This window comes from Macaca fascicularis, chromosome 18 (assembly GCF_037993035.2).
Source record: "Macaca fascicularis isolate 582-1 chromosome 18, T2T-MFA8v1.1".
Taxonomy (NCBI): domain Eukaryota; kingdom Metazoa; phylum Chordata; class Mammalia; order Primates; family Cercopithecidae; genus Macaca; species Macaca fascicularis.
The window spans coordinates 77,430,632-77,694,321 of NC_088392.1; the positions used below are offsets into that span (position 1 = coordinate 77,430,632).

Genomic DNA, 263,690 nt, shown 5'->3' on the forward strand with positions numbered 1-263,690 from the left:
AGGGTAAAGCACCGTCCTGGGATTGTATGCCCCATGCCTGGAACCCTGGGTGCTAAACACATGTCTGCTGACTTGTATTCACTTTAAATTCTAGTTCAAAGAAATAAGCATCTGACATACTTATAGTGAGAGAAAAACATCAATCTGAACCGTAAACACATCCACCCTCTTCAAAGATCTGTTGCTTAAAATGCCAAACCACTGTAGGTCACTTCCTCACCAGAGAAAATGAAAACAAATGTAACTCTGATCATAAACTAGGTAGATGTTGTGTTACATAACGTTTTCACATCACCCTAGCAAAGATGCTGTATCTGCTAAATTTGCAGGTGTAAAATGGAAATTTAACACTAGCCTAATAAAGTTAAATTGAGGATTAAACTAAATTTTTGTATAAAGTACTTAACAAAGTACCTGAAACAGAGTAAGTCCTTAATGAACGGTAATTACTGCATTACTATTATTGTCCCCTACTAGAAAAGTTAAATGCACCTTCACTATGGATCTGCCTATCTGAACAAGAACCAGATAGCGAATTGCCTTGATGTAGCATCATTTCAATTTCTTCCACTTTCTGACTTGAGATAATTTATTGAAGCAAAATAGTAAGCAAAAAAAAAAAAGTATTGAAAAAGTATTAATAATGGGGGGAGAAATAAGATATGTAACACTTTAATAAACAAATTTATGTCTTTTCATTGAAGTGTCAATAGAGATCCAATTTTACAATTGTGCCAGCAGTTAAGGAGCTTTTCAATATTTGTGACAAAATAATGTTCACCTAATTGTTTGGCCACAGCTACATAAAGCCCTTTTTAAAAAATTCTATACAAATTGCAAGTATGGAAGTATTGGTTTTACATATGTAGAAAGGATACAAGAAAGAGCTTTAAGGCTACCAGCCCTGAATATTTTACTTCAAAAGCTTATTTCAAAACACTATGCTAAGGCCAGGCACAGTGGCTTACACCTGTAATCCTAGCACTTTGGGAGACTGAGGTGGGCAGATCACTTGAGGACAGGAGTTCGAGACCAGCCTGGCCAACATGGTGAAACCCCATCTCTACTAAAAATACAAAAAAATTAGCCGGGCGTGGTGGCACGTGCCTGTAATCCCAGCTACTCAGGAGGCCGAGGCAGGAGAATCGCTTGAACCTGGGAGGCGGAGGTTTCAGTGAGCTGAGATCACACCACTACATTCCAGCCTGGGTGACAAAGCGAGATTCTGTCTCAAAAAACGAAACAAAACAAAACACTATGTTAAAAATAACATGAATGAGATTCAGAGGAGTGTGTTGTTATTTGGAGTCTGCTGTGAAGGGCTATCACTGCTGCAATAGCTACATGATCGCTAGATGGCTCTCAAGGGAAGATCAGCCACCTGCTGTGAAGGAAAGCAGCCACATGGTTATGTTGCCCTCGTTGGCGTCTCCCTCATTAAAGTTGCGTCCAAAATATTTCTAGAACATTGATTTCAATTTCATGAAACTTCAGTTATAACCCCCTCTCTCTTCCTCTCTATCCCCAACCAACTCCTTACTCAATAAAATTGAAAATTTAGGTCAGTTCTCTTCCTTCCCATTCTGCCATATGGAAGATGGTGATTTATCAGGCAATGAACCAATGACTGGCCTTTTGTGTCTTAAAATATAATCCTGGGCAGAGATTCCCCCAAGTTTGTACTTTGATGGTATTGTTCCCCAGTTATTGAAACTAAGGCCAGTATTTGCAGAACGGAAGCAGTAAAGAATGGTGGGTAGGCCGGGCGCGGTGGCTCAAGCCTATAATCCCAGCACTTTGGGAGGCCGAGACGGGTGGATCATGAGGTCAGGAGATCGAGACCATCCTGGCTAACACGGTGAAACCCCATCTCTACTAAAAAATACAAAAATTAGCCGGGCGAGGTGGCAGGCGCCTGCAGTCCCAGCTACTCGGGAGGCTGAGGCAGGAGAATGGCGTAAACCCGGGAGGCGGAGCTTGCAGTGAGCTGAGATCCGGCCACTGCACTCCAGCCTGGGCGACAGAGCGAGACTCCGTCTCAAAAAAAAAAAAGAATGGTGGGTAGGAGCTTAGACACTGCCGTTATGCACCTGATGCTGAAGGTCCAAGTTTCCTCTGATCTCTCACCTCACCACTCCCACAACCTCTCAACCTCTCCCAACCTCCTCTGCTGAACCCACATCCTGAGGCTGAGATTTTTACATGGGAGGTTGTTGGACAACACCATTTGTAAGAAGGAAGAGGAAGCAGAATTGGGCAGAGAAGTCCAGTTACAATTTATTTGCAGTAGAGGCCTCAGCTGACCCCACAGGAAATTATGGAGCTCTTCTAACTCTTCAGGGTTAGTCTCCCTTTGATTCTCCTTGTAAGAAATTTGAATTGGCAAAATCGATCAGTCACAGAGACTTGTAGCTCAAAGAGGTCACTAGGATTGTAGGACCTCAAAAGTCTGCTGGTTTCCTAGCACCTTTGACCTGGTAGATGCACAAACCGTACGGTCTATCTGAGTGCACGGGGACACTGAAAAGAATTCAGCTCAAACCGGGTCCAACAACAGTACACGGACTTGGTACAAAGTGCCCCATCCACAAGTTCCTGTTAGGTTTCTTTTTCCAGTGAGAACCCTGCCCAAACCCCATCAGGTGAATCTTTCTGCCCTTCCCCCTACAGAACTGGGTATGATAATCACCTTCATATCTGTATTCAACAGAGCCATAAAAGTTTGACTAGCCTCCACCCATCACCTAAGTTTCCCGGTGCACTTAGAAAGGTGTGTGTGACCCAGCACTTCCTCCTGCCTGGAGGAGAGTGAGCGACAACTAAAGCACCATTTGGAAGGTACTTGTTTCAATTCTTGCCAGATAGCCTCTAAACCATTCATTAAGAGCTAAGAACTGGGAGATCTTACTCCCTACCCACCAACACTTGGGCAAGAGCATTCACAATCAAATCCCAGGAATTATTCTCACGTCACCTATCCTAACCAGGGACCTTTTTCATTCCCCTTCCAGAAAGACGTGACTCTTTCTGAATCGCATTTTCATCACCAGAACTGCAAGAAGTGGGAAGAGTCTGAGATTTTGCACTGATTGTACAAGTTAACAAGTTAGCCTGTTACTATTTCATGGATGCCGGCAGAAGACACGAGACTCCTGAGTCAGAGAAAAAGGACTTTATTACTCATAGCATAACAGGAAGCTGGAGCTTCAGGTTTGTGTCAGTTCCCCTTGCCCACCAAGTCCCACAGGGGCAACTTGCATGGATCCAAACAGATGTTACGCATCTATATGTTATACAGTGGGTTTGCATCACATCTGAGGAACCCTAAACTGCAAGAAAACCTAACTGACCTTTGTCCCAGGGTGAGGCATTATCTTTATTGTACTGGACAGCAAACAACCCTGTCCTCTATGCTATCTTCTAAGATCCTTGAAAAGATAATCCAGAAGAAAAGCCACCAGTACTTATGCTCACAAGACATTCAGAAATGTGAGGGACCCATGGAGAATTGTCTTCCAGTAGTGACACATTCCACCTCTTGATGAGGAAATGGCAAATTTCCAGAAGAGCATGTATGATAGGTGATATAGTTAGGCTGTGTCCCCACCCAAATCTCATCTTGAATTGTAGCTCCCATAATTCCCAAGTGTTGTGGAAGGGACCTGGTGGGAGATAATTGAATCATGGGGGCAGTTTCCTTCATACTGTTCTCATGGTAGTGAATAAGTCCCACGAGATCTGATGTTTATATAAAGGGTTTCCCCTTTTGCTTGGCTCTCATTTTCTTTCGTCAGCAACCATGTAAGATGTGCCTTTTGCCTTCCACCATGATTGTGAGGCCTCCCAGCCATGTGGAACTCTGAGCCATTAAAATTCTTTTTCTTTATAAATTACCCATCTTGGGTATGTCTTTACCAGCAGTGTGAAAATGGAGTAATACAGTAAATTAGTACTGGTACAGTGGGGCGCTGCTATAAAGATAACCAAAAATGTGGAAACAATTTTGGAACTGGATAACAGGCAGAAGTTGGAACAGTTTGGAGGGCTCAGAAGAAGACAAAAAAATGTGGGAAAGTTTGGAACTTCCTAGAGACTTGCTGAATGGCTTTGACCAAAATTCCAATAATGATATGGACAATGAAATCCAGGCTGAGGTGGTCTCAGATGGAGATGAGGAACTTGTTGGGAACTGGAGTAAAGGTGACTCTTGCTATGTTTTGGCAAAGAGACCGGCGGCATTTTGCCCCTGCCCTAGAGATTTGTGGACCTTTGAACTTGAGGGAGATGATTTATGGTATCCGGCAGAAGAAATTTCTAAGCAGCAAAGCATTCAAGAGGTGACATGGGTGCTGCTAAAAGCATTCAGTTTTAAAAGGGAAACAGAGCATAGAAGTTTGAAAACTGCACCCTAATGATGCAACAGAAAAGAAAAACCTATTTTCTGAGGAAACATTTAAGCCAGTCGCAGAAATTTGCATAAGTAACAAGAAGCTGAATGTTAATCTCCAGGATAATGGGGAAAATATCTGCAGGGCATGTCAGAGACCTTTGCGGCAGTGCCCCCATCACAGACCCAGAGGCCTAGGAGGAAAAAATGGTTTCTGAGGCCAGGTCAAGAGCCCCCGTGCTGTGTACAGCCTAGGGACTTGGTGCCCTGCATCCCAGCCACTCTGACCATGGCTAAAAAAGCCCAAGGTACAGCTTGGGCCATGGCTTCAGAGGGTGCAATCCCCAAGCCTTGGCAGCTTCCATAAGGTTTTGAGCCTGCAGGTGCATAGAAGTCAAGGATGGAGGTTTGGGAACCTCCGCCTAGATTTCAGAGGATTTATGGAAATGCCTGGATATACAGGCAGAAGTTTGCTGCAGGAATGGGGCTCTCATGGAGAACCTCTGTTAGGGCAATACAGAAGGGAAATGTGGGGTTGAAGCCCCCACACAGAGTCCCCACTGAAGCACTGCCTAGTGGAGCTGTGAGGAGAGAGCCACCATTCTCCAGACCCCAGAATAGTAGATCCACCAAGAGCTTGCCTGGAAAAGTCACAGACACTCAATACCAGCCTGTGAAAGCAGCTGGCAGGGAGGCTGTACCCTGCATAACTGTAGGGGTAGAGCTGCCTAAGACTATGGGAACCCACCTCTTGCATCAGTGTGACCTGGATGTGAGCCATGAATTCAAAGGAGATCATTTTAGAGCTTTAAGATTTGACTGCCCCACTGAATTTCAGACTTGCATGGGGCCTTTACCCCGTTCACTTTGGCCAATTTCTCCCATTTGGTATGGGTGTATTTATCAATGCCTTTACCCCCATTGTATCTAGGAAGTAACTAACTTGCTTTTGATTATACAGATTCATGGGCAGAAGGGACTTGCCTTTTCTCAGATGAGATTTTGGACTGTGGACTTTTGAATTAATGCTAAAATGAGTTAAGACTTTGGGGGACTGTTGGGAGGGCATGATTGATTTTGAGATGTGAGGACATGAGATTTGGGAGGGGACAGGGGTGGAATTATATGGTTTGGCTGGGTCCCAACCCAAATATCATCTTGAACTGTAGCTCCCATAATTTCCACATGTTGTGGGAGGGACCCAGTGGGAGATAATTGAATCATAGGCAGTTCCCCCCATACTGTTCTTGTGGTAGTGAGTAAGTCTCATGAGATCTGATTTTTTTTTTTTTTTTGAGATGGAGTTTTGCTCTCGTTAAATGCGAATATTTAGACCTACTATATAATATGTAAACCCAGTGATATGAATATTTAGACCTACTATATAAATATTAAAAGCTACTTAAGTGCCTAAGTATCAACTTTAAATATGAATTGTGAATTTCACAACTCTGGTCTCTACTGGCTCTTAAAACCACCCAAGCTACCTGTTGTGGGGAAACTATTCTGTAAGATGGGTAAGGAGATTTTAAAAATGGTTTACTAACTTCTTAAGCATAAAAACAATGGAAGGAAAGACTGAGAAAATAACTCAGCACATTTGACTAAACATTTTTCAATTTTTTTAATGCTAAAAGTCAAATGGCAGGCTAGGATGATTTTACAGTGGAATAGGAAATCCAGCAAACACTGTGGAAAGTGTAAGACGGGAGGTTGACAACAAGGGGAAGCACAGGAATAGGGGCTGGGAAAAGGAGGGACTGGAAGACCAGGAAAATTGGCATTTTGGATGGCAGCAGCAGAATATGGTGAAATATGGTAGGCTTCATATCCTCAAGTTAGTAATAAAATGGGCAGAGCAATAACCTGTGACTGTGCATACTAGGGCCCCAATGAATGTTTTGGGTCTAAATGACCTTGGAAGTGTACCACCTTCACTAGCTTTAGCTCAGAGTTGGGAATGGAATATGGAACAATGTCGTGTTATCTTATACCCGAGAAGCTCGTTCTCTGACAGTAAGGGAAGGAGAATTTATTCACTCTGAAAGCCTTCACCTTTTAATGGAACTAATAACCACCCATGGAGAAATGGAGAGCTGAGGCTTCTGAAGAATACTAAATGTCCCTACAATGTCTTAATGAACAAAGAGAAATATCCATGGTAACTCACAGCTTCAGGATGGAAGATCTCCCAGTACTGGGATTCCCAATAGCTCTGACATAATTCTTTGCTACCCTCACCATTTTTAGATATATTCTTGTTTGTCCACTCCCCTTTTTTCTCTGCTGAGTTAATATCTTAACAATAAAGGTCCCTCATATTCTCCAAAAATCAGGAGAAAAAACATCCTTCCAGTGTACTTTTCCTCTTCTTTTTTAGCAGGGAAACTGGAGCTGTAGCTGCCCAACAGGTTCTTCGCACCTGCTGCCCAGATAAAGCCAATTTAGCAAGACAAGGGAATTGCAATAGACAAAGGGTTCAATATACAAAGGGCCAGCTCAACAGGAGACCAGAGTTTTATTATTATTCAAATCAGCCTCTCCAAACATTCAGGGGCTAGGGTTTTTTCAAGATAGTTTGGCGGGCAGGGGGCTAGGGAATGGGTGCTGCTGATTGGTTGGGAATGCAATCACAGGGATGTGGAAAATGGTCCTCATGCCCTGAGTCTGCTTCTGGGTGGGGGCCACAGGACCCATTGAGTCATAAGTCCAAATGGAGTCATCTTGGCCATCAGAAAAGCTAAAGTCTGAAAAGATATCTCCAAAGGCCAATCTTAGGTTCTACAATAGTAGATGTTATTTACAGGAGTAATTGGAGAAGTTACAAATCTTGTGACCTCCAGAACGATGGCTGGTTATCCTTTAACTATGCCTACATCTTGGCAGAACTCAGATTCTTCTCATAACCCTAACCTTGTGGGCTTTCATTAGTTTTACAAAGGCAGTTTGGTTTGGGGAGGGGCTACTATCATCCTTGCTTTAAGGATAGATTTCTCTCATAGTTAGCTTGGCCCACACCCAGGAATGGAGGTTACAGGCAAGATGGAGTTGGTTAAGTCAGATCTCTTTCACTGCCATAGTGTTCTCACTATTAGAACTTTCACAAAGGTGGTTTCAGAGATGTGCAATGGCATAATGGTTATGAACCCAAACTCCAGAGGCAGTCTGCTTGGATTTGAATCCTAGGATTTTCATCTAGCTGTGTGACCTCGGACAAGTGACTTAACAGCTCTGTGACTCCAAGTCTCCTGCTGTAAAATAGGGATGATAGCATCTTTTCTTGGTGATGCTGTGAGGAAAAGGAGTTAATCTGTGTAAAGGCATTTAGAAAGGCCCTGGCATACAGTAAATGTTAGTTACTGCTATATTTGTTCCTAAAGGAACAGAATATTTATAGACATATAGCCTATTTATTTTCTTCCATTGAGCAGCCAACAGTAATAGTGGATGTATATGTTTGTCTTCTTAATAGGAAAGAAGTAGACTTAGGTTAACAGAGTGCCTACTGTTTGCTAAACACAGTGTAGATATATTTTCACCTTATTCTCCAAACAAGACTGAGAAGTAGGTATTTTATCCCCATTTTTCTTAGGCAGAAACTCGCCCAAAGTTGCACAACTCACTCCAAATCACAGTGCCTAGCAAGGTCTAGGCAGGAATTCAAGCCCATCTGACTACAACATACAATGTGTCAACACAGATGCCCACAAGTTTGCTTTGTATGTAGCCACCTGAAAGAGAATGAATTAGAATCATTATTTTTGAGGGAGTTTAGCACCATCAGGAGTCAAATTATTTATTGGCTATGCCAAACTGTATGGTTTTCTATTTAAACAGAGATTTGGTCTAGGTGTAATTGTAATGTTCTAGATAGAATATTACTTATCTAGTGGCCTATCTCACAAGAAAATAAATAAATAAAAGAAAAATATTGCTGGAATTTAAAGGATAAATCAATACAGATGCCTCAGAAAAGATGGAGTAGGGTGAGTGGAGTAATAATTTTGGGAAATGTAATGATCAGAAAACAAACTATCACTATTGCTACATTTTGCTTTTGTCCAATATTCTCTTGGCATGTATGGACATGAACTACCATTCAGTGAAACTTACATGTTCTCTCTCCTTTGGGAAGGATCATGGAGGTTTCTGGTGTCAGCGTTTTAAATGTTCTAAATAGAAGCAAACATCTACTGTTAGAAAAGTAAACCAAGTGAATAAAAGAAAAGAAAATGACTTGCATTCTTTTGTGTAGATATGGCTATATCAAGTAATTAGGGTTGTACTAAAGAGGTTGCGAATATATTTTATTTATTTGCTTATGTAATTTTTACTCACTATTTTCATTTTGTGGTGAGTAAAGGGAAAAATGTAGTAAGAACGAAATGACCTTTCCGTTTTGTCCTAAAACCAAACAGGAAGAGGGAGTACTGCCATCTTTTGGTTACACAATATAATAATTTTACATCGTTACACTTAACAGCCAGATGAATGCCAGTATTAGTCATCACCAGATAAACAGAAACAGACTTACCTGGCATGAATTAGTTCGTTAGACTATTTCTTCATAATAGCTTTCCTCTGCAAAGCAATCACAGAGACTCCAAAGAGAAAGTACTGGTGGGCTAAGTAGATTATCTTAAAGACCACTGACAGTTCTAATATTTGTATTTAATGATTCTAAAGCATTCAGAGTAGACAAAGATGAAAGAGAACTTTTGTGTTTAATTACTAAAGTCAATTTCACTATTGCCTCGGGGTGAAGAACTTGAGTGCAAGGCTGAACTCCCTTAGACCAAGGAAACACTATGGCAAAGGCTGCCAGGTATCCACTACAGGGCTTCATCTACACCAAGCAAGACAAAAAGTACAGCAAAAACACAACTGTAGCATTCCTAGAATGTTCTTTCTCTTTTTCTTTTTTTTTTCTTTTGTGAGAATGGAGTCTCACTGTGTTGCCCAGGCTGGAGTATAGTGGTACAATCTCAGCTCACTGCAACCTCCGTCTCCCAGGATCAAGCAATTCTCCTGCCTCAGCCTCCCAAGTAGCTGGGACTACAGGTGCCCACCACCACGCCTGGCTAATTTTTGTATTTTTAGTAGAGATAGGGTTTTGCCATGTTGGCCAGGCTGGTCTCGAACTCCTGACCTCAGGTGATCTGCCCGCCTCGACCTCCCAAAGTGCTGGGATTACAGGCGTGAGCCTCCACACCTGGCTGATTTTTTTTAAGGAAATATGGAACTACAATAGAAGGAAAGTAAAGAAGTTTATCAGAGTGTACTATAGAGGGCCGCCTCTCAGTGAGCTGAATTGGCTGCAGCGAGGCCATAGACACTGTTGTTACAAGACACATTTTATTAACAGGCATCCTGAAGAAAAGACTGAATAGCTTGAGGGTATATATTTTAAAGAGGAAACATTAATTTGAAAAGGAGAGGAATCTGGAAAGGAAATATCCGCTCAAATCATGTCTGGATCCAGAGAGGCAGCTATCCAAATGAGGTTTTTTTAAGGCTCATCAAGGTGGCAGAAAATAGAATATAAAGCCTCAAAGGGGAGTCTTAAGAATATTTGGGGCCGGGCGGGTTGGCTCAAGCCTGTAATCCCAGCACTTTGGGAGGCCGAGACGGGCGGATCACGAGGTCAGGAGATCGAGACCATCCTGGCTAACACGGTGAAACCCCGTCTCTACTAAAAATACAAAAAATTAGCCGGGCGTGGTGGCGGACGCCTGTAGTCCCAGCTACTCGGGAGGCTGAGGCAGGAGAATGGCGTGAACCCGGGAGGCGGAGCTTGCAGTGAGCTGAGATCCGGCCACTGCACTCCAGCCTGGGTGACAGAGCGAGACTCCGTCTCAAAAAAAAAAAAAAAAGAATATTTGGAATAAAAGGGAAATATGGAAGTGTCATGGCAGTTGAGTGAAAGGAAGTGAACTGAACTTGACATTTATTTGGATAATATCACTTTTCTATATGTGCAGTACTGGTATGTTTTTAAAAATAAAAGCATGAAATTCTTATTTGATATTCTTATTAAGAAGAGAAATAAGCAAACATTTTCACAGGGTACCAGAGAGGAGAGCAGGCTAAGGGAGGACCTGGTTTCTAGTCGTAGGTCTCCACTGACTAGCAGGGTGCCCTTATGCCTCTTAGACTCCCTCAGTCTTTGTTCCCTCATCTGCAAAGTAAGTTTGCTGGATGCCACCATAGCTTCTCAAGCTGAGTTCTGAGGACTCCTCTACATCAGAAGCTGATAGGTTCTCTGCTTTGAGACATATCAGACTCAATCATTTCTAATAGCTTTGCTAGCTCTAAAATTCTAAGATATAAGATATATTTTTCTTCTCTAATTCCCTCAGGACCCAGAGGAGGAAGAAAAGTCAGCATACTTATTTTTTTCCTGTTTTCCTTCTCCCTGACGTGCAATTATTCTATTTTTCTGAATTTCTAGAGCAGTGCTTTCCCATAGAAATACATCTAGCTTAAAATTTTCCAGGCCAGACACAGTGGCTCATGCCTGTAAACCCAGCACTTTGGGAGGCCAGGGCAGGGGGATCACTTGAGGTCAGGAGTTCAAGACCAGCCTGGCCAACATGGTGAAACCCCGTCTATACTAAAAATAGAAAAATTAGTCAGGCGTGATGGTGGGCACCTGTAGTCCCAGCTACTTGGGAGGCTGAGGCAGGAAAATCGCTAGAATCTAGGAGGTGGAGGTTGCAATGAACCGAGATTGTGCCACTGCACTCCAACCTGGGCAACAGAGTGAGACTTTGTTTAAAAAAAAAAAAAAAAAATTCTAGTAGCCACAGTTTTAAAAGCAAAAAGACATGGGTGAAGTTCATTTTAATTATATATTTTATTTAGCCAAATATATCCAAAATATTCTCATTTCAACATGTAATCAGTGTAAAAATTAATGAGATGGTTTACATACATATTTTTTGTACTAAGTCTTAGAAATCCAAAATGTATTTTACATTTACAACACATTCCAATTAAAGTAACTAGGTTTCAGGTTCCGTAGTCACATTATAGCACCAGACCCATCTGATTCATCTTTTATATAACAAAGTTACGGATTGTTTTTCAGCTGCCCTGGACCCTCGGGTCACGTGACTTGGGCATGCCCAGATGAACCAAGAATCACAGGGGAAACCTAAGTGCTCAGGCTGAGGATGGGGGACTGGATTAAGAAATGGACACAACATGGCAGGATCCAGGATCCAATCAGATTGAGCTGTGGCGTCACCCCATGGCAGGATCCAGTGAGATCATGCCTCATTACCCTTTGCTTATAAAAACCAGATCCAGCTCTCAGTCCAGGGAGGTACTGCTTTGGGAGCTATCCCAGGTGTTCTTCTGCTCTGTTGCAAGTAAGAAAATCCCTTTGTTAATAATCCTCTTTGGTTCTGGTCATGGGGCTGTCACCCACCAAGCAACCAAACCCACCCACTGTATGGGAAACAACACATGACTGATGTGGGAAGGTCTGACGTCCTGGAGTGGACAGCACAATGACAACCTTATAGTTAGAGGGCTTATATGTGGCTGTTCGGGTACCCTGAAAAATAGGCCTGTTTGGTTACCCAGTACCACAACCTAGGGATGGTCTGGAATGCATAGGAAAAGCTGCGGACCGAGAGGAAACATTTCTCTACTCAAAAACCTGCAGTGTACATGCTTCCTTCTCAGACCATCAGTCCTTCCCTTCCAGAACACATGATAATCGATATTTCTTTTTTTTTCCAGCCCTAATACTGCTTCTCAGCAACAAAGCTGAAAGTGTTTTTCTCAACAGACCACTCCCCAGAGAAGAATGTAATTATATCTCTGTCTGTGGACTCAGTGGGATAATGATTACCCACAAAAATCCCTGCTGTAGAAACAATGAGCATTTGTACTAGTGCTGTTCGTTTTTTAAATGATGCAGAAACATCCATTAATTCACCAACCCTATTGCAGGAGCCTGACTTGGAGACTGTCTGCAATTAATGTATTTTTTTGTTGTAAGACATGAGAGCAAAAGAGGATAGAAATAATTAGAATCTAATTTGGAAGTCGGTGATGTAGACTTCAGTTTGAGATATCATGTTTGTCCTTTTATAGAAACACTTGGAACAGTGAGTAAGAGGAGTAATAAGAAATTTTGCACATTAAAATAAGACAGACTATTCTGTATGGGGGAAGATAAAGTTTTTTTAAAATTCAGCCAACACACTCTGTGAAATAAGAGTATTATCTATGTATAGAAGTACAGAGCTTCTACTTCTTATCAAAGTGGCTTCTGGCATCTTTTAATTTCATCATCTTTCCATTTTCTTATCTTTTTCTCTTGGGGATGGCAGTGTCGTTCAAAGGAATAAAAGGAAATATAGGAATTAAGTATTTCCTGCTTTCTTTTTGAGACAGGGTCTTGCTCTGTCGCCCAGGCTGGAGTGCAGTGGCATGATCAGGGCTTACGGCAGCCTCAACCTCCTGGGCTCAAGCGATCCTCCCACTTCAGCCTGTCAAGTAGCTGGGACCACAGGCATGTACCACCGTGCCAGGCCAGGCTGATTTTTTTTTTTTCCGCAGATGGGATCTTACTTTGTTGCCCAGGTCTCAAACTCCCAGGAGTAAGTGATCCTCTCACCTCAGCCTCACAAAGTGCTGGGATTACAGGCATAGCCACAGGGACAGCCTTCTACTTTCTTAAGGGGGCAAGGGAAAGACTATCAAGATAGAGTATGTCTGTCAACATCAGGTACTTATGTAACATTTGTCACAGTGTGTCAAACTAACCCTCTCCTCATCCCTCTGGGAACAGACTTGGCAAGCCAGAGGGCTGAAGAAGCTAGAGGGGCCACGGGATAAACCACTGATGAAATCACTGGTGGGAACATGAGATTTCCCTGTGTCTCACTCAAGCCCATTGCTGCAGTACTGATTAATCTGTGTGCTTTTTGTGTCAATGGTTCCAGACAAACGCCATCATGCACTCTCTCCCTTTTTCATCATTGGTATCAACTCAAAAAAGATGGGCTCCAATAGAAGGAAGAAGGATTATACCACATATAGTATAAACAATAGATTTGGGGCCAGGTGTGGTGGCTCACACCTGTAATCCCAGCACTTTGGGAGGCTGAGGTGAGCAGATTGCTTGAACTGAGGAGTTCAAGACCAGCCTGACCAAGACAGTGAAACCCCATCTCTGCTAAAAATACAAAAATTAGCCAGGTGTGATTGTGCGTGCCTATGATCTCAGCTACTCGGGAGGCTGAGGCAGGAGAATCCCTTGAACCTGGGAGGCAGAGGTTGCATGAGCTGAGATTGCACCACTGCACTCCAGCCTGAGCCACAGAGTGAGACTCTGTCTCAAAATAATAATAATAATGATAATAATAATAATAATAATAAATTTGCAGATCTTCAGGTATTTGGCACATTTCTACATTACTACTGTCCATTTTTAAAAGGTTGATGCTTACTGAAATGGCATCTCCTTCTGGTGTTCTCATAGACAATCAATAAACCCTTCTAGGCTTTTGTACTTCCCCGAGCACTTCCATAGGCATCTGCGGGCTGGTCTCTCACTGGGCATCAGTGCCACAGAGAAGGGAGGTGGACTCGATAGTAATTAATGTGAATGAGGAGGGTCAGCACACCAGTGGGCTAGCCAGGCTAAAATTTCTTAAAAGGAAATGGCAAATTGGTTTTCTTTGTAAAAATTCAGGTCCTGCTGTTTTTCTTTTTCTTTTTTTTTTTTCCTTTTTTTGTAGCCTGGCCAACTGTCTCTCCCTAGGTGAAAGTGGACTTGGATTTCTTTTGTTTCAGCAGTCATTATCTGCTGTCTTTACTCTGAAAATGCACTTTCCACCTGTCCCCATCTTCCACTCAAGCCTAAGGGATTATAAAAAGGACTCATGTTTACCACTATATGTTGGGTCAAAGAGTATCAACAAATTGGCAATTAGCCTAATCCTTTAAACTCCATATAATCTGTGTCCTTCATTTTGCTCCTATCCCCAAATATTTCATTCAGTACCAAAGTCCCCAAGAGAAAATGGATTTCTTCCTAGTTGGACCTGGGGCATCTGGCCAGATCCCCATCATGTTTCACCCCAAGCTACCCCTTAATCCCAGATGGGGCTTTAGACTCCTTTGAGAGAGATGAGGCCTGTCAAGAACTGTAAAAGCTCTGGAACTTTCTCCAACTTACACTGTTAACTGTTTCATTGATGCTAGCAGAAGCCTGTTGGGTCAGAGACAAAGGACTTTATTACTAACAGCACAGCAAACAACATGAGCATATTTGCCCTAGTTCTCTTCCCCATACACAACATAGGGATGACATCATAGTCCGAGATGATACCTGCACATGCAGTGGGTTGCGTTACAGGAGAGGAACCCAGGGCTAAGGGCCTGGCCCTTGAGCAAGCAACAAATGAGCCAGTCTTTCTCCACTTTGACCTGTTTAATTGCCTGTGTGACTAACCAGAGAAACCATTCAGTATCAGGAGACAGATCAGTCCTAAAATCCAGTACACTCGGCTGGGCACAGTGGCTCACGCCTGTAATGCCAGCACTTTGGGAGGCCAAGGTGGGCGGATCACCTGAGGTCAGGGTTTCAAAACTAGCCTGGCCAACATGTCTCCACTAAAAATACAAAAATTAGTCGGGCATGGTGGTGGATGCCTGTAATCCCAGCTACTCGGGAGGCTGAGGTGGGAGAATAGCTTGAACCCAGGAAACAGAGCTTGCAGTGAGTTGAGATCATGCCACTGCACTCCAGTCTGAGTGACAGAGTGAGTAAGACTCCGTCTCAAAAAAAAAAAAAAAAAAAAAAAAAAATTCCAGCACACTCAGCAAGAACAGGCAGGGACCTTCAGGGTCCATGGTGGGCTGCCTTTCCCAATAGGACCCACATACTTCTCATTATTCCAATCTTTCCTTCAGAATTACCTAATCCAAGGGGGTACAACACTGAGAGCTAGTGGCCCTGGGCTAACTGTTAAAGACTGCATGAAAAGTACTACTAGTTGCTGAAGGAAAATGGATTGTGGGATGTAAATTTGTCTCCTTATATTTAAACAAAAACACTCAAAACCCTCTTCCCCATCCCTTCTACTGTTTCAGTTCCTACTGGTCTGTTATGTAAGTTCTCAGTTCCTGTTAGGTTGTAACACTGAAAAAGAAACCCTGTCTACCCTCTAAGTTGGATGGAGAATTCAACATAAATAGGAAAGATATGTCTACTAAGCGACTGAAACTTAATATGTCCAAAACCAAACTTCTGGACTTCTTCACACACCATGCTGTCTTCTCCCATAGCTTCCCCTCCATAGAGAAGGTAACTGCTATCCTTCCAGGCGCTCCCGCCAGCAGCCTCGGAATCAGGCTTGATTCCTCTTTTTCTCTCCCATTTCATAGCTCGCTCAACCCCCCAGGCTATCCAGAACCTGAGTGGCTACCTTCCTCCATGCTGAAGCACCATCATTTCTTGCCTGGATTGTTGCAGTAGCCTCCAAACTGTTTTGCTGCTTCAGTCTTTACTTTCTCACACCGTTCTCAATTCAGCAGCCACAGGGTCCTTTCAAAATGGAAAACCACATCATATCACTTCCTACTCAAAACCTCCCATTGACTCCTAACTCATTCAGAATAGAAGGCCAGCCAGGTGTGGTGGTGAACACTTGTAGTCCCAGCCACTCAAGAGGCTGAGGGGATGATGGCTTTAGCCAAAGAAAGAAGAACAAGGAGGAGGAGGAGGAGGAGAAGAAGGCGGCTAACTTCTTGTAGTGACGTGCCAGGTTCTATATCTCTTTGATCTGATATCTGACTACTGTCCTCTCATGGCCTCCCCATCCCCCTGCCCCCAATACCTGGAACACAGATGCCTGTGCCTGGCCCTTGGCATGTACGCAGCCCCTCCCTCTGCCCAGGTGCCCCCTCCACCAGCTGTCCATGGGGCTTGCTCCTGCTGCTCCTTCAGGGCTCCCTACCCCAGCATTCCCCATTCCTTTGTTTGTTTTGAGACAGAGTCTCACTCTGTCGCCCAAGCTGGAGTACAATGATGCAATCTTGGTTCACGGCAACCTCCACCTCCCGGGTTCAAGTGATTCTCCTATCTCAGCCTCCTTAGTAGCTGGGATTACAGGCGCCCGCCACCACACCAGGCTAAATTTTTTTGTTTTTAGTAGAGACAGGGTTTCGCCGTGTTGCCCAGGCTGGTCTTGAACTCCTGAGCTCAAGTAATCTTCCCACCTAGGCCTCCCAAAGTGCTGGGATTACAAGCATGAGCCACCGCGGCTGGCCCCCGTGTTATTTTTATCCATAGCACTTATCACTGTCTGAGGTAGTACAGATGTTTATTTCCTTGTTATGATCTGTTTCCTCTGACTACAATAAAAACTCCATGAAGTCAGGGATTCTATTTGCCATTGTGCACCAAACCCCAATGCCTAAAAGGTGTCTGTCATACACTAGGCATCTAATAAATTGTTGAATTCATTAATTCAACTCATATTTATCATCACTTTTTTCATTTGCAGTTCAAGGCGGAGAGAGAGACAAATCAACAGGTACTTATAATACGGTGGGTAAGTGCTATATTTGGAGAAATATAGGGCATTACAGAGTCACAAAGGAGAACCAGATGCAAATAAAGAATAAGGAAATATAAGCGCCCTCAGAGAAGTCCTCTGACATCCTGCATGCTCCGATTCGGCATAAACAGCCTCCTATCTGACCTGGGGAGTTCTGGTGCTTTTGTTTGAATTTGTGATTATAAATGTGTCAGATGTGTCAGTCACTGCCTTCGTAGGCAAATGCAAAATGACGAAACATTTTCTTACCAAAAATAATAGCCTGGGGCCAGGCGCCATGGCTCACACCTGTAATCCCAGCACTTTGGAAGGCCGAGATGGGCAGATAACTTGAGGTCAGCAGCTCAAGACTAGCCTGGCAAACATGGTGAAACTGAAAACAAAAATTAGCCAGGTGTAGTGGCGGGTGCCTGTAATTCCAGCTATTCAGGAGGCTGAGACAGGAGAATTGCTTGAACCCGGGAGGCAGAGGTTGCTGTGAGCTGAGACTGCACCACTGCACCACTGCACTCCAGCCTCTGACAGTAAGACTCTGTCTCCTAAATAAATAAATAAATAAATAAAATAAAATTGTAAAAAAAGTAATAGCCTGGGAGTCAACAAAAACAATGTTCCTATGGGAACATAGTTTTGTTTTTTGTTTTGTTTTGTTGGTTTTTGTTTTTTTTTTGAGACAGGGTCTTGCTCTGTTGCCCAGGCTGGAGTACAGTGGCACGATCACGGCTCACTGCAGCCTCAACCTCCTGGGCTCAAGCAATCCTCCCACCTCAGTTTCCCGAGTGGCTGGGATCACAGGCGCGCACCACCACACCTGGCTAATTTTTTGTATTTTTTCTTCTAGAGATGAGGTTTTGCCATGTTGCCCAGGCAGGTATCAAACTCCTGAGCTCAAGTGATCCACCTGCTTCGGCCTCCCAAAGTGCTGGGATTACAGGCTGTTTTATATTTTTTATGAATTAAGTATCTTTAAATATTTACTGAAGAATTTATTTTAATTATTCTAAATTCTCTTCTAATTATTATGAAGGTAGATACATGTTTCACAAAATTACAATTATATGCACATAAAATCTATAGTACATAAAATCTATACAGGGGGTGGCTCACACCTGTAATCGCAGCACTTTGGGAGGCCAAAGTGGGCGGATCACCTGAGGTCAGGAGTTCGAGACCAGCCTGACCAACATGATGAAACCCTGTCTCTACTAAAAAGACAAAATTAGCCAGGTGTGGTGGTGCACGCCTATAATACCAGCACTTTTGGGAGGCTGAGGTGGGTAGATCTCCTGAGGTCAGGAGTTTGGGACCAGCCTGGCTAACATGGTGAAACCCTGCCTCTACTAAAAATACAAAAATTAGCCAGGCATGGTGGTGGGTGCCCATAATCCAAGCTACTCAGGAGGCTGAGACAGGAGAATCGCTTGAACCTGGGAGGCAGAGGTTGCAATGAGCCAAGATTGGGCCATGGTACTCCAGCCTGGGCAGCAAGAGTGAAACTCCCTCTCAAAAAAAAAAAGCTATAGCTTTTCATGGAATATCTGCATTTGCACATACGTCTCCTCTGCAGGACATTCTTTCATTCACCCAATTGTTTTCTGCTCTTTCTGGTGCCTTTCTTTTCTTCAAGCAACATTTATTCGAAGAAGTCATCAGCGTGGGGGCGTTTCCTATATGCTCAGGGCTACAAAATCAGCTTTTCCCATCATTTTCCCCTTGGTATCTTCCTCCTCCCCGTCCTTCCTCCTTTTGTCTTCTATTCCTAGAAGTCTGTGGCTTTTCATAGTTTGGGGATTTTGTTGTTGTTGTTTTGACAGAGGAATTAAGGTCACACATGTACTTAATCACCTGAGCCGAGTAGCCTCTTTTCCCAAAGGCCACGGAGCTTTGCCCAGGTGCCTCTGCACTGTCATCGCTCACTCATTGGCCTTCCTTTCTCTTCCTCCAGGTCCAGGGGAAGCAAAAATCCCAAATCAAAAATTCCCTTAAGGCTTCATAAAAATTAGAGCTAGAAAGAAAAAAAAAAGATTTAAATTAATTAATTAAGAGCTAACAGCTAATATTTATGAAGTGCTCGCCATGTGCTGAGCATTCTACATAAATTCTGTCACTCCCACTTCACAGTACGTCCACAAAGTAGGTACAAAGGCAAAAATCTCAGCCTCAGAGAGGGCAAGTGACTGGTGTGAGGTGCTCTGAGTTCTGAATGATGGAACATTCATTTCACGTGTACCTAAACAGTCTGACCATGGAGCCACTTCCAGCCGCAATGCAACGCGCAACACTGGTCGGGGAAGCTACCAAGGAGTTAACAAGGCAGTGAGTAACACTGCAGCTGTTACAAGAATCACTAGAAATCGTGGATTTGTAGAATATCGACAATATTTTGTCCTTGTCTTGAAGGAAAGGGACTAGGGCTAGGATTACTTTTTCTTTTTGAGACAAGGTATCGCTCTATCGCCCAAGCTCACTGGCTCACTGCAGCCTTGGATTCCTGGGCTCCAGCAACCCTCCTGCCTCGGCCTCCGTAAGTGTTGGGATTATGAGCATAAGCCATGGCACCTGGCCTAGGGTTACTTTTAGAATGTCTTCTTTCTGGATTCTCTAGGTTTTACTCTAGGATGGATCCCACCCGGTTTGGCTTGAGTAGAATGCTGGTAAAGCTATCTAAGGTTTAGGTCCCCGGGTGATTCCCAGCAGCGAGATTCTCAGCAACTTTCAGAACCCACGTCTGTGCTTGCTACATCAGCCCCTGACCCAGGACCAAGCTTTATTTGGTCTCAGCAGCCACCTGAGAACAGCAGATGCTCAGGATTCTGCCCTGATTGCTGGTGTTTCTACCAAAGAAAGGCCATTCCCTGTCTGGTCCCAAAGGTTCCTCTTCTTGGATTCAAGCTAACCTTGGCCTGCATTGATTTGAATGTTACCTTTTCCCTATACTGGCTCCACCCTAGAAGTTTCTTTGGCCCAGACTCCTAGAAAACCAGAAGCTGCCCTTGCCTTTGCCTTCTGTCCTTCTCAGTTTGTCCAAAATATTCCTCACCAAGCCATATAGGCTGGCTTGACCTTAAATGAATCTCAGCCTCTCTTCACTGTGCTGTTCAGTTGGCACCTGGCCTGTTCTCAGTGGGGCCTGGTGACCGCGATGGCAGGTGCCTTTCTTGGGGAACCCAACTGCCTTGCATGGGATCTTCCAACCCAGCTGTTACTTCCTATTTGAAAGCTTTAGACCCAAGTAGGTCCACTACAAACTCTGTTTCCAGCCCGGGGACTTTTCTAATTCTCAGTTCATTTGCACAACAGAAACGACACCAAACCCAGTGGGTGTTCATGTCCCTCCCAGATCAGGTGACCCCCCTCTGCAACCCCACTCTCTTCCCCTGGTTCCTTCTGATGATTCACCTGTGAGTTACATGCCTGCCCCTGTGCTAGGGCTGTCCTCTAGCCTAGACCCTACCGGGATATTTTGAGTGTTGAGCAGTGCTTTTCACATTTCAGTCTTTCATTTACAGTGGTCACGATTGTTGTCCTAGTTGAATAGATTTTGTCATAGATAAATAAGTATCATCCGTACTATTAATTATTTAATGTATTTTTCTTTAAATCAACTTAGTTTTTAACTTTAAACCCAATATTCTTCAGTGTTGTCCTAAATAATATTACCTTCAAGATCAGTGGTTGGATGTGCTAGTTATATATTTACTTTTTTTCTTATTTTTTGTTTTGTTTTTTATTTTATTTGAATCATCCACCTCAAAATGTCACTAGTTATATATTTTCTTTTCTTTTCTTTTCTTTTTTTTTTTTTTTTGAGACAGAGTCTCACTCTGTCGCCCAGGCTGGAGTGCAGTGGCACAATCTCAGCTCACCGCAACCTCCACCTCCTGGGTTCAAGTAATTCTTGTGCCTCAGCCTCCCATGTGGCTCGGATTATAGGCATGCACCAGTACACATGGCTAATTTTTGTATTTTTGGTAGAGACAGGGTTTCACCATGTTGGCCAGGCTGGTCTTGGAACTCCAGACCTCAGGTGATCTGCCCACCTTGGCCTCCCAAAGTGCTAGGATTACAGGTGTGAGCCACCTCACCTGGCCTAGTTATATATTTTCAAACACACATTAACTAAACAAATAATTATGAGAACTGAGTCCATCTATATCAATATGATACAACTTTTTGTTCCAGGAAACACTCGCCCAGGAAAATAAGAGTGTAAGCCAATATGTAACTTGGCAATTTGCTTCAGAAAATTCCTGCAAATCAATGTATTTGGGCAGGTGATTTGCTTACCTGGGCAAAGAGCTCGTTTAGTAGACAAGGTTACTCCTAAGGACCCTCGCCTCACAAGCCTTCGAATCCGGAACGATTGTCAGAAACCGGGCCCAACCCCAATCTGTTCTCACGGTTTTGCCGCGTTGCCCAGACTGGCCTCAAACTCCTGAACTCAAGCGATCCACCTGCCGCGGCCTCTCAAAGTGCTGGGATTACAGGTGTGAGCCACCATGCATGACCTGGCATTTTATTTCTTTTTTAAATTTATTTTATTTTTATCTTTTTTCATTTTTTGGCCTGAAGTTTCATATGTTCAACTGTTTACCACCTAAAATCATCTCCTCTATTAGGAGTGGTAGGCACAGCAGCCTTTGATGAAACATTTCCCCTAAAAACACAATCAGAAAGTTCCTCTTCCAGCACTCCACTGTCTCTCCCACGCCTTGCCTTTCTCCTTCAGTCTCTTATGTTCCTCCTCCTCCCACACCTTCACCATCAGTGCCTTTTGCACCTGAGGTCTGCCTGCCTTCTATGACTCAGAAGGACATAAACTAAGGGAGACGGCGATTTCCAGCAGATAAGCAGACAGTATTACAGCAAGACTTACAAAGTGATAAGCAACCTCTGTGGTTTGAAAACACTGTTAACTGAAAATGGAATACTAGACCATCATGGAGCTCATCGTGACACTGGCCACTCTGAAGCCAAATTTCAAGTTTGGAAATTCACCCGATACGGTGCAGTGTCACTGCAGTTGACGCGATGTGATATGAGAGTCTGCACCAAGAAGGCTCCTCTGCCCCACATTTCTTGCCTTTCCTCCGTTTTCCCCACAACTCACGAGTCTTAAAGGGCATAACATTTTAACTATAGCTTAAGGGAAACTTTAACTTGTTTTGTTTTGTTTTGTTTCTTTTTGAGATGGAGTTCTGTTCTTGTTGCCCAGGTTGGAGTATGGTGGCACTATCTCAGCTCACTGCAACCTCCGCCTCCCAGGTTCAAGCTATTATCCTGATTCAGCCTCCCACATAGCTGAGATTACAGGTGTGTGCCACCATGCCTGGCTAATTTTTGTATTTTTAGTAGAGACAGGGTTTCACCATGTTAGCCAGGCTGGTCCCAAACTCCTGACCTCGGGAGATCTACCCACCTCAGCCTCCCGAAGTGCCGGGATTACAGGCGTGAGCCACCACACCCGGCCAACTTCAACTTTTTAACTTGAACTTGAGCAACACTTTTCTGGTCCTTCAAAGGCAGCAAATCTGAGGAGATATGATTATAAAAACCATTGGGACCAGCATGGTGACTTGTGCCTATAATCCTAGTGCTTTGTGAGGCTGAGGCAGGAGGATGGCTTGAGGCAGGAGTTCGAGGCTGTAGTGAACTATGATCACACCACAGCACTCTAGCCTGAGGACAGAGCAAGACCTTCTCTAAAAAAAGTAAATAAAATAATTTTAAAAAAATTTTTAACTCAACCATTGGTATTTATGGATCACTTATAATGGCTAGGATGTTTTTAAGGTCTCCACTACCTTGCCTGTGTGCTTTGATTCTTAAAGAACCCTGAGAATGGTAGGTATTATTTTCCAGTTTACAAAGGAATTAACCCAGGCTTCAAAAGGTTTGATGATTTGCCTGAGGTCACACAGCTAGTAAGGGGCAGGCCACGGCTGCCTCACCAAGTCCCTGCCCCTAACATTACTGGGAGTGGATCCATAACATAAAAACCGCCTCTGGTGTTTGTGTAGCCCTTGTTGGTCTTATAGACTGCTCGTTCATTTTCTCATTTCCTCACGGGACACCCCCTTGAGGAGGCAAGCTGGGGGTATTTTTAGCAATGGTTTGTCAGTTCCACTTCCTCTGGGATAAGCTGCAGCAGGTCAGCAGAGGAAGGAGGAAGCAGAGTGGGACGACGGGGGAGAGAGACCACGCGGAAGGGAAGGGCCTCACTCCTCTCCAGGCCCGTCCCACTCCCGCAGAACACCGTCCTGACATTTGGGCGACAGAAGGGTGCCCTGCTTTGAGAGGAAAACTACCAGGGACCTATGTGCTCTGTAAAATATATAAGGCACTACACAAGGAAGGAAAGCAGTTCCACTGAGATTGGTAATACATAACAGCTGTAAACAGAGTAAAAGAATAGAGTTAAGAGTCTTGTCAGAGTGCCCCAAAAAGGTAAAAAGTCCTTGTTGGGGTTCAGGCTCAGCTGTAGGCTTTAAATTGTTTAGAGATATTTACAATTCTAAGATAGAGAAATCTAGGGCAATGAAGGCTCCTGCAGCTATTTAAATGGTGTCTGTGAATTAGTGATTTATGTTATTTCTTTTTTTTTTTTTTTTCTTTTTTGAGACAGGATCTCGCTCTGTGGCACAGGCCAGAGTGCAGTGGTGCAATCATCAGTCGCTGCAGCCTTGACGTCCCACCTCAGCCTCCTGAGTAGCTTGGACTACAGGTATGAGCCACTGTGCCCGGCTAATTTTTATTTTTTGTAGAGACAGGGTCTCCCTATGCTATGTTGTGCAGGCTGGTGTCAAACTCCTGGGCTCAAGTGATTCTCCCACCTCAGCCTCCCAAAGTGCTGAGATTATAGGCATGAGCCGTGGCACCTGGCAACTCATGCTGTTTCTAATAGCTACCTACCTAATGTTGAGTATCTACCATGTGGTGGGCACATCACCTATTGGCTTCTCATTTTCAGATTAGGATGCTGAGGTTCAGCTAGCAAGTTTATGCATCGAAATTCAAAACTAGGATTGTCTTGCTTGAATGGCTTGGTGTCATCATGATGGAACTTCCAGAGGTCAGTCATATGTTACCCCAGCATCAAGGAGAAAAGAATAGACTGGACTGGCAAGCATAGGTTTCCCATTTATGTGCCTCAAATTCCATCCCATTTACTGCCATGGGCATTTTAACAGCCTTTTAAAGAAATATGGCCGGGCACGGTGGCTCATGCCTGTAATCCCAGCACTTTGGGAGGCCACGGCAGGCGGATCACCTGAGGTCGGGAGTTCAAGACCAGCCTGACCAACATGGAGAAACCCCATCTCTACTAAAAATACAAAAATTAGCCAGGCATGGTGACACATGCCTGTAATCCCAGCTACTCAGGAGGCTGAGGCAGGAGAATCGCTTGAACTGGGGAAGCAGAGGTTGCAATGAGCAGAGATCACACCATTGCACTCCAGCCTGAGCAACAAGAGCGAAACTCTGTCTCAAAAAAAAAAAAAAAAACAAAGATATTTAGAAACTGGCTGGACATGGTGGCTCACTGTAATCCCAGCACTTTGGGAGGCCAAGGCGGGTGGATCACCAGAGGTCAGGAGTTCGAGAACAGCCTGGCCAACGCTAAAAATACAAAAATTAGCCAGACGTGGTGGCAGGCACCTGTAGTCCCAGGTACTCAGGAGGTTGAGGCAAGAGAATCACTTAAACCCAGATAGCACCACTGCACTCCAACCTGGGCGACAGAGCAGTACTCAAAAAAAAAAAAAAAAAAAAAAAGGAAAAAGAAATATATAGAAACCTGTTTATACACAAGAAAACCTATTTGAAATACAATGTGGATTTTAGCTTTAGTTTGATTTTTTTAGAACAATAGAACAGAAGCTTTTGAACTTTTTTTACCTTGACCTACAGAAAGAAAAGCCCTTTACATCATGCCCTAGTATACACAAATACACACGTGTGCAACAGAAATTTCACAGAGCAACATTTACTCTATCTGTGAGAAGCACTCTGACATTTTATTTTATTTTATTTTATTTTACTTTATTTTAGACAGAGTCTCACTCTGTCGCCCAGCTGGAGTGCAGTGGTGTAATCTTGGCTCACTGCAATCTCCGCCTCGTGGGTTCAAATGATCCTCCCACCTCAACCTCCCTAGTAGCTGGATTACAGACATGCACTACCATGCCCAGCTAATTTTTGTATTTTTAGTAGAGACAGGGTTTCACCATGTTGGCCAGGTTGGTCTCAAACTGCTGACTTCAAGAGATCCACCTGCCTCAGCCTCCCAAAGTGCTGGGATTACAGGCATGAGCCACCATACCCAGCCCCTTCTGACATTTTAGATTCTAGTCTAATCTTTCTCTTTTTTTTTTTAATTTTTGTTCATAGTCTTCCTTAATTATCTTAAAAAAAAAAAAAGTGGTAAAAACGTAACATGAGCTCGGCCTCTTCAAATCATTTTAAATAGATCTGGCCAGGCACAATGACTCACACCTGTAATCCTAGCACTTTGGGAGGCCGAGGCGGGTGGACCACCTGAGGTCAAGAGTTTGAGACCAGCCTGGCCAACACGCTGAAACCCCGTCTCTACTGAAAATACAAAAATTAGCCAGGTGTGGTGGTGCGTGCCTATAGTCCCCAGCTACTCGGGAGGCTGAGACAGGATAATCACTTGAACCTAGGAGGCAGAGTTTGCAGTGAGCCGAGATTGAGCCACTGCACTCCAGCCTGGGTGACAGAGCAAGACTGCGTCTCAAATAAATAAATAAAATAGATCTTTCCTTTTTTCGATGCTGCTCATGACCTGCTATATTGATACCAGTATTCACTAATATATTGTTTCTTTTTTTTTTTTTTTTGAGACAGAGTCTCACTCTGTCGCCCAGGCTGGAGTGCAGTGGTGCTGTCTCGGCTCACTGCAACCTCTGCCTCTTGGGTTCAAGCAATTCTCTGCCTCAGCTTCCCAAGTAGCTGGGATTACAGGCACCTGCCACCACGCCCGGCTAATTTTTTTGTACTTTTAGTAGAGATGGGGTTTCACCATCTTGCCCAGGCTGGTCTTGAACTCCTGACCTCGTGATCCACCCGCCTCAGCCTCCCAAAGTGCTGGGATTACAGGTGTGAGCCACTGCGCCTGGCCAATATGTTGTTTCTACAACAATGGAATCTGAAACCTGGGTCTAACATTGTTTTTTTGCCTGAAATGACACAGTAGAGTAGTTAAAGGTTCAAAAGTAAATGGGAAAGACAGAGAAGGAGAAAAAGAGAAATTTTAAAACTTAATTATTGATGGCTACTCAGTGGGAATATTACCACCCTTATGCATTTTTAATTATTGAAAAGAGATGCCATTTATAAATGCTGCTTATTTTTTCCTACAGGCTGATAGAAGATGATGAAATGCCACATTCGCTTCAGTAAACAGACATTTCAAAGTCCAAAGGAAACAAACTCAAAGGTTAGTTCATTTGTGTCTCAAATAATATTCATCAGCTGGTTTGCTAACTAGGGCAAGTCTCTCTGAAGCAAATGCACGAAGGAACGCGGGTATCATCATCCACTAGGTGGCAGTATAGAACAGGAATAGCCTTAGCCTCAGCCTATTTACTGACACGTGGGTGGTGTGAACTGCAAAAGAATTTCGAAATCCAGGACTCCCCAGTAATTCACAAAGATTCCGCCTGAAAGTTTACTTAATGCTCCTGGCATGTTTCTGCCCTTTCTTGGAACATCCCTGAATTTCAGCTTCATTCTTGCTGACAGGCTGGTATTTAAAGTTAGTAATATCCCTGGCTACTTCCTTGTGGCAATGTGGATGAACTGTGGCTGTGTAAAGTCAGAGCCGTAGTATTGTCTGTATTTATTAATGACCTACAAGGTAAGCGTATGCCGTGAAGGTTTTATCTCTCGCCCCCTACCATCTAACAGCTTAAAAATACTGAGTTCCTCACATCATTCTCATTGCTAACAATTTCCGTATTTTTCTTTTGTTTTTGTTTGTTTGTTTTTGAGATGGAGTCTCACTCTGTTGCCCAGGCTGGAGTGAAGTGGCACGATCTTGGCTCACTGCAACCTCCACCTCCCAGGCTCAAGCGATTCTCCTTCCTTAGCCTCCTGAGTAGCTGGGACTACAGGCACGTGCCACCATGCCCAGCTAATTTTTGTATTTTTAGTAGAGATGGGATTTCACCATGTTGGCCAGGATGGTCTAAATCTCTTCACCTCGTGATCGGCCTGCTTCAGCCTCCCAAAGTGCTGGGGTTACAGGCGTGAGTCACCCCATCCGGCCTTTTTTGAGACGGAGTTTCACTCTTGTTGCCCCAGCTGGAATGCAATGGCAAGATCTCAGCTCAATGCAGCCTCCGCCTCCCGAGTTCAAGTGATTCTCCTGCCTCAACCTCCCGAGTAATAGGGATTACAGGCATGTGCCACCGTGCCTGGCTAATTTTTATGTTTTTAGTAGAGACAAGGTTTCTCCATGTTTGCCAGGCTAGTCTTGAACTCCTGACCTCAGGTGATCCACCCGCCTTGGCCTCCCAAAGTGCTGGGATTGCAGGTGTGAGCCACCCCTCCCCCAGCCCAATTTCTATATTTCTTAGTTGCTCTGCAAATTGTAAAGTCACTGAACATATTTGATTAACATTTTGGTTCTTGTTGTTCAACTGAAAAGGATGGTCTTCTCAAGTACACATTGGCAAGACATTTTCCCTGCAAGAACTAATAGCTGATAAGTTGGAAATGTATCATAAACAAAAATGTACGCTTTATGCAATATGATCATATTCTTTTGACATAACCACACGTATGAGAGATTAAAATCCCCACAGGTAATGTTTGTTCATAAAACTTCTTTATATTAACTTAGAAGTTTTACTTATTTTAAAATATTTTTTGAAGTAGCTAAAGAGAAGACATTTATGAATGATTTTCTCTTGCGAATTTAGGACATTTTTGTATCATCTGAATCTGAGTATGTATTACTTTTACAAACAGAAAAATAAAAGTGTTTTGTTATAGAATAATACATAACTATCAGAGAAAAACATACATTTTAGTATAGCACAACCTAGAAAGTTATTACTAATAGGTCACATAACTTAAGTGCTAAGTTCATCTTGACCATGAATTGCCGATTTTGGAAATATTTTTGAAGTTAGGTCACTTCTACCTATTCTTATCTATAATTAAGTATTCTTCTCAAAGTGGAAAGATCAAGTTGCTCATTATTCTTACCATGAAGACAATTAGTAAGATACCTAATAGTAGCACCTTCAGTTGTTAAAAACAGCAAAACCAGTATATCTAATATTTTTTGTCATTCTTTACACCACACAGTGACACATCCATGTGGTTGTTCACAGGTTTAGAGCATAAGAAGCACTCTCACTTACCTCTGCACATTTCATATTCCTATTAGATGCATGAAATGGGTGGGGCATCCATAGGGATACAAACTTCTCCATATGAGACCATACATCTATGCAGTCACAGAGCCAGGGAAGAACTAAGCATTGATTCCGAGTCAGGCTATTTGCCTTTCATTTCTGTGGGCATGGCATGAATGCTCCATCCATGTCGATGAGGAAGAGGATGCCTTTTTACCAGGCATTCAATGTGCTAGATGCTCTTTGTTGCTTCTTCTTCATCCGCATGTGGGGAATGAGCTGGAGGGAGTGAAGAGGAGCACAGAAGGACAGGAGTGACCCAGAGCAGCCTGTGAGCACCCGTAATGCTCTCACTCCCAATGTGGAATGGGTTCTGGGAGGATGGCAATACAGGTATTATTCATGCTAAATCTTTTTTTTTTTTTTTTTTTGAGACTGGGTTTCACTCTGTTGCCCAGGCTAGAGTACAGTTGCACAATCATGTTTCACTGCAGCCTTGACCTCCCAGGCTCAAGCAGTCCTCTCACCTCAGCCTCCCAGGTAGCTGGGATACAGGCACACACCACCACGCCCAGCTAATTTTTGTGTATTTTTTGTAGAGACAGGGTTTCACCATATTGCCCAGGCTGGTCTCGAACTCCTAGCATCAAGTGATCTGCCCGCGTCAGCCTCCCAAAGTGCTAGAATTATAGGTGTGAGCCACTGCTTCCAGCCCATGCTAAATCCTAATACCACATTCATTTATCACATTGTCCATTACCTTTCAAATTCTGTGGCAACATAGCCATGTGTTCACCCAATTGTTAAGTATTTGTTGAGCATCTCCTAAGCACCCGGGACTACGTTAGATGCTGAGTCCAAAGTTGAGAGCAGCAGACAGGCTCCCTGTCTATGTGGAGTTTGGAGTCTAGCAGGAGAGAGACATTACATTGAAAAGCACAAAGACAAACACATCATTACTAATTCTACGGGGAAACGAAAAAATAGACTTTATGAGAGACACTAGCAGGAAAGAGACATAATTAGGATGGAGGAGGGGTGTGGCAGGAAGTTTTTCTCAAGAAGTATCATTTAGGCCTGGCGCAGTGGCTCGCACCTATAATCCCAGCCCTTTGGGAGGCCGAGGCAGGTGAATTGCCTGAGGTCAGCAGTTCGAAACCAGCCTGGCCAACATGGTGAAACCCCATCTCTACTAAAAATCCAAAAATTAGCCAGGCATAGTGGTGCACTCCTGTAATCCCAGTTACTTGGGAGGCTGAGGCAGGAGAATCTCTTGAACCCGGGAGGCAGAGGTTGCCGTGAGCCAAGATGGCGCCACTGCACTCCAGCCTGGGCAACAGAGCGAGATTTCATCTAAAAATAATAATAATAATAAAAGTATTATTTAAGCTGAGACCTAAATGATGAGTAAGGATTTACAAGGAAAGATTTCAGGAATGGTTTCAAGAAGAGGAACTCCCCTATACCGAGGCCCTGAGGTAGGAAAATGCTTAGTTTGTTGGAAGAATTGAAAGCAAGCTCATGTGGGCAGAGCAGACGATGCAAAGGGGTGTGTGGCCAGAGACCAGGCGAGAGAGGCCTTGCTGCCCATCTTAAGTACTCTGTGTTTATCCGAAGATCAGTGGCAAGCCATTGCTGAGTTACAAGTAGAGAAGAGACATAATCAGACCTTTTCAAAGATGGTATTGGCAGTTTCTGTTGGGTTAGAATGGAGTGGGAGTCCGCGTGGGAAATCAGTGCAGAGGCCCCAGGGACAGATGGTGGTGACAGCACTGGGGTGGTGGCTGAGGAGGTGACAGGAAAGGGAAGCATCCAGACTTGGTGCTGGATGGGATAAGGGGGGTGAGGGAGAAGGACATGCCTCCAAAGTGTGGCTTGATAAAGAGCTCGTGGGTTTGTCACTCGTGAAGGTGCAGAACAGGAGGGGAACAGCTTTGGTGACTGGGGAGGTGGCATCATCAGGAGCTTAGATGTAGACTTATTAGGGGCAAGCCGTCTAGGAGACATTCAAGTGGAGATGTCAGGGAGGCACTTGAATTTAAGAGTGTCATTGAAAAGAGAGCCTTACGTTGGAGCTAATTGCTTTGGGAGATGGTAATAAAATTCATCAAAACTGATGGGACCATCTTGGGAAAAAGAGTATGATGAAAAGAAAGGAAGATCCAGAACCAAGCCCAGAGAAACCTCTACTCTTAAAAATAGATAAAGGGTGCTGGCACCATGGCTCATACCTGTAATCCCAGCACTTTGGGAGGCCAAGGTGGGAGGATCGCTTGAGCAACATGGTGAAACTTCATCTCTACTAAAAATATAAAACTTAGCCAGGCATGATGGCACACACATGTAGCCCCAGCTACTCGAGAGGCTGATGTGGGAGGATCGCCTGAACTAGGGGAGGTCGAGGCTGCAGTGAGCTGTGATCGTGCCACTGCACTTCAGCCTGGGCACGAAGTGAGACCCTATCTTAACAAAAAAAAAAAGGCAAAGGAGAAGGAGGCAGTTAAAGAGCTGGAGCAGGACCTACCGGAGAGGTAGGAGAAGAACCAGGAGAGTGTGGTGTCTAACAAGTCAAGAGAAGAGAAAGTTCCATAAGGAGGAAGTGGCCAGCAGTGCCCAAGGCAGCTGGGAATACAACCCATTAGTAAAGCTTGCAAAGCGCTCAGCAGCAGTTCAAAGAGGAGAGCACTGCACATGAGAAAGGAAAAGATACCTCTGTAGAAATGTCAACCGTGAGTAGCTGGTTTATTTTCAAGGGCACCTTTTACCCACATTCTGTAGTAGCCAGATAAGTAGGAACTGTTAGTACCATTTTTATTTTCCTAATATTTATTTATTATTTATTTTGAGACAGAGTCTCGCTCTGTTGCCCAGGTTGGAGTGCAATGGTGTGATCTTGGCTCACTGCAACCTCTGCCTCCGGATTCAAGCAATTCCCCTGCCTCGGCCTCCCGGGGAGCTGGAATTACAGGCATGTGCCACCAAGCCTGGCTACTTTTGTATTTTTAGTAAGGATGGGGTTTCTCCATGTTGGTCAGGCTGGTCTCGAACTCCCGACTTCAGGTTATCCACCCGCTGTGGCCTCCCAAAATGCTGGGATTATAGGCATGAGCCACTGTGCCTGGCCGCCCAGCTGATTTTTTTTTTTTTTTTTTTTTTTAATTTTTAGTAGAGACGGGGTTTCACTATGCTGGTCACCAACTCCTGACCTCAGGCAATCCACCCGCTTCGGCCTCCCAAAGTGCTGAGATTACAGGCATGAGCCACCACACCCAGCCATTTTCCTAATATTTAATTAGGAAAATTTTCAGACATAAAAGTTGAATGCATTACACAATAAGCACCCAGGTGTCTATCACCTGGATTCCACAAGCAACATTTTATTATACCTGCTTCATCATGTTTCTATCCATCTAACCATCCCTCTAACCGTCCATCAGTCCATCGTAATTTTTGGATGCGTTTCAAAGTAAGTTTTAGACATAAGAAGATTTCACAATGAAACATTTCAGCATCCATGTAATTAACTAGAGCTCAATATCTGTTTATGGTTCTTTTTCTTTTTCTTTTAGGAGATGTAGTCTCACTGTGTTGCCCAGGTTGGACTTGAACTACTCCCCAAGCAATCCTCCTGTCTCAGGCTCAGTAGCCAGAACTATAGGCACTGCCACTGCCCCCAGCTGATGGTTCTTTTTCCTTTAGGGTAAAATTTAAAAAGAGCAAGCTGCGCAAATCTTAACTGTGCCATTTGATGCTTGCTTGCTTGCTTGCTTGCTTGCTTGCTTGCTTGCTTTCTTTTTCTTTCTTTTCTTTCTTTTCTTTCTTTTTGAGATTGAGTCCCTCTCTGTTGCCAGACTGGAGTGCAGTGGCGCGATCTCAGCTCACTGCAACCTCTGCCTCCCGGGTTCAAGCAATTCTTCTGCCTCAGCCTCCTGAGTAGCCGGGACTGCAGGCACGTGCCACCACGCCCGGCTAATTTTTGTATTTTTAGTAGAGACGGGGTTTCACCATATTGGCCAGGATGGTCTCGATCTCTTAACTTTGTGATCTGCCTGCCTTGGCCTCCCCAAGTGCTGGAATTACAGATGTGATCCACCATGCCCAGCCCTTTCTTTCTTTCTACAGACAGGGTCTCACACTGTCACCCAGGCACAGTGGTGCCTCATGGTTCACTGCAGCCTTGACCTCCTAGGCTCAAGTGATCCTCCCATCTCAGCATCCCAAGTAGCTGGGACTACCGGCACACGCCACCACGCCCAGCTAATTTTTTTATTTTTTGTAGAAACAGATTATCCCTATGTTGCCCAAGCTGGTCTGAAACTCCTGGGCTGAAGTGATCCTCCCACCTCTGCCTACTAAAGCTGGGATTTCAGGTGTGAGCCACTGCACCCTGCCTGATACTTTTCGACAAATGCATATCTTGCACGCATCCTATTAAGTTATAGATTATTACATCGCCCCAGAGTTTGTCACTGCTGCTTTATCTTTCAGAAAGTGCAGAGAATGGAAGGAAAGAGCTCTGGTCCTGGGCTCATGGTAAGAACACAGCCAGTGTTCATTCCCTGCTCCCTTCTACAAGGGGATTCTACCACCACGCACACAGATTCACCCACATTTTCACCAAGATAGAAATAGACATTGAACTCGTCCTAAAAGTGCTTTTGTAAACCTTTCACAATAAACCCTTTGTAGAGGACAATGGTATCCAGTGAACCAAGCCCAGCCTGGGAAATCATAATTCCTCTCTCCGAATCCTGCTCTGGGCGTGCTGAGCAAGCTTCTGTTGCAGTTCTCTTACTTGTAAAACAGGAACAATAACCATCTACATCAGAGAAGTGTAACAATGACACTGGCATTTTCATATATTAACGAAAATAGCCCCAGAGAAAAAGGTGAAAAGATTTCAATACCAGGTTAGGAATATTTTTACCAACCCGCCACATTGTCACAGTTTACCCCCTTTGGTGCCCTAACCTGGCCACACTACTGAGGAGAGGCCTGTTGGGCACCAGTTTGAATCAGGGATGCTCTGTGTGGAGTGCTGGGTCTGCTCAGATTTGGCACTGGAATCAGGACTGTGGTTGCTTGTGATGTCTTCCCAGGTCCAATATCAATCGCTAACAACCCCTGAAAGAGGATGTAGACTTTGTTTATTTGTTCATTTTCTTGCTTTTGTTTGTTTTGTTTTCCTTTGTTTTGTAACTCAGGGCTTTAAGAAGATAGTATTAGAAACTTATCGGTTGGAATGAGGAGAGGGTTTCCAAATTACTTGCCCTAAATCTGGATTTAAGGAAATCGGAGACATAAATTGAGATAAGAGTACCTTTCTTTTTTTTTTTTTTTTTTGAGATGAAGTCTGGCTCTGTCTCCCAGCCTGGAGTGCGATGATGTGATCTCGGCTCACTGCAACCTCCGCCTCCTGGGTTCACGGTATTCTGCAGCCTCAGCCTCCCGAGTAGCTGGCATAACAGGCGCCTGACACCATGCCCAGCTAATTTTTGTATTTTTAGTAGAGACGAGGTTTCACCATGTTGGCTAGGCTGGTCTCGAACTCCTGACCTCAGGTGATCCACCTGCCTTGGCCTCCCAAAGTGCTGGGATTACAGGCATGAGCCACTGTGCCTAGCCGGTAAGAGTACCTTTTAAGTTTTAATTAAAATGTGCTTAAGCCTTCTTCCCAAGCTCTGTAAGAAGTCTAATGATTTCCCTGGGTTTATGTTAATTCCTGAGGTTTTGCAGACACATGTTCACTTCCAGTTCCACAATCCTGCCCTTGCTGAATGCACGCCTGTGTTGGTGTCTACTTCTGCTGTTGTCATCTTTTTCTGCCCTGGGACAATCTTGTCCTGGAATGCAACCTCTTTTCTTTGATTTCTTCCAAACCACTTTCCCAAGGCAAAGCCTTGTATAATCCCATCTCTATATCTTTAATTTCTCTCCCCTCGCCTCTCTTTTTTTTTTTAATTAAATTTTTTAATTTTTTAATTTTTTTGAGACCAGTTTCCGAATTTTGCTCTTTCACCCAGGCTGAAGTGCAGTAGTGCGAGCTAGTCTCATGCAACCTCCGCTTCCTGGGTTCAAGCGATTCTCCTGCCTCAGTCTCCCGGGCAGCTGGGATTACAGGCATGTGCCACCACACCCAGCTCATTTTAAAAATATTTTTAGTAGAGACAGGGTTTCTCCATGTTGGCCAGGCTGGTTTCAAACTCCTGACCTCAAGTGATCTGCCTGCCTTGGTCTCCCAAAGTGCTGGAATAACAAGCATGAGCCACCGCACCCGGCTCCCTTTCTTCTCTTGACTGTTCTACTCCCACTCACAAATTATTGTTGATGTTTAGACGTGGAGTGGTTTAGCTATAACTTTACTACCTTATATTCTTTCATCCAATGGCCCCAGGGTCTTACTTTCCACCCACAAGTGGCTAATCAAGGCATTTTTCCAGACAAAGATAGTTCTCTAAGAGGAACTTTGGTATAAATTCTTTAAAAAATATATATATACATGTATGCACATATACACATATATACACACAAACACATACATATATACACATATATAATATATATGCATATACATACATCATATATCATGCATCATAGATATGTATATAATATATAAAGTATACAGATAATTACACAAATACATATTTATTTATTTTATTCATTTATTTTTGAGACAGGGTCTCAACTCTCACCCAGGCTGGAGTGCAGTGATGCAATCTTGGCTCACTGCAACCACCACCTCCTGGGTTCAAGCAATCCTCCCACCTCAGCCTTCCGGGTAGCTGGGACCACAGGCACGTGTCACTACGACTGGCTAATTTGTATTTTTGGTAGAGACATGTTGCCCACGCTGGCACATAAATACATATGTATTTAAATCTATGATACATATTACATGTATATACACACATATGGATATACTCCACTGCACAGATTCAGTCATCTACACATCTAAACCACCTTCACTGTGGAATTAGTGAACTCTTTAGCTCCTGCCTTAGTCTGTTTCTTATTCTCATCTTTATTTCTCATGAAACTGATTATAATATATAAATATATTTGTTATATTGATCTCATCTTTATTTCTTATTCTTACTCATCATTTTATTTCTGCATTGCCACACACCTTCCTTTCTGATTAAAATTAATCCCATCCAGTTTGCACTGTTGAGTTTACAAAATAGGAGACTGGAAATATCTGTTCAGCCACTCATTGATTCAATCATACATTCATTCAACATACAGTAATTGAGCACCTACAATAGAATACCATATTGGGTCCTATAGAAGAGATGGATAAAAGGGAGGGGGTCCATGCCTTCAGAAACTTAAAATCCAGCTGGATGTGTAGCACTCAACACACACGAGACAAAGGCATCCTCAAATGCACAATTCTCATCAGAGGAACAGCAAATTAGAGCAGAAAGCTAAAGCTTTGCCATGCACACCAGTGCTGCTATATCAGCAGAATGAGCAGGAGGGGGAAAAAAGCCACTGCGGTTAAAAGAAACTGCTGGCCTATGGATTTTTTTAAATTACAATTTGCATGCTCTTCTAACAGTGTTAGTTCTGCTTAGGTGGCAGAGTGGCTTTCCTGAAAGTATGAGCTCAGCCTCGTCTTATGCCTGTTTAGAGAAAGAGGTCAGGTAAAGTGATTGTAGTAACAGCACCAAGCTGGCTGAAAACCACAGTATCACTCAGATGGCACCAAAAAGACTCACACGATGGAAAATGTTTGCCTGCTAAAAACCTCTCGAAGTCGTTTCAGAAATACTTATGAGCAGTATTTGCTCTTCTCCTTGGGAGTGTTCTCGAGGAAAACAGCTTTCCAAACTTAACAGGTTAAGGTAGTAGAACACTCTAGTAGCCTGAGTTAATTTTGCATTGAGAAGCAAGTGGGCCTTGGGTATTCAGGTAGCAAGTGGTTAAGGAGAATTTGGAGCTGGTCAGTGCCTGGCTAAATTGCATGTGCCTTGAAAAGAAGTCCTTCCGATCCACCTGTGTGTACACAAATTCATGAGTGACTGGTGCTATGAATTCAGTCCCACTAACGCACCAGCTGTGCTTTTCGGTAGCTGTTTCCTTTTCTTGACAATTGGTTTTAGGTTGTGTCAAAAGGGGAAGACACAGAACTGACACAAGGCAAAATTATAAGACATGTATCTTATTATTTAGCTCCTCTATATTGCTATATTTGAGGTGAAGGACTTAATCCTTATATAGCTCTTCCAAATCTCTTCATACAGTACCACAATTTATAACTGAACTCTATACTGAATAATCATTTAAAGCATTTTAAACTACCTTGGAAGAGAAATGAGTGATGACTGAATGTATTTGCAAAAACCCATACTCTATATATTGTAGGATGTCTACATAAAAACTAAATAACCCCATCAGTGTTCATTTGACATCTAAGTAGACCCAGGGGCAGAAAATAAAAAGACTCTCATCTTAAAGGCGGATAAATATAGTCTATGTGTGGGATTGATACTTTAATTCACAAATCAAATATATTTTAATGTACACATGGAAGAATCTAACTATGAAGTTCATGAAGAATGGCAACTATTAACATCCTGAAAGATGGTATTCATGTGCAGGAGAAAGATAATCGTCTGTTTCTCAGTGATGACAACATACAGTAAATGACTTCCTTCCATAGAACCTCCAAATTAGAGTCATTCAGGTATTTCCCGTTTCACATTCTAGCAAAGTAAGTTATATCATGCTCTTCTAAGAATTGGTTGTTTTTCGTTGCATACTTCTATGACAAAGTTAAAAATAATTTATTTGTAAGATGATGTACTAGTGGTCTTAATTTGAAAACATTTAGTGAGATGTACCTGGCATACTAGATGTGATACTAAAAGACTTGTGGGGCCGGGCGCGGTGGCTCATGCCTGTAATCCCGGCACTTCGGGAGGCCAAGGCTGGTGGATCACCTGAGGTAGGGAGTTCGAGACCAGCCTGACCAACATGCAGAAACCCCGTCTCTAGTAAAAATACAAAAATTAGCCAGGCATGGTGGTGCATGCCTGTAATCCCAGCTACTCAGGAAGCTGAAGCAGGAGAATTGCTTGAACCTGGGAGGCAGAGGTTGCTGTGAGCCAAGATCATGCCATTGCACTCCAGCCTGGGCAACAGGAGCGAGACTCTGTCTCAAAAAAAAACCAAAAAACAAAAAAACTTGTGGCCAGGAGAGGTGGCTCACGCCTGTAATCCCAGGTGTCTCTGGCTCTGGCTCTGGCTTTGTCGCCCAGACTGGAGTACAGTGGCGCGATCTCGGCTCACCACAACCTCCGCTTCCCAGGTTCAAGTGATTCTCCTGCCTCAGCCTTCAGAGTAGCTGGGACTACAGGCACGTGCCACCACGCCCGGCTAATTTTTTTGTATTTTTAGTTAGAGACAGGGTTTCATCGTGTTAGCCAGGATGGTCTCGATCTCCTGACCTCGTGATCAGCCCGCCTTGGCTTCCCAAAGTGCTGGGATTACAGGCATGAGCCACCATGCCTGGCCTCTGGTGATTTTTAATATATTTCTCTCTCTCTCTCTCTCTCTCTCTCTCTCTCTCTCTCTCTCTATATATATATATATATATATATATATGTGTGTGTGTGTGTGTGTGTGTTTGTGTGTGTGTGTGTGTGTGTGTGTGTATATATATATATATATATATATATTTTTTTTTTTTTTTTTTCTGAGACAGAGTCTTGCTCTGTTGCCCAGGCTGAAGTGCAGTGGTGTGATCTCAGCTCACTGCAACCTCCACTTCCTGGGTTTAAGTGATTATCCTACCTCAGCCTCCTGAGTAGCTGGAACTACAGGCATGCACAACCACGCCCTGTTAATTTTTGCATTTTTAGTAGAGACGGGGTTTTGCAGTGTTGGCCAGGTTGGTCTCAAACTCCTGAGCTCAAGCAATCCATCTGCCTCGGCCTCCCAAAGTGCTGGGGTTACAGGTTTGTGCCACCACGCCCAGCCAATTATTATTTGAATTTTAACAATGATCGTTATTTATTTCATCAGAAGGACCCATTAAAGATATTTCCATTGTAAAAATAACTGCATTTAAAAAATTGGCTTCCTGTACTTAAATGAATAATATTAGATCCATGACGGACACCATTCACTGTTTAGTTACAGATAGAACTGTAGAAAATATATGAAACGAACACTGTATATTATTATAAGATTATCTTCATGACTTCGAATGAAGCAAAATGTCTTCTTTTAAGACAGGGTGTCACTCTGTCACCGAGGCTAGATTGCAGAGGCACAGTCACAGCTTACTGCAGCCTCTACCTCACGGGTCCATGCAATCCTTCCCCCTTAGTTTCTGGAGTAGCTGGGACTAGAGGTGTGGTGAGCTACCAGGCCTGGGTATTGTATTATTATTATTATTTTCTGTAGAAACAGGGTCTCCCTGTGTTGCCCAGGGTGGTCTCGAATTCCTGGACTCAAGCGATCTCCCCACCTCTGCCTCCCAAAGTGCTGGGATTACAGGTGTGAGCTACCACACCCAGCCAACTTCAACTTTTATTTTGGATTTAGATGTGCAAGTTCATTACATGGGTGTGTTGCATGATGGTATGAATCATTGCATTACCTGGGTAGTGAGCATAGTACCAGATAGGTAGTTTTTCAGCCCTTGATCTTATTCCCTCTCTCCCCTCTCAAGTAGTCCCTAGTGTCTATTGTTCCTTCCCATCTTTATGTTCATGTGTACCCAATGTTTAGCTCCTATTTGTGAGAACATGTGATATCTGGTTTTCTGTTCCTGCATGAATTCACTTAGGATAATGACCAGCTGTATCCATGTTGCTTCAAATAACAAGATTTCATTCTTTTTTATGGCTGCATGATATTCCATGGAATATATGTACCATATTTTCTTTAACCAATACACTGTTGATAGGTACCTCGGTTGATTCCATGTCTTTGTTATTGTGACTAGTTTAAGCAAATTTTATTAACACAGAAAAGACATGAATCATGAAGGAAAAGTTCTTTTCTGAGACGGGGTCTCACAGTGTGTCAGCTCACTGCAACCTCTGCCACCTGGGCTCAAGTGATCCTCTTGCCTCAGCCTCCCAAGCAGATGGAACTGCAGACATGCACCACTATGCCTGGCTTCTTTTTTTTTTTTTTTTTTTTTGTATACTTGGTAGAGACAGGGTTTTACCATGGTGTTCAGAGTGGTCTCAAACTCCTGAGCTGAAGTGATTTGCCCGCCTTGGCCTCCCAAAGTGCTGGGATTACAGGCCTGATTCACCACACCTGGCCTATAAAGGGAAAGATTTATAAATTTGCTTGTATTTTATAGATGACACTAAAATTAAAAGCTTAATTTAAAATTGAAGTAACAAAACAAGCCACAGAACCAAGGAAAGGTATAACACGTATAACAAAGTATTAGTTACAAGGAAAAAATTAATAAGCAAAAAAAAAAAAAAATTTGTTTAATGAGCAAAAATATGAACAAGAAGCAGAAAAGGAAAACAAAATCACCAAAATCACAAACGTGTGCTCAGCCTCACTATAATTAGAGAAAAAACTTAAAATGAGATACCATGGTATATACCTCTGATTATCTACAATATTTATCCAGACATATGAGATGTTGAAAAGGATGTAGAAAATAGGAACTTACGGCTGGGCGCGGTGGCTCAAGCCTGTAATCCCAGCACTTTGGGAGGCCGAGTCGGGCGGATCACGAGGTCAGGAGATCGAGACCATCCTGGCTAACACGGTGAAACCCCGTCTCTACTAAAAATACAAAAAAAAAAAAACTAGCCAGGCGCGGTGGCGGGCGCCTGTAGTCCCAGCTACTCAGGAGGCTGAGGCAGGAGAATGGCGTAAACCCGGGAGGCGGAGCTTGCAGTGAGCTGAGATCCGGCCACTGCACTCCAGCCTGGGTGACAGAGCAAGACTCCGTCTCAAAAAAAAAAAAAAAAAATAGGAACTTACATATTCTAGTAGTGGGACTGAAAGCTAGTACAGCCATTTTGATATTGAATTACTGATATCTAACAAAAATGTATGTTATGACCCAGAAAATCTTTTTCTAGAGAAACTTGCAAATATTTGCATAGAAGACATCTACAGAAAGTTGGAAACAATCTAGAAGTCTATCAGTAGGGAAATGAAAAATAAATTGAATATTCCCAAGAACATTAAAACAGCAGTTGATGCTGGATGTGGTGGTGTGCACCTGTAGCCCCATCTATTCGGGTGGCTAAGGTGGGAGGATCCCTTGAACCCAGGAGTTCGAGGCAGTAGTGAGCTATGATTGTGCCACTGTACTCCAGCCTGGGCAATAGAGCAAGAAAAAGCAAACAAAAAATCCCCAGCAGTTTAAAACATGAACCAGGGCTCTAGGTATTGATGTTATTAACATAGATTACCAAAAAATCATTGAGAAGAAAAAAGAAGCAGGTTGCAAAAATATTTCCATAGTGTGATAAAATTGTTTTAATTGTAAAAACACCAAATATATTGATAATGGATACATAGAAAATAATAAAGAGAATCATGTACTAAAGGAAACTATTAGTTATTGTCTCTGGGGAGAGAAGTGGAAGAACGTAATTTAAAAAGGTAGCAAAATGGACCTGATCTGAATATTATGTCACTTTTATTTAAAAAAATAAAAGCAGCCAGGGATGGTTACTAACGCCTATAATCCCAGCACTCTGGGAGGCTGAGGGAGGTGGATCACCTCAGGTCAGGACTTCGAGACCAGCCTGGCCAACATGATGAAACCCCATCTCTACTAAAAATACAAAAACTAGCCGGGAGTGACGGTGCTTGCCTGCAATTCCAGCTACTAGGGAGGTCAAGGCAGGAGGATCACTCGAACCTGTGAGGTAGAGGTTGCAGTGAGCTGAGGTTGCGCCACTGCATTCCAGCCTGGGCAACAGAGTGAGACTCTGTCTCAAAAATAAATAAATAAATAAGTGAAAACATATTGCAAAAAATAGCAGTGGTGTGTTTAGACTCTTGCTGCTCTTTGCCATAGATCCTGACAAGCCTCCTGTCTGCCCTCTGACCACCGAGCTGCAGAGCTCCGGGGCTGCAGGAGGAGGACCCACAGGGCCTGCGGGTGCAACTGTACCCTAGTCAGCATGGGGATGGAGCAGGGCTCTAACTTCAATTTCCATTTACAGTCATGACATGCAAAAAACATTACTTGATGCCCAGCATGAACCTCACTCACGGACACCCTGAAAATAGTCGCTGATCGCACCGGAGCAATAAAACAGCTTTCGGCCTGAGGAAGATCACATTGAGATAAGTTGAAAGCATTTTGAAGAAAAACTCAGATTGGACACAGGATTAGTCAGGTTGGTCTGAAATCTTCCCCTTGTCTTAGTCTGTTTGTGCTGCTGTAACAAAATATCATAGACTGGGTAATTCATAAAGAACAGAAACTTACTCTCGTAGTCCTGGAGGCTGGGAAGTTTGAGATCAAGGTGCCAGCATATTCAGTGTCTGCTGAAGGTCCAGTCTCCACTTCCAAGATGGCACCTTGTGGCTGCATCCTCCAGAGCAGACAAACACCGTGTCCTCACATAACGGAATGGACAGGAGGCAAAAGGGCCTAAGCTAGTTCCTTCCAGCCCTTTTATAAGGCATGAATCTATTCTTGATGGGGAAGCCCTCATGACTTAATCACATCTCACATCCAAAAACCCCTGAGTCTTAATACAACCACAATCAGAATCATGTTTCAAGATGAATTTTGGAGGGTACACATTCAAGCCATAGCACTTCCCAAAAGATAACTTCTTTAAACAAACATACAAAGCACACAACATCTCTTAGCATGAACAACACATGTGTTATGATGAAAGGGAGTTCTGTTCTTTTCTTCTTCCTTTCTCTCTCTCTCTTTCTTTCTTTCTTTCGTTCTTTCGTTCTTTCTTTCAGACAGGGCCTCCCTCTGTCATCTAGGCTAGAGTACAGTGGCATGATCATGGCTCACTGCAACCTCCATCTCCCAGGCTTAAGCAATCCTCCCACCCCAGCCTCCCAAGTAGCTGTGACCACAGGCATGCACCACTGTGGCTGGCTACTTTTTTTTTTTTTTGGAGAGACAGGATCTCACCATGTTGCCCAGGCTGGTCTTGAACTCGTGGGCTCAAGTGATCCTCCCACCTCAGCCTCCCAAAGTGCTGGGATTACAGGCACTGCGCCTGGCCAAAGGGAGTATTTTCTAAAAAGAATTATTGAAGGTTTTTCTTCCATCTCTGCTTCTGTTTCACCTGCTGGCCCTTGGATTGGGGATCTACGTCAGAAAGCATCTGACAACATCAATCAGTACCTTTAGATGAAGAATTGAAATCTGACTTGGTTCACACAGTGGAGGCTATCTACTGAAAACTGCACCTAACTCTGCTTTTTATAAATGTTTAAGCAGAAACTAGGAAACCAAGGTACAACTCCACAGTCGAATTTATGAATTTATGCACTAAAATGCGTTTGCCGATTTGTGTGCTCTTAGAATCAGCTTGCTTTTACGCAAGGCTGTGTCTGTCAAGAGTCTGGAAAGAGAAAAAAATAAATCTTTGCTAAATTCTTCAGAGATTGCGATATTTGCATATAGTTTAAAACCAAACCTTATCAGAGGTTTTTTGATTAAACTAGGAAAAAAAAAAAAAGTTGTTTACTTAAGAATAAACACTTGCACTTCCCTATGTTACTAGGCCCCTTGCAGGCTTGGTTTTGGTGGCTAGAGCTGGAGCCAGTTGCAGCAGTAAAAGTGACCCATATTTTTTGGCTTTTGCCATTCAAGAGCTGGGAGGGTTTAGGAGGTTGAGAAGCCACAACAAGACTATAGCCACTTCCTTGGGACTTCACTGGACCTTGCCTCACAGAAATGGGGCTTGTGGAAATGACTTAAGCCTTCCTCCAGCTCGATTTCGAAGGAAATCGAGTTCTGTGTTGATTTATAGTTGTTAGCCACGATTTTATTTGTCAGTATTGTAAAAGTTGTTGGGAAGTCTACATCATTAAAAAATAGTATCTGTCAGCCCAAAGATATGGAAAGTAGTTTGGTTTTGTTTTTTTGGTTATTTTTGTTTGTTTTTTGAGAAACATACAGCTTGAGAATTTTCTCCCCTGGATTTCTCGGTCAGTTTAAGGACATTTAACGTCAGTGTTGTTATTTAAATAGCCCCATTTCCCAGAAAGCTCCTGTGTTTTTTGTAACCTCCTCTCTTTTCTAACAGGCCTAATACAAAGTTAGCCTCATATGTGTGAGTCCTGGAAATAGAACATTCAGCAGATTCTAGGTAGTAATTACTACCTGGGGCACCAATAGATACGTACTCCTGGTGCTATCTGGCAGACCCCTGGAGCCAGGGCTGAAAACACTGACGTACTGCTGGCCAGCATCCGTCTTAACTTGCTAGCACCTGAACCTTACCAGTAGTTCAGCATCGTGAATGTTACTCTGGCCCAGGAGGGCATTATTGCCCCAGGTGCATGGGTCTTGGCATGTTTAGGGCCTCAGCACTGAAATCTGGCTTTGGACCCTTCCTACTCCACGGCTTCTCCAACCTTTCTCTTCTCATTGTTGGGCTATTTTCTTCGTCCTTACCCTTGACCTCTTCCAGTCTCTAGGACCCATCAAACCTTAGGCAGGAATTATTTGAACCTCTCTTCTCATCAACATGGATGTAATTAATGCCAGTTCCCCAGGAGCGAAAACACGATCTGACACGTTGAAGACCTCCCCATCCCACCCCCTGCACCCCACCTCTCTGGAACACATGCATGCACACGCACTCACATACACTCCTTGGCTCTTGCGATGGGCCAGCCTGCTTAACATCCCTGGTGATGATGTCTGAGTCACGCAGCTTCCTCTGCCTTCTGCCTGAAAAGCATCATCTTCAGCAAAAGTGGTTGCCTGGTACGAGGAAGTAACGTAAGAAAGGATATGATAGGGTTCTTTGATCAATCATGTTTCTGAGAACATCATTATCTTCTATCTGTATTCAAAGCAAGTTCCGATTCCAGTGGAAAGCGTGGCCTCTCAGAGCCGTCCTTGTTTACTCAGATATAGAAGTGATCCACTGTCCTCGTGTTCTCTCTTCATATTTACATCATTAAAATTCTACCACAACCCTGTGAGGGAGGAACCACTGTCCCCATTCTCCTGATAAGGACACTGAGCTCGGAAAGACTAATCAAAATGTCCCAAGTCACACTTCTGGAAAGTTAGGAAGCCGATTCAAACCAAGGATTCTCAGATTCCAAAGCCCATGCTGCTCTCTCATCAGTCTTTATGCCTGGTCTTGGATTCAGCTTTCTTGCGTTTCTTTTGCCTGAGGCCATGTGTTGTTTCATGTTCAGCACCAAAGTCTCCCTAAGCACTGGGGTGCCGCTCTGTCCCAGCAGCTCATCCTTAGAGGATGAAAAGCCCCCTCCGACCCTGACTGAAGCCAGAATCTGGCTCCCTGCTGATGACGTTTCTCATTACTCCCTGGCTGCCTGGACATCCAAATCCAACCAGGATTTGCCAACCCAGTGCTCTCCTGTCTGATACATTACCAGACTCCTGCAGGCCAGATCCCTGCCATAGTGCCATAGCTGCTCCCATAAGCTACCAGCTCCTGTTACACACCCTTTGGCTTCAGCTGTCACCCCACCCCAGTGAGCAAGTCAACTTATAAGTCCAGCCCCTCCCAGCCTTCTCCACTGGATCCCACTTCACCAAGCTAAGTCTAGCTGTTTCCTGAGGTGCTTGACTAAATCAATGACTAGCACTTAAGCCTCCCGTCTTTCTTTTTCTGTTTGTTTTTATTTTTGTTTTGTTTTGAGACAGGGTCTTGCTCTGTCACTCAGGCTGGAGTGCAGTGGCTCAAACATGGCCTACTGCGGCCTTGACCTCCCAGGCTCAAGCTATCCTCCCACCTGAGCCCCCCAAGTAGCTAGGCTACAGGTGCATGCCACCACACCCAGCCAATTTTTGTAGAGATGAGGTCATCATGTTGCCCAGGCTGGTCTCAAACTCCTAAACTCAAGCAATCCTCTGGCCTCAGCCTCCCAAAGTGTTGGGATTACAGGCGTGAGCCACTGTGCCCAGCCAAGCCTCCTATCTTTGTCTCTGTTCATTTGCATCATAAGTTGGATTTCCTGAGAATCCAACTTTGAGACAAGGATTTGAGTCCGAGTAGTTTATTTTAGGGGTGACCCAAGGAAGTATTCCTGAATGAATTACCCATGTGAGTCCATGGGGTTCAGTCCCACTAGAGAACTATGAATGACAGCATAGAGCACATCTCAGAGTCCTGCCACATAAAAAAGGCAAGAAAGCTTAGGGTTTTTCCCTCCCATTACCACGGTCATTGGCTGAGGGGTGCACCTGCACTTCAGGCTGAAGCCCTCAAGTGGAAAGTTGTGGGTGCTTGCAGTAGGTTGCCCTGTGATATATGGTGATGGTGATAGTGAGTATCTAGGGCTTACAGGCATAGCACAGGCAGCTGTGCTATGAATTTTATTATTTATAACAAAGTTACAATAAATAAAAATCAGTAAAAACAGCACTCAAAGCTGCTGCATTGGACATTCTGGAAAGCTTCTGGAGTAAGTATCACAAAATTATTACCTGTAGAATTCTTCCCTACCTTATGTTTAGCTCATGAATTGTGCATCAGAGCCCTATATAACACTGCTCAGGCAAGCCCCCCACCAAAACCTACGTCCAGATGCATCCAGAATTCTCAGAGGCCTTTCCTGTGTTTTTTGCTCTTTTACTAACTCTGAGAATATAGTTCATCATTTAATATTTAGTGAGCCTTCCCTCCACATGAAAGGGCATGAACTAGGCGCTATGAAAGAGCACTAAGTATAAAATACTTCTTTCTTTCTTTCCCTCTTTCTTTCTTTCTTTCTTTCTTTCTTTCTTTCTTTCTTTCTTTCTTTCTTTCTTTCTTTCTTTCTTTCTTTCTCTTTCTTTCTTTCTTTCTTTCTTTCTTTCTTTCTTTCTTTCTTTCTTTCTTTCTTTCTTTCTTTCTTTTGTCTCTCTCTCTCTCTCTCTCTCTCTCCCCCTCCCTCCCTCCCTCCCTCCCTCCCTCTCTCTCTCTCTCTCTCTCTCTGTTTCTCTTTCTTTCTTTTTTCAAAACAGGGTCTCACCCAGGCTAGAGTACAGTGGCATGATCTTGGCTCCCTGCAGCCTCAACATCCCTGGACTCACACGATCCTCCTGCCTCAGCCTCTGAGTAGCTGGCACTACAAGTGTGTCACCACGCCCGGCTAATTTTTGTATATTATTGTAGAGACAAGGTCTCGCTATGTTGCTCAGGCTGGTCTTGAACTCCTGGGCTCAAGCAGTCCTACTGCCTCGGCCTCCTCAAAGTGTTGGGATTACAAGCGTGAGCCACCATGCCTGGTCCTTTTCCTACTTTCAAGGAACTTGTAGTCTTGTTGGACATTAAACTATTTATCATCATTCTTTTGAGGTGGAATACAGGATGAAAGCTGCAGAGAGAGAGTTGGTCAAGTCTTTCCAGCTGGAAAATCTATAAGAACAGAAATCAAGATGGCTTGACACGAGAATTAAAATGCTAAATGCACAGAATTAGCAACCTCTGTGGAATCACTGAAGATGGCACTACCTATAACATTGAGCTGTAGTTGGCATCCTGCCTTACTCCAGCTCTACTGTCAACTCCTCAAGAACAGAATTTTTTTTTTTTTTTTTTTGTTGAGACAGAGTCTCGCTTTGTCACCCAGGCTGGAGTGCAGTGGCTGGATCTCAGCTCACTGCAAGCTCCGCCTCCCGGGTTCCCGCCATTCCTGCCTCAGCCTCCCGAGTAGCTGGGACTACAGGCGCCCGCCACCTCGCCCGGCTAGTTTTTTGTATTTTTTAGTAGAGACGGGGTTTCACCATGTTAGCCAGGATGGTCTCGATCTCCTAACCTCGTGATCCGCCCGTCTCGGCCTCCCAAAGTGCTGGGATTACAGGCTTGAGCCACCGCACCCGGCCTCAAGAACAGAATTTTTTAAAATTAATTACCTGTTGTTGCATACCAAGTTATCCCAAAACTTAACATCTTAAAACAAGATGCATGTACTGTCTTAGTTTCTGTGAGTCAGGAATCTGGACACAGCTTAACTGGGTCCTTTTCTCAGTATTTTGCAAGGCTGTAATCAAGATGTTGGCCAAATATTTGGTCTCATCAGAAGGCCAGACTGGGGAAGAATCTGCTTCCAAGTTCACATGGTAGTTGGCAGGATTCAGTTCTTCATGGACTGGTGAACTGAAGGGCTCAGTTCCTAGCCAGGTGTGCTTCTCCAATAGGAAGTCTGCTTCACCGAAGTGTACAAGCCAAGAAAGCAATAGAGAAAGAAGTCACAATCTTTTCTGACCTATTAAGGAAGGGACATCCCATCCCCTTTGCTGTATCTTATAGGTTAGAAGCAAGTCACTAAGTCTAGCCAACACTCAAGAGGAGGGGGTTTCTTACATAAGGCCATGAACACAAGGAATCATTGGTGGCCATCTTATAAGTCTGCCTATCATGTGTTCTTACCGCCTAGCTTGATAATATTTGTTATTTTGAATGCTTACTATTCCCAAGACAACAAAACAAGTTGAAAGATTGCTCTACAGCAACACAAATATCAGATTTCAGAGGGGGCAGACCATAAATAGGAGAGTTTGGGGGTATAAATTTCTTTTTCTTTTTTTTTGAGACGGAGTCTCGCTTTGTCACCCAGGCTGGAGTGCAGTGGCACGATCTCGGCTCACTGCAAGCTCCGCCTCCCGGGTTCATGCCATTCTCCTGCCTCAGCCTCCCGAGTAGCTGGGACTACAGGAGCCCACCACCACGCCCAGCTAATTTTTTTTTTTTTTTTTTAGTAGAGACGGGGTTTCACCATGTTAGCCAGGATGGTCTTGATCTCCTGACCTCGTAATCCACCTGCCTCGGCCTCCCAAAGTGTTGGGATTATAGGCGTGAGCAACTGCGCCTGGCTTTGGGGTTATAAATTTCATACTCTTTAGCAGACAAGTCCACTATGAACCCGGTCATGTACTAATAACTAGACTGTGAGCTCCGTGAGGGCAAGACTATATCCAATATCTTGACATCTTCAACACTTAGCGTACCCTTCCCTGACACATGAAAGAAACCTGGAAAACATTAAAGGGTTTGAGGAATGGTCTAGTGAATGACAAATCTATCCCATGTCCCAGGGTACACATTTAACAAAATATTATGAAATTTAGAAAGTGGTCATAAAAAGGGGAAATTTACTATTGCAGGAATACTTTTTTTTTTTTTTTTTTCCAGATGGAGTCTTGCTCTGTCGCCCAGGCTGGAGTGCAGTGGCATGATCTCAGCTCACTGCAACCTCCACCTCCCAGGTTCAAGGGATTCTCCTGCCTCAGCCTCCTGAGTAGCTGGGATTACAGATGTGTGCCACCACACTTGGCTAATTTTTGTATTTTTAGTAGAGATGGGGTTTCACCCTATTGGCCAGGCTGGTCTCGATCTCCTGACCTTGTGATCCACCTGCCTTGGCCTCCCACAGTGCTGGGATTGCAAGTGTGAGCCACCGCACCCAGCCTATTTCAGGAATACTTGATTAAATGAATGTCAACAAGGCTTTCCCCATGTTGGCCCTGCCTATCTTCATTTTTCAATAATACTTTTCAAAATGCAAATCTGAGAACACCTATAATGTGGACAAATAGAAACTGTATCCAGTAAAATCCACACTTGCCAGGGCAGTCGGATGAGCCTTTAGAGCCCAGACACTGGGCAAACAGAATGTGAATCTAGGTTTATCTAGTGAGGTCAACCAGCAGGCATTTAGGAACTGCATATGCTCTGGGGAGTAGTGCCCACAGAGATTCAGAGTCGAAGTTCAGCAGAAGAGGAAATTCCTGTGAAAACTTGTGTAAATTTCTCCTCTCTATATAAGGACAGCTATAAAATTTCGTAAGCTCTTAGAAGTCTGGGACTTCCGTGGGTTTAAGAATGTGTCCATTGTTTTAGCATTTACCTCAGAAGAAATGCTGGTTAGAAAAGGAAGTTCACTAGTTCAACCGTTGTGGAAGACAGTGTGGCGATTCCTCAAGGATCTAGAACTAGAAATACCATTTGACCCAGCCATCCCGTTACTGGGTGTATACCCAAAGGATTATAAATCATGCTGCTATAAAGACACATGTACATGTATGTTTATTGTGGCACTATTCACAATAGCAAAGACTTGGAACCAACCCAAATGTCCATCAATGATAGACTGGATTAAGGAAATGTTGCACATATACACCATGGAATACTATGCAGCCGTAAAAAAGGATGAGTTCATGTCCTTTGTAGGGACATGGATGCAGCTGGAAACCATCATTCTGAGCAAACTATCTCTAGGACAGAAAACCAAACACCGCATGTTCTCACTCATAGGTGGGAATTGAACAATGAGAACACTTGGACACAGGGTAGGGAACATCACATACTGGGGCCTGTCGTGGGGTGGGGGAAGTGGGGAGGGATAGCATTAGGAGATACATCTAATGTAAATGACAAGTTAATGGGAGCAGCACACCAACATGGCACATGTATACATATGTGACAAACCTGCACGTTGTGCACATGTACCCTAGAACTTAAAGTATAATAAAAACAAAAAAAAACCCAAAAAGTATAATTGACAAAAAAAGTTTAAAAAGTATAAAAGTGAAAGAAAAAAATAAATATTTTTAAACATGCAAAATTGTTAAAAAAAAAAAAAAGAAAAGGAAGTTCATTTATTAAGAGAAATTACTCCTTGGTTTCATAACTAATATACATAACGCTCATTCATTCATTCTTTCACTTCTTCCTTCTTTTCCTCTCTCTCTCTCTTCTTCTTTGTCTTCCTTCCCTCTTTCCTTTCCGGCTTTCTTTCAATACACATATGTACTGTTTTACTGGGATATTCCATAAAAATGACAAACATTCTGAGCGGTTCTCTTATTTTTAAGCAAAATCAGTATTCACAAAGATAGCCTACTTGCATAACCCAATTAAGCCTCAGCTGGAGTAAACTGATTTTTTTTTTTTTTTTTTGACACAGGCTTTCATTCTGTTACCCAAGGTGGAGAGCAGTGGCATAATCATAGCTCACTGCAGCCTCAAACTCCTGGGGTCAAGCGATCCTCCCGCCTCAGCCTCCTAAGTAGCTGGGACTACAGGCGTATGCCATCATGCCTGGATAATTTAAAAATTTTTTTTAGAGATGGAGTCTCACAATGTTGCCTAGGCTGATCGTAAATTCCTGGCCTCAAGTGATCCTCCCACTTCAGCTTCCCAAAATACTGGGATTATAGGCACAAGCCGCCATGCCTGGCCAATACTTTTTTTTTTTTTTTGAAACGGAGTCTCGCTCTGCCGCCCAGGCTGGAGTGCAGTGGCCGGATCTCAGCTCACTGCAGGCTCCGCCTCCCGGGTTCACGCAATTCTCCTGCCTCAGCCTCCCGAGTAGCTGGGACTACAGGCGCCCGCCACCTCGCCCGGCTAGTTTTTTGTATTTTTTAGTAGAGACGGGGTTTCACCGTGTCAGCCAGGATGGTCTCGATCTCCTGACCTCGTGATCCGCCCGCCTCGGCCTCCCAAAGTGCTGGGATTACAGGCTTGAGCCACCGCGCCCGGCCCAATACTTTTAATAGATAATTTCATATTGCGTTTCATGACTCTTCTTATTTAGATACACCATGACACTTGTTGGTGGAGGCTTTTAGCTGAACTTGGAATTTCTGTAACCACTGTACATGTTTACTAAATGATGCTAACCCTACTACTTTCCATTCCCCTGCGTCATATGCTTACACAAAGTCAAACTGGCCTGCCATGGTTATCTTAGAAGCCAGCCTTTCACACCCTGCTGTAGGTATGGTCCCTGAGAAAGTAAGGGCAGACTCTCTTTCCTTTGACAAATTTGTCTATCACCTCTGTCTTAGGAGGAGTGATTTCCTGATTCTATACATGTAAGATATTTGTGGAAAGTCACAAACATCGCCGGCCATTTCAACATTCTTATTCCGTTTTGGGTGACTTAGACCATACATATTAACACTAGCATTCCTTAGATGTTGATAGATGAGTAAGAATCAGATTTTGCACTTCATAACTACAACGGGGTGGTGGTGGGGGGGTTCCCAAGAACTACGGATACTGCAAAAACAAATCCCTTAAGTAAATAGTGGAAAATGATCGTTTATTTTAAGCCCTTTGAGAAGTTGAAAAATGATGCAAAAGGAAAGAACTTGTCTGTTCTTAGTCAGCTTTTGACCTTTGACTATATAAACATAAGAAACACATGAGCTAGAGCTAGGTAACTAAGCAGGACTTCTCTGCCAGCCAGATGAACAAAATGAATCTTCTCCTTAAGGTTTATAGAGACGTACTAGAGCAACACTACACAAAATTATCACACTCAATAATTTATTCATGAAGAAGGCGGTTGCTAAGATCTTGGCATTCTCAGTAACTTTTTATTTTTTAACCTATAAAATGAGGAGATTGGACCAGATGTTTTCTAGTCTTTCCTGCTCTAAAATGTCGACACCAGGGCCCATCAAGTCAGGCTATCTCAGAATCCACACAACAGTTCCTGTCCTTCCACTCCCCTTATAGCAAAAGCCCCTTATTATCTGGCTTGAAAGTTCTATCGTATGTCATCTTGCCATTAGCACACAACAATTAACACACAGAGTATGCGAGGCACTGCCAAAAGCATCCACAAAGGACGATGAAAGCCTCGGCACCAACATCACGTGCCTCTGTTACTATGCACTGAAATGACCTGGCAGGAAGTGGGCCCCAGAGGAAGAAGGGGAACAACGTCTCCTGTAACCTTTATTATCAGAATCTGTTTAGGTTTGTTATGTGCCACCTTGACCTTCTAGCTGCTCTCTAGCAATGCTTATCTTTCATTTCTTTCAGGTGAAAACATACCTCCAAGAAACCCTGTTTATGGCAAATTCCTGTGTAATCTTCAAGTGTTACATGCCCTGTGACATCTGACATCCCCAATAAGACTTTGGGATTCCTTCCTCTCTAAGTTCCCAATTCATGTTGCACATACACTATAATCTTTTCCCTGCTAGCATGTAAGGTCTTCCCAGGAAGGGCTATGTCTCTTGCCTTTGTATCTCCAGTACCCTAGTGCCTGGCATATAAGAGGAGCTAAACATATATTTGCATAGTAAATGCATAAATGAAAGTCTTTTCTGACCAATTTCATCCTGCTCCGACCACTCTTTCATTATACAGCTTAGACTATTTACATCTTGCTACACAAGCATATGCAGCAAATGAACCACTGAGATGCATTATGATTTTTCTTAGTCAAGGAAAATTTTAACGTGCAAGAAAATTGACTATTTAAAGAAACTTTATGTGAATATTTTTGTAACCGGTCAAGGAAGACATGAATTCAAATATTTACAGGGATTTTAAGGAGCAGTCTGAGGGAGGGAGTCCAGAGCTATTCTGTCTAGAATGCAAACTGCCTGAAGAGTCTAAGAACTGGCCTGTTTGCCTCTTCTCAGCCCACACTCCTCAATACCCTAAATTCAAACCTGAATAAAAATTAATAGCAATCAAAAGAAGTATACTCTAAAGAGGTTTACATTCACTAAAAAGAAATGAGTATAAAAGAGAATTATTAAATTTTTCACTTTTGTTTTTCCTTTATTAGACTATTTCTCAAAATGAATATAGCTTTATTTTTTCTTACCATAAAATAGCATGTGTTAATTGAAATAAAATCAGGCAATACAAAAAGCATAAAGAAAAAAATGAAAATTACCTTTAATCCCATCACTCAGAGAGAATTCTCATTAACATTTTACCTTTCCATATTTTTTCCTATGCATATACAGAAAATGTAGTAATGTTATACATGATGTTTTGTAATCTTTTTTTATTAAGCTGCCACACATTATGGGCATCTTTCCTTTACAATGAATATTGATCTTCATTATTATTTTTAAATCTGCAGAGCAATATCCCATTGTATGTCTGCACTGTTACTTAATAAATTCTCTGTTGATGTCATTTACATAGCTTCCAGGTTTTCAGTATTACAAATAACACCGTGATGAACATTTTTGTATACTTTTTCAGTTACTTCCTTGGGATAAATGCATATTAAGAAACCGAATACATATTGCCAAATTACCCTCTCCAGAGGCTGATTTTATCACACTCCTACCATCACCAATGAGAGCATGTAGCTCCACAACAACAGTGATCAGCAATCTGCAAATCTATCAGGCAAGAATTACATTCATTGTTGTTTAATTACTTTGACTACTTGCTAGGGAAGCAGGGATCCAATTCTGACAGAAAATTTCACTTCAGCCACGGAAGCTGCTAGGATCAGTCCCATGTTGGGGAAGTAACGAGCGATGTGAATCTGATAATGGTTTAGGCGACGTTCTGCTTATGTTATTTTTTTAAAACACTCTGTTCTTGAAGTCTATATAGTTAAGTTACTGGCTGTTTTGATTTTCATTTTCCCTTTTGGTCTTGCATATGCAAGAATAACTTGAGAAGAATCTGGAAGAATCATGCAGAACTCATTCGCCAACCTCATGTCCCTGCTCACTTCAGTGCGAAATGGGTCTAACACTTCAGTTTACCAACGTGACCAGATCATTTTTCTTTACACGCTCCAGTTTCCTGCTGGAAATACTTCTCTCTCTCTCTCTCTCTCTCACACACACACACACACACACACACACACACACACACCCAGCAGTAACCTTATCCCATCCTTCCCTTCCATTGAGTTTTGACTTTATACCAACTGGCTCTCAGTTCTTCCTGCAAAGCAGGACTGGGCCTGCAGCTCACATTTTTCATTAGAAAACCCAGCAAGGCAGGCAGGTCAATATTGTTATGTGAGGGCATGCTGAGAGCCAGAGTGCACGATCTACCTGTGGCTGCTTTAATAAGTAGGATGTGACTTAGGAGATAATCACAATATAGAATATCTGACTAAACTGTTCCATAGATGGAGTGGACAACTTGTTAGATACTGAAACAAAACAAAACAAAACAAAAAAAACACCAAATAAACCCAAAGCTTTTCTGAACTCTTACTGTGTGCCAGGCACCCTGTTCATCATTTTCCATAAACTGAATGATTTAATGTTCTAATTATACTTTCAGAAACTGAGAACCAAAGCTTCACAAAAGTGAGTAAGTGACAAGGTCAGAATTCAAATCCAATTACAAAGCTCATGGTTTTCATTATACCACGTCCTTGAGAGTGCCCGTGTGTGATGGTTTAAATGGCGAAGAAATCAGGAATGAAAGAGTCAAAGTTCCCACATTTGGTCATCCCTCTAGACTTTATCCTAGCTCCCCCGCCTCCAGTCCCTCACTCCCCACCCCCAACGCCCACACATTCTTTATTTAACAGCTTGACCATTATAGTTAGGTCCAATTTCCCTGGGCTTATGATACTAGTGCCAACTTAGAATAGTGCAATATATCAAACCAGGCAGCCATGGTGTTCATTACAGGTTCATTACATAATCAAGCCAATTTCAGTCAAGCTTGTAGGGTTAGGTCAGTAACTTGAAATCATCGATGTCCATGCTGGTCTGTGCCCAGAAATAATGACTTTGATAGTGGGAGGAAGAAGATGAATTTTCCAAACAGCCCCCACAATTCTATCCTAAGGACTCTGAGAATAGCTGATTGCACACGAGGTTACTTTATAAGTGGAGTGGCTCCAGAAATTAACTTACGTTACTGGATGTTAAAAGATATTCATCCTGACTTTCTCACTTTCTCAAATAAATATTTGGGCTAAGGATAAGCCAAAGTTGTGCTGGACGTTAACAAGTCTTTTGACTTGGTGAACAGTGTGGTGCCACATTTACTGGCAGTTGTATTGAAATAAAGTTGAATTGAACTAAAAGCATCTTACTTTCTGTAACATCTTCAAGAAGGTGTTAACAGGCTAGACGCTCCCTTAGCACTCATCCTTACTGTTTTAAACATTACTCTTTGCACTTTTTGGTTCTGCTCTTAGGTAACAGAAATTGGAGGCAACTGGTAAGTCCTTGATTAGTGTCAGGCACCAATGGGATATACACTTTCTCTATAGGTCATGAACTCAAAAAGAGGGTGGTCTACTGTGGATGACCCCATTAGTTGCCTACCTAGATTTACTTCTTCAGCCCCTTCCTTGCTGGCAGAGCTATTTTGTTCAGGAGCTAATGGGCCCCAAACTAGCCCTTCCATTCTCCTTTCTAATTAGTGGCTTAATCATCATAATATTGTAATGTCTTGTTCTGATGATGGTGATGATGATAATGAAGGCTAACACTTTCTAAGCGTTTACTCTGTGCTAGGTACTTTTTAAAGAACTTTAAAAGGTATCAACTCATTTCGATACAGGAGTTAAGAAGAAATTGCTTAGGCAGATAGTGAGGGTATGGGAGTCCTCAGTAAGGTTTTCCTTTTAATAAAAACAGCCCCCAATCATTTTCTTTTCTAACAAAGAGCAGCCTGTAAAATTGAGCTGCAGACATAGACAAGCAAACTAGGAGCTTGCACAGGTGAATTCCGGCAGTTGTGCCCATGGGAATATACTACTCGGGATGAGGCATGTTCAAAGTGGCAGCACCATCTTCTCTTTTTGCCAGCCACATGTACAGTAAGAAGCAGACTAGATGGCACTGCCCAAGTGGAAAGCCCATTTGTATAATAAGATTAGGGTTGGGAGACCAGCCTTCCCCACGTCACACCTGGTCAAACCAATCTGTGAGCCCTACATAAATCAGACACTGCCTCCTCAAGCCTGCTTATAAAATCTGCTGTGGTCCGCCCTTGCCCCTTTTTTCAGACGTCTTACAAGGAGCTGCTCTCCTCTCCCCTTTCTTATGCCTATTAAGCTCCTTAACCCACCCACGTGTCCGTTTCCTTAATCCTCTTGGCGGGAGATGCCGAACCCTGGATATTTACCCCAGACGGTGATGCCATTTCAGTTTCATTCTTGTAAACCAAAAGAGATAGTTCTCAATCAATCTAGAAAGTTTATTTTGCCAAGGTTAAGGACACACCCTGACATAGCCTCAGGAGATCCTGCTGACATGTGCCCAAGGTGGTTGGCTTTTATACATTTTAGGGAGACATGAGACATCAATCAATATGTGTAAGATGTACATTGGTTCACTTCGGTAAGGCAAGACAACTTGAGGGAGAGCTTCCAAATCCTAAATAGATAAGAGACAAAAGGTTGCATTCTTTTGAGTCCTTGATCAGCCCTCCACTGAATACAAAATTTAGTCTGGCTCAGTGAATTTGCATTTTCACACGAACAATAGGGCAGAGAAAGCAATCAGATATGCTCTTGTCTCAGGCGAGCCTCAGAGGGATGACATCGAGCTGCGTCTCTCCTTCGTCCATAAGGAATTTCCTTGTGGGCAAATTGTGAGGGAGGTATGTAGCTTTTTATCTTTGTAGCTATCTTATTTAGGAAAAAAAATGGGAGGTAGATTACCTGACATAGTTCCCAGCTTGTCTTTTCCCTCGGCTTAGTGATTTGGGGGTCCCGAGATTTATTTTCCTTTCACATTCTCATAATAAAGCCATGAGGAAGGTACCATTATTAAACCAAAGCCCAGAGAGATTAACTTGCCTAAAGTCACACAGCTAGAAAGCAGCAGCTGAACCCCCATAGTTTGATTCTAGAGCTTCCCTCTTAACCACTATGTCTTGTAAGCCAGTGAGACAAGAAGTCTGCTGGAGGAACATCTGGGACACTTTAGAGATGAGTTCTTTTTCTTTGGAATGTTGTCATCTGCATATGATATTTGGAACTGCTGCAGGTATCTTGTGTCTATAATAGGAGACACGGCTGAGTATATTGGAGTAAAAAGATGGAAGCTGCTAAACATTTTGAAGACATCATTGGGCAGGGTTGAATTAACTAACCTTAGAACTACTCTATCTCTGGAATTGTTTTTCATGTGACATGATGAACTCAGTATCCTTTAATCTACTTGTTAGATCCCCTGTTACTTGTAGTGAAAAGCACTCTCACTGATACACATAGAAACAAGCATAATTCGGACCTAAGACAAATAGAAATGAGCATAATTCTAACCCTTTTGGGTAGGCACAAGATTTGCACTATAAGCAAGATTTTCATTCAGCCAACAAATATTTACTGAACGCCTTCCATTTGCCAGGTATAGTGCAAGTTGCTGCACCAAACAATATGGGAAGGGCAGGTTTCTCCATCCATGGAGGTTATAATCTGGTCATAAATGTAGTGAAAGTGCGGGCAGGCATATTTTGGGACGGTATCTTGAGGACTAATCTGGATTGGGAGTCAGAGAAGGCCCTAATAAAATCCAGTAAAAGCATGCATTACAGATTCAAAAAGAATCCATATAATGTCTGTATCATCCATCAAGTATTTGTGACATGTTTTGGTTTTAGCTGTATAAGCAGTAAGAACTATTATGTGCACAATAGTGTTAGATGTATAAGTATTATTATTATTATTATTTTGAGACGGAGTCTTGCTCCGTCGCCCAGGCCGGAGTGCAGTGGCACGATCTCAGCTCACTGCAAGCTCTGCCTCCTGGGTTCACGCCATTCTCCGGCCTTAGCCTCCCGAGTAGCTGGGACTACATGTGCCCGCCACCACGACCGGCTAATTTCTTGTATTTTTAGTAGAGACGGGGTTTCGCTCTGTTAGCCAGGATGGTCTACGATCTCCTGACCTCGTGATCCGCCCGCCTTGGCCTCCCAAAGTGCCGACATTACAGGCGTGAGCCCCGCGCCCGGCCAGGTGTATAAGTATTTAGGTAACTTTATAACAAAATACATTTACTTTAAGAGCCAGACTGTCTTTCCCTTTTTTTTTTTTTTTTTTTTTTTTTTTGAGACGGAGTCCACGCTGTTCCCCAGGCTGGAGTGCAGTGGCGCGATCTCGGCTCACTGCAAGCTCCGACTCCCGGGTTCCCGCCATTCTCCTGCCTCAGCCTCCTGAGTAGCTGGGACTACAGGCGCCCGCCACCGCGCCCGGCTAATTTTTTGTATTTTTAGTAGAGACGGGGTTTCACTGTGGTCTCGATCTCCTGACCTTGTGATCCGCCCGCCTCGGCCTCCCAAAGTGCTGGGATTACAGGCTTGAGCCACCGCGCCCGGCCTGTCTTTCCCTTTTAAAGGGAAATACTGAAGCTGAGTTAGGAGAGGCAAACTAACATAAAATATAAGGCAAAGGAGTGGGAACTAAGGCATTTGGTATCTATTTCTAGCTCACTGGGCAGCAGTCCTCCGTGTCTTGAATTCTATAATTTGCGAAATATGATTCATAGGGGTTGCAATGGAATATTTCTGAGTTTTTAAACTAATGAGGGATAAATTTTAAAAATTCCTGTGCTACTGTGAATGTTCTAGAAACTATTCACAAGTTTATTATAGCAAAGAAAATGGGCAAAAGGAAGGGGGTGGGTACAGGACTTGCCACTCCAGAAAAGAAGGCAGTGACGTAAAAAATCAAGAGGTAGTCCACACCAGGAAATAGTGCTGTGCACCTTAGAGCTGTTACTGAGTAAATACTTGTTGGAATTTCCAGAGATAACCAAACAAACATGAAGAAGGAAGTGGGGTTTTTTTTTTTTTTCAGCTTTATTATGGAAAATATCTAATGTGTACAAAAATACCGAGAATAGTAAATAAGAACGTCCATGCAGCTTCTATGGCCGTACTTACGGCCAACTTGCTTTATTTTTCACCTCCCACTCCTCACTATTCTCAAGCAAATTCCAGACATCATACCATTTCACCCCTAAATATGTCGCACATATCTCTAATGCAAAAGAATGGGAACCAAGACATTTGGTGTCTATGGCTAGCACACTGGGTAGCAGCCTTCTGTGTTTTGAATTTATAACATGTAGAACAAGATTTATAGTTGGTTGCAACCCGAATTTATTTTTAACTAACAGCAATATAAGAGGAGGTGGCTAAACCTCACAAGGCTCTCCATGAGGGAACCTCACTCCTATAAATCCAGGCGGGCGCTTCGTTACCCAGGAGCCCAGGGCGCAGCTCCCGGGCACTTCCTTTCAAGGCCCGGACCCCTGCGGCAGCCCGTGGGACACCGCCCTTTCCGAGCACGGGCTGGTCCCCGCCCCTCCCCCGGGAAGTCTCCGCCCACAGGGCCCCAGCAGCCCCCGCGCGCCCTCGCTCCCTCCCGTCGGCCACCGCCCCTCGGCGTAGGGAGCGGCGTGCCGCCCGGGACGCCTAGGCCTGGGGTCGGGAACGCGCACGCTGTGCGTCCTGGGCTCGCTCGGGATTCTCGCCTGGCGCGGCCGGGGAAAGGTGAACAGTGTGGCCCGCCATGTTCTTCTCCGCGGCGCTCCGGGCCAGGGCGGCTGGCCTCACCGCCCACTGGGTAAGGAGGCTCGAGCTGAGCCCGGCGCTGCTGCCGCCCTTGCCTTGCTCTCTGTGTCTCCCTTAGTTTTGGGCGCAGGAGAGCCCTGGGCTCTGCACGGGCCTGCAGGCGGCAGCAAGGACACTGCGGCCTTCGCCCTCTTAGGGAGGCCGCTGCAGCCCCACCGTGAGAGAGAAGCCTCGAGGGAGGGCTGCCAGACTGGGAAGTGTACTCCTAGTTTGGTCGAGGAGGACAGAAAAGAGGGGCTGCTTGGTGATGTGTTTTTGTTTTGTTTTGTTTTGTTTTGTTTTGTTTTTTTGCTATTTCGCTGTAGCGCAGAATCTAGGCCTGCCCTGGCCAGATCAGTTTCGAAGACCCCCGCCCCGAAGGAGGCACCTCGCATTTCAAGCCTAGTGACCTGGATGCTGTTAGGTTGCAGCATACTGGAGAGCTCTGGCTTGTTTCGTGAAGGCTTACGGAGAACTTCCTTAGGGCTGGAAAAGGGTGACCAATGTTTGATTTACTGCAGTTGTGCTTTGCATATCGGAAATGCTGGGTAAATAAATGGTATCAAACTAACTCTGAAAGAACGGCGCCGCAAATAACTGCACCCAGTTAAAGAACCACAGGATTTTAGAGGTTAGATGGTCTGTTTGAGATCCAAGTACATCTCATTGTAGGCAAGGAAATTGAATTGCAGAGAAGTTGAAACACTCCTTCATGTTAATCTAAAAATGCAGTTTCCAGAAATGTCAATTATAACAACAGGGCCTGTTACACAAGTTATACTGGAAAGAAGCCTTAGTTTTGTTTGTTTTCTAGGAGTAAAATAGGTTAAGTCATTTCTCAGCAAGAGGGAGATAGTGTATGTTCGTTGAGAATGAATTCAGGGTTTTAAGAGTTAGACTCGAGTTTGGATGGTAGCTTAACTGCCTTTTGTGGCTCTATGACTTTGTGCTATTAATCTTCCTCAGTTTCTTCAGTTGTAAAATGGGAATATTCCTTTTTGCAGAGTTCAGTCTTTCAGTAAACATTTGAAGTCTTACTGTAGGTCATGCACTGCTGAGCTCTAGGTAACAGTGTGGATAATAATGATAGTCATTTGATAACTGTATGCCAAGCACTGAGTTAAATATCTACATTCCACATCCCATTTTTGAGGTTGATATTACTTTTTCCTCATATTACAGATAAGGAAAAGACTTAGTTCCCATTCTTTTGGAACTGATAGTCTCACGTAAGAGGAACTTTAAGATAAATATGAGACGATGTAAAAGCACAGTGTTAGAGATGTGAATAGGGTCATCCAATGTGGTTTCAAGGTGCATAAGATTTTTCCTGAAGGTAGTACTAACAGATGGGCATGGGGTCAGAGGGTATTCTAGGTGGAAAGGACAACTTAAAAAAAGCCTTGTTGGCAAGAAAAAGATCGGTATGTATGAGAAGCCACCTCTGCTGTTGGAGGTAAGGTGTGTTCCCAAATGAAATAAGGGAGAGACAGGGGCCAGATATTGGAGCTCCTTGCGTGCCATACTGAAGAATTTGATTTTATCTCAGAGGCAGTAAGAAGTCAGTGAAAGTTTTTAGAGTACAGAAATAAGATCTGGTTTCTGTTTTGGATGGGTCACTGGATAGGACTGAGGGTGGAATGGGTTTGATTTGGACCCAGAAACTGGGAGACTAAGTAGATAAGAGGCTCTTGCAGAATGCTAGGTGAAAGATGATGAGCATCAGACATGGTAGAAAGAATAGAAATGAGTGCCTGTAGATTTTCTTTTGTTTTTGAGGCAAAGGGGCTAGAAGTATAAATTGAAAAGCAGTTTTAACAATGAAAAAGAACAACTTGAGGTAGTGGAGGACCATTTTAATCAGGTTTAATGTTTCTACAACTCTCCCTCTCCCTCTCTCCCTCTCTCTCTCTCTCCCTCTCTCCCTCTCTCCCTCTCTCCCTCTCTCCCTCTCTCCCTCTCTCCCTCTCTGTCTCCCTCCCGCTCCGCCTCTCCCTCCCCGCTTTTTTTAAACAAATAGTACCTGATATGCAGTATGTACACAATATTTGAGTTGATGAATAAGTTTAATTTTTATTACACATGTAATACGTTATAGGAAAAACAGTATTGAGATTACCACATAGAATAAGCTCAAAAAATAAAAATCATCCATTGTCTTGTCAACCTGGAAATTACCATTGTTAACATTTTGATGTCTACACTTAACAGACCTTACAGATAATTAGTTTTTACAAAATGGGGAAGATATTATTTATACTGTTTGGTAGCCTGCTTTTTTGTAATGTATTCTGATCAGCTTTCCTTATCAGTAGACATTTCTACACTGTCATTTTAATGCTACATAGCATTCCATTGTGAGGCTGTTCTATTGCTTATATAACCAGGCCCTTCTAACCTTTCACAAGTAGTGGGATTTCACATTAAACCGAGCAAGTATCAAGAAAAGTACAAGAAAAGTCTACCTAAGTTCCTTTCCTAAATGAGAAACCTTTAGTATTATTTTTTATTATTGATTTATTATTTTCTTTTTAAACGGAGTCTGGCTCGTAGCCCTGGCTGGAGTACAGTGGCGCGATCTCGGCTCACTGCAAGCTGCGCCTTCCGGGTTCACACCATTCTCCTGCCTCAGCCTCCTGAGAAGCTGGGACTACAGGCGCCCGCCACCATGCCCGGCTGATTTTTTGTATTTTTATAGAGACGGAGTTTCACCGTTTTAGCCAGGATGGTCTCGATCTCCTGACCTGGTGATCCGCCCGCCTCGGCCTCCCAAAGTGCTGGGACTAGAGGCGTGAGCCACCGCGCCCGGCCTAAATGAGAAACCTTTAATGATTATGCTTTCAAATAAATTGCCTATTCTAATTTCTGCTTTGCTAGCTGCCATTCTCTTGAAGAGGCTTTTCAGCTCATTGTTGCTTAAAATATGGCCAGAATTAAGTACTAGTTTGTGTGACCTTGAGCCATCACAATCTCTTTGAGCCTCATTTTTCTTTTCTGTAAAGTGAGATAATACCTCATAGGTGATTGTAGTAATTGACTAAAAGTTACAAATTATGGAGTAATAGATAATCAGAATAAGTTTATTCCCTTCTTCAGTAATTGCCCATGGTTTTTCTGTAATGTTGATCCCACTTTAGAACTTACCACTGCCTCATTCCCAAGCTGCTACTGTAGTTTTGAAGGTGAGAGGATTGTGGTGGCATTTTCAATTACAGATACTCCTTTACTTACAATGAGATTACATCCTGATTAAACCCACTGTAAATTGAAAGTATGTAAATTTCAATTTACAGTGGGGTTATCTGGACTTAATCGAGGAGCATGCTGAATATTCATCATGCTTTAAAGTTGGGAAATTGCACGACAGGCCATTGTGAGTCAGGGACCATCTGTATTGTATATTTTTTCATTCATTGAGGATATTTTCCTTTATGTCTTTAAGCATGATTATAGCTGTCCTGAAGTTTCTAGTTGATTCTTTCTTCTTGAAAATGTGTTTTCCTTTTTTGTTTGTTTCCCATATGTTGAACAATTTTGGATTGTATGCTGAATTTTGTGAATGATAATGTTGTAGAGGTTCTAGATCCTGTTTTATTCCTCCAAATAGTGTGTTTTGTTGTTGCTATCCATATCCCTTGTGGGCAGCAGATCAAATATTGGTTCTGTTCTTTTAGCTAGATTCCTTGGAGTCTGCAGCATGTACATGCATGGTTCAGGGTTCAGCCAGAGATTTCCGTAGAATTTATATACCGAATGTATAGGACTCCCTCCCCTTTTCTGACTCTTCCTTTTCTGGGATTTCCCACTTTACCATGTCTGTTGTTGTTCTAAACTCTAAGTGAGGCCTGCCTTCAGGCTAAAAGATGTAAAGGAAAAACAAAAACCTCATTGGCTTTTTATGCATGTAGACTCCCCTTCTGTGTCTGCCTGTTTGGTTGTTCCCCAGGGCCTTCAGAAAGCTTTTGTTTTTATAAAATATTTTGTCCAGAGTTTATAGTTATTCAGTGGTTTGCCCTGACAGTGTCTACTTAGCCATACTAGAAGTATGCCATCTTGTGTGGTGGCACTTTTCCTTCCAAATTTTAAGTTTTGTACAATGAAATGTTTTCCCCATTCCATTAGAGATTTTTTTTTTTTAAACAAATTTTAACATTTTATTGATTTAGGGGCCAAACAAAGCAGCATTTGGTCAGTTAAGAAAGGCACCTCATTGAAAATAATACATCACAGTGCTGTTGAGTGATCCCAGTCACAGGATTTGATAATGGAAAGGACAATCTTTGGATGACATAGCTTAGGACACTTGCTCATTTATTTAAAAGAGTCCCTTCACACACTGCAGCTAAAAGAAGCATAGGACTGGCATGTGCTGGGTAGCTGTGAGAGGTTACTCATGAGAGTAGGTAGCCTAGTAAATCAGTGGTAAGTCAGGGGAAGGGAATCAGCCTCCCTTTCCGTTCCATTCCCTTCCCCCTCCCCTTGATTCCAGTATGCTTGATTTGTTGAGCCACCATCCCTGTGAATACACCTTACGTCTCTTTCAAATGTGGAGACGGTTTTTTGATCTTGCAGTGTGTGGAACCAGGGTCAGTAATCAAAGCCTCCCTGTTGCAAGCTATAGACACACAGGACGACAATTTGATTTCCTGTACTCTTGGTCTGGAACCCATGGGGTTCTGAGATAAAAGCTGACGTCTTAGTGCACTGGCTTTAAAAAATATTTTCACCAGTCCAGAGTAAATGAAAACCCAATTCCTTAGAAACAATACTGTATCTCTCTATTTCTACCCCCACCCTCCAAGCATGGTTTTTTTTAAAAATTAATTTTTCCCTTACACTTTAAAAACTCCCACCTATGTATAAAAGAAACTGCCACACTACAATAACACTGCTGTTGTTCCCAGTATTCCTCTGAGCCCCTCACTAGCCCTCCCTCACCATCCTCACCCTGACCACCCTTCCCTTCTGCCCAGCACCTAAGAGCAGGGATCACGCCGCGGGGTGATGAGCAGTGGTGTAGTCTCGTCTGGCCTTCTGATACTAGGATGTAGCTTTGGAGAAGGCTGCTAGGATGCTTGCGAACACGACATCAGGGGTCAGGGATGCATCGATAGCAGAGTGGATCCCCTGTTTCCTGTAGTACTCTATGAGTGGGGTGGTTTGAGTGTGGTAGGCTTGCAGGCGGATTTTCAAGGCCTTCTCATTATCATCTGATCGACGAATCAAGGGTTCCCCAGTGATGCAATCTTTCATGGGCTCTTTTGGAGGGTTGAACTCCTCATGGTAGGAACGGCCACTCTTGGGGTGAATCAGCCGAGTCTGGGATGCTGAATTCAATCACAGAATCAAGCTGCTCTTTCCGCGTCTCCATGAGGTCATCGAGCATTTCTGCCTGCCTCACAGTCCGAGGGAAGCCATCCAGAAGAAAACCATTTTTGCACAAGGGGGTCTCCAAATTCTTCTCAGTGAGTTCCACTACCATTTCATCACTCACCAGTTTCCCACCATCCATAGTTGCCTTCAGCTTTATTCCTAGCTCTGAGCCAGAAGCCGCCATGGCCCTTAGCATGTCCCCAGTAGCCATATGGTAGACACAGAAGTTTTCAGCCAATCTGGGTGCCTGGGTGCCTTTACAGGCCCGGGGAGGCCCCAGCAGCACAGCCCGGATGCCTTTAGGATACTCGGGTTCTGCTGCTGGCACGCTGGGAGCCATGTCCACCGAAGTCTCTCACTCTCCATTAGAGATTCTTAAACTTGATTTTGTAATTTCCCAGTGTATCTCCATTGTGACTCAAAGGACTCTAAAGAAGTTAATGTAGGAAAAACACCCCAAAACATTTAGTTTTTTATTCCTGCTGTAACAAATTTCCACAAACTTTGTGGCATAAAACGTCACATTTTTTACCTTACAGTTCTGGAGGTTAAAAGTGACATAGGTCTCAGTGGGCTAAAATTAAAGTGTAGGCCAAGCTTCATTCGTTTTTGGAGGCTCTAGAGGTGAATCTCTTTTCTTGGCTTTTCCAGCTCCTAGAGGCTGCTCTTGATCCCTTCTTTGATCTCCAAACCCCGCAAAGGCAGGTCTAGTTCTTACATGCATCACTTTGACCCTACTTCTGGCATTCATCACATATTCTTCCTTGACTCTCCTTCCTCTTCCACTTTGTAAGAATGCTGTGATTGATGACATTGGGCCCACCTAGATAATCTAGGATAATCTCCCTATTTTAAGGTTGACTGATTAGCAGCCTTAATTCTCCTTTGTTGTGTAAACTAATATTCACAGGTTTCCAGGATTAGGATGTAGTTATCTTTGGGCGACCATTATTCTGCCTGCCATAGCCATAAATTAGCAGTTTAAGGAGAGAGAGAATGAACAAACTATGCAGTGAGCTTCAGTAGGCCTTTTTATTAGAGACGTGACCTTTTTATTAGAGACGCGAACTCAGTTTCCGTTTCAAAGTTATAAATAGTTAGCTTTCCCTTCTCTTTGGGCACTGTTGAGTACCTTAGTGCTCAGTACATTGAGTAATAAATTATAAGTCTATTGACCATGGTGTATAACCTATTAAGTGAAAGTCAGTCTGATTTTCCAATGGGGAACCTTGTCAGTAGTTTTTGAATCAGTTCGGGAAGCATGTTATAAATCAGTTGTAGGAAATGTCTTTCATTCAACAAAACATTAAAGACAGTTTACACACATTTTGGTTAGGGGGAAGGTGGCTTTATCTGTGGGATATTTTGCTAGGTGTTACCAGTAAGATATATGAAAATTGCTGGACAAATAAATGCCCAAGATCACACAGTAGTAAGGGCTGGGTTTATTTGCAAGTCCTGTTTTGTTTTGTTTTTAATCTACCTTTCTGAAGTTGCTGAAACAATTGAAGTTGCTAAGGGAAATCACTATGTATGGTGAAGATTTAAATTTAATAGGCACTCTAATAATAAAAGGTGTGCCAGTGTAAGCAGACTAGGGAAATGATTTCACTTTGCTTAGGGAAAAGAGATGGAGGTTTAGGGGCTTTAAAGGGGTAAGAGGAGGAGGTTAACCTTGGTCATGATGGATGAGTGGAAGGTGTAAGTTGAGATAATGCCGTAGGTATAGCTAGTTACATATACAAGGACAGTGAAGAACATGAGATGAGACTGAACCCCAGGTCCACTGGATGGGTGTTTCATTTCTATAAATTATTCTTGTCCTTAGAACAGTTGGTTGTTGCTTGTATCCATGTGGGATTTTATATCTTTAAAGAATGTTTTCTTTAATGTATGGTCAAGATGACCGGAATCATTAATGTTGTTATCTTAATCTGTAATGCACAGTGCCTGTAATACCTGGGCTGTTCGTGCAGCTTTTCTATAATATAAAATTTAGCCAAATTACATTTGTTAATTCTCTCATAGTATGGTAAAAATTACTTACGTTTTAACCTGAATAACATTTTTAGCTAAGTTACTGATGGAATTTTACTTGGAGGATGTTTGTAAAAGTCCTCCTATGTCTATCTGAAAATACAGCAAAACTTAAATTTTAGTGGTTAAGGCATGTACTGAAGTCAGGAAAATCTGTATGTAGCATTTCATTTATTTAGCTGTGTGATCTAGGGAGAGTTTTTCCCCCTTCTTTGAGCCTTAATTTTCTCACCTGTAAAATAAGATAATAATACCTACTTGGTAGGCTTGCTGAGAGGATTAAATGAATTATAGTGTAGATTTGTAAAGTTTATACCATGAAATCTGACATAGAGTAAGCGTTTGTATTTACGATTATCCTTGAAATAGATTTCACAATTATTAACCCAGCATCAACTTTGTTAAAATAAAATGCACTGAAAAACTTTTGTTTTTCAGGGATTTTTTTTTTTTTTTTTTTTTTTTTTTTTGAGACAAAGTCTCAGTCTGTCCCCCAGGCTGGAGTTCAGTGGCGTGATCTTGGCTCACTGCAACCTCCTGGGTTCAAGTGATTCTCCTGCCTCAGCCTCCCAAGTAGCTGGGATTAAAGGCACATGCCACCATGCCTGGCTAATTTTTGTATTTTTAGTAGAGATGGGGTTTCACCATGTTGGCCAGGCTGGTCTCAAACTCCTGACCTCAGGTGATCCACCTGCCTTGGCCTCTCAAAGTGCTGGGATTACAGGCATAAGCCACTGCACCCAGCCTTGAGGATTTTTTTTTTTTAATGTAAAAATACTTAGTCTGAATGAATGTATTACAGACGCTGACTTTTTGAGGAGGTTTCAGTTTCTTGCTTGAACTGGCAATGGGGAACGCTGTAAGTAACAAGTCAGCAGATGATGTGAACAGTGAGAGGAAAGCACAGAGGGAGGGACCTCAGACCACTTTGGATTCACCGGAGATGTTTCACGTGTGCACTGTGACTCTTGCATAGGCAAATACACATCTTGGTGGATTTAATCTGTAAATATTAGGGATCGTCTAAAAGATATATTCCTTGCCTTAGCTGGCCTCTGATAAGGGGGAAAAAAGAGTTTTTGAATTGCCTGACCTTAGTCTTGTCTTTATAATTAGATTACTGCTTCTGTCAGTTTTGTTTTACTGGCTTCTGAGTCTCTTATTAACTTCTGTTAGCTGGATGGGTCCTTCTGTAATGCAAATGTCTGATAGAACTGAAAGGAGAGCTTCGTTGGATGGCAGTATTGTTTGAACAACAGAAGAAATTCAGAAAAAGAGTAGAGCCCATGAAAAAACAATGAAGGAATCTTATTCTTGAGGAGAATATAAAACTTTAATTTTTGTCATTTTGAGCTGTTGGTATTGCCAGTGACAGTGAAAGGGAAATTTCGGCTGGTAGAAAGAGCACAGGGTCCTTAGATTCAAAGAGCCTAGGCTCAAAATCCAGCTGTCACTAAATGTGCGGTATGGGGCAAGTTACTGTCTTTGAGCCTGAGTTTCTGTAAATGTAAAATGGAAATGATGACTCACTACAGATTTTTTAGGAATTGAAAAAAAGTATGTAGAAGAGCTTAACACAGAGGCACTCAGGTTTACTTGAATCCAATGCAAAGGCAGCCACTGTTTTGGCCTGCTTAAATCTCTGTTCCTTCTGAAACACACACACACAAGCTAGAATTCAAACCCACTGATAATTTTTAGTTGTATATTAGGCTATGATCTTATTTACTTAAAAAAGTTACTTGGTTCCATGCTTTTCTTCTTAAAAAAGGGAAGTTACTTGCATTTTCAATTGAACTCAATTGGAATTTCTTGAGGTATAGACATTTCAGAGTCCAATGAGAAGCCAGATTCTAGAGAAAAGACTATAGGTAGTCAAAGAAGGGGATGGGTGGGAACTCAGCTTATTCCTTGAATCATTCCAGCCTAGCTAAGTTGTTTTTTCCAGTTTTAAGCCTGGTCCTGGAATGCCTCTTTATTTCAAAGTGAAACAAAATTGAAATGGCCCAGTAAGTAGTGTAAAGATGTTAATGAGAAGTTTTAATATTTTATTCCTTTATTGAAAGTGTCTGACATAGACATTACAATGAATGTAAAATAGGTGATATTCTTTAAACACACAAAAAAACAATTTTCAAAGGCATTTTCAGGCCACCTGTAACTTGATAGGGATGAGTAACAGTTTGTGCCAGTTGAAAAAAACAGCGCTAAGATTTATCAGTTTATCTTCACTATTTAGTTTACTTCTTTATTGTTTGTTTACTTACTACTCTTTTAAGACAGCATCTCACTCCGTCTCCCAGGCTTGAGTACAGTGGCATGATCATGGCTCGCTGCGACCTCAACCTCTTGGGCTCAAGTGATGCTCCCACCTCAGCCTCTCAGGTAGCTGGGACTACAGGCATGTGCCGCCATGCCTAGCTAATTTGTGTATTTTTTGTAGAGACAGGGTCTCACTATGTTGCCCAGGCTGATTTCAAACCCCTGGCTTCAAGCGATCTACGGGGCTTGGCTTTCCAAAGTTTTGGGATTATAGGTATGAGCTACCGTGTCTGGCCAGCTTCTTTTATTTTATAAACATTGTCTCAGCCCTTAACGCAGTTTTGAAGAGGTCGACTTCAGGCTTTGATATTAAGTTGTTCAAATGTTATGCTAGTGTGTATACATTCAGGTTTTTTGCAGGAATAGAAGAGAATGGTGGCAAGGATTAAAAAAAGATCAAATAATTTGCATCTTTCTCTCTTAACAGGAGCATTGTAAGCCAAGTAGGCAGGGCTTTTCATTTCTTATCTGCCTGCCTGTATATATATGGAGGCCTAATTTTCTTCCTTAAACTCCTTGGTTTCTTAGACCTACTATGTTCTTTTAAAGCTTTGATGGCATCAAATAGTCAAGTGGCTAATAATAAGGTCATGGCCTTTGTAGTCATGTGGCCCTAGGATCTAACATAATTTCTGCCAATAATTAGTGATGTGACCTAACCTTGAGAAGTTTGCATAACTTGTTTAAATTTCTGGAAATTATACCCACCTTGCAGGAAACTTTAAGAATTAAATAATGTATAAAAAGCTTAGTGCCTGACATGTAGTACTTCTAATAATAATAGCTAATGATAGCCAGCACTAATATAGTACTTACCATCTGCCAGGCAGAATGTTAAGCACTTTATTAAGTACATTTTTTTTTCCCCCGAGATGGAGTCTCACCCTATTTCACAGGCTGGAGTGCTGTGGCGTGTGCTAGGCTCACTGCAACGTCTGCCTCCTGGATTCAAGCGATTCTCCTGCCTCGGCCTCCCAGTTAGCTGGAATTATAGGCACGCACCACCACGCCCAGCTAATTTTTGTGTTTTTAGTAGGGACAGGGTCTCATCATGTTGGCTGGACTGGTCTCGAACCCCTGAACTCAGGTGATCCATCCGCCTCAGCCTCCTAAAGTGATGGGATTACAGGCGTGAGCCACTGTGCCCGGCCTGAAGTACATCTTTTAATGCTCTCAAGAACCCTATGAAGTACATGCCATCATTTTTCTCTTTTTATAAATGAGGAAACAGGCTCTGGAGCTGGGCTTTTAGCCATTTTGCTATATTGTCTCTCCATACATAGGGTATTAATGGAATATTAGATAACAGTGATACATCCCACCTTCAGAGTGCTAGAATGTGGAAAATGTGCTTTTTAGAAATGCTGAAATTGACACTTCCTATACTAGAACGTGTTTAGTGTTGGTTGTCTTTTACACCACACTCAACATCAGAAGGATTTTTTTTTTTTTTTTTTTTTTTGATAGAGAATCTCGCTGTGTCGCCCAGGCTGGAGTGCAGTGGCTCGATCTCGGCTCACTGCAACCTCCACCTTCCAGGTTCAAGCAATTCTCCTGCCTCAGCCTCCCAAGTAGCTGGGATTACAGGTGTGTGCCACCACATGCTGCAAATTTTTGTATTTTTAGTAGAGATAGGGTTTCACCATATTGGACAGGCTGATCTCGAACTCCTGACCTTGTGATCCGCCCACCTTGGCCTCCCAAAGTGCTGGGATTACAGACTGTGCCTGGCCAGAAGGATGGTATTTTTAAGATTAGTTTGGTGACATTAGACAGGATGTTTTGAATTGACAAAGGGATCAGCTAGAAGACTTACAGTAATGTACAGACATGAAATAATGTCTGAAATAGTGGTGATAGTAAGACAGGGACAGAACTAAAGACTTCATTGGGTTTTTTGGTTGGTTTTGTTTTCAGACAGGGTCTTACTTTGTCACCCAGACTGGAGTGCAGTGGCGTGATTTCAGCTCACTGCAACCTTCACCTCCCAGGTTTAGGCAATTCTCCCACCTCATCCTCCTGAGTAGCTGGGACTACAGGTGTGCGCCACCACAGTCAGCTAATTTTTGTATTTTTTGGTAGAAATGCAGTTTCACCACGTTGACCGGGCTGGTCTTGAACTCCTGACCTCAAGTGACACTCTTGCCTTGGCCTCCCAAAGTGCTGGGATTACAGGTGTGAGCCACTGTGCCCAGCCCTTCATTGGTTTTTAAAAGTTTAAATGTAATACATATAATGGCAAAAAATTCAAACAGTAAGCAAGGCTACATATTATAGTGTGTGTGTGTGTGTGTGTGTATATATATATATATAAAAAACAGTACAGAGTAGGGATACAAGAATATGTATTATAAAAAATATATGTTGCATATGTTATATATGTTAACCCATGATACATCCCACGTCCTAACTTTCCACATTATAATACCTCTGAAAGTGGGATGTATCACTGTTATCTAATATTCCATAAATACTCTATGTATGGAGAGACAATGTAACAAAACAATTAAAAGCCCAGCTCCAGAGCCTGTTTCCTCATTTGTAGAAACAGAATAATAACAGTGTGTACTTCATAGGGTTCTTGAGAGCATTAAGAGATGTATTTCATGTAAAGTGCTTAATATTCTCCTGGCAGTAAAGACTAGATTTTCTTCCCACTCCAGATCCTTGATTCCTCTGCTTAGAGACAGCAGCTGTTACTGGTTTCTTTTATGATGTCTCTGTTGAGATATTTTGATAGAAAAAGCAGTAAAAAATGGAAACTGGCACATTTCTAGATTTTATTGACTTTCTTAAAAAGAACTTTGACAGATCTGAAATTTTACCCCATTTGTAAGCTAACAAGTTAACCTGCCTCAGTTTCATGGGTACTGGCAGGGGGCAGCATCCTGGGTCAGTAGGCAGCATGAACTTCATGTTAGTTCCCCCTGACATTCATATCTAATGGTAAGGGAGGAGACCACCCGCATATTGTCTTACGCCCAATTTCTGCCTCCAAAGAAAGAAGAAGTAAAAACTAAAGGCAGAAATGAAATCCACAGGCAGACAGCCCAGAGCCACACCCTGGTCCTGGTAGTTAAAGATCGACCCCTGACCTAGTTGGCTGTGTTGTCTATAGATTACAGACATTGTATAGAAAAGCACTGTGAAAATCCCTGTCCTGTCCTGTTCTGTTCCGTTCTAATTACCGGTGCATGCAGCCCCCACCGAGTCACGTACCCTCTGCTTGCTCAATTGATCACGACCCTTTCACATGGACCCCCTTAGAGTTGTGAGCCCTTAAAAGGGACAGGAATTGCTCACTCGGGGAGCTCAGTTGTTGGAGGCGTGAGTCTTCCCGAAGCTCCCGGCTGAATAAAGCCCTTCCTTCTTTAACTCGGTGTCTTGGGGATTTCGTCTGCGGTTTGTCCTGGTAAAACGGGAGTGATATGGAACAGCCCAGGTGAATGCTGTGCATCACAGCTAAGGGACCTTGACTTGGGAAACCCTGTCTGTAAGAAAACTCACTCAGCTTTTGCCCCAGGAGAAGATATTCTCTACAAAAATAATTGAGAAGATAGTCTGAAACAAAAGCTGTTCAGCGCTGCTGCTCACAAAATGTGCACAAACCTGAGACCCACAAATCTTTCTACCAGCCTATTTCTTCCTCCTTCCCCACTTTCTTTAACTAAAAAAGAAATTTATAAGTTAATTTCAGTGGAGAAGTAGATGGTTTTTTAACCATCAAATACATTATAAATTCATTAGAAAAACTGTAAGCCTTATATATGTGGATATAAAGAAAAACTAATTATGTGCAAATCCAAGAATATTGGCAGTATGTTGTATTTGACAGTAACTCTTTGATAAAGTCAACTAACAGCACAATTTTTAAAAATAGGTGTAGTTTTTTTTTTGTTTGTTTTTTGTTTTTTTTTTTTTTGAGACGGAGTCTGGCTCTGTCGCCCAGGCTGGAGTGCAGTGGCCGGATCTCAGCTCACTGCAAGCTCTACCTCCCGGGTTCACGCCATTCTCCTGCCTCAGCCTCCCGCGTAGCTGGGACTACAGGCGCCCGCCACCTCGCCCGGCTAATTTTTTTTTGTATTTTTTAGTAGAGACGGGGTTTCACTGAGTTATCCAGGATGGTCTCGATCTCCTGACCTCATGATCCGCCCGTCTCGGCCTCCCAAAGTGCTGGGATTACAGGCTTGAGCCACCGCGCCCGGCCAGAAAAAATAGGTGTAGTTTTTAAAATGCAGTTGTTTGGATTTTTTTTTAGTTATTAAATGTTTTATCCTTATGTCAGTTAAACAGGTTATAATGCTTTACAGGTTATATAGTACTTTCAGAGAAACTTGACTTAAATCTCAAAATAGTCCAATGAGAAGATAACCCTGTTTTATAGGTACAGAAATTGAGGCTTAAAAAAAATTAAGTGAGTTGTGCAAGGTCAGATGTTAGTAAGTGGCAGAATGGTCACCTAAACCCAAGTTCTCAACAACAATTATAAAAAATCTGAAAGTCTGTGTTTTCCTAGAATTTAGCTACTTTATCTTGACCCTTCTCAATCAGTAGTCTGTCTTCAATGATTTGGACTTTAAACCACTTTTAGAAATATGTCTGTGAACTCATGTGCATATCCAGAGTTTCACAGGTCAGCAAGAGAATGCCTCAGAATAGATTTTCCAATATGTAGCAACATGGGCCTAAATAATAATTTTCAAGATTATCTCTATATTTTTATTTTAAATAAAAGTGCATGCCAGATCCTGGATTAATGAGAAAGGGATCAAATATTAATCCAAAATGGAAGCTATTTTAATTTAGAGATTTGGTGTTATTTAATTTGATATACAAGGAGGTTAGAAGGAGAAATAGGTTTTACAATAGAGAAAAGTTTTTCTTACACCTGATGAGTGTTTTAAGTAGGATTTTTTGGGCCAGTTAATCCATGCTAATAGGAAATTTGGAAAATAGAGAAAAATATAAAAATATAAAATAGAGTCCCTTATTTCATTAACATCGTAATAAGAGATAAGCACTTTTAATTATTTATGGCCTTCTAGTCTTTTAATCAGTGTCTGTAAATTGAGATAATTTATACATTTTTGCTTTTTTGCTTTATTTAACCCTGATTCCAGTTTCTATGTGATTATTTTTACAAAATATTTTTGTTAGCTATATCACGTTCTAGTGTCAGAATTATTAGTATTTAGTTAAAATATGCTCAGATTGGGCTTTTAGGTTGTGTTTTTGCTGCAGTAAACATGATAGGAACAACATGTTTTCATGTACAGCTTTATCCTCATTTTGTACTATAGGAAAAATATCTAGGTTAGAATTACTAAGTTAAAAAATGGACACTTGGGGCCGGGCACAGTGGCTCACGCTTGTAATCCCACCACTTTGGGAGGCTGAGGTGGGCAGATCACCTGACGTCGGGAGTTCAAGACCAGCCTGACCGGCATGGAGAAACCTCGTCTCTACTAAAAATACAAAAAATTATCCAGGCATAGTGAGTGGCACATGCCTGTAATCCCAGCTACTTGGGAGGCTGAGGTAGGAGAATCACTTGAACCCGGGAGGCGGAGGTTGCAGTGAGCTGAGATCATGCCATTGAAGTCCAGCCTGGGCAACAAGAGCAAAACTCTGTCTCCAAAAAAAAAAAAAAAAAAGAAAAGAAAAAAGACACATATTTATGCTTTCCATATTTCATGGTAATTTGCTTTCTAAAAGGCTATATGAATTTTTAAGTGTGCTTGTTTCTCTATATGTTCAACAGAATGGAGTGTTATCTTTACCAAGTTTGGTAGAGTTGGTAGTTTGATAGCTAGTAATGTTATTTTAAATTGCATGCTTTTAGTTACTAGTAAGCAATTTGAATTCTGTGAAACTTGTTCATGATCTTTACTCATTTTTTTCATTTTTTAAATGCATTTTTGATCTCTTCAGGCTATTAGCCTCTTGTCATCAAACATGTGCAAGATTTAAGACTCACCAGTGTAGGGTTAACGGATGAGTTCTCAGAGGCAAAGACTTTATAGAGAATAGAAGATAGAAGTGTGAACTGAGCCCTGAGGACAACCTGCAAGGAGTGGATAAAAAGCCAATAAACAGAAAATTTTAGTGTTCAGAAATTAAAGAGAAGATTGAATACTTTCCCTCCTCTTAAAATTAATCCTTCCTTTATTATAAATATACAGTCTTTTCTCTCAGGATTTAGTTCAGTAACTCACTGATGTTACTCAAAAATTGTTATTAGATTAAAAAAATAGGCCGGGCGCGGTGGCTCAAGCCTGTAATCCCAGCACTTTGGGAGGCCGAGACGGGCGGATCACGAGGTCAGGAGATCGAGACCATCCTGGCTAACACAGTGAAACCCCGTCTCTACTAAAAATACAAAAAAACTTAGCCGGGCGAGGTGGCAGGCGCCTGTAGTCCCAGCTACTCGGGAGGCTGAGGCAGGAGAATGGCGTGAACCCGGGAGGCGGAGCTTGCAGTGAGCTGAGATCCGGCCACTGCACTCCAGCCTGGGGGACAGAGCGAGACTCCGTCTCAAAAAAAAAAAAAAAAAAATTTTTTTCTGAGCTAAGATGACAGTGACTGTCTTCTAAATTTTAGTTTCAGTTAATTTTTCAAAACAAAACCAACACAGTCGAAGCCCCCTTGTGCACCTCTCTCTGACTGCATCCCTCCCTGCCTCCCAGTTATCCTGAAATTGATATTTATCACTCCCATCTTTTGTACCTGTCTCACATCGTGTACCTTAGTCTTTTCTTAATTAAAGCAGATGTTCCATGTAAACTTATTTATTAATATTTCTTCAACTGAAATACCATTTGGACCTAGGGAAAAGTTAAATATACTATTGTGTTATATTACTCCATTTACTTTCTTCTATGTTTGCCTTTGAATTGTCCAACTCTTTGCTAGTTCCATGCTTGGTTTAACCCAGTGTTCTGCCGTCCGTGGTTAGCAGAACTCAGAAATTGGAGGAATCCAGAATAGTAGTTGAAATACTTGGGGTAGGGGACAGGGTAGGAGTGGAGGGTAGGAGCAAGAGGGCCAAGAGAAATGAAATGCAGCTGAGAGAATAATCAGATTCCTTCCAAAGCAACTGAACATTGTCAGTCTGCATAGCATCATAAATAGCTTTCTAAAACTACTGTTCTTCCCTGCTCCCCCAGATGGAGCCTTGCTTTGTTGCTCAGGCTGGAGTGCGGTGGTGTGATCTCGGCTCACTGCAACCTCTGCCTCCCGGGTTCAGGCGGTTCTCCTGCCTCAGCCTTCTGAGTAGCTGGGACTACCAGTGTGTGCCACCACGCCCAGCTAATTTTTGTGTTTTTAGTGGAGACAGGGTTTTACCATGTTGGCCAGGATGGTCTCGATCTCTTGACCTCATGATCGGCTTGCCTTAGCCTCCCAAAGTGCTGGGATCACGGGCATGAGCCACTGCACCCGGCTAGAAACTACTTTTTACAGCTGGAGTTTCAGAACTAATTTAGTAAAGGATTGAAAAGGAGGATACAGTTGACTCATTTGTACAGAGTATATGACTCATTTGTACAGAATGAAAACATGTTTATGAACATGTTTCACACTAAGTGAAAGCTGGCATCCAACTTGATTCAGACAAAAGTGAAAGTCAAGAAGTTAATAGTACATTAATTCACCAAATGCATGCCAGCAGAGCATGGCAGGAAGGTACACAACTCAGCAGATCTGGGCTGTCCTGGTTCTCCTATTGACTCGTGTGTGTGATGTTAGGCGGGTGAATCTTGCCTTTGAATCTCCATTTGTAAAATACCTCTCCTGAAATAGAGATGGGTAGGGTAGTATACCATATTTCTTAAGATCTTTTATAAGTTGATTCCATTGTTTTAAATTATGAATCCTAAAGTATTTCTTTATGAAAAAATTTGTAAGGCTGTGATTTACTAAACTTCCTTAAAATTTTAAATTTTAGGGAAGACATGTAAGGAATTTACATAAGACAGCTATGCAAAATGGAGCTGGAGGAGCTTTATTTGTGGTAAGTAATTACTTACATTTCTTTGGAAAGAAAAGACTTGGAAATTTGGGTAAATCCATTGTAAAAATCCAAAATATCTTAAATACCGTTGTCTAAAATTGTGGGAATTTACATATAGCTAATTGAATTTACTACATTTCAAAAGACGTGTAGTTCCAGTTGAACCTCATGAGTTTAAATTAGTACGAGGAAAACTCTGGGAATAAGAATTTATTCCCAGTGAAATTACTGTGTGAGCCCTAACCTGATTCTCATCACACTTTGGATTCTCAGTCATGTTGGCTTACTGAGGGTTTGAAGATTGTAACTTGTTGAATCCCAAAATGACACTAGTTTGAAACTTACGGGTTTTAGTAATGTAGTAACTAGATTAGCAGCTGGTCTTTATATTTTTAGTTTCCGGAGTTTTAACTATAGATAGAAGCCTATGAACTCCCCAGATTAGTCGCACAATTTGGAAAGGATAAGATACTGTATCTCCCTTTTCTGACAAGGTGCAGTTTTCAGGGATTACTCTTGTGTAAAGGAAATATAGTGGACTTGTGTGATGATTTAGTTCGTGGTGTAAGAAGTAGCTTCCTGCTACATATCAATCATCAAATTGGCCACATATTTGAGATCATTGTCTAGAGTTTCTGTTTTCTTTCCTCTTTTGGTTTATGTCCTTTAAAAAGCAGAACTCTGAGAGTTAACATATCAAGAGATTCATTTCTGTATTCACCACACATACATAACATTAATTGATCGTAAGTGTTAATCTCAGTGTGACTCATTTGATTTCCTGTTGACATGCCATTTCTTGTCCGTTTTTGAAGAGGGCCTGCGTCTGCTCTTTTAAGAAGAAATCAAGCTTCTTGCTGTTGGCTATTATGGAAAATGTGGGAAAGAGATGGTGCTTTTTTTTCTTTTTTTTTTTTTGAGATGGTCCTTTTGTACCCTCCTAAAGTAATGGGTCTTAACCCTTTTGGATCCCAGATCCCTTTGACAATCTGATACCCTCTCTTTTGGGAAAATACACATGTTCACATTTAAAATTTTGTGTTTTAATTGCATAAAGGCTTCCAATAATTGGTAATGTTTTGGTAATTCTGTTAGAAGATCTTATTCTCTAATGAAGCTGGATAACACTTTTTGTTGTTTGGGTTTTTTGTTCCTAAAGGTACTTTTCTTATTCTTTAAATGGTCCTTTGTAAAATTTTAAATTCTAACTTTACTTTGGTAATCATACTCATCAAATGTGTGTTTAGTCATTCTTTTTGATGGAAGGATAGGGTGCTATATATCATGTTGGAATTAAAATGGAGAGATTAAACAATAAGTAATAGTATAGTAATGTACAGTATTATTCACACTTGAGAGAATTCGGATAATTCTGAAAACCTTTTTTTGTTGTGTAGCACAGAGATACTCCTGAAAATAACCCTGATACTCCATTTGATTTCACACCAGAAAACTATAAGGTATGGCTAAATTAACATTATAATTAATGTACCAAATAGGTAATATTTTCTAGATGTGGAAAATGATGTTCTTTCTTTTACACAGAGGATAGAGGCAATAGTAAAAAACTATCCAGAAGGCCATAAAGCAGCAGCTGTTCTTCCAGTCCTGGATTTAGCCCAAAGGCAGAATGGGTGGTTGCCCATCTCTGCTATGAACAAGGTACTGGATTCATTTTTGCCTTAGTTCCAAAAGAGAAGAGATTGTGTATGATAATTTCCTTTTATAGAAATTACTCTGATCATCTCCAGTGTCAGAATCTAGGATTTTGGAGCCCTTTAGCCATTTGTATGTTTCCTTGAATTGTCTTTGTGTTTTTGTTCGTTCCCTTAATGCATAGAGGTGATTTCTAACCTTGCAGGAAATAGGGAAGGCATTATGGTGAAAGAGGGTATATGTGTTTTTTTTTTTCTTTTGAAGGAAATGGTCATAGGAAAGATAAAAGATTCCAAATGTGTATAACTTAGTACCAAGATATTCTGAAAATGAATGTAATATTTAAACACTAGAATTACAGAAAAAAAGATCTGCTCAACAGTCTGAAGATTTTTAATATTTTATATCTTTGGCTGCTTAGAAATTGTAACATAATAGGCCGGGCACAGTGGCTCATGCCTGTAATCCCAGCACTTTGGGAGGCCAAGGCAGGCGGATCACAAGGTCAGGAGATCGAGACCATCCTGGCTAACAGTGTGAAACCCCGTCTCTACTAAAAATACAAAAAATTAGCCGGGTGTGGTGGTGGGTGCCTGTAGTCCCAGTTACTCAGGAGGCTGAGGCAGGAGAATGGCGTGAACCCTGGAGGTAGTGATTGCAGTGAGCCGAGATCGCTCTAGGACTAAATTCATTTCTAAATCAATGCATTTTCTACTTGACCGACTATAATAGAGATTTTGTTGTACTTCATTCTTACCACTTTCTAAACTTTATTTTGTTATAACTGTTAGGCTAGACTATCATCTTTCTAAGAGAATAGGAATATCCTCAATTTATCTACTAGGATCCTAAATGCAAATTTTAGATTTAGTTTATTGATCTTTTATTGCATTGTATAGTATTATAACACTGTGTGGATCCTTGGTATTTTTTCCCTATGAAAAATGTTATAAAGCAAGTTTAGTGAGTTACTATCCTAACTAAACATAGGTGGTTATTTTTTCGATAAATTATATATTTCTTGAGAAGTTACTTAACAATTTTTAAAAATTAAAATAGCCAACTTTATAATGATTTAGGTATATGCTTCTAATTATAATTTTATTATTATTTTGAAAACATCATGTTTTTAATAATGATAAGCCTGTTGGAAATCTTGCTGAGTGTCACGTTAGCAGAGCAAACTAAAAATAAATAAGAAACTGAAAGTGAAAACATTTAAAAAATAAGACAGGCATGGTGGTGCATGCCTGTAGTCCCAGGTACTCGGGATGCTGATGTGGGAGGATTGCTTGAGCTCAGGAGTTTAAGACCAGCCTGGACAAGATGGTGAGACCCTATCTCTTAAAAAATACGTATTTATGTATTGTCCTGTTATATTTAGGGTTGGATTTGTGTGGGCGAAAGGCAGGAAGTTTAGGGTATAGGGAATAGACTCAGGATTCTTTGCACTTTACATTTGGGACTTTTATTTTAATGTTACTGCCCCTCCCCCCAACCCATGAAACACCCAACCTTACAACAAAAAATATCCAGAAGCTTAATATTTAACCATCACTAAGGTGTAGGGAGATGTGCAGAATTCCAGGAAGGAGCCTTTTCAAATGAGCCAGGGTCTCATTCCAGATTTATTAAATTATTCCTTTGGTAGGGTTCCAGCATGTATATTTTGATGGAGAGCTCCACAGATTTGGGAATACATCCTTGATTTAGAACTGCCGAATGAAATAGCACAACTACTTTATCTGTCACAAGTGAGTCATGATTAGACATCTTTTGAGAATACATTTCCTTTAGAATTCCTAGTATGAGAAAGTTCAACATACTTGTCTGAAATGCCCACTCTTCTTTTATATCAGAATATGGATATATGTATAATTTCTAAGAATACCAGATAGTAAGTCTTAATGATAATAGGTCACCTAGAAAGTTGTAGACAGAATTATAAATTACAATAGACAAGGACCGGCCCTGGCAAACAGCTAGAAAGCCTTGTTTTCCCTAACAGACTTGCCCTAAGAAAAGCATGCTGAGTTGGTGATCCCCTTAGTTCTGAACACCAGAATGTCAAAACAGTTGTTTTCTATTAATGTCTTGATATGAAGGGTTAGAAAGTACTAGATTATATGATCCAACTTTCAAAAGAGTATTGTGATATGAAATAGAAGTAGTGTTTTGGATTATTGTGGGAGAAGAGTGTGTGATTGTGTAAGTATGATAATATGTGTATACATATATGTAGAGTTATAAAATTTTGAGTTTACATATTTAAAATATGGGCCAATTAGCTTTGATTTTCAACCTTTTTTTCTGTTGCTGTACCATTTGTATGTAGGCTTTTTGGAAAAAAATTGGTGAGGGTTTTAAAAATCTAATTGCTTCCTTTATTGGAGTTTGGCCATCAATTTTTTGCCATTTAGACAGATTACAAAATATGAGTTTTGATCAAAGTAGAAATTCTTAATAGTGAAAGACTTAAAGATTTAGAGAAAAAGAATATCCTTTTACAGAGGTGAGAAGTAGGGTAGAAGGAGGAAGTTCTGTTAACTCCATTAACTTTTGGGCTCTGTATGGTTTAAGTGTAAGTACATTGTCCGCAAAAATTGAAGAGTTTATATCTCCCAGTTACCCAAGACAAGTATGTTTTCTGCTCTTGAAGAACTTTTCTGTTTTTACCAAATTGAGCCAGTATTGAAATTATACTTTGTACAACATAATTAAAGCTCCATTACTAACATTGTAATTATCTTATTTTTAAATGTCCTAATATTTTAGGTTGCAGAAGTTTTACAAGTACCTCCAATGAGAGTATATGAAGTAGCAACTTTTTATACAATGTATAATCGAAAGCCAGTTGGAAAGTATCACATTCAGGTCTGCACTACTACACCCTGCATGCTTCGAAACTCTGACAGCATACTGGAGGCCATTCAGAAAAAGCTTGGTAGGGAATACATGATATTTGTAACATGGATAAAAAATAGAATTGTCTCTCTAGATTTGATACATTTCTATCTAAAATTTCCAACTTGTGCCATCTTACTGGATCTGTGTTTTCACATCTTTATTTCTTCCTATTTGGTATTCTTCCTCGGTTCTTAAAGCTGAGTTTTTAATCTTTTCATTTTTAATCAGTGTGTTTGAAATGCTTCTAGAAGTTATAAAATATTCATTGTTTAGAAGATTGTTTCACTTAGAAAATTGTTTCACTTATTATTCTGTGACAGCATGTGGTATATTGAAAAGTGACCCATTATTGTCCTCATATTCTTCTAAAGTAGTCATGGAACAAATAAGATATAAGCATAGTAAGAATGCTTTGGGAAGGGAAATTTGAAACATGTTATTATAGTAGCATTTTAAAAGTAAACGGGCACTTTCCCCTAGAAAACTGCTATTGCTACACTTCTAACTATATATGTCAAATTAAGTACTATTTTGTTATTGAATATAAAGTACGTGCATGTTGTAAAAATAGCTGGGTGGTATTGAAATATATAAAACAGAAAGCTGAAGTTGGCTCAAAATCCCCACCCCCAAAACCATCAAGGTATAAATCCTGATAACAATTGGATATATTAGTTGTAGATTTTATATCATTTTAATTATTAAATATATAAACGTACTATATGTATGCTTGCTTTTTAGACTTTATTTTGGCTGTATTTCTACAGCACAATATATATGTCTGCCTCATTTTTTTTTTTCTTTTTTTTTTTGAGTTGAGGTCTCACTTTGTCACCAGACTGGAATGCAGTGGCTCAATCATGGCTCACTGCAGCCTCCAATTACCATAAATATCCAGGTTTTAAAAAAATTCTTTAAACATTTTTGCATTTAAAAGATCAAGTGATCTTTTACCTCACCCTCCTAAGTAGCTGGAGCTATGGGTGCAGACTGCCAAACCCAGCTAATTGATTTTTGTTTTTGTAGAGAGGGGTCTTGCTATGTTGCCCAGGCTGGTTGTGAAATCCTGGCCTCAGGCAGTCCTCCCACCTTGGCCTCCCAACTGCTGGGATCACAGGTGTGAGCCACCATGCTTGGCCTGCCTCATTTTTCTGTTACAATTACTTTGATGTACACACATCTTTGCATACTTGTCCTGTTGTATACTGAGATTGTTTACAAGAAGTAGAATTGTAGGGTCAGACTTTGCTGTATTTTTCCCAAATGCATTCCGTAAATGTATGAGACTACCCATTTTCTTCACATCCCTTAATAATCTTTGACGTTAGAAGTTTTCTGAGTCTTTACCAAATCTGATAATGTGACTGTGATTTTAGTAGTTTAATTATTGCAATCAAAATGAAAATAATACAGCCTGATGCACTTCTGTATAACAACAAACACTGTGTCCTCTGAAATATGATTGCTTTTAAAGGAACAAGTCCACTAAAAACTTCCTTGAATGTTAAAATTACATAAAGAGGTTTTTTTGGGTTTTTGTTTGTTTGTTTGTTTGTTTGTTTTTTTGAGAGAGTCTTGCTCTGTCACCCAGGCTGGAGTACAGTAGCACAATCATGACTCACTGCAGCCTCAACCTCCCGGGCTCAAGCAATCCTCCTGCCTCAGCTGCTTGAGTAGCTGGGACTACATACCAGCTACTAATTTTTAATTTTTTTGTAGAGCTGGGTCTCCCTATGTTGCCCAGACTGGTCTCAAATTCCTGGGCTCAAGCCATCCTCCCACCACCGCGTCCCAAAGTGCTGGGATTATAGGCTTGAGCCACTCACTGCATTTGGCCTAGGAGTTTTTTCTTTTTAAAAAACTTTTTTTTTTCTTTTTTTTGGCTGGGAGATGGAGTCTTGCTTTGTCTCCCAGGCTGGAGTGCAGTGGCCGAATCTCGGCTCACTGCAAGCTCCGCCTCCCGGGTTCACGCCATTCTCCTGCCTCAGCCTCCCGAGTAGCTGGGACTACAGGCGCCCACCACCATGCCTGGCTAATTTTTTGTATTTTTAGTAGAGATGGGGTTTCACAAGTGTTAGCCAGGATGGTCTCAATCTCCTGACCTCGTGATCCACCTGCCTCGGCCTCCCAAAGTGCTGGAATTACAGGCGTGAGCCACTGTGCCTGGCCTCTTTTTAAAAAACTTAATAGTCTTAAACTTTTAATTTACCTCTGTAAAAATTGTTCTTTTTTTTTTTTTTTTTTAACCAAATCACTATTAAAATATAACCTGGTCCTTAGAGTGTTTGTTTATATTTTTAGGAATAAAGGTTGGGGAGACTACACCTGACAAACTTTTTACTCTTATAGAAGTGGAATGTTTAGGGGCCTGTGTGAACGCACCAATGGTTCAAATAAATGACAATTACTATGTGAGTATTTCATGTAATATAAGTTAAAGTTGTATGATTCATATTTGAAATATTTTAAATATTTGATCTTGTGTCCTTAGATGTTGGTTTCTGAATTATTCATTTAGAAGAAATGGTTACCATAAATATCCAGGTTTAAAAAAATTTTTTAAACATTTTTGCATTTAACTTCAGAAGACAAATTTTAAAACTTTAGATTATGAAAAATTTAATAATTTGGATATAAGTACAGAAAATAATCCTTGTGTAGCCAACTATCAGGACTTAACTAAGAGTAATATTTTGCCACATTTTACTTCAGATATTATCATCATCATTTGTAGAAATAAGCTACAGATACAGGTGAAATACTCCATTCCAAATCTTTTTCTCTTCCTTTTATCCCAGAGATATCTTTTATCATTATCATAAATTGTGTCTATATATGTATGCAGCCATACTAATACGTTATATGGCTTTTAAAAAAATTTTTATAGAGATGGTATCATACCTCTGAGTACTGCAGTTGGATCTCACAAGTTTTGCAGTCTTTTTTGTTTTTGATTGTTTCTATTGTTTTTTTAAGTTTTTCATTTTGATTCCTTTGACCTGTAAGTTTCTAAAAATGTTCTTAATATCCATATATATGGCATTTTCTAGTTATTTCTTTAAAAATTGCTTGCTACCCTAATTATATCACCATTTTAATTCAAGATACCTTGTTAGCTCATATTTCTTAGAAATTTGTTTATGGAAATTTTGGAGGGACTGTATTTAAGGTAGATTTTCTTTAAGAAGGGATTTGCTTTCTCTCTTGCTCCTGGCACTACTGCTGGCCCCAGAAAAGCCCCTCTCCTTATACCCTAGGCCTCTGTTCCTCTGGTGTGAAAGGTTCCAGACTAGCAGTTTTCTTTGAGGGATAGTTTACCCTTATACTGAGGTTAAAGCTTTTGGGGACCTTAACTTGTGTAGCTTATATGGTCTTCTGTTAGACTCTCTGGGGCTGGCTGGGTCCCTTGCCCCTTGCCCCTCTAAGCTTTGAAACCCTGAAGCCAAGTTTGCTTGATGTTCCACTTTTTTTCTTTGGTTTTCCTTGAGAATTTGGCCTCTGGGTACTTATTTCTTGATTTAAATAGGAATTAGACAATCAAGGCTTTGTGTGAAGCATTGTTAAGTCTAAATATAGTAGCCTGTAGACGGATTTGTCTGAGATAGATATTCTTTCAGTTAGCAGTAGTTAGATCTTTAGGCATCTAGTTAACAAGTTACTACAGCTACTTTGTACCTTACTGTTTCTTCAAGAATACAGCATTTATTTAGTATGTACCTTGACATTGTTCTGCTTTATATATTTTCTCATTAATCCTCAAAAACATGCTGAATTAGGTTTACAAATAAACTTGAGGAGGCTGGGTAACTTGTCCAAGATTACTAGCTAGTAAGTGATAGAGCCAGAACTCAAATGCAAATATGTTTCAATTCAAAGCAATATTCTGTATTGCCTCTTCAGCTGCAGCTCTTGTTGCATATTATATTTAGCAGTGTGTACTATATATAGGAGTTACTTAATTGTTGATGCCTTGGTAACTATCTTGTGAGCTGAGATAGACAATAAAATAACTGGCATTAGGGATTTACAGATTTCAGCAGTAGAAAGTAATTTTGTGCCAGGCGTGGTAGTTCATGCCTATAATCCCAGCACTTTGGGAGGCTGAGGCAGGAGGATTGCGTAAGCCCAGGAGTTGGAGACCAGCCTGGGCAACATAGTGAGACCTTGTCTCTATAAATATATTGATATAAAAGAAAGTAATTTCAATATGACTATTGTTAATTTTTTTCCAGGAGGATTTGACACCTAAGGATATTGAAGAAATTATTGATGAGCTCAAGGCTGGCAAAATCCCAAAACCTGGGCCAAGGTATGCTTTATTTATATATAAGAAGTTTTAGTGGCTCACCTAAATTAATCTTTCACATAAACTTAATTTAAAAAATTTTATACCTTAAGTTCATAGGAATTGGCAGGAGCTTTGGATAGTATTATCTGTATGAATGTCATCTACAGCAAGAATTTTTTTTTTCTAAAACCGTGTCTGATAATCATCTGATACCTATCTGAATATTTATAGAGAAGGAAATTTTACTACAAATAGAAATCTATTCCATTATTTAGAAGTTCATACTGATAGAAGATTGACCCAAAGACTATCTCCTTCTTAATTTCTACCTCAAAATCCAGTTCTGCCCTTTGAATCAACAAAAGGTAATTTTAGTACCTCTTCCAAATGACAGCTCTTCAGTTATTTGACATAGCTACCCTGTCTTCCCCGTATCTTTTTCTTAGATGGAATATCCAAAATTGTTTCATTGTTTTTCTCATATGACATAGCTTTGGTCTCCCTCCTCTGTGGGTTTTCTAGTTGGCTAGTGACTTTAATGCTTTAATGTGATGCTTAATCATGTTTTTTTTTAAATATTTTGAGACGGTGTCTCACTCTGTCACCCAGTCTGGAGTACAATGGCGCAGTGGCACCATCTCGGCTCACTGCAAGCTCTGCCTCCCAGGTAGAAGCGATTCCCCTGCCTCAGGCTCCTGAGTAGCTGTTGATTACAGGCACCTGCCACCACATCCGGCTTTTTTTTTTGTATTTTTAGTAGAGATGGGGTTTCACCGTATTAGCCAGGTCTCCGATCTCCTGACCTCGTGATCTGCCCACTTTGGCCTCCCAAAGTGCTGGGATTACAGGCGTGAGCCACCACGCCCAGCCTAATCATGGTATTTTGAGATACATACTGAGCAGCACAGAGCATTATGGGACTGCCTCCTTTGTTCCAGACATTATGCTTGTAATAATTCTGCCTAATTACATCAACTCCTACTTCAGAGACATTACGCAATTAACTGCACTTCATAATACATAGATCTTTTTCTATTCAGTTTATCCAGGTTGCTCCTATCCCATACTTGTGTTATATTAATTACTTTCCTTTCAGTTATGAACTTGAACTTTTACTTTTAAACAAACCCTTATTCCATATATAAGTGTTAAATCACTCAAAATTCTCTCTTAATACTAGCAAATGTTTGCATGGTTTTAGTCATATTCCCTCAAATTTTTTGTGTTTATATATATAAATTTTTTCTTCCCTCAGCACATTTGGAGGTTTTGATGTCCATACGGTAATTCTAATGTTTTAAAACAGTTGTGATGTGCTCTTACTCCAGTTTTAAAATATTTTTCTTAAGCTTTATTATAAATAAAAATTCCCTGAAGTAGAATTACTAAGAGGGTATGAGTGGTTCTATAGTTTGCTAAAACTACTAATAATACCCTATTTAATGAGAAAATGAGGTCGATTCAGGATAACTTAAGTTTAGTAAATGTTAGCTGACCCCTGTTGACCATTACTTTCTTTTCTAAGAAACACATACTGTTTTCAACACCCTGAGCGTATAGAATTGAATTTCCTTAAGGAGTTTTGGCATTTTCTTCCTAATTCCTCACTTGCTTGGGTATACCCCCTTTTTAAGGAGGTAAATCATTTCCCTGGTGAAAAATCATTCTCCTTTATGGAGGCAACTGAAGTGAAATCTTTAGTCATCTAACATTACAGTATCTTTTTAGCTAGTGCTCCTATCTCTTACTTATTCTTGCTTTAAATAGACACTCTCCCCCCACTAAAAGTACGAATTCCATAGTATTTTCCACAAGCTTCACCTGCTTTTTAGGAGTCAGGTATTTTAAAATAAATTCATGCTATTCTTAGGTTTCTACTTCAACCCATAACTTCTTTCACCTTTTGGGTACTCTAAAGAATATCTCAAGTGCAGATTTCCTTGTGAAATCCACTTGGGTTCTTTAGATGGCCCCTCTCTTCTGATTAGATGTTTTAAATTCTATAGTCATAACTTTGTTGGGTTCCCCCCCCCACCCCCAGATGGAGTCTTGCTCTATCACCTAGGCTAGAGTGCAGTGGTGTGATCTCGGCTCACTGCAACTTCTGCCTCCCAGGCTCAAGCGATTCTCCTGCCTCAGTCTCCTGAGCAGCTGGGACTGTAGGCATGTGCCACCATGCCCAGCTAATTTTTGTATTTTTAGTAGAGACGGGGTTTTACCATGTGGGCCAGGCTGGTCTCGAACTCCTGACCTCAAGTGATTTGCCTGCCTTGGCCTCCCAAAGTGCTGGGATTACAGGCATGAGCCACCACGCCCGGCCACTTTGGTGTTTAGAATCTTCTGCTTTGCTTCTTGTGAACTGTGGGATCTGTGGTTCACAACATTAATCCAGTTATTACTCTCCTGCCACACAAATTGATAGTTGCTTTGTCTACTTTGTTATGTCACATTACATTACATACTCAACAGTCATTTTTTTCACAAACTTTTTTTGAGTGCCTGCTGTGTCAGGCATTATTTTAGGTTGCGCGTACAATTATGAATAAAATAAAGTTCTCATCTTCTAGTGATGGAAACAGATGACTAGTGTAATATGTGAATGATAAAAAGGCTACACAATAAAATGAAGCAGGGTTAGGGGATAGATTGGGAGTAAATTTAGTGAGGAGAGGCCTCTTAGAGGTGGTAACATTTGAGCCATGAACTGAATGAAGAGCTAGAGGGAACCATGTGAAGTGGAAGGAACAGTGTTCCGGGGAGGGGAAAGAGGATGTATCAAAGTCCTGGAAGAAAAGTAAGGTAACAGTGTGACTGTAGTGAGGTGCTCAAGAAAGAAAGCAGTGGAAGGGGTCAGAGGAGATAAGGCCCAGATCAGTAATCTGGGCTGAATCTTAAATATAATAAAAACCGTTGATGGAATGTTTTCAGTAGGGAATGAAATGAGCAATCTTAAAAAATATTGTCATAGTTGCTATGTGGAGATTAGAATTTAGTAGATGTGTGGGACTAAGGATTTATGAGTGATTTCCAGCTTTTTGGCTTGAGCATCTCTGAGGTTCCTTTACCGAAAATGGAGATTTGTGGTAGGGCAAGTTTGGGGAAGAAAAGTCAAATTTTGTTTTAGACATAGTAAGTTTGAGATGCCTGCTAGACATCCATGGTGTGATGCTGATAGGTAGATATGAACCTGGAATATAGGGAATAGGTTAGGGCTGGAAATGCAAATTGGGGATTCATCAGTTATTAAGGGTAGTATTTAAAGTTATAAATCCGGATGACATCGGGGTGAAATTAAAATCTGTTATTTGTAATATGAGGTACTATAACATTGTACTTTAACAATAAGCAGGAACTAAGTACTCAGTTAAGCATTTTCAACAACATCTGATAATAATAGGGATGTTGTTTATCAGTAATCATGAATAGTTTTTCACTGAGATTTTCTTGATAGTGTTCTGGATTTGAACCAGATACTTTAAAATTATTAGTGTCTGAATCTACTTTTTTAACTTACTACCTCATTTAAAAAGCAGACAAAAGTCTGCTTAGGTTTCAATAATTGCAAGCATCCACCAATGCTGTATTATATAAAGCTTGTATTTGGACATAGCAATACTAGAATGTCTTGTCAGCATATGAAAACAAGAACTTTTCACTTTACTTACCCAGTATCTCGGATATGTAGGATAATGACAGAGACTGGGATAGCAATAACCATAATACAGTTATAGTTAACTCTTTAACCAAAGCTGTCTGATCCGTTTTTATTGGTATTTTAATAATAAATATCTCTGCTCTTTGAAAGAAGTACTAATGGTGAGTCTCTGTAATGAAAAACCGAGAGGAATTAAACTGCTTCAATAGTAACTGATCCCTGAGTACCACTGCCAGGTCTTATCCTGGCCAAAATTAGTAAAAGATTGATGTCTATTTGTGCTTCAAAACTGCTTTTGTATTATTGTTGGTGAATGACCACTGAAAATATTAAAGCAGTGGTAAGATAGTACAGTTGACTCTTGAACACTATGGGCATTAGGGATATTGATTGCTTATGCAGTTGAAGATCTATGTGTAACTTTTGACTCCTCCAAAACTTTACTGATAGCCTGCAGTTGTCCAGAGGCCTTACGAATAACATAGCACATATTTTGCATGTTGTATTATATATTGACTGTATTCTTACCATAATCTAGAAAAAGTAAAATGTTATTAAAATCATAATGAAAATATGTTTACTATTCATTAAGTGGATCATAATACAAGTCTTCGTCATTATTTCCATGTTGTATAGGCTGAGGAAGAGGAGGGGTTGGCCTTGCTGTCTCAGAGGTGGCAGAGGCTGAAGAAAATCCATGTATAAGTGAACCCATGCAGTTCAAAACTGTGTTGTTCGAGGGTCAGCTGTACTCTCTTAAACTTGACATTACTAAAAATGTTTGTGCTGAGATTGTTCTTATTTTCAGTGAATTTAAAGTACTGAAAAATTCTAAACTTGTTTTCAGGTTACTAATAGATAGAAAGTTTTTAGCGTGGATTAGTTTATAACTCATTTTAAATCCAATTTTAATTCTGCATATTTAGTTTATAAAGACATTTTAAATGTTGCATAATTCCATGGGGTGCAGGTAATATCTGAGATGTAAAAAATATAGAGCCAGGCTATAGTTCCAGTGCGGTTGGTAGATGACTCTAGACAATAGTATCACTTTTGGTTTTTTATACTAAAAGTAGGAACAGTGCTGGATATAGCTCAGCAATAGTAAAAAGATAAGCACTAAACTTTCATAAAGTGATTTGTGTATACAAACTACTTTAAGCCATGAAAGTTTACAGAAAGGCCAAGTTTTCTAGAATGCAAATGAGTTAAAATGGTACACATACGTATAGCGTTGGAATGACTGACGAACCATACTTTTTGAATTTTAGTGAAGACAAGGTAATTACTAGATGGCATTTTAAGCATGAGATATCAGGAAAATCATTTTTTGTTTAGTAAGTGAAAAACACTAGTGTAAATTGTGGCTGTCAGGTGAGTGGATAGGGCTAGCTCACTGCCTCTTGAGTGTTCTGAAGCATGTTTACAGATGAAAGGGGGGGTTACATTTTTAGTAGATTAAACAAAATGATAGGCTTTATTGGAGGATTTTGTAGCCTTTGTAGTATTTTAAGGTATACTGTGTGAATGGCAAGGAAGGGAGGTTTACAGCCAGACATACTGGATCACTGGAACTCCCGTTTTTCTAGACAATGCCATGGGATTGTAATTTTATGGAACAAACTTTAGGAAATGACCAAATTATTTTTAAAGGTACTTCCGGCCAGGCGTGATGGCTCACGCCTGTAATCCCAGCACTTTGGGAAGCCGAGGCGGGCGGATCACGAGGTCAGGAGATCGAGATCATCCTGGCTAACATGGTGAAACCCCGTCTCTACTAAAAATACAAAAAATTACCCAGGCGTGGTGGCAGGAGCCTGTAGTCCCAGCTATTCGGGAGGCTGAGGCAGGAGAATGGCGTAAACCCGGGAGGTGGTGCTTGCAGTGAGCCGAGATCGCACCACTGCACTCCAGCCTGGGTGACAGAGCAAGACTCCATCTCAAAAAAATAAATAAAATAAAATTACTTCCATATATAAAATTGTATAATCCTGTGAAGAACTCAGGAAGTACTTACGATTAATTCTCCCATTTACTGTTCCAGAAACTTCAGTTTTTATAATCTTCCTAAATTGATCCTTTGTGTTGAAAAACTGTGTGTCGATATTAAGGAGCTTATTAATTTTAGAAGATCCGTATCTATCCAAACTGGTAAGACACTTTAAGATACCAAATGCTCAGCTTTCAGAAGACATCTAAAATGAAACTTTCAAATCCTATTCCATTCTGACATTTGATCAAGAAAAAAGTTTTAGGCAGAAAAGAAAACAGGTAGCTGAGCTTAAACCGTAAGAAGAAACCTAGTAAAGGCGAATAAAGTTTCTCCAAAATAATTTCATTGGCATTTAAAGAGCAGCAGTGGTGCCTATCAATAGATAACATAAAAAATTACAGCCGGGCACAGTGGCTCACCTGTAATCCCAGCACTTTGGGAGGCTGAGGCGGGCAGATTGTTTGAGCCAACAAATTCACGACCCGCCTGGGCAACATGGTGAAGTCTCGTCTCTACGAAAAATACACAAATTAGCCAGGCATGGTGACGCACACCTGTAATCCCAGCTACTCGGGAGGCTCAGGTGACAGAATCACCTGAGCCTGGAAGGTCAAGACTGCAGTGAGCCTTTATTGCATCACTGCACCCTAGCCTGGGTGACAAAGTGGGATCCTGTCTCAAAAATAAAATTTAAAAATTGCAAAATATAATACTTTTTTTTTTTTTAGTCAAGTATCATTTTGCTGCTTACTCTACAAGTTTCAGGCTCTTACAATATACGACTGCTTTTTGATCTGTTTTTGTAGTGAACAAGACCTGTAATCCAAATATATTAACTGATTTCTGACTTTGTAGACATTGTTCATTACTTAGTAACTTGTATTATATGCTGTCTTGAAAGATCTTATAAATATTATGTGGTGTCACTTCCCAGGCTCCAACAAAAAATGATTTCCTAGGGCTGTAAAGAACGGACTTAAAGGATTGATGACACAATGTGAAGGGCAAAGCCAGAGGGGGTTGAAAAGATATAAACTGAACAAGTTCTTTCTTTAGGTAAATCTGTGGCAGGAACAGGTAAATTAGCAAAGCCAGGCAATAGTGGTGGACGGGTGACATGATATGGTAAGCGCTGAGCTGGGCTCTAGAAACAGAGGTCAGACAGGGCAGAGGTGAGCAATTACCTGGGAAAGTGTGTGTGGGGTTGACAGACAGGTTCTTCTCCCTCTATGCTGCCTGTCTTCATAAATTGCTCCATCAGGACTTGTTCTTGTTTGCTTCCTTTTGTGGCTGCTGTGGCCATCCTGGTTTGGAAACTTTTCCAGAAAATTACTGCTACTAATACAGTCTTTATAATACATAAATACAAACTGATTTTGACTTCGCTGCTTCTAAGGGACATTGTCCCAAATCATATTTCCTCAAGGAATCCAGTTTCTCTCTATTTCCAAATACAATATATAAGTGTGTGTATTCCCTGTATTCACTGTGACTGTGGATCTTGATCTAAATAAAATTCAATTATAAGAAATACAGTGCTCTAGTTTATTAAAACATGGTTTTTAAAAATGTTCTCTGGGGTTGGGTATTTTTGCCATAGTTCCTTGCTTTGATTCTTGGGTAGATGCTGAATCTCCCAAATTTGGTTTCTCATCTGTAAAATAAAGTCAGTATCACTTGTCTTGTGGCATTGTAAAGATTAAATGAGCTAATGTATGCATACTGCTCAGTAAACAGGAACTATTGTTAGTGCTACTTTTGTATTTTTTATGTTTATGGTGAAGTCTGATGTTTTTCTATATTTAGGAAGAGAAGATCTTGCATCACTTGAAATGTTTGAATTAAATAATCCATGCTAGTTCTTGGGGTAAAAATAGTTACTTAACTGGGCTCTTGTGAGGTAACAATTTAAGTAGAAATTTAAAAATGTTAATCATTAATAGTTTAATATTACTTTTCATTTCAGGAGTGGACGCTTCTCTTGTGAGCCAGCTGGAGGTCTTACCTCTTTGACTGAACCACCCAAGGGACCTGGCTTTGGTGTACAAGCAGGCCTTTAATTTATATTGAACTGTAAATATGTCACTAGAGAAATAAAATATGGACTTCCAATCTACATAAACTTTTTATATTATGTTTATTCTGCTTTGTGTACATCCTCGTGGTAACCTTAGCAACTTGCAGCTCTAAGTATTATGTCATAATGACAGAAGACCATTTTAAAGTCTTCTATCTATGACTGTGAAGACATTACATAATCTAGTTAACAGTTACTCTGGTGTCACCCATTTTCAATTTCCAGATTGCTTTTATCAAGATCAGGTTACTGTGAAGTAAAAATTTGGTCAAATTTCACATGTTTTGCTTTCCCATCTTTAGCCACAGCCAAGTTTTAAGTTAACATGATCTTTCTATAAACTTTTGTCAGTGTTCCTTGGAAACATTATTGTATTTACAACACATAATGGTTACTGTATTTCCAACTGGTGAGACCTCAAGTGCACTGTAGGTTTAAGGAGGATATGGTAATTGTCTCTAGTCTCTAGAAGCATTACCTTTTTTTTTTTTTTTTTGAGACGGAGTCTGGCTGTGTCTCCCAGGCTGGAGTGCAGTGGCGCAATCTCGGCTCACTGCAAGGATTACAGGCATGAGCCACCGTGCCCAACCGAAGCATTACCATTTTTAGAAAAGAAAGGTCCAAAACACTTTTGACATTATCCTTAGCTATTCTGACACTGCAAGTACACAAAAAATAATTGGGTGAAGGTATTGGAAGCATGATTGTATACACTCTGCAGTGGTATGGATATTACAACTTAGAAAAAAGGATAAAACCATTTGTGTATTAAGAAACTAGCTGTAGTACATTAGTTTTACAAATAGGATTAGCCAGCTTTAATGCATGAATAAATTTATATATATTAGATTTATCTATCCTTGATTTCTCAAAGTCACTTGTACTTGAAACAGACCATTCACTATTTATTTTTTTTTTGAGACAGGCTGTGTCTCCAGGCAGGAGTACAGTGGTGTGATCATGGCTCACTGCAATACTCTGGCCTCAGAGAGGTGCCACCAACCTGGTTAATTTTCATATATTTTTTTAGAGACAGGGTCTTACTATGTTGCCCTGGCTGGTCTCAAACTCCCAGGCTCAAGCCATCTGCCCGCCTCAGCCTCCCAAATTGCTGGAATTACAGGCGTGAGCCACCGCGTTCGGCTATAACGATTATTTTTAAGTATATCTTTAAGAATTTTTTTTTTTTAAATTGAGACACGGTAAACAAGAGTTAATTTTCCAAGTGGCACAAAAAAGTAATGAAAATGTCCTAGCCTGGAGCTCTCTTGACTTTCTCATAGGCGACTTTTTCTTTGTATTTCACATCATAAATAACCAAATTAAGTAACACTATTCCACCTCTAGCCGTAAGGTGCTCTCTTTCTAGTCTTGTTGACCCTAATGATTTGTAGGTGGGAGAAATCGGGAACCTAGGAAAGGCAAAACTCCTGATCTTTAATGCAGGTTTATGCTTTATATAGTAATTTGATGGGACCTCGCCGTCCCTGTCAGGTCTGAATGTCATTTCATCTGCTGTGATCACATCTGAACCCTCAGTTCATCAAGACTAAAGGACAGTTTAACATAAACTTGTAACTGCATGCAGTAAGTCATAAACGGACGCTGTTGTTGCAGATTAACCTCTGCGTAAATAATACGCGCCCAGAAGGAAGTGAGCACACGGGGTTGCCACGCTGCGACGGTCAATCTTCCTCAGGCACCCTTCCCAGTACCTGAGCAGCTCCCTCTCGAATCCCCAACACTACGTGTGGGAACGTGCACTGAATTCCTCTTTAAAGAGGCCACTGGAAGGCGTGGCTGGAAGGGGACGCGCTCTAGATCCCCTGGTCCCAGGGCAGGTGGACGCTACCGCGCTTTCGGGGCGGGGCCCAGGGCTCCACCTGGGGCGGGGGGCCGCGGGCTCTGGGCGCAGGTGCAGCTTTTCCGGCCTGGTGCGGGGCCAGGCGGCCGCCGCCGGCTTAGCGGGGGAACTTCGCCTAGTCCTCGAGCTGCGGTCACAGCGTCATTTTGCCTGAGTTGGATCACGCTCGTCCACCCATCCCGTGTAAAAATAACAGGTGTATACCCTATGTGGGGATCTTCATCGCCGCCGCCTTTTCCAGAAGCTTCCAGTCACAGCCACTGCCACGGTCGCCACAAATGCTTCTGCAGAGCCCGCTTGCCCAGCAGCGTCAGCGGCGCCTGCCCTGCCTCTTCACCCAGCCTTTGATTCCCCCTCCTTTGTCGGATGGTGTCTGCGGCGGGGAGGCGGTAACACTAGCCCGAGTGGGGCGTGGAGACCGACTAACACAAAGGGCGGAGTTCCGGCCCGCACCCCTCCGCCGCCTGCCGCTTGGTACGTCCCGCTTCCCCGCCCTGCAGCTCGCGGAGCCTGGCTGAGCAGCAGGAGGGGCGGGCGCCGGGGGGCGGGGCGGTCACGCCGCCCGTCCCGTGCCCGCGGGAGTCACGTGTCCGCAGGTGTCACGTGCTCGCGTCGCAGCCAATCGCGGGGCGGCCCTGTCCTGGGAGCGAGGAGGCTGTGGTGAGAGACGGACCGAGACCGGAGATGTTTTCAAGCCCGGCCCCGGCGGTGTTACAGGCGGTTGCAGCGGCGACGAAGACAACGACAGCGACGGCCACGCCGAGGCACTCGTTCCGGGGGTGAAGCCTCCTGCGCCGGCCTTGCCTCGGGTCCGTGCGGGTGAGGGGGGCGTGGCGACAGGAAAGGAGGAAGGAGGGGCGCGGTTTCGAGCTTGTCCCCGGCGCCTGGGAGGAGACCCCCTCAGTTCTGCGCTGCTCCCGTTCCCCCAACCCAGAGCAAGGTAGGGGACGCGCCCTGCCCGCCCCACCCGGCCCCGACGCGCCGCCCGCCTAGCCTGGCCCGAGCCGCAGCCCGCCTGACAGTGACAGGCCGTTAGTGCCCCCCGGCGCGGGTTCGCCGGGGCCCCGCCTGCCCCGCTGCCGCCGCCCCTCCCCGCGTCTTGAGGAGCCTTGGCGCAGGTGGGAGCCGCCAACTGGGCGGGGGCGCCGCGCGGGGCGGGGCGGGGGCCGGGTGGAGGACCGCGAGCTGGCCTGGGCGCGGGCGCCCTCACCGCGGCTGTCGGGGCTGGGCTGCCGCCGCCTCCCGGAACATGGCGGGGCCGGAGGAGCGTGTGCGTGCGAGTGTGAGTGTGCGCGGCCGAGAGGGCGCCGCTGGCGTGCGGCGGTCGGACCCGCGGGGGCGGGGGCGCGCCTGGCCCGCCGCGCGTTCCCGTCGCTAGCCGCCGGGCGTGCGCCGACGCCGGGGATTCTGCTGGGGCCGCTCGGGCCGGGAGCGTTGGAGGTACCCGGGTCCTGGGAGAGGTGGATGAAAGCAAGAAGGGGAAATTGCTGCTTTAGTAGTGTACGGGGAAAGAGCTGCCACTCTGCAGTTCTGTCTTAAATGTCGGCGTAATCTAACCTTGCCGCATTGGGCAGGCGGTTCATCGTTTTTCAAGTGCCCACTTGAGATGCTTCAAGACCCCTGGAGCACGTCAGGTGCTTAGATCTCGTTTTGAGGAGTGATGTGGAATGACGCATCCCTCCAGATCCCAAAGCGTTGAATCAACGGTTGTACAAAGAGGTATCCGAAGCTTAGCTGACAGCTGTTTTAGTAATAACAGTAAGACGCTGTCTGGGATAGGAAGTTACTGTTGCACTCGTTGAAACCTTAGGAAACATTTAAAGCAGTGTTGTCACAGGGATTGTAATTTCCACTGGACACCCGTGGTTAAACTGCGAACTAAGGTGAAGTGTGTTGCACATCCAGTGCTGTGTATGTAATGGTTCGGAATTATCTCTAATCCTAAAGTTGAAATGAGCCTGCATCTTCCGTCGTGTATTTCGTTTTCATTTTAGAATGGTTTGTGTAAATTATAAAGAAAGGCTAGGGAAATAGATATTTTAACATAAATTAACTGTTTATTAACAACATATGCACGGCCGGGTGCAGTGGCTCATGCCTATAAACCTAGCACTTTGGGAGGCCGAGGTGGGTAGATCACCTGAGGTCAGGAGTTTGAGACCAGCCTGACCAATATAGTGAAACCCCATCTCTACTAAAAATACAGAATTAGCCAGGCGTGGTGGCGCATGTCTGTAATTCCAGCTACTTGGGAAACTGAGGCAGGAGAATCGCTTGAACCCAGGCGGCAGAGGTTGCAGTGAACCGAAATCGTGCCACTGTACTCCAGCCTGGGCAACAAGAGTGAAACTCCTTTTCAAAAACAAACAGAAAAACAAACAAAAAAACCAAAAACATATGCTGAAGTAGGACGTTAAAAATCTTGGGCACAGATCTGAGTTTCTTCAATTGTTATACAAAGCCTTTCCTGGAGATTAGCTCAGAACTGGCCGAACATATGCTCTATTGGTGCCAAGTGGCTTAAAAGCAAAATGAAATAGTGTCCACTGTGTAAGATGAAGTCGTTATATTAACTAATCTTGTTGAGAAAAATCTTTAATTTGGGTTAAAAGCGAAACCTTTAAAGATTTGAAATATTTTCCCCTGGAGATTATAGACAAGGGGAGATAGGTTTTAGTGCTTAAGAATCTTTTATTTGATACAGGCACTGAATACATTTCTGAAGCTCTACAGGCATCTTGGCTAAGGTCAAGTTTAACTCGTTATGTGTTTTATGTTAGAGATAGACGAGATGTTAAAATGGAAGGAAAATGAGTGTTAAGTGTACTTATGTAGGATACTTTTAATGTTCTTTATCTCATAGTTCTCATAGTAGTTGTTAAGAATTAGTTATTGGAATAGTTTCATGAACTACACAGAACTGGGAAAGTGGAAATCTCTGGGTGTGTATTCCATGAAGAATATTTGAGGAGGAGTAAAGAGAACAAAAATATTCAGACGAGGAAAGAATTTAGCTGAAAATACATTGTGCAGACTTATACTGGTTTGTTAATACCGAAGGGGGAAAAAAAGCTTGAATTTTATTTGCAGACTAGTGTCCAGCTGGTAGAATGAGTTTAAAAGGAAGATGTTTTTATCAAGCTGTCGATATTACTTTTTCCCTATAGAAGTTGGAAAACATGACTGATAGTCTTTTGAAGTAGATTGGAGAAATGGTAGGATATTTGGAAAACACTTCGTTGGAGAAGAGATTTTTATTCTTAAAAAAATATTGAGTGGTTGTAAAAGTATCATTTTGATTTCTTGCTATTAGCTGACACGTAAACTTTTCTTTAAACCATTCTTACGTTTTAATAGCATTATTTCAGTCCAAAAAGAGGATGGTTAATGGAGTCATTTCCATCCTAGTTCATAAGAGGTTTCTCCTACTACTTTCTGTATATAGACTTAGTCATGTTAAGGTAACATGTATCACGTGGTCGTGAAGAATTTGTCTAATAATTGCTGTAGGTTGCTTAAGAGCTATTGACACTGCTTTCTAACTTGGAATTTGTTGCTAACAACATGTATTTGTAAAATGCGTATGCCTTATAAAGGGTACAGTGTTGAGATTTATCCTTGGGACTGGAAGGGACCTCTGATTTTCTTATTCGTTTCCTTTATTTTTACACATGAGAAAATAAAGGTGAAAACACTTGAAGCTAGTCTGCAGCTAGTTAAAAACAACCTGTGGTTTGACCGAGAGGTTTCTTTCTGTGAAGATGCTAATTTGCCTCTTCAGAAGTTTTATGGAGTTGTGGAAAGGACATTGAAATATAAGTGAGAAGGCCTGGGTTTAAATTCTTGATTTATCACTTCCTCACTTCCTAACAATGGTTTTTGACATATCGCATTCACTTTCAGAACCTTGCCTTCTATCAGCTGCAACTTTAAAAATACAATAATAATAATAATAACTTTGCCTTCTTAACCTGCAAAAGTAATTTTCCTGCATAATTTAATGTTATTCTGTGGAACAAATGAGAATATTTTAGAAAGCACATTGTATACTGTAAACTTCTGTACAACGTGGTGATGTTATTTTTAAAGAAAATACAATTCTTAAAGCATAACAAGGTGTTTAGATCCCTGAATTTTTGCATAGCCCTAGCTTTGTTTTCATCTTCTGCTGTTTTACAGATTATAACTCCTGTAGATACATTTTCTGATCCCCACTTAGTTCTAACCTTAGTTAAGCTGCTTATGAACATTTTAAATATTGCAGTTATTAATCTGACTTTCCCTGGAGAATATGAAGTTTCTTTAGCATTTGAAAATATTCTCATACATACTCATGCATTCATAATCTGTTTCTGTAACAGACAATGGCTTTTTAAAAGTAATAGTGAAAGTAATCTTAGTAGCAATGTTAATTTATTTGACTCTTGCTAGTTTTCAGATACGCAAAAGCAGGAGATGATTTCCTTTAAAAACTCGTCTTTGAATAGTTCATGTTATGGTTATCTGGTATATCTAAAATATTTAGAAGTGTTAAAAACAGTTTTTGTTTGCCTTTGCTGTTAAGTTTGAAACTTCTTAGTGCTGTAAATTGATAATCCTGGAAACCAACATCAGTATTGTAGTATTACATAGATTATCGGAGTTTTTATAGTTTTGAAAATAAAGCTACTAATAATCATAGATAATATTTGCTGAACACTTAGAATATGCAAATCTCCGTTTTAAGTGAAACATTTTAGGTAATTTTCATAATAACCTTGTAAAATGGAGAGGAAACTGAGGCTGTGAACAGTTATGTGATGTGTAGATTTTACACACTAAATAATAGATTTCATTGTCCTGTTTTATTAACCATTTATCTGCTGTGCCTCTAATTAAGTTGGTTTTCTAAGAGTTTTAAGGCAGGGATTCTTAAATTTCAGATTTCATGAAAAACGTTTGGGGGACAGCTATTCTACCTTCTTGGTGGTTCGGAAAAAAAAAAAAAGAAGTACCTTTATGGGAATCATAGAACATAGGCCAGCAACCCTTTTTATGAGATGCAGATATACTTGTTGCTGTGGTGGTGGTTTTTTATTAGTTGTCAGAGCACATTATTCTTACCACCTACGGAAAGGGCCATGGTTGTTGGCTATCCTAACAAATTCCACCTTTCTATTGATACCATTCTTCTAAAGAGACATTCTTTCGTCACAGTGAGTGAAGAAAAAACTAACCAAACTCATTTAGGACTTTCATAAGGAAATAGATCCAGCAATAGAAAATTTGCTGAGTTTGTCCAGCTTAGAAAACAGTATCCAAGATCAGGTTTTCTGATTGGTGCGATCCTCCAAAATTCTAAGAAACTTAAATTCAAACATAAGTCCTTAGAAAATTCAGTTGTAACATGGAGACACTTCCAACTTGAAGGAGGTAGATTATGAAGCTGCAAGTTACAGGGTGGAAGTCATTTCTTTTTCTTTGACTTTAAAAAAATTCTAAAAATTAAAAAAATTGTGTCATCTTTGGCCAATTCCTTAACATCTGTTTATTGGGCTAAAATTGTTTGAAAATATGTAATAGTTTACTTTTCTGGTTATCGGTGTGTATTTAGGCCATAACTGGGAAAAATAACACAAATGTTAACGATAAGTACATTTTTAACTACCCTGTGTCTGTTATCTGTCTTATTTTGACAATATAAGATTAATAATCTCTAATAATATGCATAGGTTGGGGAATTGTTAACCTTTCAAAATAAATAGGGGTTTTTTTGTTTGTTTGTTTTTGTTTTGTTTTGTTTTAGAGCCAAGGTCTCACTGTGTTGCTCAGACTAGTTTTGGTCTCGAACTCCTGACCTCAAGCAGTCCTCCTGCTTCACCCTCCCTAGTAGCTGAGATTACAGGTCTTAGCCACTTTACCTGGATATGTAGTCTCTTATTGTAACAATAGCAAAGAGTTACAATAGACCTCTATAGCTTCTCAGATTTCAGATTGTTCCTCCCACATAGGAGTTTTGTCGGCATTCTGACTTCTAATAGAGAACAAAAACCATTTGTGGCTCTCTCTTCTGCCTAGAAATAGCTATATTGACTCTCAAGATAAAAGAAAAGTAGTACCTTAAAAATTGTAGTGCTTTGTAGTTCACACAGTGCTTTTTACATCTGATTCTCTTTTGAACCTCACAGCTCAGTAAGGCAAAACAAGGATTGTCAGGTAATCTGATGATATTGAGCCATGGATTGAATCCAGCTTAAAATTATCTGGAGTAATGTTAGATTCCTTTGAAATTCACTCATGAAAGAGAAGCATTAGCAAACCTAAAGGAAGAGAAAGGAGAGACATGCACTTTTATTTTCTCCCACGAAATTCAAATTGTACACAACTTTCTATTCTGTTTACCTCTTCTGAAACAGAGTAGAGGTAAACATTAAAAACATTCCTTGTACGGCTTTTAATAATTAGTGGTAATGGGCCAGGCGCCTAGTGGCTCCCTCCTGTAATCCCAGCACTTTGGAAGGCTGAGGCTGGCAGATCATCTGAGGTCAGGAGTTTGAGACCAGTCTGACTAACATGGTGAAACCCCCTTTACTAAAAAATACAAAAAAATTAGCTGGGTGTGATGGCGCACCCCTGTAATCCCAGCTACTTGGGAGGCTGAGGCAGGAGAATTGGTTGAACCTGGGAGGTAGAGGTTGCAGTGAGCCAAGATTGAGCCACTGCACTCCAGCCTGGGAGACAGAGCGATGCTATCTCAAAAAAAAAAAAATTTAGTTGTAATGGTTAATGATGATAAAGACGATTAGATAAAATTAAAATTTCATAACACATTTCCTACCGTAATTTGCACAAGAATATTGTAACTAGGAATAAAGCCTTGACTTGCATTCCAGTGTTCCATGTTAGTCTTGGAACCACTGAGTTAAAATAAATCCTTTCTACCAGAGTTTAATTCTCACTACTTGGGAGTTAGTTGGTAATCAAGGAAAAGAACTTCTTTTGAGCTTCTGTATGCTGCATACTATTAGATACCTTCATATATGTTACATGTAAGTGCAGATATCTTAAATATCTAGTTAAGAAAACACTTCAGAAAGTTGTCAGAATATCTCTAACTGGATCTTTTTTACTCAAGAACTTAAGTTGAAATTTATAAATTATATAAATTTAAGTTTGTTACTTTGAGAAATTTTTTCTTAAGATCAGTCCAATTCACTAATGTATTTATAGTTGACATGATCATCCAGTAGTGGTTATTCAGCCTTCAGAAATTATGCTTATCTTCCAGGATTTGTAAAAACATATCAGGAGTGAAGAACATTTTTTTTTTTTTTTTTTTTTTTGAGATGAAGTCTCACACTGTCGCCCAGGCTGGGGTGCAATGGCATGATCTTGGCGTACTGCAACCTCCACCTCCCGGGTTCAAGCGATTCTCCTGCCCCATCCTCCCCAGTAGCTGGGATTACAGGCACCCACTAGCATGCCTGGCTAATTTTTTGTATTTTTAGTAGAAACGGGGTTTCACTATCTTGGCCAGACTGGTCTCGAACTCCTGACCTCGTGATCCACATACCTCAGCCTCCCAAAGTGCTGGGATTACAGGCGTGAACCATTGCTCCCTGCCAAGAATTCTCTTTAAGCTGCAGTTGAATATGACCAAACACCACCACCACCCCCCCTTTACTGTGTTTCTGTTTGTCCTCATGTTATTGAAAGTAAGCAAGAATGGTTGACAGCAAATTGGCTTACTCATTCTTTCCCTTATCCTTTATCATCCTTTGAGGCTCCTCCTCTTCCTTCAGGCACTAGCGCTCTTTCTTGGAAGGGCCCATTCAAAATTAGTCTATACTTACATAGAGCCTTACATACCTATATTTGTGTTGTTAAACTTAAAAATTATATTACTTTCATTTTACATTAGCTAACGCCTGAGAAAATAATCATTTGCATTTTCTCTACTGTGACTTGACACATCATATCCTTTGGCCATTTTTCTTTTTTTCTTACTCAAAACTTCTAGGAGTAGCAATCAATGATTTAAACAAATAATATTTTAACATTTTTATTAGGGTTTTACAGCATGCAAGTATTGTATGCTATTATTTAAAGACTGTAATAAAAGATTATTAATTTTCCAACCTCCTTTTGCATAATCTTTGTATATTAGTGATTATTAGTCTTCTATATGTTACAAATTTTATTTTATAGCACCAGTGCCCCTTCAGAAACCCCAGAAGAAACAGGCTGTCTCCAGAGTACTACTCCCTTATTGGGGTGGTTACTCTTTATGCTCTTTTATTATTCCATTCACACTCCTAGTCTAAGAATTTCCCCTCCCTATAGCTTTTGTATACTCAGATGTTAGGGTGGGAGTAGCAGAAAACAGAATCTTTTGAGCATAGGGGAAACATGTACTCTCACACTTGAGTCATATTCATTAGGAAGTGCTAATAGACTGGCAGAGGTATAATTACAACTACTCCATAGTTGATCATAGGCAGCTAAGGTTCAAGTTAAATCATTTAAAGTTACACATATCTAGTAAGTGATGGTGACTGTATTGCTTCCTTTCAGTACTGCACCTTCAAAGATGATGATATTAAAAGAAAAGATAAAATGATAAATTTAGACACTTTAGGGGAAAATATGTAATTTGTATTATGATTATGGATTTTTACAAGGAGTAAAAAGTGAAAAGTCATGAAGTATTCAGTCTGAAAATGTAATGGGTTCTTGAATTTGAAAGTCTTGGAATTTTTATCTTCTCATTTCTGAATTTTCCAGTTTTACCACAATGAACAAGTACTGTAGATATAATGAAGTTTTTATTAGTTTTATTTTTAGATATGGGTTCTTGCTCTATTGCCCGTGCTGGAGTACAGTGGTGCCATCATAACTCACTGCAGCGTCAAACTCCTGGTCTCAAGGAATCCTCCTGTCCCAGCCTCTCTTGTAGCTGGGATTACAGGCGTATGCCACCATGCCAGACTCTGGATGTAGTGAAATTTTAAACACATAATTAACAGTTTTTAAGGGAATGTCTTTAGGTACAGCACTACATTTAGCATTGTTGAGGCAGGGATTTGGGAAGATACAAGTGAAGGCAATATTATAGTATATGTCTCTTTAAGAATTCACACTCAGGAAACAAAATACAGACATAATCACATAGGAGGATAGTATTATTCCTTAATCATCCAAATTGCTTTCTAGTTGATGTGGAAAGGAACATGGTCAGCCGTGTAAAGACACAAATCATTCTGTTTTGTTCTCTATTCCATCGTGTTGTAAATGGTTAGCATATATTTATTGAATCAATGAGAATCACCTCAGTGACAGTGGCAAGAGGATGGTCTGACTGGCATAAGAGGATGAACTGGGACTAAAAGTGGGTAGCAGTTGAGAACAGCCACAATTATTAGGATGAGGGGCTTAATAAAAATTAATTTCCAAGGTGGGAAATGATATAATACGCATTTTCTTAGAAAGTAATTCTAGGCCGGGCGCCGTGGCTCAAGCCTGTAATCCCAGCACTTTGGGAGGCCGAGATGGGCGGATCATGAGGTCAGGAGATCGAGACCATCCTGGTTAACACGGTGAAACCCCGTCTCTACTAAAAAATACAAAAAACTAGCCGGGTGAAGTGGCGGCTGCCTGTAGTCCCAGCTACTCGGGAGGCTGAGGCAGGAGAATGGCGTGAACCCGGGAGGCGGAGCTTGCAGTGAGCTGAGGTCCGGTCACTGCACTCCAGCCTGGGTGACAGAGCGAGACTCCGTCTCAAAAAAAAAAAAAAAAAAGTAATTCTAGAGGTATAGAATTTAAATAGGAGGTAACTATTTAGAAAGGTTCTTAAGGTTTTAGGCCCCAGTTGTAAGCACATATCTGAAGACGGCATTCTCTGTTTATGGGCAACTTAAAATCTAGCAAGAAGAGGTAATTACCTAAAATCAAGATGCATAATTAGGAAGAGGTTCTGTGTGTATTTTGAAGTTGTAGATTTTTTGGTAAATATGAGTTCAGGGAAAAGGACCTGTGTGTTTTAGGTACTGAAATAGGTCTCTTCAAAGAGGCCGAGAATCACTGACTTGGAAATGTAGGTTCAGTTTTTGCTGTAGAACTTTTAGATTCTTAGAGAGTCCTTAATTTCTTTTTTAGGCGTTACTTTTTATAATACAATTCCTTTAGTAAACCTGCTTAACATTTGCACCATCAGTGACATTTGCCTTTTTCTCCCCCGATTCAAAAACATTTGTGTGGTTATATGTCAGAAAGTGTTCTATTTTAAAAATAAAACCAAACCTGGCACAGTGGCACATGCCTGTAATCCCAGCTACTCCAGAAGGTTGAGGTGGGAGGAGCATGAGTTTGAGCCCAGCCTGGGCCAAAATAGTGAGACTCCATCCACAAAAAAAGGAGTTTTGGCTGGGCACAGTGGCACACACCTGTAATCCCATCACTGTGGGAGGCAGAGGTGAGAGGATTGCTTGAGGCCAGGAGTTTGAAAGTAGCCTGGCCAACATAATGAGCTTCCATCTCCATAAAACTAAAAAGAAAGTAAAAACCAACCAAATACACGCTTATTCTTTTGCGTTGTTGGAGTTTTCAGAGTATCAGCTTTTTCATACTACTTTCTTTCAGCTATTAGAATACAGTGAAATTACTCTGTTCTGGTCCTTCATTACCATATTTCTCCTTCTTATCAACATGCTTTGTCAGGGAAAACAGTTTGTAATTCTAAATGACTTTGGTCAGAAGAGCTACCAGTGACATATAATGCTACATTAAACCAGTTTAAAGTGTGTTTTCCTTTGAATGCCCTGGAATGTACAGTTGTTCTGAAATCTATTGTGTATTGTAGGAGGTAGGTTTGTGTTGGAGAGTAAGCAGGATAAAGAAAAAGGTAGCAGATCAAGACTAAAATAAAGGCCCAAACAATTCAGTTCTGGTATAGTCATGGAAGTGTCAATTTTAATCTGTAATTTGAGCAGTGTTATAACCCATCATATTGTTGGATCAGGGTGGAAATGATGTTGTATGTAAGTTAGAAATACTTTGTTACTTGGATTGCTGTCTCGTAGGGATTGATTTCAGCTCTCCACAACTGCATCAAGAATTTGGACATAGTTTTTAGGATCTCAGGCTTATATTGCAGAGGCAGTGATTATTGTAAACTATTCTGGTTTCTTAATGACTTATCCCAATCTCATTTATCTTATGTACCACTGCTAAAACTGTATCCATTATTTAAATAATTAAAAATCCTTTCATTTAAGGCTAAAGTGTGTGCCTATCATTTTTATAGAAAGCAGTAAAAGTGAGACAGGGCCCTTTTGGGGATTAAGCTGTGAGTAATACTTAAGAGTAGCACCAGCCTTATTTATAATTGTTATGATATGTTGCAAAGATTGGCTGCAATAGCCTATCTTTTGGAGGGGGCCACAGAGGGAGCAAAAATAAAATACAAAAAAAATTTATTTAGAATATTTTAGATAATTTAAAAGGTACAAAAAATAGCATGATGAACTTTCCCTTTTCTCTAGACCTATGTAAATCCTTTTGTTTCTTCATGGTTCATCTCAACTGTGACTTACTCAGTGAAGCCTGACCTCTTCCATCTTAACTCTGTTGCACATTGTATATAGTATTGAGAGCAGTGTGACTAGAGGAGTTGAAAATAAGATTTATGTATGAGGTGGGAATGTACCTAGAAATCTTGTGAAAGCTAAACTTCAGCATTCCACTATATGCAGGACAAAACTGATAAAGTATAGATTTGAGAGGAAAGAAACAAAATAATTATTTTAGGAAGATCAGTTGTGTGGCACAATAGGTCTAAAAGGAAGTGGTGAATTGCCAACTCATTTTGATAGACTTTTTCCCCGTACTTATTTTATGAAATTTTACTCGGCCTTCAAACAGTTTACCGTTTTGCTAGAAGAGAAAGGAGATAGCAGAATTCTTAATTGTGGATGTTTCTAGTTTTCAGAATTTTAGAATCCTTTTAGAACCTGTAAGCTTTTTCCCTGTTGACAGTGAAGTGAATACAGTGGCTGTTAGGTTTCTACTTTTCAGCATTGGTAGTATTTTCTGCTCCCTGTGCCAGAAATGCAAGTAAAGCTGCCTAACCATTTTCTCTGAGCTGTTGCAGCCCTCTACTGGTTTATGGAAGTTGCAGCAATTTAGAACCTGTTAGGGCCAGAAGGTCAGTAAACTCTGCAACTCATTTTAAAAATCTCAGACCTTTAGAAGTCATCTGTGCCAACCGTCTCAATTGCAGATGAATATTTTGTATACCTACCTTAACAATTCTGGAGGGGGGAGACTATATACACACACAAACACACGTATGTATATGTATGTATATATAAGATACCCTAGGGAAATAGATAATTATAAATACAGCTGCCCGTATTTATTTACAAACTCTAAATGCATTGTTAGAATTGATCCCTTATAATCAGGTGTTTCACATAGTCAAAAACATCTCTTTAATGTCTTGTAAATATTTGATGAGATAACAAGAATTTTATTTTTTAAAAATTTGAGGTATTATTACTATTCAAAGATAAATACAACAGATAAATGCTAATTGCTTATTTAAATTATTTCCAAAGGAATTTTACTTCTTATTTATTGCTGGAGCCGGAAACTTAGGTTTCATTCTAGCCTTCTTGTTCTTGTTTACTCTTCCACCCCTGCCCCCTGTGACCCTCCTCCCACCACAATCTGGTCATTGTGCTTTAAGTGGTCTCCTTGTGTCTTAGCTAATTCCTCTCAAGTCCGTCTTTCAGAGTTTCACCAAGGGCACCTTTCTGAACACACTACTCGAATTATGTCACTACTTTTTTGGAAGCCTTTTTTGTTACCATAAAGAACAGACTACACAATGACAACGGGCTTCATGATGAGATCCCTTCCTGCTTTCTTCAGCCTCATTTTCTATCCCACTCTGCTTCAGTCTTTTGCTGTTCCTTCATTGTGGTCTGCTTCTGTGTGTGCATGTGTGTACACCTGTGCATATTCTTATCCTGCTCCCACACCAGCCCCATCTATATCTACCTGCCTCAGTCATTCTCAAGACTCTATTTTAGTGTTCCCTCTTCTTGTAATTCCCCACCCCTACCTCCGTACACATGCACCCAAATTGGGTGCTTGCTTACATAGCATTTATTATTCTGCGTAGTAATTAAATTGTCTTTTTCCTGTTAAAGGCTGTCAGTTCTCTTCAGGCTAGGATTGTGTTTTGTTCATCTTAGTTCCATTATGTGACATGTTAAGTGTTTAGTAAATGCTAAGTGATAGAATAATTGCATGAGCAAACTAGGATATGATAGCTAAAGGAAATACCCACACTTAAATAAGTTAACATCACAGACTTCATTCATTTTTGTTGAAGTTTTAAGGAGAATTAGTTGATTTAGACTAGCTAGTGTTTATTGAACATACTTTTCATGATGTCTATATTAAGGAAAGTGATGGCTGGGGGAGATAAAGAATGGTAGAATTTTAGAATTGGAATGGACATCGTTTTAAAATAGGAAACTGAAAGCCGAAGAGTGTACTAGAAATTTCAAGTTACAATTAGAACCCAAGTCTTGTAGTGCTTATTTTCTACTTTCCTAATTTCCTTCTAATGTATTTTACCTAGATTTGGCTAGGATTAGTAGATATTGGTTGTTTATTATTTCAGGTAATTGGACTATCTATATAGAACTCTATCCTATAGGTTTACCTTTGTGGAATTTTGAAAGTAATGATAGACATATAGCTAAAGCAAATTGGCTATTTGTAATGATGTATTTATTTATTTTTATTTTTATTTTTTGAGAAGGAGTCTCACTCTGTCACTCAGGCTGGAGTGTAGTGGTGCAGTCTGGGCTCACTGCAACCTCCGCCTCCTGGGTTCAAGCGATTCTCCTGCTTCAGCCTGCTGAATAGCTGGGACTACAGGCATGCGCACACCACGCCCGGCTAATTTTTGTATTTTTGGTGGAGACGGAGTTTCACCATGTTGGCCACGCTGGTCTTGAACTCCTGACCTCAGGTGATCTGCCCACCTTGGCCTCCCAAAGTGCTGGGAATACAGAAGTGAACCATCGTGCCTGGCCTGTAATGTATTTATTTTGTATAGTCTTCTGAATTCTCTCATGCTCAGATTCCTGAAAGGTATAATATTTAGCAACACTAATAAAAAATGAAGCCTATATTTAATGGATTGAGCTTGTGTCCTAAATCTTTTGCTGCTTTCCCTCTTGTGGTTTTAGAGTTAGAAAATATGTAAGTACCTTTTATCTCTTTTCATCTACCACTGTCTGAAACACTCTGTTACCTGCCGCCTCATGTATTACTTCCTCTTGAGTTCTACCCAGAATGCTCTAGGACTCCAGAGGAAATCAAGTAGAAATGGACCTATGTTATTATTTTAAAAGAATTTTTATTTGCTGATAAAAGCAATACATGTCCATTCTAAAGTTAAAACTTTAGAGAACTTTATAAAATAGACCATAAAAATTCCTTAAGAACTTTTAAGAACATTGTTTTAAGGACATCATTGAGGACAGTTTATTGTAAAAGATTGTAGATGCCTGTACTTTTTTCTTCATCTTTTGCATGCTGTTGGTGGTTAAATTTTGTGATTGTGTGATTTTTTAATTTATTTTTATTTATTATTATTATTTTTTGAGATGGAGTCTTGCTCTGTTGCCCAGGCTGAAGTGCAGTGGTGCGATTTTGGCTCACTGCAAGCTCCGCCTCCCGGGTTCACACTGTTCTGCCTCAGCCTCCCGAGACTACAGGCACCTGCCACCACACCCAGCTAATTTTTTGCATTTTCAGTAGAGATGGGGTTTCACCATGTTAGCCAGGATGGTCTCGATTTCCTCACCTCGTGATCCGCCCGCCTTGTCCTCCCAAAGTGCTGGGATTACAGGCGTGAGCCATTGTACCCGGCCAATTTTGTGATTAAAAAAAAAAAAAAAGGATACTAATTTCTTGATCTGGAGTGCAGCCATTAGGTTTTTGTGGGAAAATGTTATGGAATAACTGCCAGAAAACATCGTGGTGAAAATTAACCATTACTTTAGGAAAATATGATAAAGAGAACATGTCCCCTTTTTATAGACTGAATTCTCACTTGAATGGCTTAAATAGTTAAGGCAGGGAGGGAAGTCCAGTTAATATCGCAGAAGCACGGCTATTTATTTTGAGGCCTTTTCCAGTATTTTTTTCAAAACCATTTAAAAAATGTGAGGGAATTAAGCTGTTTGCTCGGTTTAAGTAGGAATTAGTGTTTATGTCTAATGGTTTATTTTTTGCATGTGAGGAAAACAGCAGTAAGTACATGTAATAATTTAAGGTATCATTTTGCATTCATAGAAAAAATACTAGAATTTGAAGTGAAATCATTCTAAACCTCTTATGCAAGAATCAGAATTTTGGAACGAGAGGATCTTAAATGTCATCTAATCTAATTTTACTTTCAAGAAGAAACAGAAATAATGAGAACTGATGAAGGTCAACCAAAAAGTCTTTAGTAGATCTCAGTAGAATCTTGGACCTCAAGCTCCCAGATCAAACTACATGAAAAGTGATGGTCACTTTCCTAACTGAATGACCCTAACTGAATGACCCTCAAAATTGTTTACTATGATTTGGTCCTTTACTAGTTGTCTTTTTTTCTCAAATCAATTTCGAAGAAAGCATTTTTGCCCTGAAAGCGGCTGCAGCTCAGTGGAAGCTGGAACTGAAATAAAGTTAGGAACTTGCATTCCATGCTCAGAGTTCTCTCTTTACTTTCTCCAGTTAGAATACAGAGTGGGTGGTAAGTTTGAATATTTTATATGCACCGGGGTCTATGCTAAGGTATAATTTTAGTTACTTCTCATAGCCTTTTTATTGAACTTTATCATTCATAATATAGATGATGAAATTAAGTAATTTAGGCCAGGTGCATTGGTTCATGCCTGTCATCCCAGCACTTTTGAGAGGCTGAAGCAGGAGGATTGCTTGAGGCCAGGAGTTTGTGGCTAGCCTAGGCAACAAAGCAAGACCTGGTCTCAATACTTAAAAAACAAAAAGAAAAAAATAATTTGAACTTGCTCTCAGTTGTATTTAATCTAAAGTAATGTTTTAGGGACTTCTGGACAAAAGGATAGACTGGAGATGCCCCCTTCTTTTTCAAACATGGAAATGCTAGATAAAAAAACATTTAAAGAAAGGGGAATCTGCAGGTGCCTGAAATGAAAAAGAACACAGTCATAACAGAGAACGTAAGTTGAAACTTTGTCCTATAGGGAAAATAAAAAGATACCTTTAGTGTGTGAGCTTTAATGTAGTAGTGGAATCCATCGGCCCAGGAATGGCAGGAAGCCGAGACTGGGCTCTTTGAGTAAAAGTCCAGACCAGGAGGACTCTCAATTTTTCATAAATAGGGCCTTAAAAAACAGGCCATTTACCAGCCTGGGTTTGTATTTCCAGATATAACTTCTTCCTGTCTTTTTATTGTCACCATTTTTGGTCTTCTTTTGTGGTCTGCCTTTTTTTTTTTTTTTTTAAAGTATATTGCTGGATTCTGTTTATCCACTCTTACAGACTCTTGATTAGTGAATTTCATTTATTTTAGTAACATATATATTGTAAATTATTTACATTCTGTTTACCACACTTAAAAACATTTTTTTTTCTGCCTTCTGTCACATAGATTGAATGTTCATTTGTTTTCAAAGGTATCCATTTGATTTATTGAGACCTATATTTCTATTCATTTTCTACAGTTTTTAAATTTTAATGTGTACTTTTCCTCTAAGCCAGATAAGTCCTTTAAGTGCTTTCTCACTTTCCTGTGGCCTTTTTCCCTCTCCTCGACCCATACCCTTTCCCAGAAGCCATGTTGATTGATAGGGGTATTCTTTTACATATTTGTCCTTTTTCTTTTTGTATGAAATAGACTTATTAGATTATAAACTCACTGTTACTCCCATATATTACATAATATCCTCATATATTTCTTTTAAAAAAATTTTTTTTGTAGAGACAGGTCTCAAATGTTGCCCAGGCTGGTCTCCAACTCCTGACCTCAAGCAGTCCTCCTACCTCAGCCTTCCGTAGTGTTGGAATTACAGGCGTTAACCACTGTACCCAGCCCATAGATTTTTTTCTATTATTTGAGTGCCTACTCAAAAGCAGATTTTCAAACAGGGTATTTGTATGTCCTTCTAAAGCCTTTTGATGTCTGAAAATATTTTTAGTTAAGCCTCATGAATAGCTGATAGCTTACTATCACCAGTAGCTTAGTTCAAGTAATGATTTTGGTTTTAAATATTTTCCCTTTAACATTTTGAGAACATCACTACATTGTTTTCTTATCTCTGATATTACTTTGGGGAAGTTCTGATGTCAATTTGATTTCTTTTCCTCTCTAGAACATTTTGAAATCTTTCGTCTTTTTCAGTTTCGTTATAATGTGTCTGTGTATAGTTCATTTTCCTGATTTGGCCCTTGGATTCATGTTTACTCATTTACCAAATATTGAATTTGTTGGGAGCCTACTGTGTGTCCCAGCATGTATTCCAGTCAATTTAATCTCAGTTCTTTCACCTTTTCTCATTTGGGGGAAATTACTGGTCATTTTTTCAAATATTTTGTTTTCTCCATGTTCTTCTCTTTATGGAAAAAATTGGTCATTTTTTCCAATATTTTGTTTTCTTCTCTTTATGAGAATTCTGTTATATGGATTTTTTCACTTCTGGTTTCTCTATATCTCTTAACCTTTATATATATATATATATATATATATATATATATATATATTTTTTTTTTTTTTTAATAATCCCTTCCTGATGTCTTCTGTGGGACTGTCTTCTCTACTTGTTCTTCTAGCTCACTAATTCATTCTTTGGCTTATCTATTATATACCTAATCTGAAGAGTTCTTTATTTCAACCCATGTATGTTCATACTCTGTATTTGTTCTTTTTTGTAACTACTTAGTTCTACATGTTATCAGTCTTCTAGCTCTAAGAGGCTTTTAAATGTTTTAAAAATTCTTCATATGTCTTTTCCATTAATTCTGCTTTGTATACATAGTTTAGTTTGAATGGGAAACCAATACAAAAGTTCAAGCGGGGCAGTGATATAATTTCATTTTTAGTTTTAAAAGATTACTCTGCGGCTGGGCACAGTGATTCAAGCCTGTAATCCCCCGCACTTTGGGAGGCCAGGGCGGGAGGATGACTTGAGCCCAGCAGTTCAAGACCAGTCTTGGCAACATGGCATAACCCTGTCTCTACAAAACATACAAAAATTAGATGGATGTGGTAACATGTGCCTGCAGTCTCAGCTACTTGGGAGGCTCAGGTGGGAGGATCGATCACTTGAGGTCGAGACTGCAGTGCACCATGATCATGCCACTGCACTCCAGTCGGAGCTACAGAACGAGATCCTGTCTCAATAAATGAATGAATGAATGATTACTCCAAGTCAGGTGCAGAAGCACATTTGCCTGTACTCCTAGCTGCTTGGGCAACAGGTGGGCAGATCGCTTGAGGCAGGAGCTTAAGGCCAGCCTGGGCAACGTAGTGTAACTCGTCTCTTAAACAACAACAATAACAACAAACACTCTGGCTACTCCCTGTAGAAGATAGGATATAAGGTGGAGGTGGTGACAAGAATGTAAGCAGGAAGATAATTTGGGAAGTGTTTGCAATAGTCTATTCAAGAGATGATGGTGGCTTGGAATAAGATGGTAGCAAGTGAGATGGGAAGACATGAATTTAATTTGTGGTATATTTTAGAGATGGAGTCAGCATTTCTGGTTTAAGTGATGGATGGATGTTGGTGGCATGTGTTGGAATAGAGAAGATTAACAGACAAGAGTTCTGTAGTCCTTTTTGGTTTGGTTATGTGTATTAGATATCCATGTGAAGATGTCAAGTGGGTATTTACATACACAAATCTGGAGTTCTAGAGAAGGTCTAGGACTAGAAATACAAATTTGGAAATCAGTAGCTTATTAGTGGTATTCAAAGCCGTGAGACTGGATTAGGTTTTCTAACTTCACACATTTAGGTAGCCTGGGTTAGTGAATAAAAAGTGACCTAGCCTCAAATGTTGAGGCACTCCTAATATTTACAAGTTCTTCAGAAAAGAAGAGGTTAAAAAAATAAGAAAGCTGCTTTTTGGAGAAGTGGGGAGGGTTAATGGGTACAAAAAGTAGAAAGAATCAGTGAGACCTAGTGTTTGCTGTCACAGCAGAGTGACTATAACCAAAAATAATTTAATTGTACATTTTTAAGTAACTAAAAGAGTATAATAGGGTTGTTTGCAACACAAAGGATAAATGCTTGAAGATAATTTTCAGTATAAAAATGCACCATAATTCGTTTAACCAGGTATAAATGGATATGTAGATTTCCCTTCCAGTGTTTTGGGCATACTATAGTAACAGTTTGTTGAATATATTTTTATGTTATCTTTACATGTTTGTGTAAGTACACCTGTAGGATAATCCCTTAAGTAGAATTACTAGAAGAGAAGGCTGAGCATTTGAATTTTTATGGTTTCTGCCAAATACGTCTCCAAAGAGAATATCCCAGTTTGTATCCCCATCAGCAGTGGATTAAAATGCTGGTTTTCCCAAGCCCTTGCCAACAGTTTTAATCTTGGTCGTACTTTTAAGTGAGAAGTCATGTCATTGTTTTATAGATTCAAAACTGTGAATGAGTTTGCATACTTCTGTATGTTTATTTAACTTGTGTGTTTTTTGTTCTTTGTTCTTCATGTCTGATTTTTTTTTGTAATGAGTTTTCTGTTTTTCACTGTTTTGTTATACCTCTTGGTTTGTTCTTTTTCGTAAGTGTTGCAAATGTTTTCACTTGTCTTCTGATTTCTGTTTATGATATTTACATTGTAAAAATGGCTTTTAAGGCCAGGCATGGTGGCTCACGCCTGTAATCCTAGCACTTTGGGAGGCTGGGGTGGGTGGATCACTTGAGGCCAGGAATTCCAGAGCAGCCTGACCAACATGATGAAACTGAAGCTCTACTAAAAATGCAAAAATTAGCTGGGCGTGGTGTTGCATGTAATCCCAGCTACTTGGGAGGAGAATCGCCACTTGAACCTGGGAGGTGGAGGTTGTGGTGAGCCAAGATCACACCACTGCACTCCAGCCTGGGCAACAGAGTGAGACTCTGTCTAAAAAAAAAAAAAAAAAAAAAAAAAGACTTTTGACTTTCATATCGTATTTTGGAAAGGCTTTCTCTCTCCAAGGATTTTTTTCCCCTAATACTTCTGTGGTTTAATTTTTATATTTTTTTGTCCCAGATACCAACATTTTTACCTTGTCAGAATTAATTCTGAAATTTCATTTGGTGAGAATTAAGATAATTTTGAGAAAGAAAAATGGTGAGGAGGGAGTAAAATTAGTATTAGAAAGCTATACAATAAAAACAATACAGTATTGATACAAGAATGGAAAGACAGAGTAGTGGTGGAATAGACTAGAAAGCCTGAAAAGAGATTTAGTTATTAACATATAAAGGAGTAAGATTGTGGTTTAAAAATAAAAGTTGGCATTATAGATAAGTGGATGAAAAGAGTTAAACATCAAAAGTAGTTGAAATAAGATTGAATGTATTCTGATCTTCAGCTATAGAAGCTTTATATCTAAAAGCAAAGGAAGGATTTATCAAGAAAACTACAAGCATCAAAAATGTGTTTTCATTGTTTACCCATGTTTATAGCAGCATTATTCACAATAGCCAGAAGGTAGAAACAACCCAATATCCACTCAGCAAAATGTGGTATATTCGTAAATGGAATATTACTCAGCTTTAAAAAGGAAAGTATTGGATGTGTAGAGAGCATTGAAAAAAATTGTGACACATGCTACAGCATGAAGTCAGTATGCTAAGTGATATAACCTAGTCACATAAAAGGAAAAATATCATATGATTGCACGTGCACGAAGTACCTAGAGTAGGTTCATAGAGACAGAAAGTAGAATGGTGATTACCAGGAGCTGGGAAAAGTGGGAAATGAGCTGGGAAAAGTGGAAAATGAGTTGTTACTGTTAAATGGGTTTCAGTTACGAAAGATAAGAAAGTTCTAGAGATAGATGGTAGTGATGATTGCATGACAGTGTGGATGTTACCTGGTGCCACAGAACTCTAGACAGTGCTTCTAGACTTAGAATGGCATTACATCCCAACTAAACAATAGTTGAAAATACTGTAAGTTAAAAATACGTTTAATACACCTAGTCTACTGAACATCATATAGCTTAGATTAGCGTCTGTAAATGTACTCAGCATACTTACGGTAGCCTACAGTTGAGCAAAATAACATGAAGCTTATTTTATAATAAAGTGTTGATCATCTCGTGGTTGTTTACCCCTGTCATTGTGTGGCTGACTGGAAGCTGCCCAGCATCACAAAAGAGTGTAATACCACATACCAATAGCCTAGGAAAAGGTAAAGATTGAAAAATCGAAGTACTGTTTCTAGTGAATACGTATCACTTTTGTACTATTTATAAAGTCCAAATATTGTAAGTCGAACCATTGTAAGTTGAGGACCATCTGTATTTAAATATGGTTAAAATAGTAAATTGTGTGTGTGTGTGTGTGTGTGTATTTTTGTTTGTTTGTTTGTTTTGAGATGGAGTCTTGCTCTGTCTCCAAGGCTGGCGTGCAGGGCGTGATCTTGACTCACTGCAACCTCTGCCTCCTGGGTTCAAGCAATTCTTCTGCCTCAGTATGTTATGTATATTTAATCACAGCTTTAAAACATATGTAACAAAAATGACAGCATCGGTTTTTCTCTTACAAATTGATAGGAAAATGATTGCTACAGCAGAAAAATGACCAAAGATACTAACAAAAATTCTGAAAAACAAAAATAAAGTAAGTGGCTTAAGTGGAGTAGAAAAGGTTTTTAATTTTGAGAAGTCAAAGAACCTAAGTGGTCAGACTGAGATGGGGTATAGACATGAAACCAGGATGGGGACAGGATTTGACATAGAGATAAAGGCTGTGAGTGACACAAAGTCAATATGAGGTCAAGTAACTAGAGATGTAGAAGCTTGCTCTGAAAAGGATGGAGTCGTTGCTTAATGGCTTCCAAACCAGCAGTTACCTGAGAAACTTTTTAAAATAAACTTTTTACTTTCGTAGAGTGGTTTTAGATTTACAGAAAAACTATGAAGATAGTACAGAGGTGTCCTGTACACCTTTATACCAGTTGCCTCAATTGGGATGATACATTTGTCACATATAAAAAACCAGTGTTAATAAATGATTGTTAACTGAAGTTCATACTTTATTCAGATTTCCCTGGTTTTTACTGAATGTCCTTTTTCTGTTCCAAGGTCCCATCCAGGATACCACATTACATTTAGTTATCATATCTCCTTAGGCTGCTCTTGGCTTGACAGTTTCTGAGACTTTCCTTATTTTTGATGAACTTGACAGTGTTAAGGATTACGGTGAGGTAAGTGTAGGATGCTCCACTATTAGAATTTGTCTTAAGTTTTCTCATGATTAGGCTGGGGTTATGGCTTTGAGGAGGAGGATCACAGAGTTAAAATGTCATTTTTATCACATTACATCAAGTGTACATACTATCAACATGACTTAGCACTATTAGTGTTAACCTTGATCACCTGGCTGATACAGTATTTGTCAGGTTTCTCCACAGTACAGTTACTCTTTTTTTCTCCTCTTTCCGTGCTGTATGCTTTGGAAGAAAGTCACTCTGCCCAGCCCACACTTCCATGCTGTTCCTCCTTGAGAAGAGGTGTCTACATAAACTATCTGTGGTTCTTCATGGAAGACTTACTCATTCTCTCTCGTTTATTCAATTTACTAATCAGTGTGGACTTACAGATGTTGATACCTTGGGTTATAATCCAATACTACTGTATTCTGTTTCTCAGTTTTTTTCTGGCATTGTCTGTTGGGACCCCTTTCACTTTGCACCCGTACGCCTTTGACATATCACTATTATTTATGTATACTTTTTGAGTACTTCCTTTCTGGGAGTGCAAGATTATCCAGACTCATCTTTTGTTTCCTGCCTTGGCCTGGGATCAGCCATTTCTCCTTTTACTGAGAAAGGTTAATAACCAAGATCTGCATTTTAGGTGTGCTTCTTGCTACTGGGGTGTTGCAGCTTGTGGATTCTCTCCAGCTGACATAGTAAGGAAATGTATGTGTATATTACTAACTCTATATACATATCTGTAATGCCTATGTAACTTTGTATCTGCATTAAACTAAACATGAGTCTATATTCGTATTTCCAGCTGTAATCCATTACCACATTCTAGCCTTCTCCTGACTTGTCTATCTGTAATCTCCCACTCCAACAGCAAGAAATCTGGCTTCTATTCACCATCCATTTATTAATATTTAATTGTTCATTTTCTTTATACATGTATAGTAGTTTCAGATTTCTTTTTTTTAAATTATTTGAGACAGAGTCTTGCTCTGTCACCCAGGCTAGGATACAGTGGCACGATCATAGCTTACTGCAGGCTCAAACTCCTGGGCTCGAGTGATCCTCCTGCCTCAGCCTCCCAAGTAGCTGGAACTACAGATGTCCACCACCACACGCAGCTCATCTTAAAATATTTTTTTATTCTTGCCCAGTGGCTCATCCCTGTAATCCCCACACTTTGGGAGTCCAAGGTGGGCAGATCGCTTGAGCTCAGAAGTTTGAGACCAGTCTGGGCAACATGATGAAACTGTGTCTCTCCCAAAAATACAAAGTATTAGCTGGGTGTGGTGGTGTGAGTCTGTGGTCCCAGCTACTTGGGAGGCTGAGGCATGATCACAGCTCACTGCAACCTCAGCTACCTGGACTCAGGTGATCCTCCCACTTCAGCCTCCTGAGTAGCTGGGACCACAGGCTGTGCCAAGGCACCTGGCTAATTAAATAATAATTTTTTTAGAGATGGGTTCTTACCAGCTCAGGCTGGTCTCAAACTCCTGACCTCAAGTGATCCTCCTACCTTGGCCTTCCAAAGTGCTGGGATTATAGGCATGAACGCCCAGCCTGAACTATTTTAAGTATACAATCCAGTGGTTTTTTTTAGTATATTCACAATGATGTGCAACTGTTGCCACTGCCTGATTCCAGAATACAGTCATCACCCAAAAGAAACCCTTGTAACCATTAAGCGGTCACTCCATGTTTTCCTAATCTCCTGGCAAGCACTGATGGAGCTTTCTAAAAAGTGTTTTTTTTATCACTCTACTCAGATACTCTGATTCTGTAGCTCTGAAAATGAAGGTAGGGATCTGTATCTTTTTAAAAAAAGTATTCTACTTGCTTCTGGTATCCTGGCAAGTTTGCATTATCAAGTGTTATGAGCCTAAAAGAACAGCTTATTAAATTTGAGAATAAATTGTAATGTTCTAGAAGCAGTTGTTATGAATCAAGGAGCACCTAATCAAAGCTAAAAACAGTGCCAACACAATTTGATTGTCTTTAAAAGTCATCTTAGATAGGATTGAAATGAGATAAAGAAATCATTTTATAAACTGTTAGCTTGTTGCATCCATGTTTAGATTTCGGGTAAATTTAATCTGTAGTCATTATTCGTCCATCACTTTAGTTTTGGTGTGTTTTGTTCTTCTTGGTTTACCCTAGTTTTTTTTTGTTTGTTTTTGTAGAGATGAGGTCTTACTCTGTTGCTTAGGCTAGTTTTGAACTCCTGGGCTCAAACAGTCCTCTTGACTTGGCCTGTGTGTGTGTGTGTGTGTGTGGTGGTGGTGGTTTTTTTTTTCCTTAAATTTTTTAAAAACTCCTGCTTACCTTAGTTCAATCAGAGGGAAGCCATCCTTCTCCATGACCTCCAGTACCTTAGTAAAAATGAGCTCTTAAAGAGTGTGTACTTCTTGCTCAGTATGTAGCCATGGTAAAGCTAAGTATATCTGAAAACTTAGTTGTGAAAGATTTGTAGACAGACTTTAATTTTGATCCCTTTTTGTCCTTTTTTTTTCAATTTCTGTTTTTATTTTTAATTGAAAAAAGAATTTTATATAGTTACGGAGTACTATGTGATGTGTTGATACGTATATATATGTGTATATGTATATATGCGTATATACGTGTGTGTATGTGTGTGTATATATATGCATGTATATATATAATGATTATACCAAGCTAACACTTTCATTATCGCTCATACTTACATATTTTGTTGCAGTGAGAACATTTACATACATTATTTATTTATTTATTTATAATTTTTTTTAGAGACAGGGTTTCGAACTCTGTTGCCAGGCTGGAGTGCCGTGACGCAATCATAGCTCCCTGCAGCCTTAAACTCCTGGGTGCAAACCATCCTCCCACTCCAGCCTCCTGAATAGCTGCAACTATAGGGGGATGCCACCATACCCAGCTAATTTTTTTTCCTTCAACTTTTAAGTTACGGGGTACATGTGCAGGATGTGCACGTTTGTTACGTAGGTAAACATGTACCATTGTGGTTTGCTGCACAGATCAACCCATCACCTTGGTATTAAGCCTAGCATCCATTAGCTGTTCTTCCTGATGTTCTCCCTCTCCCGACCCCTCCCTCCTAAAGACCCCAGTGTGCGTCTCCCCCCACCACCCCAGTATGTCCGTGTGTTCTCATCATTGAGCTCACACTTAGAAGTGAGAACATGTGGTGGTTGGTTTTCTGGTCCTGCGTTAGTTTGCTTAGTATAACAGCTTCCAGCTCCATCCATGTCTCTGCAAAGGGCATGATCGCTTTCCTTTTTATGGCTGCATAGTATTCTGTGGTGTATATTTACCACATTTTCTTTATCCAGTCTGTTATTGATGGGCATTGGGGTTAATTCCACGTCTTTGATATTGTGAATAGTGCTGCAGTGAACATACACATGCATGTATCTTTATAATAGAATGATTTATATTCCTTTGGGTATATACCTAGTAATGAGATTGCTGGGTCAGATGGTATTTCTGCCTCTAGATCTTTGGTGAATCGCCACGGTGTCTTCCACAATAGTTGAACTAATTTACACTCCCACTAACAGCGTAAAAGCATTTGTTTTTCTCCACAACCTCGCCAGCATCTGTTTCTGGACTTTTTAATAATCACCATTCTAACTGGCATGAGATGGTATCTCATTGCGGTTTTGATTTGCATTTTTCTAGTAATCAGTGATGTTGAGCTCTTTTTCATGTTTGTTGGCCACATGAATTCTTTTTTTGAAAAGTGTCTGTTCGTGTTCTGTGCCCACTTTTTAATGGGGTTGGTTGTTTTTTCTTATAAATGTAAGTTCCTTGTAGACTTTGGATATTAAACGTTTGTCAGATGCACAGATTGCAAAAATTTTCTCCACTTCTGTAGGTTGTCTGGTCACTTTGATGATAGTTTCTTTTGCTGTGCAGAAGCTCCTTAGTTTAATTAGATCGCATTTGTCAATATTTGCATTTGTTGCAATTGTTTTTGGCGTTTTCATCATGAAATCTTTGCCTGTGCCTATGTCTGGAATGGTATTGTCTAGATTTTCTTCTAGGATTTTTAAAGTTTTGGGTTTTACATTGAAGTCTTTAATCCATCTTGAGTTAATTTTTGTATAAATTGTAAGGAAGGGGTCCAGTTTCAGTTTTCTGCATGTGGCTACCCAGCTCTCCTAACACCATTTATTAAATAGGAAATCCTTTCTTCATTGCTCGTTTTTGTCAGGTTTGTCAAAGATCGGATGATTGTGGGTGTGCCATCTTATTTCTGAGTTCTCTATTTTGTTCCATTGGTCTGTGTGTCTGTTTTTGTACCAGTACTGTACTGTGCTGTTTTGGTTACTGTAACCCTGTAGTCTGGTAACATGATGCCTCCAGCTTTGTTCTTTTTCCTTAGGATTGTCTTGGCTATACAGTCTCTTTTTTGGTACCATATGAATTTTAAAGTAGTTTTTTCTAATTCTGTGAAGAATGTCAGTGGTAGTTTAATGGGAATAGCATTGAATCTATAAATTACTTTGGGCAGTACAGCCATTTTCACCGTATTGATTCTTCCTATCCATGAGCATGAAATGTTTTTCCATTTGTTCGTGTCCTCTCTTATTTCCTTGACCAGTGATTGGTACTTTCCTTGAAGAGGTCCTTCACTTCCCTTGTTAGTTGTATTCCTAGGTATTTTATTCTCTTTGTAGCAATTGTGAATGGGAATTCATTCATGATTTGCTCTCTGCTTGCTTGCTTGTTGCTGTATAGGAATGGTAGTGATTTTTGCACATTGGTTTTGTATCCTAAGATTTTGCTGAAGCTGCTTATCAGCTTAAGCTTTCACGAATACAGTGCGATTTTCTACATATAGGATCATGTCTTCTGCAAACAAAGATAATTTGACTTCATTTCTTCCTATTGGAATGCACTTTCTTTCTTTCTCTTGCCTGATTACCCTAGTCAGAACTTCCAATACTGTGTTGAATAGAAATGGTGAGAGAGGGCATCCTTGCCTTGTACTGTTTTTCAAGGGAAATGCTTCCACCTTTTGCCATTCAGTGTAATAGCTGTGGGTTTGTCATATATGGCTCTTATTATTTCGAGGTATGTTCCTTCAATATCTAGTTTATTGAGTTTTTAACATGAAGGTATGTTGAATTTGATGAAGGCCTTTTCTGCATCTGTTGAGATAATCATGTGGTTTCTGTCTTTAGTTCTGTTTATGTGATGAATTATATTTGTTGATTTGTGTATGTTGAACCAACCTTGCATGCCAGGGATGAAGCCAACTTGATTTTTTTGTGTCTCTGTCTTCTTCAGTTCATCTCTGATCTTGGTTATTTCTTGTGTTCTGCTAGCTTTGGTGTTTGTTTGCTCTTGGTTCTCAAGTTCTTTTAGTTGTGATGTTAAGTTGTTAATTTGTTATCTTCCTAGCTTTTTGATGTGCGCATTCAGTGCTATGAATTTCCTTCTTAACACTGTTTTAGCTGCATCCCAGAGATTCTGGTACGTTGTCTCTTTGCCTTAGTTTCCAAGAACTTCTTGATTTCTGCCTTAATTGTATTTGTCCAGGAGTCATTCGGGAGCAGGTTGTTCAATTTACATGTAGTTATGTGGTTTTGAGTGAATTTCTTAGTCTCGAGTTCTAATTTGATTGTGCTGTATTCTAAGAGAGTTTGTTACAATTTCAGTCCTTTTGCATTTGCTCAGGAGTGTGTTATTAATACTTGTGATTATGTGATCAAATTTTGAGTAAGTGCCACGTGGTAATGAGAATAATATATAATCTGTTGTTTTCAAGTGGAGAGTTCTGTAGATATCTATCAGGTCTGCTTGATCCAGAGCTGAATTTAGGTCCTGAGTATCTTTGTTAATTTTCTGTCTCTGTGATTTGTCTGATATTGTCATTGGGGTGTTAACGTCTGCCACTATTATTATGTGTGAATCTAAGTCTATTTGTAGGTCTTTAAGAACTTGCTTTATGAATCTACGTGCTCCTGTATTGGGTGCATATGTACTTAGGATAGTTAGCTCTTCTTACTGAATTGAACTTTTTATCATTATGTGATGGTCTTCATCTTTTTTTTTGATATTTGTTGTTTTAAAGTCTGTTTTGTCAGAAACTAGGATTGCGACCCCTGCTTTTTTCTGTTTTCCATTGCTTGGTAAGTTTCCCACCATCCCTTTATTTTGAGCCTGTGTGTGTCTTTGTATGTGAAATGGATTTCTTGAAGACAGCATACTAATGGGTCTTGACTATACATTTTGCCATTCTGTGTCTTTTAATTGAGGCATTTAGCTCATTTACATTTAAGGTGAATATTGGTATGTGTGAACTTGATCCTGTCATCATGATGCTAGCTGGTTATTTGGCAGACTTGTTTATGTCTGCCAAATAGGAAAGTTTTTCCTTTCCATATTTAGTGCTTCCTTCAGGAGCTCCTTCAAGATGGTGATGAATATCCTCAGCATTTGCTTGTCTGAAAAGAATTTTATTTCTCCTTTGCTTATTAAGCTTAGTGTGACTGGATATGAAATTCTGGGTTGGAAATTGTGTAAGACTGTTGAGACCAGGTGCGGTGGCTCACGCTTGTAATCTCAGCACTTTGGGAGGCCGAGGTGGGTAGATCACCTGAGGTCAGGAGTTCAAGACCAGCCTGGCCAAGATGGCAAAACCCCATCTCTACTAAACATACAAAAATTAGCCGGGTGTGGTTGCACATGCCTGTAACCCCAGCTACTTGGGAGGCTGAAGCAGGAGAATCACTTGAACCCGGGAGGCAGAGGTTGCAGTGAGCTGGGATCATACCATTGCACTCTATCCTGGGCAGGAAGAGTGAAGCTCCACCTCAAAAAAAAAAAAAAAAAAAAAAAAGGTTGAATATTGGTCCCCAATCTTTTTTGGCTAGTAGGGCTTCCACTGAGAGGTCTGCTGTTAGTCTGATGTGTTTCTCTTTGTAGGTGGCCTGGCTTTTCTCTCTGGCTGCCCTTAACATTTTTTCTTTCATTTTGACCTTGGAGAATCTGATTATGTGTCTTGCGATTGATCTTCTTACTGGGGTTATCTGGATTTCCTGAATTGGAATATTGGCCCTTCTTGCTAGGTTGGGGAAGTTCTCCTGGATGATACCCTGAAGTATGTTTTCCAATTTGATTCCGTTCTCCTCATCTCTTTCAGGTATCCCAATCAGTCATAGGTTTGGTCTTTTTACATAGTCCCATATTTCTCGAGGTTTTGTTCATTCCTTTTCATTCTTTTTTCTCTATTCTTGTCTATCTTATTTCAGAAAGACACTCTTCAAGCTCTGAGATTCTTTCCTGTTCTTGGTCTATTCTGCTATTGATACTTGTGGTTGCTTTGTGAATTTCTTGTGTTGTGTTTCTCAGCTCCATCAGGTCAGTTATGCTCCTCTCTAAACTGGCTGTACCATTTAGAAGCTCCTCCATTGTATCATGATTCTTAGCTTCCTTCATTGGGTTGCAACATGCTCCTTTAGCTCAGCCAAGTTCATTTTCACCCACCTTCTGAAGCCTACTTCTAACAGTTCAACCATCTCAGCCTCAACCCAGTTCTGTGCCCTTGCTGAAGAGGTGTTGCGGTCATTTAGAGAAGAGGCACTCTGGCTTTTTGAGTTTTTAGCTTTTTTTTGCATTATTTCCCAACTTTGTGGACTTACCTACCTTTGATTTATGAGGCTGCTGATTTTTTTTTTTTTTTTTTTTTTTTTTTTTGAGACAGAGTGTCGCCCTGTTGCCCAGGCTAGAGTGCAGTGGCACGATCTCGGCTTACTGCAACCTCCGCCTCCTGGGTTCAAGCAATTCTCTTGCCTCAGCCTCCTGAGTTGCTGGGATTACAGGCACACACGCCACCATGCCCAGCTAATTTTTTGTATCTTTAGAGATGGTACTTCACCATGTTGGCCAGGCTGGTCTCAAACTCATGACCTCGTGATCTGCCCGTCTCAGTCTCCCAAAGTGCTGGGATTACAGGCGTGAGCCACTCTGCCCAGCTGAGGTTGCTGATTTTTTTTTTTTTTTTTTTTTTTTGAGATTGAGTTTAGCTCTGTCGCCCAGGCTGGAGTGCAGTGGCACAATCTTGGCTCACTGCAACCTCCGCCTCCCGGGTTCAAGCCATTCTCATGCCTCAGCCTCCGGAGTAGCTGGGATTGCAGGCACCTGCCACCATGCCCGGCTAATTTTTGTATTTTTAGTAGAGACGGGGTTTCACCATGTTGGCCAGGCTGTCTTGAACTTCTGATCTCAGGTGATCTGCCCTCCTTGTCCTCCCAAAGTGCTGAGATTACAGGCATAAGCCACCACGCCCGGCCAGTTGCTGACCTTTAAATGGGGTTTTCGTGGTGTCTTTTTTGTTGATGCTGCTGTTGTTTTCTGTTTTTCTTTTAACAGTCAGTCCACTTTTCCATAGGGCTGCTATAGTTTGCTGGGGGATCGCTCTGGACCCTAGTTGCCTTGGTCTTTCCCTTACCTGTAGGTATATCACCAGTGAAGGCTATGAAACAGCTGAGATGGCAGCCTGCTCCTTCCCCTGGGAGCTCCATCCCGGTGGGGGGTTGGGGGGATGGGGGGCAGTACTGACCTGTTGCCAGCCTGGACACTGCTGTAGGAGGTGTCTGGAGATCCCTGTTAGGAGGTCTCACCCAATCAGGAGGGACAGATCAGGGACCTGCTTAAAGAAGCAGTCTGGCTGCTTTTTGGTTGAGATCAGGTGTGCTGCACTGGGAGTAAGCGTTCCTTGCCCAGACTGCCTGGACTCTCCAGAGCCAGCCAGCCTAGAAAGGCTGAGTCAACTGAACCGCAGAGACATTGGCCACTCCTCCCCCTAGGGGCTTGTCCCAGGGAGAGATGAGAGTACTGTTCCTTTAACCCTGGCTGGAGTTGCTGAAATTCCTGCAGGAGGCCCCACCCAGTGAGGAGGGATGGGTTGGGGTCCCACTTAAAAAAGCAGTCTGGCCATGGTCTGGCACAGCAACTGTGCTGCCCTGTGAGGGACTCCTCCTCATCAGGACCACCTGGATTTTTGGGAGCAGGCTAGAACAGCTGGGTCAACTGAACTGCAGAAATGGCAGCCGCCCCTCCTCCTGGGAACTCATCCATTTTAGGCAGTCTCTAGCCTGTTGCACCAGCTGGTTAGAATTCCAAGCCAGTGGGTTGAGGTGCCATGGAAGTGAGGCCCACAGAACGACACTGCTTGGTTCCCAGGATTCAGCCCCCTTCCTAGGGGAGTTTATGGGTAGATTTCTCACTTTGCTGGGATTCTCAAGGCTGGAGTCTGTAAAACTCCCGGGTTTCTGTGTAAGCCTGAGCAACTGCTCTGCCAAGACTCCATACAGCTCTGTATATTGAACCTAAGGCCCTGGTGGCCTGGGTTCATGAGGGGATCTCCTGATCCATGGTTGCAAAGATCCGTAGGAGAAGTATGGTTTCCTGAGTGGGGTTACACAATCACTCACCGCTTCCCTTGGCTGGGGGTGCGGTTCCTTTGGCTCCCCAGTGCTCTTGGGTGGGCCATTGCCCCACCCTGCTTTTTTTTTTTTGTTATCTGTGGGTCATGCTGTCCTCCTAGTCAGTCCCGGTGTGAGAACCTAGACATTTCAGTTGAAGATGCTGAATTCACTTGCTGTTGTCATTCTTCTCTGAGAGCACCACGGACTGCAGCTGTTTCTAATTGGCCATCTTGGCCCCTCCTGCCCCCTTCTTGTCTTACAGGTGGAAGCTGAGGAATAATCCCAGTGCTTTGTGAAACTGCTATGAAGAATTTTCAAGTCAAGCTTAAGTTGGAAGATAGTGACTAGAGCAAACAGACCAAAACATTTATTTATTTATTTATTTATTTATTTATTTATTTATTTAATTTGTTCATTCCTGAGACAGAGTCTTGCTCTGTTGCCCAGACTGTAGTGCAGTGGTGTGATGTCGACTCACTGCAGCCTCCACCACCCAGGTTCAAGTAACTCCTGCCTAAGCCTCTGGAGTAGCTGGGAATACAGGCATGCATCACCACTCTTGGCTAAGTTTTTATATGACCAAAGCATTTAAAGCATTGATTCTGAGAGAACTCACTAAATGCTGCAGGACTATAAAGTGATCTGAAAATAGACTTTCTGTATTTGGAACGCTTCTGTAGATACTCACTTGTGTTATACATGTGCAGTCTCCATGTCTGTAGCATATAGATTTGCAAATTCTATTACTTCTGTTCCCCGTAGTCCTCTAGGCCACATTGGCAACTAGAGGTGTTTTTTTCTCTCAGTCCTATCTTGTAAATAGTCTGAGTTGTCTTTCTCTGTTACTGGATTTTCCTCCATTTCTCCCTCCTTTTGTCAGTGTTCAGTAGTTTTTCCTCCACAGAAATGGTCCCAAGGCTTCTGTCCTTCTTGATCACTTGATCAGCTTTTCAAAGTCTCCTCTGTTTTTGTTTTGTTTTGTTTTGTTTTGTTTTGTTTGAGACAGTCTTGCTCTGTCACCCAGGCTGGAGTGCAGTGGCACTATCTCGGCTCACTGCAACTTCTGCCTTGCTGGTTTAAGCAGTTCTTAAGCCTTAGCCTCCTGAGTAGCTGGGACTGTAGGCGCGTGCCAGCACACCCAGCTAATTTTTTGTATTTTAGTAGAGATGGGGTTTCACCATGTTGCCCAGGCTGGTCTTGAACTCCTGAGCTCAGGCAATCTGCCTGCCTTGGCCTCCCAAAGTGTTAGAATTACAGGCGTGAGCCACCACACCTAGCCAAAACCTCTTTTTGACAAAGTTCAGCCTCATCCTATAGGTGATTTTGTACTCTCTGCTAAGATAAAATTTTCTCCAAATTCAAATTGTTAGCCTTAGGATGAAGGACAATTCATGAACAAAAAAGAACTATTTGTTTCCTGAAGAGTCAATTTAGTTATTGTAGTAAGAATTTTGTCAAACAAGACTTGTTGTACTGCACTTACCTCAGCTTTCAAGAAGGATGTTAATCTGTGTATCATTGCTGTTGTCTTGAGTTGTGTGTTTTGATTCTGCTAGTCTTGTTATTATAACTTAGCATTAGTTTAGTGACATTGCTATGATAATGATACTGGTTATCTATGAGGAGTCACAGCTAGGTGAACATTTCTGTTTGCCTAATATCTTTGAATGATAGAAAATTTTAGTTTTGGTTATAGTTTTGACTGAATTAGAAAACAGACAAATACCGTTCTGTTTTTTTGAGACTGGGTCTGGCTCTGTCACCCAGGTTGGAGTAGCACTGTTGCCCGGGCCAGACTGCAGTGGTGCAACCTTACCTTACTGCAACCTCTGCCTCCCAGGCTCAAAGAGTCCTCCCACCTCAGACTCCCCAGTAGCTGGGACTACAGGGACATACCACCATGGCCAGCTAATTTTTAAATTTTTTCTAGAGACGAGGTTTCACCATGTTGCCCAGACTGCTCTCAAACTCCTGAGCTCAAGCAGTCTGTCTGTCTCAGCCTACCACAGTGCTGGGATTACAGGTGTGAGCCTCTGTGCCCAGCCCAAACTCAGTTCTTAAGGTGCGTATACTTAAAAAAAAAAAAAAAGGCATCTGTACATCTTCTTCACCCAAATGATGTTTAGTTTACACTAGAGTTTTTGATGTATGTATATCTTGGTACCTCAGAATAGCAACTAGAATGTTTTGCCTTCATTATAAACAAAATTATTTAGAAATAGCAGTGATATTGAACAATATATTTTTAGTATCCCTTGAGTGATCCCAAGTAGTAATGCCATTTGGAAAAAACCACCAAAAGAATACTGGGTTATTTTGTTTTAGAAGAAGGTATATTTTACTGCTGTAAATTAGAGTGGAAAACGGTCTAATAGCATACATTTAGAGAATGTTAATCCTGAAAGTCAGTTGCTGTTCAATACATAGACTGGTCTGTAAGGAGCAAGAACATACTAATTTTAAGGGAAGAAACATCTTCAAAGGCAGAACAGAATCTGTAAACTGCATCATTTAGCCATTGGATAACAAAGTCTACAGTAGAGCTTGCAGCTGGTTGGCTTACACAGGAAAGTAGCCCTGAACAAGTATTAATACCTCTGTGCAGCCCTTAGGGCATGGAAATTGAAGTGCAATCTGTGTAATAGCCACCAAGATTGTTACACAAAGATTGGAGGAATATGAAGAACTCTTCTTAGCCACATGAAGATACCACCAAGTATTTTCATTTAGCAAGTGGCTGTACCGCTATACATCTTGCCCGTCCCCTCTCACCCTCCAGCCACATTTGAGAGTTCTAGTTTCTCACCAACATTTTTGGTCTTCTTAGTCTTTAATTTTAACCATTCCGGTGGGTGACATCTCATTTTTATTATTTTAAAAATTTAATCGTTTAATTGACCCATAATATTTGTACATATTTATGGGGGTACATCTGATGTTTTGTTCTATGCATAGAACATGTAATGATCAAGTCAGATTATTTAGGATATTCATCACTGAGTATTTGTCATTTCTGCATTGGAAACATTTCAGGTCCTGTCTACTAGCTATTTTGAAATATATAACCTATTGTTGTTAATTATAGTCACATACTGTGATGTCAAACGTTAGAACTTATTTCTTCTATTTATGTTTCTACCCTTTAACCTCTTGTCATCCCCCACCGTCCACAGATACCCTTCCTAGCCTTTGGTATCTGTCATTCTCTCTACCTTCATGAGATCAACTTTTTTTAGCTCTCACATATGAGTGAGAACATCTCATTAATTTTCCTGGTGACTAGTGAGGTTGCACATCTTTTCCTGTGCTTATTTGCCATTCACTATATGTTCTTTGCTGAACTGTTAAAAAATCATTTGCTCACTTTTAAATTGGGTTATCTTATTGATTCATAAGAGTTATTTATATGTTCCAGATATAATTCCTTCAGAATTATATAATCTGGATATAAGTCCTTTATAAAGATGTGATTTGCAAGTATTTTCTCCCAGTATGGCTGGCTTTTCATTTTCTTAATGCCTTAACGGGATCATTTAAAGAGCAGAAGTTTTTATGATGTGTAATTTATCCACTTTTTGCTTTCGTAATTTCTGCTTTTCATTGCCTATTTAAGAAATCTTTGTCTAATCCAAGGCCACTAAAATATTCTTTTTTCTGCTAGAAGTGGTGTAGTTTTAGCTCATAAATTTAGTGTTTTTTTTTTTTTTTTTTTGAGATGGAGTCTCACTCTGTCCCCCAATCTGGAGAGCAGTGATGCGATCTCCGCCCGCTGCAAGCTCCGCCTCCCGAGTTCAGGCCATTCTCCTGCCTCACCCTCCCCAGTAGCTGGGACTACAGGCACCTGCAACCACGCCCGGCTAATTTTTTGTATTTTTTAGTAGAGACGGGGTTTCACCATGTTAGCCAGGACAGTCTCGATCTCCTGATGTCGTGATCCGCTCGCCTCGGCCTCCCAAAGTGCTGGGATTACAGGCCTGAGCCACCGTGCCCGGCAAATTTAGGTTTATGATGCATTTTGAGGTAATTTTTCTCTGTGGAGTGAGGTAAGGGTCAAGGTTCTCTCTCTTTTTTTTTTTGCATTTGGATATATAGTTTTTCCAAGACCATTATTGAAAGGAATGTATCCTTTTCCCAGTGAATTACGTTGACAGATTTGTTGAAAATCTGTTGGATTGGATGTATATGTGTAGATCTGTTTCTGGACTTTCCATTCTGTTCCATTAATCTATAAGTCTGTCTTTAGTAAATACTGTCTTGCTTACTGTATCTTTGTTAGTAACTATGGAAGTCAGGTGATGTGAGTCTACCAATTAATTTTTTCCCAACATTATTTGGACTTTTCTAGGTTCTTAACATTTTCATATACATTATAGAAACAATTTGTCAGTTTCCAAAAAGAAAAAAAAAGGATCCTGGAAATTTGACTAGGATTGCCTTGAATTTATAGAGCAATTTGGAGAGGCTGACATTTTAACAACATCGAGTCTTCTGATTCATGAGCATGGCATATCTCTCTATGTATTTAGATCTTTTTTCACTTCTTTCCGAAGTGTTTTGTATTTATCATTGTACAGTCTTATTATATACATTTTGCTATATTCCTGAGAATTGTGTTTTTGATGCTATCGTAGGTTATGTTTTTAATTTTAATTTCTAATTGCTTATTGCTAGTATGTAGAAAAAGTTTTTCACATATTCACCATGTATTCTTACACATATTTTGTTATATTATCCCTAAGAATTTAGTATTTCTGGTGCTGTTGTAGGTTGTATTTTTAATTTTAATTTCTAATTGCTTATTGCTAATATGTAGAAATAAATTAATTTTTATATATTGATCATGTATTCTATGTCCGAATACTTCCTATACGCATGTATTAGTTCTAATAGCTTCTTTGTAGATATCTTTGTCTACATAGATTATCATGGTATCTGGAAATAAGGCCATTTTACCACTTTCCAAGCTGTATGCCTTTTTTTCTTGCCTTATTGAAGTATATGGGACCGCCAGTAAGTGCAATGTTGAATAGGAATGGTAACAGCGAACTCAACATCCATGCCTCATTGTTGATCTTAGAAGAGAAAGCATTCAAGTTCCCTTCTAATTCTGGTTTGCTGAGAGTTGTTTATTATTAATGGGTATTGAATGTTATCTAACACATTTTCTCTTATCTGTTGAGATGGTCATATATTTTTGTGGTTTGAATTAATACAGTAAATTATAAAGATTGATTTTTTTTACGGGGACAGGGGCAGGGCCTCATTCTGTCACCCAGACTGGAGTGCAGTGGCGTGATCATGGCTCACTGCAGCCTCAACCTCCTGGGCTCAAGCACTCCTCCCACGTAGCTGGGACCACCTGCACGGACCACCATGCCCAGCTAATTTTTTTATTTTTAGTAGAGGTGGAGTTTTGCCATGTTGTCCTCAGGCTGGTCTTGAACTTTTGGGCTCAAGCTATCTGCCCACCTTGGCCTCCCAAAGTGCTGGGATTACAGGTGTGAGCTCCCATACTTGGCCTGGTTTAACTTCTTTGTTGTCTACGAACAAACTTTGTATGGTTTTAATTAAATTTGTTGAAGTTTGTTTTATGATACAGAATGTGGCCTATCTTGGGGAATGTCCTGTGTGCCCTTGAAAGAGTATTCTGTTGTTGAGCAGATATTTCTGTAAATATCAATTAGAACCAACTGATTAATGGTGTTTTTCTGTTCTTATATAATCCTTGCTGATGTTCTGTCAATAAAAAGTATAATAGTTGAAGCCTCCAGCTGTAGTTATGAATTTATCTGTTTTGTCTATCAGTTGGCAGTTTTTGTTTTCATGTATTTTGAAGCTCTGTTGTTGGTTGCGTACATATGTAGGATTGGGATGTTGTCTTAGTGTATTGACCCTTTTATCAATATGTCATATATAATGTCCCTCTTCGTTCTGAAGTCTGTTTTGTTGATATTGTTAATATAGCCACTCAAGCTTGCTTTCTTTCTAAGCACTTGGAAACTCAAGTACTTCCATGGGTTCTTTTTCCATTCTTTTATTTTAACCTACCTATTATTATATTTGAAGCGAACTTCTTGTTGGTTTTTTCCCCACTATCTGACATTCTCTATCTTTTGGTGTGTTTAAGCCATTTGTGTTTTATATAATTATTCGTATTTGGGGTTAGATCTGTATCATTTTATAATTTTGTTCTTTCTGTTCTTTGTTGCTCAATTTTTCTTTTCCTGCCTTCCATTGGATTATTTGTATTTTTTTAATATTCCATTTTAACTTACCTAGTGTGATTTGTATTACTTTTTGTGTAGTTATTATATAGTGATTGCTTTAGGGATTACAGTATACATCTTGCACCCAGAAGCTAACTCAATATTAAATGCTTAATGTTTGTTGATTGAAGGAATATTTTTGGAATCCAGTTGTGATTTTTATTGTTACTGGTGGCATTTTTCTAAGTAGTTATTGAGAAATAATATAAGCTTTTCTTTACATAGAATCTATTTAGTATAATAATATTGCCCTGGCCGGGCGCGGTGGCTCAAGCCTGTAATCCCAGCACTTTGGGAGGCCGAGACGGGCGGATCACGAGGTCAGGAGATCGAGACCATCCTGGCTAACACGGTGAAACCCCGTCTCTACTAAAAAATACAAAACACTAGCCGGGCGAGGTGGCGGGCGCCTGTAGTCCCAGCTACTTGGGAGGCTGAGGCAGGAGAATGGCGTGAACCTGGGAGGCGGAGCTTGCAGTGAGCTGAGGTCCGGCCACTGCACTCCAGCCTGGGTGACAGAGCCAGACTCAGTCTCAAAAAAAAAAAAAAAAAAAAAAAAAAAAAATAATAATAATAATAATATTGCCCTGTAGAATGTTCTCAGAAAATATTTGGCACTCTTTTAGTTCACTGATAACTTGCTTTGCTTCATCTACAAAGGAGACATCGTTTTATCTTCACAGTCTCACTTAGGCCGATGTTTATATCAGAAGCAAAAGCTCAGTTTTGCTTTTGAGCCAGTCTTTTTGTTTTCATGTGGCTCATAACTTTAACTCCATACGCTTTACCAATGGCTAGCTTTGAGGACAGTGCTATGTTTAAATGATTGTTTATGTTAATGAAACAGTTGAATGGCCCCAAGGTAAGTTCTGCTTCTTGAGTGTAATGTTAAAAATGTTTCTTAATTTCTTCAAGTTTGTTTCCTTCTCTATAAAATGAAAGATCTGAACAATTTTTCTTTAGTAGTTTTTTGTATTGTAATGTAGTCTAATTTAATTATTGCCAGATTAATATGGTTTTGATAGTTTACAAATTAGTTCAATTTATTTAAGGGAGTTTTGGTTTTGTTTCTGTCAAAACGAAAGAAATTTTAAAGCACTAACAGGACAGTAGATTTTACTAATATTCTGTTCAAGGTGTCTGAGTTTTAATAATTTACGTAGATACTAGAATGACAGCTGACTTATATCTATGATATCCATCTGTAGGAGATTTATAGCATGAAAGAGTTCAAAGTAATCTTGTCAGTCATTCTGCTTGTTGTTGTAGCCGAAGTAATACTCCCCTTGGCCAACAGCCTCAATCTAGCCCAGTGCTGTGCAGTAGACCTTTCTGTGATTACATAAATGTATATCTATGCTGTATAGTACAGTGGGTAGTTTAATTTCGTTTTAATTAATTTTAAATTGCCACATGTAGGTAATAGATTATCTGACAGCAACATAGTTGTAGCCTCATAGGTTCCTCTTTAACATGTAAAACCCCTTGGAATTTTTTCTGCATCATTCAGTCATCAACTTGTCATAATCATAAGCTCTTGGGAGAATCTTTGACCTATTAAGCTTGTAGAATAGGAAAGAGAAGGCTGAATGAATTGGAAATAAAATAATGTATACAGTGGTGATTGCAGTACAATAGAAGTATATTAGTGAATAGTTTGATAAAGTGACTAAATGGCTGAGGATGTTCAGTAAAGAAAATAAACTGCTCTAGGGATTTTAAACGGGAAGGATTTAATGTAGGGAATTAGTTGTTGTAAAATTACTGATCAAACCTAGCAGGTTCTTGATTGGGTCTTCAGAAATGACTTCCAAACCAACACGAAACTACAAGGGCATCGATTAGGAGCTCCCATTATGGATTCCTACTGAAAAGAGAAACGTTTTGTCACGGCTTCCACTTTCACTGCTTCTGGATACCCAAAACTGGAGATGTTACTTGTCTAGAGAATATGGGAAGATATTTATAAAAGTAATTCTCCTTTCTTTTCAGTGACAAGCTGAGTGGACTTGACTAAGAGAACCAGAAGCTAAAATAAAGCGAAAACTTATTTTAGCTTAGGATAGCCTCTCTGAGAAAATAAGGTATCTTACAGAGACAGAGAGAAAACAAATTGAACTAACTTTGGTTCATAAACTTCAAGTAGGTTCTATTGTATATGTATTCAAATAACCCTTACCTATCCATTCTTTACAGATCCAGGATGAGAAGACTGACAAAAGAAGCAGCTAGCTGAACAGCTATAAAATGCCCAAATCTGGGTTTACAAAACCAGTTCAGAGTGAAAATTCTGACAGTGACAGCAATATGGTAGAGAAACCATATGGAAGAAAGGTATGTGATTATACTAAAGATTTGTTGACTTTTTGAACTGGGAAAAAGACTCCCAATTAAGTATTTTTAGTAATTTCTCATCAGATAAAAACCAGTATGGATGCTGGGTAAACCCAAACCATTTATGCTCTTTAGAAATAAATTGGATTCCTGGGGAAGTGATTGTTTATCATTCCCTAAGGTGAACACACAACTACTAAGTAAAACACAATTACTAAGATTGTGCAATTAAGAAATAATGATTGAGAGAGGGAAAAATTTTTATTATTAGTCATTGTCAATGACATGTAATTCTGTCTTTTTATATCTATCCTTTTTCATTCTTATGTAATTTAGACCCTCAGAACCTTCATTTGGACTCCTGCAATTTGTCTCCTAACTGGTCTCACTATTCCTAGTCTCTCCTTATCTCTGGTTTTATACATTGTCTTTGAATTTTTTTCTGTTTGCTTTTTTAAGTCTTTTTTAAAGCCATTTTCTTATGGAAAGATGTCTGAGGTGTTCCCAGACATTTTTAGCTAATGAAATTGTGCAACCATCATCACAATAAAGTTTTAGAACTTTGCCATCATTCTGGAAAGATCTGTGTTGCCCATTTGTAGTCAGTCTCCACTGCAACCCCAAACCCTCCAGGCAACCCCAAATCTGCTTTCAAAATCAAGTATAAGTTTTCAAACTATTCTTTTCAAAATCGTTTTGAGTCCTTCATGATTTCATATAAATTTTAGGATCAGCTTGTCAGTTTCTAGAAATACCTGCTGGGATTTTGAAAGAATTTTATTGAATTTTTTCATTGCATCTGTAGATCACTTTGAGTCGTATTGCCATCTTAATATTGTCTTCCAATCCCTGAACATGGAATATCTTTTCATTTACTTAGATCTTCAGTTTGTCTCAGTAGTGCTTTGTAGTTTTCAGTGTAAAAGTGTTGCATTCTGTTGGTAAATTATTTGTGAGTATTTTATTCTCTCAGTGCTATTATGGATAGTTTTATTTTGGGTTCTTTATTGCTAGTACAGAAATATAATTATTTTTGATGTAGTTATCTTTGTATCCTGTGATCTTACTCAATTATTAGTTCTAACAATTTGTAATTCCTTAGGACTTTCTACGTATGGCATCATATTATCTGTGAATAAAGATAATTTTACTTCTTTTCCAGTCTGGATATTTCTTGTTTTGCTTGATTACCTTTATTCCCCCACTTTTTTCCCCCGATTGCACTGGCAAACTCTTCTTGATTACAGTATTTAGTCCACTTACATTTAATGTAATTATTGATATGACTTATATCTGATGATAATTTATATGTGCAATTTTGCTCTTTATTATATATTCCATGTGTTTTTTGTTACCTCTTTTATGTTGCCATTTTTGGTTTTAAATATTTTTCAGTGTACTATTTTAATTTCTCTGATTTTTTAAAACTGTGTTTTTTGATTTATTATTTTAGATGTTGATCCTAGAGATTGTAATACACATCCTAATTGATCACAGTCTACTTACAGGTTGATCTTGACACAATTCCAGTAAAATATAGCAGCTTTGTTTCAATATAGCTCCATTTTCTTCCTTCGTGTTATTTATATAACATCGATTAATCTGGATATGTTATTAACCCAACAAAAGAATGTTATAATTGTTTGATACAAAATGTATCTTTTAAAGAAACAAGAGAAATCTGTGTTTATGAAGTTTCGGGTTTCCCCATAAATTTACTGATTTTGGTATTCTTAGTTTCTTCCTATAGATATAAGTTACTATCTGGTATAAGAATTTTCCTTAGTACTTACTATAAGGCAAGTCTTCAGCCATGAATTCTGTCAGTCTTTTTTTGATCTAGGTAGGAATATCTTGATATTGCCATTTATTTTTTCCTTTTTGAGGCAGAGTTTTGCTCTGTTGCCCAGGCTGGAGTGCAGTGGCATGATCTCAGCTCACTGCAGCCTTGACCTCCCAGGCTCAAGCAATCCTTCCACCTCAGCCTCCTGAGTAGCCAAGACCACAGGTGCACACCACCATGCCCAGAGATAGGGTTTCATCATGTCATCCAGTCTAGTCTCAAATTCCTGGCTTCAAGTGATCCACCTGTCTCAGCCTCCCAAAGTGTTGGGATTACAAATGTGAGCCACCATGCCCTGGCTGATTTTGCCATTTTTAATAAATAGCTTCATTGAGATATAATTCACATATCATACATTTAAAGTATACAATTCAATTGTTTTTATATTTACAGAGTTGTACAGTCACAACCACAATCAATTTTAGAAGTTTCACCCCAATATATACTCTTGAGATAATGAGAAAGATAAAAAATAACATCTTAATGTTATTATGAAGATACTGACCTTGCAGATCTCCTCAGTTGGTCTCAGGGACCATAATTTGAGAACTGCTGTACCGGTGTAATAAGCTCATTCATGAAACTACTGAGTGTATAGTGATGGGAGGAAAAAAGGAGAGAATGCTACTTAACAGGTTCAGGGATAGCCTAACAGTAGAATAGGTACTTAATCTGTGTTCTCAAGGTTGAATACATATTTGACCAGAAGGAAAGTGAAAGTAAAGGGTAGTATAAGTGAAAGAAACAGCAAATGAAAAACTTGTTGGGATGTAGCCTATGGAGGATGGGAGGTGAGTCTAGCACTAGACAAAAAGCAGTTCATTGTAGCCTTGTGTGCCTTGTGAAGGATCTTGGAACTTATTCTCTTGTCAGTGACTTGGGAGGGAAGGGTCATAGAAAGACCAGTCAGAGTGCTGTTTAATTAAATATAAGTAGGAGGCAGTGTGGACAGTGGCTTTCGGGATGAAGAGAAGTTGGCTGATCAAAAAGCTGTTGAATGAATTAAACTTGTGCGTGGAGAAAAAATTGTCTGGGTCCACTCTGATGCTTGTTTACGTTACTAGGTTAATGATTGGGCCATTTCCTGAAAGGAAATTCAAGAGAAGGAACAGGTTGTTTGAATAAATTTGCTTTGTACTTGCTGAACTGAGTTGGCCCTGGGAACATCCAAGTAGAAGTGGTTAGTAGGCAGTTACATGAGAGTGTAAGAACTCAAAACAAGGCTAGATTGGAAATAAATATACGAGGATTTGTAGAAAGTAAGTATGCAAAAGAGTGTACAAAGTGTGTATAAAGTGGCACAAGAATGGAGGAGGATATACTCTGAGGAATTCAAATATTTTAGGAGGAGTGAAGAGGCAAAGGAAGAGGAGGACAGAGAGAGAACCAAGGGAGTTTCCACAGAGAATGGCTAGGGGAGGAGAGAGTCTGCATTGCCAAATGCAACAGAGAGTTTAATAGGAAAGATGAGGCCATTGACGCATTTTAAATGACCTTGATGAAAGTAGTTTGCGTGGAGATGTGGAGACAGAATACAATGTTAGACTTTAAGAAAGCATCAGAACTTTTATTTCTGCATGTTTAGGTATAGTGAAGGTTACATTTGTGGAAATTCATCTGGGCTGCTTGATGCCACTTTTTGTATTTGAATTTATAAGGCTAAACTCAGTGAAGCTTTAATTGTTCCTGTGTACTTTTCATGTATCTTTTGAAAGTTGTCACTAAATAAGTAGTGCCTGAATATTGCCCTCCTAAAAGTTGTAGTTTCTTTTATTTTCTTTTCTTGTTTTTTTTTGAGACGGAGTCTCACTCCGTCGCCCAGGCTGGAGTGCAGTGGTGCGAAAAAAAGTGTGATTTCTTAAAACTGTAACAACAATAGCAAAAACCAAATATTTCACTAACGTATTTCTATTTAAAACATTCATTAGTTAAGTTAACAATACTTGTTAATCATTGGATTTATAAAATAAATGGCAAGAAAGAATACAAACTATTACATTCCTCTAGTTAACAAATGTTTGGCTTACATAAAGGGATGTATTTATTCTCAGTCTCTGTTTAACTGTATGTTTTTCAGGATCACTAGTTTGGGTAAGGATCAAAAGCTCTTTTAAGGCAACATGCATTGTACTTAAATTGCCATGCTTTGGGATTTCAGTGCAATTTGATGTCAAAAGCTATTGTTAGAAGTATTTTCCTCAGTTTTTGTGAATATTTAACCCCTTATTTTACCTTGAGAGGAAGGGCTGTAGTTTTTATTCCAAAGATGCTAGGTGTAGACCATGTTGCTGCTCGTTTTTAAGACAAAGTGAGTAAGTTGGGGTCGGGGGTAGAAGGCATGACCATTATTCACGTGTATATTTTCACTGCATGTTTCTTTGATTGTCTTTTCATAGTGAGTGGCGTTGAAGCCAGCTTCTGGGTTCTGCTAAGTTGTTTTTCCCCCATAACATTTTTAGAAATGAGGCTGGGCATGGTAGCTCGTGCCTGTAGTGTGTGCTTTGGGGAGACCAAGGCAGGAGAATTGCCTGAGGCCAGGAGTTCAAGACCAGCCTGGGCAAGACCCCCATCTCTACCAAAAAAAAAAAAAAAAAAATTAGCTGAATGTGGTGATACACAACTGTATTCCTAGCTACTGGGTAGACTGAAGTGGAAGGATTACTTTAAGCTACAATGAGCTATGCTTGTGCCACTGCATTCCAGCCTGGGCAGCAGAGCAGGAGCCTGTCTCTCTCTATTCCTTTCTGATTTTTTTGAACAGTTCTCTTAGGTAAGTAGACACCCCGTTTACAGTTCAATATGACAGACTATTGCTGTTATGAGGTCCTAAATTAATAAAATAACCTAAACCAAAATTTCACTCCTTAAATTCATTTAAGTAGAGCATAACTTAAATAATCGTATTTTATAGCAATTTAATTTTTATGTAAAGTCCTCTCATTAAATACTAAAATAGTTAGGATTTTGGCAAGAATATTCACACCTTTCACTGCTCATCTGTGTTCCTTTCCTCCCATTGATTCTAGTTTAGTTTAGAAATTTCTCTACTACTTTTAGCTGTAAATCAGTATTTATAATTTGCAAAACAGATCTTTTATAAAATCTGTTAAGATAATCTAAAACCTGGTTAAATTCATAAAATGTGAGAGGGGATGTTAATTGTTTTAACCATCTGAATAGTTCTTTCGTATCTTTTCGTCATCAGTGTAGTTCAGACATTCATTATTTCCTTTCCAAGTGACTATTGATAATTTTTTTTTATTATCCAAGTATTATAATACATGTTCGTTGTGAAGAATTAGAAAATACATTTAAGAATAATGAAAATAGAAATTACCAATTACATTGTCAACAACTGTGAAGTTTCTGAGATTTTACCCTACTTGTAAGCTAATTAGCTTCATGGATGCTGGCAGAAGACACAGTTGCTAGGTCAGTGATGAGGGAATATTTGCTACTCAGCAATAGCAGTAGCCGGAGTATCAGTGTGTGTGCCTGTTCCCTGAGCTTCACTTCTCACAAGGGGGATGCAGTGATGGGCAGATGACAACTGCATATGCAGTGGGTTGTATTACAGGGTAGAAACCCCAAATCTTTTATGATGGGCAGTAAGTCTGCCTGCACTTTTCCCTAGAAGGAGACATTATTACACTGGACAGCAAACAGGTATGTCCTTTGCTTTAGAGGGAGACACTATGTCTCTCTTTCTAGGCTGTTTATCATACAAATAGCCATGAAAAGATAGTCCAGGACAAAGGAAATTAGTGTTTCTGCTTGCAAGATGTGCAAAAATGCAAGAGAGACATAGAGAATTATGTCCCAGCACAACTGTAATGGCACCACTGACAGATAGCTGTTAACATTTTGGTTTACAGGCGTACCTCATTTTATTGCCCTTCACTTTATTGTGCTTTGCAGATAATTGTGCTTTTTACAAATTAAAGATTAGTGGCAACCCTGTTTTGAGCAAGTTCATTGGCAACATTTTTCCAACAGCACGTACTCACTTGTTTCTGTGTCACATCTTGATAATTCTCATATTTCCAACTTTTTCATTATCATTATGATTATTAGTGATCTTTGTTACTGTTGTAATTGTTTTGTGGGCACCACAAGCTATATGCAGAAAAGATGGCAAGCTTAATACTGTATGTGTTCTACTACACTTACTGGCTGTTCTCCCAACTCCGCCCCTGCTTGGGCCTTCCTGTTCCCTGAAACAGCAATTTTGAAATTGTATTTCAATGGTCTCTAAGTATTCAAGTGAAAAAGAAGAGTGGAATGTCTCTCATTTTAAGTTGAAAGCTCTGAATGATTAAGCTTAGGAAGGTATGTCAAAAGCTGAGACAGCTTTTGCACAGGAAAAGTTCTTGAAGAACATTAAAACTGCTGTTAAAGTGAACACACCATAAGAAAGCAAAACGGTCTTATTGCTGATACGGAGGCAGTTTGGAGTGGTCTGGATAGAAGATCAAACCAGCTACAATATTCCCTTAAACTAAAGTTCAATCCAGAGCAAGGCCCTCTCTTCAATTCTGTGAAGCCTGAGAGAGGTTTGGAAGCTGCAGAAGAAAAGTCTGAAGCTAGCGTAAGTTGGTTCATGAGGTTTGGTTTAAGGAAAGAAGCTGTCTCCATAACATAGAAGTGCAAGGTGAAGCACCAAGTGCTAATGTGGAAGTTACAGCAAGTTATCCAGAAGATCTAGCTGTGATCTTTGATGAAGATGGCTACACTACAGATTTCAGTATAGATGAAATCGCCTTCTATTGGAAAAAGATACCAGCTAGGACTTTGAAAGCTAGAGAGGAGAAGTCAATCCCTGGCTTCAAAGCTTCAGAGGACAGGCTGACTGTCTTGTTAGGGACAAATGCAATTGACGACTGTTAAGTTAAAGCCAGTGCTCATTTTCCATTGCAAAAACGCCAAGACCCGTAAGAATTATGTGAAATCTACTCTGCCTGTAGCTTATAAATGGAAAAACACTGCCTGATGACAGCATATCTGTTCACAGCGTGGTTTTCTGAATAGCTTAAGCCTACTGTTGATACCTACTAAGAAAAAAGGATTATTTTCAAAATATTACTGCTTATTGACAACATGTCAATGAGCTGTCACTCAAGAGCTCTGACAGAGACATACAAGGAGAATAATGTTTTCATGGCTGCTGGCATGCAATCCATTCTGCAGCCCATAGGTCAAGGAATAATTTTAACTTTTCAAACAAGCCTTGTTAAAGAAATATGCTTTGTAAGGCTGTAGCTGCCATAGAGAGTGATTCCTCTGATGGATTTATGCAAAGTAAATTGAAAACCATCTTGAAAGGATTCACCATTTTAGATACCATTAAAAACATTCGTGGTTCATGAGACGATGTCAAAATACCAATATTAACCAGAGTTTGGAAAAGTTGATTCTAACACTCATGGATGACTGAGGGGTCCAAGACTTTAGTGGAGAAAGTAACCGTGGATGGGATTGGAAAAAGCAAGAGAATGAGAGTCAAGTGGAGCCTGAAGATGTGACTGAATTGCTGAAATCTCATAATCAAACTTGAAACCTAGTTTTAAAACAACTTTATAAGCAAAACACTTGTCTTTGAAGCTCCATTTCATTGGCAGAAGAGAAAAAATAGCTCATCTTTCTTGTGGATGAGGAAATAAAGTATTTCTTGAGATGGAATCTACCCTTGGTGAAGATGCTATAAACATTGTTGAAATGACAGCAAAGGATTTAGTATATTGCATAAGCTTAGTTGATAAAACAGCAGCAGAGTTAAAGAAGATTGACTCCAATTTGGAAAGAAGTTCCGTGGGTAAAAGCTGTCAAGAACATTGCATGTTACAGAGAGATCTCTTGTGAGAGAAAGTCAGTTCACACGGCGAACTTCATTGTTGTCTTAAGAAATTGTAATAGCCACCCCAACCATCAAAAACCACTGTCCTGATCAACGAACAGCCATCAACCTGAGGCAAGACCCTCCACCAGCAAAAAGATTACAACTTGCTGATGGCCCATGCTATCCTTAGTATATTTCAGTATATTTAGTACTTTAAAATTAAAATAGGCATATATATATTTTAGGCATAATAGTATTGCACACTTACTAGACTACATCATAGTGTAAACATAATTTTTGTACTGGGAAACCAAAAAATTTGTGTGACTTGTTTTATCATTATAATTGCTTTATCATGGTGGTCTGGAACTGAATCTGCCATATCTCCAAGGTATGCCTTGATGTTGTTCCCGACTTTTCTGATTATATATGTGCATGTGTGTATATATATTCTTGTTTTCTGGATACATTTTTTACCATTTTTTCTATCTTACTGAGATGACAGAGGCTATCAATACATCATTTAATAGAATTAATAGAAGATAATTCTTACCATTGATGCTTTCATTATTATGTATGATGGTTGTTGCCAGTTATTGGGACAATAATGTTAAATGAAAAGACTCCAGAAATGTTTTAAGATAATAAACCTAACAGAGTTATGGGCCTAGTATGTGCTAATGAGAGTCTCTTGAATTCGATAGAGTATTTCTACTCTTCGGTAATACAGAAATTTCACGACTATCAAAAATATTTCTTTTGAAAGTTAAAGTGTTAAGAATCTCACAGAAACCCTTTGTTCAAATACGCCTTGAAGGACAGTTTTATAGAGGACATAACAAGTAGTTAGCAGTTATGAATAGTTACACTTATCACCGTATTGCACGGGAGAACATATTCCATATATTCCTATGCTGTTTTCTTTCAATATGATATCACATAGGTTTTTTTTTTTAAACTCATTTTGTAGCACAGACCTGTATCCTATATAGCTGCAAGGGAGAAGAGATTTTTAAGTGATTCTTAAATCTTTTATTCATAACAATGATTCATTTTCTAAGGCAAGTTACTGGAGTTTTGTTGGTTAACCTGTGTATTAGCTGTGTCTTTTTATTTTCTGTATTTCTGATGCTTTGACTTCTCAGGCATTGCTGACCATTGAGATACTATATCTACCAGGCCTAGCCAGTTCCTAGAGATAATAAACTCACTGTGAGCACATCTTTCATTCGCAGACTGACCTATCTAGACCCCACATCCAAATTCCCAACTTTGTTGGGCTCTCGCATTCTGGGCCACTAGCCATCTGTCCTGATCACCCCAGAACCAGGTATCAATTAGAGAAACAGCTCCTATATCCCAGAGCCCGCTGAAATTATTCAAGGTAGCCAATCCCAAGCCTGCTTACCCTGCTTCACACTTTCTTTCCTGTGGAAACTACAATAAAGGCTCTTGCTCACATTTCATCTTTCTTCTTTTACCTCTTGACCAACCACCCTGATGCTTCCCTGTGTGGTCTGGAGTGGCATGATGTGGCATGGCATGCCCCCCACCCCTTGGAACTGTGAGTAACAATCTTTTCCATAGCAGTAATATCCTGATTTGTTGGTCTCACCATATAATAAAACCTACATTTTGAACAACCTTATAAGCAAAACACCTTGTCTTTGAAGCTCCATTTCATTGGCAGAAGTGAAAAAATAACTCGAGGATTTTGCTTGAAAGCTTGGAAATTGATCAAGAATGAATGTAGAATTTATTGTTATTATTATTGTCACTTTGTTCTTGCCATCATCTGGTTTTCTTTAATGTTTTGATACAGTGAATTAAGAGGTTTTCTGTCCATGAACTATCCTTGCATTCTCTAGAATAATATATTCTGAGATACTGAATTTGGGTTGATAGTCTGTTAAGGACTTTTGCATTTATGTTCATAAGTTGATTTTTGTCTGTAATTTTGTATCTTGTACTGTTTTTGGTATGTTTTATTTTAGACTTTTAAAATGAATTGGGTAACTTCTAATCTTTCTGTGCTCTGGTATTTATAAGAAATGGAAAATACTTGTTTCTTGAAGTTTTGTTTATTTGGTTAAAACTCTGTTGTAAAATCTTCTGGAGTAGGTGCTTTTTTAAACATATGTTTCACTATGGATTTATCTTTTTTTTCCTCTTTTTTTTTTTTTAGAGACAGGGTATTGCTCTGTCACCCAGCGTGGATTGCAGTGGCGTGATTATAGGTCACTGCAGCCTTCTGTCTCAGCCTCCTGAGTAGCTGGGACTACAGTTGTGTGCCACTGTGGCTAGCTAGTTTTTAAAAAATTTTTATGGCGATGAGGTCTCACTACGTTGCACAGGCTGGTTTCAAACTCCTGTCCTCAAGTGATCCATCCGCCTCAGTCTCCCAGAGCATTGGGATTACAGATGTGAGCCACTGCACCCAGCCTGATTTACTGTTTTCTATGGTAATTGGTCTATTCTGGTTTTCCCTTCCTGTCATCCTGTCATGAGCTCATTTTTAGTAATCCATATATTCCAAGGAAATTACCGAATTTTTACAGTCTGTAAGTTTTTTAATAGTATAAAACTAAATACAGCATTTTTTTTTTTTTTTTTTTTTTTGGATACAGGATCTCACTCTGTTGTCCAGCCTGAAGCACAGTGGTGAGGACATGGCTCACTACAGCCTCAATCCTCCCAGCTCAAGCAATCCTCCTGCCTCAGCCTCCCAAGTAGCTGGGAACACAGGCGCATGCCACCATGCCTGGCTAACTTTTAAATTTTTTTATGGAGACAAGGTCAAGGTCTCCCTATGTGGCCCAGGCCGGTCTCAAACTCCTGGGCTCAAGTGGTCCGCCCACCTCGGCCTCCTAAAGTGCTGGGGTTACAGGCATGAACCACCATGCCCAGCCAACAGCATTCTTGCATAACTTTTTAATATTCCCTCTATAGTTGTATTCAGGCTCAATCTCAGTGTTGTTGTTTTTTTTAATCTTTTCTCTGATTTTCATTATTAGATTTCACCAAAGGTTTGTTTATTCATTTGCTCTTTTAGAGTCATCTTTTGTATTAATTTGTCATGCCCCTTTTTCCTCCTCATCTCTCCTTTATTTTTCATCTTGGATTGAAAACTGGTATCTTTTATAGTCTGAATCTACTTTTCATTTGCTTTTGAGAATCTCTGCAATCATGATAAATATCACTTCTTATCATAGCTTGGGAATGTTCTTTTAAGATCTCCTGCTAAGGCAGTGTGGCTTAGTTATCAGTATGAAGCACATTTCTCACAAAGGAGTTGTCATGCTCTGGTTTTAGATGTGCCATATCAATTTGGATGTTTGATTATAGGAGTGAACTTCATATTACCTATAGGTCACTTCACCTAACTGGGCAGGTACACAGTATTTTTATTTGGTATGTCATTCTTTTTCTGAATTGAATTATAAATCCATTTCTGGTTTTCTGATTTAAGAAATAGGGTTGTAATCTACTGACCTGGATAGATTATTCTTTGGTTCCTGTGACCCTTACATATTTTCTTCTTTATTGATAAATAATAGTGGTTCTCAAACTTTACTATGCATCAAAATCATGTGGCAGGACTATTAAAAACAGATCATTAGGCCCTAGCCCCAGAGATTCTGATTCAGTAGGTCTGAGATTTTGCATTTCTAGTAAGTTTCTAGGTGATGCTGATACTGCTAGTCAAGAAGCCTTTTGAGAACTGCTGATACAGATTATTTATTTATTTATTTATTTATTTATTTATTTATTTATTGAGACAGAGTTTTGCTCTCATTGCCCAGGCTGGAGTGCAGTGGTATGATCTCAGGTCACTGAAGCCCCTGTCTCCCAGATTCAAGCGATCCTCCTGCCTCAGTCTCCTGAGTAGTTGGGATTACAGGCACCTGCCACCACACCTGGCTACTTTTTTGTATTTTTAGTAGAGACAGTATTTCACGATGTTGACCAGGCTGGTCTCGAATTCCTGACCTCAGGTGATACCCCCACCTTGGCCTCCCAAAGTGCTAGGATTACAGGCATGAGCCACTATGCCCAGCCAACTTTATTTTTTAAATAAAATACCATCAGTTTGATTCAATTCAGAATTGCTTTTTAAAATTTACATATTCATTGGCGCTACATCTAGATATAGTGGTTCTATTCAAGATATTTTGTTTTACTGTTGTTTTAAAATTGTTGTTAGAAGTACCATTCAACCCAGCAATCCCATTTTTGTTTACCCAAAAAAATATAAATTGTCCTATTACAAAGACACATACATGCGTATGTTCATTGCAGGACTACTCACAGTTGCAAATACATGGAATTAACCTAAATGCGCATCAACAGTAGACTGGATAAAGAAAACGTGGTATATGCACACCATGGAACACTATGCAGCCATTAGAAAGAATGAGATCGTGTTTTTTTGCACAGCAACATGGATGGAGCTGGAGGCCATAATCCTAAGCAAACTAATGCAGGAATAGAAAACCAAATACCACGTGATCTCATAAGTGGGAGCTAAACATTGTGTATACATGGGCATGAAGGGAACAGCAGACACTGGGGCTTACTTGAGGGTGGGAGGAGAGAGAGGATCAAAAAACTGCCTATCAGGTACTATGCTTATTACCTGGGTAATGAAATAATCTTTACCCCAAACCCCAGTGACGTGCAATTTACTCATATAACAGACCTGCACAGGTACCCCTGAACGTAAAATATTTAAAAATAAATATAAAATTATGTTATTAAATAAGAGTAGGGAAATATGAAACAGGTTAGGAAAAAATATAGTTGTTGAAGCTGAGTCTTGAGTATATTGAATACAGTGATATGTAACACTGTCTCTCTTTTTGTGTATGTTTTTCCCCAGTAAGGAGGGGTTTCTATACTGTATTGCTTAGCTAATGTTGATATAACTTTACTCTATTTGACTTTTTAATAGAGTAAAGACAAGATTGCATCCTACAGCAAAACTCCAAAAATTGAACGCAGTGATGTGAGCAAGGAGATGAAAGAGAAATCATCCATGAAACGTAAACTTCCTTTTACCATTAGCCCATCAAGAAATGAAGAACGAGATTCAGACACAGGTAGAATAATTTGCTGTTCTCTGGTAAAATCTTGTTCATTCTTTAATTCTGATTTTTGTTTCTTGTACACCACTCCTCTTGACATCCCAGTTTATTGAGAAATATTTGTATTTCACTGTTTCAGATTTATCATTTTGGGGCAGACATTCATCTGTCATGCCAAGTGTGGTTTCTAACCAGAGATGACAACAATTTTCTTTATTCCTTACTCTTTGAATGTTTATTGTGAATTTCTTCATCAAGAAATTAATTTTGGGGGGAGCACTCAAATGATTAAAATTTACTCAGTGATAAGGAAGCAATAGAATATGCAGATTTGAGAAAAAGTTATTGAGCTTTTATGAACATAAGGTTTAGGCACTTTAGATTCAGAAATGAATTAGGCCCAAAGAAGTTTAGGCACTTTAGATTCAGAAATGAATTAGAAACATGCATCACGCACGCACACACACACACACACACACACACACACAAATTGAGGCTAAACTGCCTCAGTGCTTTTCATAGAATTTTTGTTTCCCAAAACTCCTACATACCAGAAATTGATACTTGAAATCAACCAATCCCAGTTATTCATAGCAGATGAGATTCTTATTATTGCTATCTAATAAATTACTAGCTTGTGTTTTAGCCCTGAACTAACCGATTTTTGAAACTAATATAAACTTGAATGTATGTATTTACTGTAGTTTTAGTCATTGCATGAAATATTAATAATGAACTGTTCTTAAAAATGTTTTAGCCTCAGAGAAAGTATTCCATTCTGAGTTTATGTACATAGATTATATTCTGCCTATATCTTTCTAGTCATTTTAATGGTCAGTTCAGAAATGATCTTGACTCCAGAAACTGAAAATACTCATAAGATTTTTGAAACATTCTATACTAACATAGCTTTAGAAAATCGTGTAGTATACGCTTTTGGTAGCCAGGTCTCCTTTTGTGTATTTTGCCACTGCTGTTGTGTGAATTAAAAATTGTTCTTAAACACTCATGACATTTTTAAACTTTGAAGATTGCTCTTTCTTGCAGTGATTACGAAATCATGTGCTTTTTCATTTTAAGCTACACTGGTTTCTTTGGGAGATTCAGAACCTATTTTTTTCCCCCTCGAAGCATCCTAAGTGATATTCTCAAGCTATTACTAGGTCGCTTAGCTGAGAAGAAGGTGCTTATGTGCCTTTGGACAGCCATTTAAGATTGAACTCTTCTCGCATATTAAAAGTTTCGTTGCTAGTCATTTTTAAATTATGTTACTCGGGTTTTGTTTTCCAATGAGTATATTTCTAATAGTTGTTCGAAAAATAGATTTCAATAAATTTGAAGAATATTAGTATTTTTAAGGAATAAAGTTTCAAGATAATCTTTTCATGAGAGCCTTTGTCATTAGATCAGATGGATTTTTATTTTATTTAGAATAAAATAAAGGAGAAAATGTTACTTAGGAAGATAAAAATTTAGGTATTGAATAAATGTAACCTAATTCATATGTCTAAAATTGGGTTATATACACTTTCCCCCTTACATTTTTTTCTACTATTGGACTTTAGTTGGGATACTGTAACTCTCTGTAAGACTGTTTCATAACACTTATTCTTCCATTTGAAAAGTTACATGTTGTCACCAAACAAAATTTTGATGGATTTAAAACACAACTGACCCTTGAACCATGTGGGGACTAGGGGCGCTAACCCCATCCTTCCCCACCTTACACAGTCAAATCTGTGTATCTTTTGACTCCCCAAGTACTTAACTACTAATAGCCTGCTGTTGACCAAAGCCTTACCAATAACATAAACAATTAACACATCTTTTGTGTACTGTTATTTTTTTCTTTACTAAGTCTTAGATGACATGTTATATTATATACTGTACTCTTTAAGCTAGAGAAAAAAATGTTAAGAAAACCATAAAGAATAGAAAATATATTTACTGTTCATTAAATGGAAGTGTATCATTATAAAGATCTTCATCCTTATTGTCTTCACACTGAGTAGACTGAGGAAGAGGAGGGGTTGATCTTGCTGTCTCAGGGATGCAGAGAGGCAGAAGAAAATTCCTGTGTAAGTGGATCTGTGCAGTTCAAAATTAGGTGGTTCAAGGTCAATTGTATTTATTTTTTTGGTAGGCTTTGTTTATAAATTTTAGAAAGTAATAGATGACGTCTTTGGTTTAACATATCACACACAATGAAAACATTAAGGAGGATTTTCCTAGTACCAGTACAAAATGTGTTATTTAGATTCAAGTGTCTTTTATATAATTTTAAAACAAAAGTAGAATTCAGTACCATTAAGTGATATTTCCCATATGAAAAATACAGCATCAGACTTCATATTTGACGTTTATCTTTTTTGTGTAGTATGCTATATTTTAAACTATTAGCTGAAACTGTGAAGATAAAGATACAGAAGGGAGAAACATATGCAGCATTCATCAAAACCCTTAATATATGTAGCATTTAAAGATCTCTTAAGTGTGAAAAGGAAACTCAAAAATGGGAAAATGGACCCAAAAATACAAACAGTTCAGAACAACAATTATAGTTGGCAAAGAAATACATGAAAAAATACATCAGTAGTAGTCAAAGAAATACAATTTATGATGAATGACAAAATTGTTTTTGGTCTGAATCACCCAGTAGTTACGGGTTGGACATAGGAATTTGCTTTAGTGGGTCTAAATTATAGAAATACTTTGTTTAAGGTAAATAGGACAATGTATATAAAAATTGTTTCTTAACATATGACTAATTTTTTCTTTGGGCATTTATTATAATAATGATAACTATTATTATTTTGAGACAGAGTCACACTGTCACCCAGGCTGGAGTGCGGTGGTGCCATCTCAGCTCACTACAACCTCTGCTTCCTGGGTTCAGGTGGTTCTCCTGCCTCAGCCTCCCGTGTAGCTGGGATTACAGGTGCCTGCCTAGCTAATTTTCATATTTTTAGTAGGAACGGGGTTTCGCCGTATTGGCCAGGCTCTTAACTCCCAACCTCGAGTGATCTGCCAGCCTCAGCCTCCCGAAGTGCTGGAATTACAGGAGTGAGCCACCATGCCTGGCCTCTAATAAATAGTTATTGATGAAAGCATTTGTTTTTAAGGATGTTTATCTCAGCCTTTTTTTTTTTTTTTTTTTTTTTTTTTGAGACGGAGTCTCGCTCTGTCGCCCAGGCTGGAGTGCAGTGGCGCAATCTCAGCTCACTGCAAGCTCCGCCTCTCGGGTTTACGCCATTCTCCTGCCTCAGCCTCTCGAGTAGCTGGGACTACAGGCGCCCACCACCTCGCCCGGCTAGTTTTTTGTATTTTTTTTTAGTAGAGACGGGGTTTCACCATGTTAGCCAGGATGGTCTTGATCTCCTGACCTCGTGATCCGCCGTCTCGGCCTCCCAAAGTGCTGGGATTACAGGCTTGAGCCACCGTGCCCAGCCTCAGCTTTCTTTATAATAGCAAAAAAATCAGGAGAATTGTGTTGACTAATACAGGATTTGTTAAATTATGATAAATTCAATGAAGAAATAGTTTTCACCCTTAAAAATAATGTTGTAAGGCTGGGCATGGTGACTCACACCTGAAATCCCAGCACTTTGGGAGGCCAAGGCAGGAGGATTACTTGAGGCCAGGAGTTTGAGACCGGACTGGCCAACAGAGTGAGACCCTGTATCTACAAGAAAATTAAAAACTGAGCCAGGCTTGGTGGTGTGCGCCTGTAATCCCAGCTACTTGAGATGTTGATGCATGGGTATTGCTTGGCCTGGTAGGTTGAGGCTACAGTGAGCTGTGATCATGCCACGGTACTCCAGCTGTAGAATAATACATAATATGGGAAGATGATCATGATATATTGGAAGTAAAAAATTAGATTATGAAACAGGATGTGCTATTTGCATTAAAATTGTAATTTGTGTATTTACATTTATCGTGTGTATATATGTGCACACATGTATATTAACACATGGAAAGATTAAGACTGTCTAAATATAAGACTTTTTTCACTGTAGGAACTATACCTGTTGGATGTGTTTTAGGTACAGAACAAAATATAAATGTTTTAAACCTTGACTTAAGGAAATAATAGAACAAGGGGTAGGGAATAAAGAGAAAGCATATCATCTTATCTCTAAGCAAGGGATTAACTGATATTATCTAAAGTATATAGTTTCTTAAAATGATTATATAAACTTTTTAATGTTCCTGTATTTAAAATTTCTTTATATTTTTGTTTATATTTTATAGTAGTATCTTTTATAAGGAAGAAGCAATGCCTTTAGTTTTTTTTTTAATGTTGGATTAAAATAAGTCTTTAAGCCTTTTATTTCAAAATAGCATATGTGTGTTATTTTCTTGTTCTTACATAAATTTATTACTGTCTCTGCTAGTTCCTTTGTCATTAATACGTATTTAGATGGATGCTGGGAATGATGCTTGCCAGAGGTTAACACTTTATTTCTTGGATGTGGGGTATCTGTTACTTTCTTCTTGGTCCTTTTTGTATGGCTTGAATTCTTGAAATAATGGACATATGTTACTTTTATAAAGTCACTACTTTTCAAAAGAGGTATTCATAACATTGTCCAAGGAAAGCCCACTGGCACCCCAGATTAGCAGCAATGCTGTCTACTGAATGAGAGATTCCTAGCCTCCGTTTTGCAAGGCATCATAGTGTGTCTTAAACTTTCTAAATTCTCAATTATTTAATACTTACTAATTTTTTTAAAAAAGAAAACACTTTCTAGAAAAGTAAGTGCTTGGCTAGACAGAAAAAATCAGGGAATGAATTACAACGTAATTTGAAATCAGGCCAGTGGGTCCTTGTAGCTCTATCATAGTACTATGTTCATTCTGAATTAATTTATTTCAACAAATCACTAACATTGTCTTACTGTGTCAAAGAATTCCCATGAATTTTGTCCTGTGGAACATTAAGCCAATATATACAATGACCCATTGAACCTATGGAAGTAAAAAGCAACTGCTTATCTAAAAGACATTTCTTAACACCTACATCAGATTGCTTTATCACTAATTTTTACCTTCTCCTTTCATTCTCTGCTACTCTAGAATTGACAGGATAAATTTTTTAGTTGTAGCAGAGGTAAATCATGGCAGTGTTTATTACTGAAGATTTTGGAATCTGACTAGTGTTGACCCTCAGTCCCCTACAAGCGTTGGCCCAGTAATTTGACTTCTTTGTAAGTCCCAGCTTCCTTATCTGTAAAAGTACATATAATAGTATCAGTTTCAGAGAATTGTGACCTTCAAGTGACATAGCATGTAAATTTAGCTTATAAAACTAAATTAAACATAACCAAAAACTAACACTGGTTTAATTACATAGGAATTTTACAGTTTAATGCAGTAAGAAGGCCAAGCATAGGCAGTACAGGGTTGGCATAGCAGTTCAATAATGCCATCAGACTCTGATCTCTTTTCATCTTAATGCTGTGCCACTCTTAGCTCATACATGGGCTTTATCCTTAATCATTTTGCCTTATAATCACAAGATTATTGCTTCTTCCTGGGTAGAAAGTAGGAGGGAAAAGACCAAGGACAAAAGTGTTTTTTTCCCAGTGAGATTTGGCCTTTTTGTTTCTGCATCTGATTGGTTAGGCTATTCTAGTTGCAGGGGAGTCTGAAAAATCATACTTTCAGCCGGGCATATTGTTTCTCCGATCAAAACTGGGGTACTCCTGGTAAGAAAAAGAGAATGAATGTTGTATAGGTATCATATAATATCTGCCACCATATATAGTGTAATCAATAACTGATAACTTTTGTTATCTTTAATAATTAATGCAGTTTCCACCTAAGTGAACTTTATTCCTGCATTATCAGTCACGAAATCATACTTAATTTCTTCCCTAGTCTTATGGTGTCCAAGGGAAAGCCAAACTCTCTTAATGTGAAAGTGTTAAACAGCTGTCTTGAGGCTACATGAGAGAGTCTCTTCTTGGCCCTCAAACTAAATTTATAATTCTTTTGTTGTGAATAATGCCATCAAGAGCATCTTTGCAGATTGTGATGTTTGTCATACACTGAGTTGTTTCTTTATTCATTCCCAGGAGTAAGGTTACAGTGTTATAAGGGTTAAACATTTCTATGATTCTTCAGGTTTCTCCAAAATAATTATACCTAGTTAGAAAGCCTCCAGCAGTACATGAATGTTCTTTAACCTCAGATAGCATTGGGGGACACGTTTTTCTTTAGGTTGATAAATCTGATGTTCTATAGAGATAAACCAGTAGTCCTTTGTCATTTTAGTTTGCATGTTTAAATAATCAGAAAGATTGAATGTCTTTCACTTTTTTCTCTAAGTAATTGTTTCCTGTTAGCATTATTAGTAGGCAAATAGTTTACTAATTTTTTTGGCTTTTTTTTTTTTTTTTTTTTTTTTTTTAGTGATACAGAGTGTCGCTCTTTCACCCAGGCTGGAGTGCAGTGGCACAGTCTTGGCTCACTGCAACCTCTGCCTCCCAGGTTCAAGCAATTCTCCTATCTCAGCCTCCTGAGTGAGTAGCTGGGATTACAGGCATGCGCCACCACACCTGGCTGATTTTTGTATTTTTAGTAGAGGTGGAGTTTCACCATGTTGGCCAAGCTGGTCTCAAACTCCTGACCTCAATTGAGCCACCCACCTCGGCCTCCCAAAGTGCTGGGATTACAGGCGTGAGCAACTGCGCCCAACCTTTTTTGGCATTTTAAAAAGAATATGAGAAAATTCAGAGAACACAGTATGATGTGTTCACTAAGTCTATGGAGGCAGTTGTAGAATGTGTTGAAATTTTATTAACAAAATCTCTGCCAGCCAGCCTTAGTTCTATTTTCCTAAGACTTTAGATGCCATTTAAGGGTTTACCATATTATAATGTGACTCAATCAAATTTGAGGAGAGGAGCTTCTTTTGAAAAGAAAACAGATAGATACAATTTTTCTGGGAACTATATTAAAATAGATAAAATTAGTGCTTTGCTTAGTAAGAATAATCACCTTTGGTGATTTTTTTCCTGGCAGTTATTCATGATACATTTACCTCTGCCCCCTTCCTGATATTTCATTATGCAAGTTTCAAACATACAGTACAGGCTTTTAAAATTATTTTTAGTATTTTTCTCTTATTTCCTTGCAACCCAAGCAAAATACTAACTTAAAAAGATTGGTTTTAAAATGCAAGTATCACTTGTTTTGCCTCGCTATGAAGAACATGTGTGGGAGAGAGAGTGGCTCTGCTTTGCACTCAATATTTTGTATCAGTCTCATAAACGGTGGTAATCTCATACAGCCTAGTCTTAGTACAGCATAAAAGGAAGTAGTTGAGGAAGGGGACAGGGATATGTTAATAGAAGCTTTAATTTTCTAGTTCCTGAGTTAAAGCTTTGTAGACTATGCAAACGCCACCAATAGAAATATAGTTGTTTGAGTAAAAGCCAATGTGGGGTCAGAGTGGTTGCTTACTTCCAAAGGAAGATTTGGATAAACTGTTAAACTACATCAATATAATTGAAAGGTTAGCTTATTCACTGTGGTTTAATCTATTAAAATAATATCTGCTTTCAACAATTCATTTAATCCTATTGGCACAATTTAATGGTTGCTGGTTTGCTTTGCAATCTGTGGTGGTTATTTAAATTTTTTTGCTTGTCTTTGTCAAATACTATTTTTCATGAAATTTTTTAGTTGCTAACTTAATGTGTTCCATTTTGAAATATGTGTTCATTGAAAGTTTTAACATTCAGCCCATTTACCTGTTTAGAGTTGGTCTAAATGTTATTGATGATTCCTCTTTCAGTTGAGTGAACTTTCTCATCACTAAACTTCTAGGGTTATCTGTAAAATTTTCAAATACGATGCTTAGGGTTTATTTGTTCTCTTAAGTTGTTTTTTTTTTTTTTGAAAACTTGGTTACTTGTACCTAACTGAAATCATGAATACTGTGTAACAGTGATCCTGGGAAAAAGTTTGTCAATTAAGGATATGAAGATCACAATAATATTGTGAGTTGAAATGGCATTTGTAAGTCAAAATATATTTATAAGTAAAAATATCTGCTCTGGCCATATTACCAAAGTCAGTTCTCCATATTCATATTTCTCTGTCATGAATTGTTAGGCAGAATTCCATATATATATATATATATTTTTTTTTTTTTTTTTTTTTTTTTTTTTTTTTGGATACGGAGTCTCCTCACTCTGTCACCCAGGCTGGAGTGCAATGGCACGATCTCAGCTCACCACAATCCCTGCCTCCCGGGTTCAAGCGATTCTCCTGCCTCAGCCTCCAAGTAGCTGGGATTACAGGCATGCGCCACCACACCTGGCTAATTTTTGTATTTTTAGTAGAGATGGGGTTTCACCATGTTGGCCAGACTCGTCTTGAACTCCTGACCTCAGGTAATCCACCCACCTTGGCCTCCTGAAGTGCTGGGATTACAGGTGTGAGCCACTGCACCCAGCCAGAATTCCATATTCTTAACTGATAAACTTTGTTTTGATTTAGGTTACTTTCTTTCCAGGCGGTCTTCAGTAGTAATCACTGTAGTAATTTATACCATTTGAAGTGTATATAATTTGTGGAAAGGTCTGTGGTGTAGGATGATAGTGCAGTCCAGAGTGTTCTACTGTCTCCAGAGTAGTTTTGGCACTCACAAAAAGCATAAGACAAGTTCTAAACAGAAAACCAGTGATAAAGTACTGGCGCTTTTACTGTTATTCAGAGGTTGAAAAAATACATAGCCTCAAAAAAGATAGTATGTTTTAATATATGACATCAGTAATACCTGTTATTGAAACTGCATGATTGAATTTCCCAACTTTAAGATATTTTTGTTGAAGAATTTAAAATATTAGGTGTTGATCAAACCTGTGTTTTAAATATAATTTTGGCTTTACTTTAAAAATAATCTTTTGGCAAAACAATGACAGCTTATTAACTGGTGGTCTTTTGAAAAATGTTGGTTTGTTGAATTCTGCATTTCCCTCCGTGTGCTTTTTTCTCTTCTCCTGTCTCTTCTCATTCTGTAGATTCAGATCCAGGACATACAAGTGAAAATTGGGGGGAGAGACTTATATCTTCTTACAGGACATACTCAGGTAATTAGATTATCAGGTGCTCCTGTTTAGCCAGTGGTTTCTGTCACATTTACAATTAATTATTGTACTATAAGTAACTTATTTTCAAACCAGTATATAGATATTTTTGGTTAAATAAATGAACTACATGGGTGACACCACATTTTCCCATTTTTGCTCTGAGGTACTCAGTGTATCATATCCAACACAAGCTGTGTGAACCTTGTAGTAGGACTGCTATATACCTCCACTCTGATTTTTTACAGCACGATGTGGGGAACACCATTCATGTAGAAAACAGTGTGAAAGTCAACCCCTGGTATTGCATAGTGCAGTAACTCCTATGGGAAGATACCCAAGTGTTTTGTTGTATACCCTTCACAAGGTATACCAAGTGTACTGATTTCAGTAGACAGTGTCATCTTACCCTTTAGTCATGTGATGTTTTTTAAAAAACACGTTTAATACAATTTTTTTCCATTGAACTCATTAGCCTTTATTGACTTTGTTGCCTAGGTTAAATTTAACTATAACTAAATTAAAATACCAGGTTACCTAGAGAAATGGCATTACCACTAACTGTGTTGCAACCTCTCTGTTAAGCTGTGGCACCTGTTATTATATGTTACTGATCCATAATTGCTCCAGATAGAATACAAGAGAATATACAAGTATTGTGTCCTCTTAAAGAGTAAATGTGTTTTCTAGTATGTGAAAGCTAATTAGTTAAATGTTTTTTGATTATCTTTTTTTAAATTGACTAACTTTGTTATCTCTGAATTTAAATAAAAATGTTAATTTTTTTAGTCCCGGGGTGTCTAAGTGTCTAGTTTTCAGCATATGACATTTAGCTATGAAAACTAAAGTAAACCTGTTTTTATACACTTTTTATTTATTTTATACATTTGTGGGGTTGGGTAGGGGCAGTGGAAGAACCAAATAATTATTCTTCAAATTATCCTGAAAGTTTTAATTGAGCTGATAAATCAGTAGTGCCTGGTTACCAAAATTGAGGGGGGTGGCACATATTTACAGTCAGTTACTGTGGAATTATGCATGCTTTTCTAAAAGGTGACTTCTAAGCACCAAAGTGCCCCTGAAAGAGCTGTATGTATATGAAGCCATCCAAAATCTGAGTATCATTGCTGGAAATCAAAAGATGCAGACATTCAATTAAAAGATTCATGTAGATATTTTAGAACCAGAGAGTAATGGCAATTTTTTTTTTCAGAATTGAAGTATGCGCATTGCAAACAGGATTGATTTAATTATGTTCATCTTTGAGTTGTGATTCCATTGTTTGATTCTTATAGTGACTGCTTTGTGGGAAGATGTTATATTCTTTAATTTCTGAGACACTAATAGGTTTATGAACCGAGTTCCCTAAGAAAAACAATTTTGTCTCTTCTCCATAATAGGTACTTAATACTTAATTGGGATGTGATGACATTGAGCTTTCTATTTATTCTGACAAGACCTGAAAAGAAAGCATTAATTTTCAGCATTATAAAACTGGAACATCTTTGTATATCTGAAGATCCTCTAAACCTTGAAAGAATGTTGGAGCGCTGAAAAGTCCATTTCTCTGTTTGCTTTGAATAGTCTTAACTGAATCTCATGTATATTTTCTTAAAAAAATCCCTAGGCTGTCTGAATGGAAGTTTATAGTAGACTGTGCTAAATGAGCACATTTGTCAGTATACTTAGCATTTAAACTTTAAAGTTCTTGTCTATTAGGGCAAATAAATACATTTTTCAGGTACTGAATCTTGAGAAGTAGCTCTGTTTTTAAGTATTACTGAATCACCTTCCTGATAAGAGAAGTAGCTAACTCTTTATAAGATATATAGTATATTATCATTTGTTACTTACGATGGATCAGAGGAAACAAATTATTTCTAGGACAAATCCCAGATAGTCTTGTTGACTGCTTTAAACTTGAAAATGCATACTTTGGAACATACTAGTCTAACACAGTTTTGACAAACAGTATAGTTGTCTCTCTCCTAGCTGTCTTACACCGGCTGCTGTTTTCTTACTTTCCTGTCTCATGCAGAATATGAACTCAGACATATGACTATCGTAACTCAAAGAAAATAGAGTTTATATTGGATGTTAGCATCTGATTCGAATTTTTGTTTTAAATATTTGGAATGTATACAATTTGTTTCTTTCCAAAATAATTGCATCTTTAAATATTTGGCAGCATGGCATTCTAATGATGCATTTATAAGTATCTTTTTATTGTTGCCTGGATATATATTACTTTTATCACGTTAGACTGGCTTTTTTAAACCTTGTGTTAAAATGCAGTCAAAAAAAAAAAGGCACTCGTTTTACAAACAAAAATACGAAATTTTCCCCAATATTTAGAAAACATTTTGAGGATAGATGCTAAGTATTTTTTGTTTCCTCTTATTACTAGATTTTATTTCTTGTCTTTGAAACATCTTTTCTATTTTCTATAAAATTTTCATAAAGTTAAATATATTTATTTTAGGAGAGAAATACATTCATTATAGGTAAAGATTTGTTATTCAAATGGAAAACCATTAAAACAAGAACGGTTGTGGTTCCTTATTAAATACTAGAGAACCAGGATATGCAGAAAATTAAGAGAAAAAATCCATATATGCTTCAGGAAAAAAATTGGCTTCTCCAAAGATCTGTTTAGGGCTTTATAATACAGTGTAAGTTAGGAAAAGTACTGTGCTAAAATTGGATTTATACTAAATTGGATCATTTATGATAATGAAATAAATATGAAAAAAGATTGTACTGGAAAAAATAAAGTCGATTTAAATAAGTCTTGAAATTTTGTTTTTATGCAAAATCAAATATTCAAGAAAATGGACTTTTTAGGAAATGTCTAATTTTGAAAGATTTGTGGGCAGCAGAGTTTTTAAAATTAGGACCTCTGATTTTTCTCAGCCATAAAGGTGACAGTATCCTGATTAAGTGGCACACTGGAAGAATTATTACTTTAATTTCTTATGCCTGCTAATAATATCAGGTTTCAATTAGTTTTTTTAGACTTGCTAGATTAAAACATGCTTTTCTTTTAGAGTTTTTTTAGCTGCTCTTCATATATGCTTGAAAAAAGGGCCGGGCGCGGTGGCTCAAGCCTGTAATCCCAGCACTTTGGGAGGCTGAGGCGGGCGGATCACAAGGTCAGGAGATCGAGACCACAGTGAAACCCCGTCTCTACTAAAAATACAAAAAATTAGCCGGGCGCAGTGGCGGGCGCCTGTAGTCCCAGCTACTCAGGAGGCTGAGGCAGGAGAATGGCGGGAACCCGGGAGGCGGAGCTTGCAGTGAGCCGAGATCGTGCCACTGCACTCCAGCCTGGGCAACATCGTGAGACTCCGTCTCAAAAAAAAAAAAAAAAAAAAAAAAAAAAAAGAAAAAAGACACTGTTTTGACTGCTAAGCCTTTCCTTCTCCCATTTTTGCTATTTTTAAATATTCTTTAGTTTACTTATTTATTTTTGCAGCTCCTCTTTGCAGGTACCCTCAATCCTGGATCAATAAATTCCAGATATTTGTATAGGGTTTCCCAAGAAATAGATGCCTGGACAGGTAATAGCCAGACCTTTGCATTTGGTTGCACAGAGCACCTGCCTTAACTCCCAAAGGAGTCTTACAGAAAAGACAAACATCTGTATCTCTTACTTATAGAATTCAGTTCAGTTTGAATGTGCTGACACTTAATGGGGAATGCAGGCTGCATTGCTAATGGGTTTTCCAGATAGTTAAATCTGAGAGCTAACTTGATGATGGGTCAGATCTCTTTGAAAAGATCCTTGAAAATTTTTGGATCTTTGCAAGATCTGTTAACCCATAGCCACACAGAATCTTTAATTTGCACATTCTTGGCTTTGACTATTTCATGTTCAGCTATCCTGTGACTGGAATAAAATGATTTGGTACTTTTTTTCAGTAGTTATTCTGTGTGATAAGACTTGTCTTAAATATTTAGCTCGTTGGAAGATTGTATGAATCATTGCTGGAATTAAGGAAGTAATTTGAAGGAGCATTGCTATATAGGCTTATCAGCAATTATGAATAAAATTGAATAAAAGAGGTTTCAAAGATGCAATACTAAAGAATGTCTGCACTGTTAATCAAGGAATTAAATTTTACTAGAACAAGTCATTAAGGTAAAATTTTACTAGTAATAAATTTCCAAGTATTACTAATTTTCTGAAAACAATAGAATTAAGAATCTATGTTTTTCAAAGCAGTCAGGAAGAAAATTGTTTATATAATATAAAACCCATTGTGCTTTTGTCTGGCTAGTACTAGTTCATATATTGTACACATTTCTCATATATATGTACAGCATCTATCAAAAAGATCATCTTACCCTTGCTTTTGAGTACTTGGATTTGTTTCAAATTCTTACATATGTGTTAATAATTCCAGAGAAAGAAGGTCCAGAAAAGAAGAAAACAAAAAAGGAAGCTGGAAATAAGAAATCCACACCAGTTAGCATTCTTTTTGGTTATCCACTCTCTGAGCGAAAACAGATGGCACTTCTTATGCAGATGACAGCAAGAGACAACAGTCCAGGTGATACCTACCATCATTGAGTTAATGTGTATCCTTAGTTTTCCTCACACAATTGTAGTCTTAACAATTATTTTAACTGCTTTCAATTTTGATTCTTTCTTGGATTTAATCAGAATTACTCGTAAGTCAGTGGTAATTTTATGATTATTTGTGTGACAGTTTATCATCTGTATCCTCTGCTAAAGTAGAAGCTATACGAGAGTAGGGCTCTTCATACTGTGTGTAAGCCATATTTTATTAAGATCTGAATTCTTTTATAAGGAAAAATGTCAGCAGTATATTATGTTTATTTCATATTTTATGTCACATTTCCAATTAAGGTGTTGTGCCACATGTATGTATGTTTGTTTATATACTGTGTGCTCCAAAGATAATTGATGATGACTTACCAGCAGGACAAAAACAAAAAGGGAACAAACCAAACAGCATGCTAATTTATAAAAGGGAGCTAAAAAGGTAGATAAAATCCAGACAGCTGGCCTGAGACAGTTATTACTATTCACATCCTGGCAGCTAAAAGTACAGAGGAAAAATTTTGAGTTACATAGTTCTCATTGACTGATTCAAGAAAATAAATCACTTTTGTCTGGAGAAAATTTCTGTTGGCCCTGAATTCAAAGCAATTTTATGTAAGACTCTGGGTTACATAACAGATCATGCTGAAATGTACTGAAAAAGATATTTTTTTTCAGTGAGTTTTTCCTGTATTGCCCTTTTTAAAAAATGGGATGACATGGTTAAATTCTTAAGAGTTTCTGAGTATTATAATTTCAAAGCATAAGTGTATCTAATATCTGTCACTGCTAAAAAAACGTTTTAGGGCTTCCTGCTTTTAAAAATAGAGTACGTTGTGGTTACTCCTACCTTTTCCACCTCCAATGTGGGAAAGTCTGTGACCAAATTAAAGACATTTTACCATGTAAAAACTTTGTTTCTGTAAAATTTTGACTTTGACTTTAAGTCTGATTTAATAGTTAAATGGAAAGACATTTGTTAAAACTGATTTTTTAAAATAACGTGAACCTTTGTCCTTCTTAGAATAAATTAAAAGACCAACAGATAAAAAGTAAAAGTCTTTCATCTCCAGTCACCTCCCCTCAAGAGGTGACCACTGTTAACAGTTCCTTATCTTTATTTGTGTGGCTTTCCTAGGCATAAACATACAAATATGTATCTTTTGTTATGGGTTAATTTTTTTTTTTTAATTTTTTTTAGTATAAATAGGAGTATGCTATAATACTGTTCTGCAGTTGGTCCTTTTAAGGGTGATTCTTAGTCAACTCTCTGTATTAATATGTATAGAATTAAAATGGAAAACTTGAAATATCAAGATGTTTGCCATCATACAGATACACTCGGAGTTTATGGTTGTTTTATTCATTAGATACGTCTTTAGATTTTAAGAAATTCAGCAAGCAAATTCTCTTGACAAATAATTTGACTATAAGGATTATATTAAAATTTATTCATTCATCAAATATTTCTTGAATACCACTGTGGTATGTAAAAAGTCTTCTAAGCAGTGATGAGTAAGATAGATAAGGCCCTTCTCTTAGGGAGTGTAAATTTCTAGAAAAACTTATGTAGGAAACTATTACTGAGACAATGTACTTTAAAATCCAAAAGGTAGGGCTGGGCATGGTGGCTCACACCTGTAATCCCAGCACTTTGGGAGGCTGAGGCAGGCGGATCTCTTGAGGCCAGGAGTTTGAGACCAGCCTGGCCAACATGGTGAAACCCTGTCTCTACTAAAAGAGACAGAAGTCAGCTGGGCATGGTGGCACACGCCTGTAATCCCAGCCACTCGGGAGGCTGAGGTGGGAGAATTTCATTTCTTGAACCCGGGAGGCGGAGATTGCAGTGAACCGAGATCAAACCACCTCACTCCAGCCTGGGCAACAGAGCGAGACTTCATCTAAAAAAAAAAAAAAAGTCTAAAAGGTGAACCTTAACACTTTTTTTTTTTTTATTGAGGAAAGGATGGTATTGCCTTAGAGCTCTAATCATGTTAGGTTTTAAACTGGTAAAAAGTTCTTTTCCATAGATTTCTTTTCTCTTAGAGCAGTTTCTTTTAGATAGTTGTAAATGTTCAGAATTAATTAACACTGTATGTATGTCTTGAATCCTTAATTAAGAAACCGGTTTTTGTTTTTTTTTTGTAGTTTTGAAATTGGAGAGGAGACTTTGGGCATCATCTAATTTAGCTTATTTTAAATATAGAAACTAGAACAAATATCAAAATATGAGAAGGCAAAGTACAGTTTTTAAAGGCCCTTTTCCAGACTGCCCTTATTTTTTTGTAACTTTTCTCTTTCATTTTCATAGTATAATCATCATGACCTTGATTTACACATAATATAAGAACAGAACTCCAATGCTTTGTCTGAGTCAGAGGTGTGGACTCCAGCCTTCAATTTCACTTCCTGTAGGTCTTAGAATAATAGCATGACATACCTAGGAAAAATATTTTGTAGTTCATCACATCATTAAGCAAACATTTTAGAGTACATATTTGATACTTTATCATTTTAAACCAATTTTATGAATTGACAAAACATTTTTTTTAATTGGCTCATGATATATGATAGCCCTAAGGGAAGATCTCTGTGTATTTGGGTCACTAACGTATCATCCAAGTTAACGTTTAGGTTGTTAGGGGGAGAAGGTGTTCCTTGTGTTTCAGGAGATTAGCATATTACCAATAAAAACCTTTAAGTAAGTATACAAAATATTTAGCCTAGAACTTCTGCTAACTTTCTTCTTTCTTACAGATTCCACACCAAATCATCCGTCACAAACAACACCTGCCCAAAAGAAAACTCCTAGTTCTTCATCTCGACAGAAAGATAAAGTTAATAAAAGAAATGAACGTGGTGAAACTCCTTTACACATGGCTGCTATTCGAGGAGATGTGAAACAAGTTAAAGAATTAATAAGTTTAGGGGCAAATGTGAATGTGAAAGATTTTGCAGGTAAGACTAGTAGTTCAATACCTACTATTGAGGCACTAACATTTAAACGGATCCTGATTACAATTTAATCCATATTCTTTTATTCCTTCAGCTGAAATGAAAGCGTTCTAAAAATATTCTTTATTACAAAACTTTTGGAGTTTGCACGTAAAACCCCTGATCTCTACTGCAATTCCATGTCAATAATTTACTCATATTTTTACATACTAAACTTACACTTTAGTTGACGTATTACTTGCTGTATCGTTGTCTATCCAAGTTAGTTTTTGCCCTAGATGAGATTGAGTTATATGTTTTCAAAGTAGTTGATTCATTCACAAGTATTTTAAGAACATTTATTAGCTTGAACCATGAGGACTGTAAGAGTGTGGTGTTACTTTCATTTTCAGTATTCAAGTAGCATACCAGTACATTCTTACTGTAAATAATTCAACAGTAAAAGTATGTAGAGAACAATACAAAAATTTTCTTTAACTTCACATACTGCACAACCTTACCCTCCCTCCCACACAGGTTCTTTCTCTTCCATAGAACTATTGTTAACACCTAGGAGGTTACTCATTCAGTTCATTTTTATTTTATATATATATAAAGTATTTACTTACATATCAACTTTTTAAAATGAAATTATTGCATCTGTATCAGTCTGCCTTAATGTCTTACAGATATTTCGGTCAGTATATATAGGTAGGCCTTCATTAATTTTTAATAGCTGCATAATATTTTCTGGTATAGCGTTCCAAAGGCAACACTGTAGTAAATACCTATATAGAAACATCTTTGTGTATAGTTATGGAGTATTTCAGTAGAAGTGAAATTGCTAAATCAAAAGAGATACATGTTTTAAATTTCTGAAATAGTGGAAATTGTCCCCCCAAAAATTCTGTATCAGTTCATACTACCATCAAGAGTATATGAAAGAGCCGTTTTCCGCATAGCTTCACTAAAACTGGATATTATCAACTTTTGATTGTTAACAATCTGACGAATGAAAAATCTTAATTTGGATTTTCATGATCAGTAGTGATGGTAAACATTTCTTATGTTTATTTTGAATTTATGTGTATTTTGTGAATTGTTGGGTCCACTCCTTTGCTCATTTTCTTTTGGTTTAGTACTGTTTTTAACCTACAAGAGCCTTTATTTAGTCTAGATTTTCTCTATCAAATATGTAAAGATTTTCACAGTCTGTGGCTTAGATTGAATACACTGTCATTACAGTGTTTATTGTACTAAAGTTTTCATCTTTTATGTATCATATCAATTGACCTTTATGGGTTCTTGGTTTGGTATTTTATTTAAGAAGGCCTTCTCTTTCTCTGTATCATAAAACTATTCCTATATTTTCTCTTTTTTTCAAATTTTGTTTCTGTTTTGTTTTTACATGTAGCCCTATTATAATACACCTGGAATTTAGGTCTTTATTTGGTGTGAGTGGGGAATGGTGTGATATACAGTATCTACCTTAAATAATGAGACTTAAAATGCATGGCATTTATTCTAGAGGAAAACTTGACATTATTTATCAAAAACCTAAAAAAATATTTCTTTCATCTGACAATTCCACTTCCAAGGGTTTATTTTAAATAGTTAATCATGGATGAACATGAAGGTTTAGTTGTAATGATACTTGTTACAGCATTGTTTCTAATTAAAAACTAGCAATAATCTGTACCCTTAGTAATAGGAACTCGTTGAAGGAAATTATGGTATATTTGATTAGTACAATACTATGTTGTAGGAAGGTATAATGACATAGGTAATTATTTTCACTTTAGTAAGTAGAGGAAGCAGGTTGTTACTCTTCTAAGTTTTATAAATATGTGGGAGAGCTAGTAGATACTATGTTGGATTCTTGAAATTATTATATCTGGGTGGTAAGATTATGGACGTTTTTTTTCTTTGTATTTTTATCTAATCTTTTGTGAACATGTAACTTTTTAATTACAAAAGTAATTAAGTTTATTTTAGTTAAAATAAGTATTAAGTCCAGAAAACATTGTATCAACAGAATAAAGCCCTTAAGATTTTAGGAGTTTTGTTTACTGAAAGACACTAATCAAGCTTATTAATATTTCACCCCTTTAATATTCTTTTTCATAGTTTAAATTATTGAAAATATATCAAGCTTATATTTATTGGAAGCTTAAATATTTAATACTTTTGTCAAATAATTTAGCACAGTGGAAATACTATTGACCCTTGAAACTATGTAAGTCTACTTATATGTGGATTTTTTTCAGTAATTATATTGGAAAATTTTTTTGAGATTTGGAACAATTTGGAAAAACTCAGATGAACTGCATAGCCTAGAAATGTTGAAAATAGGAAAAAATTAAATACATTATAAGTGCATAAAAGATACCTAGATACTATTCTATCACTTACTACCGTAAAATATAAACAAATCTGTTCTAAAAAGTTAAAACATATGCATACAAACATAGGCTATACATAGCACCATTCAGAGTCAGGACAAATGTAAGCTGACATAAAGATACAGTATTAAATCATAACTACATAAAATTTACCGTAGTACATATTGTACTCTTGTAATAATTGCATAGCTACCTCCTGTTGCCATTGTGGTGAGCTCAAATGTTGGGACTATCTGCTTAAAACACCATGTGACTGACACAAATCATCTCCACATAAGCAGTTCATCTCTCTAGTAAGTTGCATGCCACAGTGAAACATCTGATTCTTGCATGTTTTTCATCGTGTTTAGTAGAACACCGTAAGCCTTGAAGAACGCCAGGGGGCCCATTTTAAGTGCTCCTGGTGATAACAGAAGTGCTCCTAAGAAACAGAAAAGTTAAGACATTCAAAGAAAAAATTGAATTGCTTGATAATGTACTTGATGATAATAAATTGAGGTCTACAGCTGTGGTTACCTGCCATTTGAAGATAAATGAATCCAGCATAAGGACCAGTGGAAAAAAGGAAAGGAAATTTGTGAAGCTGTTGCTGCATCTATGCTAGTGGGTTTGAAAACCTTGCACTTTTTTGTAAAACATTCTTTTGTCTCATGCAGCTTTTATGTGGATGCAAGATTGCTTAAAAAAAACAAAAACAAAAAAAAGTGTACCTATAGGTTAGATTGAAGAAAACGTGAAGTTATCTTATACAACAATTTTAAGGAAGGTGAAGGATCTAAAGCTGGGGAATTTAATGCCAGCAAAGATGGTTTAATAATTTTAGAGCAAGTTTAGTTTTAAAAAAAATGCCCAGATAACAGGCGAAGTGGCTTCTGTCCATTGATAAGCAGCAGATGAATTCCCAGATACCACTAAGAAAATCAGTGAGGAGAAAGGATATCTGCCTGAACAGTTTTTTAATGTGGACAAAAGTACTGTATTCTGGGAAAAAGAAAAATCCACAAAGGACATTTATTAGGAAGAGAAGCACCAAGATTTAGGGCAGGAAGGGATTAGCTAACTCTCCTGTTTTATGTAAATACAGCTGGGTTTATGGTCAGGACTGCCCCCTGAACCCTGAAGGGAAAAGATAAACCCAGCTGCCAGTCTTTTGGTTATATAACAAGAAAGCCTGGACAATGAGAACTCTTTTCTGGATTGATGTCATTAATTTCTTCCCGAAGTCAGGAAGTACTTTGCCGGGAAGGAGGCTGTCTTTTAGTGTCCTCTGGCCTCCTGGAACCCTATGAATTCAACACCAAAAGCATTGAAGTGGGTTACAAACACAGTGTTTCTAAACCAGCCTCTAATTAGAGGGTCATAAGGCACTTTAAGGCTCATTACACAACGCTGTAGAAGAGAACTCCGATAGAATGTCATGCAAGTCTGGAAGGGATTACACCGTTGAAGATGCCATCGTTGTTAAAGAAAAAGCTGTGAAAGCTCTCTCCTCCTGGAGGAAACTGTGTCCAGATGTTGAACATGACGTTGCAGGATTTACCACAGGACCAGTCAAGGAAATCATGAAAGAGATTGTGGATATGGCAAAAAAGGTGATAGGGGGTGAAGTTTCAAAATATGGATCTTGGAGAAATTGAGGAGCTAGTAGATAGCACATCAGAGGTATTAATAGGTGACTTGATGGAGCTGAGTGGTTCTGAACCAGTTTCAGGTGATGAGGAAGAAGACAGAAGAAGCCCTGCCAGTAAACAGATTGACCTTAGAGGTTTCCAATAATTTAAAGTTGCTTTGAGTTTGTTTTTTTTTTAAAAAACATGAGCGCTTGTATGATCCAGGCACTGAAACCAAAGCAAACAGTGGAAGAAGGACGGTGGTACTGTGTTAAAACATTTTTAGAGAAATGAAAAAGCAAAAACGTCAGACACAAATTACAGTGTATTTTTGTAAAGTTACACCAAATGTGCCTGCCTCTCCCACCTTTACTTTTATGTCTTCTCCCTCTGCCACCTCTGAGACAGCAACACCAACCCCTCTTCTCCCTTCTCCTCGGCCTGCTCACCGTGAAGATGATGAAGATGACCTTTTTGATGATCTACTTCTACTTAGTAATAGATTTTTCTTACGATTTTGTTAAATAATTTTTCTCTTGCTTTATTGTAACAGTACAATATTTAATATATATACAAAATATGTGTTAGTCAAACTGTTCATGTTACTGGTAAGGCTTCCAATTAACAGTCAGTTATTAGTAGTTAAATTTTGGGAAGTCAAAAATTATATGTGGATTTTTGACTGCATGGGGGTTAACACCCCTAACCTTCGCCTTGTTCAAGGGGTCAACTGTAATATTATCTTGAATGAACCTTCAGTAAATTGGTATTGTTCTTAGATATTTATTTTTAGTAGCTTCTTTATCACTTCTTTTTTCTTTTGCACGATGTGCAATTTTAGAATTGATGTGTCACACATAGGTATGTATATGAAAAGCATTTATTTTGAAGTAGCGCAAGTGAATCATGTTAAATTAATAATCTAACTTTAGGTTGGACACCACTGCATGAAGCTTGCAATGTTGGATATTATGATGTTGCTAAGATACTTATAGCAGCTGGAGCAGATGTTAACACACAAGGATTAGATGATGACACTCCACTCCATGATTCTGCTAGTAGTGGGCACAGAGATGTAAGTATGATAGAAAAAAATCAATAATACACATTTTCAAAATACAATTTAACCCAAAGTAATTTCATTTACTTCTTAGTCATATGATCTGTGTCATATTCCACTCATTGCTTGATCAACTCATCTATATTTTGTTTTCCCTTTTTTCTACTTTCTAACTATTAGTTCATAGTTTAGATTTAGCATTTTCTTTTCATAAAACCCATTTAATTTGATAGTTGATTAAATAATTTGGCAAAACTTTCATTTCAAGGCATTCTTTTATAAGACAATTGGATGTATTAAAGGGTATATATATACTTTATTTTACTATATTATATATAGTAAAAATTGTACAGTGTTGAATTGCCTATCTTTTGAAAGGCATTTTACTTTATTTGAGACAAAAATAGAATTTGGAGTAAAGATAGATACAAGTGCAGTTCTGGCCTGGCCAGTTTACTAACTCTGTAATCTTGAGCAGGTTACTTCCCTCCTTGGAACTTCCATTTCCTCATCTTTAAATTATATGATAAATAATACCTATCTAAAATTGATACTTCGAAGGAAAAAAAAGATACTACATGTAAATGCACATTGAAATTTAAGATGGTCTAGAAATATCAGGGGTAAAAGATTAAAAAGTTGCCTTTATGGGTGCAGTCAAATACACCTAAAATTCAGAAATTAAAAATGCTATTTTTCTCAATTACATTGTTATAAGGCATTTTTCCATGTTTCTTAGTAAAGAACTCTTATTTTGAATGAAGAATAATGTAGCCTATAAATAATTTTTCTAAACTGATTCTTGCTTACCAGTGGTCTACTCTTTTCTCTGTGCTTCTTTGGCGATTTGTACAAACGTATGTCATAGCATTTACTACCTTATTTTTTAGTGGTATTCTTGTCTAGTGTCATGTTTCTGGCACTAGACTGTAAATACTACCGTACATGCTGGCATTTTGTGTTGTTTTCTGTTATTTACTCTGGAACTGCTTGTCACCTAGAAATGTTCAGTAAATCCATCATGGATGCACTTGTAGACAGATGGATAGGTAGATGAATGGGTAACTGAGGATAGGCAGAATGACAAAAACTTAATCCATCAGGTCTGACAACATGTAGGGTACGTTGCTCTTTCCTCTGAATTTATTGGAAAATGACTTATTTTCTGGCTTTGATATTTTAAATATTGCCCTTTTAAAAAATAGTTTACCAGGAATGAATGATTTTCCTTTGAATATGATAATAAAGGTTTCCCGATTTCAAAGTGTAATTTTAAAGAATTGTGCCTGTGACTAAGACATGGTTTCTGTGAACACAAGTTTCTAAATATGCACATAGCTGCAGATATTTCCAGAAGCTGACCTTTTGAGCTCATGTACTTACAAGGACTCACACTATTTCCAGTCTCTTCCCAGAGGGAGGGACCTTGGCTTTTCCTCCTACCAGCATGCCTAGGATAGTAGGAGTCACCATTCAAGAGCTATTGAGAGCTATTTTCTCCTTGTTCCTTTTACTTGTGCCTTAGGAAGAAGAAGGAGAGTCATGAAAAATTCATTTCTGTATATCCATAATGTGTATTTTTGAGCCGCTCCCAAATAGATTTCTTTCTTTCAGTAGTAGTCATGACAACTTCAGCCATCCATAAAGCGTTTTTAAGATGGGAAAAGCAGAAACATAACAGTTCTGTAGCCAGGTCTAAATTATTATAGAGAGGATTGACATAGCTTACTAAGAACCCAATTTTTGACTTGCTGTTTGTAAATGTGTAGTAATTCCTAAAACCTTTTTTTTTTTTTTTTTTTTTTTGAGACAGCATCTTGCTGTGTCACCCATACTAGAGTATAGTGGTGCAGTCACAGATTACTGCAGCCTCAACCTCCTGGGCTCAAGTGATCCTCCTGCTTTAGCTTCCCAAGTAGCTGGAGTACAGGCATGCACCACCATGCTAGGTTAATTTTTAAATTTTTTTTGTGGAGACCCTATGTTGTTCAGGCTGGTCTTGAACTCATGAGCTCAAGCGATTCTCCTGCCTCAGGCTCCCAAAGTGTTGGGATTATGGGTGTCAGCCACCGCACCTCACCATAATACACATTTTAATACTAGCCTTATTTCTAGTTCTATTTTAGATACCTGTCTTCTTTTGTCATCATTTTTACCTACTTCTAATTGTTGACTGTTACGTTTTAAGCAACTTTAAGAACAATTACTTGCATTTGAGGATGATCTGTAAAATCTTGATTATTTGATTTAGGGTGTTTGTAACATGAATGAACCAGCTGTACCTGATTCTTCATAGTCATGTAATAAGTATTTATTGATGTATTCCTGATGGGGATAGAAAGTTTTCAGCAATATCAAAATTCTTTATTCTGTTTTCTCAATCTAGGGCTGTAGTCTAAGGAAATCAGCCTAAAATTGGAAAAAATTCAACTCAAAGATATCCACTGCAGTATTGTTTATAATGACTAGAAGATTTTTTTTTCAGTTACTCTCTCAAATCCCTAAAATGACAGTAAGGGGAAGTTTCAAAGGACGTAGACCCACAAGGGCAAAGAACAGAAGAAACAAATATTTTGGAAGATGGAAATTGGAGAAATGAGCAGTTACTGATGTAGAACAGGGTTTGACAATTTTTTTCAATAAAGGGCCAAATAGTAAATATTTTAGGCTTTGCAGGCCACATACTCCCTCCTTCACCTCGTCCATCTCCAACTCTTCTCCTTCAACAGTCCTTTAAAAATATGAAAACTATTCTTAACTGGCAGACCAGATTGGCCCGTAGGTCATAATTTGCCCACCTCTGATTTAAAAGAGACAAGAAAATTGAAACCAAAGCCATTACAACACAGAATCCTAGAAAGAAAAAAAAAAAAAAAAGCTTAGGAATTGGTAGCACCAATGACCTCTGGAAGTGCTTCTTAAGATATGACTGGAAACAGCTATTAGATAAAGGTTTTTTTTTAGCTCTCGCATCCTCTCCCCAATCTTTCACAGCCCAGTAATTGCACCTCTCTCACCCTGGTAGATGACTGGAATATGGAGATAAGTATCGGACAATTGTTCTTCACCAGCAGATTTGGAAACCTAGTTGATCTTTTAAAATCATAAGCATGTGTAATTTGATAAAAATTAAACAGTTACAGTTGGTATGAGTAATTTGTTTTCTCTACACATTACTACATTTCACATTTTCTGCAGTAATCTTGAAAATTTTTTTTCTTTATTCATTGTGAATCATTCTTAATTCGTTACAAATTTCTGATTTCAGCATCTTGTTTTAAATTATTCCTTTGATGGTAAATGCAGTCAATATTCATCTGTTTCATGTTATTCATTTAAGTATTTTTAAAAGTGTGATATTTTCTAAGTACCAGAAAACACCATAGTTATGTCCTCGGAATGCAGAGATGAATAGAGACTTGATTTTATATGAAACTTATAGTTCAAGGGGAGAAATGTGTTAATGAATTGTAGTATGGGTTTATGTATGATAGAATAGAGACTTGAATTTATATGTATGATAGAACACACCAGTGTTAATGGAAATACACAAAATATCAAAACAAGAAGAGATGGTAAGGAGGCAGAATCAATAACACCTGGCTACCTCTTTGATGTAGAGTATGAGTGAAAAAGAATTAATGATGACTCCCAAATTCTGGCTTCAAGGCTTCAGTGACTGGGTAAATTTTGGTGGCAGTTATTGAGAATGGAAATAGATAAAAGATAATAGTACAAGTTTAGTGAACTCCATTCAGATCCTGTTGGTTTTATGCTTTTGTATCAAAATACAATCAGTTGGATGTATCCCGTGAATATTTGAATGTTTGGGTTTGGAGCTCAAGAGAGCTGAGAGAGAAAACAGACAAGAGAATGAATGGGTGGATCTCATAATTGTCATCACATTCAGAGTGGATAAGTTCTCCAAAGAGATGATATATATATTAGAACGTGAGAAAGTATATCAAGGACAGCATCATAGGGAAACCATCATTGGTTTAGATCTTTTCAGGTCTTAAAAGAGCCATTCCATAAGATTGATGGTAGCAGAGTTGTAGGTGAAAGAGTGAAGGGCCAACAAGTAACAGCTGCAAGGGCAGATGTCTTTTCAGGAGATTGACAGTGAAGAAGAAAGGTTAGCTAGGGGAAGAGGATATAGGTTTCAACAAAGTTTCCTTGTTTTGTCCATGTTTCATTTCTTTAATGCCGTTATTTTTTTAAGTTGCAAGAAATATGAACTGTGGAAAGATGGGCTTCTAAAAAGGAGCCAACCAAAAAGAGGTTAAAACTATGAAAGGAAGAGGATATGAAGAAAAAACAAGTGATAACTAACAGGGCAGATCCTGGTTATGTGGAACTTGAAGCTTATGTAATTTGTTAGAGAAGGAGAGAGGTCCTTTCAAAGTGATGACTACAAAATTAGATAGAGCATCCTCCTGTAAGGACCCATGAAAGTGAAGGGTCTTGAAGTTTAAGCTTTGGAGTTCATGATACTTACAGTTCCTGGGCTATGAGAAATAGAGTAAGATTAAGAGCATTGACAGTGATATTAGCCTAAAGCAGAAGGGAAATACTTCTTTGAAACTTTTTCTAGGATACACATTTCAAGAGGCCAGGGAACTTGTTATTTTTGTTCATTGGTTTATTAGCAGAACTCGGAAACGTAGTTATTACAAGTTCTCAATAAATATTTGACTTTATGATGGAACAGGTTGAAAAAATGATGAGATTAATTGCTAAAGTAACCCAGTTTAAATTTTAAGGAGGAAATTTTTTTGTAGTAGTTGAGGTCATCTGATAGGGGAGTGTCAGTGAAAATGGATCTTGAAGAGAATAACAATTTAGAGTAGATGGTGAGGAATGGATTCAGAGTAAATGAGATAACACTCAGAAGGATACTATGAGTATTAGCAAGAGAATGGGTGCAGTGATACAGTCTGTGAAGGGACTAAGTCGTCTTGCTTTTTATTGTTGCAGATAGTAAAGCTGTTACTTCGTCATGGTGGAAATCCATTTCAAGCTAATAAACATGGGGAGCGTCCAGTGGATGTAGCAGAAACAGAGGAGTTGGAGTTGCTACTAAAGAGAGAGGTGCCTTTATCTGATGATGATGAAAGTTACACAGGTTTGTTTCAGATAATCTACATTCATCTCGTTCATTTAACATGATATTTGATAGAACATTCTGGATTCATTTATAATATACAAAATGTTTGCATACCTTAGAATATTGCTGGCCAGCTAGAATCATACTCAGCTAACTAGCTAAGAATGATGAAGTTAGTAACCTAGGTGTTTACTACATACACCCTGTGTGAATGGAGTCATAATGCCATTGCCCCATTTCTGTTTTCTATAAAGTGCTGAAGTACTCATTATTACTTTTAAGCCTGCTGCAGAACCTCTCCCCATGCATAGCTGCCACCACTGCTACTCTGACTTCTTTTCATTCTGTTATAAATTACAGAGCTACTAACTAAACACTTCATGTCTTTTTCTGGTGTCCTGGTGTTAACGAGTCATCTCTATGGTTTTGCTTTTGTGATTTAGATGGTTGAATTCTGATCATTGTTGCTGGGAAGGACAATTTTTTTTTAAACACAATTTTTGTTTCGAAGATAACAAAAAAACCTTTACTGTGTTGAAAGTCATCTTTATATAGAAGGGGTTTACCATATTTCAGGCAAAATTCAATGAAAAAGAGTTTCATCAGTCTTACAAATGGCTGTTTCCTCATAAAGTCTTAAATAATTCCTATAAACAATTAGGTAATGTTACTTTTATATTACGCATGAAGGAGTAAAAACCATACTTTACTCATTTAATGTCAGCCATTGCCAGAAGGCAGTGGATCATTTATAGTTTTGAGGCAGAAAGTTCTACCCTTTATTTTCATGTAATATAGTTAAATTATCTTTCACATGGAAAGGCAATTGAAAGAACGCACCTTCTGAATATAACGTTTTACTTGTTGAACAAAAATTGTAAATATACTCCAACTGATTGAGATGATGCCAAATTATAAACAAAAAAAAAATGAAGTCACGGAATAAAAACTTGTGGCAGTGAGCACTGATTACAAACAAGATGTTTAAATAACTGTGGTAAATATTGTCAAATTGAATGTAAATATCATCATACTTGAAAAGGGAAAAATGAAAAAACTTAATTATCTGAAATTTAAATATAAAATTAAAACCAACAGCAACGTTTGAGAGGTGATGATAAAAGTATAGTAAACTCAGGGCTGGGTGTGGTGGCTTATGCCTGTAATCCCGGCACTTTGGGAGGCCAACCCGGACAGATCACATGGTGAAACCCCATCTCTTTTTTTTTTTTTTTTTTTGAGACGGAGTCTCGCTCTGTTGCCCAGGCTGGAATGCAGTGGCGTGATCTTGGCTCACTGCATGCTCCGCCTCCCCGGTTCATGCCATTCTCCTGCCTCAGCCTACCCCGAGTAGCTGGGACTACAGGGGCATGCCACCATGCCCAGCTAATTGTTTTTTACCCCATCTCTACGAAAAATACAAAAAAAAATAAAAATAAAAAATGCTTTTGAAGACAAAGTAAGAATTTCAGTATTGACATTAGACAAAGAATTAAAGTCAGAAAATAGCTCATGACAAAAGATAATTTTGTGATAATAGAAGCATATGAACAAAGCAAAGATAAAAATGTATTGTTGCCTTCTTAATTGAATGTAGCTTTTGTTTGGGAAAAAAAAATAAGAAAAGTGTACTGCCTTAAGCACTAGATAACACTGTCAAAATATATAAAGCAAAAGTTGTTAGAAATACAAGATAAAATTGACCAGAAACAGAATACTAGTTGGAAACTTCTAAGTTTTTTTTTTTTTTTCCAGCACATGCAGTTTCTTATTAAGTAGAAAGTCTCAGTTATAGATATTGTATACATAACCATTAGTACTTATGTGATGAGACCAGAGTTGTTCTGTGTTCACTGAAAGTTCATAGTTACCTTCATTAAACTTGGTAAGAATGAAAATAAATGAACTTAAGAAATCAAGAGGAGGAAGTAAAAGCAGATCCACAGAGAAAAGCAAGATAATAAAGAGCACAATTAAATGACTGGAAAACAAATTTTGTAAGTATTATATAAAGAAACAAATGTCCTAATATTTCTAGACGATACAGCAGAATGAAACCAGGAGTTGCTTTTCTGACAAGATTAACTAGAACATCTAGGAAGTCTAGTTAAGGAAAAATGAGTAGAAATTCATAAACATCACTGATGAGTAAGAAAATGGATAGAACCACAAAAGTATAAAATGTTTTTTCAGACTTTAACAGAATACTGTATATAGATGTTACCAAAAAAATTTAAAAATGATCAACACAGAGCAGACAGTAACACAGACAGAAAGAGGGATATGAAGGGAGAAAGACTGGAAGGCAGAAAGAGGGGTAGGTGTAGGCAAACTCAGGTTGCCATACTGTTAAATGGTCTAATGGTATAAAAGTAGAAACAGCTGCAGCTTTTTTTAAGCCAGCAAAATCCTGATACTTTGAGAAGGGAAGACTACAACTAGAAAACTGCAGAACAGTCTTCAGTTTAACACAGTAATTTTAACATACAGAAGTGCTTGAATAAAACTGCCCTATAAAATTGGTAAAGATTTTAAAAAAATAGTATTCGGATGTTGGTGAGCTTGGAGTGAAGTTGGCATCATACACTGTTGTTGAGAGTGCTTTCTGGAAAACAGTTTGTTAGTAAGTGTGAAAAATTCAAAAAGATACAACCAGAAGTGCTGCAAAGATATAACCAGAAGTGCTGACTATATATGTGTGTAAAGCTGTTAACATATTAGTGCTTGTAATAAAAAGTTAGAATGACTTAAATGCCCCAAAATGGGCAGAGAAATAATTTTTAAAGTTTATGTATCTTGTGTAGTCATTGTGTTTGTAAATTTTTCTAATGATATAGTTAAGTTTCTTCTATATACCGTATATACCAAAATAAAAGATAATCTACATTTTCCTCCAGTAAGAATTAAAAAATTAAAAAGTCTTGTGGGCTAGGCATGGTGGCATGTGCCTGCAATTCCAGCTATTCCAGGAGCTGAACCCAGGAGTTTGAGACTAGCTTGGGCATTAGAGCAAGCTCCTGCCTCCAAAAAAAAAAAAAGAACACCTCTTTAGTAATTAAGAGACAACAGATGGAAATAAAGATTTTAAAAACACAAAAGGCTTGTGAACTATTTGAATAAATAAACAATATAGGGATAAAATAGTCATCTATTTAAAGTATTTATTTGGCCAGGTATGGTGGTTTATGCCTGTAATCCCAGCACTTTTGGGAAGTCGAGGCGGACAGATCACTTGAGCCCAGGAGTTCAAGACCATCCTGGGCAACAGGGTGAAACCCCATCTCTACAAAAAATACAAAAATTAGCCAGGCCTGATGGCGTGTGTCTGTAGTACCAGCTACTCAGGAGGCTGAGGTGGGAGAATGGCTTGAGCTCAGGAGGTGGAGGTTGCAAGGAGCTGAGGTCGTGCCACTGCACTGCAGCCTGGTTGACAGAGCCTGACTATCTTTAAAAAAAAGTATTCAAATATATACATTTGAGATAACATATGTATTAATGTAGAAATACTAATTTTCCCCCTACTCTATCCTGAAATGATTTTGTAAAAACTGTTCACATATTTTGAAATCAATGTTTTCATCAACACCAGAACCACCTTTTAGCCACGAATGATTTTCCATCTTAACTTCTCTGTCCACAACCTTAGATACTCAGTACTTTTGAAATCCAAATATGATGCCATAGGAAAATTTATCCCAGATTATCCACTTAAAATTTGTGCTTTTTATAACATAACCACTTACAGTACTTTTTTAAAAATCCTCATATGTTATTACGAAAATATTCAAACATGTAGCAAAGCTCAAGAATTGTATAATGAGCATCCTGTACCCACTAACTACATTTAACAGTTGTTAACCTTTTGCTCTGTTTCCTTTATTACACTATCACATAGCTATCCATCAATCCATATTATTTTTTGATACATTTTGTAATAAGTTGAAGACATTCCTAAGTACTTAAGCGTGCATTTCATTAACTAGAGTTTAAATTTTTTTGCAATATTCATGATATAATTCTTAAATATAATGTACATATGAGTTTTTGAAATGCCTCCACCTGTATAATCCAACACCATCAAGATGTAGACTGTTTCCAAGGCCGGGCACGGTGGCTCACGCCTGTAATCCCAGCACTTTGAGAGCCTGAGGTGGGTGGATCACCTGAGGCCAGGAGTTCAAGACCAGCCTGGGCAACATGGTGAAAGCCCATCTGTACTAAAAATACAAAAATTTAGCCAGGTGTGGTGGTGCGTGCCTGTAGTCCCAGTTACTCAGGAGGCTGAGGCAGGAAAATCACTTAAACCTGGGAGGGAGAAGTTGCAGTAAGCTGAGTTCGCACCATTACACTCCAGCCTGGGCAACAAGAGCGATGCTCCATCTCAAAAAAAAAAAAAATTTCCATCACTCCTGAAAGTTCCTTGATGCCCCTTCCTGGTCAGTTCCTGCCCCTTCCACTGATCATTTTATAGCCATCATGGTAAACATGATTAGACAGTAATGACTAATTGCTGATAAACTTGGGAGGTAGATTTTTACATACGCTTTTCAAATCAGAAAGGGTGGGTAGAGGAAAAATAGACCAATGATTATATAGTAGAGAAATCCAGCAGCACCTAGACTGTGTGATCTCTATGTACATCATCAAAGGAAGGAGATATGCCCATATCTGCCTCCAGATGGGATACCTAAGAGGGATATAACATCACTTTATTAGTATTACAGCTGAGAATGCATCATCATGAGAAGTGCTCTTTTTTAAAAAAAATAAAGCCAGTTTTATGTAATGAAAGATTAAGAAATGGCAGTTATCATAAGAGACCAATAAAGGCAGTAGAAATATGCCAAATTATCTCCCGAGATGGTAATTAAAGGCAGTACCTGCTCCTAGACTGGATCCTGTACTGGAGGGGAAAAATGATTATAACGAACATTATTAGATCATTTAACAAGGAAATACACAGTAGATTGGTGTCATATCAGTGTAAATTTATGAAGTTGACTACTGTGCTGACAGAAGAGAATATTCTTGTGTCTTAGGACTTATATAATAAGTTGAAGACATTCCTTTAGTGCTTAGGAAAGTACTAAAGTATATATGGTTTAGGGCCATGATGCATTTAATTTACACTCATATACTTCAGAAGAAGATATGTAATATATATACATATATATCTAGAAAGAAAACAAGTTATAAAGCAAGGAGGTAAAACATTAACTGGATAAATCTGGGTTACAGATATATAGTATTCAGTATTTTTATTTCTCTAACTTTTTGTGAGTGTGAAATTATTTCTGAATAAAATTAAATATATATACAAATAACTAAAAGGAATGACTAAAATAGCAATTATCATTCCTACCTCCCAGATTATGATCTAAAAATGTTTTCTACAAAAAGAAAACCAAGATTTCTTAGAAGATGATTCCAGGTCTGGGGCAGGAAATATCTGAGCTTGGAATATCTTAAAATTGCAGGTTTCAGGGAAGCTATCAAAGACTAATATAAGATCTTACCGAAAGGTATTAGGAGACAATTTGGAGCAGTTTTGTGTTGACTAAAGATGGGACAGTGTGAGCTTCAAGAACAGTGTAAATTGCCATGGTTTGAAACCCATCAAATATGCTGTAACCCATGAGTTTATAATGATGATTTCCCCCTTTTATCGCTATATAATAATTTGCATATTTATGGGGTACATGTGAGTTTGTTACATGCAAAGAATGTGTAATGATCAGGGGAGGGTAATTGGGGTATCCATCACCTTAAGTGTTATTTTTATGTGTTGGTATCATTTCAAGTCATCTCTTCTAGTTACTTTGAAATATACATAATATTGTTACTAAGTATAGTCACATTAATCTGCTATCAAACATTAGAACTTATTTCATCTAACCCTATGTTTGTATCCACATCCACTGCTTCCCCACTCTCCACCACCAATCCCCTTCCCATTCTCTGGTATCTGTCATTCTAGTCTCTATGTCCATGAGCTTAAGTTTCTTAGCTTCCACATAAGAGTGAGAGAACATGCTGTATTTGTCTTTCTGTGCCTGACTTACTTCACTAACTCCATCCATGTTTCCGCAAATGACATCCATGTTGCCGCAAATGACATTATTTCATTCCTTTGTGTGACTGGTTTCCTTCCTAGTGTATATATGCACCACATTTTCTTTATCCGTTCATCCATTGATGGGCATTTAGGTTGATTCCTTACCTTTGCTGTCGGGAACAGTGCTGCGATAAACGTGTAAGTGCGGGTATCCCTTTGATGTACTGATTTCCTTTCTTTTGGATAGATACTTGGTAGTGGGATTGCTGGATTGTATTCTATTTTTCGTTTTCTGAGAACTCTCCAAACTGTTTTCCATAGCAGTTGTACTAATTTACATTCCCACTGACTGTGTAAAAGAGGTTCGCTTTTCTCCACACCCTCGCCAGTAACTGTTTTTTTTGTCTTTGTGATAATAGCCATTCTAACTGGGGTGAGATGCTATCTCATTGTGATTTTGATGCCTTTCCCTGATGATTAGTGAGGTCGAGAATTTTTTCCTATATTAGCCATTTGTATATCTTTTTTGAGAAATGTCTTCAAGTCCTTTGCCCATTTTTTAATGGTGTTATTTGGAGTTTTCTTTACTGTTGAGATACTTGAATTTCTTGTATATTCTGGATATTAGTCCGTTGTCAGATGAGTAATTTGCAAATATTTTCTCCCATTCGAGAGGTCTCTTCACCCTCTTGATTCTTTTTGTTATGGAGAAGCTTTTTAGTTTGATAGCCCCGTTTGCCTACTTTTGTTTTTGTTTCCTGTGCATTTGAGGTCTTAGCTCTAAAATCTTTGCCTAGACCAATGTCCTAAAGAGTTGTCCATGTGCTTTCTTCTACTAGTTTTATAATTTTGAGTCTCACATTTAAGTCTTTAATTCATTTTGAGTTGACTTTTATATGTGGTGAGAAATAGGAATCCAGTTTCATTCTTCTGCATGTGGTTATCCAGTCTTCCCAACACTATTTATTGAAGAGAGTGTGCTTCCCTCAATGTATGTTGTTGGTGGCTTTATCAAAGATCATTTGGCTATAAATATGCAGATTTATTTCTGGGTTCTTTATTCTGTTTCATTGGTCTCTGTGTCTATTTTTATACTAATGCTGCGCTCTCTCAGTCCCTGTAATATATTTTGAAGTGATGCCTCCAGCTTTGTTCTGTATGCTCAGGATTGCTTTGGCTTTTCAGGCTCTTTTTTGTTTCCATACATGTTTATGGATTGTTTTTTCTATTTCTGTGAAAAGTGACATTGATATTTTGATAGGGATTACATTGAGTCTGTAGACTGCTTTGGGCAGCCTGGTCATTGTAATGACATTAATTCTTCGGATCCATGAGCATGGGAGGTTTTTCCATTTGTTTGTGTCTGCTTCAGTTTCTTTCATCAGCATTTTGTAGTTTTTCTTGTAGAGAACTTCCACCTCCTTGGTTAAAGTTATTTCTGTTTTGTTTTGTTTTGATAGCTATTGTAAATGAGATTGCCTTCTTGATTTCTTTTTCAGCTGTTTCATTATTGGTGTATAAAAATGTTACTGATTTTTGTATTTTGACTTTGTATCCTGCAACGTTACTGAATTTGATTATCAATTGTTAGTCAAATGTGTTTTCTGCTTGTGTTGAAATTATCATATGGTTTTTGCCCTTCATTCTGTTTATGTGATGTATGATGTTTATTGACTTGCATATTTTGAACCATCCTTGCATCCCTGATATAAATTCCATTTGATCATGTTGTATTATCTTTTCGATGTGCCATTGGATTCAGTTTGCTAATATTTTGTTGAGGATTTTTACATCTGTTCATCAGGGATGTTGGCCCATCAGGGATGTTGGCCTATAGTTTTCTTTCTTTGGTGTGTCCTTGTCTGGTTTTGGAATCAGGGTGATGCTGGTTTTGTAGAATGAGTTAGGGAGAATCCCCTCCTCTTCAGTTTTTTGGAATAGTTGCAGGAGGATTGGTGTTAGTTCTTCTTTGTACTAATTGGTAATTCTTTGTACTTCTTTGTAGTAATTCTTTGGTAGAATTCTGCAGTGAGTCCATCTGGTCCCCAGCTTTTCTTTGTTAGGAGACTTTTTATTACTGAATTGGTCTGTTGAGATTTTCTATTACTTTCTGGTTTGATTTTGGCAGGTTGTATATTTCCAGGACTGTATCCGTTTCCTCTAGGTTTTTCAGTTCGTTGTGTTTAGTTCATAATAGTCTCTGGTGATTTTTGGTATTTCTGTGATATCAGTTGTAATATCCCTTTTTTATTTCTGATTTTGTTTGGATCTCCTCTCTTCTTGGTTAATCTAGTTAGCAGTTTATCTTTTCAGAGAACTGATTTTTCATTCCATAGATCCTTTGCATTTTTTAAAGTCTCTGTATTTTGTTTAGTTCTGCTGTGGTCTTTATTATTTCTTCTGCTAGCTTGAGGTTTAGTTTGTGTTTGCTTTTTTTAGTACCTTGAGGTGTGTATCACTAGAGTGTTTATTTGAAATATTTATTTGTGTTTATTGCTATAAACCTCTTTTTTTAGCATTGCTTTTGCTGTGTCCCCAGATTTTGGTATGTTGTGTTTCTACTTTCTTCTTCTTTTTTTTTTTTTTTCTTCTTCAAGACAGAGTCTAGCTCTGTTGCCTAGGCTTGAGTGCAGTGGCACGATCTCGGCTCATTGCAACCATTGCCTCCCAGGCTCAAGAGATTCTTCTGCCTCAGCCTCCCAAGCAGCTGGGACTACAGATGTGTGCCTCCACACCTGGCTAATTTTTGTATTTTTTTTTTATTTTAGTGGAGACGAGGTTTCACTATGTTGGCCAGAATGGTCTTGAACTCCTGACCTCAAGTAATCAGCCCGCTTCGGCCTCACAAAGTGCTAGGATTACAGGCATGAGCCACCATGCCCAGCCTCTGCTTTCATTTGTTTCAAGAATTTTTTTTATTTCCATCTAATTTCTTCATTGATCTAGTGGTCGTTCATGAGCATATTTTTAAATTTTTGTGTATTTGTGTAGTGTCCAAAGTTCCTCTTGGTATTGATTTCTAGTTTTATTCCATTGTGGAATACAGTGTGATTTCAAGTTTTAAAAATTTGTTGAGACTTGTTTTGTGGCCTAACATGGTCAGTCATATATATGTTCCATGTGCTGATGAGAATGTATGTTCTACAGTTGTTGGATAAAACGTTCTGAAAGTGTCTGTTAGGTCCTTTCGTCTGAAGTCCAGTGTAAGTCCAGTGTTTATTTTCTATCTAGATGATCTGTCTAATACTGAGAGTGGTGTGTTGAAGTCCCCCAGTACTACTGTGTTGGAGTCTTTCTTTGTATCTAGGAGTATTTGCTTTGTAAATCTGGGTACTGCAGTGTTGGGTGCGTATATTATTTTGAATTGTTATATTATCTTGCTGTAATGATTTCTTTATCATTATATGATTACTTTCTTTGTCTTTTTTTAAACTTTTTTATACTTAAAGATATTTTATCCGAGCCGGGCGTAGTGGCTCAAGCCTGTAATCTCAGCACTTTGGAAGGCCCAGGTGGGTGGATCCCAAGGTCAGGAGATCAAAACCATCCTGGCTAACACGGTGAAACCCCATCTCTACTAAAAATACAAAAAATTAGCCTGGCGTGGCGGGAGGCGCCTGTAGTCCCAGCTACTCGGGAGGCTGAGGCAGGAGGATAGTGCAAACCTGGGAGGCGGAGGTTGCAGTGAGCCAAGATTGTGCCACTGCACTCCAGCCTGGGTAACAGAGCAAGACTCCATCTCAAAAAATATATATATTTTTTATCCAGTATAATTATAACTACTCTTGCTTGCTTTTGGTTTCCATATGCATGGAATATCTTTTTCCATCCCCTTATTTTCAATCTATATGTGTCCTCACAGGTAAAATGCATTTCTTATAGGCAACATATAGTTGGATCATGTTTTTTTACCCATTCAGCCAGTCTGTATCTATTAAGTGGAGAATTTAACCCATTTACATTCAGTTTTATTGATATGTGAAGTTTTGTTTCTGTTGTATTGTTGTTTTCAGGTTATTTTCTGTATTATTCTTTGTTCCTTTTTGTCTTGGTTGTCCTTATTGTTTGCTGATTTTCTGTGGTACTACCATTTGATTATTTTCTCTTCCTCATTTGTGTATTTACTTTACCAGTGAGTTTTATATTTTCAGGTGTTTTCATGGTAGTAACTGTTGTTCTTTCACTGCCAGGTTTAGGACTCCCTTGAGCATCTCTGGTAAGGCAGGTCTAGTGGTGATGAATTCTCAGTATTTACTTGTCTGGGGAAGATTCTATTTCTCCTTCGTTTATGAAGGATAATTTTGTTGGATGTAGTATCTTTGAGTGACAGTTTCTTTCTTTCAGTACTTATTTTCCTATTATATCCTGGCCTATAAGGTTTCTGCTGAGAAGTCTGCTGTTAGTCTCACGGTGGTGCAGGGAGGCCTGTCTGTAGGTGACTGGATACTTTTCTCTTAGTGTTTTAGAATTTTCTCTTTGTTACTGACTTTAGACAGTTGGACTATACTGTGGTGTGGAAACCTTTTTGCATTGGGGATCACTGGGCCTCCTGCATCTGGATGTCTGAATCTCTTGCTAGACTTGGGAAGTTTTCATCTGCTATTTTGATAAATAGGTTTTTCATCCCTTTTGTTCTCACCTCACCTTTAGAGATACCAGTAATTCATATATTTGATTGCTTATAGTATCCCATATATCACAAAGACTTTGTTCATTCTTTTTTTTGTTTCTTTCTTTATTTTTGTCTGGGTTGTTTCAAAAGACCTAATTTTTTGTTGTTGTTGTTTGAGACAGAATCTGGCTCTGTTGCCCAGGTTGGGGTGCAGTGGTGTGATCTCAGCTCACTGCAACCTCTGCCTCCCAGGTCCAGGCAATTCTTGTGCCTCAGCCTCCCAAGTAGCTGGGATTACTGGTGTGTACCACCACACCTGGATACTTTCATGCATTTTTATAAGAGACGGGGGTTTCACCATGTTGACCAGGCTGGTCTCAAACTTCTGGCCTCAAGTGATCCATCCACCTCGGCCTCCCAAAGTGCTGGGATTACAGGTATGAGCCACCGTGCCTGGCCAAGACCTGTTTTCAAGTTCTGAGATTGTTTCTTCTGCTGGGTCTAGTCTGTTGTTGAAGTTTTTTAGTGTATTTTGTATTTCATTCAAGGAATTCTTCAGTTCCAGAATTTTTGTTTGGTTCTTTTTTATGATCTCTTTCTGGTAAGTTTCTCATTCTTCTCTTGAATGGCTTTTCTGATTTCTTTGTATTATCTTTGGAATTCTCTTATATCTCACTGAGATTGCTTCGTATCATGGTTTTGAAATTTCCCCCCAGGATTTCTTGAATTTCTTTTTGATTGGGATCTGTTGATCGGGAATTACATGTTTCCTTCTTTTTTCATGTTTCCTGTGTCCTACATTCATACCTGTGTATCTGGTGTAATAGTACTTCTTCCAGCTTTTCGAACTTGCTTTCATAGGGGAGAGCTTCTTCCCAAGGATGTGTCAATGGTGTTAGTTTGATAGGGCCCTTTGGCTTTGGTTAGGAGTGCGTATGATAGTGCAGTGTACTCTGTATGATTTTCTTTGGCCGTCAACAGTGTCATTGGTGTCTGTGATTTCCTTGGTAGTTTAGGGTGCACTTAGTGGAGTTTATGGTGAAGTTTTGCTAGGGACAGACATGTTGGGTGGGCCAGTCTTTGGCCCCAGTGGTGGCAGTGGTGGGCTGAACATGGCTTATTCTGAGCCCCAGCCTAGCATATTCTGGCACTGGTGTTAGCAGGACCAGGTGGGTCAGTTCTTAGACGTCCAGGTAGCTTGCTTAGATGCCAGTAACGGCACAGTGGGCTGGGCAGGTGAGCAGGTTCTCAGGTCCCAGTGTGGTATGGGCAGTGCCAGTGGTGGGATGATCCCCTGGATTCTAAGTAGTGAATGCTGGTGTTGGCAATGGCTGTGGTGCAGGGTCACTGCACAGCCCCAGACACAACTCTCAGGCTCTCTCACTCTCTTCAGCAGAGCTGCACAGAATGGAGAAGGGAATACAGCCTTCGTACACAAGCCCCAGCACAAAGGCCATGCCACCAGTAGGGGCACAATCACCACTCACAGGCCTAGACAGGCAGCTCTCTGTTTCGCTCCCCCCAACATCCAGTGGTAGCAGCAGCAGCTGTGCCTGCATTGGTGTTTGGAGTGGGAGAAGGGGTCCCACTCTACATGTGAGCCCAGGCACAGAAGCTGCTCCACTAGTAGGAGGTGGGGGGGTCTCACTCCCACAAGGCTGAGCACAGAGTTTGTGCCACTGCTGGTGGTGGGGTCACTTTTCACAGCCGTATGCAGGGAGCTCTGGGCTCTAGAAAGCTGGTGCTTTAGTTTCCTTTGTCCCACGGGCTTCCCTTTTGGTACAGTGCATTATTATTTCCCTGGAGAATACTCTATTGAGTTAGAGTACCAGAAACCCCATAGCATCTTTGGGTCCAGCCAGCACTGTGCCACTCTAGCCCTCTGGGTAGAGACTGGGGGAGTGTCAATGGAAGCTCCTGGGATGTGGAGATACAGGGGCTATGGTTTCCAGCACATGATGAAGTCCCATGACAGCTGGGCTCTCGCGGTGGTGCCCAACTCCAGCTGCTTAGGTACCAGGGGCAGGGAGATGGGGTAGTGACCCAGTGCAAGTTCCCTGTCTGGTGCAGTGCTTGTGCAGGGTCTCCAAATCACTGCCCACACTAGTTTCAGGGTTGGTGTGGGTAGAGGAGCTCTCCTGTGGTTGAGATTGCAGCAGTTTGTGATGGGGTTGTGGACTACTAAAGTTCTCACGTACTCTTTCCCCTGCCCCAATATTGAGCCCCTCATGGCCACCAGCAGATCTCAGACAAGTAGGCTGCTTGGTTCCTTCCCCTTCTCTGCCTCAAGTGTTTCCTGTGACTTCTCTGTTGGACTTTAATGTTCTCTTCCTAGATAACCTATTCAAGATATGATTACCTATTTGTAATTTTAGCTCACTCTGGAGAGGGTGGGTGTCTGCTATCTCTAGTCTGCCATCTTGCTTAGTTCTTTATGATAAGTTAAAAATTAATTCATCATCACAAGAAGGTGATAGAGAACCAGTTTGTCATCTTAAAAAACAGGCCAATAGCTAGGCCTAATGATGCCTAACTGAAGTCTTAGTTACTTAGGATACTGAGGTGGGAAGATCCCTTGAGGCCAACCTGGGCAACATAGAAAGATCATGTCTGTTAACGAAAACAAAAGTGGAATAGGAGGAGAAAAAATTCCTTTATCTTGCCTTCGTTATATGAACTCTGTCAGTGGATAATTTCGTCACAGGTAAGGAGAAGTATCTTTATAATATTAATCCAGCTAAAAAGAAAAAAGTTAAAATATGACTATTTTGCCATAGTTAATATATCTAAGCATTGAATATCAACACTTGCTAACACTAAAGAGAAAAAGAATATACTATATTCTTGCACACCTGATGAAAGAATATACTGTACTCCTGCTATAGCCTTATCAAAGGGATCAAACCTTAGTCTCTTCATCCTTAGGATCCAGCTACCAATTTGCAGGAAATGCCAAGTTCAGCGGAGCAAGTTGAACTATACCAAGAGTATGCAATCAGCAAATTCCAGATTGTGAGAAGGCCAAACAGCCTTGGTTCTTTAACAGATATTTTGTGTGGAAAAGAAACAGAAGAGGACCATGTAGAAAAAAATAAAAATGATTTAAAAGGCACATCAGACTTTTAATGGGCAAGACTGAGAAGTATGTGTTTAATAGTTGATTTATTCTTCTCTGGGAAAATCTTATAGAAAACTCAGGTAAGATAAATGGCATATATAATATCTAGATATTGAGGGACCTTTTTTTTTTTTTAGTACTGAGAAATTTTTGATTATATGTTAAGGGAAAAGCCTGATACGTTTTCCACGCTTTTGAGAAGAGACCAGCAATAGTGATAGTTCTTTTGTTTAGCTTAGGAAACAATTACGGCTTCCACTAAACTATCTACCCGTCCAAAAGTGGAACTAATTTAGGAAGAGGAGACAGGGGAAGTGGGGAATGAAGAAGAAAAAGATAGCAGTGGTAAAGGATTGACATCGATATTTAAAGGAAATAATGAATGGAGCTAAAACTATAGGAAAAATGGTGAAGGTGGCAACTTTGCTTTTAATATCTATTTTCACCTCTTCACTATCCAGTAAAAATAAACGAGCTTACCAACCCTCCAAGATTGCCTAGAAAAGTGAGAGAATGATAAAATTGAACAAACAGAATGTTAACCCACCAAAGTGAAACTACTAGAGGAAACAGCTTAAACAACAACAAAAATGGGCACTTAAGAAAATTCAAGTACAGCATAAAAATACTTTTCTGAGCTTAAAACTCAATGAAACGGGGGATGGTCACTGTGGAGACTTCAAATTATTCAACTGGAGACTTCTATTATTAGACTGGAAAAATAAAGTAAGATAAATCTTCACAATATAGAGCAAAAATAGGAAGAGAATCATGAAAGAAAAGGTAAAAGACTTAAGGAACAGATTCAGGAGACATAACAGAGCTAATGGGAATAATATTTATAGGAATTTAAAAAGGAGAAAAACAGATGGAAGATAGATAATATTTATGCAAGTAATAGAAGAAAATTTTTCTGAGCCGGAAAAGCCTATCAGTTTTGAAGTTCAGTGGACTTCAGATTGATTTGGTGAAAACACACATACATACCCCTTGACATACATTGGCCAAATTCTTTAGCTGTGAAGTGACAAGTTATGGGCAAAGAAATACTGTCAGGTTGGCACTGAACTTCAGATTTGCAATAGTGGAAGATAGACTACTGAGAGAAAAGAACTGCAACATAAGAATCCTGTCCCTGGCTGAGATATTACTCATCTGTCAGGGTAAAAGGATAATTGCAAACATTTAAAGATTTTAAAAGCCTATAAATACATATATTTTCTTACACATTTTTAAAAAAGAAATAATGAGAGAATAAACCAACAACTTATAAAATGGTTACCTAATAAGGAAAGGGGTAAAAATGGAGGTTATGTAAATTTTACCATCTTTTAGAAAAAGAGTCTAACAACAGCTAACAAAACTCAGGAGTCCTAGGGATACATACTTGACATATCTATCAATGAAATGATAGGATATGAACAAGATCTTCAAAATGATACAGGGATGGGGCGAATGGAGGTGTGAACTGGTCAAAGATTGATGGTCAGTGGAGCTGAGACAAATTGTCTCTATAACATTCTGTTCACTTTTGTGTAAGTAAAAAATTTACCATCACAAAAATGCTCTTAAAAATACTTAGGCTTCATGATCTAGCAGTCAGACTTGTGGGAGTATCTTATGTTTGTTATAACATTCTTTTTAGGGGCAAAACAATAGCCATCACTAAGGGATTGGTTGATTAAATCAGTGTATAGCCTCACCATAAACTATGGCACAACCATGAAAAAAACATGTCAGTGCCGTGCTTGGAGTTGTAAGGTTACTTGAAGACATTTTTATAAAGTATTGTTGAGTTCAAAAAATCAAGAACAGTTATGTCTCATTTTTGTAAGATGAATTGTTTTTAAAATCTGTATGTATGTTTATGTACATATGTTTGTGTAAAATTTTATTAGCATGGAGCAAAATCTGGAAGGGTGTGTACCAGGCCATTAAGGAGACATGTCTTAGGGAGCTAGTGGCAGAGGAGATGATGATTTGGATGGATAGAAGGGTCGAAGTACAGTCGAACACAATCATTGATAATTTTTTTACACATATATTTACAAGACTCAGCAAAATCTTCTTCTGCCCTGCATCGCTGTTTAATCATTTATGCCCTTCCCTTTACAACTAAGCTTTTTAAGGTACATTGTAGACTGACTGACTCTCCTGCATGGAACCTAGTTTTACTGAGATTGCACTTGCTGTCACTGCCAGATCCCACAGTCATATTTCAGTCCTTATCCTTTGAAATTCTCCATAGAATTTGACATCGTTGACCATATTCTTCCTAAAATTCTCTTGCCTTGGTTGCTGGGACAAACTTGGCTTTCATCCAGCTCCCCAGACTCTTCCTTCTCAGTTTCCTCCTAGATTCTGGTCTTCATAGCTTCCTCATTTCCTTTCCATAACACCCCTGTGTTGGTTTTCCTGGTCTTCATAGCATCCTCATTTCCTTTCCATAATACCCCTGTGTTGGTTTTCCCAAGATTTTTACTTTCTGGACCCCTCTTCTCATGGTGCATACTCTCTCAAATAAATTTCACCCACACTTAGAGTTTTTACTGCCATTTATATAATGATTTGCAAATACATCTGTCTCAGACATTTCTCTTAAGCTTCAAACTTACATATTTGGCGGCTTTCTGAATATTTCCACCTGGATTTCCTCAGCTAAATCTCAAAAATCAGCATACCCCCACCATTACACTCCTCTTCGTGTTTTTTTCTCACTTAATTAGTGTAACGTCATTCATCTGCACATATAAGTCATACACTCGAGAGTCATCTAAACTCCTTCCTTTTCCTTCTTTCAATTACTCAACATCTGTTTTTGAGCACTCATTATAGGTTAGGCATTGCTTAAGTACTGAGGATACAGCTGATTAAGAAAATGGAGAAAACATAATCCAGTAACTCCTGTCAATTTCAGCTTTCAAAATATTTGTAAATCCATCTTCCCGCTAAAAGCCAAGAGTCCTTTGAACGTTTTCGTCCAATCTAAACTGGAATAAAGATTATAATAGCTGGAATTGCATTAACTTCCGTGAGAAAGTAAGAGTAATATGTTAAGACTGGGTGCATGCAGTGGCTCACGCCTGTAATCCCAACACTTTGGGAGGCCGAGATGGATGAATCGCTTGAGTCCAAGAGTTCAAGACCATCCCAGGCAACGTGGTGAAACCCCATTTTTACAGAAAATAAAAAATTAGCCAGGCATGGTGGCACACACCTGGAGTCCCAGCTGTTCGGGATGGAGCTGAGGTAGGAGGTTCACTTGAGCCTGGGAGGTCAAGGCTGCCATGAGCTGTGTTTGCACCACTGTACTCCAACCTCAACACAGAGTGAGACCCTGTCTCCAAGGAAAGAAAATAAGATTTTAAAGGTAAAAAATGTTTATATGGTATGTTAACTGTTATGCTATTATAAATATTATATATTTGGCTGCCCTCTGGATATTAAGAAATCCCAAAAATCAGCTAATTCTTTTCATTGCTGTCACTTCTGAAGATTGTAGCTATGAAAAGCAGCTTTGTTATAAACTTGCTTTTAGAAAGAAGTGCTGCAACAAATTTTCCCACAGAAGAAGGGAGGTATTTTATTTGAACTTACATGTTTAATTAGTGCAGAACACACCTTCTAGAACCTTTTTGATTTTCACTGATCTTGATTGTTTCATGTGTTCATCAGCTATATATTGATTTTTCAGAATATTTATTTTCCACATGGTGAATGTGCCTGAATTATTGCTTGGTCAAAGTCCCTCAAGGAATGATACAAAAATCATCAGTAAGTATCATATAAAGATTTTGGAGTTGCTGAAAAAGACTGATGAAAATACCCAAAATTTATTACTTAATTTACATGAGGTCCTTATTAGATTTAACTGTACCAAACTTCATCCAATCTAAATTCAGAACATACGAGGGTATAATCATATAAGTGCCCATAGATGTTTGTATATATGAAGCCGAGTAGCATAATCTAATACAGCACATCATCTATGTGACAGATACACTTTAAGTGTTGAAAGTTAAAGAATAACCAAAATTATGAATTTTAGAACTTAATAAATTTGGAGTAACTAAGAGGGTGTCATGTATGTAGCATTCTAAATGCGGTTTATTCCATTAGTCATTGCGCTTTATGCCAGTGCTACTCAGAGTAGCCTTTCCATTAACTGTTTGTTACCAGCCCTCAAGATAAGGAGCCTGTGCCAGAATGTCAGTCAGTGCATTGCTTCCTTCATTAGAAAGGAAAAAATACTATGGAAAAAATGTCCACTATAATAAGCAGTGTGCTTAGTGACATAATTGATTTCCATGTTTGGTACCAGCCCCTTATTTTATGATGGGTCAGTAATAATTTGCAGATTGGCCTATCTTTATGAACCACACTTTGAGTAGTAGTTTTATATCATGTATATCAGACATTTATGATATTGTTGCAGGAATACATGTCCTGGTTAATACAGCTTATTTGTGTATAAATGTTTGGCACTTTTAGATGTACATAATTATTTAGTCTTTTTTTTTTTTGAGACGGAGTCTTGCTCTGTCGCCCTGGCTGGAGTGCAGTGGCCAGATCTCAGCTCACTGCAAGCTCCACCTCCCGGGTTTATGCCATTCTCCTGCCTCAGCCTCCCTAGTAGCTGGGACTACAGGCGCCCGCCACCTCGCCCGGCTAGTTTTTTGTATTTTTTAGTAGAGACGGAGTTTCACCGTGTTAGCCAGGATGGTCTCGATCTCCTGACCTCGTGATCCGCCCATCTCGGCCTCCCACAGTGCTGGGATTACAGGCATCAGCCACCACGCCCGGCCAATTATTTAGTCTTTTTTTCCCCTAACTTCTGCCGTTTTCCCTTAGTCTAAGTACATGTTACCTTCCTGTATAGAAATTCTATCCAGCAATAGTGTTTGCTACAAATGATTGCTTCTTGCTACTGTGCGAGAACTCAGTCATATTCAGAGAACCAGATCTTGCTCATAAACCATAATCGTGGAAATGGAGAAGTGGGTAACTTATGTCACATAACACCCCTCCCGCATACTTTCTGACACTCATTAATTGCCAGTAGAGATTTTGTTAACAACTTTGCCAGACACTGGTTTTATTACTTAGAGTGTCTAATGAACAAAGTTTAAAATGCCAGTCACTGTCAAAAGAGCTAGTCACCATTTTCTACCTTACTTTGTCTAAACTGGTTTTGTTTATTAAGCGGCTCCTATAAATGTTCCTCACTTGCGTACTTCAACTTAATCAAGAAAATGCTTCATTAATAAATAGACAAGCTACTTTTCGAGCTTACTGAAGACAGATTAGGAGATTGGAAATTACAGTAATATGTTGTTACCCACTGGTTTACTGAGTGCATTTCTGTGTCATAAAATTAAAAAAAAAAAAATGACCAGGCCTTTGAAGCCTACTTTTCTCAGTGTTATAACAGTAAATTGTACTATTATAAATATATTGTCGTAATTTGTACAACTTATTTCGTCAGTTTTATATTTCAGGAACTATGAAAATACAACTATTGGTACATACTTACATGGAGTTTTAATAGTTAATAAATCAAGAGATCAAAAAAAAAACCAATTATTTAAGTCAAAATATACCAGAATTTTTTATCAAATGGATTATATGATGTTAACAGTTAACCATAAATCGGGAGAAGCGTCAGCTTAGGAAGTTTTAAAGTAAATTTTTTTAACCTAGAAGCATAAAGACTACAAGAAGAGGTTACATTGGGTGTTTTTAGTATGTCCAAATACATATATCAACAAATTTGATCATTGGGAGTCTAGACTTGATAGAGCATTTTATAGAGTAGTTTACATATTAGTATACCTAGAATACAAGATTTTTCATTTAACATGTAGTTAAAATGTAAATAGTATTTTATTTTTGTCCTTTCTAAATGACATCTTAGTAGCTTCCAGTGTATGTGTTAGGTAATAATTCAGGCTTCATACAAAAAATTGCAATCCATTTGTAAACCAAGAACCTTGTTTTATTTAACCAGGACTATTAGCTACCTCCCTGATTAAGCCTATTTCTGAGGCTGTTGAATAGCAGCAAGCATCGTGTTTGGTGTTCAGCACCTTTGTCTCGTATCCCTGTGATACGAGTGCTTAGAAAAATTAGGCACTTAAGTATCTATTATGTGCAGAGGGCTGAGCATAGAGCATGATAGGCAATGAGGTATTCTTTAATGAACACTTAAAGTGTTTTGCATGCTTTATTTTTCCTGCTCTGCTTTGTAACGTATGTGGTGTGCTTTACACACAGATTTCTGAATCTTAGTTTTTTAAACTTTTTAAATGTATATATCACCAACTTCTGCCTCTGTCTTAAGCGAACGGAACACATACAAATGTAAATGAATTATATCAGGCTAGCTCCAAAGCCTAAGAGTTTTAAATTCCAGGTAGATTTTTTTTTCCCCCAAAAGAAAAATATATGTCAGTGTTACGCAGAGGAAAAAAGGAAAGAAATTGCAAGTACGTAAATTAACATACACTGTAAGAAATCACTTTTAGCAGTGTCTATAAATCGAAACATCTTTGACTTGCACACATATATATGTGTACATACACACGCGCGCACACACACAGACATACCAGAAAAATAAATGGCAAATTGTGCTTGCAGCTGCAGTGTTTTCTGGATGGCTGCAAATTAATGTAAGTCTTTAAACTTTATGGTACATAAGACTATTAAATATCTTTCTTTGAAGTTCATGTAAATATAGTAGACAAATTTCAAATGTATTTGCCCAAAAATTGTAGTTATTTATTGCAGATACCAAAGCTAATAGTTTTTTTGTTTAAAATATTAGCGATGTGTTTTCCTTAGAAACTGAATTTCTATCAGTGCCTATCAACTTAAAGTGAGTCTGTCACATAATTATAGTAGTGAGATATTGCTGAATATTTAAGACTAAAACTCTGCGTAAAGGGTACACTTGGGCAGAACACTAAAAAATACCTTTGGCTTAAAAATATCATATATGCATACAAAAAAAATGAGTTCAGCTTTAGTGATCTCATCCTGTCTGCAGAAAAATGTTTTGTCTAGCCATGGGTTAAAAGGACCTTCATGTAATGTATATATTTATGATGGAAGAGCTGAGACTGGGTAATTTTGTCAGTTTCCTTTAGCGACATCAAAATTTTTGTAGTGATACAAGTCTTATTTTCAGAGGAAAAATTCTTGATTAATTATAGAATCAGATTCTGTGTTACAATTTAGTAGAAAGGCATTGTATGATTGAGGGGAGTACATAGAGTGCTGTGGTACTTGATTTTATTTTGTATGTAGATTTTGCTTTTAGACTTAGGTACTTGATTTTATTTTGTATGTAGATTTTGCTTTTAGACAGGTATTTTCAGCTATTGATTATATTCTCTTCCTTCCCCATCTCACACTTAAAGTCCTAACTGTAATTCTCTTACCAGTATGTAATACTATAGTAATACAACGAAAATAAGTTCTTTTCTGGCATGCTTATCTCTGAACAGATGTTTGTGACTACTTTTCTTTTGTAAAGTAGAATTAAAATTCATAACCTTTCCTTTAGAAAATTGAGATTTAGAAATGGAAATTTAGAAGAGACTATGTAAAATTACCTCGTACTTGATTTTCCTGTCTCGAAGCTACCTTGCTCCATCAGTTTGGGGATGTGAAAGCTGTAAAGACTTGTTTCCCAAAGTGCAGGTGCTTTTTTCTGTTACTTGTTTAGGCAACATAAATAACAGTTACATGTACATAATTCTTGAATACATTAGTTTTAGTTAGTGAGCTGTTTGTGTAACAAAGGAACCACTCAATAGGAGGCAGAGTCCTGCTGCAGATGTGAAATGTTCCTCCCAGTGATGCCCCAGAGAATCTCTGAAATTCAGAGTCAGCTGGTTCGGGGAACCAGATTCAGCTGAGATCACTACTGACAGGCCTCTCACTCAGAGGAGACTCTCCACAAAACCGCTGAAAAATGAATTTTTCCCTGTATCAATATGAAAAGAAATCCAGAGATTTGAGGAAAATCAAGTGGATTACAGATAAGAAGGGACAGCATGAACAAAACAGTTGATCCTCAAACAGATAATGTAGGAAACAGAAGGGTAAGTTACGAGTATCCTTGGAGGTTACAGAGGGCAGTGGATCCACCAACCATAACAAAAAGCTGCAGTGAAAAAGGGTAATCAGAGACCAAGAAAGTCCTTGGAATTCAAGATAATACATGGTTACTAAAGTAAACATTCTATCGAGAACTAAGTAATAGACTAGACATTGCTGAAGATCTAATTTGATAACATATGAAGCATGTAGAAAACAAAGATGTTGGAAATATGAGGAAAATGATTTTTTAAGAAAATGGACAAAACATACATTATTTATCTTACAAAATGCAAATATTAGAAAGAAGATAGTTTTTTAAATTGAAGAAAGTGTCCTGAGCCAGGTGCGGTGGCTCACGCCTATAATCCCAGCACTTTGGGGAGGCTGAGGAGAGTGGATCACCTGAGATCAGGAGTTCAAGACCAGCCTGACAAACATGGTGAAACCGGTTTCCGTCTCTACTAAAAATACAAAGAAAAATTAGCCAGGCTCATGTAATCTCAGCTACTCGGGAGGCTGAGGCAGGAGAATCATTTGAACCCAGGAGGTGGAGGTTACAGTGAGGCGAGATCGCACCACTGCACTCTAGCCTGGACAACAAGAGCGAAATTCCGTCTCAAAAAATGAATGAATGAAAGTATCTCTTAACTGAAGACAGACAGACTTTTAGATCAAAGGGAGTTATTTTAAACCTAGAATGCTGTCATCAGCCAACCATCAATCAGGTAAAAAGGCTAAAAACATCCTTGGATATACTTTCTATTCCTTTTCTGGAAAATTATTCAAAAATACTGCGTTTTAGTGACACAAAATATAAAACTAAACGACGTGGAGGCTTAACTCCGTTTGTTGTTTGTTTGTTTGTTTGCTTTTGAGATGAAGTCTTGCTGTATTGCTCAGGCTGGTCTTGAACTGATGGGCTCAAGAGATCCTCCTGTTGAAGCCTCCTGAGTAGCTAGTACTATAGATGTGTGCTACCATGCCCAGCTCTAACTCAAGATTTTGATAAAAAATTCCAGAATGACAGCAACAAGCAATTGACGTATTTTATAACAAAATTTCAGAGAACTTTGTGAAGAATGTTACCAAGAAAAGAGTAGTTCCTAGTACTTGTATTGTGTGATTTTGATTCTGAGAGTTCATTGTGTCATGCTGTTGATGATATGATGGCATTTTGTGCTGATGAACAAGAAAAGAGACAAAAATTTCAGTAAGTATGACGCAGGCTAAAATAATAGCATGATTTTGGACTTCTCATGGAGTATAAGCATGCTTTCTGAAATGACAGTCGTAGATCAGATAATTTAAAAGGGCCAAGAGGACAAGCCTAAGGTTTAAAAGTTCTCTTTATTATTTCCAAGTTAATTAAATTCAGATAAAATCAAGCATAATACTTTAAAATAAGCTTAAAAATGTTTCTCCTGGGTGGTGAGATTATTTTATAGGTAGCGTTTATTCTTTTCTTTTACCCATCTCTCTGTTTTTGTGACTTTCTGACATGAAGTTTTATAACAGAAGCACAATAAATGTTATTTTAAAATAAAGTAATCACTAAAATATACCTTAGGACTTTTTTATGCACTTAGCTCATCTGAATAAAAAAGGCCATATAAACAAATACCGTTCCCAGTGTAAAGGCAGTTTTTCTTAGTAGTAATTCTACTGTTAAAAGAATACCTGGCCGGATGTGGTGGCTCACACCTGGGATCCCAGCACTTTGGGAGGACAAAGCAGGCAGATTACTTGAGCCCAGGAGTTCGAGACCAGCCTGGGAAACATGGCAAAACCCCATTTCTAGAAAAAAAAGAAAAGAAAAATTAGGTGAGTGTGGTGGGGCACACATGCAGTCCCAGCTACTTAGGGAGCTGAGGTGGGAGAGCCCAGGAGGTTGAGGCTGCAGTGAGCTGTGGACACTGGTCACTCCACCATGCTCCAGCTGGGGCAACAGAGCTGGACCCTGTCAAAAAAATAAAAAGACCAGTTTATAATCACTAGTTTGTAATTGTTTAAGGTCAAGGCATCACTATTTTCTTTATAAACTATATTAATAGTTTATATGTAAATCAAGATATTTATGCCTGAGTTGTGAATATCTCAGAATCAGGTAAAGAATAGACAAACACAAAATTCATATTTGAAATTCAATTTTAATCTCAGGTGAGTATGTTTCATAGCATTTTGTTTTCTTAATTTAAAACTTATAAATTGAACTCTTATGTAAATCAATAATAGTAAATTTCCTTTAAAATAATACTTTGTTCTAGAGCCTAGATTTTTGTGGCAGGGTTGTTTTGTCAGTATACTCAATCATGACATCAAGATAGAAGTAGAAAATATTCAAATACTTACGGAAAGGTTACAAAGTATGGCATCATTTTTTTGGATGTTTATACAGTTGTGGTACCTATATTTGGTTTTGTCTTACCTATATTAGGAGGTAACATAGCACAATGGTTGTACCAGTTTTGGAGTCAGAGAAACTTGGATTTGAAGACATAGCTCTGCCACTTACTAGCTTTATGGTCATGACAGATGTATTATTAACATTACATAGTGGTATTCTAGACATGTAAGATAGACTTAGATGAATGAGACAATTTATAGATTTGCATAAACACAGTATTCATTTTAACCTTTTACTAAGGCCTATTTTCAGTGAAAAGTTCTCTGCTTAGCTGTAGAAACTTTTAAACATTATATACTGGCATTAAATTGTAGTTAGCAAATGCAACAAAGTTGATATTATTGTGTCCCTCCCCTGTTTGCTGTCTCCACTCCATTTCCTTTCCCTTTTAAGGAGTACTGGAAAATATGTTACACAAATAACTGTCAATTATGACTAGTACTTTTATAATAATAGTATAAATTCCACCAAACACTAATACATGAAATATTAGATATAAGAAAATAAGTTTCTTGGTTCACTCTACTTCTTCTTTCCCCTTATGCCTCCCTGTACCTCTCCTTCCCTGCCCATGAAAAATTACTATCTACATATTTCCATTGTTTATTTGAAAGACTGATGGTTTCCATTGCCCTTATTCTAAAGGACCACATACTTCCATTGTAGCCCTGTAATAAGTGAAATAAGTGCCCAGAGCAAGCTTGAATCTTTCTGTCTTCAATCTTATAGTACAGTGTTAAACAAATAAGGGATTAGACTTTGGCCTTTTAACATTGACATATGTGCTTTATTGAATTTGGTAGTATTTGATGTCAAAAATATGTTATTTAAATTTTTTTTTTTTTTTGGATGGCGTCTAGCTCTGTCACCCAGGGTAGAGTGCAGTGGCTCACTGCAAGCTCCGCCTCCTGAGTTCACACCATCCTTCTGCCTCAGCCTCCCGAGTAGCTGGGGCTACAGGTTCACGCCACCATGCCCGGCTATTTTTTTTGTATTTTTAGTAGAGACGGGGTTTCACCGTATTAGCCAGGATGGTCTCGAGTCTCAATCTCCTGACCACATGAGCCACCATGCCTGGCCTAAAAGTTTTTAATTTACATGATACATTCTTCTCTTTTTTGTAGGCAGTGAGTTACTACTTATCACATGCATGGTATATGTGCCAGGTGTATGTCAGGCACTTTACATAAATTAGTTAATCCTTACAACAGTCCTGTGAGTATTAATTCCTCATGCTAGATTACTGACCTTTTGCATGGAAGAACAAAGATTTGAACCTAGGGCTAATGCCAGAACCAATGTGACTTTGCATTACACCAGGCTGATTGTTACTGAGTATAGGAAGTTCAGAGTCAGATGATCCTGCTGTTAGCATGTAACTGGAATATGAATTTTGTGTACATTTATTTGATTTAATTACACCTATTTTGAAGTGTGCCAAGACAATTTCTTCATTATGTTTGACTGTTACACCTTCTGTTGGGCAAAAAGGATGCTGAAAATGAAATAAATTAATGATTTTGTTTGTTTTGCCATAGAGCCTACTATTAACTAATTTAAAATCCTTGGGCTCGTGCCTGTAATCCCAACGCTTTAGTAGGCAGAGGCAGGAGGATCGCTTGGGGCCACAAGTTCGAGACTAACCTGGGCAACAGCCAACCCCGTCTCTACTAAAAAAAAAAAAAAATGGCCTTGGTGTGGTGATGTGTACCTGTACTCCTAGCTACTTGAGAGGCTGAGGCAGGAGGATCGCATGAGCCCAGGAGCTCAAGGTTACAGTGAGCTGTGATCGTGCCACTGCACTCCAGCCTGGGCAATGGACAGAGACCCTATCTAAAAAAAAATTTTTTTTAATTATAGGGCTGCTTGTTATTGTGATTAAGTGTACTACAATATTATATCTAGGCTAATTAATTTTTATCTTAAAATATCCAGTTATTGTTCTAATTGTCTCATAAAAACATGTGTTTTAAAAAGCTTTTTTGAAATAATAGTAAAGTTCGTATATTGCAATTGGTTGATATATCTGAGTATCTTTTAATCTATAGATACTCCCCCTCCTTTTTTTCTTATGTTCTTGCAATTTTCTGTTGAAATAATGTGATAAATCTCCCTGATAAGTTTTCCCAGAGTCAGGATTTTGAGTATTGCATCTCCATAGTTTTTTTTGTTTGTTTTTGTTTTTGTTTTTGTTTTTTTTCTTGAGATGGAGTTTCACTCTTGTTGCTCAGGCTGGAGTGCAATGGTACAACCTCCACCTCCCGGATTCAAGTGATTCTCCTGCCTTAGCCACCCAAGTAGCAGGGATTACAGGCGCCCACCACCTCGCCCACCTAATTTTTGTATTTTTAGTAGAGAGAGCGTTTCACCATATTGGCCAGCCTGGTCTCGAACTTCTGACCTCAAGTGATCTGCCCATGTCAACCTCCCAAAGTGCTGGGATTACAGGCATGAGCCACCGCGCCCAACCCATAGTTTCTTTTAAAGCACATTTATTCAAGTGTTTTCTTACCTTATTTCAAGTTTTTACAGTTAACCTGTAGTGATTTCAATGTTGGGAAGAACAACTTGCATGTGGGGATTTTGCTGGGGTTTAACATGAGATCGTAATTGTAATGGTTCTGATCGATTTTCTTAATTTTTGTCAAGACTGAAATGAACATCAGACTTCTTTTGAAATATTTCTGGCACTCAGTATTGACATAAACTTGCTGTACAATTATTAAAATCATTTACATAATGACTTGCCCATAATTTTAAAACCTTATTTTTCATTGCTGTTTCTCAAAATGTTGACAGACTTAATGACTCTGTGTCTCAGTCTCTCTAAGTGACATAAGTATTTCATATATGTTCTTTAATTTTCCTTTGCTTCACAATTGAACAGTCTTTCAGTGAGCTTCTGAAGGAGGCTAAAGATTCATTTTACCTAATCATTTCCTCCTTTATCTTAATTGTGTTACTGTGTCTGCAGTTTTTTTATATTCATAAAGTACATATACAAATAATTATACGAACACCACTATATAAACGTGGCTCCATTGTATAAAATAAGAAATTTTGTTTGGCAAAAATGTTCAACAACTGAGAAAAGTAGGAAGACAGGCAAGTCAGTGCATGTGTGAAAGTGCATCCTATGTGATAGCTATGGATGGCATGGGAAGCAAATCAAATAGCATGTCTGTGCTCCACATGGCAGTACAGGAAATCATGGCGTATGGATGAAACATTTGGCACCTCTTCAAATTGCCGAGTTTAGAGGAAACATCAGCAGTGAATTATCCAGACAGTAGTTGCCACCTGGATACTACACAAAATTATATGGTAAATAAATTTGTATTTGATGCTTGTATCTCTTTCTACACTTCTCTCTTATCCCACCATAAGCACCCCCACTTAATTTCTTGATGTCTTAATACAGTTCTAAAACTCATTGGACATTTAACATTAAGCACCTACTATGTGCTAGACATTACAAAAGTCTCTCTGTGTAGATCACAGGCTTATATTGGAAGTAACTTTTGAATAATGTGGAAAACAAAAGGAGAAATTTATAGCCACCATAATGACGTTACCTTCTCTACAGAAGACTTCCAAATTCCATAAATGGGCCTTTTTTCCCTCAGTAACCACACTCTCACCCTCTCACCCCTCTCACCCCTCTCATCCTTCACTGAACATATATGACATATGAAAGTTTCATTCCCTGGGTGCTATAAATGGTTCTCCTAATAAAGTGATGCTTTGATAAGTTTACAGAAAGCTAAAGAATGTGTGTGTTTGAGCACTTACTCATCTAGAATACATAGAATGCATTGGGGATATTGTGGTAGAAATGCATACCTTTGAAATGATTCTAAACCAGTGATGTTCCCAAGGAGTGATTGGGAGGTTAACTTTACCTCCTTCCAAACCACTTCAAATAAACATAATCTAAGTAAATTCCAATGCAAATACACTCTCAAGACAAGTCTACTTCCCATCTTCCTTCCCTCAACAGATTACTACCCTAATCCCTATCTATACGTTTTTTTAAAAGGCTAGTCAGATAAAGCAGTGGGAGTAGAAAAAGAATAAATCTGTAACTGGTTGTGATCAATTAGTTCTAAACACCATTGCACTTGGACTAACATAGGTATAAATTCCTGAACTGCTCCTCTCCCTGACCATTAATCTGAAATATCTCCTAAAAAGTTGGAAAATAATAGAGAAACTGATTGGGACCCACATAAATATGCATGGAATTTTGGGGAAGAGGAAGTGTACTCCACTATTATGGCTAATGTGTATAGCAAGAAGCAATGAAAGACGGGAGTCATGGTATAACACATTGTGAAATCAGACAAAAATACTCTGGGCTGCATCGCTTTGTAGGTGACCTTGGAAAAACTACTTAGTAGCTCGGTTCGTCTCTTAAATGGGGATAATAACAGCTGTTGTAAAGACCATATATTATCTGCTCGGCTAATGATAGGGCTTAATAAATAGTGGTAGAGGCCATTCTGAGTGCACTGGTATTTACAGCTAATTGATTACAACTAGTTACGGATATCTTTGTTGCTGCTCCACTCCCACTACTTCACTTGACTAGCCTTAAAAGAAAATGGTGGTTATAGTGGAGATGGTGGTCCAGATTTTGAGAGTTTTTTATCCTTGTCAGAGTTTTTACGTTATCCTACAGTGGGGAGCCCTCAGGTGAGAAGAGAGATGATAGATAGTGTTGGCCACATAGTTGTTTAAGGTGATTACTGATCTAGCCAAGGAATGATGAGACCCTGAGCTGAGATAATAGTAGTGGAAATAGAGAGAAAATGGATTTAAGAGTCCAGGCTGGGCACAGTAGCTCATACCTGTAATCCCAGCACTTTGGGAGGCTAAGGTGAGAGGATTGCTTGAGGCCAGGAATTCAAGACCATTCTGGGCAACATAGTGAGTCCCCATCTCCACACAAAAAAGAGACTAGTCGGGTGTGGTGCCGCACACCCGTAGTTCTAGCTACTGAGGAGGCTGAGGCAGGAAGATCATTTGAGCCCAGGTAGGAGGCTGCAGTGAGCTATGATTGTACCACTGCATTCCAGCCTGGGCAATAGAACAAGACCCTGTCTCTCAAAAAACAAGAGAGTCCAGAAATGAAAACTCTGAGCAGTTGAATTTGGAAGTTGAGGAATTGAGAGAGTTTGAAATGACTCTTGAGATTTTTAAATTTGAATAGCCGGATTGGTTGGTGTGCCACAGAGGTGAGGAATACTGACTTTAAGCAGTAAGAGAAAGCAGTTGTGGAAGGAAAAGTAATGAGTTGAATGTTTTCGGTCTTGTTTTTGAGGTAGTTGTAAGGAGTCCAGGAATATCCAGGTTGAATATCAGAGGAAAGATTGGAAGTAAAGACTGGAACTTATGACTATAAGTTTTTTTGTTTGTTTGTTGTTTTTTTAGTTATGGTATATTTAGTTTTGTATCATTATCACCTACCCCTGAAATATATGTGACAGTCATAATTATATTTTCTAAAAATATGTAATTAGTACAATTCAAATGTTTTTAAATCATCTCTTATTAGGCATGTGAAATGTAGTTACTTCGTCAGATGTCAACATGAGAATAGATGTCATGTGTCAACACCTCTCTGCCTATTTTTTTGAGAGATTTTGAGGGAGGGATTTACACTATATATTATTATCTCCCCACATCAGCCACATCTGCTTCGTTTGGTTGCAGTTCCATTTGCATACCATACAAGAAAAGATGGAAATTGATGGTTCAGGAGAACAGTTAAGCCTAAGGATAACATTTTCACCATTCTTTAAATGTTACACTTTTAGTTGCAAATATCTGAAGCCGCCTTGAGATGTACAAGAACTTTTGAATGTATTTAAATGCATTTAAATAATAAGATAGAACTTAATTTTTTTTCACGGAGAAGAAAAATGCTGGCTGGGCGCGGTGGCTCACTCCTGTAATTCCAGCACTTTGGGAGGCCAAGGCGGGCGGATCACCTGAGATCAGGAGTTTGAGACCAGTCTTACCAACATGGTGAAACCTTGTCTCTACTGAAAATACAAAAATTAGCCAGACATGGTGTCAGGTGCCTGTAATCCCAGCTACTCGGGAGGCCGAAACAGGAGAATTGCTTGAACCCAGGAGGCGAAGGTTGCAGTGAGCCAGGATCATGCCACTGCACTCCACCTGGGCAGCTGAGTGAGACTCCATCTCAAAAGAAAAAAGAAAAATGTCTTAATAAAAATTTTAATAAAATGTTTTAACAGTTGCTTAACCTATTTCTCACTTTCTTTCCTAGTTTGCCAAATAAAATTGTTGAGAATAAATTGAGATGATCAACATTAAAAATTTTTAAAGAGCGTTTTGTTAAAAATAATTGTATAAAATATTTTATTAAATAAAAATTGGAAAAATGGAAAACAACTAGTGTAATGATAAACATAGCCATTTTTTACTTAAGGGAACTTGAGGATTTGGAGATTTTAGGTGATTTTCTCACCATAGCAGTCATCTACTAAGAAAGGCAGAACAAACTTTTTTTTGAAGAGTTACTGCCCCACTAGAGTCCAGGACCAGGTTGAGCTATGTTCTTGAGTGATTAGAGTAAATTTAAAAATTGGGACTGCTCAGGCAAAGAAAGGGAAGTGGTCTGCAAGTGAAATGGCATCATGGGGGTGTAGTGGTCTTTGCTGAGGCCCACAGGCTGGCCAGCCTCTGGTTGAGCAACACAGGGTCATTGCAGATGGCACTGAGAAACCAGTGTTCAGAGGGATGAGTCTGATGGGCATGTGTGTCCCAGGATCCAGAGCCATGTGAGGGTCATTCAGCTGTAGAAATGTCTTGGCTTTCATCATGGACATTAGTGTCAGGAAAACTTATTTATGTTAGAATTTACGTTCTTTCGTTTTAAAAAAAGTAGGCATCTTTTTAAAAAACCTTTAGAAAAAGACATATCTGAATTGAAATGCATTGCTTTAAGTTGATGAATCAGGAACACAAATGACAAACCATGGATATCTCAGTTTATGTTTAACTCCCTTAAGAGAATTTACAGGGCTGGGTGATGGGTGCAGTGGCTCATGCCTGTATTCCCAGCACCTTGGGAGGCCAAGGCGAGTGGATCACTTGAGCTCAGGAGTTCAAGACCAGCCTGAGCAATTTGTGAAACTCCATTTCTACCAAAAATACAAAAAATATTCTGAAACACATAAAACAGTTTGTGATGTTTATATAATTAAACCCTTTAAGTTAGTGTTTTTTAGTCAGTTTTGGATTAAAGGATCTTATTCGAGTTAAATATTCTCTCTCCTAAAAAAGTGCATATGTGCAGAATTTACACATTTTACTAGCTAATGTTTCCCCTTAATCAAGACCCCTGGGTTATATATATAAATGCGTATGTATATAAATGTATATATAAATATGTATGTTTTTGGTTATTTTTTAAATTTTTAATTATGGATACATAATAGTTGTATGTAATTTGTGGGGTACATGTGATATTTTGCTAAAGTATACAATGTGTAAAAATCAAACCAAGGTAATTGGTTTACCTCAAGCATTTATAATTTATTTGTGATAGGGGCATTCTAATTCCTCTCTTAGTTATGGTGAAATAGGGAATAAATAATTAACTATAGTTGCCCTATTGTGCTACTGAACACTAGATCTAATTTATTCTATCTAACTATATTTTTGTACCCATTAACTCTCTCTCATCTCCCCCTTTCCACAACCCTTCCCAGTCTTTGACAGCTGTCATTCTATTTCTATGAGTTTAATTTTTCACTCCCACATACGAGTGAGAACATGCTATATTTGTCTTAGTGTGCGTGACCTATTTCACTTAAAGTACTGTCCTCCAGTTCCATCCATGTTGTGGCAAATGATAGAATTTCATTCTTTTCTATGGCTGAGTAATATTCCACTGTGTATATGAACCACATTTTCCTTATCCATTCATCTGTTGATGGACACTTAGATTGATTCCATATCTTGGCTATTGTGAATAGTGTTGCAGTAAACATGGGAGTGCAGTTATCTCTTCCATATACTAATTTCCTCTCACCCCATTTGAAATGGCTTTTATCCAAAAGGTAGTCAGTAATGAATGCTGGCATAAATGTGGAAAAAGGGGAACCCTTGTACACTGTTGGTGGGAAGCAGCCGCTTTGGAGAACAGTTTGGAAGTTCCTCAAAAAACTACAAATAGAGCTACCGTATGATTCACCAATCCCACTGCTGAGTGAGTATACACCCAAAAGAAAGGGAATCAGTATATAAAAGAGATATGCACTTCTATGTTGACTGCAGGACTATATTTTTATACTATATATTGTGATTTTAACATACACTGTGCTTTTAGAAGTGTCAAAAGGAGCCTCACCATAAAGCATATTCTCTAGAAAAGCTGTTCTACAACACTATCAAAGTTCTTACATATTGCTATTACATTATTTCCGTATAAATCTGAAGTGATTATGAATTTGAAGTGTTTATTGTATAAGCTATATCTTTTTCTCAGAAGAAAAAAAAAAAATTCTGACAGTTGTGTGTTGACCAACACCACATTTTCTTTTTTTATTCTAGATTCCGAAGAGGCTCAATCTGTAAATCCTTCTAGTGTTGATGAAAATATTGACTCTGAAACAGAGAAGGACTCTCTCATCTGTGAAAGTAAACAAATACTTCCCAGTAAAGCACCTCTTCCATCTGCCCTTGATGAGTATGAGTTCAAAGATGATGATGATGAAGAAATTAATAAGATGATTGATGATAGGCATATTCTTAGGAAAGAACAACGAAAAGAAAATGAACCTGAAGCAGAAAAAACTCATTTATTTGCAAAACAGGAGAAAGCTTTCTATCCTAAATCATTTAAAAGTAAAAAACAAAAGCCATCTAGGGTCTTATATTCAAGTACTGAAAGTTCTGATGAAGAAGCTCTTCAGAATAAAAAGATTTCTACTTCATGTTCTGTCATCCCTGAAACATCAAATTCTGATATGCAGACCAAAAAGGAATATGTAGTTTCAGGTGAACACAAACAGAAAGGCAAAGTTAAAAGAAAATTGAAAAATCAGAATAAAAATAAAGAGAACCAAGAGCTAAAGCAAGAAAAGGAAGGAAAAGAAAATACAAGAATAACAAACTTGACAGTAAATACTGGACTAGATTGTTCAGAAAAGACCAGAGAGGAGGGGAATTTTAGGAAATCTTTTAGCCCAAAAGATGATACTTCATTACATTTATTTCATATTTCGACTGGTAAATCTCCCAAACATTCTTGTGGATTAAGTGAAAAACAGTCAACACCACTAAAACAAGAACATACTAAAACATGTTTATCACCAGGAAGTTCCGAAATGTCATTACAACCTGATCTTGTTCGGTATGATAATACAGAATCTGAATTCTTGCCAGAAAGTTCAAGTGTAAAATCCTGTAAGCATAAAGAAAAAAGCAAACATCAGAAAGATTTCCACTTAGAATTTGGTGAAAAATCAAATGCCAAAATAAAGGATGAAGATCATAGTCCAGCATTTGAAAATTCAGATTGCACACTGAAAAAAATGGATAAAGAAGGTAAAACATTAAAAAAACATAAATTGAAGCATAAAGAGAGGGAAAAAGAAAAGCATAAAAAAGAAATCGAAGGTGAAAAGGAAAAATACAAAAATAAGGATAGTGCCAAAGAACTGCAGAGGAGTGTGGAATTTGATAGAGAATTTTGGAAAGAGAATTTTTTTAAAAGTGATGAAACTGAAGATCTCTTTTTAAATATGGAACATGAATCCTTAACATTAGAAAAAAAATCAAAATTGGAAAAAAACATCAAAGAAGATAAATCAACCAAGGAAAAGCATGTCTCAAAAGAGAGGAACTTTAAAGAGGAACGAGACAAGATTAAAAAGGAAAGCGAGAAATCTTTTAGGGAGGAAAAAATAAAAGATCTAAAAGAAGAGAGAGAAAACATACCCACAGATAAAGACTCAGAATTTACTTTGGGTATGAGTGCCATTGAGGAATCCATGGGGCTTCATTTAGTGGAAAAGGAAATAGATGTTGAAAAACAAGAAAAGCATATAAAGGAAAGTAAAGAAAAACCTGAGAAGCGATCTCAAACTAAAGAAAAGGACATTGAGAAGATGGAAAGAAAAAACTTTGAAAAAGAAAAGAAGATAAAACATGAGCATAAGTCAGAAAAAGACAAATTAGATCTTAGTGAATGTGCTGATAAAATAAAAGAAAAGGACAGGCTATATTCGCATCACACAGAAAAATGCCATAAAGAAAGTGAGAAGAGCAAAAATACTGCTGCTATTAAAAAAACTGATGACAGAGAGAAAAGTAGAGAAAAGATGGATAGGAAACATGACAAAGAAAAGCCTGAAAAAGAGAGGCATCTAACAGAAAGCAAAGAAAAGCACTCGATGGAGAAAAAAAATAAACAATCAGATAATAATGAGTATACTAAATCAGAAAAAGGCAAAAATAAAGAAAAAGACAGGGAGCTAGATAAAAAGGAAAAATCTAGAGATAAAGAAAGTATAAATATAACTAACTCCAAACACATACAGGAAGAAAAAAAATCAAGTATAGTAGACGGTAATAAAGCACAACATGAAAAACCCTTATCCCTTAAAGAAAAAACAAAAGATGAACCTTTGAAAACTCCAGATGGAAAAGAAAAAGATAAGAAAGATATAGATAGATACAAAGAACGAGACAAACATAAAGATAAAATTCAACTAAATAGCTTACTCAAACTAAAATCTGAAGCAGATAAGCCTAAACCTAAGTCATCACCAGCGTCAAAAGATACCCGGCCTAAAGAAAAGAGGTTAGTGAATGATGATTTAATGCAGACAAGTTTTGAACGGATGCTAAGCCTTAAAGACCTAGAAATAGAGCAGTGGCACAAAAAACATAAGGAAAAAATTAAACAAAAAGAAAAGGAACGGTTGAGAAACCGTAACTGTTTAGAACTTAAAGTAAAAGATAAAGAAAAAACAAAGCATACACAAACTGAATCCAAAAATAAAGAACTTACTAGGTCAAAGAGTTCAGAATTGACTGATGCATATACCAAGGAGAAACAACCTAAAGATGCTGTGAGTAACAGATCACAATCTGTTGACACCAAAAATGTAATGACTTTAGGGAAGTCATCTTTTGTTTCAGATAATAGCTTAAACAGGTCTCCTAGATCAGAAAATGAAAAGCCGGGTCTCAGCTCCAGATCTGTATCCTTGATTTCTGTTGCTAGTTCAGAAGATTCCTGCCATACTACAGTGACAACCCCAAGGCCTCCAGTTGAGTATGACTCTGACTTTATGTTAGAGAGTTCAGAATCCCAAATGTCCTTTTCCCAGTCACCTTTTTTGTCAATTGCCAAATCTCCTGCCCTGCATGAAAGGGAATTGGACAGCCTGGCTGACTTGCCAGAGCGGATTAAACCACCATATGCAAACAGACTTTCAACATCCCATCTTAGGTCATCTTCTGTAGAAGATGTTAAACTAATTATAAGCGAGGGGAGACCTACTGTAGAAGTTCGAAGATGTAGCATGCCTTCTGTCATTTGTGAACATACAAAACAATTCCAGACAATATCAGAAGAGAGCAATCAAGGTAGCTTATTAACTGTGCCAAGAGATACTAGTCCTTCTCCCAAACCTGAGGTATTCTCAAATGTGCCTGAAAGAGACTTTTCAAATGTGTCTAACATACATTCCGGTTTTGCAATTTCTCCAACTGGAGCTTCAAACAGCAAATATGTTTCAGCTGATAGAAATGTCATCAAAAATACTGCCCCAGTGGGCACTGTAATGGACAGTCCAGTGCATTTAGAGCCATCTAGTCAGGTTGGTGTGATCCAGAATAAGTCATGGGAGATGCCTGTTGATAGACTAGAGACATTAAGCACTAGAGACTTCATCTGCCCAAATTCTAACATACCCGATCAAGAATCCTCTCTTCAGAGTTTTTGTAATTCTGAAAATAAAATACTGAAAGAAAATGCTGATTTTTTATCCCTGCCCCAGACTGAACTGCCAGGAAACTCTTGCGCTCAGGATCCAGCATCCTTTATGCCTTCACAGCAGCCTTGCTCTTTCCCCAGCCAATCACTTTCAGATGCTGAATCGATTTCTAAACATATGTCTTTGTCATATGTTGCCAATCAAGAGCCAGGTATTTTACAGCAAAAAAATGCAGTTCAGATTAGTAGTTCTGTTTTAGATACTGATAATGAATCTACAAAAGATGCAGAGAATACTTTTGTCCTAGGAGATGTTCAAAAAACAGATGCCTTTGTCCCAGTGTACTCTGACAGCACTATTCAAGAAGCATCACCAAACTTTGAGAAGGCTTATACTTTACCTGTGTTACCATCAGAAAAGGACTTTAATGGAAATGATGCCTCTACCCAGCTAAATACACATTATGCATTTAGCAAACTAACTTATAAGTCTTCCAGTGGCCATGAAGTTGAGAATAGCACAACTGATATTCAGGTCATTTCACATGAAAAAGAAAAACTGGAGGGTTTGGTTTTAACTCATTTGAATAGGTGTGATTCTGATTTATGTGAAATGAACGCAGGGATGCCAAAAGGAAACCTAAATGAACAAGATCCAAAACATAGTCCTGAAAGTGAAAAGTGTTTGCTTTCCATAGAAGATGAAGAATCTCAACAAAGCATTTTATCAAGTCTGGAAAACCATTCACAACAGTCAGCTCAACCAGAAATGCATAAATATGGTCAGTTAGTTAAAGTAGAATTAGAAGAAAATGCCGAAGATGATAAAACTGAAAACCAAATTCCTCAAAGAATGACTAGAAACAAAGCAAATACAATGGCAAATCAAAGCAAACAGATTCTTGCTAGCTGTACACTATTATCAGAAAAAGACAGTGAATCCTCATCTCCTAGAGGAAGAATAAGATTAACTGAAGATGACGATCCACAAATTCACCATCCGCGGAAAAGGAAAGTGTCACGTGTACCTCAGCCTGTGCAAGTGAGTCCCTCTTTACTACAAGCAAAAGAGAAAACTCAGCAATCTCTGGCAGCCATTGTAGATTCTCTGAAACTAGATGAGATTCAGCCATACAGTTCAGAGAGAGCAAATCCATATTTTGAGTACTTGCACATAAGGAAAAAAATAGAAGAAAAACGCAAATTATTGTGTAGTGTGATTCCTCAAGCACCTCAGTATTATGACGAATATGTAACATTTAACGGATCATATCTCCTGGATGGAAACCCCTTAAGCAAGATTTGTATTCCCACAGTAAGTAACATCATCCCTTCCTATACACCTGTAACACTGCCCAATAGAAGTATAACGCTAGCCACATAGGTAATTTGAAGTTTTCTAGTAGGTAGATTCTTTCAGCAAAGCCGTCTGTGAATGAGTCAAGAAATACAAAGCTAGTAACGTTCTTTCATTCCCCAACTTTATTTTCCCTTTAAGAAATTTTAGCCAAAATAATATGTAGTGACATAGCCTTGAAATATAGGTACAACTATAAAAAACAAATTTAAATTAGAACTTTGTACAATTTCAGTAAAAATCATTTCAGATGAACCATATTAGGTTGCTGCCTTAAATCAGTCTGTTGACTTTATATATGTATACATTTATTGTATAAATTTATCCAGGGATTTATACACATAGACTACATAGAATCTGCATATGTATTGTAAACACCTAAATGTGTTTGTTATATTTGTACTGTCACCTTTTCTTACTCTTGCAAAGGTGATGTAATTCAAGTTTGACTTCCTTGAAACGATTCTTGGGATATGTCTAGTTATATTAGAAGTTTAGCTGTATCGAATACTGTTCTAAAAGGGACTATAAGCAGAGGTGAGAAATATTCCTGGATGTAGTGGGAAGTTTTTTTAATTTTCGTTTTTTAATGAGAATTACTAAAGTAGCAAAACACAGCACAATATAATAGAAAGCACTGTAGATTTCCAATTCGCATATATTACTGCAGTCTGGATTTTGCTACAGACCCACTGTGTGATCTTAAATAATTCATTTCCCATCTCTGATCCTTAGTTTTCACATGTGTAAAACAAGAATAAATGTCTACCCTACTTCAAAGCAGGTTGAAATAGTATATGCCAAAGCCCATTAAAACTTTAAAACAGTATATAGATTTAAGGTGGTTACCATTGTTTTATACAGCTGCAAATCACTGTAAGGGTCGTATTTATTGAAGCTAATATATGAACTCCAGACTTGTACATAAAATGCTGTGTGTTTGAGTTTACTGGACTGAAACTCGTTTACTTAAAATTTAGTTTGAAAAATAATAAAGACCAGAATAACAAAAATCTTGTGGGCACTACATTCTTTTTCTTACTTTCCAATATGGCTTTATCCATTTGTTTCCTCCCAGCCAACTAATTGCCATTTTATGAAAGTAATCTTTCCTCACATTTATGTACTCCAATTATAGAACCCATTAGAAATTGTGAAGTGGAGGCCAGGCCTGATGACAATAAATGTAATCCCAATACGTTAGGAGGCCAAGGTGGAAAGACCACTTGAGGCCAGGAGTTCAAGACCAACAAGATGTCTACAAAACTAAAAATGAAAAATGAAACAAATATGGTAAAACATACCCAGAGTCAGTTTGTTTATTCTTCCAGTACTTTAATCATAATTTAACCAAAATGCTGCCATTTTTCCAGAAGAAATCAAGGGGAGTAAAACTGCAGGTCAGATCCCCAAAATCAAATGAACAGGGAGGAAGACGAGATTTGTTACAATCTAGTCTCTGCTGTGGCCACTGATTACACACTACAGAAATCTTGAAGGGGTTCCAAGAGTGGATGATCAAAGGAAAGTGAATCCATGAGAAGCGGTCAAGGGAGTATTGTCAAGACTCCTGGGACCCGGATATTGAAAGACAAAATCTCCAAGCATGATTTACTTAAAAGATAGAGGAGGAAAACAGCAGAGGGAAAGCTTCCTCAGAAAACCTCCGTATCTCTTTGGTGATTTTCCCTTTCTGCTTTATGCGATCTATGTTAATGTTTCCTACATTTAAATATCCTGCCCAGATCTCTCTCCTTGACTTCTTTTTTGTAACTGCATAGCTCCACCTGAATGTCCATAAGCTTCAGAAACTCAGTAAGTCAGCACTGAGCTGAACTTACCCAATAACCTGCTTCTCTTTCTCCTCTCCTGTTCCCTCCTGTGGCCTCTATTACCACCCTCCAGTTCTCACACTAAGCCTCAAGTCCTTCTGAGGTATTCCCTCTTGTTTATGTTTATTGGGCCAGTCACCAGTATTTTTTGAACCAACCCATTTCCTTCACTCCCTCCTCCATCTCACATCAACACAATAGTAATCTGCTTCCTCAATTCCTTGCCTACAATGTTGTCCCCATAGTGTCTGTTCACACACAGCAGCAAGCTGTCAGACCTTTCATGGTTCTCTATTACTTAACTCTAACATGTTCTACATAATATCTCTTCCACAGTATGTTATTTGAAAACCTCCTGTGCAAATGGGGGAGGCTTTCATGGTCAAGTAAGTTTGGGAAGCACTATTAATCTAAAAATAGGTTCACTGCAGAACTTACCAGAAACTTTGATGTATTGGGAGTTTTCTAAGTGGGTACGTTTATACCATGTTTTCCAAACTTGTTCTTGGAAGCATTTTTGTGGATCTTCACAGAATTGTAAGATTGTAAAGAATTGTAAGAGAAATTGTGGGCCCAATCTTTTGTGGAACATACTTTAAGAAAAGCACATTTACAGTGTAGACTGCAGCCTGCATTACTTTGCCCCTGCTGATCTCTTCTGCGATCTTAAGTTCTTAGAAGATCAAGTTGGACAAAATGGTGTGAAAAGAGGATAACGAGAGTAATGGCAAAACCCAGTTACTTTTGCACCAACCTGCCTGGAGTTGTCTGCAGATACCATTCTGTTTGTTTTTGCATGACATCCTGTCTTCTGGGAATTACCTCTCTCCCTCTTTTTCCTTTCTTCCCACATGACTCATTTCACTAACTCTTTAACTCCGGCACTTCCTATAAGATGCAGGTCAGGCATTTACCCTCTTGAGGAAGCTTTCTCTGGCACCTCAGTATCAGACAGTAGATAATCCGTCCTCTACATTCCTTGAAATAACTAGAGGCCTATATGGTTTTCTAGAACTAAAACAGCACCAAACTACCTATAACTCATGCTAAATTTAAAGCAGTTCACAGGATGCAGAAATCCAACAAATGGATTACTTCTATTAGAGGCCTGAGAAATGATCAGTTCCAGTAAGTTATTTGTCCTGTAGAATTTTCCACATTGTGATTGAACTGATTGAGTCTTTGTGGTTGTATTTAACATATTTTCAGTCTCTGCTGATTACAGAGTCTGTAGAGCCAGGTGTGATTTTTGTCGAGCTTTTCATATATGTGGTGTATTATGATTCCTGTGGCACTACATCAAGAAGTGGAAAATACCTGGTTGTCCCACTTTCATATAGAATTGACTATTAAACCAGAAGTGTTATAACTTGCCAAAACATACTGAGATACCTTCCTTTGCACTAATGTGCTAGCAAGAATTGTAAGCAAGAATAAGAGGGGGAAAATACAAATTCTCCAAGGGGTAGAAAAAGAGTATTTAGGGATCACAGATGGTTTTTGCCATCTCTTGTTTTGTTTTTAACTTACGAGACAGGGCTTCGCTGTGTTGCCCAGGCTGGAGTGCAGTGGTACGATCATAGTTTACTGCAGCCTCAAACTCCTGGACTCAAGCTATCCTCCCATCTCAGCTTCCTGAGTTGCTGAGGCTACAGGCGGACACCACCACACCTAGCTAACTTTAAATTTTTTTTTTTTTTTTTTGATGGGGTCTCAATATGTTGCCCAGGCTGGTGTCAAACTACTGGTCTCAAGCAGTCCTACTTCAGCCTCCCAAAGTGATGGGATTACAGGTGAGAACCACCATGCCCAGCCAAGATGTCCCTTTTTTTGTTTGGTTTTTTTGAGACAGAGTCTTGCTCTGTCACCCAGGCTAGAATGCGAATGCAGTGGCATGATCTCAACTCACTGCAACCTCTGCCTTCTGAGTTCAAGCTATTCTCCTGCCTCAGCCTCCTGAGAAGCTGAGATTACAGGCATGCACCACCACACCTGCCTAATTTTTGTATTTTTAGTAGAGACAGGACTTCACCATTTAATCAGGCTGGTCTCGAACTCCTAACCTCATGATCCACCCACCTCAGCCTCCCAAAGTGCTGGGATTACAGGTGTGAACCACCGTGCCTGGCCAGTGTGTCTTACTTTTAAGAGTGGAGTTACATGCATAGATTGAATCAGCTTCCTTAACCTCCAGCATTTACCAGAAAACACAGTTCACTACAATATCAAATTGGAGATTAACCAAAAGCTTTTTGGAGTATGAATAGACAAAGTCATGTGGGATAAAGTTTGAAAAAAATTCATTAGACCATTTCATCTACTTTTATAAAAGAATTAAGTGTAACACTCAGGACTTTAGTGTTTGATATTGTATTATGTCTGCAGACAGACCTCACTATATAGATAAAGTTGAACTGCTTTAATCTTAAGGAGTGTTTCCTCCATGTTTATACCAGCTTTTCTGGTTTTGCGACTCCTCCCTCCTTCCCTCCTTGTCTGTGAGCTGACACTTACTGAGGATCTAAAATGTGTCTGGTAGTCCTTCTGATTTGCTGTTTGAAATTTGTTGTGGCCTTAGAATCAAAACATCTAAACTGTGCTCAATGTTTCAAACACAAGTAACAACTAGTTCTATAATTAGTGCTGTATTATTTAATTCACAGGACATTGGAATTTGATTTTTTTATGCACTAAAAGGGTTTAATTTTAAAAGAATAGCCCATTATTGTAAATCAAACCTAATATTTTAAACTATATATGTCTTTTTAATTAGATTACACCACCACCTTCATTGTCAGATCCACTTAAAGAGCTTTTTCGGCAACAGGAAGTTGTAAGGATGAAACTACGTTTGCAACACAGTATTGAAAGGGTAAGAAATGTTTAAATTTGTACTTACACTAAAAATAACTGGTTTTTACCAATACATTAAAATGGCCAATAATTTTTTATTAGTGGATTTTTAAAATTTAGAACCATTTTGAGAAATGGTTTGGTTTTGTGTTTAATTAGATGGAAAAATTTTAAGCCTATTTTAGGATTGCTGCTCCCATATTATAATTTATGTTGAATATATTTTTAATATGTAAGTCTCTGTCATCTTGTTATTTGTTGAATTTGTAGAATTATAACAGTAGATTCCTAGTGGAGTATTTGAATTTCCAAGTTTTGGAATCGTTGCTTGGTTCCAGCTATTTCAGGGCAAAAGGGCAAAATACTTATAAAGGCTATGCTTATTTGTCCACCTAGGTCTGCCTTAGTATCGGCCTTCCGGTGGTTAGTCTTGGCTTGAAATTACAGGAAGAAAAACCTTTTTCAGAGTATTTATAGAAATTTTAAGTCATTTCACTTGGATTTACAAAATATAGTGTGTTCTTAATTTTGGGGGAGGGTTGAGGACCTCTGAAAATGTGGTGTAAACTATGATCCTTCTTCACAAAAATGTATACATACTCATATGCAAATAAAATTTGTGTATAATTTCTTTGATTCATACATGATCGATTTTCTTGGCACAGGTTCTTAACTTTTTTCCTACTGTGGACTTCTGTAACAGTCTGGGAAATTTGGAACCTCTTCTCAGAATGTTTTTAAATAAAAAAATATTCATAGGATTACAAAGAGAAGCAACAAATAAAAGAAGCACAATACAGAATTTACAACACTGCATGACCCATTGACAGTGAGCAATTTGTCAGCAATAAGAAGTTAGGTAATATAACACACATCAAAAGCTATTTCAACTATCAGACATTTGAAGTCACCTGGTGTATATTCATCTGTGTACCTGTCCAGGTTACAGAAAGTCTTGCCACCTTACAGTTAAGAATTCTTATTTGAATTGTGCAATTTGTAGAACTTTAACACATAACAGAATGATACATCTTCCATGTATTTGACCAGTAAACAATTTAGAATTGCAGAATACTCGAGGGCAACTTTAAATGTCTCACCAACATGAGAACAAACCACTTCACCGTCTGGTGGCTCAGTAACTACTAGCTACCAAATTGCTTGATCCTGGCCAGCTATGTCATACAAGTATCTCTACACAGAACTGCAGTTAGGTGTCATGTAGCAGCAAATCTCATAACTGCAGGGATTTTGTTTTGTTCTGTTTTTTGAGACAGTCTCACTGTCACTCAGGTTGGCAGTGGTGTGATCATCATGGCTCACTGCAGCCTCAACCTTCCAGGCTCAAACCATCCTTTTGCCTCAGCCTCCCAAATAGCTGGGACTACAAGCATGCACCACCACACCCAGCTAATTTTTTAAAAAATTTTTTTGCCAGGCGTGTTGGCTCACGCCTGTAATCCCAGCACTTTGGGATCATCCTGGCTAACACAGTGAAACCCCGTCTCTACTAAAACTACAAAAAGTTAGCCTGGTGTGGTGGCGGGCACCTGTAGTCCCAGCTACTCTGGAGACTGAGGCAGGAGAATCACTTGAACCCGGGAGGCAGAGGTTGCAGTGAGCCGAGATCGTGCCATTGCATTCCAGCCTGGACGACAGAGTGGGACTCCGTCTCAAAAAAAAGAAAATGTATTTCTCACATGGTGTTTGCTTTTGAGGGATTTTTGGTTATTGCTCTTAATCTCTACAGTACTACAGCCAACTTTTTAGGAAGACACATCTAGCTATTTTTTCTTTTGCGTCAAGGTTTTGGATATGTATTACTTCAAGTTGCACTTTAAATTGTACTTAAGAAATCAAAAGCGTTAGGCCTACCTCTTTGAATATCGTTTGTCATACAAGAATTAAGTTAATTAGGACCATGCTTCTTTTTTTCGTGAATTTATGAAAACATTAAAACTCTGCAATAATACATATTTGGATATATTGTGGCCTGTTTTCTCCATCAGGAGAAGACCAAAGTTCCTTGGAGTTGAGGAGAGAATGGGAAACATGGTGGGGAGGAGAAGACTGGGCACATTCTTTGTATTCTCCCAGCCCAGCCTTCCAGACAGGGCCAATAAAATGATATCTGTTATGAAACTGGCGAGTTCCTGGAGTCACTTTACCTCCCCATGAAGTTCTAGCTAGCCACAGGTCCCAGGGTTATCCCCATTGATATTTAGGCCAAAGAATGTAGTTAGGACCAGATGGCACAATCTGTAGCCAAGATTAGAATGGGTTGGGATCTGTAGCTGGACCCCAGGAATTCTCAGTTTGCTAAATGCAGAAGATTGCCTGGATCGTTTTATGAACCTTGTGGTAGAGTGACTCTGCATATTACATTAGTTTTGGGCCCCACTGAATACATCCAGGCAGGATTTTATTGTGTGTGGCAGGTTTACAAGTAGTTGACGTCATCATACAGTATGTTTATTTCTATAAAAATATTCAGTATAAAAAAGCTGCCAACACAAAGGCATACCACTTCACACCCAGTAGAATGGCTGTAATCGAAAAGATAGATGTAACAAGTGCTGGCGAGGATGTGAAGAAATTAGAACCCTCCCGTTGCTGATAGGAATGTGAAATGACACAGCTACTGTGGCACAGTTCGATGGTTCCTCAACAAGTTGAACAGAGTCACTAGATGACCCAGCAGTTCCACTCCTACTTATTTATCCAAGAGAAATGAAAACACGCATCCAGACAAAAACTTGAGTGTGAACGTTTATAGCAGCATTTTTTATATTAGCCTCAAAGTGTAAACAGCCTGTAGGGGAGGCAAAAGTTAACCTCCACCATCTTAAGATCTCCAGCTGGGCCTTAAGGTCACCTCAGCCTCCCAAAGCATTGAGATTACAGGCGGAAGCCACCGTGCCTGGCCAGCATGTTTTAAGTGATTTTTATCTTACTTCATCTGACATAGATTAACAGGAGAAAAATGTGCAGATTTATTTCATATAAGATTTATGTCACATGGGAGCCAAAGAACTGGCAAAACCTGAGTGATTTTATGCTAGGTTGAAGAAAGAAAGGCGGCTGTGGAAAAGTAACTAAAATCCACTGGAAGGCTAAAGGAAGATGAAAGTTATTTTAACAAGGTCTGTTTGTACAGAATTCTCTTGGCCTTGACTCCCTGTCACTAGTCATAAGAACGTTTCTTTCCTCCTGGTTTCAGGAGACCATCTTTCCCATGGGAGTTTTATCTCTGGCTTTCAGGTAGAAAGGGGAGGTCAGAGCACTCTTGAGCCTGCTGAGTTCAAATTGCCTTTAGCTCAAAATAATCCTTATGCCAAAGAGGCATATTTTGGGATAGCATTTTCTGCCACCCTTCAAGCCCAAATGTCTGTCAACTGATGAATAAATAAAATGTGGTATATCCATGCAGTAGAATATATTTTTCAGCCATAAAATGGGATAAAGTATTCATGCATGCTACAACATGGATGAACCTTGAAGTCATTATGCCAAATGAAAGAGGTCAATCATAAAAGACCACATATTGCATATTGTATGATTCCATGTATATTAAATGTTCAAGATAGGTAATTCATAGAGACCAAAGTTAGGTTGGTGGTTACTAGGAGCATAGAGGAAGGGGTATGGGGAATGAGGAGTGACTGCTGATGGGTAGCAGGTTTCTTTTTGGAGTGATGGAAATGTTCTGGTGATGGTGGAACATCTTGGTCAATACACTAAAAGCCACTATTTTATACCACCATACTTTAAAAATAATTTTAAAATAGAGAAACTGCTAGTTTTGGAGAGAGAGAATATATTTCTACTTTTGAAACACTGGGAGTTCTCAAATTTCTTAAGCCTACTGTGAAGAAAAGACTACTCTGAAATTTGGGTTCTTTAGCTTGTGTGTGTATGTGTGTGTGTGTTTGTTTGTAGAGATGTGGTCTTGCCACTATGCCTGGCCTAACAAATTGTTTTTGAAATAAGATAAAATCACTTAAAATATGCGGGCCAGGTATGTGGGTCACACCTGTAATCCCAGCACTTTGGGAGGCTGAGAGAGGAGAATCACTTGAGCCCGGGAGATGGTGACCAGCCTGGGCAACATAGTGAGACCCCCATTTCTACAAAAAAATTTAAAATAATAATTAGCCAAGTGTGGTGGTCCACACCTATAGTACTAGCTACTCAGAAGGCTGAGGTGGCAAGATTGCTTGAGCCCAGGATTTCGAGATTACAATGAGCTATGATCATGCCTGCACACCAGCCTAGGTGACAGAGTGAGAAGAGGCCAGGCACAGTGGCTCACGCCTGTAATCTCAGCACTTTAAGAGGCTGAGGTGGGAGGATCACTTGAGCCCAGCATTTTGAAACCAGTCTGGGCCACATAGTGAGACATCATCTCTAAAAATATATATATATTTTTAATTAGCTGGGCTTGATGACACACCCCTGTAGTCCCAGCTACTAGGGAGGCTGAGGTGGGAGGATCACTTGAGCCCAGGAGGTCAAGGCTGCTGTGAACTGTGATCACACCACTGCACTCCAGCCTAGGCGAGAGAGTAAGATTGTTCTTTAAAAAAAAAAACTGTTGAAGAATTTATTTTTTTTAATTCTCTATTCAACTAGGAAAAACTCATTGTATCCAACGAACAAGAAGTTTTGCGAGTTCATTACAGAGCTGCAAGAACATTGGCAAATCAAACACTGCCATTTAGTGCTTGTACTGTTTTGCTGGATGCCGAAGTATACAATGTACCATTGGACTCTCAGGTAAAATGTTTGTTGATACATTTAGAAGGAATGCTCTGAAAAAAATGCAACTTGGCTGTTTTTAGAATCTATTTCCATGGAAAGAACTTGAATTCAACAATCATTAAGGTCAAAGAAGAAAAACTCTTTCAAGCCAGAGTACTTCCAGATCAACTGGTCCTCTATTTTCTAAAGCACTGTAAGCATTAGGTTTCTATTATAAAAGCAGATGATCACAAAACACCTGTACGTTTAGGATAGTGCCCTTATAGGTACACGTAATTTGTTTCTAAAGTGAGTGTTTATACCTTTAGTTCTGACCTTCAGGCAGCTAGAAAGCTATTGTACACTGAAAAATAGTGCAGCTAGATGGTACCTCTAGGTTGTGACAGTCCTAAAAACAGCGAATCTTCTGGTTTAACTTTGAATGTTGGTGGAATACATGAATGGTGGAAGACTGGAGAAATACCTTCAATAAGGTTTAGTGCTACATATAAATTACATGAACTCAGAACCAGTCATACTAGTTTTCAGAATTTTTTTATGGCTCATAAACCAGAAAAGAAAGAATTTAATGATTAAAATTTTTATAATAAACAGTGAAGGATTATCACCTGAAAACAGACTAGGAAATGCTGTGTTAAGGAAATAAGCTAGTAATACAAAGGATAATATGGTATTTCACAGAAAAATATTTTTAGACTCTTCTGAGCTTTATTTTTCTCATCTATAAAAAAATCAAGATTGAACTAGATAGGCAGATTTCAAACTTAAGGCACTGGATGGGCGTGGTGTCTCGTGCCTGTAATCCCAGCACTTTGGGAGGCCAAAGTGGGCAATCACTTGAGCTCAGGAGTTCAAGACCAGCCTGGGAAACATGGTGAAACCCCGTCTGTACAAAAAGATACAAAAATTAACCGGGTGTAGTGGGGCACACCTGTAGTCCCAGCTACCAAGGAGGCTGAGGTAGGAGGATCTGTTGAGCCTGGGAGGTCAAGGCTGCAGTGAGCTGGATTGCACCACTGCAGTCGAGCCTGGGCAACAGAGTAAGACCCTGTTTCAAAAAAAAAAAAAAAAACTTTAAGGCATCAACTTTTATTTCAAATGAAAGTGTTCAGAGATATCTGAGGATGCTATTAACATGAATAATTGAATCTCTTCAGAAAGAACTGTGTGTTAAAGAAATAGGCACTGGAGAGGCCACTGAGGGACTTTCTATAACTTTCATATTTAAAGATGTTTAAAGGGAAGAATGGATGGTTTTTAATAACTGCAATTGGCCGGGCGCAGTGGCTCACGCCTGTAATCCCAGCGCTTTGGGAGGCCAAGGCGGGCGGATCACAAGGTCAGGAGATCGAGACCACGGTGAAACCCCGTCTCTACTAAAAATACAAAAGATTAGACGGGCGCGGTTGTGGGCGCCTGTAGTCCCAGCTACTCGGGAGGCTGAGGCAGGAGAATGGCGTGAACCCGGGAGGCGGAGCTTGCAGTGAGCCGAGATCGCGCCACTGCACTCCAGCCTGGGCGACAGAGCGAGACTCCGTCTCAAAAAAAAAAAAAAAAAAAAAAAATAACTGCAATTAACAGTTTAACCATATTCTTATAGGCTGGACTAAACAGTGGTATCTTGAGGTCTTTTCAAGTTTTGAGCAGGCATAGAGTAATGAAATGAATTTCAGAGCAATATAAATTGAGCTTTGTAATCAAGCTACAATGAAAAGTCTCTTGAAGATTTCTAGCTCAGAATGGTTGAGTAAACATACATACCTCTTGATTTCTTCTTTCTCCCAAAACTCATTGAAATGACAAAAGATGCAAAAATTTAAAAGCCTGGCACGGTGGCACATGCCTGTAGCCCCAGCTACCCCCAGTGGCTAAGATAGGAGGATGGATTAAGCCAAGGAGTTCGAGCCTGCAGTGAGGTGTGATTGCGCCGCTGCATTCCAGCCTGGGTGACAGAGCGACACCTTGTTTCTTAAAAATAAAGTAATTAATTAAATTCGTTAAAAATAAAAACAAATTCATAGCAGACCTGGAAATTGAGGTGGGAAACTAACTGTTAGACAAAAACATTAAGGAATTTCTGATAAGATTTAAAATAGATGAAAACATATTGGTAATCAAATACAGCAGAGTTGAGGAATGCCCAGTATCATATAGATTAAAAAGAGAATTTTTTAAAAAATGCGTTTTCCTAGAACAGTATAAATTTTCAGCTATAAAGGGATTTTGAGAATTTGAGTAATTCATTTTACCCTGCCCCAGATTTTCTTAGTGATCCAGACCACCTGACTTTAGATTAAATTAAGCTTGCCGAGATCCTTTTGTGGATCATAAGCCTGATGATTGGGTTTTCACACTGTGTGAGACAGGCCTCTCTCAAACCTTGTTGCATTGTGCACGCATTACCTGTCTGACATGGGGTAAGAAATTTAGCTTGATGAGATACCAAAATGTGAGGTGTATTCTCTTGACAGAGAGAAACTTAGGCTAAAAACATTTCTGCATTTTTGGTGACTTACTTAAATATGGAACTGTTATCTACCCTTTTACAGCTGGCTTTAGAGTAGAAGGTCTCAGGTGGCATGCGTTATTTCCTATGGGAATAGCCTTGGAAGGAACTAAAGGGAAAAAAGTCTACTTTTCTTTGGGTAGGGGCTTGGATCATCCATTAGTCTACTCTCTTATCATTTCTTCCTTTTCAAAATAAACTTGTTTGAGCACCTGAAATGTGGTAAAGAAAAATAAATAAACTTGTAATATTTAAAAGAGCCAACAATATACATTTTAAATAGTCAAAACATCTAACTTGGAGACCAAGGAAGAAATTATAACGACTAAAAATGTGAGTAGTGGCCAGGCACGGTGGCTTACACCTGTAATCCCAGCACTTTGGGAGGCCAAGGTGGGCAGATCAGAAGGTCAGGAGTTCGAGACCAGCCTGGCCACTACGGCGAAACCACGTCTCTACTAAAAATACAAAAATTAGCCAGGTGTGGTGGCGGATGCCTGTAATCCCAGCTACCTGGGAGGCCGAGGCAGGAGAATCGCCTGAACCTGGGAGGTGGAGTCAGGATCACGCCACTGCACTCCAGCCTGGGGACAGAGCAAGACTCTGTCTCAAAAAAAAAAATTGGGAGTGTGGGGCTACCTGCTGCCTGGAAGTGACTGACAGCACTGGTAGTGGTAGTGATAGAGGGAGTGAGTGCTGCATTGAGTGCTTCCTGTGTACCTAAGCATTATGATGAGGGCTTTATAGACACTTCTCATTCTCAAAACAAGCTGAAGAGAGGTACTGTTACTACATTTTACAGAGTAGAAGAATCAAACTGTATAATTAGTTCAAGATTACATAATAAGATACAGAGCTGAAATTTGAATATAGTGTGTTAATTCCAAAACTGGTATTCTTAAGTGTTGATAAAGAATTTCTTCATAAGCACCCCAGATATTGGTCCTGGAAGAAATTTTGGCCTCAAAGGCAGCTCTCTCCCAACTGGATACTTTTTGTCCCTACAGATAGTAAACTATAACATTAAAATTAAATCTGTAATTGATTATACAGTAATAATGTCACAGGCACAGTACTTAATGTAACATGCCTTTTTGTGAAACATCTTTGACTTAGAGCAATAGGAATCTATTTTAGTTAATAATTAAACCTACCATCCCAAGAATTCTAATAACCAATCTGTCTACACAATGTGGAAATAAAAGCTTTACCAAACTTCAACAGTATTCAATTTATGTATTTTTCAAAATATATTTTCATCATTACTAAGAAAGGGGCATATCCCATAAAAATACTCTTAATGGCATATAGATTTTAAAGTGGTTTATTGTATTTTATAATATTCAACTTTTCTCTTTTAGTCTGATGACAGTAAAACTTCTGTGAGGGATCGCTTTAATGCAAGACAATTCATGTCTTGGTTACAAGATGTGGATGATAAATTTGACAAATTAAAGGTATGTATGTTTAGAAGTCAGTTTGAATGAATGTTTCCCCCTTCTTAAAAAAAAAAAAAAAAAAAAAGCTCTACAGCTGTATTAGGGAGAAATAATTAGGAGAGGAAATACTGGTTAGTCATGAATCCTCACACTGGGTCACAATTGGAAAGATAAAGACCACAAGCCCATTTTAAGGACTAGCTGTAGTATGAAAGAGGAAATTACCACAGAAGATTCAGTTTCTAGTGTGGGTCTTCATGCTTATTATCCAGTGTACCTGTCTAGTTATAGTTTGAACATATAAAAGAATAGGAGAATGGTAAGAAAAGGAATATAATTTTCAAATCTATAAATTATTTTTTTTGAGATTTTGAATCATTTCAGAAGTCTTTTCTCCCTAGATTTTCATGTTTCTTTTGATAACTTGAAATCTCATAATTTGAAATAATATTTTCAAATTAAAATCTGTAACAGCAGTCCCAACCTTTTTAGCAACAGGAACCAGTTTGGTGGAAGACAATTTTTCCATGGGTTGGGCTGGGAGGATTGTTTGGGGATGCAACTTGCACCTCAGATCATCAGGCATTAGATTCTCATAAGGAGCATGCAACCTAGAACCCTCGCATGTGCAGTTATCAGTAGGGTTTGAGCTCCTATGAGAATCTGATGCCACTGCTGATCTAACAGGAGGCTGGGCTCAGGTGGTAATGCTTGCTTGCTGCCACTCACCTCCTGCGGTGTGGCCCAGTTCCTAACAGGCCATGGATTCGTACCAGTTCATGGCCCGGGGGTTGGGGACCCCTGCTGTATAAGATGAAAATGAAGTTGCAGACGCACAAATAGTTGGTATGTGTGTACAAACAGGATGAAACAGAAATGGACTTGTAGCCCGGGTGTGGCGGTTTGCACTTGTAATCCCAGAACTTTGGAAGGCCCACGTGGGCAGATCACCTGAGATCAGGAGTTAAAAACCAGCCCGGCCAATGTGGTGAAACCCCATCTTTAACAAAAACAAAAGTGAGCTGGGAATAGTGGCACATGCCTATAGTCTCACCTACTTGAGAGGCTGAAGCAGGAGAATCGCTGGAACCCAGGAGACGGAGGTTGCAGTGAGCCCAAGAGCTCACCACTGCACTCCAGCCTGGGAGACAGCGAGACTCTGTCACAAAAAAAAAAAGAAAGAAATGGACTTGTAATTCAAATGCTTTTTATGCTCCTGATGTGTCCATCTTAGTTCCTAAAGAAACTGGATGAGATTAATTTTTAAACAAAGCAAAGTTAACAGAATAATCAAGTAACTCTTCTCTTCTTTTAAATAGACCTGTCTTTTAATGAGGCAACAACATGAAGCTGCGGCTTTAAATGCTGTCCAGAGATTAGAATGGCAGCTCAAACTCCAGGAACTTGATCCTGCCACCTATAAATCTATCAGCATTTATGAAATCCAGGAGTTTTATGTTCCCCTTGTTGATGTTAACGACGACTTTGAATTGACTCCTATATAGCAGTCAGTACTTCCTGATGGTCTTGTCCTAAACTGGTGATGCTCAGGCATTATACTGTGGAATACTGCCTTTTGACAAAAATACTCATGCCTTTACAATTGTTAGTAAAGTTCGATTATAGTTGGTTATGTAGTAAACACTGTCATTTTATAAAAAATGAGAATTATTTTGGATCTTAGGTCCAAACACAGTTTCTAATAGAAAACTATTATTTATATTGGGAAAGGTAACTATTGCATTAGAGCATGTTGGCAGACTGGTAGATATTTAAAAAGTTGAGAATCTGCTAACAGCGCTGGAAGTTGTTAGCACTCTGAGTAATAACCACTAGTATTCAAATCTCTTTCAGGTTTTATTTAAAAAAATATCAATAAACTAAAAGGTTCAGTTCCTACCAAATAATTTCTAATGTGGGAGAAAAACTTGGCACAAAATTTCTTCAGTTTATTATCTGTAAATTAATTGTACAGTTTTCTTTTTCAAAGTTTTAATATTGTCTTCCTTTTTAATAACTTATTTTATACATATTGTGCAGATGTAAATCTTGTAATTAATGGTCAAACTGTATACAAAGGGATTGGTAGTCAAAACATGTACAAAGAAATACCTGTAAAACTGTTTTGTCTCATGTTTTATTGGACCAAAGTTGTGGTTTGTATGGAGTGTAGTAGTAGTGTGTACAGGTAGAAAACTTTTAAATACAGCATGCATGTGTTTCAGTTAGCTTGTTTTCATCACCATAACTGCAAAGATGTGGCTTAGTTGTATTGCATGCTTCCTATAATTTAACTCTCCATAATTGATGCCTGCAATAGTGTAAGGCGTTTCATACTAGTCTCCTCTAGTAGACCTGTGACTTACTGTGTTGGACATATTATTTAGACTTAGTCATACAAAGAAACTTAGCTCTTTTTTCATCTCACAGTAGAGCCTATTTCCCCAGGAAAAAAATAAATGCCTTTGAATGAAAATTCTGAAATTGTAAATGTCTATTTTAATATTCAACTATGAAAAAATCTGTGAATATATGTAAATATGTTTAATAAATTTTATTGGTCATGTTAAATCATTGTAAAACTTTTTTACATTGCTTAATGTTTTAAGCTTAATAGCCTTTGCACTTTTAAAATAAAAACCAAGTATGCAAATCAAAAGAAGATATTTGGTAGTCAAAATAAGTAAAAGAAATATAGGAATATTCCAGTCAGTCTCTGAAATGTTTATGAAAAACAGGTTAATATGTTGTATTTTTTTCCTTGTATCAAGATGCAAAACATAATTTGCAAAATTTTATAATTGAAATAAAACTTGGTATGCTGTTTTATAATAAATTAGCAATATACTTAGAAAAAAATCCAGTTTCTCCTATAACATGATGTAAATTAAATATTCAGGAATATTTCAGGTCTGAAATCTGCTGCTGAACTTGTTAGACATTTTTGAAAGGAAATTAGGTTAGTGTACAATATCATAAGTATATGAGGTAAAATTTGCAAAATTTTCCACAGTACTTTCTTGAATTATAATACTGAATGTTTTCTGTTCCAATAGAGAAAAGTGAAGCAAATATGTGAGGAATGAAGTGATCTAGTGGAAGTTGGAAATTCCAGCTAATGGGAGAGAATGTAAATGTTTTTGAGTGCAAAGGTACATATTAAGCTTAGGAATTTTTGAATTTTTACGTCAATTTATATTTTAATTCTTACTGTACTTGGCATGCGCAATAATGCAGCACATGTAAAAAAAAAATACACAGTGCAAGGACTTTATTATAAAGGTTGGATGTAGTTTTATTTAGAAATTTAGGTGAGAGATTTTGGCCTTTTTTATTGCATAAATTGGGCCAGAAAGGCAGGGTAGATTTCGAAGCACTGGTTCTGTTGAAGTTAAGTTTATTAAGCCTGGGAACATTAAAAGCTAATTTATAAAAGCAATACTTTTTAATATGAAAACTTACTGCAAAGTTTGTTTATACTTTTGCCTAAAAAAGGAAATTTGATGGGATACTGTGGCAAATCATAAAAATCAAAAACCAGATAATTGAACTTTGAAGTTATAGAAAATCAGAGAGGGGTAAGTTTATTAGGGCATTTTGTTCTGATGGTTCAACCAGAGGGCTGGGAAATAGCACTGCTGGACCAAACAGAACAACCTTTTAGAAGATAAAAGCAAGCAAGAAGGAATCTGGTGAATTTTAGTCATCCCAGCTTTTTAGTCTTAACCACAGTTCTCACTTTCTTCAATGGTACCTCAAAAAGCTGGAGCCTCTCTGCCATGATTATGCTTCTACAAATTTCCTTTGTAAAGAGACTCAAAGCTAATGATAGCTTAAAAGAAGAGTTAATGCCTTCTCATTGGAAATGTATAATCAAATAAGTAGTTAAGGGCTTTTGGTATTAAAGATATTCTGAAGCTCTGAAATGCTAGAAAAAAATTTGGAATGGAGTATATGCCTGAAAAGGTTTTGAATTCAGAAAGAAAAATAAAGGATGGTCAGTTTAATCAGTGATTCTTTTTAAACTCTTCAAATATCATGAACAAGATACTAAATTGTACCTAAGGATTTGTATTTCTTTACAATTTGTTCTAAATATCTGTTTAATGACTAGTTGATATTTGTGCATGTTATTTAATAAAGAGTTATATTTTTATAGAAAAAATAAGAGTGAAATGTGTGCTAACTGTTTTTTACTTTACTTTACTTGGGCAGCTAGCAAAATTGCAGAAATATTCATCCTGGGAAAAGAAACAGCCTTTGAAGAATTAGCCTTTCAAGTTCAAATCTATTTAATAATGGGAAGTCTCACAAGTGAATTTTTAAGTACAGGCATACCTCAGATAGACTTTAGGTTCCCGACCATCACAGTAAAGCAAATACCACAACAAAGCGAGTCGAGAGGAATTTGTTGGTTTCCCAGTGTGTATAAAAGTTGTGTTTATACTATAGTCTATTAAGCGTGCAATAGCATTATGTCTAAAAATATGTACATAAGTTTAAAAATATTGCTAAAAAATGGTAACAAAGTGAGCACATACTGTTGGAAAAAGAGCACCAATAGACGCTTGAAGCAGGGTTGCTACAAACCTTCAGTTTGTAAAAAGCGCCAATATATACAAAGCACAATAAAGCAAAGCACAGTAAAACAGGATTGCCTGTATCAGACATGCTACAAACTTCTTAACTGGAAACATGTCAAAGACCCCATGAAGCTCATTTGAATGGGACTTAACAATTAGACAGTTATTCTAGAAATTGAGTGCAGACCTAAGTACATTTCCAAAAAGAAAAATTATTGTCTCTGATACCTTAAAACATAAAAACCCAAATTTTTATATAGAAGAAATTGACTCTGTAAAACTCAATGAAATAGTCCTCTTTTTAAGTTTAAAGGAAGCATTTTCACCATTTGTAAAAATTATTTTTAAATATTTAGGGCAAAATTGTTAGATACTAATGGAAAAGCTTGTGTGAGTTTAGTGGTTAAAATATCTTGTAATTCATCATTCTTCAAGTGGCTTCTTGGGAGTCGTCTTTGTACCTAAAATGGAGTTTTCTTTTAAACCTCCACAGAAATAGTCACCCAAAGTATTTCCAGTCAGTAAAAGCAGAATTCATAGAAGAAACTGAGGCAAATTAATTTAAACAAGTCCATTAATCAAAATGGCTTTAAACAAATTATTAGCATAAAAATAGCAAAACTAAAAAAAAATGGTTGGGTTTTCCCAGTGGTTAAATCCTATATAATAATTGCAGATAATAGTACATGGATGGCATCCTCACAAAATAGGTCAACATGGTGAAACCCTTTCTCTACTAAAAATACAAAACTTAGCAGGCGTGATGGTGCCTGCCTGTAGTCCTAGCTACTTGGGAGGTGAGGCAGGAGAACTGCTTGAACTTGGAAGGTGGAGGTTACAGTGAGCCGAGATCATGCCACTGCACTCCAGCCTGGACGACAGAGTGAGACTCCATCTCCAAAAAATATATATATATAATTTTTTTTTTTTTTCTGAGACGGGGTCTTACTCTGTCATCTAGGGTGGAGTGCAGTGGCACAATCATGGCTGGTTTCAAACTTGGGCTCAAGTGATCCTCCCACCCTGGCCTTCCAAAGTCCTGGGATTACAGGCATGAGACACTCTGCCCAGCCTAAAATTTTTAACCTAAAGATGAATGCAATCTGCTTGTATGGGGATTCAGTTTTATTAGGTCCGTTAGTTACTCAGAGAAGTGAACAAATATATAAAGTACGTTGATTTATTCTGTTGATGAGCTTTTAATTGCATTTCTTAAAAATTGGATTCCATATCCACGTATCTGACTAGTACTAGATACGAAGCTTTTAGGTAGCCATGTTTTTTTCTCACCTTTTTTTTAAAAAGTATATTACAGGCCAGGTGAGGTGGCTTACGCCTGTAATCCCAGCACTTTGGGAGGCCGAGGCAGACAGATCACCTGAGGTCAGAAGTTCAAGACCAGCCTGACCAATATGGTGAAACCCTGTCTCTACTAAAAATACAAAAATTAGCCAAGGGTGGTGGCAGGCACCTGTAATCCCAGCTACTTGGGAGGCTGAGACAGGAGAATGGCTTGAACCCTGGAGGCGGAGGTTGCAGTGAGCTCATGCCGTTGCAACAAAAGTGAAACTCTGTCTCCAAAAAAAAAAGTCTATCACATATGTAGCATGTGTTTACAAGTTTAAAAGGCACCACCTATGCACCCATCACTCGAGAATATCAATAACTTTCTCAGGTTTTTTTTTCATTGTTATAGTCTATATTCAATAAAATTACCCAGATCTCAACTAGGCAGTTTGATAAATCCTGACAAATGTAAACACTCATGTTACCATCACCCAAATTAAGATATTGTAAAACATTTTCATTACTCTAGAAAGTTCACTCATGCCTCTCTCCAGTCACTACCCCCGAGGCAGCCACTGTGCTGATTTCCCATCACCATACGGTAGTTGTACCTAGCCTTGAACTTCATAGATACGGAGTCATACATACTTTCTTGTGTCTGCCTTGTTTCTCTCAACATGACGTTTTGAAATTCATCCGTGTTGCACCTATCAGTAATGAGTCGTAATTTATTAATGAGTAGTAGTATATTGTACAAATGTGTTTATTCGTTCTCTTGTTGGTATCTGGATTGTTTCCAGTTTGGGACTATTGTTAATAAACCTGTGAATCTGCAAGCCTATTTTGTGGACATATTTTTTCATTTCTCTTCGGTACATACCACAGAGTACAAACACTAGGTCATAGAGTAGGTGCATGTTTCATTTTATTAGAAACTGACAGTTATCGGCTGGGCATGGTGGCTCACGCCTGTAATCCCAGCACTTTGGGAAGCCAAGGCAGTTGGATCACTTGAGGTCTAGGGTTCCAGACCAGCCTGATTAACATGGTGAAACCCCGTCTCTACAATACAAAAATGAGCTGGTTATGGTGGTGCGTGCCTGTAGTCCCAGCTACTTGGGAGGCTGAGGCAGGAGAATCGCTTGAACCTGGGAGGCAGAGGTTGCAGTGAACCAAGATCGGATCGTGCCACTGCACTCCAGCCTGGGCAACAGAACAAGACTCTGTCTCAAAAAAAAAAAAAAAAAAAAAGCAGTTCTCAATAGCAGTTGTATCATTTTATAGCCCTACCAGCAACCAGCAGGAGGCCCAGTTACTCTGAATCGCCATCAATATTTGGTATTGTCAGTCTTCAATTTCAGCTGTTCTCCTAGATGTGTAGTGGTATCCTGTGGTTTTAATTTACGTTTCTCTGGTGATTGAAGAGATTGAGCATACCTTTCATATGCTTACTGGCCATTTATACATCTTATTTTGTGAAATATCCTATTTTGCCTATTTTTAATTGGGTTGTCTTTTTATTATTCATTTGTAGGAGTCCTTTATAAGCCGCATAAAAGTCCTTTGTCAGATACAATTGTCATGGATGTTTTTACCCAGTGTGTGGCTTGCCTTTCCATTTCTCTTAGCGACCAGTTTCCTCACCTTTTAACATTCCTTTAAACTGATGATGATCCTCCCAGAGTATTTAGTAGATATCTTAAGTCACCCCAAAAAACAAGTTTTTCACTTTAATAACTAGTGATCATGAGGCCACATGGGTACACAGTACCTGTTGGTCTCTTAAGAGCACTACCTCTATTCATTTTAAGGCCATTTGTATTTTACATTAAGGAGTTTTCAAAACCCCCTCCTGAATTAACCTATTACTTCTTGACACCCTTTCCATATTGCCTGGGTTGTAGAACAAGTATTTCTGTTGTTCTTAATACAGGGTGTTTTTTAAGCACACGGTGGATGCTCATGAAAAAGCCCAGTATCATAGTGAACTTTAGGAAGGAGATAAATTGTCTGAACTGGGTCACGTGAGCAAGTTTCCAGCCCTCCTGCTGATTTACATGCATCTATGCATGAAACCAACCAGCACACACTTAGGACTCCATGGGTTGTGTCAGGGTATGTATCACTTGAGGATTTACACAGCATTTACCTGGGTCATCGGTTCTCAAACATTTTGGTCATAGTACCCTCTGGACTGCTAAAGTACTTTGAGAGCTTTTGTCTCTGTGAGATCTCTTGATATTTACTATATTAGAGATTACAACAATTTTAAAGAATATTGATCAGTAAACCCATTTTGTGTTTATTTTTATAAAAAATATATTCCCAAAGTTAATCAGAAAAGTACATTATTTTACATTTTGGAAAATCTTCTTAATGTGTAGCCTAATAGGAGATAGCTGGAATTTTTTTTTTTTTAATGGAGTCTCTGTCACGATGGCGTGATGCTCACTGCAAGCTCCACCTCCCGGGCTCACGCCATTCTCCTGCCTCAACCTCCTGAGTAGCTGGGACTACAGGTGCCCGCCACCAGGCCTGGCTAATTTTTTTGTATTTTTAGTAGAGATGGGGTTTCACCGTGTTAGCCAGGATGGTCTGGAGCTCCTGACCTTGTGATACGCCCGCCTCAGCCTCCCAAAGTGCTGGGATTACAGGCGTGAGCCACTGTGTCCGGCCACAGCTGGAATTTCATTTCTGCATCCACACTCAGTGTGTTGGGATCTGTTTTGGTTTTGCTCTTTTGGTGTTAAAGAAAACATGACATCACAAATATGTAGTAGGAAAAGAGAAATACTTTAATAGATTTTTAGATAATTAGGGGCATTATTATTTAATTCCACATCAAAACATGACAAGCAGTTTCTAAAAGGTTAGTTGCCTTGTGGAATCGGAAACCACATCCATGAGCTTTTAGGAACTTTTCCTAATTCTGTTACATTAAAATTCATTTGACCGTCTTGTACTTTGAATGGATCTTTTGCCAATGCATTATTTTGTACCATCATGCCTTCATCATTTGGAAAATAGTGTTTCACTGAAGTATTCAGATCTTCCAAATGCTGACACCTTTCATTATACAATATCAAAAAAAAAATTCACTTTTTTATCACCAGTGATCTCATCAGAAAAATCTTCTAAGTAGTAGGAAGCTCTTAAACTCTATATGACGTGTAAAGGTAAACTGAGGCTGGAGCCAAACCGGGAATGAAGACACAAGGCAAATGGCAGTGAGAATAGCCTTTATTAGGACTCACGGGCAAGGTTCCTCTGTCCAAAGGTGTGGGCCGAGGAAGTCGTGCTGAGGGAGGAGGGTAGGGGCTTTTTATAGCCCGAGAGGTAGGGAAGCTGGTTGTGCAAACAGAGCCTGGGGGGTCTTGAAACTACTAGGGCAGGAGTTGAGTAAGGGTCATGAGGAAGGGGTCTTTGGAAACTGTTAACCGAAACTGCTGTTTACGAACTTGTGGAATGCAGGTGAGCTGCAGGTGAGCTGAAGTGTGGTTGCCCAGCCAGAACCTCTGACGTATGTAAGTCTGCGGGTGTGTACAAGGGTGAAGGGAGTATTTAACAAAAGGTCTGCTACGCCGGGTAATGCCACCATGTTGGGTCTAGATTCCTGCCTAACATGACGTACACAAGTTTTCCAAAATCCCAGTTTTCACTTGAAGGCATAGGCTTTCTCATTGGCAACAAACAATTGCCATTGTTTTCCTTAAAAAGTAACATGCTCGCTTCATTTATTTTCAAGAATATGTCTGTGAAGGAGCCACGTGTGCATAACTGCAACCTGCTCAAGTCTGGCTGCACGCCACACAGAGGCCAAACGTGAGAACCCAGGTGTGATGAAAGGAAAGCAATTTTTTTTTTCTTTTTTCTTTTTTTTTTTTTTTTTGAGACAGAGTCTTGCCTTGTCGCTCAGGCTGGAGTGCAATGGCATGATCTTGGCTTATTGCAATCTCCGCCTCCTAGGTTCAAACAATTCTCCTGCCTCAGCCTCCCCAGCTGGAATTACAGGTGCCCGCCACCACCATGTCCAGCTAATTTTTGTATATGTTTTTAAGTAGAGACGGGGTTTCACTATGTTGGCCAGGCTGGGCTCGAACTCCTGACCTCGTGATCCGCCCACCTTGGTCTCCCAAAGTGCTGAGATAACAGTTTTTCTTTTTTTTTCTTTGAAACAGAGTCTCACTCTGTTGCCCAGGCTGGAGTGCAGTGGCATAGTCTCGGCTTACTGCAAACTCTGCTTCCCGGGTTCAAACGATTCTCCTGCCTTAGCCTCTCGAATAGCTGGGTTTACAGATGTGTGCCACCACACCCAGCTAATTTTTGTATTTTCAGTAGAGATGGGGTTTTGCCATGCTGGCCAGGCCTCAAGTGACCTAGCCTCAAGTGACCCACCCGCCTTGGCCTCCCAAAGTGCTGGTATTAATAGGTGTAAGCCACCACGCCTGACAGGAAAGCAACTTTTTTGATCAAATGCTAGCAGATGGGAGATGGCCAGGTTTCTGCCTCAAAGAAGCCATCTCAACCTTCTGGGCTGAGTGAAGGGATCTGGGGACTCCCTGTCTCCTTCCCGTGGTTATCTTGAGGAACCGCCTATCTGGACGTCCAGTTTGCATCATACTGACTGGGCCTGTGGTGAGGGACTAATTGTTCATAACTCCCTCTAGGGAAGGGATTCTGCAACGAGGTCACCCCGCCTGGTTTGTTTTAAAATTGGCCCCTAGAATCTGTAAGCAAACACGCAATTAGACAAGTAGGTGCTGTGCACGGAAACTGCCTGGTGGCAAAGGGAGAGAAACAAAGTTTTGAAGTACAAGGCTATGTTCTGAGGTTAGGAAGAAAATGAACAAAAGTTTCTTTTTCTTTTCTTTTTTTTTTTTTTTTTGAGATGGAGTCTCACTCTTGTCACCCAGGCTGGAGTGCGTGCAATGGCGCTACGTCGGCTCACCGCAAGCTCCGCCTTCAAGATTCGAGCGATTCTCTTGCTTCAGCCTCCCAAGTAGCTGGGATTACAGGCGTGCACCATCACGCCTGGCTAATTTTTATATTTTTAGTAGAGACAGGGTTTCACCATGTTGGTCAGGTTGGTCTCGAACTCCTTGCCTCAGGTGATCCACCTGCCTTGGCCTCCCAAAGTGCTGAGATTACAGGTGTGAACCACCGCGCCTGGCCCAAGCGACAAAGGTTTCAAAATGCCTTTCAAGGCTGGGATATTTGGTTATATAGCCACAGTTTGTCAGTCAGTCATTTTTTCAAGTAAAAATGATGTCTCATGGAAAAAGCAGTTGGATTTGCAACTCAGTCAAGGACTTTTCTCCAATCACTTTACTTTGATATGCAACAAAAGTATTTTATGCATTCTCCCATTTTTTAAAACAGAGTAACAAAAAGATGTGGATCCAAGGGTTGAGGTTAAATAAAATCAATGATTTTTACTGTTTTATCAGCAACATTAAAAAGCTGGCTTTTCTGGCCAGGCTCAGTGGTTCATGCCTGTAATCTCACCAGTTTGGGAGGCTGAGGCAGGCAGATCACCTGAGGTCAGGAGTTTGAGACCAGCCTGACCAACATGGAGAAACCCATCTCTATTAAAAATACAAAATTAGCGGGACGTGGTGGCACATGTCTGTAATCCTGGCTACTTGGGAGACTGAGGCAGGAGAATTGCTTGAACCCAAGAGGTGGAGGTTGCAGTGAGCCAAGATTACACCACTGCACTCCAGCCTGGGCAACAAGGTGAAACTACATCTCAAAAAAAAAGGTTGGTTTTTTTGTTTTTTGTTTTTAGACAGCATCTTGCTCTGTCGCCTAGGCTGGAGTGCAGTGCCACAATCACTGCTCTCTATAACCTTGTATTCTTCTGCTGTTTGGGTCCTCCCACCTCAGCTGGGACTACAGGTGCGTGCCACCACTCCCAGCTAATTTGGTGGGTTTTTTTGGCAGGGTGGGGGTTGGTTTTTGCTTTCAACAATGAGAGCTTGGCAGTGGAGAATGCAATAATTACTGGTACAGTTGGCTGCAGCTGCCTCAGTTTGTGCTAAGGCACCAAGAGTTTCATGTACCATTGTTTGGGTACAAATGGCAACACTGTTACAATTGCAAATAATAAAGAATGTTTTCCTATCATTAGAAAGTCTGTAGACTACACTTTGAGAACTGCTGACTTAGCACTTCTATAAAATAAAGGTGAGTAAAAATATATTATAAATTTGCCCAGTGAGTTACTGTGTAAATATAACAGAAGGGAAAGGAACTAGACTTATATGGTTGGTTGATTGGTTTTTGCCAAATTTAAATGGAAACCTAAATTTTCCCCCACACCAATTCCTTGATGGCTGCTGGTGCTATATAAGAATTAAATTCCCGGCCGGGCGCGGTGGCTCAAGCCTGTAATTCCAGCACTTTGGGAGGCCGAGACGGGCGGATCACGAGGTCAGGAGATCGAGACCATCCTGGCTGACACGGTGAAACCCCGTCTCTACTAAAAAATACAAAAAAACTAGCCGGGCGAGGTGGCGGGCGCCTGTAGTCCCAGCTACTCGGGAGGCTGAGGCAGGAGAATGGCGTGAACCCGGGAGGCGGAGCTTGCAGTGAGCCAAGATCACGCCACTGCACTCCAGCCTGGGCGGCAGAGCGAGACTGTCTCAAAAAAAAAAAAAAGAATTAAATTCCCCCGGTGGCTTCCTGAGTTTGAGATCTGACACTTTGCTTTTAATACATTACATTGTAGGTACACTTTTCTAAGTCATTTGGTTTTTGTTTTTTGTTTTAATTTGTTTTGTTTTGTTGTTAACGAGCCTGTCACCCAGGCTGGAGTGCAGTGGCCTGATCTCAGCTCACTGCAGCAGCAACCTCCTGGGCTCAAGTGATTCTTTCACCTCAGCCTCCTGAAACTGAGGTGCCTATAGGCATGTGCCACTACGCCCAGCCTGTTATTTCTGAACAGCTGTGGCTATTAGAAAACTCTTTCCTCCAGGGCCTCCACCCTCTGGAACAACACTTCTGGTAAGAAAAATATTCTACAGATGTGTTATACAAACAGATTATATAAATAATAATGGTTTAAATATACATTCTCTAATGGGCTAAACAAAAAATAATATGATATTAGTGCAGAACAAATAAATCAAATGGAGAGAATCCCGAAACAGATTCATATACACTGAACTTCTGTACCATGATATAGGCAGTATTTCCTGTATATTGTCTGTGTGTAACAGACAATATTGATTACGCGTGGTACTGGGTCAGCTGGAGGACATAAAATGATAGATCCCTACTTCATGACAAATTCAAATATAACTTCATATTGTAAATCAAAAATAAAATTCCAAGACTCCCAACCATCTGAATGGACCCCTCCTCTTAGCCAAGGGCATTCCAGAGATAACCTGAAACACTAGTTCAGGCCATGGTGGGAAGCGGGAGCTGGACACCCATCATTGCACCCTCCTCCCTTTTGGAAGTCAGGCCTAGCTGACCAGCATTAACATTAAAACAGGTGTTAACGACTGACAAAGAAGACTGTTGGTAACAATAAGATACCAAATTCCAGCCTGACTTTAGTATAGCATTACATGACAGATCACAGGTCCTGAAAGAAATTGAAGTGTTTTACCCCAAATTACGTTTCTTTGCCGTGTCTTGAAGGAGTCTTGCAAGCTGTCTCTTGTGGGGAAAATTCACATTCTGAAGAGAATCCTGTTTCTTTTCCAGGCCTTTTTCCTGATCTGAAAGAGAATCAGCTCTGATAAGACACATTTACAGACTGGGCGCAGTGGCTCACGCCTATAATCCCAGCACTTTGGGAGGCTGAGGCAGGTGGATCACCTGAGGTCAGGAGTTCAAGACCAGCCTGGCCAACATGGTGAAACCCTGTCTCTACCAAAAATACAAAAATTAGCTGGGTGTGGTGGCATGCACTTGTAACCCCAGCTACTCTGGAGGCTGAGGCAGGAGAATGGCTTGGACCCAGGAGGCAGAGATTGCAATGAGCTGAGATCACACCACCACACTCCAGCCTGGCGACACAGTGAGACTCTGTCTCAAAAACAAAAAAAAGACATATTTACAATATATTCTCTCTAAAGTCTGCTACCAGAGGCTTCCTCTACATCATGGGAAGTTGGTTTCCACAACCCCTTATCTTAACCCAGACATTCCCATCTATTGGTTCTAGGTCTTTAGACAATAACTTTACTTTTTCAACCAATTGCCAGTCAGAAAATCTTTGACCTATGACCTGAAGCCCCTGCTTCGAGTTGTCCTTCCTTTCTAGACCATACATCTTACCTGCATTGATTGACGTCTCACATCTCCCCAAAATATTTAAAACCAAGCTGTAGGCCAACCACCTTGGGCACATGTTCTCAGGATCTCCTGAGGGCTGTGTCACAGGCCATTCGTCACTTATATTTGGCTCAGAATAAATCTCTTCAAATATTTTACAGAGAGAGTTTGACTCTTTTGGTCAGCAATATGGATGAAAGATAAACTATCCATTCAGCAGGGTTTTTTTAGCCTTTATTATGTGCCAGATGTTATGCTAGGTGCCAGATAGATGTGGTTCCTGCCCTCATAGAACTGAAGTCTACATGCGGAGTGACTATAGAATTTGTCATCCAAACTTGGACATTTTTAATGAGTGAAAGGAAGCTCTATTAAAAAGTACATCATGACAGTAGGTATAAATAGAGTCTGTTTGGGGCAAACTGTACCGTATGGGCAGAGCTGCCTTAGCCCCAACCAGGAGGGGCCCCTGTCCTAGACTTTGTGCTTTAGAGGTCCTCACAGGATGGGGCACCTGCCAGGCAAGGGAACGTGCTCACTGACTCCACATGCATTCCCCCAGCCCCTTTCTTAACCATGCTACAAGTTTCCTGGACACTAATCCCCTACCCAATTAACCCTGAGGCCACTTTCAGGGTCCATATGGTTCCTTCCTCTGGATCTGTTCCCTGAGGGTGAATTTCTCTGCAGGTGTCAACACCCAAGTAGTGGCCAAGGGGCTGCTGTTTGGAAGAGTGTGGACAGAATTGGGACATTCATGCAAGACGACATCAATGCGAGGCAACATTCATGGCAGGTGTAATTCATGGAAGGCATCATTCTCGCAAAGCAACATTCATGCAAAGTGTCATTCACGGGTGTAATTCATGGAAGGCGACATTCATGCAAGAGGATGTTCATGCAAGGTGACATTCAGACAAGGTGTCATTCACTGAAGACATCATTCATGGAAGGTGTCATTCCCACAAGGCAACATTCTTGCAAGATGACATGCAAGGTCCTCACAGGATCATCATTCATGGAAGATCATAATGCAAGGTGTCATTCATTCAAGGTGACATTCATTCAAGGTGACATTCAGGCAAGGGTCCTTAAGGTGCAGAACAGAGCTGGCAGTGAGAAGAGAAGGGAAACATAGAGACTTGTACTCCATTGAAACTGCCTTTGTAAAAATTATAACAGTGAGAAAACTATGACAGTGAAAGAGATCTGATCTAATCAACCCTCATCTTGATTTTAACCCCCAAACTGCCCTTGGTTATTCCTGGGCTTGGGCTCACCTAACTTTGGGAGAAATTTAGATTATAGTTTAAATGATAATAGCTCTTCGCCCAAACTAAACTGACTTTGTAAAGCTGATGAAAGACCACCAGGCTAGCAGAATGAGAGGAGCCTGAATTCTGCTAAGGGGTAGCCACAAACGACCAGCCATTATTATAGAGCTCACAAGATTCGCAACTTCCCTCATTACTCCTGCAGATAACATCACTATTATAGAACTTAACGTTGGCCTTTTGGGATGTCTTTTCAGGGTTTTGCTTCTTTTTTTTTTTTTTTTTTTTTTTTGAGGCAGAGTCTTGCTCTGTTGTCCAGGCTGCAGTGGAGTGCAGTGGCATGATCTCGGCTCACTGCAACCTCTGCCTCCCAGGATCAAGCAATTCTCCTTCCTTAACCTCCTGAGTAGCTGGGACTACAGGCATGCGCCACTGTGCCCAGCTAATTTTTTGTATTTTTAGTGGAGACAGGGCTTCGCCATTTTGGCCAGGCTGGTCTTGAACTCCTGACCTCAGGTGATCCGCCCAGCTCAGCCCCCCAAATTGCTGGAATTACAGATGTGAGCCACCACGCCTGGCTAGGTTTTTGCATTTCTGACAACTGATGGCTCCACCTGGATCTACCAACTGGCCCTGTGGTCCCACCCAGAAGTAGACTCAGCCACATGAGAACCATTTTCCACACCATTGCAACTGTGTCTCCAACCAGTCAGCAGCACTCATTCCCTTGCCTGCCAAACTACCGCTGAAAAACCCTAGCCTCTGAATTCAGAGAGGCTGGTTTGAGTCACAAGAAAACTCTGGTATCCCATACAGGGTTTAATTCATGCAGTCATCTCGGTGTGAATTAAACTTTTTCTCTGATGCAATTCCCCTGTCTTGATAAATTGGCTGTAAATGGGCAGTGGGCAAAATTAATCTATTGGGTGGCCATACTATAATTTTACTCTATTTGTATTCTGAAAATCAAGAGCTATTAGAAAACTCTATCTGTCAGGATAGAGAAAATAGACTACTATTGCTCCACAGTCTGGACTAGGAGGATATCTGGGAATTCATCTGCTTTTTGCACAAATTCACCAATCTGAAATACTGATTCTACCATGGTATTAAAGTTGAGTATATATGAATGTGTTTTAGGATTCTCTCTTTTTAATCTATTTGTTTGGTACTAATATTAAATCATTTTTATTATTCTTTTATATGTCAGTTCAATACTATCCTTTTAAAAAAAATCTCATGCCTGTTCCTAAATATTCAGTCTTTGGTCGAAATTTTAAATCACCTTGTTCAGATATTTTTTAAAAAAACAAAACAAAGTACATTAGGTTTGTTTGAAGCATCCATGGGAGTCCATGGGCACTTGCCATCTCCTATCAAAAGAAATGTAAATTTTACATGGAAAATTAAGAAAACATAAGGCTGTGCACAGTGGCTCACACTTGTAATCCCAGCACTTTGGGAGGCTGAGGCAGGTGGATCACCTGAGATTGGGAGTTCGAGACCAGCCTGACCAACATGGAGAAACCCTGTCTCTACTAAAAATACAAAATTAGCCAGGTGTGGTGGCACATGCCTGTAGTCCTAGCTTCTTGGGAGGCTGAGGCAGGAGAATCACTTGAACCCGGGAGGCGGAAGTTGCAGTGAGCCGAGATCACACCACTACACTTCAGCCTGGGCAACAAGAGTGAAACTCCATCTCAAAAAAAAAGAAAGAAAGAAAGAAAGAAAACATAAATAAGTGAACCAGGAGTTCCATTATAAATAGAGTAGTCATTACAGAGACTGTGCATAGAAACAGAGAGGGGATAATTTTTTTTTTTTTAAGGAGACAAAAGGCTGGCCATGGTGACTCACGCCTGTAATCTCAGCACCTTGGGAGGCTGAGGCGGGTGGATCGCTTGAGCCCAGGAGTTCAAGACCAGCGTGAGCGATGTGGCAAAACCCTGTCTCTACCAAAAAATTTTAAAAATTAGATGAGTATGGTGGTGCACACCTGTATTCCCACCTACTTAGGAGGCTGAGGCGGGAGAATTGCTTCAGCCCAGGAGGTCGAGGCTGCAGTGAGCTGTGATCACACCACTGCACTCCAACCTCAGTGACAGAACGAGATTCTTTGTCAAACACACACACATACACACACACACACACACACACACAATAATTATTAGCTTTATAAAGATCTGAGTGTTCAGGTCTATAGGGCTTAATGGCAAATGGAAATAAAGCAAAGACATATACCTAACTAGGCTCATCCTGGTGACATTTCTAAACCTTAAAAAGAAAAAGAAAATTCTAAAAGCATCTAGGGAGAAAGAGCAGATAAACTACAAAGAATGAGCATCAAATCAGCTCACAGACTTCTCAACTAAAACAGGATGCTAAAAGGCAATGGAATAATAATAGCAAGTGAGTCGCGCACAGTGGCTCATGCCTGTAATTCCAGCACTTTGGGAGGCCAAGGCGGGCAGATCACCTGAGGTTGGGAGTTCGAGACAGCTTGGCCAACATGGTGAAACCCTGTCTCTACTAAAAATACAAAAATTATCCGGGCATGGTGGCACACATCTGTAATCCTAGCTACTTGGGAGGCTGAGGCAGGAGAATCACTTGAATCTGGGAAGCGGAGGTTGCAGTGAGCTGAGATTGCACAACTGCACTCCAGCCTGGGAGACAGAGTGAGACTCCATCTCGGAAAAAAAAAAAAAAAAAAGGAAGAAAGAAAAGAAAAAGGAAAAGGAAAAGGAAAAATAGCAAGCATATCTATCTATATATATATGGTTGCCGTTACATCCATCAGCACTATTATAAGCACTTTATTAACTTATTTTATCCTTACAACAAACCTATGGGATAGGAGTACTCTTATCATGCCCATTTTACAGTTGAAGAAATTGAGGCGCAGAGGGGTTGAATAGCTTGCTTAAGAGTACACATTAGCCAGCTAAAAAGTGGCTGAGCTAGATTCAAACTCAAGCAGTCTGGCTCCAGAGCGTGTGATCATAACTATGCTCTGTGGCCTCTAGTGGAAAGTCTTCAAAGTTCTGAAAGGCTTTTTGTATTAGATTTCTATTGCTGCTACACTAGTATCAAATTACTACATATCAAATTACTAATAAACTGGGCACAGTGGCATGAGCCTGTAATTCTAGCTACTTGGAAGGCTGAGGTGGGAGGATTGCTTGAAGTCAGAAATTTGAGACCAGACTGGGCAACACAGCAAGACTCTAAACAAAAATGAACAAGCAAAAATTCCTAATAACAAATTACTATAAATTATCAGATTAAAACAACACCCTGGGTCTGGCACAGTGGCTCATGCCTATAGTCCCAGCACTTTGGGAGGCCAAGGCAGGTGGGCTCAAGGTGGATTGCTTGAACCCAGGAGTTCAGAACCAGGCTGGGCAACATGGAAAAACCCTGTCTCTACAAAAATACAAAAATTAACTGGACTTGGTGGTGTATGCTGATAGTTACAGGTACTCAAGAGGCTGAGGTGAGACAATTGCTTGAGCCCAGGAGGTTGAGGCTGCAGTGAGCTGTGATTTCACCACTGTACTCCAGCCTGGGCGACAGAGCAAGACTCCGTCTCAAAAAAAAAAAAAAAAAAAGAAAACCAAATACTGCTTGTTCTCACTTATAAGTGGGAGCTAAACAATGAGAACACATGGACACAGTGAGGCGAACAACACACACTGGGGCCTGCTGGAGGAGGGCAGATGTGTGGAGAGCATCAGGAAAAACAGCTAATGCATAGTGGGCAAAATACATAGGTGATGGGTTGATCAGTGCAGCAAACTACCATGGCACATGTTTACCTGTGTAACAAACCTGCACATCCTGCACATGTACCCTGGAAATTAAAATAAAATAATAAAAAAGAATATGAAATAAAGATAAACTCAAGAAAATTGTGCAAGTTCTATATCCTGAAACCCAAAAAATAGTGCTGAGAGAAATTTTGAAATAAAGGGAAAGATATACTATACTCGCCTGTAATCCCAGCACTTTCGGAGGCCGAGGTGGGCGGATCACAAGGTCAGGAGTTCAAGACCAGCCTGGCCAATATGGTGAAACCCCCTCTCTACTAAAAATGCAAAATATTATCTGAGTGTGGTGGTGCATGCCTGTTGTCCTAGCTACTTGGGAGGCTGAGGCAGGAGAATCACTTGAACCTGGGAGGCGGAGGTCGCAGTGAGCTGAGGATTGCACCACTGAACTCCAGCCTGGGTGACACAGCGAGACTCCATCTCAAAAAAAAAAAAAAAGATACCATACTTATGGATTGAAAGACTCAATATTGTTAACATGTCAATCATAAGTTGTCTATACAATTCCAATCAATACAGAAAGTTGTCTGTACACAAATCAAATCAATATCCCAGCAGGGTTTTTTTTGTAGATTTTGACAAGGTGATTCTAAAATTTATATGAAAATGCAAATAATCTAGAATACCCTAAAATTTTTGAAAAAGGGTAAAGTTGGAGTATTTATACTACCTAATTTTGGGACTTCCTATAAAAACTACAGTAATCAAGAGCATGGTAGTGGCATAAATATAGGCACATATATTAGGGGAACTGACTAGAAATGCAGAAATGGACCCACATATGTAGAGGCAATTGATTTGCAACAAAAGTGCCAAGGAAATTCAATGTGGGGAAGGATAGTGCTTTCAGTAAATGGTCCTGGAACAAGTGAACAGCCATACGCAAAAATATAAACCTTTACCCTTACTTTACACCACATACAAGACATAACCTAAAATGGATCAAGACATCAATGTAAGGGTTGAAAGAATAATGCTTCTCAAGGAAAACAGGAAACAGCTGGGAATGGTGGCTCATGCCTGTAACCTCAGCATTTTGGGAGGCCAAGGAGGGTGGATCGCTTGAGCTCAAGAGTTTGACACCAGCCAGGCCAATGTTGTGAAATCCTGTCCCTACTAAAAATATAAAAACTAGCCAGTCATGGTGGCGTGCACCTATAATCCCAGCTACTCGGGAGGCTGAGGCACAAGAATTGCTTGAACCTGGGAGGTAGAGGTTGCAGTGAGCTGAGATTGTGGCCATTACACTCTAGCTTGGGACACAGAGTGAGATGAAAGAAGGAAAGAAGGAAAGAAAGAAAGAGAGAAAGAGAGAGAGGGAGAGAAAGAGAGAAAGAGAGAGAGAGACAGGGAGGGAGGTAGGGAGGTAGGGAGGAAGGAAAGAAGGAGAGAGAGAGGGAGGGAGGGAGGGAGGAAAGGAAAGAAAAGAAAGGGGGAAAGAAAGAGAGGAAGGAAGGAAGGAGAGGAAGGAGAGGAAGGGGAGGAAGGGGAGGAAGAGGAGGAAGGAGGGAGGGAAGGAAGGAAGGAAGGAAGGAAGGAAGGAAGGAAGGAAGGAAGGAAGGAAGGAAGGAAAAAGGAAAAGAAAAGAGGGGAAAATCTTGTTTATTTTTACTTTTTTGAGGTGGAGTTTCACTCTTGTTACCCAGACTGGAGTGCAACGGTGCAATCTTGGCTCACTGCAACCTCCGCCCCGCCGGGTTCAAGTGATTCTCCTGCCTCAGCCTCCCAAGTAGCTGGGATTATAGGCATGCACCACTATGCCTGGCTAATTTTGTATTTTTAGTAGAGATGGGGTTTCTCTATGTTTCTCAGGCTCGTCTCGAACTCCTGACCTCAGGAGATCCGCCCACCTCAGCCTCCCAAAGTGCTGGGATTACAGGCGTGAGCCACCGCGCCCGGATGAAAACAGGAGAAAATCTCAGTGACATTAAGTGAGACAAAGTTTCCTTAAGTAGGATAGAAAAAGCACAAACTGTAAAACAAAAAAATTAGCAGATTGGGCTTCATTAAAATTAAAAACATGTGTTCTTCAGAGACACTGTTAAGAAAATAAGAATATAAGCCACATACTGGGAGAAAACATTTGTAAAACATGTATCTGATAAAATACTTGATTCCAGAATACATAAATTCTTGTAACTACAAAAACCAATAAATGGGCCAAAATTTGAACATACTTTACCTAAAAAGATGTATAAATGGCAAATAAGCACATTTTAAAAAGCTCAACATCACTGGTCATTAGGGAAATGCAAATTAAAATCACAATGACACACCACTACACAACCACTAGAATGGCTAAAATTAAGAAGACTGAAAATACCAACTGTCAGTGAGAGTGTGGAGTGACTGGAACGCTCATACATTGCTGATAAAATGTAAAACGGTACAGTCACTTTGGAAATTCCTTGACAGTTTCTTCCAATGTTAAACATATACTTACCATATGACCCAGCATTTCTACTCCAGAAAATTTACCCAGAAGAAAAGAAAACTTAAGTTAACATAAGGACTTGCATATTATTTATAGCAACTTTATTTATAATAGTTCAAAATTGGAATGAACCCAAACATCCATCGACTGATGAACGGATAAATTGTATTCATACAATACCACTTAGCAATGAAAATGAATGAATTACTGATACATGCAACAACATGGATAAATCTCAAAGTCAGTATAATTGGTGAAAGAAGTCAGACACAAAAGACCACATAATAGAAAATTCCATTCATATAATTTCCTAGAACAAGCAATATTACAGTGATAGAAAGCAGATAATTAGTTGACAGGAAACAGAGACTGGGAGAAGGAACAAAAGGAAACTCTGGAGGGAGGGAAATGTCATGATTGTGTTTGTGGTTACACCACTGCCTACATTTTTCAACTCTTCCAATTTTACAACCACCACATTAATGTATTTCCTGTAGATTTCAATAACATTTATAAAACATAACAATGGTTTTTATTTTTGACAACCACCTTCTTCTTTCAATGTAATTGCTAATATTTGTCAATAGTTTTTAGTTAGTTTATAATTCATATGGATAGAAAGAAGAATTTGCAGTAACATCTTTTTTTTTTGGCATCGAATAAGTTTTTTTTTTTAATTTATTTATTTATTATTATTATTACACTTTAAGTTCTAGGGTACATGTGCATAACGTGCAGGTTTGTTACATATGTATACTTGTGCCATGTTGGTGTGCTGCACTGCAGTAATATCTTATATGTCTTTATTAGTCTCGGCCTCCCTCCTAGCTCTGTCATTATTGAATGGGAAATAGTCCTTCCAGCAGGCTGGCTGTGGGTGAGGGCACCTGGGGATGATGGTTAAACAACTGCCCATAGAGCCTTACCATCACTACTGAGGGGCAGTGTTGGATGCTATGGCTTTTCCCTAAGGGGACCAGGCCATTCTAGAGTTCAAGATTATTTCTGTTTAAATCATCTGATTTTGTACATTAACAGCATGGAAGACTGAGGATGGGGAAAGGAACAGTTTGTCCTAGAGAAAGCATCCAAAAGCTCTAATTATCTGAAATAAGTTAGCAAGCATAGCACCAGTAAAGTTTAATGAGTAAAAATTCAGTGAGCAAAAATAGACTCTTCACATAGAGGCAGACAAAACTCAAGACCAAAGACAATAATGCCTAATCCAGAGGGGGTTAACAAATTGAAACTGGCAAACAGGTTAAGAATAATAGCCTAGGTGTCTTCTTGTGATTTCATTGTTGGTCGTGGTTGGGATTGGAGCCTGACCGAAGCACAGGATCCCTGTCAGATGTCAGGAAGAACTGAGGAGGAGGAGACCCAATTTTAGAAGCCTTTGACAACAGAGCAGAAAAGAGCTGAAGGCTCTTAAACAACTACCATGGCTTGGATCTGCTAGTAGGTAGGTGCCATGAGAACAGAAGTTTTGGTTTAATGCGAAATCTTCAGTGCCTGCACACACATGGAAGGTACTCTTTTTTTTTTTTTTTTTTTTTTTTTTGTGAATGTTAATGAATGATACAGCAATGCGGCAATGTCAGATATCTGGAATACTTTATTTTGAATAGACCTTCCTTTTCCTTCTTTTTGTATTTTTTAAGAGTGTTTACATTGGTATATCTTTATTACCTACTAAAAAATATTTAAGTTTAAGAGCAGTGAACAAATAAATTGGTAATTGAATTTGTGGATCAGAGAAGAATCTTGGGGAAGGGCATTAATTCATCTTTCCCAGTTAACTGATCAGATGGTGACTGCTCAAGGGTCTTGACCCTGGTTTTTCGCCCTTGAATCACCACCACTGAGTACAGTTGCTGGCACATTATAGGTGCTCAATGATGAGGTTTTTTGAGTTTTTTTTTTTTTTTTTTTTTTTTAAGAGGTGAGGTCTTGCACTGTCACCCAGGCTGGAGTGCAGTGGTACAATCACAGCTCACTGCAGCCTCGAACTCCTGGTCTCAAGCGATATTCCCACCTCAGCCTCTGGGTAACTGGGACTCCAGGCTTGCACCACATGTCCCGCTAATGATGAGTTATTGAGTGGTCTTCCAGATGGATTCCAGTGTAGAGATTATCTAGTCTCAATGTTACCTCGCCAGGTGCAAAGCCTATGGTAACAATATTTGATTTTAATTATAAATACACATACCTGACACAGAAACTTTCCACCCTGATACATAAAGAAACTTATTGTTAGATTATAGTTGAATCCAGCAAAGCATCCAAAATAATTAGTGGCCAGTGTTGCTGGAACTCTAGTCCTGCAAGTGCTCCACGGATGATCTATAATAAAAGGTTCATTAGTAAATTAAGAGCTCTGAAAAGTTCTATAAAAAAGAAACCTATTCAATCCCTCATTTTTCTAACTTTTTTCAAGCAACATCTAATCAGGTCTCTTGAAACTATGAATTACTGACGCGTTTTTGAGACACACTGATTCATTATTGCTATCTTATCTGGCAGACCAGACTCAGAGAAGACAACTGCAAAGGCAAGTTTTAAGTTATCTCTAAGCTGAGTTAATGAAAACAAAAACAAATAAAAAGGAACCATTATAAGAATCTTGGGGTTTTGTGGGATGTGATAGATTGTATTTTCCAGAGTTGGCCATGACAATAAATTCCATTCCACATACTCTTCTTACAATGACACTCCTTTCATCTGGGTGAGGTTGGGACAACAGAAGTGGTACTATGTGACTTCCAATGTTAGGTCATAAAAGGTAACACAGCTCAGGCTGGGCGCAGTGGTTCACACCTGTAATCCCAGCACTTTGCGAGGCCGAAGCGGGCAGACTGCCTGAGGTCAGGGTTTCAAGACCAGCTGGGCAACATGGTGAAACCCCACCTCTGCTAAAAATACAAAAATTAGTCAGGCATGGTGGTGCATGCCTGTAATCCCAGGTACTCGGGTGGCTGAAGCAGGAGAATGGCTTGAACTCAGGAAGCGAAGGTTGCAGTAAGCCAAGATCATACCACTGCACTCCAGCCTGGGCGATAGAGTGAGACTCCGTCTTAAAAAAAAAAAAAAAAAGCTCCTAACTGGTTCTTCTGGGACACTCGTGAGTCCTGAGCTGCCATAAAAGCAGAACAACTGCCCTGAAGCCACCATATTGGAAGGAAGCCCAAGGAGATGATCCAAGCCACCACCTGAGAGGACCCAAGACTACATGAAGCAAGAACAATGCCCAGCTTATCCCCAGCTGCTGCAACTGCACACCTGCCCTCCCCCTTCCAGCTCCAGCCTCTGTCCACCAGCACCTGCATGAGAGATGCTGAGAAGAAAACCACCAAGCCAAGCCCTTCCTGAATTCCTGACCCACAAAACACATGAGAGAAGAAAAATGATTGTTGTTGTTGTTGTAGCCCACTGAGTTTTGGGGTAATTTGTCATGTAGCAATAGTAACTGGAATATGAGACATATGCACAAGGAAATTTTCTGAGATGATTTTGAAAGATAAAGAAAGAGGACTACATGCTACCTGGGCAGACAGTATTTATATCTAACTTAAGTTAAAATGCTACAGATGTATTTATCATCAGCTCCATTACCAATGTTTGTTTTTTTATGAGCTTAAATTATTTTCCAAGTCTGAGCAGTGTTAATGTATCTATTTGTAGAGATATTAATTAAAATACTTGAGCACCTATTTTGTGCCAGGCACCAGGTTCTATTATCCATGAATGGTCAGGTTCCCAGTATGGGATATAACATCATCACATTTTTATTCTGATCTATACAGTGACTCAGGCTTAGAGATATAAAGAAAACAAGGCCACTATAGGTTTGAGAGCATTAACTATCATTCCGTCTCAGCCCGAAGCACTGATTATAACACTATATCCTCAATTTGTAGTAAAAAATGGCAATTATCAGTCTGACTCTGATTTAGATTTAAAAACAAAGTTAGAGCCAGCTGGCCTCTTGGTTTCCATAGCACTGTGTTCACACCTTTGTTGGAAAACTTGGTCACATTCTTTCATTCGTTATTTGTTCATGGCTATTTGTTTACAGCTCTCTATCTCTTCTTGGTCTTGCTCCTCTTTGTATCTGTGCAATTAATAATTCAAACTTAAAGCTGTTGGAACTTTAGATTATTCTGAGCCTTGAGAGGAATGTGGCCATGCAGCCTGAGTCACGTGGCATGCAGCTGCAACTTCCGCCCTTTTTTCCTGTAAATAATTATGAAGACCAAATGGCATCAGAGATAAGATCCCCTCAGACCATTATCCCTCCTCATCAAATAATAAAGTAAACTTCCTTGGAGTGTAGCAATCTGTAATCAATCAAATAGTTATGATGTATGCACTAGTCTCATATGGAAAATATCATAATCCAGCTAAAACTTCTTTGTCTCTGCCTACATAAGTGAAATTTTAACTTCTCCACTTTGGAATGCTGATCCCATTCATTTGGAGTCTATTTCCCTGGGTGGCTGTTCTCAAGGTTTGTGCTCAAATAAACTATATACTTACTAATGTTTTCTAAATCTCATTATTTAAGTTTGACATATCTTTAGTGCCTCACCCTGTGCTGGACACATGGCTGTTGCTCCATGAATATGTCAACACTCAGGGCCTGATCCCCACTACTGTCTTAGAGTTTTGACTACAAAATACCCCCACATCCCTGGGCAACCCCCAGTTTCCCAGGCTTCCCCTTCCTCAGCTGCCCCATGAGGAGGTAGGACTAGACTGCGTGGCTCTTACAGTTCTCACATGGTTGGGAACTCTATGTGAAAGGTCCTGCTGTTATGTTGTTGTTCAGATGAGTGGGGAGCCCAGCAAGGCTCCCCTGCTGCTTCTGACCCTGCTGTGCCCAACCTGCAGGTCAGCCTGGTGTTTGTACTGTACTTGGAATCTCATCAAAGCCATTCCTTCTTTTCCCTGTTAAATGAATTTCAGTTGAAACTATTGTTAGTTGGCAAATGCCAGCATTTGAATTGGAGCCAGACAATCACGCCCACTTTTCTTGGTGATAAAATGTCCAACATCACATTGCTGTAATCAGGGACATGACATGTGTGCACTTACCAAGCAAAATACTCAGAAGGGCTCATCATACAGTAACTGTAGATCCTAGAGTCTGCTCCATGTGTGGAGAAAGAGGGCCACCACATAACACTTGCGACAAAAGCAAAAGGTGAATCCAAGCAGTTGTCTCCATTGCTTTGCATCAGCTTATATTCATTCCATTGCCTTTTTCATTTTTTCCCCCCAAGTAGACCTAGGCTTTTAAAAAAATAATTAACTTGCAATGAGCTAAGAAACTGACCTTTAGAAAGGGGACAACTCAAGTGCAGAGAATTGAGTAAATTGAGCCACATTGTTTTGGTGCCTCATAGAAAAGCTAAATGTCTCTGTATTGTACTCCCTCTCTATTCAAGAACGCTTTCCTATTTCAAGCCTGGTGCTAAGGATAGCATATCCTACACCACGTAGGGGAGCAAGAGTTGGTTTTCTCCTACTTCTCTGACCACTTCCAAATCTTTACATGTGAGACTTCCTCAAGGCTTAGTCGTCTTGTCTTCTCTCTTTATATAACTCTTTCACTTGGGGAGCTCACCCATTTCCAGGGCTTTCAGTGTCACTGACACTGAAAATTTAGGGATGTAGGCATCCCTAAATTTAAGTCACCAGCCCAAATCTCTCCTCCGAGTGCCAAACGCCATATGTGGCAACCTAATCGACACTTCCATGTGGATGCCTAACGAACATCTCAAACTTCCATGACCCAGCCTCTTGATTTCCTCTCTGAAACCTGCTCTTTTCCCCTTCTTCCTCAATTCACTCAATGGCACCACCAACAGTTCAACCCAGAAACCTAGGAGTCATCCTCAAACCGTCCTCTTTCTCTCCTTTACACCCTCCTGCTTCTGGTCTGTTACCTAGTCTCATTTCTACTCCAAAATATACATCATATCTGTCCATCTCCACAGCCATCACTCCAGCTGAAACTGTCCTTGTCTCAACAGCCTCACTGGTCTCCTTGCTCCACCCTCACCTACTTTAAATCTAGTTTCCACATCATGGCCAGGGTCAATCTTTTAAGAACATCAATGTACACATGCCACTTCCTACTTTAAAACCTTCGGCAGTTTCACGTTGCACTTAGAATCTTTCCCAGGGCTTCCAGAGCCTGCACGATCTGGCGCCTCCTGTCTATCTTTTTAACCTCATTTCTTCTTTCTCATCTTAGAGACTTAATCCATGCTGTTCCCTCTGCCTGGAACTCTCCCTGGTTCTTGCTTCCATGTCGTCTCCACACAGATACCTTCCTTATCACTCTATCTAAGTGAGGCTCTCCCTATTATTCTCTCTCTTGGCATGCTGTTAACTTCCTTCAAAGAGCTCATCCTATTTTGTAATTATAGACTTAGTTGTCTATCTGTTTATCATCTGTCTCCCTCCTCCCCAAATGCACACTGAAATGTAAGCTCCAAAGTTCGGGTAGCATCTTCTTTATCATCATGACCAGCATCATCATTACTGTGGCAGCAGCTGACATTCCTTGAGAGCCTACTGTATGCCAGACACTTGACATTATCTTATTTAATCCTCAAAACAATCAAAACAAGTAGATACTATTATTCTCTCCATTTTACAAATGAGGACACTGAGTCATGGAAATGCTAGGTTACTTGTCCAGAATTACACACTAGCAATAGACAGTGCCTGACACACAGCGCTTGGCATATAATAGATCTTCAACCTATTGATCAAATATATACTTATTTTGAATCATTCAATGCATTTTTTCATGGGAACCTGTGGGATAAATTCCTCTCAAACATCAGTATTAAGTAATACTTCTAGTTTTATCCCACAAACACTGTTCATATCATAATAGGTTGTGCTTTCTATCTTTGCCTTTACTGCTAGGATACTTAGAACTAATATGTTACACTCATCTAGATGAGTCATTTTCGTGCCACTCTGTGCCTCAATCTTTTTAAGATCTTATTAAGAGAATCTTAACCTTATGCCCCCTTCTTGCTTGGCCTTTTCTATATTGTATGAGTTTCTGTAAGCCTCTCCAATCCTTCATGGAATAAGGCAGGATACAAACATCCACCCACAAGGATGGCTACAATACAAAAAACATAAAAATAAGAAATGTTGGCAAGGATGCGGAGAAATTGGAGCCCATACACGATGCCAGTGGGAATGGGAAAATGGCGCAGCTGCTGTGGAAAGTAGTTCGGCAGTTCCTCAAAAGGCTGAACGTAGAATTACCATGTGACTCAATAATCCTACTCCTAGGTATATACCCAAAGAAACTAAAAACAAGTGTTCAAGAAATGCAAATCAAAACCAAAATGAGATATTGCCTCACTCCTGTTAGTGTGGAATTTGAGGTTACAGTGAGCCATGATCAAGCCTGTGAACAGCCACTACACTCCAGCCTGGGTGGGACCCTCTCTCTAAAAAAATAAAAATAAAAATAAAAATGAGGCTTGGTGCAGTGGTTCATGCTGCAATTCCAGCACTTTGGGAGGCCTAGGTGGGAGGATCGCATGAGCCCAGGAGTTTTAGACCAGCCTAGGAAACACTTTGAGACCCTGTTTCTACCAAAAATTTTCAAAAATTAGCTGCACGTGGTAGCATGCACCTGTAGTCCCCACTACTCAGGAGGCTGAGGAAGGTGAATCACTTGAACCTAGGAGTTCAAGGCCACTGTGAGCTATGATTGTGTCACTGCACTCCAGCCTGTATGACACAGTGAGATGCTGTCTCAATTAAAAAAAAAAAAAAAGAAAAAAGAAAGAAAGAAAATGTGACATATATACACAATGGAATACTATTCAGACACAAAAAAGAATTAAATCCTGTCATTTGCAACAACTTGGAGGAACCTGGACGACCTTATGTTAAGTGAAATAAACCAGGTCCAGAAAAACAAATCCCACATGATCTTATCATATGTGGAATCTAAAAAGTTGGTTTCATAAAGTAGAGACTAGAGCGGCCAGGGGCAGTGGCTCATGCCTGTAATCCCAGCACTTTGGGAGGCCGAGGCAAGTGGATCACCTGAGGTCAGGAGTTCCAGACCAGCCTGGCCAACATGGTGAAACCCCATCTCTACTAAAAACACAAAAATTAGCTGGGCGTGGTGGTGTGTGCCTGTAGTCCCAGCTACTCGGAAGGCTAAGGCAGGAGAATCACTTGAACCTGGGAGGCAGAGATTGCAGTGGGCTCAGATCATGCCATTGCACTCCAGCCTGGGTGACAGAGCAAGACTGTCTCAAAGTAAATAAATAAATAAATAAATAAATAAATAAATAAATAAATAAATAAAAAGTAGAGAACTAGAATCGTGGTCAAAGGTGTTGGTCAAAGGATATATAATTACAGTTAGGTAGGAGGAATAAGGGCAAGAAATCCAGTGTGAGTATAGTTAATGATGATACATTATATTCTTGAAAAATGCAAAGATGATGGATATTAAGTATTCTCACCACAAAAATGATAGCTATGTGAGGTAGTTAATGCATTCACTAATTAGCTATATTTAAGTACTCCACAATGTATATATACTTCAAAACATTTATCATGTACAACATGATAAATACATACACTTTGATCTGTTAAAAAAAAAAAACAAATAGGTGTTCAAACAAAAACTTGTAAACGAGCATTCACAGCACACTACTATTCACAATTGCCAAGAAGCAGAAACAACTCAAATGTCCATGAACTGATAAGTAGATAAACAAAATGTAGTATATATAAACATTGGAATATTATTCAGCTATTAAAAGGCATGACATTTTGATAAATGCTACAACAGGGAGAAATCTTGAAAATATTGTGCTAAGAAGCCAGACACAAAAAGCCACATACTATATGATTCCATTTACATGAAATGTCCAGAATAGGCAAACTCCTAGAGACAGAGAGCAGATTAGTGGTTGCCAAGGGATAGGGGAGGAGGAATGAATGGGGAGTGCTGTTCAACGGGTACTGAGTTTCCTTGTGGGGTGATAAGCACATCCTGGAATTTGATAGTGATGGTGGTTGCTTAACATTGTGGCCATATTAAATTGAACCACTAAATTGTCACTGAATTGTATACTTTTAAATGGTTAAAATGGTAAATTTTATGATATGTAAACTTTATCATCCGCACACAATGAGCATTAAGTCTACTGGGCGCTTGAATGATCCCTCTTGTGCACAGTAATGTGGCTCTGCCAGCAGGGACTATGGTTGTCCCGGTGGCCTGCTGCAGGGAACTCAGGTGTCCTCCTAGCCAAACATCCTACCATCATTACCCCTCCTTCACCTCCACTCCAATGTCTCCTTCCCCTCTGCCTCTTCAAGGTCAATCTCCCCTTCAGTTCAAGCATAAGTCTTGAGGAAGTCTTCCTAATTATTGCAGCTTCACTGATTTCTGTTTTTCCTAATCTCTTAAAGTACCTATTAAGCTCTTGACTCTGCCTATGCAGTCTTCTCTTTTCATGAATTCTTTTATCTCTACCTCTGGACTACTGCTGTCATCTTGGCTAATACAGGGAAGACCACAAGTCCTAGTCTCTGTGGGTCCTCTAAGTACCTCAGCAATCCCTGCGCACAGTGACATGACACGTGAATGACACAATTCCTGCTCTGAGGAAGCATCTCAAATTAGCTGAAAAAACAAAACATATGTACAATAGTAGTGAAAGGCCAGTGCAAATACATGCTTAGCAGCTCAGAGGCTGTTGGGGACTTCAGCTGGGAGGACCCTTCGTTTAACCGATATATTCAGTAACCATGGATTGAGCACTTGCTGTGTGCCAGGCACCGTGTTGGCTCATGGAAGATGATATTGGATCTTTGAATACGGTTTAAAGAGTAAGTAGAATTTGTGTTGCCAGAAAAAAAAAAAAAGAATCTTGTCCCAAGCAAAAAGAAGAATGTGAAGAAATATAAGAGTGGAAAAGTGTGAAGTGTGAAAATAGACCAGCTTGGCCAATGGAGTGGAATTGTGTAATATCCAAAAGAATGATGTAGAACTACCTAGACTGGTATGGAAAGATGTCTTACATATCTACAGGCATACCTTCTTTTACTGAGCTTTGCTGTATTGCACTTTGTAGATGTTATGTTTGTTACAGATTGAAGGTATGTGGTAACCCTGTGTCAAGAAGCCTATCAGCGCCATTTTTCCAACAGCCTGTGCTCACTTTGTGTCTTTAGGTCACATTTTGGTAATTCCTGCAATATTTCAATTTTTTCAGCATTTTTTATCTGTTAAGATGACCTATGACCAGTGATCTTTGATGTTATAATTGTTTTGAGGTGCCATGAACACACCCATACAAGATGTGAACTTGATTAATAAATACTGTGTGTTTGATTGCTTCACTGACCGGCATTCCCCATTTCTCTCCCTCTCCTCGGGGCTTGCTATTTCCTGAGACACAACAATATTGAAATTGGTCTGTTAATAACCCTACAATGGCCTGCAAGTGTTAAAGAAAAAGGAAGAATTACAAGTATCTCACTTTAAATCAAAAGCTAGAAATGATTAAGCTTAGTGAGAAACATTGTAAGCTGAGATAGTCTGAACACTTGGCCTCTTGCAACAAACAGCCCAGTTGTGAGTGCAAAGGAAAAGTTCTTGGAGGACATTAAAAGTGCTACTCCCGTAAAGACACAAACAATAAGAAAGCAAAGTAGCCTTGTTGCTAATATGGAAAAGGTGTGAGTGGTCTGGACAGAAGATTAAACCAGCCACAGCATTCCCTTAAGTCAAAGCCTAATCCAGACCAAAGCCCTAACTCTCTTTAATTCTATGAAGGCTGAGAGAGGTGAGGAAGCTACAGAAGAAAAGTCTGATGCTGGCAGAGGTTGCTTCATTAGGTTTAAGGAAAGAAGCTGTCTCCATAACATAAAAGTGCAAGGTGAAACAGCGAGTGCTGATGCAGAAGCTGCAGCAAGTTTTTCCAAAGACATAGCTAAGGTCATTGATGAAGGCTGCTACTCTAAACAACAGATTTTCAATGTAGACAAAACAGTCTTCTATTGGGAAAAGATGCCATCTAGGAGTAGCTAGGAATAGAAGTCAATGCCTGGCTTCAGAATGTCAAAGGACAGGCTGACTCTCTTATTAGGGGATTGCAGCTGGTGACTTTAAGATGAAGCCAATGCTCATTTACCATTCCAGAAATTCTAGGGTCCTTAAGAATTATGCTGAATTTAGGCCAGGCATAGTGGCTCACATCAGTAATCCTAACACTTTGGGAGACCAAAGTAGGAGGATCACCTGAGGCCAGGAGTTCAAGACCAGTCTGAGCAATATAGCAGGACCATATCTCTGCAAAAAATTAAAAAATTAACCAGGCCTGGTGGTGTGTTCCTGTAGTCTGAGCTACTCAGGAGGTTGAGGAGGGAGGATTGCCTGAGACCAGGAATTAGAGGCTGCAGTGAACCAAGATCGTGCACCACTGCACTCTAGCCTGGGTGACAGAGAGAGAACCTATCTCCAAAAAAATTAAAATAATAATAAAAAAAGAATTAGACTAAATCTAGTCTGCTGTGCTCTAATGATGGAACAACAACAAAGCCTGGATGACAGCACACATATGCTTATAGCATAGTTTACTGAATATTTTAAGCCCATTGTTGAGACCTACTGCTAAAAAAAAAAAGTACTTTCAAAATATTACTGATTATTGACAATGCACCTGGCCATCCAAGAGTTCTGATGGAGATGTACAAGGAGATTAATGTTTTCCTGCCTGCTAATGCACTAGCTATTCTGAAGCCCATGGATCAAGGAGTCATTTCAACTTTCAAGTCATTATTTCAGAAATACATTTAGTAAGGCTATCACTGCCATGCATAGTAATTCCTCTGATGGGTCTGGACAAAGTAAAATGAAAACCTGGAAAGGATTCACCATTCCAGATGCCATTAAAAATGTTTGTGACTCATGGGAGGAGGTTAAAATATCAACATTTACAGGAGTTTGGAGGAAGTTGAGTACAACCCTCATGGATGACTGTGAGAGGCTCAAGACTTCAGTACAGATGTGGTAGAAATAGCAAAAGGACAAGAATTATAAGTGAAACCTGAAAACATGGAGCCTGCAATCTCATGATCAGACTTAAATGGATAACAAGTTGCTGCTTATGGATGAGCAAAGAAAGTAGTTTTTTGAAATGGAATCTACTCCTGGTGAAGATGCTTAGGACATTATTGAAATGACAACAAAGGATTTAGAATATCAGATAAACTTAGATGATAAAACAGCAGCAGGGTTTGAGAGGACTGGCTCTCAATGTTTTGGAGGAAGTTCTTTTGGAGTAAAATGCTATACGATAGCATTGCTTGCTACAGAGAAATCTTTCATATAAGGAAGAGTTGTTCAATACAGTAAACTTCATTGTTGTTTTATTTTAAGAAATTGCCACGGACACCCCAACCTTCAGCAACCACCACCTGGATCAGTCAGCAGCCATCGAGATCCAAGCAAGACCCTTCACCAGCAAAACAATTACAATCCTCTGAAGGCTCAGATGATATTTAGCATTTTTTTTAGCAATAAAGTATATTTTAATTAAGGTATGTACATTTTTAACATAATGCTATTGTACACTTAATACATTCTTGTGTAAACGTAACTTTTATATGCACCGGGACACAGAAAAATTCATGTGACTCACTTTATTGCAATATTTGCTTTATTGCAGTGGTCTGGAACTGAAACCACAATATCTCCAAGGTATGCCTATATTAAGTGGAAAAAACAAATTACAGTGTAGTGTGCTTAAGATAATTTCTTTTTCTTTTCTTTTTGCAAATACATCTTAAGATACATAACTAAAAAAAGAAAGCAGGGATATACCTGAAACTCTTGCTAGGAGTAATATCTAGGGGATTTGATGGCATGGGGTTCTCATTATGAAGTTCCATAGTTTTTGGATTTTCCCCAGTCAAGCATATATTGCTTCTGTAATGGGAGAGGGGGCTAAAATGAAAATTACTAAATATTTTAAATACATAAGCTGTAGTGTTTGGACCAAATTTGGTAGGCACCAATGAGCCAGGTATAAATATTGGATTTTGTAAAGCCTTAGAGGTTTTTAAGAACATTTGTAAATATCTCAATAGCTCTTGATAACTGTTTGCAAATATCTTTTGCTGAAAGAGCAATATGGAGGGGCCTGCATGCTTCCTTTCCCAGGCTCTACCTGAGAATCCTACAGCCCCCAAGCCCCTGCACCTTACGTTTGCCTGGTGGATTAACAACTCCTTAATTGTAGAGGGAAGTACAGGGACTTCAGAATTCAAAATAAAACAAACCAAAACCTCCTTGATAATTCCTATATTTCTTCTTGTTTAAAACAGGAAGAGTGTAGAGGTCTTTGGAAGTAATTCCTTTTCCTTTCCTCATTCTTTTGACCCCTTTGCAGTAATTCCCCTAACAAAGCAGGGAGGGAGGAGAGCAGAGGAGAGGAGGAGGCTTCTCCTCATACAGGCTTCTACCCCCAGCACGTCTTCCCTCCCGCAAGAGCAGGCTGAGGGGCTGAGAAAGTGTAGCTCACTTTATTCCAAATCTGTAAAACCAAATCAGCTCACTCAGTTGACTCACTCCAGTGGAAAGAGATAAGAATGGGCATATGGATTCTAAACCAAAATCCCAATCTGCCAGTCAGCTGATCACCCAGGGGAGACAGTGATTTTCAGGCCTCTACTGGGCTGCAGGGCCTCATGCTGGAAAGCTTCCCTTCCCAGACTCCTCACCCTACCTCCTGCAGGTTAGGGCTGGGGCTTGCCCTCCCGCCATACAGAACCAACAATGTGGAGCTTAGAAGTGGGGAATACAGACCAATAGGAGCACTTAACCTGTGCTTCAACCTCTTTTCATTCCTTGTTCTCTGGGGTGGATTAGCTGGGGCAAAGGAAGGCCTAGAATTGAGAAGGTATAATCCACCAGCCCTGAGAAGTGAGTTCTAGATCAGAAATTCACAAACTACAATTGTCCTTGTTATAACCCCATGGTAGGCAGAATAATGCTGCCCCACCAACCCCTAAAGACTTCTGTATCCTAACCTGTGAGTATGTTGTCTTATATGGCAAAAGGGCCTTTGGAAATGTGTTTAAGCCAAGTATCTTGAGATAGGGAGATTATCCTGGATTATCCAAGTGGGCTGGACATAATCCCAAGGCATTGTAAAGAGGAGATAGGAGGGTCAGAATTGCAGAGGGAGTGTGATTGTGGTCGAAGAGTTGAGACAAAAAGTGAGAAAAATAGGAGGGAGGTATTGATGTGAAAATGCTAAAGCTGCAGGCCTTGAAATGGAGGGAAGGACCACAAACCAAGGACTTCAGGTGGCCTCTAGAAGCTAGAAAGGCAAGACAATGGGCTCTCTCCTAGAGCTTCCAGAAGGAACACAGCCCTGCTGACACCCTGATTTTAGAATTCCTGGCCTCCAGAACTGTAAAGTAATAAATTTGTGCTCTTTTATTTTATTTTATTTATTTTTTGAGACAAGGTCTCACTACCATGCTCAAGTTGGAGTGCAATGGTATGACCACAGCTCACCGCAGCCTCAACCTCCCAGGATCAAGTGATCCTCCCACCTCAGCCTCCCAAGTAGCTGGAACCACTGGTGTATGCCACCATGCCTGGCTAATCTTTAAATTTTTTTTAGTAGAGTTGGAGTTGTGCCATGTTGCCCTGGCTAGTTTTGAACTCCTGGGCTCAAAGTATCCTCCTGACTCGGCTTCCCAAAGTGCTGGGATTACAGGTGTGAGTCACCTCGCCCTGTCAAATTTGTATTGTTTTAAGCCACTAAATATGAGGTAATTTGTTAGAGCAGCTGTGGCTGGCTGAGAGACTCCACCCACTGACACATCTGTATCTGATTGAGGGTTGGGAGGGAATCCTTTGACCTTTTCATTAAACTC

General features: G+C 39.3%; 2 protein-coding genes, 2 long non-coding RNA genes and 1 other non-coding gene across 62 annotated transcripts; 4 read left to right on the forward strand and 1 right to left on the reverse strand.

Annotated features, from left to right (window-relative positions):
- Positions 1–16,324: 16,324 nt before the first annotated feature.
- Positions 16,325–44,239, reverse strand: LOC135968289 (uncharacterized). The gene is made up of 3 exons (XR_010582958.1): positions 41,797–44,239; positions 28,365–28,637; positions 16,325–18,976 (listed from the first exon to the last, which is right to left on the reverse strand). It is a non-coding gene; the product is annotated as an uncharacterized lncRNA (long non-coding RNA).
- On the forward strand, positions 23,196–52,955 carry LOC102123357 (uncharacterized). 5 transcript variants are annotated; one of them, XR_001486738.3, is made up of 6 exons: positions 23,196–23,349; positions 23,597–23,695; positions 23,942–24,043; positions 26,355–26,431; positions 41,528–41,704; positions 52,307–52,955. It is a non-coding gene; the product is annotated as an uncharacterized lncRNA (long non-coding RNA). The 5 variants fall into 5 exon arrangements; XR_010582957.1 differs by lacking the exon at positions 52,307–52,955 and adding an exon at positions 48,665–49,168; XR_012427341.1 differs by lacking the exon at positions 23,942–24,043.
- Positions 52,956–59,362: 6,407 nt separating this feature from the next.
- Positions 59,363–94,146, forward strand: NDUFV2 (NADH:ubiquinone oxidoreductase core subunit V2). 22 transcript variants are annotated; one of them, XM_074022910.1, is made up of 10 exons: positions 59,363–59,795; positions 69,472–69,577; positions 77,460–77,525; positions 78,923–78,985; positions 79,071–79,187; positions 81,957–82,125; positions 84,390–84,499; positions 86,321–86,397; positions 92,076–92,182; positions 93,991–94,146. In XM_074022910.1, the coding sequence occupies exons 1-10, from the start codon at positions 59,386–59,388 to the stop codon at positions 94,035–94,037; spliced, it is 1,272 nt and encodes a 423-aa protein (XP_073879011.1). In that variant the 5' UTR covers positions 59,363–59,385; the 3' UTR covers positions 94,038–94,146. The 22 variants fall into 22 exon arrangements, with proteins under 22 accessions (XP_073879011.1, XP_073879012.1, XP_073879016.1 ...); XM_074022911.1 differs by having other exon boundaries at positions 69,496–69,577; XM_045378266.2 differs by lacking the exon at positions 69,472–69,577 and adding an exon at positions 60,109–60,330 and having other exon boundaries at positions 59,693–59,795.
- Positions 94,147–96,591: 2,445 nt separating this feature from the next.
- ANKRD12 (ankyrin repeat domain 12) lies at positions 96,592–231,197 on the forward strand. 33 transcript variants are annotated; one of them, XM_045378269.3, is made up of 14 exons: positions 96,592–96,905; positions 136,127–136,218; positions 136,331–136,468; positions 149,099–149,246; positions 158,267–158,335; positions 162,739–162,885; positions 165,657–165,857; positions 170,778–170,920; positions 175,883–176,030; positions 208,891–213,599; positions 218,247–218,345; positions 222,959–223,102; positions 226,955–227,050; positions 228,352–231,197. In XM_045378269.3, exons 3-14 carry the CDS (start codon positions 136,382–136,384, stop codon positions 228,535–228,537), a joined length of 6,177 nt encoding a protein of 2,058 aa, XP_045234204.2. In that variant the 5' UTR covers positions 96,592–96,905; positions 136,127–136,218; positions 136,331–136,381; the 3' UTR covers positions 228,538–231,197. The 33 variants fall into 33 exon arrangements, with proteins under 33 accessions (XP_045234204.2, XP_073878991.1, XP_073879004.1 ...); XM_074022890.1 differs by lacking the exon at positions 136,127–136,218 and adding an exon at positions 145,671–145,711; XM_074022903.1 differs by lacking the exon at positions 136,127–136,218 and adding an exon at positions 193,492–193,571.
- On the forward strand, positions 225,400–225,500 carry LOC123570122 (small nucleolar RNA U13). Its single transcript, XR_006694128.2, has one exon. It is a non-coding gene; the product is annotated as a small nucleolar RNA U13 (small nucleolar RNA).
- Positions 231,198–263,690: the final 32,493 nt, after the last annotated feature.

What these genes read in the sequence shown, in the direction of transcription:
- NDUFV2 (XM_074022910.1), top strand. Translation starts at nt 59,386, where the DNA reads ATGAGGGAACCTCACTCCTATAAATCCAGGCGGGCGCTTCGTTACCCA. An exon ending in CTGGCCTCACCGCCCACTGG is followed by an intron (nt 59,796 to 69,471) that starts GTAAGGAGGCTC and finishes TACTCTTTTAAG; the next exon opens with ACAGCATCTCACTCCGTCTC. An exon ending in ATCCCAAAACCTGGGCCAAG is followed by an intron (nt 86,398 to 92,075) that starts GTATGCTTTATT and finishes TTACTGTTCCAG; the next exon opens with AAACTTCAGTTTTTATAATC.
- ANKRD12 (XM_045378271.3), top strand. Translation starts at nt 136,382, where the DNA reads ATGCCCAAATCTGGGTTTACAAAACCAGTTCAGAGTGAAAATTCTGAC. An exon ending in TTCTTACAGGACATACTCAG is followed by an intron (nt 158,336 to 162,738) that starts GTAATTAGATTA and finishes TAATAATTCCAG; the next exon opens with AGAAAGAAGGTCCAGAAAAG. An exon ending in ATGTACCATTGGACTCTCAG is followed by an intron (nt 223,103 to 226,954) that starts GTAAAATGTTTG and finishes TTTCTCTTTTAG; the next exon opens with TCTGATGACAGTAAAACTTC.